Genomic DNA, 288,358 nt, shown 5'->3' with positions numbered 1-288,358 from the left:
GTTTACTTGCTTTGAGTTGAGCATTATTGAAGCAGAGTCATGAATTAAAACCCCATTTGCATCACATAAATTTTCCAAACTTAATTGATACTGATTGCTGTCTTAGATTCAAGCTGGCCATTTTTTTTTTTTCTGACAAATAACTGAGGCTGTTCACAAGGGAGGCAAGACAAGCTCATGCAGATAAACCCAGGACATTACACTGGCAAAACCACTCCAAGTCCATCCCCTGAAGACATTCAATCATTTCTTTTTGACACTTGTAGCTTTAGGTAGAATTTAATCTTAGTTAAAGTTAAGAATATGTCATATGGGAGAGACAAGATAGGGCTGGAGTAGGAGGACGTACCGACATCTACCTCCCAGAACCAAAGTGGATTACTAATTTTATGAACTATCATCTGGAAAAAACAATTTTGGACTAAACTAAAAGGACTCTTCAACCACGGAACACTGAAGAAGCCACACCGAGACTGGTAGGAAAAGCGGAAATGCGGAAATGCAGAGAGGGCTGCCCAGCTCCCCGGAGCGAACGGCAACAGGGAGAGACTCACGTGGCGGGAAGTGAGTTTAGCAGAGGGGAAAGGGTCCTGAGCCCCAGGAACAAAGCCCCAGCCTGTAGCTCCAGAGTCCAGAAGAGGTGTTAGGACAGTATTTAGCTGGAAACAAGTCAGGATACTGTTTGTGAGAAAGAGGCTGATTTCTCAGACCCAGGATCCTTCTTAAAGGGACTGCGCAGAACATCTCTCTCACAACCACTCACCCGGGGCTCCTGGGGATGGGGGGAGAGAGCAGAGGACCAGAGTAACAGGAAGAGAGTGTAATATAGGAGGCACAGGGAGAAACATTGTGGGAGATAGCCACCCTAACCCCTGGGACGAGTCACTCCCCAAAGCTGAAGTAAATATTTCCCCCAGAAACAGCAATACTAGCAAAGGGAAGAAAGACAGCAGCCAAACAAGTTCCCCCATGGCACTCAGAGCAGAGTCGCATAGAAGGAGGGAGCTGTAGGGTCTACAGTAGTGAGTCTTAGGGTCCGAGCTGCAATGCCCCCACCCATGCGGCTGAGGGTGCGCCAGAGGGCGGGCGGCTGCAGGAGACAATAGCGTGGTTCTGCTGGCAGGGGCTTTTGTCTGGGCTCAGGTGTGAGCTCAATCTTGCCCAGCTGGGGAGAAGGGAGCGTGCAAAAGCGGTCAAGCTCAGCTGCCGGCAGCCTGTAGTCCAGCCTGCGGGAGAAGGGTGGGAACCCCAGAAAGGGTGGAGACCAGCCCCTGAGCAAGGGCACAGGAGCACAGCCTTGTCCTGCCCGTGCAACCCAGGCTTGCGGTCTGACTTGGTAGCTGGCTCCTCCCAAGGGGTTGGAGCCAAAAGCCAAGAAGAGGTGGAGTTCTGCTACTGAGCTGAGCTTGGGCACGCAGTCCTGCCCGGTGGTAGAGCCGAGGCTAGCAACCGTTCCTTGAGTGGGCTCCTCCTGCAAGGGCAGCGCGAAAGCCGGAAACAGGCGGAGACCTGTAGCTGAGCAAAGGTGCTCGCCAGTGACCTCAGGACCGAGCATAATGTCACACACGGGGGCGGGGCAAAGTCCAAGGCCACCAATGCTTGTGCACCCGAGTACATGATCACAGCCACTCCCGTGAAGAGAAAATGTGGAGGCAGAGAAATACAACACAAATAAACCAAGAGAAATCCCCAGAGAAGGACCTAAGTGAATCAGATATAACCAAATTACCAGATGCAGAGTTTAAAATAACGATTGTTAGGATGCTCAAAGATATTAGAACAACCACAGATGGCCATTACAAAAACCTAAATAAAGAGATAACAAATATAAAAAAGGAAATTGAAATAATAAAAAAGAATCAGTCAGAAATGACAAATACAACATCTGAAATAAAGAATACAATGGAAGGAATTAAAAGCAGGATGGATGAAGCAGAGAATCAAATCAGTGAGTTAGAGGACACGATAAATAAAGGCACGGAAGCAGAGCAGAAAAAAGAAAAGAGACTCAAAAAGTCTGAGGAAACTCTAAGAGAGCTCTGTGACAACATGAAGAGAAATAACATCCACATCATAGGGGTTCCTGAAGAAGAAGAGAAAGAACAAGGGATAGAGACTTTGTTCAAACATATTATAGCAGAAAACTTCCCCCAATTAAGGCAGGAAAACATTTCACATGTTCAGGAAGCACAGAGAACTCCATTAAGGAGAAACCCAAAGAAACCAACACCAAGACACATCATAATTAAAATACCAAAGCTAAACGATAAAGAGAAAATATTAAAAGCCGCTAGAGAAAAAAAGACTATCACCTACAAAGGAGCCCCCATAAGGATGACTTCTGACTTCTCAACAGAAACACTTGAGGCCAGAAGGGAATGGCAAGAAATACTCAAAGTAATGCAGAACAAGAACCTACAGCCAAGACTACTTTATCCAGCAAGGCTATCATTTAAAATTGAAGGAGAAATAAAAAGCTTTACAGACAAAACAAAACTCAAGGAATTCACTGCAACCAAACCAAGGCTGCAAGAAAAGCTAAGGGACCTCTTGTAAACAGATCAAAGGAAAAAAGAATATAGCAAAACAGGAGTACAGTTTTAAAGAAAAAAAATGGCAATACACAATTACATACCAGTAATAACCTTAAATGTTAATGGATTAAATGATCTGATCAAGAGACATAGGGTAGCTGCATGGATAAGAAAACGGGACCCATACATATGCTGTCTACCAGAGACACACCTTAAATCAAAAGATGCACACAGACTGAAGATAAAAAGATGGAAAAAAATATTTCACGCAAATGGAAATGAAAAAAAAGCTGGGGTAGCAATATTTATATCAGACAAAATTAACTTTAAAACAAAGAACATAGTTAGAGATAAAGAAGGTCACTACATAATGATAAAGGCAGCAATCCAAAAGGAAGATATAACCATTATAAATATCTACGCACCTAATATAGGAGCACCTAAATATATAAAGCAGACTTTGATGGACTTAAAGGGCGAAATCAACAGCAATACTATAATAGTAGGTGATTTCAATACCCCATTAACATCATTAGATAGATCCTCAAGAAAGAAAATTAAGAAAGAAACAGCAGACTTAAAGGACATATTAGATCAACTCGATTTAATAGATATCTTCAGAACCTTTCACCATAAAAGAGCAGAATATACATTCTTTTCAAGCTCTCATGGTACATTCTCTAGAATATACCACATGTTAGGGCACAAAAGCGGTCTCAACAAATTTAAGAAGATTGAAATCATATCAAGCACTTTCTCTGATCACAATGGCATTAAACTAGAAATCAACCACAATAGAAAAATTTAAAAACATTCAAACACTTGGAAACTAAATAGCACGTTATTAAATAACAAATAGGTTAACATTGAGATCAAAGAAGAAATTTAAAAATTCCTAGAAACAAATGATAATGAGCACACATCAACTCAAAATTTATGGGACACAGCAAAAGCAGTTCTGAGAAGGAAGTTTATAGCATTACAAGCATACCTCAAGAAGCTAGAAAAAGCTCAAATAAACAATGTAACCCTGCATCTAAAAGAACTAGAAAAAGAAAAGCAAGTAAAGGCCAGAGCTAGTAGAAGGAAGGAAATAATAAAGATCAGAGCAGAAATAAATGACATAGAGGCTAAAGAAACAATATGAGAATCAATGAAACCAGGAGCTGGTTCTTTGAAAAGGTAAACAAGATCGATGAACCTTTACCGAGACTCACCAAGAAAAAAAGAGAGAGGACTCAAATAAATAAAATTAGAAACAAGAGTGGAGAAATAACAACTGACACAACAGAAATACAAAATATTGTTAGAAAATACTATGAAGAACTGTACGCCAAAAAACTAGACAACCTAGATGAAATGGACAAATTTCTTGAATCATATAATCTTCCAAAAATCAATCTGGAAGAAACAGAAGTCCTAAACAGACCAATTACAACAAATGAGATAGAAACAGCTATCAAAAAACTCCCAACAAAGAAAAGTCCTGGGCCTGATGGCTTCACGGGTGAATTCTACCAAATATTCAAAGAAGAACTAACTCCTATCCTTCTCAAGCTATTTCAAAAAATTCAAGAGTAAGGAAGACTTCCAAACTCCTTTTATGAGGCGAACATAATTCTGATTCCAAAACCAGGCAAAGACAACACAAAAAAAGAAAATTATAGGCCAATATCCATGATGAACTTAGATGCAAAAATCCTCAACAAAATATTATCAAACCGGATCAAGCAATATATGAAAAAAATCATACACCATGATCAAGTGGGATTTATTCTTGGGAGGCAAGGCTGGTACAATATTCGCAAATCAATCAATGTGATTCATCACATAAACAAAAGAAAGGAGAAAAACCACATGATAATTTCAATAGATGCAGAAAAAGCATTTGATAAAATCCAGCACCCATTCATGACCAAAACTCTCAGCAAAGTGAGAATACAGGGAACATACCTCAACATGATAAAGGCCATCTATGACAAACCCACAGCCAACATCATACTCAATGGGCAAAAATTAAAAGCAATCCCCTTAACATCAGGAACAAGGCAGGCATGCCCCCCTTTCACCACTCTTATTCAACATAGTTCTGGAAGTCCTAGCCACAGCAATCAGACAAGAAAAAGAAATAAAAGGCATCCGAATTGGAAAAGAAGAAGTAAAACTATCATTATTTACAGATGATATGCTATTGTATATAGAAAACCCTAAAGTCTCGGTCAAAAAACTACTAGACCTGATAAATGAATTTGGCAAGGTGGCAGGATATAAAATCAATACTCAGAAATCAGAGGCATTTTTATACACTAATAATGAACTGTCAGAAAGAGATATCAAGGAATCAATCCCCTTTACCATTGCAACAAAATAAATAAAGTACCTAGAAATAAATCTAACCAAGGAGATTAAAGACTTGTACTCAGAAAATTATAAAACATTGATAAAAGAAATCAGGGAAGATACGAATAAGTGGAGGCATATACCGTGCTCATGGTTAGGAAGAATAAACATCATTATAATGTCTATATTACCCAAAGCAATTTATAAATTCAATGCGATACTGATTAAAATACCAATGACTAACTTCAAAGATATAGAACACATATTCCAAAAATTTATATGGAACCAAAAGAGAACACAAATAGCCTCAGCAATCTTGAAAAGGAAGAATAAAGCGGGAGGTATCACACTTCCAGATAGCAAGTTATATTATAAGGCCATTGTACTCAAAACAGCATGGTACTGGCATAAGAACAGGCACATAGATCAATGGAACAGAACAGAAAACCCAGAAATAAACCCACAGCTCTATGGACAACTGATATTTGACAAAGGAGGTAAGAAAATAAACTGGAGTAAAGACAGTCTCTTCAACAAATGGTGTTGAGAGAATTCGACAGCTACCTGCAAAAAAAAAAATGAAACTAGACCACCAACTTACACCACTCACAAAAATAAACTCAAAATGGATAAAAGACTTAAATGTAAGCCGTGAAACCATAAGCATCTTAGAAGAAAACATAGGCAGTAAACTCTCTGACATCTCTCGCAGCAATATATTTGCTGATTTGTCTCCACAGGCAAGTGAAATAAAAGACAGGATAAACAAATGGGACTTTATCAAACTAAAAAGCTTCTGCACAGCTAAAGACAATAAGAACAGAATAAAAAGACAAACTACCAATGGGAGAATATATTTGACATTGCGTCTGATAAGGGGTTAATAACCAAAATTTATAAAGAACTTGTAAAGCTTAATACCAGGAAGACAAAAAATCCAATCCAAAAATGGGCAAAAGAAATGAATAGACACTTCTCCAAAGAGGACACACAGATGGCCAATAGGTATATAAAAAAATGTTTAACATCACTAATGATTAGGGAAATGCAAATTAAAACCACAATGAGATATCACCTCACACCAGTCAGAATGGTGCTCATCAACAAAACAACACAGATTTAATGCTGGCGAGAATGTGGAGAAAAGGGAACCCTCCTGCACTGCTGGTGGGAATGCAGCCCGGTGCAGCACTGTGGAAAACAGTATGGAGATTCCTCAAAAAATTAAAAATCGAACTGCCTTTTGACCCAGCTATACCACTGTTAGGAATATACCCCAAGAATACCATAGCACTGTTTGAAAAGAAGAAATACACCCCCATGTTTATAGCAGCATTGTTCACAAAGCAAAGATCTGGAAACAGCCCAAGTGTCCATCAGAGGACGAGTAGATTAAAAAGCTTTGGTATATATATACTATGGAATACTACTCAGCCATAAGAAATGATGACATAGGATCTTTTACAACATGGATGGGCCTTGATAACATTATACTGAGCCAAAGAAGTAAATCAGAAAAAACTAAGAACTATATGATTCCATACATAGGTGGGACATAAAGATGAGACTCAGAGACATGAACAACAGTGTTGGGGTTACAGGGTGGGGGGAGGAGAGGGAGGGGGTTGGGGGAGGGAAGGGGCACAAAGATCATGGTTTTTCAGCATTTGCCATATCCCCCCTTAATCTATAGACAGACAGCAAATATTTACTTATGGTGTTTCCACTATAAAGAGTGCTGTCGTAGGGACAAATGCTGATGAACTATTTCAGCAGTTCCTCCTTCTTCAAAGACTTATATGTAAACATAGAGCTCCATGTTTCATAGGACATACTAAAGCTCACTCCATGCTCCCTGGAGCTTTAGCACAAGGGAATGCCCTTTTTTTTTTTTTTCTTTTTCTCTTTTCTTTTTTTTTTTTTGTTGTTTTATTTTTTTCTTTTCTTTATTTATTTTTTGTATTTTTCTGAAGATGGAAATGGGGAGGCAGTCAGACAGACTCCCGCATGCGCCTGACCAGGATCCGCCTGGCATGCCTACCGGGGGGAATGCTCTGTTGCAACCAGAGCCATTCTAGTGACTGAGGCAGAGGCCATGGGGCCATCCTTAGTGCCCAGGGTGGCTTTGCTCTGGTGGACCTTGGCTGCGGGAGGGGAAGAGAGAGACAAAAAGAAAGGAGAGGGGGAGGGGTGGAGAAGTAGATGGGCGCTTCTTTTGTGTGCTCTGAATGGGAATTGAACCTGGGAATCCTGCACACCAGGCCAATGCTCTACCACTGAGCCAACCGGCCAGGGCCTAGGAATGCCCTTGTTGATCAAGCTACCCAGAAGAAAATTATATGGAGCAACCATGACAGACTGAGCAAGTCAGTCTCATACTATTCATCACCAGAACGCTGCAGCCTGCTGTAAACAGTTTCAACTTTCTCGGGAAGCAGCAGGGCAGATTGGGAAATCCTGTCCAAGGGGTCCTATACTGCCCTTTCATTTGGAGTTAACCCTCAAAGACCCCTACCAGGACAACTTTGGAAGATGGATGTTACTCATATACCTTCATTTGGCAAACAGTCGTATGTCCACATTAGAGTGGTACATATTCCGGATCTATAGTAACCTCTGTCAGAACAGGAGAGGCTGCTAAGCATGTTATAGCTCATTGTCTGTATGCATTGTTCTATTATTGGATTTCCTAAACTGGCTAAACTGAAAATGCTCCTGTATATGGAGCAAAAGCATTTACTGTATTTTGTCATGCTTACAATTTTTAAAGTTAAGCTATTATTAAAGTGTACTCAGCAAACATTTTAAGGTCAATTAAAAAAAATTTAAAATGGGGTAGTCATATCCTGGAACTCCTACGGGTCTACTATATCATGCTTCTAACTTAAAAAAAAAAAAATTACATTTCTTTTGAATGCTGATGAACAGGAGACACCAAATCTTTTTCACCTGAAAACTACTACCTTCTTTATTAGATCCAGCTAATAACACTGTTTTGTCTTTTTCCAAATAGCTCCGGATATATGGAAAAGATTTATATAGACGGATGGGGATCCTCAAACCCCTCATCAAGATCTTCTGAGCATGGCTTTTAAGATACCTAGAGGCAGAAAAAGCCCAATAGAGATCAGGGGAACTACCAGCTTTTAGGATACACCCTTAAAGGCTCCAATGCCCCAAAGGGGTCTCATAGGATGCCATCTGGATCCTGCTTCAATAGTGGAAAGGAAGGTCATTGAGCTAAAGCCTGCCAGGCTTACATGCCTCTGCTGTGACGAAACAGGGACACTGGAAGGTAGGCTTCCCCCTCGCTCCTCTAAGGGAGGGTTCAGTCTCTTCCAACCCTGCTCCAGCCACCTATGACCTAATCTTGCCCAGAATGCTGGGGTTTGCCACTGAAGGCTGAAGATGTCCAGGGTCGTCGGCCCCATCTACGACACTGTGGACGAGCCTAGGGTATTTCTTCCAAGAAGCAGGTAAACTGATCTCATTTGCACAAGGGCCACTTAACTATGTTTTGCCTGAATAGTCAGGTTTTTTATTCTTCCCTCAAAGATCTCTGTTGTGGGTGTTGATAGTCCTATTTTCTGCTGCTTTTCTTAATATATAGTGTTTCCTTTATCCCTCCTACCTCAATGCCCCACTCATATTTCAGACTGGGATCTACTCCTAATTTAGTGCTCTCTTTCCCCCTTTTGTCAACTTCTATTATGAATCTACCTTTGCCACCCAGCTTAGTGTATCCCAAGGTTCTCTTTACCATGCCACAGTCGCAGAGCTCCAGGGAAAAGCAACCTGGTCTCATCTCTCCAGGCAGAGGAGAACAGAAGCTCCATATCCACGCATGCTGCAAATGGCTTTTCCAGTCTACCTGAATCATTACCAGCTAGAAGCAGCGGTCATTGGGACTTGGACATGAGCTGCAAAGTATAGAATGGTGACAACAATTCCAGTGCCATGAGGACTTTTCCTGGATGTGGTCTTTTCCTGGACTCCTGCTCCCTGTGGCAGCTCCTAACAGACTGAACTGTGGTTGGGTTGCATTTTTCAGGGATTTGGCATGGTGATGGGGCCAACTTGGACTTGGTGAACATGTTAAGGACACTACTCTTTTAAGGATTCTTGCTGTATTGGCCAAGAGTTTGCTTAAAGGCTTGGACTTGGTGAACATGTTAAGGACACTACTCTTTTATGGATTCTTGCTGTATTGGCCAAGAGTTTGCTTAAAGGCTTTTAATCACTGTAAAAAAAAATAGAAGACTGGATAAAGAAGATGGGGCACATATACATCATGCTATACTATTTAGCTAGAAGAAATGATGACATCGATCACTTACAGCAGAATGGTGGAATCTTGATAACATTATGCGGAGTGAAATAAGTGAATCAGAAAAAACAAGAACTGCAGGATTCCATACATTGGTGGGACATAAAAACGAGACTAGGCCCTGGCCGGTTGGCTCAGCGGTGGAGCGTCGGCCTGGCGTGTGGGGGACTGGGGTTCGATTCCCGGCCGGGGCACATAGGAGAGGCACCCATTTGCCTCTCCACCCCCCCCTTCCTCTCTGTCTCTCTCTTCCCCTCCCGCAGCCAAGGCTCCATTGGAGCGGGGATAGTCCAGTCACTGGGGATGGCTCCTTGGCCTCTGCCCCAGGCACTGGGGTGGCTCTGGTCACAGCAGAGCATCACCCCCTGGTGGGCAGAGCGTCACCCCTGGTGGGCATGCCGGGTGGATCCCGGTCGGGCGCATGCAGGAGTCTGTCTGACTGTCTCTCTCCGTTTCCAGCTTCAGGAAAAAAAAACAAAACAAAAAAAACGAGACTAAGAGACATGGACAGGAATGGGGTGGTTACGGGGGGGGGGGGGAGGGGAGGAGGGAGAGGAGGAGGGGGAAGGGTACAAAGAAAACTGGATAGAGGGTGACGGAGGATGATCTCTCTTTGGGTGATGGGTATGCAACAGAACTAAATTACAAGATAACCTGGAAATGTTTTCTTTGAATATATGTACCCTGATTTATTGATGTCACCCCATTAAAATAAAAATTTATTTATATAAAAAAAAAAAAGAATATGTCATATATGTGCAGTCGATTGGCAATGGGGTAAGGTCACATGAGGAAACACCCATGCCCATGACCACCAAAAGAAACAGCCCAGGAGCATTTTGAAACTGTCAGCCAATGAAATTTTGCCATGACATATCACTCCACCACCACCCTTCTAATGCTATAAATTACCCTGGGCAGGAGAAGCTGCGCAACTTCCCTGGCCCCTGTCTTGCGGACCAGTGAACCTGGCCCAGGGGCACTCTAACTAAAGCTTTTGCTTGTCCACAGTTGGTAGCTACGTCCTTCTTTCTTTCCCAGTGGAAAATATCTTACAATATATACCTTCAAACTTTTGTGTATGTAAGGTTTATATAACATAATCCCACATAATCTTCCATAACCAGGCCTAGTTGGATTATAGAAAGGCTACTGAAACCTCTGGGGACTGTATCACTGTAAAACTGTCATTATCAAACTGGGGTACCACCCAAAAGAGTCAGTATAAGTCTCTGCAAGATGAGGCAACACCTATAGATGAATTAGACTGAGATGTGTCCCAGAATGTGGAAATCTCAGTGCAGAAAAATACCATAGTTCTGCACAAGCCTAGAATGGTTAGCTGCAGTATTATTATGACACATAGTTGAAGGAATTGGAGAAGTTTAAAGTAAAATAATTCTGGAAAAAACTAATTGAAGCTGTGATATGTGGCTAGGGCTGCCTTAACAGAATACCACAAGTTGGGGGGCCTAAACAACAGAAATGTATTTTCTCATAGCTCTGAGGGCTAGTAGTCACAGAGTAAGGTTTCAAAAGGTTTGGTTCTTTCTGAGGCCTCTCTTCTTGGCTTGCAGACAGCTAGCTGTCTTCTATCTGTATCTTCACAACGTTGTCTCCGTGCATGCACATGTCTATTGCCTCCTCCCTGTACAAATATGTTCAAATTTCCTCTTGTTAGGGCATCAGTCATACTAATTAGGCATCATTCTAACAACATTATTTTTATTTAATCACATCTTTAAAAACCCAAACTCCAAATATAGTCACATTCTGAAGTAAAGGAGGTAGGACTTCAACATATGAATTTTGAGGGAACACAATTCAGCCCATAACAGAAGCAGTCCAGTATTTAAAATGCTCTCACTTTGATACATTTAAAAAAAAAATTTTGTCCTCTAAGGCAAAAATTTGATCATCAGAAAATTATCATAATTGTATTTGTGACTCAAAACTATCCCACTGAATATGCTGCCCATTGTGAACTAAACAAATTTTAATCAACAGCTGTATGATCAATTTTCAGAAATATTGTTCCTGAGAGAAAATTTTCACCTGATCACCAATACTGTCATTTCCTAAGAGTTGGTAAATTATGAATAGATCACTCCTGACATTAAAAATTAGTGTATGTGTTTTTGTATATGAATGCAGTATGTATACATATGTGTTTCAATTATATAAAATCTTCAAATTTAGGGGCCGTTAATATTTGTGCAAAAATAATAATGAAGTGAGTCACTTTAAAATGGAGTCAGAGCTGCCAACCCGGACAAACTGCTTTTAAACATCTTGTGTCTCAAACCTTTGGAATGTTAAAACAGAGCAAACTCACCTTTTCACCGGACCTATAGCAACATTGTATCCCAAATAACTATTTGCAAAGATAACAAAAAATCAGGTGTTATGATTAAAAGACTGATGACTACTAGAATGAAAATCAGAGACATTGTTTAGAATTAGCATCACTATGTTAGTTAATTTGAACCAACAGAAATGCCTTCTTTCTATTGATGCGATTGCTTTTCTTCCTTTTCATATAAATACCCCTTGCCCTTGTCTCCTAATCTGAACACTCTTTGGACTTCTATCTGAATCAGTGCTTCCTAAATAGTTTTATTCTCTCTCTCTCTCTCAAATAAGCGTTTGTTTTCTCTCACTTTAAAATGCCTTTTATTTTTTGAGGAAAAAATAAAAGGCATTATAAAGAGAGAAATCAGAGAATAAGATTATAGCTGATGACAGATAGACAGATACAGAGTTAGAGATAGGGATATATGCAGATATCCATACTTTCAAAGAGGGGAGTATTAAAAGAGAAAAATGGTAATTTTATAGTGGAGAAACTTTACTAAAACTCCATTAGCCAAATAATGAAAGTTAACATTACCAGTAAATTACATGAAATCCATGAAAAAAATCACGCATTCCCTGATACTACGTAATGAAATCATTTCATCTCTGAATTCTTTCCAAAAACCTATGGCCCCAGTCTAATCATGAAGAAAACATTGGAAAAATCAAAATTGGGAGATATTTTATTTAATTCCTGGCCAATATTCCTCAACTGTGACAAGAAAACAAAGAAAGAGAGAAATTCTCACAGATCAGATGAAACTGGACACACATAAAAATAAATAACTCATGGTATCTGAAATGGGCTTTAAAGCAGAGAGAAGACATTCATAGTAAAAGTGAAGTCTGGAGTTTAGATAAAGTAATATTCCAATGTTGATTTTCTACTTTTGACAAATGTACCATGACTATATGATAATAATAGAGGAAATTAGTCAAGACATACATAAACCAGAATTCTCCATATTATCATAGTCAAGTTTCTGTAACTATAAAATTATTTCAAAATGAAAAGCTATTTTTAAAAATGTGATAGCCTAGAAGATGGAATAGACATGAATCAAAGTAAATGCATGGGAAAAATAGCATAGCCATTATTGACTTTTGCCAACCAAACCCCTTCATTATTGTCCTGGAAAGAAGACCTACCCCAAATGTGGATATTAATCATATCTTCTCCATTCTTAAGTATGAAACTAGTATCTATCCATTCCCAACTCTTAGAATGGGCATGTATCTTAGACTTGAGAAGCAATCTAAGACATTATCACAGTGATGGTAATTAACTCAGAAAAGACAAGCAACCCACATATGGTGCATGGTTTTAATAATACTCTTAGGGTCAGGAAAGTAAATCTTGTATTTTCTCTGGATTTACACTTTAATAAATGTAATCTTGGATCTCCTAGGAACCAAATGTCACTATGAAAAATAATAGATCAACAGAGATGAGCTACAAGTCTACCACATGCACTTCTTGATGGGACCCAACATGATCTGAATGGCATGGACTACATTTCTCCTCATTTTCTGCTTAGACTACTTCAATTTTTATTTTGTTCCTGGCAACCAAAATCCCTTAAGGTTAAGTGATATCTATGATAATAAACTCTATCATTTTTATGTACTTTGTAGCTACAGCTTTGATGACCTTTTTTGACTTTCAATTGTTTATTCAAATCACAAGAAAAATGTAGAACAGCCTAAGGTTCAGTGAGAAATCTGAGATGTGTGATTAGAAACCTAACTCTAATTCATACCTAGCTTCTGGGAGTTAATTATGATTGGTCTAAGCCAGTGATTATTAATCACAAAAGTATATCAAAATTATTTGAAGAGCTCATAAGTTTTCTGCAGGCTATAATGCCAGAGTTTCTAGTTCTAAAGGATTGGTTTGGAATCTGAGAATTTGGATTTCTGACAAGTTCCCGAAGATGACACTTTGAGAAATATTGGTCTAATCATATAATATAGTATTTATATTTGGTCCTCATGACCATCTGTGACCCAACAAGGGGCTTCCAGAAATGTTTTCATTGTTTTAAGAAAGATGTAGCAGGGTAACAGAGCCTTCTTGTCTTAGTGTGGAGTCTCAAGTGGGGATAGCAATAAAGAATCAAGAGAAAAAGCCAAGAGAATTACCAAAGTACCTATTCAATGACTTGATCAGCCCAAGGTACCTACTTAATGCCTTGATGAGTCCTGGAACTGACTACTTTCAGAGTTCTTGATATGATTAACAAATCAAAGTCATTATTATCACCCAACCATTAGTCAGGCATTTTGCTACTTTTAGCTAAATGTTCTGCTTGGAAATGTTTACAAATGGTCTACTGTAACTGAGATAGAAAGCACTTTTCTGACTGTCTTCTCCACCCCTCCCCTTCTCCTTCCTCTCTGTCTCTCTCTTCCCCTCCCGCAGCCAAGGCTCCATTGGAGCAAAGTTTGCCTAGGCGCTGAGGATGGCTCTGTGGCCTCTGCCTCAGGTGCTAGAATGGCTCTGGTTGCAACAGAGCAATGCCCCAGATGGGCAGAGCATTGTCCCCTGGTGGGCATGCCGGGTAGATTCCGGTCGGGCGCATGCGGGAGTCTGTCTGACAGCCTCCCTGTTTCCAACTTCAGAAAAATACAAAAAAAAACCCACAAAAAACTGACTCCTGAGGCTAAGGGGCAAGCCACATCCAATACCTTACCTAACCTTTGATTTATAGTACTGAGCCCAACAAGCAGCCAACAATAAGAGATGGCAGAGCCTGACCAGGTGATGGTGCAGTGGATAAAGAGTCGGACTGGGATGCGGAGGACCCAGGTTTGACACCTTGAGGTCGCCAGCTTGAGCACAGGCTCATCTGGTTTGAGCAAAGCTCATCAGCTTGGACCTAAGGTCGCTGGCTTGAGCAAGGGGTTACTTGGTCTACTATAGCCCCACGGTCAAGGCACATATGAGAAAGCAATCAATGAACAACTAAGGTGTCGCAATGAAAAACTGATGATTGATGCTTCTTATCTCTCTCCATTCCTGTCTGTCTATCCCTATCTATCCCTCTCTCTGACTCTCTCTCTGTCTCTGTAAAAAAAAAGAGAGAGAGAGAGAGAGGGAGATCTCAGAAAGCGGATCTCAGGGGAATCTGAACATTTAAATAAACATCCTCCATGTTAAAAGTAGATAAAAGCCAGCATATGAGTGCAGATGATATTAACAATGACACCTGGGCTCAGCAGAGGCAGCCACAGGATCTGGACTGTCTATTGCTCCAAAAAGACAGATAAAGGCAAGGCATAGGCATTCATGCCCACTGGTCTGCTCCAGGCTCTGGCCCAGAATGTCCAGGGATGGAAAATCCAGAGGCCAGATATGGAGAGCATCAGTTCAGGACCTAACAACCCTAGCTAGAGTGATATCTTAAGGAAGGGCTCCTCACACCGGACCCAATTAAGATATAGACAACAACGATACAAATAGCAAAAAGAACAGTGCCCAGAGCACAGACTGATATTTGACAAAGTAGTTAAGATCATATAATAGAGTAAAGATAGTCTCTTTAACAAATGGTGTTGGGAAAATTGGACATCTACCTGCAAAAAAATGAAACTAGACCACCAACTTACACCATTCACAAAAATAAACTCAAAATGGATGACTTAAATGTAAAGCATGAAACCATAAGCATCTTAGAAGAAAACATAGGCAGTAAGCTCACCGACATCTCTCTCAGCAATATATTTGCTGATTTACCTCCATGGGCAAGTGAAATAAAGGACAAGATGAACAAATGGGACTATATCAAACTAAAATGCTTTTGCACAGCTAAAGACATATGAACAAAATAAAAAGACAAACCACACAATGAGAGAACATATTCAACAATATGTCTGATAAGAGGTTAATAACCAAAATTTATAGAGAACTTGTAAAACTTATCATCAGGAAGATAAAGAATCCAATCCAAAAATGGGCAAAAGAAATGAACAGACACTTCTTTAAAGAGGACATACTGATGGCCAATAGACAGATAAAAAAATATTCGACATCACTAATCATTAGAGAAATGCAAATTAAAACCACAATGAGATATCACCTCACACCAGTCAGAATGGCGCTCATTAATAAAACAATACATAATAAGTGCTGGCAAGGATGTGGAGAAAACAGAACCGTCCTGCACTGCTGGTGGGAATGCAGACTGTGCAGCCACTCTGGTAAACAGTATGGAGATTCCTCAAAAAATTAAAAATGGAATTCCATTTTGACTCAGCCATCCCACTTTTATAAATATATCCTAAGAACACCAAATCACTGATTCAAAAGAAGAAATGCACCCCCATGTTTATGGCAGCATTGTTTACAATATCCAAGATCTGAAAACAGCCCAAGTGTCCATCAGAGGATGAGTGGATTAAAAAGCAGTGGTACATATACACAATGGAATACTATGTGGCCGTGAAAAAGAAGGAAATCTTACCTTTTGCGACAACATGGGTAGACCTGGAAACTATTATGTTGAGATGTTGAGTGAAATAAGCCAGGCATAGAAAGAAAAATATTATATGACCTCACTAATTTGAGGAATCCAAAGAACAATGTGAACTGAGGAACAAAATTGAGGCAGAGGCAGGATCAAAGCTACCAGAGGAAAAGTGGACAGAGGGGAAAAAGGACGAGAGAATGGGGTCAGAGAAGGGAAAGAGATTGGTGATATTATATATACATAACACAGTTATAGAGAGCAGAAAAGCAAACTCTGGAAGGAAGGGGGAGGGCATTGGGGGGAGGGGGGAAGGGAGATGTTGAGGGGAACACGAGATTGGGGGAGGACACTTGAATCTATGTTAATACAATAAATTTAAATCAATTAAATAAAAGATATATCTATCTCTCTCAAAGATTAGAAATACATTTTTTCTACCACATATCTAAACATAGTTTAATAATGAGAAAATCTGGGGTTGCAGTTTGAAATCATAAAATAATGCATGCTAAAAATATAGAGTAAATGTGTCTTTTCTTGTCAAAGAATATTTATAAAGCCCAGTTAGGAGAACATCATTTCACAGGATGTTCTAAGTTCCTAAGTCAGCAATTTAATAGAGAATATTAAGAAATATGATTCAGCCCTGGCCAGTTGGCTCAGTGGTAGAGCGTCAGCCTGGCATGCAGGAGTCCCGGGTTTGATTCCCATCCCAGGCACACAGGAGAAGCGCCCATCTGCTTCTCCACCCCTCCCCTTCTCCTTCCTCTCTGTCTCTCTCTTCCCCTCTCACAGCCAAGGCTCCATTGGAGCAAAGTTGGCCTGGGTGCTGAGGATGGCTCCATGACCTCTGCCTCAGGCGCTAGAATGGCTCTGGTTGCAACAAAGCGACACCCCAGATGGGCAGAGCATCACCCCCTGGTGGGCATGTCTGATGGATCTCGGTTGGGTGCGTGCGGGAGTCTGTCTGACTGCTTCCCTGTTTCCAACTTCAGAAAAATACAAAAAAAAAAAAAAAAAAAAAAAAAAGAAATATGATTCAGATTGCTGTAAAGTGACCAGAGAGTTCCAAGGAGATACTAGACTTACAGAAATATTTGAGGAGTTTATTCCAAGCTAGTGGCTTCTGGTGTTAATTAGTCCCAAATCAGCAGCCCTGAGGGGCAAGAGTCAGGTTTATATAAGCAAAAACCACAACAGGTGCAAAAGCTGTTATTCAGAAGCAAAAACTAGCGGATACTTAACAGGTTAGTTAATCTCTACTTTGCAAGCTCTCTCAACAGTTGACACCTTTTGCTAAAAGTACATCTTGTGGTTTCTAGCTCAGTTTGCAACTTTGCACAGAAAAATTTTCCAAGTGGGGGTTACAGAAAGCATACAAAATATAAAAAAATGGCATTTACTTATGCTAACACTTTTTCACTTTCTGAGCACCTTGCCACAACATAAAATAATTTTATGTCATAATTTCTTTCATTATATACAATTTCTTAATACTGTGATTGTTCCTATAATTCAGATATATATATATATACATATATATGTATATATATATGTATATATATGTGTATATATATATGTGTATATATATATGTATATATATATGTATATATATATGTATATATATATGTATATATATATGTATATATATATGTATATATATATGTATATATATATGTATATATATATATATAAAATCCTTCTCTGACTTCCTTGGGACACTGAAAAATAAAATTTTCATTAATTCTTAACTTACTATATTCTGCATTACCATACCCTTGGCAATTAATGTTGCATTTTTATATTTATGTCAATAGAATTAAATCTTACTTTAATAGTTGTAGATAAGGATCATAATTTTAAATGAGAAAATAAAATCTCTACAAAGTCCAACAAGTAATCTTGTTAAAAACCATTTAAAAGTCAAAAGCTCAAACTACTACAACTATAAATCAAAGTAATTGTTCCCTTGTTTGTATTACATGGCTTTGTGTCTAAAATTACAGCCCTTGTTAATAGCGATTGATAAAGTTAGTAGGGTTCAGCCTAATAAACTATTATTGTTTACTAAAAATCAACAGAAGAAAAATGATTTTTTGGATTGAAATTTTTTTTTTTGTATTTTGAAATGATTGGGAGAATAATTATATTTTTATTGTAAGAAAATATTGACTCTTAGTTTTTAATTTTTTTGCTTCAGAACAACAAACATTCCGAAGAGAGATTTTTATTTTAACTACAACTTTACCTCAATTTTAGAAGTTTGTAACATTTGCCTGACTTCTCAGAATTAGCATGACTGAAATCAAACAAAAATTTGACTAATCTTTCTACTGAATATATTACATCAAGCCATAATAATATACAACCTATATTGGAAAACAAAGCAAAACATTTAGGTTCTAGCTCAATTGAAAAGAAGGTTACAATTTTAAGGGTCAGCATGAGAGGGAACTTGCACGGAGACACTCTATGTGAATGGCTCACATAGTCCTAGACCAGGCTGCTCTGTGGTTTCATCTTATAGGAAGTAGGCATCTCAGGAGGCTTCTATAAGAACCTTTCCTAGATAAAGATCAGCTTATTCAAAACATTTATAAGAAAAACACATAACCTGGAAAGGGATTAAAATATATACACACACACATATATATACACAACTCAAATAAATTTATAAGAAATACAATAAAAGGAAAGGTAACGAAAAGAATAAAGGATTTTAGTTAGAAAGGGCGAAGTCAGGCCTGTGGCTGACCCCTTTATGTAATTACAAGGTTGTGTTTAGATTTATATAGCAAGTTTTTCCTGATAATAATCAATACCAATGATTGGCTTTGGTCATGGTTATAGAAATAGCCTTCAGACTTTATCAATAAATGTTAAGGACAAATTTAAGGGTCATAATCACAAAATGCACATTTTATAAAATAACATTCTAATGAAAAACCTGAGCTAAATTTTAAACTAAACCACACTTCTTTTCCTTCTGGTCAGTGACCTAGCACTTTGATAAAGTCACCCTTGCTTAACGAGCTTCTGATTTTTACATTGCAACAGAATCTCAGCTTTAGATAAGAACACTTTATTATTCCATTTAAGTCATTTATTACCTCTCTCCCTTGAGACTTCATTCATTGGGTTAGGACCACAGCTTGACCAGATCCCTTATTTAGCCCTTTAAAGTGATGGTCATAGAATTTTATCTGGATACAAACAATATCCATTTCATAGACATATCACTGTAATCACATGCTTTATTGAATGTGTTTCATGAATCATGTATGTTATTGTGCTTTTATATTAAAATAACTATTTAGAATTCACATTCTCAGAGAGGTCATTAATAGTCTAATGCAGCGATTTTCAACTGGTGTGCCACAAAAAGTTTTTAAAGCATGCAAAACTTCACTATTTAATCAGGGGCTCTGACCTCTTTTGACTTAGATTGTCAAATAAAAAAATGACAACTGCCAACACAATTGCCAGTTGGTGTGAATGAATCAAAATTACACTTTTTTTTTTTTGTGAGACTTGTAAAAAGTATATTTTTTGGTGTGCTGAAGAATTTTAATAATTAGTTTATGTGTGCCAGGAGATGAAAAAGTTTGAAAATTGTTTGTCTAACATAATTAGACAGTAATTTTTCTTATTTCCCCAATCTCACACATTTCTGTTTCTTGACCTTAAATTAACATTTGAGCAATTCCTTTTTCTTTTCCTTTAGAGTTACTGTATTTTATATGTTGTATATCATTCCCATTGCATCTCTGGGCATGTTTCCTCTTTCTAGTTCTTACTTCCTGTCATAAACTACTTTATTATTGGCCTCCTTGCTTATGTTCTTCGCACTTAAACCATTTATTTAGACTTATCCAATACATTATTTACTGTGGTGTTTTATGAAATTATTTTGAGATTTGGTACTTGAAAATCATGGAGTTAATGCAAACTGACCTTATTAAATGTTTACACATGTATCACACCCTTGGCTTTAAATTATTTCCATTACCCTGTGTTCTGTATTATTAGAAATATTACAAAAGTCTTTGACTACCTGAGTTGATTATGACATATTAAAAAAATTTATTTCTAGAACGTAACTCATTTATTTAATTCCAAGCTAGTTTCTATGAAGACACAATGTTATTTTCATTACTTTTACCTCCATCTTCTAACATCTCTTTTCATTGAGCGAAAATATTTGTTTAGCTATGCAAAAATAAAATTACAGGTAATTGCTGATACAAAGGTGTTACTCATGTAACAACTATGTGTTAACATTTAGACAATTTATACTTTCTTTTTTGTTTGTTTGTTTTTGTATTTTTCTGAAGTTGGAAACAGGTAGGCAGTCAGACAGACTCCCGTATGCATCCAACCGGGATCCACCCAGCATGCCCACCAGGGGGCAATGTTCTGCCCATCTGGGGCGTTGCTCTGTTGCATCCAGAGCCATTCTAGTGCCTGAGGCAGAGGCCATGGAGCCATCCTCAGTGCCCGGGCCAACTTTGCTCCAATGGAGCCTTGGCTGCAGGAGGGCAAGAGAGAGACAGAGAGGAAGGAGAGGGGGAGGGGTGGAGAAGCAGGTGGGCGCTTCTCCAGTGTGCCTTGGCTAGGAATCAAACCCTGCATGCCAGGCTGATGCTCTACTACTGAGCCAACTGGCCAGGGCTAGACAATTTATACTTTCTCTCTTGATTTTATATTTCTCTTCTGAGTGATAACCACTTCCAAAGCAATGTCTGACTGAAGCAAGTTAATCTTCAAAATAGATGAATCATGCTATCACTCCCTAGGATTTCTATTTTACTTCCCATTGTATCAGTTTGCATCATCTCACCATTACACAAAAGGACAATGACTGTATTGTCTTGCCCTCTACTCTTACTCCACAAGAGGACCACAGTGATTGTTAACTTGTTGACCACTCACCCATCTCCTATTACTGAATGCATTTAATTCTATTATCCTTTATTTTAAACATGCGGCCAAGATGGAAAACCCTTCTTGCCTTCTGCTTTGTGGGGAGCGAGATAGCAAAGGTCTACTAGAGCAGGCAACTTGCCTTGATTTTTATTACTGACACATGACCATGAAGACTTTTCACACTCCAAGCGATTTTGCCATTTGAGTGACTAAGTTTGGTTGCAAAAATCTCAATAAATATTACCAGCTTTCAAATATATGTATTATTTGTAAGAAATGTTTAAGACACTGTATCTATATCATATGCTTATTCATTGGTATATACTTCTTTCTGCACTATATATTTGCTAGATTAAATAAACATTACTTGTCCTTTAAGAAACATGAAAAAATATCAACACATCATGCTGTTTTTTCCTGCAGAACCTAAAGCCTGAGAAAATTGCAGTTACTACAAGAATTACAGAGATTTACACCATTTACTTTTATTTGCTTGTTCAAAGTGATTAAAATAAAACACAACAGCTAAAATAACCACGAGACTGGTGACTAAGTAGAGGAACAATTTATTTTATACAATAACAATACACATGCTATAGATAGAAAATAAAAGGTATACTCATTCGTAGACCGGATTGAGGAGCCACTGAGCCATTTCACCTGCAGATGTTGTAAAGTACCAAAAGGCTACAGAATTAATATTAATATTTTAGGAGGCTTGGAGAACATTTTATTAATTTGGGTTAAGGTGTGCAGAGAATTGTACTGTGTGATTGGCATAACCAGGATGGCTCTTGCCATTGCATTGTAAATGAAAAGAGAAGGAAAGCATAGATTCCCTGACATTCCACCACACCTGTGGGGAAAGGAGTGAATGGCTAGCCAGGTGCAGGAAGGGAAAAGCCAAAATAAACCTTTTCTTATAACTATGAGCCATTTGTGGGCATTTGTCCCCACGGAAACTATCTCTCTTATGTAAGTGCATGTGGTTAATACGTCTGACTCTGGACAGAGAGATGGCGGATGAACACTAGAAAATATAGGAAGGCCTTTTAATATGTAAAGAGACATCTTTCTACCATTGTGTTGACTTGTAAATTTTGTTTTCTCCAAAATGATGTATGGTTTGCAAATTGAACGTGGTCCTATCATGTTAAAGGACATATGACTATAACCAATAGCGGTAAGGGGCTCCTAATTGCAATTTTTGCTTCTGTACTTCCCACTTACAAAACTATAAAAACTAAGTAGAACAAAGGGCCAGCGCGCTCTCCGTCAGATTTCTGTCGGAGTTCCCGCCGCTTGGCCAAGCTAGACAATAAAGCTTTAATGTGTAAACGACGGACCTTGCTCCTGTCTTCCATATTTCGGGTCCCTCCGAATTTGGATTAACAGGGATTACAAAGCCACTAGTAGAATACTACATTGCTTTTGTATTAAAACAGCCTCATTTCATCTGACCTCTGGTGGCACAGTGGATAAAGCATTGACCTGGAAATGCTGAGGTCGCCGGTTTGAAACCCTGGGCTTGCCTGGTCAAGGCACATATGGGAGTTGATGCTTCCAGCTCCTCCCCCCTTCTCTCTCTCTGTCTTTCTCTCCTCTCTCTCTCTCTCTCCTCTCTAAAATGAATAAATAAAATAAAAATTAAAAAAAAATCCATTTAAAAAACAAAAAAAACAAAACAGCCTCATTTCTTTTAGGAGATAACTTGCAACCTTGATACAGTTCTATTGAACTTCAGACTATTGAAACCTAACACTTATGCCCTTGACAGCAAGAAAAATGAGTTCCATCTCTGCTCATTCACTCTGCAGTTTGTAGCACTGTGGAATGTGGTGTTCTGGCTCCGTTGTTCATATATCTATCATCCATGGGTAAGAAAGATTTAAGAAGTCTTGAAAAAAATATCCTAATTTTTATAGACCTTTCTACTTCCCAATTCATCTTTTTAAAGACACAAAGGTTGATTTCCTAGAAAATCATACTATGAGTACTTAACATTAAAAAGTCCATTAGTGGAAAAGCCTGAACTTACATATTTTGAATTTTTGATACTGCATTTTGGGCATCTCTGGCTTAACTTTTTTGAAATATTGAATATTCAAGATAATATTATTTACCCCTGTATTGCCTGTTCTTTTATATTTCCTTTATCCTTTCTTCTCTTCCTAATGCCAATAAAGTTTATTGCTTTTAGTAATTGCATTTAAAAAAAAAGTAAAATACAGAAGCTGTGCTGCCTCCAAGTGAGATGTATCCAGAATCAATGGGAAAGACTTGTCAGTATAAATGTGCATTATAAGTGAACATAAACACTTTGAGCTACACTTGATTTATACATACTGATCAGCTTCCTAAGTGTCACAGAGAGATACAGGTCAGAGTATTTTATGCCAGGGTATAGCCCATGGAAATAATGAAATATGTAGTTCTTCAAATTTTCTGCATTATAAAAATTTTATAAAGAACAAGAAAGCATATATATATATATATATATATATATATATATATATATGTAAAATACATGAGACCAATTACTACATTTATTTAAATCTAACAATGATTTTATTCCTGTTTGAGTTTCCACAGCATTGAAAAAATTCAGAATAATTTTACTTATTAATAATATGAAAAAATAAATTTACCTTTAAATTTAATTAAAACATATAGATTACATTGCATTTGTAGAGATAGTATACAATACTGAATCTGAGATACTCTCATGACTAACAGAAATAAAATTAATAACAATATTTTACAACATACTTGTGCCTTTCTTCAAAGAACAGTTTATAGGAGAATCCAATTTAACTTTGCCCACTAATAACATTGTCTCCACCAAAATCTATTATAATACATGACTTTTGCACTAAATACTTCTTCCCTGTCTTAAATCAAAGTTTTAAGTATTATAAAAAATATTATAGTCATAGTTTATATGAAGAGCAAAAACACATAGATCCAGGTGGAATTACATGGCGATTTACTACACAGGTGTTGGGCAAACAAGTGTGTAACAAGTATGTTAGGTTTGCTCACTTGTATTTTGCCTGATTGGTGCATGAGCACAGGGCAGCTGCATATATATATAGTCTATGTAAAGCTGCAGGTGCTTGCTCTCAGGGCGGCAGACTGTAGATTGGGGATTGCCTGCCTGCTTGGGATGGGCGATCGTTTGCTATTGTTTGCCAAAGAAAGGGCTTTTTCCCCCTACCTGTTTGTCTGGAAAGTCCAGAGAGAGAGAGAGAGAGAGAGAGAGAGAGAGAGAAAAGCAGTATTCCTTGCCTGCTTGCTTGTCTGCTATTGTAAGACTCTAATAAATGGAATGGACCACCATTTTTTGGCTCCACAGTTCCTTTACCATCTGCATGAATCCAATGTGAATTTGCCTGGCCTTGGCCACCAGCCTTACATTTGGTTTTAAATTTTTCACAATTTTTTTTGAAAATCTAAGTATAAAGTTTAATATTTTATCTCCTAACATAACAAATATAATTTATTAAATGATTCTTTTTTTATGATAAAATGCTCCCAGCAGACCAAAGATAACAAGCTAAGTTTCAGAACTTAAGATATCAACTTCATAATAAAAATTAAATATGAAAATATAAACCATAAACTCTAAATATATGAAGCCTAAATTTAGTTATTCAAGCACTTAAGAAGGGAGTGACTGCTTTCTTTTATTACAAACATTCATTTACATCCAAAGGAATTCTGTAATCATCCTTGCCTTTTTTCTGTGTCCAAACTTTAGTTTGAAACTAAAGGGAAGCTCATATGGTATTTATCTTTCTTTGACTGGCTTATTTTACTTACATAATATTCCCCAGGTCCATCCATGTGGTTGCACTTATATGTGGAATCTAATGAACAAAATAATCTAACAAACAAAATAGAAGAAGAGGCATAGATACATGGAACAGACTAACAGCTGTTGGGGGTGCTGGTTGGGAAGCTGAGTGGAAAGGAAGGTGAAAGAATTAAGTAAAAACTTAAACATTATATGTATAATATATATAAAACACATAGATACAGACAACAAACTGCATGATGATAGCCAGAGGGAAAGGGAGGTGGGTGGACACAGAAACAGACTTTACTTTGGACAATAGGTGCACAATGCAGTGTGCAGATGATGTTTTGTTGAGTTATATACTTGAAACCTATATTTTTTTTAACTAATGTAATCCCAATAAACTCAATAAAAATAAATATTGAACATTAAAATTCTAAACTAAAAATTAATTAATTAATCATTAATTAAAGGGAAGCTGATGGAAGTGTGGCTGTAGGTAGAGCTATGTTTGTTAGCCAGGTGGCCACAAGAGAAGCATGTGACTTTCTGCTTTATTATTTATACAAATTTTATTAGCAACAGAATGATTTCTCTTTCAGGCAGTGGAAGTCATAACTTTAGATCATGCCTGAATATTTGTTTTGCTTTTGCAAATGGAAAGTGATTACCAGAACATATTTATTGAAACCTAACAGGGCACAGCTTGCCCTGTGAAAGGTAGAATTAATTATGGTACCACCTTGAAGTCTCACAGAGGGTAAATTAAAAAGCGTAGGACTAAGTGCATATTCAGAGTAGACTTACTCATTTATTGTTCAATGAAATAAAATGAAGCATTGAATGTGGATAAAGGAAACACATCCTTTTTTGAAGCAGCTCTTATTTTTCAAGCTGTCTCATTTCTCAATTGTAAGTCTTATATAAGACTTGTAAATGTCTATAATGGAGAAGTTCTTAGAAATAATGACTGAAGCAGATAAATAACAAAAACCTTTATGTAGAAGGGCTAGATGTTTTTCTGGTTTATTTTATTCTGTATATGCAGGAAAAATTAAAGGTTCCTGAGAAGTTTGGAAAGGCTAAGCCAGGAAGAGACACTTTAGTCAAAGAATCAATGAATCAACAGAGAAGTATCACCTTTAGTAACCAGCAACTGAGGATAAATTAGATATCAACCTGAATTAGCTAATACATCTCCACAATAAAATTAAATTATTTATTTTTCTAGGTTATTGAGGTATGATTGGAAAATAAAAATTGCATATATTTAGGTTGTGTTACATGATTTTCTGTTTTGTTCAAGGTGTTTGATTTCATAGACATTTACAATCAACTTAACACATTTGTTACCTCACATAGTTAATTTTTTCTGTATATATGAGGTTAGAATAATCGAGATCTACTCTTAGCTAATGTCAAGTATACAATACAGTATTACTTACTATAATCATTATGCTATTCATTATATCTCCAGAACTTACCTATCATATAACTAAAGGATTGTACCTTTTGATTAATATCTAATTTTCTTCACCCCCCCCCCCAGTCCCTGGCAACCACCAATCTAATCTCTGATTCTGAGTTCAACTTTTTTTTACATTCTGTACACATTAATAAACAAAGACACAGGGAAAGTTTCTAGAACAGAAAATCTCTATACATGGAATAAGGAAAGACAAAAGAAAGAGGCTGATCACTTCAGTCTGGCAATTCATAGAGTTTATTAAAGGAAATTGACATACAAAGTACATTGTAGGCAGCTGAAAGACCAACTAGGTCCTCATGCTGTTTAACAGACACCAAAGAATCATATAGGGCAAAAGGAGCTAGTCATGGGTTCTAGTGTGTGAATGCTACCAGCTACTAAAAACTACATGCTTGACCAAGTCAAGACAGTGGCTTGTTCTAGGGACCAGCATGTAACGAGAGGCAAGGGAGGGAGTCTGACTTATGTCAAAATTAACATTGATTATGTTCAGACAGTCTTAAGCAGAGGTTTGTGGGAAGCAATATGACTTGGGTCTAGTTTACCGGTCTGACAGCAGTCACGTTAGTGATACACATAAATGAGATCACACAGTATTTGCCACTTAGTCTGGTTTATTTCATGTACCATAGTGTCCTCCAGGCTCACATATGTTTTTGTAAATGTCAGGATATCCTTCTTTATTCATGTTTAAATATACTCTTTGTATGTTTATATACCACAAAATGGCAAACAGGTACAGAAAGGTGCTCAAAGGCTCTAATCATCAAGGAAATGCAAATCAAAACTACAATGAAATGTCAATTCACTCCTGTTAGAATGGCAAGTGTCAAGAAGCTAAGTGATAATAAGGGCATGAAGAAAGGGGAATGTCAATTGGTATAGCCATATAGCCATATGGAAAACAGTATGGAGATTCCTCAAGAAGTGAAAAATAGAAATACTGTGTGATTCAGCAATCTCACTTCTGCATATATATCCAAAGGAAATGAAATCAGTATCATAAAGACATAGCTGCACTACCATATTCATTACAGCACAATAGTCCAGATATGGAAACAACCTTAGTGTTCCTGGAAGAAGGAATAGATAAAGTAATTGTTTATTTTACCAGTGAATGTAATGCCTGGTAAGGACACAGAAGGGAAAAAGGAGAGCAGAGAGGCTAAATCAGCTACTGAAGTGCAGGGGAGAAAACTTTCCCATTTGCCCTTTCTAGGTTTTTTGGTTTCTTTAATTATTAAATTGATATGACAAATTAATAGAAGAAAAAAATTTAATTTTATATGTATGGGACCCCCAAAGATAGAAGGTTCAAAGAAAAGAACAAAGTAAGCAGCTTTGGGGTCTTTTTGACAAAGAAACAGTACATTTTTGATGAACTGACAAGACAAGGGGATTTGGGCTTGGGGTAGCAAATTAATGAAGTAAGAGGTTTGTTTATACAGTCTTTTCAGATTTGAATTCTTCTTCTCTGGCAAAAAGGATGCCTTTTATCCTCCTAGTATAGATAGAACACTTTCACATGAGAGATTTATTTCCTGCTTTCGGGGGACAAAGAAGGGTCTGCATGAGTGGGTTGGAACAGAGAACATCAATTATCCCTGTCAGCTTTCTAAATCTTTAAAGAATGAAATATGAAAATGCAATTTCAATTCAATGTATAACCACTCTGAAAATAGAAATCGGTAGAATTTATTTAAATTAATCAAGTGTATGTTCTATAATTTTGTTATTGTTATGTAAATGAGTTATCATTATAATTTGCACAATTTGCCTGAGATCTCTCTCTCCTCCTTCCCCAGTTTCTCTTCTTCTCTTTTGTTTTAAGAAAACTAAAATTATAGAAATGATGAATTGTGAAATATTTTCAGTTCTTTTTGAATTATTTAACTATAATCTTTTGTTTGTTCTGTTCCTTTGCCCTCTTAGCTTCATTTACTGGTGGTATCCACAAGGTAATATGGTGAAATAATATCTTTATCATGTTTTCAACTTGCAACACACATCTTAAGTCCCTGGCTTTGATTCCTTGTTGACCACACCTTTTCCTTCATACAAACAGGCAGGACTTGGCACTTATGATTAAACCTATCTTTCTCAGGAAAGAGAACTCTGTTCTGTGTCTCCTCTTTTCATCTCTCCTCTAACCATTTTTCAATTTAAAAAGTTTTTAAAAACTCTGATGTACTAAATATTCTTCATTAAAAATATTAAAGGTGAATCATGCTATGTGATAACTTGCATCTCAATATTAGCTTCATAAAGTTTACTACTCAATAGACTCCCTTTTGTTCTCACATTGTAACTCCATGATGAGAAAGCAAGACTTTGTTTATTTGTTTTGTTTTGCTTTATCTGAGATTTTTCTTGTTGCCTATAATATCAAAGCAATATTTTTTTAACTAAAAGTCATTTCACACATTAACTTGCTCTTTCTTGCATGTCTCATTTTTGTTTTCCTTGATCAAACTTTAAATTCCCACCTTAATAAATTTTTTTAAATAGATTTTGCCTGAAAGTTTCAAAACTTTTTATTTTACTATATTTTAATAATGTGTGAGGTAGTATTCAAAGACTATGATGTTCTTTCCTCATTTATGGCCTTTTACAAAAACAATAGTTAATTGATTGTGTCTAAATAAATTTTCACCTCTAAACAATTATTTTATGATTAAAATATCAATGACATACTTCAAAGATATAGAACAAATATTCCAAAAATCCACATGGAACCAAAAGAGAACACCAATAGCCTCAGCAATCTTGAAAAAGAAGAATAAAATGGGTGGTATCACACTTCCTGATATCGAGTTATACTACAAGGCCATTGTACTCAAAACAGCTTGGTACTGGCATAAGAACAGACATACAGATTAATGAAACAGAATAGAGAACCCAGAAATAAACCCACACCTTTATGGACAATTGATATTTGACAAAAGAGGTAGGAGCATTTAATGGAGTAAAGACAGTCTCTTTAACAAATGGTGTTGGGAAAATTGGACAGCTACCTGCAAAAAAATGAAACTAGACCACCGACTTACATCATTCACAAAAATAAACTCAAAATGGATAAAAGACTTAAATGTAAGTAGTAAAACCATAAGCATCCTAGAAGAAAACATAGGCAGTAAGCTCTCTGACATCACTCACAGCAATATATTTGCTGATTTATCTCTACAGGCAAGGGAAATAAAGGACAGGATAAACAAATAGAACTATATCAAACTAAAAAGATTTTTCACAGCTAAAGACAATATGGAGAAAATAAAAAACAAACCACACAATGGGAGCATATATTTGACAATACGTCTGATAAGGGGTTAATAACCAAAATTTATAGAGAACTTGCAAAACTCAACACCAGGAAGATAATCCAATCAAAAATGGGCAAAAGAAATGAATAGACACTTCTCCAAAGACAGCATAAAAAAGGTCAATAGGCATATGCAAAAGTGTTCAATGTCTCTAAACATTAGAGAAATATATATTAAAACTACAATGAGATATCACCTTACATCAGTAAGAATGGTGCTCATCAACAAAACAACATATAATAAGTGCTGGCGAGGATGTGGAGAAAAGGGAACTCTCCTGCATTACTGGTGGGAATGCAGACTGGTGCAGCCACTGTGAAAAACAGTATGGAGATTCCTCAAAAAATTAAAAATGGAACTGCCCTTTGACCCTGCCATCCCACTTCTAGGAGTATATCCCAAGAACACCACATCAATGATTTAAAAGAAGAAATACAGTCCTATGTTTATGGCAGCATTGTTTACAATAGTGAAGATCTAGAAACAACCCAAGTGTCAGTCAGTGGACGAGTAGATTAAAAAGCAGTGATACATGTACACAGTGGAATACTACGTGGTCATGTAAAAGAAGAAAATCTTGCCTTTTGTGACAACATGGATGGGCCTGGAAACTATTATGTTAAGTGAAATAAGCCAGGCAGAGAAAGAAAAATATCATATGACCTCACTCACTTGAGGAATCCAAAGAATAATGTGAACTGAGAAACAGAATTGAGACAGAGGCAGGATCAAAGGGTCTAGAGGGAAAGGGGATGAGAGGATGGGATCAGAGAAGAGAAAGAGATTGGTGAAATTATACACTCTTAACACAACTATATAGACAGCAGAAAAGCAAATCCTAGAGGGAAAGGGGGAGGGCCTAGCAAGGAAGGGGAAAGAAAGATGTTGTGGAAACACGGGGATCAGGGGGTTGCATTCACAGGGACATTAGGATCTATGTAAACACAATAAATTAAAAAATTTAAAAAAAGATACAATACAGCCCTCTGAGGTGAGAAACCTGCATTAAAGATGTCATGGGAATAAGCCCAGAAATTCCAAACAGAAACTATTAGACTATATTATACTCTTTCATATGCAGCAAAAGTTTGTAGAAGCAAATTATTTTAATTTATCATAATTTGCCACACTGAGTATTGATTGTGTATTGCTATTGTACATAATCATGAATAATATTTTAATGCTATTTTTAATCTTATTTCAGTATTTCTTTATTTCTTTTCTGAAAACCCAATTAATTATACGTACTGCAGCAATCTGCAACCTTGAGTGCTAACAATTTGTCTCTTTACAGGAAGAAAATGTATTTTCTTTGTGTTATCAATGCTGTACAATAATCTTAATTGTGACTTTCCCCATCACTTGAATGTTTACAATAGCCTTAGAATGCAGAAATTAAAGTCATATCTGAATTATTGACAAAAAGAGAAAAAGATATAATGACTCTCACATTAGTTAAAAAACTGACCTTAAAAAATTGAGTATATACTAATTAAAGCAGTGTTCCATAAAAATTATATGAATAACATATTTATACATAAATAAATTTTATAAATTAATAGAAATTTATAGATTTATAAAATTTTATAAGTAATTTTAACAAAGACATAGATATAAAGTCTCCTTTCCAGAAAGAAAGGCTGTACCTATTTTAGAACACATTGAAGTGAATTCCAGACAAGCCCAATATCCAAAGTTAATTGATTACTTTAAAAGGGCACTGAAAGTAAGTCCATTTTAAGGTATGACCAAAATTACATAATAAATAATTAAAAGGAGGGGTGGAATATCTGACTGAAAAATTATTGTGAAAAAACTAAAAACTACTAGACAAATTTTATTTCTCTACCTATTTCATAAAACTTTGCTTTAAACAGAAAATATATATTATTTCTGAGAATGGAAACTGAAACAATGAACTGTTAATTTTTTCGTCCCTAAAGCAAAGGAATTAGGTAGAGATTTTAATTATCAATGAAAAAGATGAGTAAGGTATATTAATATTCTTTTAAATGTTTTAATTTTTCAGTTATAGTTGACATACAATATTATATTAGTTTCAGAGTCAACATAGTGAATAGACATTTGTATAACTTATGAAGTGATCACTAATTTTATTACCCATTCTACATCAGACATAGTTATTATAATGTTATTATTTTACATACTGTGACTGTTTTTATAACTGGCAATAGGTATATCCTAAATTAATATTCCTTATGAACACATAATTCAGTGAATAAAATAACGATTAGCAGTGGATATAGGTTAATTTTATGAATCAATCTTTCTGGGACACAGTGCCTAGATAGGTGATCAAAGATTATTCTGGATGTTTCAGTGAGAATGCTTTTAGATGAGATAAATACTTAAATCAGTAGACTTTGAGTAGAGCAAATTGCCCTCTATAATGAGGTAGGGCCTTATTCAAGAAGTTGAATGAAAGAAAAAACTAACCTCTCTTGAACAAGAGGGATTCTATAGTACACAGCCTTCAAACAAACTGCAACACTGGCTCTCTCTTGGGGTTTCCAACCTGATGGCCTACCCTGAAAATTTTCAACTTGCTAGCTTCCATTTTTGTGTGAGCAAATCCCTTAGAACTACATAGACACACACACATATTCTACTGGTTCTATTCTGGAGAACTTTGATTAATACATGGTGTAAATAAATAGTTGAATAATTTAAGTGAAGTGTGATAAATGCTATTACAGGAGCTTATGTTAAAAACTACTAAATTTACCATTTAAATAATATATATACTATATATACATATTATGTATATACTATATTATATATATTTCAAAAATTGAAAGGGAAAATGTAACATTATGCAACATTTATGATTAAAAATTCTTAATTAACTGAATTTGATAAATGAAATCTATTAAAAACATACTGTTAATATCATATTTAATGGTAAAGAACTCATTCTCATTATGATTGAAAACAAAACGATTACCCTTCATTTTATTAGGGATCCAATCCAATGCAATGAAGCAACAAAAAGAAATACAAGCCATAAACATCAGAAAGTAATAAAATCAGCTGGAGCCTAAAAAATTATTCCTTACATAAAAAATGAGAAATCTATCAAGGAACTACAGAAGTAATATGATTTTTTTAAGAGTCATAGAATAAAATGTCAAAATGTAAAAATCAATCATATTCTTATATTTTATCAATAAATTTAGGAATTTTTAAAAATTCACATGAAATAACATCAAACAAAATTCTTAGAAATCAATTTAACTAATTATGTGTAAGACCTCTACACTAAAAATTATAAAACATCTCTGAGCTAAATATGTGACAACCTAAACAAATGGAGCAATGTATTATGTTCATACATTAGAAAAAGTAATAATTTTAAGATGAGAATTTTCCCCATTGATTGATATATTCAAAACTACCCTCATCAAAATTGCAGCATGGTTTTTAAAAAATGGAAATTGGCAAGCTGGTTTTAAATTTTGTATGGAAATTAATAATACCAAAATTATTAAAAACAGAACAACACATTTGCAGGATTTACACTACTTAACATATGTATTTCCTTTAAATTTGTGGTAGTAATCAAGAGATGAGAGATTAGCATAAGGATAGACATAGGGGTAACTAGAACATATTGGAGGGTCCAGAAAAGGTGCATACTTATAAAATCAATTGAATTTTGAAAATGTGTCAAATTTATTAGAGAAAATTTTATGTCAACAAATCATACTGGAATAAATGGATATCTATATAAAAAAATGACCCTAACTTCATATAAACTATATGCCTCAAACTGAACACACATTAAAACATAATCAAAAGTGCATCATTGACCTAAACATAAATGGTACACTTGAAAGATGTTAGAAGAAAACAAGCAACATGTTTAATATTTGGGATTGACAAAGAAATATGACAGAGAAATTTGACTCTGAAATTTTAAATGTTACAATCTCTATGTTCCTCAATTCAGAAAGCTCATATGATCAAGAGAAATACTGTTTGTGGCACTTTGGGCCCCTGTATTAGTCTGCAATTACTCCTCAAAATGAGTTTTATTTAAGAGAAAAGCCATAGGTCTGGTTGGATTGAGTGTCTTCTATAGGTGTTATAGAAATGACATTCAGAGCTCTCCCTCAATACCCTAATTGGCTAGGAAATGCATAGCTTTTGCTATGAGGTGTTAATTCTGAGCCTTCTTATTGTTAGAGACAGGTTCACCTCCCACTCATTTAGTAGCTGCTGCATATCAGAAAGTTCCCAAATGGCCATATTTTGTCCAACTACTTTATAAAAACAGTTTCCTTTATCTCTCCTACCTCAATGCCCCACTCATATTTCAGGCTGGGACCTACGCCTAATTTAGAGTTCTCTTTCCCCCTTTTGCCAACTTCTATTATGAATCTACCTTTGCCACCCAGCTTAGTGTATCCCAAGGTTCTCTTTACCACGCCACAGTCGCAGAGCTCCAGGAAAAAGCAACCTGGTCTCATCTCTCCAGGCAGAAGAGAACAGAAGCTCCATATCCACGCATGCTGCAAATGGCTTTTCCAGTCTACCTGAATCATTACCAGCTAGAAGCAGCAGTCATTGGGACTTGGACATGAGCTGCAAAGTATAGAATGGTGACAACAATTCCAGTGCCATGAGGACTTTTCCTGGATGTGGACTTTTCCTGGACTCCTACTCCCTGTGACAGCTCCTAACAGACTGAACTGTGGTTGGGTTTCATTTTTCAGGGATTTGGCATGGTGATGGGGCCAACTTGGACTTGGTGAACATGTTAAGGACACTACTCTTTTATGGATTCTTGCTGTATTGGCCAAGAGTTTGCTTAAAGGCTTGGACTTGGTGAACATGTTAAGGACACTACTCTTTTATGGATTCTTGCTGTATTGGCCAAGAGTTTGCTTAAAGGCTTGGACTTGGTGAACATGTTAAGGACACTACTCTTTTATGGATTCTTGCTGTATTGGCCAAGAGTTTGCTTAAAGGCTTTTAATCACTGTAAAAAAAATAGAAGACTGGATAAAGAAGATGGGGCACATATACACCATGGTATACTATTCAGCTAGAAGAAATGATGACATCGATCACTTACAGCAGAATGGTGGAATCTTGATAACATTATGCGGAGTGAAATAAGTGAATGAGAAAAAACAAGAACTGCAGGATTCCATACATTGGTGGGACATAAAAGCGAGACTAAGAGACATGGACAGGAGTGTGGTGGTTATGGGGGTGGGGGGAGGGAATGAGGGAGAGGGAGAGGGGGAAGTGTACAAAGAAAACTGGATAGAGGGTGACGGAGGATGATCTCTCTTGGGGTGATGGGTATGCAACAGAACTAAATGACAAGATAACCTGGAAATGTTTTCTTTGAATATATGTACCCTGATTTATTGATGTCACCCCCCCCAAAAAAAAACAGTCCCAACTCCTCTGAGCTCTATTTTGACTTTGATTAAAAGATACCCAACAACCATTATTTGGTTTGATCTACTAAGAACCCCTTGAGAGTTTCATCTTGAAATCTCAGAATCATGGCAAAGTGTGCGTTGCTGAGTCAAACGACTAACACTTGCCACATTGAACACAGATTTCAAAGCTACACTTTGTCATTCCTCTTCAAAAGGTACCACTCTCATTTTCCAGAGCCAGCCCAAGCATTTTACTTCCTCAGTTCTCTTTCTGTCCCTTCTCATGCATGGTATTCCAATAGCCATTTCCAGATAGTGTCTGAGTGAGCTGAATGACAAGACAGAAGTCCGGAACAGCTTAGTCTCAGTTCTCCTTATCCTGTCGTTTTAACTGAATTACTTTTATCCATATATTTAAAATTAGCCTTGTAAATTATGTATTGCCTAATCACTGAGGTGTACACCTGAAACAAATATAATAACGTATATCAATAATAATTGAAAAAAAAATTTTTAATTAAGCCTTGTTGCTGATTAATGGACAGAGAAGGGAGGGGGTAACAGCACCAACTAAACATCCATCAAATCTCAGGCTTCAATTGCAATGCAGGATTTTCTCCCATTGTGGATAAAATCTTTCTTAATAAAGGCTATGACTGAAAGTGTAAGAAATTGGTAGTCACTTCTCTTAATAAAGCTTAATAATTTGGGGGCCCCTAAACTTAAGTTGGGAATTTAAAGTTTATTTAAGTGCTCAGTACCCAAAATGTTAAACAAATAAATAGCTTATATTAATTATGGCTGATTTACTGATAAGAATCCAATCATTGGGGGTGATGTCATATAAATGGCGCTGTGAGGACACGAACCGAAAAATCTCCCCAAAATTTCAACAAGTTCATCAACCAGAGACAGAAAAATCTATCCTTGGAGCATCCAAGAGTTCCACACCCTGAAGGCGAAGGTAGGATCGAGCGAAAAATTGGCTAAATATGTGATCAACCCTGAGGGAAATAAGTCGGACAAAGAAACTCTCTGCCTTCCTCATCTGAGCAAAGTCTGCTTTCACTTGGAACTGAGAGTCGGGAGGAGCTAGGGGTGTGGAGGTAGCTAGGCTGCAGCTTGGACGTTCGTTCAAGCCGAGGAAAGAGTGAGCCTGTGGTGAATCAGCCCATGCAAGCAAATGCCCATGCGCCACACCCTGAGCATCCCAGCCACCCACCCATGCCCCGCAAGCCAGCCATGAGCAGCCCAGCCCCCCCCACCCCCGCGTGCTGGCCGCTAGCAGCCCCGCCTCCCACTCTGCAAGCAGCCCAACAGCCTGCGCACGCCGAGAGCAACCACCCACATTAGAGTAATCGTCCGCACCACGAGCAGCAGCTGCCAGCGGTGCACGGGGAGTGCGCCAAAGCGAACTTCCCTATGCCTGAGCTTCTCTGGGCAGGTGGGGTGCTTCACCCAGCCATTCAAGCTAACAATCAAGCATTGGGGGAGGGGCTCGCACGCAGCTTGCAGTTCATTCTGGAGAAATTCCGCGGATCCAATCGCTGAAATTAGCTTAACCCACAGGCTGCTCACCTCCCAACTGACTTACAGGGCTCTAATTGACAAGATCTCTCTCAGTCCAGCTATCCAAGACAAGAGGCATGATATTTTTTAGTGCCTCTTGCTAAAGGGGTGGGGGCAACTTCTATTTGGCAGAGCTTTCATACTCAGGGATATATGCTAAAAAGAGGGACTTGGCAGTGTTAAGACCTCCTGTACTGCAGGCAGCGAATAGTGCATTTTCCTCCCAACCAAAACAGGCTAAAAAGTGTGGAAAGCCTGGGGACAGGGGTCCCACAGAGTGCTAGGTGTGCTGAACAGGCCTGGAAGCTCAGAGAAAGTCACCTTGAGAGCAATTAGCTCCCATCCCTGCCTGGTTATGCTGGCTGCTCTGACTGCCAGAACCTTACCCAGACCCCTGCATTAAGTGGGGATTTGCCAGCTCTCTAAGCCTCTTACTCTCCAGGCAGAGGCAGCAGCAGCCTCATAGCTGGATCATCAGGCTGCTAATCCAGGAAGGAGAGACTAGGAGAGAGGCTCCGGGAAAACGGACTCTCTCATTGTTGGAGCCTGCAAACGGTAACAAGACTTGACTACCAATTAGACTGAAGCCAAATATATGACATTGCTGTAGAGTCTCATCAGCTGCAAATCCCTACCTAAGCATGCCACAGAGGCAGAGCCTAGGGTACAGAGTCACCGACCAGGAAGAGGGAGAGGAAAGAAAAGGGAAGAAGAAGTTAACCTCTCAAATTCAAGAAAAATCCACAGACTTTATAATTTGTTCCACTGTTTGTTTGTTTGTTTCATATTCTTGCCTTTACTAGTATTATTTTTATTTCCTCCACCTTGGTCCTTTTATTCTCTGCACATCTTACTCTTTCCTTTTCTTGAACTACACTACCCATAAGTGTTTCATTTTATTTCTTTTCTTCTTCCTTACTCTCCATGAGGGTTACACTCCAAAACCCTTAACACTCTCTCTCTCTTTTTGTTTTTTTTCTTTTTCTCTTTTTTCTTTATTTCCTTTTCCCCTTTTTCTTGTTTCTCCCTTTCTATTAGTTTCTTGTTTTCTCTTTTTAATTTTCCTCTTATTCAATCCTCAATCACAAACAAACTATTTAATATGGGGCTCAAGTTTTTGGGGTTTTTTTTGTGGCATTTTGGGTGCTTTTTCCTTCACTTTTTAACTCAGTAGCATTACTCCCAACCCAGGATCTCCATTCTATTCAGTCTTTGCTCCACTTAATACAGTAGTTTTTTTTCCCCTTTTTCTGTTTTCTCTCTTATCCCTTTCATTATATCTCTTAGTTGACCATCACTTACAAGCAAATCATTTTACTCTTGACCCAAATTTTTTTCTTTTTTGCATTTTGTGGGTCCCTACTTCCTTTTTTGCCCCTTGAACAGTTCCCCCCAACTCAGGCCCTCCGTTTCAGGCAGTTTTTGTTCCATTTAGCATAATATAATTCACAGTTTATCATGATATTTTCCTAAGAAGAGGGAAGAGGAGGGGAAGAGAAGAAAGAAAAGGGGAGGAAAATAATAAATTATTATTGTTTTTTTGTGTGTTTATTTTCCATATTTTTTTATTTTTTAAAATTTTTTTTCTATTTTTTATTCTTTATAAATTCTCATTAGTGCTATCAAAAAGACTACCCTCAGATGCCATTAAGAAAAAGGAAATCAAATATCATGGATACAAAAGAAAGAGAAGTAACACAGAAAGACATGGAAAAATCTATGGAGAAAAAATTTAATATATTGGAAACCTTGGAGCTAAATGACAGAGAATTTAAAAAAAAATCCTAAAAAAACTCAGAGATATACAAGAAAACACAGAAAGGCAATTTAGGGAGCTCAGAAAACAACTCAATGAAAACAAAGAATATATTACCAAGGAAATTGAAAATATTTAAAAAAATCAAACAAAGATAAAAAACTCAATTCATGAACTGAAAGATGAGGTAAAATGCTTAGCTAATAGAACAGGCCACACAGAAGGTAGGATTAGTGACATAGAAGACAAGCAACTTGAGGCATGACAGAGAGAAGAAGAGAGAGACTCAAAAATTTAAAAAAATGAGAAAGCCCTACAGGAATTGTCTGACTCCATCAAAAAGAATAACATAAGAATAATAGGTATAGCCTGACCTGAGGTGGCGCAGTGGATAAAGTGTCGACCTGGAAATGCTGAGGCCACCGGTTCAAAACCCTGGGCTTGCCTGGTCAAGGCACATATGGGAGTTGATGCTTCCAGCTCCTCCCCCCTTCTCTCTCTGTCTCTTCCTCTTCTCTCTAAAGATGAATAATAATAAAAAAAGAATAATAGGTATATCAGAGGGAGAAGAGAGAGAAAATGGAATGGAGAATTTATTCAAACAAATAATACACAAGAACTTCCCAAGCCTCTGGAAAGAACTAAAGCCTCAAATTCAAGAAGCAAACAGAACATGGAGTTTTCTTAACTACAATAAACCTACTCCAAGGCACATCATAATGAAATTGGCACAAACCAACAAAGAAAAAATTCTCAAGGCAGCCAGGGAAAAGAAGAATACAACATATAAAGGAAGGCCTATTAGATTATCATCAGATTTTTCAGCAGAAACTTTACAAGCTAAAAGAGAGTGAACCCCAATATTTAAAGTCCTGAAAGAGAGGAACTTGCAGCCAGGAATACTATACCAATTAAAGTTATCCTTCAAGTACGAAGGAAAAATAAAAACATTTACAAATACAGAAAAGATAAGGAAATTTATCATCAGAAAACCCCCACTCCAGGAAATACTAAAGGGAGTATTCCAACCAGATCCAAAGAACAAAACAAAACAAAACCACAAGTAAAAGTTCCACCAAGAACACAATAAAACCAAATTTAAACTGTGACAACAAAAGCAATAAAAGGGGGAGAGGACAGAGATTAACAGTAGCAAAAGATGATGAAGTGCAGAAACACTCTCAAGATAGGGTACAACAATGAATATGGTAGGTACCCTTTTCATTACTTAATGGTAACCACCCTTGAAAAAACCACCACAAAAGGACATGACTTAAAGAAGTTAGCAACAGAGGAAGGAAGTATGGAATACAAGCAAACAAAAACAAATGATAGAAAAACAAAAGAGAAGAATCAAACAAGATACAAATCTAACAGAAAACAATTTATAAAATGGCAAAAGGGAATCCACAAGTGTCAATAATTACACTAAAGGTAAATGGATTAAACTCACCAATAAAAAGACACAGAGTAGCAGAATGGATTAAAAAACAAAATCCAACTGTATGCTGCCTACAAGAGACACATATAAGCAACAAGGATAAAAACAAATTCAAAGTGAAAAGTTGGAAAACAATACTCCAAGCAAATAACATCCAAAAAAAAAACAGGCAGAGCAATACTCATATCTAATAATGCTGACTACAAGACAGCAAAGGTACTCAGAGACAAAAATGGTCATTTCATAATGATTAAGGGGATGCTAAATCCAGAAGACATAACAATCCTTAATATATATGCACCAAACCAAGAAGCACCTAAATATATAAGACAGCTACTGACTGACCTAAAAACAAAAACTTACAAAAATACAATCATATTTGGAGACCTCAATACACTGCTGACGGCTCTAGATTGGTCATCTAAACAAAAAATCAATAAGATATAGTGGCCTTAAATGAAATACTAGAGCACCTGAATATGATAGACATCTACAGGACACTTCATCCCAAAGCTTCAGAGTATACATTTTTCTTTAGTGTACATAGAACATTCTCAAGAATGGACCATATGTTGGACCATAAAAATAACATCAACAAATTCAGAAAAATTGAAACTGTACCAAGCATATTTTCTGATCATAAAGCCTTGAAACTAGAATTCAACTGCATAAAAGAGGAAAAAAACCCACAAAAATGTGGAAACTAAACAACATACTTTTAAAAAATGAATGGGTCAAGAAGAAATAAGTGCAGAGATCAAAAGATATATACAGACAAATGAAAATGACAATACAACATATCAGAATCTATGGGATGCAGTAAAAGCAGTGCTAAGAGGGAAGTTCATATCACTTCAGGCCTTATATAAACAAACAAGAGAGAGCCCAAGTGAACCACTTAACTTCACACCTTAAGGAGTTGGAAAAAGAAGAAAAAAAACAACCCAAAACCAGCTGAAGAAAGGATATAATAAAAATCAGAGCAGAAATAAATGAAATAGAGAACAGAAAAACTATAGAAAAATTTAATAGAACAAGGAACTGGTTCTTTGAAAAGATCAACAAAATTGACAAACCCCTGGCAAGACTTACCGAGGAAAAAAGAGAAAGAACTCATATAAAAAAAAAATCCAAAATGAAAGAGGAGAAATCACCACGGACATCGAAGATATACAAAGAATTATTGTAGAATACTATGAAAAACTTTATGCCACTAAATTCAACAACCTAGAAGAGATGCATAAATTCCTAGAACAATACAACCTTCTTAGACTGAGTCATGAAGAAGCAGAAAGCCTAAACAGACCTATTAGTAGAGGAGAAATAGAAAAAACCATTAAAAACCTCCCCAATAATAAAAGTCCAGGCCCAGATGGCTATACTAGTGAATTCTATCAAACATTCAAAGACTTGTTTCCTATTCTACTGAAAGTGTTCCAAAAAATTGAAGAAGAAGCAATACTTCCAAACACATTTTATGAGGCCAACATAACCCTCATACCGAAACCTGGCAAGGACAGCACAAAAAAAGAAAAAAGAAAACTACAGACCAATATCTCTAACGAATACAGACGCTAAAATACTAAACAAAATACTGGCAAATCGAATACAACAACATATTAAAAAAATAATACATCATGATCAAGTGGGATTCATCCCAGAATTTCAAGGATGGTTCAACATATGTAAAACGGTTAACATAATACACCATATCAACAAAACAAAGAACAAAAACCACATGATCTTATCAATAGATGCAGAAAAGCCATTCAATAAAATACAACACAACTTTATGTTCAAGACACTCAACAAAATGGGTTTACTAGGAAAATATCGCAACATGATAAAGGCCATATATGATAAACCATCAGCCAACATAATATTAAATGGCACAAAACTGAATACTTTCCACCTTAAATCAGGAACAAGACAGGGTTGTCCACTCTCTCCACTCTTATTTAATGTGGTGCTAGAAGTTCTGGCCAGAGCAATTAGACAAGAGAAAGAAATAAAAGTCATCCATATCGGAAAAGAAGAAGTAAAGGTATCACTTTTTGCAGATGATATGATCCTATACATGGAAAACCCCAAAGACTTTACAAAAAGATTACTAGAAACAATAAACCAATACGGTAAGGTCGCAGGATACAAAATTAACATACAAAAGTCCATAGCCCTTCTATATCCCAATAATGAAATATTAGAAAACGAACTCAGCCCTGGCCGGTTGGCTCAGTGGTAGAACGTCGGCCTGCCATGCAGAAGTCCTGGGTTCGATTCCCGGCCAGGGCACACGGAAGAGGCGCCCATCTGCTTCTCCACCCCTCCTCCTCTCCTTCCTTTCTGTCTCTCTCTTCCCCTCCCACAGCCGAGGCTCCATTGGAGCAAAAGAGGACCCTGGGGATGGCTTCTTGGCCTCTGCCCCAGGTGCTAGAGTGGCTCTGGTCACGACAGAGTGATGCCCCAGATGGGCAGAGCATCGCCCCCTGGTGGGCATGCCGGGTGGATCCCAGTCGGGTGCATGCGGGAGTCTGTCTGACTGCCTCCCCGTTTCCAGCTTCAGAAAAATAAAAAGAAAAATTAAAAAAATGAAAAAAGAAAGCGAACTCAAAAAAATAATCCCCTTCACGATTGCAACAAAAAAAATTAAATACCTAGGAATAAACATAACAAAGAATGTAAAGGATCTATATAATGAAAACTACAAAGCATTGTTAAGGGAAATCAAAAAAGATACAATGAGATGGAAAAATGTTCCTTGTTCGTGGATAGGAAGAATAAATATAATCAAAATGGCCATATTACCCAAAGCAATATATAAATTTAATGCAATTCCCATCAGAATTCCTATGACATTCTTTAAAGAAATGGAACAAAAAATCATCAGATTTATATGGAACCATAAAAATCCCCAATTAGCCAAAGCAATCCTAAGGAAATAGAAAGAAGGTAGGGGCATTACAATACCTGACTTCAAACTATACTATAGGGCCACGACAATTAAAACAGCATGGTATATGCAGAAAAATAGACACTCAGACCAATGGAACAGAATAGAAAGTCCAGAAATAAAACCACATATATATGGTCAAATAATTTTTGATAAAGGGGCCAACAACACACAATGGAGAAAAGAAAGCCTCTTCAACAAATGGTGCTGGGAAAATTGGAAAGCCACATGCAAAAGAATGAAACTGGACTACAGTTTGTCCCCTTGTACGAAAATTAACTCAAAATGGATCAAAGACCTAAATATAAGACCTGAAACAATAAAGTACATAGAAGAAGACATAGGTACTAAAGTTATGGACCTGGGTTTTAAAGAGCATTTTATGAATTTGACTTCAAAGGCAAGGGAAGTGAAGGCAAAGATAAACAAGTGGGACTACATCAGACTAAAAAGTTTTTGCTCAGAAGAGAAACTGATAACAAAATAAACAGATAGCCAACTAAATGGGAAATGATATTTTCCAACAGCTCAGATAAGGGCCTAATATCCAAAATATATAAAGAACTCATAAAACTCAACAACAAACAAACAAACAATCCAATAAAAAAATGGGAAGAGGACTTGAACAGACACTTCTCCCAGGAAGAAATACAAATGGCCAACAGATATATGAAGAGATGTTCATCTTCATTAGTTACTAAAGAAATGCAAGTTAAAACTACAATGTGATACCACCTCACCCCTGTTAGATTAGCTATTATCAACAAGAGAGGTAATAGCAAATGCTGGAGAGGCTGTGGAGAAAAAGGAACCCTCATTCACTGTTGGTGGGAATGTAAAGTAGTACAACCATTATGGAAGAAAATATGGTGGTTCCTCAAAAAACTGAAAATAGAACTACCTTATGAGCCAGCAATCCCTCTACTAGGTATATACCCCCAAAACTCAGAAACATTGATACGTAAAGTCACATGTAGCCCCATGTTCATTGCAGCATTATTCACAGTGGCCAAGACATGGAAACAACCAAAAAGCCCTTAAATAGAAGACTGGATAAAGAAGATGTGGCACATATACACTATGGAATACTACTAAGCCATAAGAAATGATGACATCGGATCATTTACAACAAAATGGTGGGATCTTGATAACATTATACAGAGTGAAATTAGTAAATCAGAAAAAACCAAGAACTACATGATTCCATACATTGGTGGGACATAAAAACGAGACTAAGAGACATGGACAAGAGTGTAAGAGTGTGGTGGTTACCGGGGGTGTGGGGCAGGGGGGACGTGGGAAGGAAGGAGGAGAGGGGGAGGGGCACCAAGAAAACTAAATAAAAGGTGACAGAGGACAATCTGACTTTGGGTGATGGGTATGCAACATAATTGAATGACAAGATAATCTCGACATGTTTTCTTTGAATATATGTACCCTGATTTATTGATGTCACCCCATTAACATTAATAAAAATTTATATAAAAAAGAAAGAATCCAATCATCTTTTAGTGGTTTTAACCGACTGGCATTAGAAATTGTCACCTTCTCCTTAAAGATCTATGTCCCCCAAGAGTAGAGGGTTTAGTCTTATTGCCTGTTTACCATCAAGTCCTTCTCATAAAAAGTGAGCGATTTCTTATCAGCCCATTTTATCTTCATTGCTGAAACAATTTTTATACTTCAGGATTTTAAATTCACTTGCATTATTAACGACTATTGTAAGATTTTACTTTCACAAATATAACAATATTAAACACTGTTTCGTGTCCTTAAATCTCTAGGGCAATAACATTGAACAATTTCCAATATGTAGCTACACCACCTAGAGCTCTTAATGACAACCACATATCAGCACCCTTCCAAAGTGAGTGGAGACATTAGAAGTTGTTTACGTCTACATGCTCTGGGACAGAACTTTATTTCTCCCTAGTGAGTTGGGATAAGGGAAAAACATGTGTCTCTAATATTTTTTCTGGCTTATTTAAACAGAAAAACCTTAAATATTCTAGTGCTGGTGACATCCACATGCCCATTTTCTTCTTCGTGTACAACCCTGTATGAAAAATTATCACAATAACAGACCACACAGGCTGAAGCATTTGGTAGAAACAATCTGCTCAGCAAGTTACATGTAATTTCCTCAATTCTTTCAACAATCCTCTAAAGTGGTTACAATCCTTCTCTATATTTCACAGTGAAAACACTGAGGCTTCCATGGGTCAAGTACTTTACTAAAGGTACTAAAGGTCTTAAAGTAAGGGATACAGAACGCATTCAAGTACAAGTCTGTCTGATTCCAGAGCCCACTTTCTTAACTACTGTACTATATTGATTGCCTAAATGTGATGAGCTGCAATACAGAAAATTTAAATTAAATTTTCAGGCTACTTACACATCTTATAATGTGGAACAGTATTTCTTACATTGAAGAGCATTACCTATCTTTTGAAATAATTCCATCATTTTTAAAGAAAAAAATATAAATCTCTGGAAAAAATTTTTAATTTTTATGCATGTATATCAAGGATAATATGTTTATTCCAAGTGTAAACTGATTGCTCTTATAAGCAACAGTAGTATTACTTATGTATTAAATTAGGCTTTAAATTTATGGACACTATTCAGCTTTATCTAAAAATTTTAATAAGCTATTTTGTTAGAATCTTGCTAAGTATTTGTACTGTTTCTGAAACATTGAGAACTGTAGCTGGCCAAATAACTGGACTTTAACTAAACTTAAATTTAATAAAAGAGAATTCTAAGTAACATTATTTTAATTTTTAATTTAAGAATCTATTTGACTAATACTTTCTAAGATTAAAAAAAACTTGCCTAAGTAGTTGTTCAATGAAACTATGATGTTGGATAGTATTCTATTTTAGGATTTGGAAGTGAATGCTAAAGTTCTACAGATCCTCCTGGAGGAGAAAATTAATCTCCGGATGCCCTGAAAATATTGTACTGACTCGTTGAATTCCCCTCTTGTGAGTTCTTTAAAATTATCTATTAAATAATTCTGTATTATCTATTCAAAAGGTAATTACAGTTAATTTTATTTCTTTGAAGAAAAATAATTATTTGACTTTTCTATGTAAAGGTTTTACTTCCCATATTAATTATATTCATTCAATTTTACTCAAAGAATTCATTTTCCTTTAAGTAACTTGCAAAAAGGATTGGTTTATTCCTTTTAGTAATCTACAAGCAGCCAGAACTTAATTCTTCTTAGGAAACCAAATCAAATTTTATCTAGATTGTTATTAAACATTATACAAGGACAGACATTTTACATGTCTTTCCTTTTATGGATTTGATTTTATCTTCTTAGTTTTTAAATTAGTTATCCCTTCTTTTCTAAAATATCATAGAGAGTTAAATAAGTACTTTTTCCTCAAAACTCTCTGATTTTCATTGTTGATATCTGACATAAACCAGAGTCTTTGTTGAGGAATGAAGGCTGTCTTTCTTCATGAACCCAGAATGGAAGGGTGAGCAGATTTTTTTCTTGCAAAGAGCAAATGTTCAAAAGTGAATGCTGCTAAGTGAAGAATTCCAAGGTCTGGGGCACTTCATAGGGAGTTAAAAACTGAAGTTCTAATATTCTAGCAAGTAGAGGACATGACTTCATCAGCACAGACATTTCCTGACTGTAGATATATTTTTCATGTAACTCAAACATTGATGAGAAAATATCTAGAACCTATCTAATAGCTTTCCATGAGGGAATACAATTACATGATCTCACCAACAATCACAGAGTCTTATCAATATATTAAAATTGTTTTCACATGCCCCAAAGAAGAGCTACATATTTTTATATTAAATGGTTTTGGGGACAGAAGAACATATTTTATCTTAACTGAATATATTAATTATTCAGAATTCTGATGAAAGAAAGACCCCAACAGGGTGCAAGAGTATCACATTAACAAGGAAAAAACTGATGCATTCAATGACTAAGCAATTTTTCTAAAAAATGAATTTCAGAATGCCTAAATTTTAATCAGTGTTTATATTGCAGTGTATCTATCCTCTTTGCAGCTTTGTAAATCAAACTAAATTTCTTATGTGATATTGTCTCCATTGTTATAGAATCAAAGACACCAAATATCCCAATATTAAATTTTCAATATTTATATCTCTACCTTTGATAACTAGGTCTCAAAAAACTAAAATATGAGACTGCTTTTTACTGGCTCATAGTATCACTTCTGTATTAAAATTGTCCAATTAGTTCACATTTATATATATATTCCAAGTCAATAAACAGAACTCAAAACCAAAAAAATTTTACTGAATTTTAATATAGCATTATTTCACTTTCTGTGTGTTTTGTGTACACTTTGAGTTCTAAGTAGTAAATAACTTGGAAAGTTATTTTTACTCCTTATATTTATGTGCGCTAATTTCAACTAACCATGCTTAATAAATTATAGGCCCAAAGAATCTCATTGTATGGACTAAGGCTTAACCATGTTGCTAATTCATTCAACTACTATATACTTGGAGGTACCATCACATTAATATTAACTTATCTACTGCTAACTGATCTCTCTCCTAGAGTTGCAATGTGGGAGGTAGTACTTGATCCTGCACTGGTTTCCAGAAAATTTAGGGGTAGCTTTAGTTTAAGGAAAATAATAACAAATCTTCTCTTAATTGAATTATATCAATTAAGAAGCAAAAATTAAAAAGAAAGAATAAAATTACAACTAGGAGAACAATTATCACGCTAATGTGGATTGACAGTAATGATTGGCTCTAAACTCATCTGAGCCAAAACTTATAGCCTATTACTGTTTTCATCTTGAACTGCCATATGAAAACTTAACATTTTCTACCAGGGAAGTTCAGAAAACAGTGGAAGAGGAGAGAAAAAGTGAATTTAATAACAATTAAAACATGCTAGCTGTTCAAAGAAGCACAATTCTGTTCTATTGTCATTGTAGAAAATTGCTGATAGAAGGACAACCTAGTGTTCAGGTAAGCACTTCCATGACCCTCCTATGATGCTGTTCCAAGTTATCTTGAAGACATCAGTGTTGCACATTGGGAAACCAAGATTCACCCCTCTTAAGAAGATTATTAGCTTTCATTTGGGGAAGCTTTATTTTCTAAAAATGTATAAATTTGTAGTTGTGTAAATCATGACTTATATAAATGAGATGTGTCAGAGAAATCTATGATCAATTTATTAAAATAATAATAGACATTTAATTCAGTAGATATTTTTGTGAGCTGCTTGAAACTAAAATAACTCCATAACACTTGGTAAACTGATAACATTGTTTGATATTTTATTTTATATTATCCTTTTTATGTTCACTATGGGTCTTTTATAAAGAAATGCCTTTTTGCCTAGGCCCGGACTCACAGGAAACTGAAGAACTATATTATAATAAAATTCCTAGCAAAGTCACTCTCTCTGAAGTGAAAAAGATGGATTCATGTTAAAAACACAAAAAGTAGGTCAATCTTTTGCATGAGTTTGATAGAACATTGCATTGTATGTTGTACCAGTGATTAATCAAAGATTATCTTAAAATGAAGAGGATCAAAAGAATCAATCAATTCTTAAGAATTATCACACATAACTAGAATTTCACACTGAGGTCCAAATATGAGACCATCTCCCTGGCTTTGTTGTTGTTTACAGTGTATACGCTAGATCAGTGGTCTCCAACACCTGGGCCGCAGACCGGTACCGGTCCGTGGGCCATTTGGTACCGGTCTGCAGAGAAAGAATAAATAATTTACATTATTTCCATTTATTTATATTTAAGTTTGAATGATGTTTTATTTTTAAAACATGACCAGATTCCCTCTGTTACATCTGTCTAAGACTCACTCTTGATGCTTGTCTCAGTCACGTGATACATTTATCCATCCCACCCTAAAGGCAGGTCTGGGAAAATATTTTCTGACAATAAACTGGTCCGTGGCCCAAAAAAGGTTGGGGACCACTGCACTAGATGAATCCTTAGATCCTAGGCTCGTGTTTACCTCTGCTTCTCCTGCCAGATGTAATAACTCTAGTGTTGTATTTGAAAAGGCTGGAATTTATATATACACATGGCAATTGAACCCCTAAGGCTGACACCAGAGGATGCCAGGAGAATACTGACATTTAAGGCTGCCATGGATTTCTCTCACTGCAGAAGGAGAGAGTTTAAGTGGGTCATGGCCCAAAGGTATTGAACTCCTTCCCTGGCTGACAGCTATTTACCAGGGCACAGTCCAGTAAAGCAAGAAGAGGATTAAGGAGCTCCAGTTGATCAGAAAATAGCATTCAAAGTTGAAACCTGTCTCAACTCCCAGGACTCAGCTTTTGAAAATCTTTTAGTGAAACCAATGTCTGGGGATGGCATAATCACAGAGTCTAATAAGAAGATTTAAAATTCTTAAGCAGAGAAAAAATGCAGAGATGCTAAGTTTTAAGGGTTTGTAGAAAAGAGCCAGGTGCAACTGAATCACAGGGAATTGTCATTGATCCTTTAAAACTGTTCTCAAATGTTTCAGAAGAAAATAGATCTTTTCATTATGCAACCCAAGATGGAATATATATGTGAGAGAAATATGTGAAATAATGGAATGTGCATTCTATTAAATTTGAAATAATTAAATCAAACAGCCTATTTTAAAAATATGCAAATAAGATTGTTATCACTAACCTGAAAATTCATGTGCATTGTATATCAAAGAATGCAAGAATTTGTATTGAATGAGCTCTGTTCTGTGGCTGTTTATTCCTAGAGTTTTTATTTAATCAATTGCTTCCACAAGTTGAAAATAAAAGACTTAAGCAAAATGCAAGTGATGGAAACAAAGACTAAAGAAAAACTGGACTGAATCTTACAAAAATTATTTTTTCTTTTGTATTTTTTAATTAAAGTGCTATTCTTCCATTTGGGATAGACTTGTTTTGATAGGAAAGATTGGTTCATTTCTTGAATCAACTCAGAGTGAAGATATTTCCCATTGAAGCCTATGTAAAGTGAACTGAGAGTCATTTAATAATTACAGTGAAAAAGCTAAGTTTTCATCACTAATTTCGAAAGTTTGGTTTCAAAAGAAAAGTGACAGTACTAAGTAATAAGTTCTAAACAATTTACATAAATTAACTCAATGACAATTATAAATACCTGTTCAATGATTATCCACATCTTATAGAGAAAAAACCATAAAAGTTCAATAATTTCACCAAAGTCACATAGTCCACTTTGTTATATGTCAGAAATTGAACTTAAGAATATCAATTCTTGTTTACACATGGTAAAAGGAGAATGTTGGTAGAGCATAAAGTGGTCCTCAAGTCAGAAGACACATGTGCATGCATTTCTTTTATAAGTGACCTCAACTCTGAGCTAGTTCCCATCTATAAAATAGATTGACAGTCCCCATCTCAGTGTTACTGTATGCATCAAATAAGATTAAATAAGTGAAAGGTTGTTTTGCTGAACTACTAAATTTTGTATTTGATATAAAATTCTGTTTTCCATATAACTGTACAGTTTTAAAGCTCCTGAAAGGTCATAATTTATTTGATAAATACTGTCCTCTTCCTTTTTCTTTCCTAAGTGAAGGAACAAAAAGAGCAACAGTTTTGTTTGTTGTTTTTTTATTTTTTTCAGATATAGATTTTAGGTCACAAAGCATTATATATTTTATTAGTAGAGCATCTATTCTTCTTTTATAAACTAGGTTTATATATATAATTCACCTATGGGAAGAGCATAATTATCAGATATATTTTGAGAGTTTTGTTTCAAAAAAAGGAATAAGATACATGCTGAAATATATCTTAAAATATGATCAACTTTCAAAAAATTGATAGAAATATTTAATTTACATTAATATGTGGGAGTTTTGTTTGTTTGTTTGTTTGTTTTTGGCTTACTAAGCCTAACAGCAAAAAAACAGTACAAAATAAGTAATCAAAACAATGGATATTTTTACTTTTATATATAAAAATTGTGAAAAAATGCAAATATAATGGGTTTGGGGCTTCTGATTATTAGAATGGAACCACAGTAAAATAGGGTCTTTAAATTTTTATAAATGTATCATGTAATAATACTGTTGCCATTATAAGACATATTCTAATAAATTCAGGTTTTATCATCTCCAATGTTCAAAATTTTGATATTTTTTTTCAAAATCCAACCAAATTCTAAAAGAGAATCAGACCTCACTGATTCCTCAAAATGTAGTGTGTATCTTTTAAGAGTATTGCATCTATTGCCTCCTTTAATCATCATACAGCTCTAGGAGGAAAATGTTATTACTATTCCTGCTTTGAAGATGGTGAAAATGTGGCAGAAAATTTACTTAGGTTGCTCATGTTTTTAGATCTTGTGAGCATTAAGTCAACTGAGAGCTGTGCAATGAAGAGATCTGGCTTCAGATTTAGCATTCCTAGTGACTTCCGATGGTAAACTGTATCGATCTCTAAGAGCAATTAAAAACAAAGTCATGATCTATTTTTCTGACACATCGGCTGTTATGCTCAAAGGATGCTCAGACAACAAAGAGCCTGTGAACTATGTAAGAAGACTTTACTAAAAACCACCTTCTTGAACCATCCAGTCAACTAAATCAGAATGCTTGGAATTGGGTCTGGGAATCTACATAGCTGAAAAACCAATCATACTTGACCAAAATGCCCAGCTGATTCTGAAACACGTGAAATTCAAAAAACACTATATGCTAAATTGAACAATGTCTATGGTCTCAGCCTCTAAACATGCATAGTAGGCAAACTCAATAAATATATTAAAAATGAAATAGATTATAAAAGAATAAATCAGTCTATTTATGAAACACTTTCTCCATAAATCAATAACAAATAAAAGCAAAACTGTTTGCTCTTACAGATGCTTCATGCATATATGTTAAATCAAACCAACTTTCTTGGTTTCTTTCCTCTCTCGTTCTGCTTTATCTCTCCTGCCACAAAGACAACCATTTTCATCCACAGTTCTAGAATTTATGAAATATGGATGGGAAAGTGTATAAATTTTGAATATACTTATCTGCTTTGAAAAACAAAATAGAAATTCCCTACAGACCTATATCAAGCACCATACTTATTGTTTTAGAATTCAACATAGAAAGGGAAAATAAAAATTCTCTCATTTTTTGGGGGGGGAGAATTTAACTCTTATTTATTTTTTTCCTTTCAAAAAAATTTTTTTATTTAATTAATTGTGTTTACATAGATTCTAGGGTCACCCCGGATGCATCTCTTAGGAATATATCCCAAGAACACCATATTACCAACTGAAAAAAAGAAATGTACCCTCATGTTTATGGAAGCATTGTTCACAATAGCGAAGATCTAGAAACAACCCAAGTGTCCGTCAGAGGATGAGTGGATTAAAAAGCTGTGGTACATATATACAATGGAATACTCTGGGGCCATGAAAAAGAAGGAAATATTACCTTTTGTGACAACATGGATGGACCTGGAAACTATTATGTTGAGTGAAAAATTCTCTCATTTTTAAAGATAAAAAGACTGTAATTTTCACTACCAACTTTCTCAAACAACTGTATTTTTCACTTTATTTTTAATTTCTCCAATAATCTTAAAAGTTACATTTACATATACAACTAAGGATCCCAATACAAAAATTTTCACATGACCCTAGGTGGCATCTCTTTTCATATGAATTCTGGACTTAGTATGATCTATTGAAATGACCATACTAAGAGAAGTTATCTGCAGCTTTCCTAAAGATAACTGAGTTAATTATATGTTAGATACTACATGACGATGATACAGGTCTTCCAGTAAAAACCCAAATTTGGAAGGCCAACCACAGACAAACTGTTTTTCTAGATAATGAGATTGAGCATCACAGATGATTTTGATTGTGTCCAGATAGTACTGATTATTAATGGTTCTGCCCTACATTAGTATACCAGAACCTGGGCCCAAAGACATCCTTTTATTGACCTATAAGCTTAAATATGTCTTAGACTGTTTGGACTACTATAACAACACACCATAGTCTGGATGGCTTATAAACAACAGAAATTTATTTCTCACAGTTCTGGAAGTTAGAAAATTAGAGATCAAGACACCTGCAGATTTGCTGTCTGGTGAGAGCTCCTTCCTGCTTCATAGATTACTGTCTTCTCCCTGTATCCTCACATGAAAAAGGAATGAAGGAGTCTTCTGTGGCCCCTTTTATAAGAACATTCATCTTATTTCTGACTGCTCAACACTCATGACCTAATTACCTTCCCAAAAATTGTACCTCTAAATGCCATCATACGAGGAAAAAATTTTCCACATACACAAACATTCAACTCATAACAGTAAGTTAAGTTCTTACATCAGATGATTCTCTATTAAAATGTTGTGTTAATCTGCCATGTGTTTGTTTGTTTTAGTTTAGGAGGAATGACAATTTGTAAGGTCAGTGTATAATGGGAAAGGTCAGACCCACGAACTTTGGCTAGGACTGCCCACAACCAAGCGTGCCTAAAGAGGCTTTGCAGGAACCCTTTGGAAAAAAGCGACCGTCTACCAGTCAGTGAAATATCATCACGTCATATTAGCTCGACCACCCTAGGGACACTTTAAATATCTCCCACACGGGTCACCACTTGCGACTTCCCTGGCCTCCATCTTTCCTCGGGGCCAGGGAACCTTGCTGGGAGGGATGCGCTCTGTATTCAATAAAGCCTTTTGTTATTCCACACTTCGTGGCTCTGGCCCCTTCCTTCCTTCTCTGTGGGGAAAAATACCTTACATTTTGGTGCCAAAAACCTGGGAGGAGTTTGAAGTCCACAAGGACTTCCACTCCTCTTCCTGTCCCCTCTGAGAAAGAACCAGGATCTCCAACCTTCCACCCACTTTGGCACACGGTGTGATAATTCCCTTGCCTCCATCCTTTCCCTCAGTTCATTCTGCCAAGACTCCCTGTCCGAAACCGCAGCTACGTCAGGGAAGTCTTTCTGTTTCAAGGGTGTGTGCTTGCAGAGACATCCGGAGAACATCCACTTTACCTTTTCTGTCCGTGGACAGACCTTTAGTTTTGGGATGCTGATACTCAAATCTGACCACTCTGAGGACTGAGGGCAGCTGTGGGGGCACAGGAATTTCCCTCCCTAAAGAAGAAGAAACTGTTCGTCTTCTCTGCTATGGCCAGGCCACAGAACCCACTGAATTAGCCTCCTGAAGGGAGGTGTTAACACCCTCACCAATTTAACTATCACCATAAAAGCTGGAAACTGTTTGGAGATCTCTTACATACACGGCTTCTAATTATTCACGCACCCGTCCTTAATCTCTGTGCCACCTGTTCCACCGCGCGGGCCTTTTTTCTGGCCAGAGAAACCTCACCTAAAACCTCCACTCCTGATCTTTCCTTCTCTGTGGACTCCCAACTCTCTCTCCCTCCTGTCTAATCCCCAGGGGCACCCCTCTCTCAGGACTTTTCTCTGGTCCCTCTGTGGACCTCTTTTGTGCTTGGGTCTCTTCCCTCTGAGATCCCCCTCCCCTCCCTTCACAAAAAATCTGTTTCTTATTCACCACTACTATCTCTCTTTCTCCTCCCCTGCTGGCCAGGGGCCCTCCCCTTCTCCACTGTGTTCTTAAGTTCCTCCTCCATCAGGCCTTTCCACGCCTACTACTGGCTCTTTACCCCAAGGCCCAACCCCAATTTTCTTGCAGGAAGTTCTGGCCCTGTCCTGCCTTTGGCTCCAGCACTTCCTGTGGGATATGGGTTCCAGGCTCTGCATGAGCCCCCCTCCTCTTATTCTCACCCCCTCCAAACCCCTATCCAGGACCTGTAAACACGGTATATAAAGTTTTTAACAGTCCCAACTAGTAGAAACAGGCCAAAGCTGTTCGCCAGGTTCATATGCAGCAGAAGGTAACACTCCAAACCTCGGCTCTTGTGGCAACCCTGAGGCCAATAGAACAACAGAGGCAAGACACAGGAAATCCTTGACCCAAATCCAAGCCACAAAGAGAAACCCCACCAGCAGCTTGCTTTAAGTGTGGCAAGCAGGACCACTGGTCCCAGCAGGGCCACTGCCAGCGGCTGCCCACTGAGCCCTGCCCTGATTGCAAGAAGCTCAGTCACTGGTGGAGCAATTGCCCCTTTGGCGCTTTCCTCAGCGCCTCTATGTGGAGGACAAGCCGTCCGAATGGGAGGCCAATCCAGCCAGGTGGGTGCATCACTCAAACTCCTAGGACATGGCCTGGACTTGGAGAACCCAGGGTATGCTGCAACTAGTGGGTAAGTCCATCTCATTTCTTGTGGACACGGGGGCTACCTTCTCTTTTTGCCATCACACTCTGAACTTCTAATTCCCTCACAGGTCTCAGTTATGGGAATGGATGGGACCCCTTCCTTTCCCCTTTTTACGCCACTCCTGACATGCAGTTTTGCCTCAAGCTTGCCTCCTTACAGGACCACTGGCAGTCAGAACTACTGGACTCCATCCATCTCCAGCTCACCAAAATACTGGACCTTGCAAATCCCTCTACTCCTCCTCTTTTTTTTTTTTTTTTTTAATCCTTACAGGACCGCATCTGCGAAGTTTTTCCAGTCACAGCCAAACAGATGTTCCTCCTGACACCCCTCCAAGCCACCACCTTCTGATCTCCTCCTCCCCACGATGCCCCTAACCAGCAGGAAGTAGCCAGACGAATAAACTGCACCCTTTTCTATTTAACACAAAAGGTCAGAATGTAAGGTCGGTGGATAATGGGAAAGGTCAGACCCGCAAACTTTGGCTAGGACCGCCCACAACCAAGCATGCCAAAAGAGGCTTTGCAGGAACCCTTTGGAAAAAAGAGACCGTCTGCCAGCCAGTGAGATTTCACCACATCATATTAGCTCGACCACCCTAGGGACACTTTAAATATCTCCCACACAGGTCAGCACTTGCGACTTCCCTGGCCTCCATCTTTCCTCGAGGCCAGGGAACCTTGCTGGGTGGGATGCGCTCTGTACTCAATGAAGCCTTTTACTATTCCACTCTTCATGGCTCTGGCCCTTTCCTTTCTTCTCGGCGGGGAAAAATACCTTACACAACTGACCATCTGAAAATAAAAAATGAACAGTAATAATAAATCAGTATAAATGAATAACGATATAAGAATAAATTCTGTGCTTCTCATGCTCAAAACTATAAACCTACTTTTTTTAAAACTATCAACCTTGTACTTTGAAATCTTGGTCTCCTAGCTAAATGATGTATAGAGCTGATGTAAGTTATCCCAAACTCATCTTATTTTAAAAAAATGTAATTATCATGGTAATGTACTTTGGCATTGTGTCATGGAAGTGAGTTTCCTCTCTCAAGGACACATAGGGAAGTTGTATGTCAATTTATTTAAAATACAAATAAGTATTTTATAACTTAATTGCCATTTGGAGTAAAAGTTTGCAAGAGTTAATGGAAAGGTATGTAAGGAGAAAAAAAACACAGAAAACATTTGTTTGGTTCACATAAATATTCCTGTGGTGTCAGAATGTTTCATTACCATGATAAACAATCTGCTAGCAAATACACCATGTACACCCATGCCAAGAGCTGGTGAGGGGCTGTTAAGCCAATAGCCACGGCCACCATCGCAGCCGCCTGGCCCATGCAGGTTCAGGTTTGATTCGGACAGATGGTAATGAAACAATGGAGCCAAGAACTATTGGGCCATTACCTTTTAAATCTAGCTTGCATTCAGCGGGCAAGTAATATGCACAGTGGGAAAACACTTCCCTTTCCATTCAGGGCTCCCAAAGCCACTGACTTATCCGAGTTTCCTAGAATCAAAGGTTTCTAGCTCACCAGCCTTATTCACCTCTGTTCCCCATCTCCTTCTCTCTGCACAAACTGGCTTCTCCTTCAGCACTCCACCATCTTAGCTTCTTCTCCTCTCCTGCACGTGACCTTTCTCTGCTCTCCTCCAGTATGGGCTCCTCTGCCCCATTTTACAGGGTAGAAATCAAAACCTTTAATCCAATATACAAACAAGGAAGTCTCTGATACAAAGCCACTTATCTGAGGCATAAATGGGATTCCTTATAAGAGTGTACCAGCCCCTACCATGCAACAGTCAAGGGTGTGGGGAAAAGCTTAGTCTTAAAACTAAGCCTTAGGCTATAACGACCCTGCCTGCTTACAACCTGTCCCCCACATTCAATGCAAACTATAATTGAGCAAACATATATATCATATTTGCAAACTTATTTGACCCACAGTGGCAAAGTAGGATGAATATCATTTTTGGGAAAGAGCTATAGTTGATGGAGATAGCAAAGAATATGTGGAAGTAATTTCTTTTTATGAAATTGGTCAAATAATACTCAAGAGAAAAAAAAAGAGTTCATTGATATTAAAATTTAAGCTGCAGGCACTAGAGCAGGGTTCCCCAAACTACGGCCCGCGGGCCACATGTGGCCCCCTGAGGCCATTTATCCGGCCCCCGCCGCACTTCCGGAAGGGGCACCTGTTTCATTGGTGGTCAGTGAGAGGAGCATAGTTCCCATTGAAATATTGGTCAGTTTGTTGATTGAAATTTACTTGTTCTTTTATTTTAAATATTGTATTTGTTCCCGTTTTGTTTTTTTACTTTAAAATAAGATATGTGCAGTGTGCATAGGGATTTGTTCATAGTTTGTTTGTTTTTATAGTCCGGCCCTCCAACAGTCTGAGGGACAGTGAACTGGCCCCCTGTGTAAAAAGTTTGGGGACCCCTGCACTAGAGAGATAGGAATTTTAATATTAGAAAAGATGTAAGGCTGGTGCCCACCCCCATCATGGCCAGGCAGGTTCACACTAGATTCAGGCAGACAAAAAGAAACAGTGGAGCCAAATAATGGTGGGCCATTCCTTTATTAAAATCTCACACCGGCCAACAAGCAAACACATAGGGAAAACACTTCCCTTTCATTCAGGGCTCCCAAAGCCCTGACACATTTTCTGGTTCCACAACCAAGAGAATCTTCTGCAGTTCTTCCTAGAATCAAAGGCCCCCACAAGCCTCAGTAGGGCTCCCAAAGGCCCTCAACTCTGGTTCCCCATTTGCACTTCTTCTTCCCTCAGCAAAAACTGGCTTCTTCTTCAGCACTTTGCATTCTCTCTCCTCTCCCTGCAAAACTACCTGGGCCCACAAAGTCCCCTCTTTCAGCAAACATTAGTAAAACAATGGCCCCTCCCAAGCAGGAATGCAATTTGTAATTAGTAATCAACCGCCCTGCTCTGAGGGCAAGTACACACATGGCTGCCCAGTGCCATTTTTTAACAATAAAAGTGAGCAAACTAAAAAAATACAAATTTTATAAACTCATTTGCCCACAAAAAGGTAATTACAGTAAAGTTAAGATAGCAGGAAGAGGAAGATAAAGAGGGAAAAAACATTGTGTTAAATTAAGGACTATACTCACCAGATGAAAGGATTTAATAAAATTAATGTGGTTTAAAGTTGACAACTTTTATAATCCTACTTTTATGCAAAATTTTCTGAATGTTCAATTATTCAAGTAGCTCTTCTTAACTATTGCCTTTAGGGAGTGCATGCATTATTTTGTAAGTGAAATAAGTATGTTTTAAGCAGAAAAATGCTATATTATTAGCAATAATTCTATTATCTTGATTTCCTTTCTAATTATATCCTTAAAGAATTTCAGAAAAAAAAATTTCAATAAAAATGCTAGTTAGCATTTATATGAATAGGTTATGAAAAGAATTTAACAAAGCATTATTTGACGTTCTAAAATGCACAGTAATTCAAAATGCATAAACACTGTCTAATAGTTTATCAAATGAAACCACTTTTCATACTATTTCACATTTTTAAAAGGGGGCTTACTTATGATATTAAGTAATACATTGAAGTATAACTCATATAATTCTATAATTCATCTTGATTCATCAGGGATTCTGATCTATACCAGATCTGTGAAACTGGCAGGGAAATGGAGCTTCCAGCATTGAGAAACTCAAATGCTTTCTTCTTACAGGTCACATAGGCTCTTTGTATGGAGCCCCATGAAAGATGTAGTACTATGATTTTATCTACATATAGTCCCACATCTGGAGGATTTGTCTATAACCTTCCCCAAGCTCTTTGCCCAGGAATTCAGTGGTTCCATTGTGCTCTCTAGTTACAGGACTTTACAAACCACCCCTGCCTTTTCCTAAATATCCCCCATGAAAACATTCTGCATCCTTTATAGCCATTATCTCAAACCTATCATTTTCATTCTCAAGAGATCTGGGTAAACTTCTCTGAACTAGGTTACACTGCAATCCACTCAAAATATTTTACACTTTAATAGGAAACTTAAAGGAAATTCCCAGGGTCTGCTCATTCTATAATTTTACCTCTAAATCTAACTACCTCTAAATCTAACATTCTTCTCATCTATACATAAATCCAGTTAATATATATCTCTCTTTAGCCTGACCAGGCAGTGGCGCAGTATATAGAGCATCGGACCTGGAGGCAGAGGACTCAAGTTTGAAACCCTGAGGTCACTGGCTTGAGTGCGGGCTCACCAGCTTGAGCACAAGGTCACTGGCTTGAACATGGGGTCACAGACATAAGCCATGGTCACTGGCTTGAGCCCAAAGGCTGCTGGCTTGAGCAAGGGGTCACTCGCTTTTTACTATAGCTCCCCAGTCGAGGCACATATGAGAAAGCAATCAATGAACTAAGGTGCTGCAACAAAGAACTGGTGCTTATCTCTCTCTCCCTTCCTGTCTGTGTCTGTCTGTCTCTATCTGTCTCTGTCACACACATCCACTCTCTCTCTCTCTCTCTCTCTCTCTCTCTCTCTCTCTCTATATATATATATATATATATATATATATATATATATATCCTTAACCTGCCTTTCTGTTATTAATTGTTGCCACTTTGATCAAATGCATTTATAAGTTTTAATGCCTAGAAATAACTCTCTTTTAAAAATCTCATTTTTTTCTCTGAAAAGATGATAAATGTTCAAATTAGGAAAAGTAATGCAGTAAGTGTGAATATTCTGGGATATATATTTGATACTTTGATGACTCTAATACTTACACATTTCATATTAAAATAAAAAACTTATTTATTATTTTTATTTGAAATTCTTACAAAACTTCATTATATATACTAAAAAAATAAAAAGACTGCATCATGGAGAGAATAAAGACTGCTGGGTGATTCTGCCTTGTTATCATCGACTGAACTGTTCTCTTGCTGATTATCTCTGGGCACATCTTCAAAACTCACTGAAGTACAGTTTCTCCATCAACAATATGATCACAGAAATTATTGCTTCCTTTTAAATGGAGGTATTAGAGAATCAATAAAACATTTTTATATAATGAACTATTTAAATGCAAAGCATTATAACAAAAAAAAAGCCATTTGCCATGTGTAAATTTGTAAAAGCAAATATGGAAATGAATATGAGTAATCCTCCAATGGCCAGCAGTAATTCCTAAGAATCATATAAAATATTTTATCTGGAATTGGATATAAAAGGAGAATTGACGTTAAGAGCAGATTATTTTCAATGGTGTTTAACCATAGCAAAGAAGATTTATACAAAAAAATACAGAGCACAGATTAATTAAAAGATTTCAAAGAAAACTATATGGATTAAAGGGCTTCATGACTTTAACAAAGAACAAACAAATGTTTTACAACATTCCACTTGAATGCATTTTTTACGATAATTTGAAGCTATTAATTAAATCTAGTTCAGTATTCTCCTCATAGTGAAATTTCAAATTCCATTAAATCATGCTGCAAAATCAGGGTGTGCAACCATATCTGAAACAGAGGTTTTCTGCTTTAGATCAATGCTTACTGTTTGGTAATTTTTGACCCTACACTACCCAAATTCCTACAGTAAATAAAAAAATGCATACATGCTTACACATGTAGTTTGCATATATACTGAGTGTTATTTGTTACTAGGTGTTTGTGTTTTTTTCTGTTAATGTTCTAATTGAGACTCAGAACAAAGTGGAGTGATTAGGGTTGGCAGGTTTTACAAAATGCAGTGAAATGAAGATCCTGGAGAAAGACTAAAGCTCCAGACAAGTATAAAACAATATTTGGTTGTTGCTTAACCACTTTCAAACATTTCTCCTTTTTTTAAAGATTTTATTTATTGATTTTAGACAGAAAAAGAAGGGGTGGGGGAAGAGCGGGAAGTATCAACTTGTAGTAGTTCCTTCTTATATGTGCCTTGACTGGGCAAGCCCAGGGCTTTTATTTTACCGTTTGCTGGCATAAGGAATGATCTGGAGAGGAACTGATACCTATGTTTACCTTTTCTTTAATAATTATAATTTTAAGATTTTATTTAAAGAAAGTAGAGTAAGATGATGGGGATAGATTTTTCAAGTTTTCAAAATGAGATAAAAGTTTATTACAAAATCTCCACAAAACTTCACAACAAATTCTTAATCATAAGGTTCTATGAAAATGTATAAATTTAGTACCAGTGACTAGGAAGTACATTTGTCTATATCTGACCTTTATCAAAATCTAAGGTAACTACCTTTTTTTGGATAAGCCTAAACTTTGTTATTTTAAGATGAATAAAGCAAAACTTCCAAAACATTAATTAGAACTTCTCTTGCTCTCTTATCTTCAACATAAGAGTGTACAGAGTGTACAACACATGTATAGTATCAAATTAGCTTCATTCTGCTATGCCTGGAACCTCTTCTTGTTGCATTGATCAGAGTGGGCCAGACTACTCCTCCCAATCCTTTGGGGTATTGGACTGCATTAAAACCTAGTCGGACAACTATTCTCAGCAGTGGTTAGGTCTGGCAGTGACTCCATTATCCCATTGAAGGGATGTCTGGTGGGCAGGGCACTTGTTGCTATTTCATATTCACATTTAAAGAGTAAACTTGTACCCTTTCTAACTGACATTTTTTATCAGGTTATCTTAAGTTTCACATGTTCAATTTTTTGCCATAATGAGAACATTTTTCTGAGAAATCTTTGTGTGGCTTACTTGATATAAATAGTTAACAGTCATAAGTAATTATTTTCAACTTTTTTCTGAGAGCAAATAATTATTTGACAATCAGTGAGTATAAAGCCATACATGAGAACTTGACTATTTCCCCTAGTACCTAAAGTCTCATGACATGTACTAATTTGCTAGGGCTGCCAAAACAAAATATCACAAATTATGTAGCTTAAAAAACCAGAAATTTATAATCACCCTATTCTGTAGGTGAGCTGTCTGAAATCAAATAAATGTCAGCCAGCTGTGTCTCTCCAAAGCTGTTGGGGAGGATTCTGCTTTGTTTCTCTCAGGTTCTGGTAGTCCCAGTTGTTCCTTGGCTTGTGACAGGATATCTTCAATCTCTTTCTCTGTCTTCATGTCTCATTCTCCCTATATCTCTATGTCTTCATAAAGCCATTTTTTTCATGATACCGATCATACTGAATTAGGGCCCCCCTTTTCCAATATGATCTCTCCTTTACTAAATACATCTACAATAGCCCTGTGTCTAAATAAGGTCACAATGTAAGGCACCGGGGGTTAGGACATCATATATTTTGGAGGGGATGACATAATTCAATCCATAACATGATACAAAACTAAATTTACATCATTTTTCTGAGGTTACTAAATGTTACATAACTAGATCATTAGATTGTTGAAAGCATAGTGTTTCCAACTAATAAAAGAGTTCAAAAAGAAGTCTTTTCAGAGGAGAGAACTCTTAGACTATGTCTTAAAGCATAAATAGCAGGACCCCAGGTACAAAAGAGAAATGGAAGACAAGACAACTTTAGACTAAAAGAATGTTTTATACTAATGCATGACATCATAAAAAGTAAAATATATTGAAAATACACATTATTCAGATTTAAAGTTTTATATAAGTGGCAGGAGCTAAAGCATAAGATAAATTTAAGAACAAAATTTCTTGAATTGTTTTACTTTCTTTATTTTTTTATTTTTATTAATTTTACTAGGGTGACATCAATAAATCAGGGTACATATGTTCAAAGAAAATATCCAGGTTATCTTGTCGATCAATTACGTTGCATACACATCACCCAAAGTCAAATTGTCCTCCGTCAACTTCTATCTAGTTTTCTTTGTGCCCTTCCCCCTCCCCCTTCCCTTCTCCTCCCACCCCCCCACCCCGTAACCACCACACTCTTGTCAATGTCTCTTAGTCTCATTTTTGTGTCCCACCTAGGTATGGAATAATGCAGTTCTTGTTTTTTTCTGATTTACATATTTCACTCCATATAATGTTATCAAGATCTCACCATTTTGTTGTAAATGATCCGATGTCATCATTTCTTATGGCTGAGTAGTATTCCATAGTGTATATGTGCCACATCTTCTTTATCCAGTCTTCTATTGAAGGGCTTTTTGGTTGTTTCCATGTCTTGGCCACTGTGAACAATGCTGCAATGAACATGGGGCTACATGTGTCTTTACGTATCAATGTTTCTGAGTTTTGGGGGTGTATACCCAGTAGAGGGATTGCTGGGTCATAAGGTAGTTCTATTTTCAGTTTTTTGAGGAACCATCATACTTTCTTTCATAATGGTTGTACTACTTTACATTCCCACCAACAGTGTATGAGGGTTCCTTTTTCTCCACAGCCTCTCCAATAATAGCTCATCAAACAGGTGTGAGGTGGTATCTCATTGTAGTTTTGATTTGCATTTCTCTCATAACTAATGAAGATGAGCATCTTTCATATATCTGTTGGCCATTTGTATTTCTTCCTGAGAGAAGTGTCTGTTCATGTCCTCTTCCCATTTTTTTATTGGATTGTTTGTTTGTTGTTGAGTTTTATGAGTTCTTTGTATATTTTGGACATTAGGCCCTTATCTGAGCTGTTTGAAAATATCATTTCCCATTTAGTTGGCTGTCTGTTTATTTTGTTGTCAGTTTCTTTGCTAAGCAAAAACTTCATAGTTTGATGTAGTCCCATTCATTTATTTTTGCCTTCACTTCCCTTGCCTTTGAAGTCAAATTCATAAAATGCTCTTTAAAACCAAGGTCCCTTAGTTTAGAACCTATATCTTCTTCTATGTACTTTATTATTTCAGGTCTTATATTTAGGTCTTTGATCCATTTTGAATTAATTTTAGTACAAGGGGACAAACTGTAGTCAAGTTTCATTCTTTTGCATGTAGCTTTCCAGTTTTCCCAGCACCATTTGTTGAAGAGACTTTCTTTTCTTCATTGTGTGTTGTTGCAACTTTATCAAAAATTATTTGACCATATATATGTGGTTTTATTTCTGGACTTTCTATTCTGTTCCATTGGTCTGAGTGTCTATTTTTCTGCCAATACCATGCTGTTTTGATTGTCATGGCTCTATAATATACTTTGAAGTCAGGTATTGTAATGCTCCCAGCTTCATTCTTTTTCTTTAGGATTGCTTTTGCTATTTGGGGTTTCTTATAGTTCCATATAAATCTGATGATTTTTGTTCCATTTCTTTAAAAAATGTAATTGGAATTTTGATGGGAATTGCATTGAATTTGTACATTGCTTTGGGTAATATGGCCATCTTGATTATATTTATTCCTCCTATCCAAGAACAAGGAATATTCTTACATCTCATTGTATCTTTTTCGAATTCCCTTAACAATGCTTTGTAGTTTTCATTATATAGGTCCTTTACATTCTTTGTTATGTTTATTCCTAGGTATTTTTGTTGTTGTTGCATTTGTGAAGGGGATTATTTTTAGAGTTTGTTCTCAAATGTTTCATTGTTGGCAAATAGAAAAGCTATGGACTTTTGTATGTTAATTTTGTATCCTGTGACCTTACTTTATTGGCTTATTGTATCTAGTAGTCTTTTTGTAGATTCTTTGGAGTTTTCGATGTATAGGATCATGTCATCTGCAAAAAGTGATACCTTTACTTCTTCTTTTCTGATATGGATGACTTATATTTCTTTGTCTTGTCTGATTGCTCTGGCAGAATCTCTAGCACCACATTAAATAAGAGTGGAGAGAGTGTACAACCCTGTCTTGTTCCTGATTTAAGGAGGAAAGCCTGCAGTTTTGTGCCATTTAATATTATGTTGGCTGATGGTTTATCATATATGGCCTTTATCATGTTGAGATATTTTCCTTGTAAACCCATTTTGTTGAGAGTCTTAAACATAACATTGTGTTGTATTTTATTGAATGCCTTTTCTGCATTTATTGATAAGATCATGTGGATTTTGTTCTTTGTTTTGTTGATATAGTGTATTACGTTAACCGTTTTACGTATGTTGAACCATCCTTGAGATTCTGGGATGAATTCCACTTGATCATGATGTATTATTTTTTAATATGTTGTTGTATTCAATTTGCTAGTATTTTGTTTAGTATTTTAGCATCTGTATTCATTAGAGATATTGGTCTGTACTTTCCTTTTTTTGTGCTGTCCTTGCCAGGTTTCAGTATGAGGATTATGTTGGCCTCATAAAATGTGTTTGGAAGTATTGCTTCTTTTTCAATTTTTTGGAATACTTTAAGTAGAATAGGAACCAAGAGTTCTTTGAATGTTTGATAGAATTTACTAGTATAACTGTCTGGGCCTGGACTTTTATTTTTAGGGAGGTTTTTAATAGTTTTTTCTACTTCTTCCCTACTAATTGGTCTGTTTAGGTTTTCTGCTTCTTCTTAACTCAGTCTAGAAAGGTTATTCTAGGAATTTATGCATCTCTTGTAGGTTGTTGAATTTAGTGGCATAAAGTTTTTCATAGTACTCTCCAATAATTCTTTGTATATCTATGATATCCTTGGTAATTTCTCCTCTTTCATTTTAGATTTTTATATAAGTCCTTTCTCTTTTTTCCTTAGTAAGTCTTGCCAAGGGTTTGTCAATATTGTTGATCTTTTCAAAGAACCAGCTCCTTGTTCTATTAATTTTTTCTATAGTTTTTCTGTTCTCTATTTCATTTATTTCTGCTCTGATTTTTATTATCTCCTTTCTTCAGCTGGTTTTGGGTTGTTTGTTTATTATAAGGCCTGAAGTGATATGAACTTCCCTCTTAGCACTGCTTTTACTGCATCCCATAGGTTCTGATATGTTGTATTGTCATTTTCATTTGTTTGTGTATATCTTTTGAGCTCTGTGCTTATTTCTTCTTGACCCATTCATTTTTTAAAAGTATGTTGTTTAGTTTCCACATTTTTGTGGGGTTTTTTTTCTCTTTTTTTGCAGTTGAATTGTAGTTTCAAGGCTTTATGATCAGAAAATATGCTTGGTACAGTTTCAATTTTTCTGAATTTGCTGATGTTATTTTTATGGCCCAACATATGGTCCATTCTTGAGAATGATCCATGTACACTAGAGAAAAATGTATACTCTGTCACTTTGGGATGAAATGTCCTGTAGATGTCTATCATATCCAGGTACTCTACTGTTTTATTTAAGGCCAATATATCTTATTGATTTTCTGTTTGGATGACCGATCTAGAGCCATCAGTGGTGTATAGACTTCTCCAATTATGATTGTATTTTTGTAAGTTTTTGTTTTAAAGTCAGTCAGTAGCTGTCTTATATATTTTGGTGCTCCTTGGTTTGGTACATATATATTAAGAATTGTTATGTCTTCTTGATTCAGTGTCCCCTTAATCATTATAAAATGACCATTTTTGTCTCTGAGTACTTTTTCTGTCTTGTAGTCAGCATTATCAGATATGAGTATTGCTACACCTGCTTTTTTTATGTTATTTGCTTGGAATATTGTTTTCTAGCCTTTCACTTTGAATTTGTTTTTATCCTTGTTGCTTAGATGAGTTTCTTGTAGGTAGCATACAGTTGGATTTTCTTTTTTAATCCATTCTGCTACTCTGTGCCTTTCTATTGGTGAGTTTAATTCATTTACATTTAGTGTAACTATTGACACTAGTTGGTTTCCTATTTCATTTTATACATTGCTTTCTGTCAGTTTTGTTTCTTGTTTGATTCTTCTCTTTTGTTTTCTATCCTTTGTTTTTGTTCAGTTGTATTCCATACATCTTTCCTCTGTTGCTATCTTTTTTAAATCATGCTCTTCTGTGGTGGTTTTTTCAAGTGTGCATACCATTAAGTAAAGAAAAGGGTTCCTACCCTGTTCATTGAAATGCACTATCTTATGAGTACTTCTATACTCCATCATCCTTTGCTACTGTTAATTTCCATCCTCTCCCCTTCTTTTTGTTTGTTTTTGTTGTCACAGTTTAAATTTGTCTTTATTTTTTTTTTGGTGGAGCTTTTACTTGTAGTTTTGTTTTGTTTTGTTCTTTGTATCTGGTGGGAAAATCCCCTTTAGTAATTCCTGGGGTGGGGATTTTCTCCTGATAAATTCCCTCATCTTTTCTGTATCTGTGGATGTTTTTATTTCTCCTTCATATTTGAAGGATAGATTTGATAGGTATAGTATTCTTGGCTGAAAGATTCTCTCTTTCAGGACTTTAAATATTGGGGTCCACTTTCTTCTAGCTTGTAGAGTTTCTGTTGAGAAATCTGATGGTAATCTAATGGGCGTTCCTTTATATGTTGTATTCTTCTTTTCCCTGGCTGCCTTCAGAAATTTTTTTTTTGTCATTGGTTTGTGCCAATTTCATTATGGTGTGCCTTGGAGTAGGTTTGTTGGGGATAAGAAAACTTGGAATTCTGTTTGCTTCTTGAATTTGAGGCTTTAGTTCTTTTCACAAGCTTGGGAAGTTCTCATCTATTATTTGTTTCAATATGTTCTCCATTCCATTTTCTCTCTCATCTCCCTCTGATATACCTATTAGTCTTATGTTATTCTTTTTGATGGAGTCAGACAATTCCTGTAGGGCTTTCTCATTTTTTTTTAATTTTTGAGTTTCTTCTTCTCTCTGTTGTGCCTCAAGTTTCTTGTCTTCTATGTCACTAATCCTACCTTCTATCTGGCCTGTTTTTTTAGCTAAGCTTGTTACCTCGTTTTTCAGCTCATGAATTGAGTTTTTCTTCTCTGTTTCATTTGTTTTTATAGTTTCAATTTCCTTGGTAATATATTCTTTGTGTTCGTTGAGTTTTTTTTTTTTTTTTTTTTTGAGCTCCCTAAATTGCCTTTCTGTATTTTCTTGTATATCTCTGAGTATTTTTAGGATTTCTATTTTAAATTCTCTGCCATTTAGCTCCAAGGTTTTCAATATATTATATTTTTTCTCCATAGATTTTTCCTCATCTATCTGTGCTACCTCTCTGTCTTTTATATCCATGATATTTGATTTTATTTTACTTAATGGCATTAGAGGGTGGTTTTTTTGATAGTACTAATGAGAATTAATAAAGAATAAAGTTTAAAAAATAAAAATATATATTTTCCTTTTTTTCACTCTTATCCTCTTCCATCCTTCTTGAGAGAATCTTGTGGTGAACTGTGAATTATATTGTGCTAAATAGAACAAAAACTACCTATAATGGAGGTCCTGAGTTGGGGAGAAGTGATAAAGGGGCAAAAAAGGGGATATGGACCCACAAAATGCAAAAAAGGAAAAAATTTGGGTGAAGAATAAAATTATTTCCTTTTAGGTGATGATTACCTAAGAGATGTAATGAGAGGAATAAGAGGGAAACAGGAAAGATGGAAAAAATAATTTAAAAATTACTATTGTTTTTAGTGGAGCAAAAACTAGATAAAATGGAAAGCCAGGGTTGGGCGCACTGCTCCTGAGTTAAAAAAGTAAAATAAAAAACCTCCAAAGCGCCACAAAGAAAAATTTGAGTCCCAAATAAAATAATTTGTTCATGATTGAGGATTAAATGAGAGGAAAAGTGAAGGAGAAAAGAAGAAACTAATATAGAGGGAGAAAAAAAAGAAAGAAGAAAGCACAAAAAGAAGAAAAAAGAACAAAAGGAGAGAGAGAGAGAGAGAGTTAAGGGTTTTGGAGTGCAACACTCATAGAGAGAAAGACAGAGGAAAGGAAAGAAAATGAGAGATGTAACACTTATGAGTAGTGTAGTTCACGGAGAGGAGAGAGTAAGACCAGCGAGAATTAAATGACCAATTTGGAAAAGGAAGAAAATAATCATGACAAAAAGATAAGAAAAACAAATGAACAAATATAATAAAATGTGATAGGTTATAAAGTCTGTGGATTATTCTTGATTTTGAGAGGTTATCTTCTTGCTTTTTCTTTTCCCTCCCTCTTCCTGGTCGTTGACTCTGTCCCCCGGGTTTTGCCCCTGTGGCACATTTAGGTAGAGGTTTGCAGTTGATTAGTCTCTATGGTGATGTCATATATTGGGCTTCAGTCTTATTGGCAGTTGAGGCTCATTAGCATTTGCAGGCTCTGACAATGAGAGAGTCTGTTTTCCCCAAGCCTCTCTCCTAGTCTTTCCTTCCTGAATTAGCAGCCTGAGGATCCAGCTATGGGGTTGCTGCTGCCTCTGCCTGGAGAGTAAGAGGCTGAAAGAGCTGGTACATCTCTTCTCTATTCTCACTCAGCGCAGGGCTCTGGGTAAGGTTCAATCAGTCAGAGCTGCTAGCATAATCAGGCGGGGCTGGGAGACAATTATTTTCAAGGTGCCTTTCTATACACCTGTAGGCATGTCCCGAATGCCTCAGCACTCTGTGGGATCCCTTTCCCCAGGCTTTTAGCACTTTGTGACCTGTTTTGGCTGGATAGAAGATGCCCTAGTCACTGTTTGCAAAGCAGGAGGACTTACAAGCTGTAAAATCCCTCTTTTTAACATGTAGCCCTGAGTATGCAAGCTCTGCAAAACAGAGGTTGCCCCCACCCCTATGTGCATAGCATAACAAGAGTTACTAAAAAAATATCTCCCCTCTTGTCTTAGATTGCTGACCTGAGAGAGATATTGTCAGTTAGGGTCACATAGGTCAGTTGGGAGGCGAGTAGACTGTGGGTTAAGCTAATCCTTCATGGGTCTGTTAGCTTGTATGGCTGGGATAGGCGCCCCACCTGCCTGGAGAAGTTCAAGCATAGGGAATCTCGCTTTCACGCGCTGCTCTTCAGAGCACAGGGGTGACACTGAGAGTCCAGTCAGAGCCCACACAAAGGCCTCTGACTCTGCCCTTCCTTCTGGTAACACGGGAGCCCACTCCCAGGGGAATCTCTCGCCCACTCTCCGTGCCCACTGACCAGGATATCACACCGGCTGCCTCTCGCCTTGGGTGAGACGCCCTCCCTCCCAGGAGAAGTTTGAGCATAGGGAAATTTTGCTCCCACTCACTCCCCACGCTCCGCTTTTTTTAGGACACAGGGGCGATCCTGAGACTCCAGTTTTGGCCCACAGAAACGCCTCTGAATCTGCCCCTCCATTCGGTAACACGGGCGCCCACTCCCGGGGCTCTATGAGGAATCTTTTGAACACTATCTGCGTGTGCCAACCAAGAGATCGGGGCAGATGGCTGCCCCACTTTCCTTTCTTTGTCTGGATTTGGCACGAGCGTTAGCTTGTGTTGACTGGGTTGCCACAAGCATAGTTTTTCCTTGGCTTGGATGTCTGTTTGGACGTTTGTGTTGCAGCCTGATACTATTCGAACAGCCTGGTTCAGACGTTTGTGCCGCAGCATGGTAATATTCACACCCTATGCCCACCTCAGTTCCTATACTTTCAGTTCCCAGTGAAAGCAGCCCTTATTTAGGTTAGTGAGGAAGGTGGAGTGTTTCTTCCTCCGTCTTATTTCCTTCGGGGTTGATTATATATTTAGTCAATTTTTCGCTCTATCATACCTTTGCATTTAGTGTGGAACTGCTGAGGCTCCAAGGATAGATTTTTATGTCTCTGGTTGAAGATCTTGTTGAATTTTTGGGGAGATTTATCGGTATTGCTCCTTACGGCGCCATTTCTCTGACGTCACTCTTGAATTGTTTTTCAATAAATGTTATACTAATTGTTCTAAAAGCAAAGTCATAAACATACTTTAAATCGTGGAAATATAGGTACCCTTTGCATTGTAAAAATTCAATCTTGTGGAAATGCCCAGACCACATGTTCAGAAAATGTATCCTAGAAACATTTAATAGGTGTACAATAAGTAGGGTTGACAACATAGATACCCTATGTTTTCTAGAAGGAAGAACTTGCAAAAATATATTAAATATTGCATTAAGAAATACGTTATATGGAGAATTAATTTTTAATTAGGTTACATATTCAAGTTATTCATCAGTGGTTTACTTGCCTTTATAGGGTGAATACAAGTATATTTAGGGGGAAATTTTTATTAAGGAAAAAAAGAGAAAATGTTCATAGTCATTAAGGAACAATTTTATTTTCCTCTCAAGGTGGTGGTGAGTCAACATGTTTAACTACTTCCCTTAAGTATTAGACAAGAAAAATAAAGAAGCTGGAGAAAAATACTGAAACTGTTACTCAAAAAAAGTGCAATCAAGGGAAAGAACCATAAAAGACATTTTTAGCCCTGGCTGTTTGGCTCAGTGGTAGAGCATTGGCCTAGCGTGCAGATGTTCCAGGTTTGATTCCCGGCCAGGGCACACAGGAGAAGTGCCCACCTGCTTATCCACCCCTTCACCTCTCCTTTCTCTCTGTCTCTCTCTTCCTCTCCTGCAGCCAAGTCTCCATTGGAGCAAAGCTGGACCAGGTGCTGAGGATGGCTCCATGGCCTCTACCTCAGGCTCTAGAATGGCTCCAGTTGCAATGGAGAAATGCCCCAGATGGGCAGAGCATCACCCCCTGGTGGGCATGCCGGGTGGGTGTCAGTCTGGTACATGTAGGAATCTGTCCCTGCCTTCCTGCTTCTCACTTCAGAAAAATACAAAAAAAAAAAAGACATTTTTACCTGATAATGTCAGTATGAGACTATACGGAGGAAAATGTCAGCCTGACTGAACTACAGCACATGCAGAGAAAAGTCTACAAAATAAGTTAGCAGGATCACTAGCATAACCTCAAACAGGCCAGGAGAAAGCAGTAAGAGTCAAGTCTTGGCCAGCTGTAGGGCATCTGCAGCCTGATGGAGCATAAATTCTTATTCTATAAACTGGTGCAGTAGAACATAATCCTTTGTCTCTCTTTCCTGGGAGTATCCTCAGCAAAGAAAGAAAGCCAGCTGGACAATTTCCTAGTAAACACATTAAAAATAAATCATCCCATGGTCTTGCTATTGAAGGAGTCCCAATCTATCAACTGCTTTTAGATAGATTGATTTATTGTCAGACTGTACGTGGTAAACAAACCTGGTATCTATAGACATACAGAGTACAGCTGCTACAGAAACGTCACATAGGCTACATAATTAATGGGAATAAAATGGAGATGTTTCAAGACAAAAAGTACTCTTTTTTGTGTAAGCCAGGTAGCTGCATATGTTATTAGAGACTTTATATGACAATATGGACCAGATGCACCCTGATGCAGCAAAAAGGAACTGCACGAGCTATTTTGGGGGTCTAGGACCTCTCACTGCTTTGACTGGGCCTCAGATGACTCATATCTATGAAATTATTAGTAAGACTTGAAACTAGGGAAGATTACAAATGTGTGCAAGGCTGATTCTGACAGTTCAATAATTTGTGTTAGCTCACCAGCAAACAGAGCAGAAGATGGACAATGGTGAGCATCTTCCATTTAATATGTATGACACAAGCAAAGTAAACATACTGCCGGAATGGCTCCTAAGAAAGACATACCATTTGGACAAGCTGAGAAATGCCTCGATGGGATTGTTGATCCAAGAAAGATGAAGAATGAATCTATCCACATAGAATTAGAATTGAATCTTCCTTCTCGGCCTTCATCATCTTATTTGCTACCAAAATTTTAACAAGACCCATGAGCAAGCACTATAAAATGACCCAAAGGAAGAAAAAATTTCCTTCTCTATTTTATCTGAACTAAATATTTTGAAGAGAGAGAGAGACTATTTATTATTTTTTTATTAAATTTAATGCAGTGACATTGATAGATCAGGGTACATATGTTGAGAGAAAATATCTCTAGATTATTTTGACATTTGATTGTGCTGTGTACCCCTCCCCCAAAGTTAAATTGTCTTCTGTCACCTTCTATCTGGTTTTCTTTGTGCCCCTCCCCTCCCTTAACCCCTCTCTCCTTCTTCACACCCTCCCCCCTCCCCCAACCTCCTGCCCCTGTTGCCATCACATTCTTGTTCATGTCTCTGAGTCTCATTTTTAAGTCCCTTCTATGTATGGATTCATCTTAGTTTTTTTTTTTCTGATTTACTTATTTCACTCCGTATAATGTTGTCAAGGTCCATCCATGTTATTATAAATGATCCGATGTCATCATTTCTTATGGCTGAGTAGTATTCCATAGTATATATGTACCAAAGCTTTTTAATCCACTCATCCTCTGACGGACACTTGGGCTGTTTCCAGATCTTCACTATTATGAACAATGCTGCCACAAACATGCGGGTGCATTTCTCCTTTTCGAGCCGTTGTATGGTGTCCTTGGGGTATATTCCTAAAAGTGGGATAGCTGGGTCAAAAGGCAGTTCGATTTTCAGATTTTTGAGAAATCTCCATACTGTTTTCCACAGTGGCTGCACCAGTCTGCATTCCCACCAGCAGTGCAGGAGGGTTCCCTTTTCTCCACATCCTCGCCAGCACTTATTCTGTGTTGTTTTGTTGATAAGCACCATTCTGACTGGTGTGAGGTGATATCTCATTGTGGTTTTAATTTGCATTTCTCTAATGATTAGTGATGTTGAGCATTTTTTCATATGCCTACTGGCCATCTGTATGTCCTCTTTGGAGAAGTGTCTATTCATCTCTTTTGCCCATTTTTGGATTGGGTTGTTTGTCCTCCTGGTGTTGAGTTTTACAAGTTCTTTATAAATTTGGGTTATTAACCCTTTATCAGACATATTGTCAAATATGTTCTCCCATTGTGTAGTTTGTCTTTTTATTCTGTTCTTCTTGTCTTTAGCTGTGTAAAAGCTTTTTAGTTTGATATAGTCCCATTTGTTTATCCTGTCTTTTATTTCACTTCCCCATGGAGATAAATCAGCAAATATATTGCTCCGAGAGATGTCTGAGAGCTTACTGCCTATGTTTTCTTCTAAGATGCTTATGGTTTCACGGCCTACATTTAAGTCTTTTATCCATATTGAGTTTATTTTTGTGAGTGGTGTAAGCTGGTGATCTAGTTTCATTTTTTTGCAGGTAGCTGTCCAATTTACCCAACACCATTTGTTAAAGAGGCTGTCTTTACTCCATTGTATTTCCTTACCTCCCTTGTCAAATATCAGTTGTCCATAGAACTGTGGGTTTATTTCTGGGTTCTCTGTTCTGTTCCATTGATCTATATGCCTGTTCTTATGCCAGTACCAGGCTGTTTTGAGTACAACGGCCTTGTAGTATAACTTGATATCAGGAGGTGTGATACCTCCCACTTTATTCTTCTTTTTTAAGATTGCTGAGGCTATTCGTGTCCTCTTTTGGTTCCATATAAATTTTTGGAATATGTGTTCTATATCTTTGAAGTATGTCATTGGTATTTTAATTGGTATTGCATTGAATTTATAGATTGCTTTGGGTAATATAGACATTTTAATGATGTTTATTCTTCCTAAACATGAGCACGGTATATGCTTCCACTTGTTTGTATCTTCCTTGATTTCTTTTATCAATGCTTTCTAATTTTCCGAGTACAAGTCTTTAGTCTCCTTGGTTAAGTTTACTCCTAAAAGTACTTTATTTTTTTGGTTGTAATTGTGAAGGGGATTGTTTCCTTAATTTCTCTTTCTGACTGTTCATTGTTGGTGTATAAAAATGCTTCTGATTTCTGAGTATTGATTTTATATCCTGCCACTTTGCTGAATTTATTTATCAGGTCCAGTAGTTTTTTGACTGAGACTTTAGGGTTTTCTATATACAATATCATATCATCTGCAAATAATGATAGTTTTACTTCTTTTCCAACTTGAATACCTTTTATTTCTTCTTCTTGTCTGATTGCTGTGGCTAGGACTTCCAGGACTATGTTAAATAAGAATGGTAAAAGGGGGCACCCCTGCCTTGTTCCTGATCTTAAGGGTATTGCTTTTATTTTTTTCCCATTGAGTATGATGTTGGCTGTGGGTTTCTCATAGATGGCTTTTATCATGTTGAGGTATGTTCCCTGTATTCCCACTTTGCTGAGAGTTTTGATCATGAATGGGTGCTGGATTTTATCAAATGCTTTTTCTGCATGTATTGAAATTATAATATGGTTTTTCTCCTTCTTTTTTGTTTATGTGATGAATCACATTGATTGATTTACGAATATTGTACCAGCCTTGCCTCCCAAGAATAAATCCCACTTGATCATGGTGTATGATTTTTTCCATATATTGTTGGATCCGGTTAGCTAATATTTTGTTGAGGATTTTAGCATCTATATTCATCAGAGATATTGGCCTATAATTTTCTTTCTTTGTGTTGTCTTTGCCTGGTTTTGGAATCAGAATTATGCTCGCCTCATAAAAGGAGCTTGGAAGTCTTCCTTCCTCTTGAATTTTTTGAAATAGCTTGAGAAGGATAGGAGTTAGTTCTTCTTTGAATATTTGGTAGAATTCCGTTGTGAAGCCATCGGGCCCCGGACTTTTCTTTGTTGGGAGTTTTTTGATAACTGTTTCGATCTCATTTGTTGTAATCGGTCTGTTTAGGTTTTCTGATTCTTCCAGATTGATTTTTGGAAGATTGTATGTTTCAAGGAATTTGTCCATTTCATCTAGGTTGTCTAGTTTTTTGGCATACAGTTCTTCGTAGTATTTTCTTACAATATTTTGTATTTCTGTTGTGTCGGTTGTTATTTCTCCTCTCTCATTTCTAATTTTATTTATTTGAGTCCTCTCTCTCTTTTTCTTGGTGAGTCTACTTAAAGGTTCATCAATCTTGTTTACCTTTTCAAAGAACCAGCTCCTAGTTTCATTGATCCTCTGTATTGTTTCTTTAGCCTCTATGTCATTTATTTCTGCTCTGATCTTTATTATTTCCTTCCTTCTACTACATTTGGGCTTTACTTGCTGTTCTTTTTCTAATTCTTTTAGATGCAGGGTTAAGTTGTTTATTTGAGCTTTTTCTAGCTTTTGAAAGTGTGCCTGTAGTGCTATGAACTTCCCTCTCAGCACTGCTTTTGCTGCGTCCCATAAATTTTGAGTTGTTGTATGCTCATTGTCATTCGTTTCTAGGAATTTTTTTATTTCTTCTTTGATCTCATTCTTAATCCATTCATTATTTAACAACCTGCTATTTAGTTTCCATGTGTTTGAGAATTTTTGAGCTTTTCTGCTGTGATTCATTTCTAGTTTCAAGCCGTTGTGATCGGAGAAAGTGCTTTATATGATTTCAGTCTTCTTAAATTTGTTGAGAGCACTTTTGTGCCCTAACATGTGGTCTATCCTAGAGAATGTACCATGAGCACTTGAAAAGAATGTATATTCTGCTGCTTTAGGGTGAAAGGATCTGAAGATATCTATTAAATCGAGTTGATCTAGTGTTTCCAATAAGTCTGCTGTTTCTTTGTTAATTTTCTTTCTTGAGGATCTATCTAGTGATGTTAGTGGGGTATTGAAATCCCCTACTATTATAGTATTGCTGTTGATCTCGCCCTTTAAATCCATCAAAGTCTGTTTTATATATTTGGGTGCTCCTATATTAGGTGCATAGATATTTATAATAGTTATATCTTCCTGTTGGATTATTCCCTTTATCATTATGTAGTGGCCTTCTTTATCTCTTACTATATCCTTTGTTTTAAAGTCCAGTTTGTCTGATATAAGTATTGCTACCCCAGCTTTTTTTTCATTTCCGTTTGCATGAAATGTTTTTTTCCATCCTTTTACCTTCAATCTATGTGTGTCTTTTGTTCTAAGGTGTGTCTCTTGTAGACAACATATGTATGGGTCCTGTTTTCTTATCCACACAGCTACCCTATTTCTTTTGATTGGATCATTTAATCCATTTACATTTAAGGTTATTATTGATATGTAGTTGTTTATTGCCATTTTCTTCTTTAGCGGTGTATTCCTTTTTTTGCTATATTCTTTTCCAACTTTGATCTGTTTACAACAGACCCCTTAACATTTCTTGCAGCATTGGTTTGGTTGTAATGAATTCCTTGAGTTGTTTTTTGTCTGGGAAGCTTTTTATTTCTCCTTCAATTTTAAACGATAGCCTTGCTGGATAAAGTAGTCTTGGTTGTAGGTTCTTGTTCTTCATTACTTTGAATATTTCTTGCCATTCCCTTCTGGCCTCAAGTGTTTCTGTTGAGAAGTCGGATGTCATGCTTATGGGGGCTCCTTTGTAGGTGATAATTTTTTTCTCTTGAAACTTTTAATATTTTCTCTTTATCGCTTAGCTTTGGTATTTTAATTATGATGTGTCTTGGTGTAGGTTTCTTTGGGTTTCTCTTTAATGGAGTTGTCTGTGCTTCTTGGACTTGTGAGAGTTTCTCTTGCATTAATTTAGGGAAGTTTTCAGTTATGATATGATTGAACAAAGTCTCTATCCTTTGTTCTTTTTCTTCTTCTTCAGGAACCCTTATGATGCGGATGTTATTTCTCTTCATGTTGTCACATAGCTCTCTAAGTGTTTCCTCTGACTTTTTGAGTCTCTTTTCTCTTTCCTTCTCTGCTTTCATGCCTTCATTCCAGTTGTCCTCCAACTCGCTGATTCGATCCTCAGCTCTATCCATCCTGTTTTTAATTCCTTCCATTGTGGTCTTCATTTCTGATATTGTATTTGTCATCTCTGACTGATTCTTTTTTAATATTTCAATATCTTTTTTTATACTTGCTATTTCTTTATTTAGGTTTTCAAGCTGCCCCTCCATTGTTGTTCTAAGATCCCTAAGCATCCTTACAATCATTATTTTGAACTCCGCATCTGGAAGTTTGATTATTTCCATATCACTCAGCTCATCTCTCAAAGGTGTCTCTTGTGGTTTCATTTGGGTTGCACTCCTTTGTCTTCTCATAATGGTGTTTTATTTGTAGAGTTGGTTGAGTCTAGGCTTGGTGTTGTCTGCCTCCAGTTTTCAGTTGTGTTATTTCTAGGTCTCCTTGGGATGGTATCAGCTATTATTTGTAATCCACTTTCGGATTTGGGGAGCTTTGAAGTCTTGATTTGTTTGTTTTCTTAACAGGTGATAGTCTTGTTAACTGATCTCAGTAGAGGGCTTCCTTGAAACTGTAACCAGGAATTCTGTGGGTGTAACCTGAGACGCTAAAGGTCTCTTCCACCAACTAATCTCACTGGGGGTGGGGTTTTTTCTCCGCTTCAGTAGGGGGAGGTGTATCTCAGATCTCCATGGAGACCTGAGTTACTGCCCCTCCTCCCCACTTCTTGTTTTTAGCTGTGTCTTGTTGCACTGATTGGAGCTGGATAGATGTCCTCAGATCTCTGATCCAGAAGTACTTCAGCTCTGTTTTGTGAAAGGTTCAGTCCCTCCCCCAGCTATGGCCGCCTCCAGCACAAATGAGTCAGCTTTTTTATTTCGTTTCTTGCATACCTTAGCCCCTCACAGTCTTTCCCTCTCCTTGTCCTTTCCACTTGGGAGATAAGCTGGTCTTTTCAACCCACCTTGCTCCCTGGTCACCAGGTAAGTGGCTGTGAGCAATAGTTTCTCCTCTTTTTCCTCTGTGAAATCCTCTCTGGGCTCTCAGCCTCACCTTCCCCCCTCCGTTTCTGTAAGCAGAGGAGATTCAGGCACTCCTTACCAGGATTATTGTGGCTTCCTCTTCGCTTCTTGGTTTTTGAGAGCTGTTCTTGCAGTTCAGTGTTGGTTTTTCATGCTGATTTTTCCTAAATTGATTTGTATTCCAGTTTGGTGTTGAGAGCTGGGCGTCTGTGCATCCGCCTACTCCACTGCCATCTTCAAAAAGCCGAGAGAGACTATTTAGTCTGTTAACATCAAAATAATATGGAACCTCTTTCAAGCAAAAATAGAAAAGTCACTCATGTTGGCATATGATGTTATTAATTAGCATGGATACACAGTTAACAAATGGTTTAGTTTGTTACCCCAATTTTATTGCCCCATTTTTTTGAGTTTACAAAGAAATGCAGGTTTCACAAGGACTGAGAGTGTTGCTGTAAGATTGATGGATACCATGTCACATCCATCAGGGATAATAAACATAACAGATGTTTCATGAGGTGATAATGCAAATGCACATACATATATTTTTAATTATTTAGATTTATGCTTTGGTGGACTAAAAGTATAAATCAAAAATAATTTGAGCAAAAATATGCTTTTAAAGTTCTTAATGAATGTGTGAGATATCAAAGTGTTCATGATAATAAAGTATGTCTGATGATTTTGGTAAGAAAACCAGTTGAAGTTGCAAGTGCAACACAAGTGATTTCAGCCTAGTGAAACTAGACTTGGAAATTTGGCTCATCTAAGTAGGACCTCAATAAGGGCATACCAGTCATTTATAAAGAAAGTAAGATGTTGTTAGAGCTGAGGAATCAATGTAAATGTCCCACTTTAAGATACTAAAGAAAATATTTTAAATATTTAAAAGGATAAGCAGAATGAAATGTCCATTCTTGTTTCTTCAGTAACAGTGGTGTTGGATTCATACTGACAAGATTCAGGAAACACATAAATGTCACCTAGTACCAAGTTGATTTACCTTTAAGAAGGATATGAAACAAGCCACACTTGCATGTAGTGGCTATAATTAGTAGAGGTCAGTGACTCCTAGACACAGAATAAAACTTTTCTAAATCATTTTGCATTTGGAACATGAATAGGTTAATAAGAGAAAAGGCTGGCTTAGTGGGCACTACCTCTGTACAGGGAAATCAGTAGCTCTGAAATTCCATTAGCCCTTATACCTTGCTACTCATATGGCTTCCTTGGGCTGCCTGGTGCCATGTTCCAGTGTGGCTGCACCTCATTGAGTTCCAGTGACTAATTGCTTACAGACTTCCCAATAAGAATTTTGATAACACAGAACACATGCAGAATTGGCTGAGTATATTCTGCAGTTTTTCTCACATTTTATTTTTATTATATAAATGTTCCTTAGTTAGTGTTGCAAAAGGAATTTGACCAGAGAAAATGTCACAAATCGGATAGTAAATCTTTTTTACAGAGAAATATCTCATTATTAGTTTCAATTAGATTAATGAAAGAGAAATGTTGAGACAATTAAAAATTGTTCTCAGCCTGGTCAGGTGGCGGCACCATGGATAGAGCATCAGCCTGGGATGCTGAGGACCCAGGTTCGAAACCTTGAGGTTGCCGACTTGAGCCCAGGCTCATCGGCTTGAGTATGGATTTACCAGCTTGAGCGCAAAGTTGCTGGATCGAGTGTGGGATCATAGACCTGATCCCATGGTCACTGGCTTGAGCCAAAAGTCACTGATTTGAGCCCAAGGTTGCTGCCTTGAGCAAGAGGTTGCTGGCTCAGCTATAATCCCCCAGTCAAGGCACATTTGAGAAAGCAATCAATGAACAACTAAGGTGCCATAACAAAGAGTTGATGATTCTCATTTCTCTCCCTTCCTGTCTGTCTGTCTCTCTATCTCTATCTCTCTATTGCTCAGATGAAAAAAGCATATATATGCTTTTTTAATATATAAACATCTAAGTATTCAATATTATACATATGAAAATAAATTAAAATTTAAAAGGCATAATAATAGCCTGACCAGGTGGTGGTGCAGTGTATAGAGTCTTGGCCTGAGATGTAGAGGATCCAGGTTCGCAACTCAAGGTTGCCAGCTTGAGCAACTCAAGGTTGCCAGCTTGAGCATGTGCTCACCAGCTTGAGCATGGGATCACTGACTTTAATGTGGGATCATAGACATGACCCCATGGTCACTGGCTTGAATCCCAAGGTTGCTAGATTGAGCCCAAGGTCACTGGCGTGAGCAAGGGGTTACTTGCTCTGCTGTAGCTCCCAGACAAGGCATATATGATAAAGTAATCAATGAACAACTAAGGTGCCACAATGAAGAATTGATGCTTCTCATCTCTCTCCCTTTCTGTCCATCTCTTTCTGTGTGTGTCTCTCTCTCAAAAACAAAACTAACAAAAAAAGGCATGATAAAATATCCAAAAGCTACCCCATATATGAATTGGGAATTCTAAAAAAAAAAAAAAAAAAGTACATAAAGGGAAGGATTGAATAAATAATAGAAGAAACACTTCTTTGATTTGAAGAAAAATTTGAGTAAACACATTTATTTAGTAAACTTCACATTAGAATATAAATTCTCAGGCACGTCATAGTGAAACATTTTTGAAATTTAAGAATCTAGGAAGAGAGGATTTAGGCAAAATACCATGGCAGATGTGATCGTGCCATGAGTACTGCTCGGTCTTGAATGTTACCAACATCTGCTCCTATACAAGGCAATCAAGAACAGTTAGAACTGTACACATGTAACAATATCTTTGATCAAAAGAAGCAAATGAATGAAAACATCCTGTCAGCCTGGGCACTGTCTGGGCAAAGGAGCCCTGCTGGGCAGCACTGTTTCCGATACTGAACTACGAATAAATGATTTGGGCTGCAGTTCAAGTCCTTTACCAGATGGGACTAAAACAAATGGCTTATTTACATAAAATAGACCCAAGAAAGGATCTTTCCACATCAGAACACCGCTTTATGATAGGTATAGGTAAGAATTTTCTTCTTTTTCTCTTCAGGAAGTTGACTTCATTCTCTTATAACAGCAAGCAAGATGGGGAACATGGACAATTGGTATGTTATGATTGGCTTAGAAAGTTAGACTAACCACACAATTCATTGTCTAGGGCTATGCATGTTACACCCTGATCAATATTGGGGTTCTGTTAGCAAAGAACAAAGAGGGACAAAATTTAGTTATGCAACGAACACTGCCATAGACAAACAAATGAACAAACAGTGGGCAAGAGTAGAAACCATTGTAAGAGGGTTGCTGCCATGTACAACTTACCTGTTAAGTTGATGCTTAAAACCAATCACTTCCTTGTAAGAACCAACTAACCAATGGAACAAGACTAATTTACAATAAAAGGGTTTTTAGAACATATTTTATTCTAAACACAAACTCCAGAAGGGCTTAAGTAATCACAGCATGGTAAATGTTGGAAATGAGAGAGTAAAAATTTCTCTTCTTTTTTAAAAATATATTTGTTTTATAACATTTAGTTTTTTAGAAAATTATTTTTTTTTACTTCCTGTGCTAAAAAAATTATATTATGACATGTTGATAAGCTAGGAAAACTGAAATATATTATCACGATTCTATTCATTGGTAAACTGTTTGGCAATGCATTTCCTACTGCTTTATTTTTCAAATTTTATCAGTGACAAATACACAATTTTTTCATGACAGAAGTCTTTAGTAAACTAGGAAATTATATAAGCTGAGTTCAATACATCTTAATAATGGAATAAATTTTACTGAGATTACCTAATTATCAGAAAGGTGGTTTTGATAAAACTGAGAAAGAGAAACTTCTCTAATAAGAAATTGGAAGTCATTAAATTCAACTCCTCACAGAACTGCTTGCTCTACATATCACAACATTGCATATGAAAGCAAAATTCTGTAACTGCCTCATCTCCCAAAGTTTGGATTCTGAATCTGCCACTCTGACTTGCTCAGTGACAATGAACAAGTTAATTAACCTCTCTATCCCTTGGCATCTTCCTCCATAATAAAGGAATCATATTAATTCCTGACTCACAGAATGTGTATCTAGATTAAATGAGGCAATATTTGCAAAGTGTAATTCCTTGTGGTGTCTGTCACACAACTATATGTGTGCATATATATATATACATATATATATATATATATTTATATATATATATCATGTATGCATATAGAATTTCTAAATAATAGTTTGGAAAATAGAGTAATTGTGTGTTCTTGAAGTTGGAAAGGAAAACAAAGACAACATTACAGAAAAAGCATATGCAGAATAAAAAAGGTTTTTTGCAAATATTTAGAGAAGAAATAAATATTGAGTAAAAAATGTTCTGTTAATGTTTGTTACATTCCTAGTATAGAGCCTGGCAACAAGTTAAAAATAAATGTCAATGTCTTTCACTGTCTCTTTTCCCACAAAATAATGTGTTTTGGCTATGTTTTATTCAGGTTATTAAAGGCTTTTGACACCAATCCTTCTTGAAACTCACAAATATACATGCAAATGAATCATCGAAATATCCAAGAGAAATGTTTACAAGTATATTTGGAAAGTTTTTGAATGTAGAATAAGGCAAAACCCTTTTCTATTAAGATAACATGATCACAACAGCTGAAACTTTGAGTTCTTATCTGCATATAAATTAAAATTGTTTAAATTATTTATCGATGTCACTACATAGTAGTTGTTAAGTATTAAGAAATAACACAATTCACACATTGTAGAAGACAAAGTCAAAATGAACACAACTCAGAGACATGGAGGAGACTTGGCTTTCCTGACACAGGGATGTTTTAGTTTACTGACAGACACCTTTGCTCAGCGAAAATTTTCATTATAAGATTTATTAATGGCCCTGGCCGGTTGGCTCAGTGGTAGAGAGTCAGCCTGGCTGCAGGAGTCCCGGGTTTGATTCCCGCCCAGGGCACAAAGGAGAAGCACCCATCTGCTTCTCCACCCCTCCCCCTCTCCTTCCTCTCTGTCTCTCTCTTCCCTTCCCGCAGCCAAGGCTCCATTGGAGCAAAGTTGGCCCGGGCGCTGAGGATGGTTCCGTGGCCTCTGCCTCAGGTGCTAGAATGGTTCTGATTGCGGCAGAGCGACGCCCCAAGATGGGCAGAGCATCACCTCCTGGTGGGCATGCCGGGTGGATCCCGGTCGGGTGCATGCGGGAGTCTGACTGCCTACCCGTTTCCAGCTTCGGAAAAATACAAAAAAAAAAAAAAAAAAAAGACTTATTAATGTACCAATCTCTTGATTTTTAAATTATTTTTAAAGAATATAAGAAATATTACAATCTATACAGTCTTCCTGAAAGCATTATTCAAAGGGAAAACAGCAAATAAAATTTGAAAACCTAACTATCTGTAATTTTAAATCAGATTTGACTGTGGAAGTCTTTCTAATCTGGAAGATCTTCTAATTGTAACAAAACATGGTTGGCCCATCAACATAAATGAAAATTTCAATAAAAATAATGTTTTTCTGCTGGGGTACAGCTACGCTAGTGTTGACATTCCAAAGATATTGTCTTTTAATTCTGGCTTCTTTGTAAACTAATACAATTCTGTACTGTGTTAGTCAGCCATTAATAGGGATTTCTTTTCCTTTAAAATCTCTGGCACTGTACTTTTTTACATTCTTGTTAAGGTTCATTTGTTTAATTTCTTCATTCTTTCTACTGCTCCATTTATTTCAAGAAACTTAAATGGCATGTAATTTGCAGGCACTCTTACTTCTCTCTACTTCCTTTGTCTAACTGTTGGACCCTCAGCTCTTTTCTAATCAGTTTTTTACATGAATCTGCAGAGTTGACATTCCTTAGCTCTGACTCTGAATTAAACTTATATGGACTTGCTTACTTTTGCTTCTTATTTTAAGCAGAAGAAGATCATAGGTTTTATGAATCAAAAGACTAATGAGTCTATCTGTCATGTTTTGTAAGAATGCCACAGTGAATCATTTTTTCTGACTTTAACTGGCACTGGGAAATTACTACATGTAAATAGACACACTGAGATGTCAAAACAAGAGGGTTGCATACAGGAATTTCTCTATAGTTTCTCCACAATGTTTGGCTGGACTTAGAGCTTTATTAGACAACTGGGAGAAGTTTGGGCACTAGAGTTAAACAAGATGTTCAGGTTGTGAAGTTGAAAAGGAGTATGAAAAAGTTGGAAAATACAATCTTCTCTCAAGTTAGCAGAGGTTTTGATGTTTGGAAATTATTGCTTAGGTAAAAGGAAGCTTAAAGAGTAACATTATGAACATATTGGTAAAGAATATTTAAAATACTTGTTTTAGAGCTAGAAAATACAATAGCTTTCCATTTGAGAACTTGTAAAGCAATTCCCTTTCCATTAAAATATTAGGCACATTATTGATGCCAAGCTAAAACAATTTCTTATTTAATAAAACCACTCTTAAATCTCTCTTTCTTTGTTTTGTCTTGTATTAATAGTTCAATAAATTTTTTAAGAGAGAGAGAATAACTATCAGAATGATGTTAAACATTTGATTATCATGTCCTTGACATTATGCTAGACAAATTGAGGCACAATCTGTTAACATTAGGGAAGATTTTCTTCTATAGAAAATCAATATCTTAGCTTTATAGAAATATGTATCAGTGAGGGTTCTCTATTAGGGAAACAGAAATACTGAGCAGTATGGAATAAGGGATTTATTTTAAGGATGAGACTCCACACCATTATGAGAGAACCCACAAAAAGAAAGATCAGGAAAAGTGAGATTGAAAGGCCAAAGAGAAGTCATTAACAGGGAATCAGAGATAAGAGTAAGTGAAGTCTATAGAAGTCTGTGACCTCTGCATTTGGAAGTGGACAGGCTATATAGATAAGCTGGGTTGGCAATTGTGAATAGAAACTGTACCTAAAAGGATATAAATGAAAGACATATATGAACCTCTAAAAACAAACTTAAACTCATGAAGATAACCAGAACTCTTAGTTATCATTCTGCTGTTCTTGTTGTTTCTAACCACAGAGGTAGCCCTGGGTGATGTGAAGGAGAAGCTGGAGCCCTTCACCTTGGCACTGCATACGAGTCTGGACCACAAACCAAAGAACCTAAAGGAGCTCTCAGCTGGCTCCAGCCCTCTGCCAGTAAACTGAGCTAATAGATCAGCAACAATAGGAGACCTGCAGTGATGCCTAGAGCCCAGCACCAACCTCTTAGCTTACTAGCTACTGTTTCACATGTGCCTTCTAATTCTCATGAATTTCTCTTGTAGTCATCCAAGCCAAGAGCCATACAGAGAAGGGTATTTGAAAAATAAAATTAGAGTTTAGCTAAACCATTGAGTGTAGTTAGTGTTTAAATCCAGACTACATGCATCAATATCCCAAAACTGGGGCTTATTAGCTCTGATACTTTGGGCTAGTTACTGAAAGGTTCCATAGCTCAGTTTCTAGTAGAAACATTAAAATGGAAATAACTTTACCACCTAACCCAGAGTTATTGTGAAATTTAATAATTAAACACATAAAATCCCTAGAATTACACATACCACAGTATAAGACTATTACATGTAAGAAATTATCTGTTTTTACCGCATTTTACCCTATTTTCAAAATAATCTTATGAATTGATGTCCCAGAACTGCCCACAAATGATATGTTTTCTCTATGAGTTAGAGCATACTGTGATGTTTAAAAATCATATTACAAAATATCAAGACATCAAGGGTTTCATCTTCTCTTAGCTCTCTATTAAAGGACAATACATTGCTTTCAACCCTCTCCCAGAAGGTAGGTACATCAGTAGTCTGATAAGTCTTTGCCCAAAGCTGGCATCATAATTTTCAGTGGGCATAACTAGAGGGATATGTCAACAATAGCTTTTCTTGGGGCAGTAAAGTTTGAACTTAAAGCAGGTGATGAAATATACTCACAATCTCCATTAGACTTAATCCGTTATCTTCCTGGGCAAAATTTTATACCACAAAAATCCTACTCACATCTAAACAAAGAAACAAATCATTCCATAAACAGATTAAGGAGAAATACCTTCAATACACTGAGTCCAGTCTTCAAACAAAGGCATGGAAATTGTATATGTTATCTATTTTTCTTTAATGAGACTGTGTCATTATCTTACAAAAAGCATGCTCACCTCTGGCATGCCTAAATGAAGATCACTGGGTGTAATTTTATCTGCAAACCTTAAAGAAAGGAAAGATTATCACGTGACCAGGAATAAGAATATCTGGTCTCAAAGGAGAATTTCTTTGAGGCTTTCCTTAACATTTAGGTGATTATTGTCCCCACTATATTGATAAGGAAACTGACTTTCAGAGAAGTTAGGTAAAGACTATCCTTTTTTTTTTTGTTAGTGATATAAGGCCAAGATTTAAACTGTCAATAAAAAAATTTTAAAAAGATATTTTAGAGTGTTTTCTTTCCTTCAGCTTTTTAGGAAAAAACAGCCCCCCATTTACATATATTTATTGGTCATGACTGAGAAAACAAATGAGCAACAGACACATTTAGTTACCTTGTAGCTGAAGAAAGCGGCCTGGATACACAGTGGCTGTTATTTTTATATTGTTAGACAAGCTGAACTTTTCCCAACAACAACTCTGCTGAGGGAAGATAGACTTCTTAAACTTTTTTCTAACAAATTCCTTGAAAACAGACACAGCATTATTGGGAATTATATTACGTGTGTGTGTGCATGTGTGTGTTTGTATGAATGTTATGTGATTCTGAGTATGTGGTTGTATGTGTATGTGTGCAAACGAGTGTTTATACGTGTGTAGACTAGAGTTCTGAATCACACATATAGCAGCTTATGATGACAACATTCTAATTCTTTTCTTGATATGGATCAATTCACATTAAGCAAGATTACTTCCTGACAATTTATTAGTATCATTTCACTTAGGAATTAATTTTTTTTCTAGATCAGATACATTGAGAAGATACAGATGTCTGAGGGGTTTAGGTTCTATTTTTATCTCATGGTTATTGAGCTTGGGTTTAATTAAATTGTGAACAATCCAAACTTTGTTCAGCATAAATACTAGTTTATGTAGTAAGAATTTTAAAATGTTTCTAAAGTGGTTATTTTTTGTAGTCTCCTGCTGCTGAAAAGAAATTCATTAGATATTTTAATTGCATGCTTTAATTACACATTTTATTTACATAACTATGTGTTTGGATCTCCCCACAAAAATCTCTCTTTAGTCTTTATCTCCAGTTTCAATCTGGTAGCACCTGCTTATTTGCTCCGGCTGAACTTTCTATATATGGGAGACAATAGTTGGATTACGCAAAATGTTGAAATGGTTTATTGTTTGCTTCTTGCCTTCACAATGTAGAGACTTTTTGATTAAATTTTAATAACACATTTTTGGTGAAAAAAGGTAAAAGACAATTTAAAAGCATAAATGTCAAATCAACAGTGATCAGATTTAAATGTCTAAAATCCTGAAACTAGCTTTTTGAGGTTTATAACCTCGCTAAAGTGTCACAATCAAAATGCCTTTTTTTAAATTTCAGTTTATTCTGCATTTACTCAGTTAAAATAGCTACTGTACACATAAACACTCATTTTATAATTAATCAAAATATAAATTGATCTGATCATTTTAACACTATCCATATAAAGTTGATTAACATAGTTTATTTCAAATCAATACAGTGTGAGTAGATAGGCTTTGTTTTCAGAACTAATGTTTTATAACCTCATTAAAACAAAATGAAATGAAGATTATAGAGATAAGTACATCTAAGGTCTTAACATGACAGGACACGTGTATATTTTTGAATGAATGAATTTATCATGTTCAATATCAAGAGCTAAAAATAGTGAAAGCCATGTAGATATTTGAAAGTCAAAACAGACAACAGCAAGACTGATTTTTAAAATGCTTTAGAGCATGCTGCAAAAATTTTGTGAACTTATCAAAGAGTTTCACATCTTGGCTCAATATTAGAACTTCATAAATTAAACGATATCATCTCCCCTTTATTAATGATACAGATAAATAACAGAGAGCCAATGATCTTTAGAAACAATTCCAAACCAGAGAGATGTCACATTGTGCTCTCCAACCAAATGTTTCATGTTAATAATAGGGCCACACATTTCCACTGTCCAAAAGATATTTAAGATGATCTTAATTTTAATATAGTATATATTGAAAATTAAATATTAAAATAGGGTGTAAATACTTTAAAATTCTAAGAATTAAGAAAATTTTAAAAGACACTAAGAAAAAAACCAACATGGATTTCTTAGTATTCTAGTGGTAGTCTACTAAGTTTAGAGCTAATACATTCTTACATTGGGATAATTACTTATAGAAAAGAAAAAGTGTCATTAACACATTGTAATAAAATAATTGTTACTTGCAAGTAAACCAATATAGTTTCTAAAGATGTTATTTTTAAATTTTATAAAGTGCTTTATTAATTAAATTTAAATTTCCATTATAACTCATAGTTACAGATTTGTTGTACAATACCCCCTAACCTTTATTCATAGAGGATATGTTCCAAGACCCCCAGTGAATGCCTGAAATCGCAGATAGTATGAGACTTTATAGACAGTATGTTTTTTCCCATACATACAAATCTATGATAAGTTTAATTTATTAAACACAGTTAGAGATGAACAAAAACAAACTGATAAAATAGAACAGTCATAACAATGTATTCTAATAAAAGTTATGTGAATGGCTTTGGCACCAATATTAAGTAAGATAAGGGTTACTTGAACACAAACACTGCTATTTGGTGACAATTGATCTGATAACTGAAACAGCTACTAAGTGACTAATAGGTGGGCACACAGCATGGATATTCTGGACAGCAGGAAGAGTCGTGTCCTGGGCAGGATGAAACAGAAAGCCCAAGATATCATCATGCTACTCAGGAGAACACACAATTTAATACTTAAGAATCACTTATTTCTGGAATTTTCATTTCATGTTTTTGGACCATTGGTAACTAAAACCTGGGAAAGAGAAACCATGGATAAAGAGAAACTAAGACAGATGTTTGTTTTACTCTCTTGTAACAGTACAGCTAAGAAAAGCTACTGCCGGTGGCTAGCTCTATCATTCACAACAAACAGCTGCTAAATAGCTATTCGTCATTTATTAGCCCTCAAAAGAAAACATAATTTCCAGCAAACTTCCTTACAGAGACGATCCAGAGGTTGCCCATATCATTTTCTGCACATCTGGTCAGCCCTGATCCTAATCATACAACCACTAAACTGAAAAAAAACCCTGAAAACCAGGGGCTGTTGCTGGTGGCTCACAGCTGACATTAAAGAGTTCCATTCTGATGAGGAAAGGGAGCGTGACCACCATGATTATGTTCGTATGAAATTTTTCTTGTTTTTACACAATATCTCCAAGGAGCTAATGTAAGGAATGTAACTTAGCACGTTATTTTCCTGTTCAATTTCTTATGTGCAACCAATTTTTCACCACGTTCATGCCTCTATCATTGACTCAACAGTCCTTAAACAATGACTTAACAATAAAGCTCCATTTTCAGTTACTGTAAGTTACTTTATTTTTATTCCCAACTTTTAGCAGTCACAACAACAAAGACATAATTCTGATTACAGTAGAACATCATTTAACCAAACGCACACTACATACCTAGCCTCTTTCATGTAGGAACTGATATTCTTAATAATAAAGAAGCAGACAATAGCCATAAAAAGATGCTTTGCATTTACCTAGCACAGAATAGTATCCAGTGATTTATTTAGGTGGTACCTAAAGAGACATAGTGATAGAACTAAGGTATAAATTTTCACTTGGGAATTTGAGGCCCAGACCTAGCCAGGAAACTTCAATTTCCTTAACTATATACTCCTTTAATTGAATCTCATCTTTATTCTTTCACTTCAGAAAGAATAGATGAGGTTTTTGGAATTTTTTTTTAATAAGACAGTGAAAACTAAGCATGTTGATGTGGAAAACTTATTCTGAGAAAATAGTAAAGCTGGCTACAATACTTTGGTGATGATAGCTGGGCAATTAGATGGAGGAGCCCTGGGAAAATTTGACAAGCAGGCAGCCTCTCATTCAATATCAAAAAAAGTCTTTTGACCCCTAGGCACTAAGATGGTTAAAGTTAAAAAGTAACATGGTGAGAAGATAAATCCTGCCTGAGCTACAGATGCAGCTGGCACAACAATATAACATCATGGGGCTGTGAATTGGTTAGAATTCTGTATACATAGGGGGCTTCTTTGAAAATGACCTAAACTAGCAGCTGATAGGGAAGAGCATGCTGATATATTTTCAAAGCTCCCTACTAACCAACTAAGATGCTATAAAAAATGTGGTAACCCCCCACTAGGAAAAACCAATCTCTCTCAGCCTAGCTCATTTTTCTTTCCTGAAATGCAGGTCTATTTTTGAATACTGCAATGAATAGAGTTCTCTCCTCTGAAACAGTTAAGTGCTCTGTAGTTCATCATGTTCTGGTTATAATACCTTTTATTTAAAAGTTTCATAATCCACTTGACAGGCAAAAAGAGATTAAGGAGACAGGTTTGGTGAGAGTGACTTTCTTATGGGCAGGTAAAAAGCCACCTGTGGTGGTGGAACAAAGAATGAAGAGCTGGGAGGCAGCATTTGCATTAGCACAGGGCAAGTAAATATGACTTCACTGCTGTCAGACAAAATGAGGATAAAAAGAAGCTGCAAGGAGAAAGAAGGGTCAGTCGCACACATGAAGGAAAAGATCCTAGGAAAATGTTTTAAAAGATGTAGTCTCGCATAGGTGATTGTTTAGGTGGGTATCTGAAAGAAAGCTGGAGAAGAGAGGCTTTTTAACATGAGGAGACATAAATCATATACTTTCCTCAGGAAGAGATCATGTAAATCATAGTCATGAGATTTTAGAAATAAAAGTGTTCTGAGGATCAATAACTTTGCTCTCCAGATGAGAAAACTGAAACTCAAAATGAGCTTTAGTGAATCGCTCACAGTTGTCTCAGAAGGGTCATTGTCTATATGTAAAAATGAGTCTATGGTCTCCCGCAAAAGCATAAAAGCATACACTTTGGCATGGCAAATACATTTTTTAGCAATTGAAGGAGTCCAGATTTACAATTAATTTTAAACTGAATATTCCACTGTTAGTCAAATAAGTTTGTAATCTATTTTTTATTATTTTTATGTTTGCTCGCTTATAATTTGTATTGGGGCCTTGGCAGCACCAGGTATATGTGATCTGTGAAATTGCAAATTACCTTTCTGCTTGGGAAGGGCTATTGTTTTGCTAATGTTTGCTGGAGGAGAGGTTTTCAGCCAGAAAGTTTTGAAGAGAAAAACGGAGAAGGAGGAGAGGCAGAAAGAAGCCCTATTTTCAGAGTGAGAGTAGAGAGAGATGCAGAGTGCTGAAGGAGAAGCCAGTCTGAGCCAAGAGGCTTTCAGAGCCCTACTGAGGTTTTGGGGGCCTTTGATTCTAGAAGAAACTGTAGAAGATTCTCCTGGGTGTGGAACTGGAGAATGTGTCAGGGCTTTGGGAGCTCTGAATGAGTGAAAGGGAAGTGTTTTCCCTGCCTGTTTGCTCATTGGCTGGTGCGAGACTTTAATAAAGGAATTACCCACCATTTTTTGGCTCCACTGTTTCATTAGCATCTGCCTGAATCCAATGTGAACCTACATGTAAATGGTAGTGATGGCGGAGGCCCCTGGCCTTATATCCACCATGTAGCATTAGGTAGAGCTTTCTTTACTCTGAACCTAACCGTTGTAGAGGAATCCAACTCTTGTTTGATGAAACTGTTAGTGCAAGAGATTATTATTAATTCAAAGATTGTTTACTGTTTCTTTTGTTTTCATGCATCCTTCTGTAAAGTAGTGTTCAGCTGTTAAAATAAAACACAGAGACCAGCCTTGAAAATGCCCTGAACAGACAAAACAGTTTAGTCATACAAACAAAACTTAATTCAGCATATGTTGCAAGACGAACTTGAACAGGGTCATTTCTTGCTTATTTCTCTGGAAATCACAAGCAAACTTGTACTGTTTCCCAAGATCAATATGAGGAAACCACTGAAAATTCAAATATTGTAACTGATCACTATGAAGAGTAAACAGTCACTGCTGTCTCACTCTACAAGCTGCTTTATAATGTGGACCCCTGGGCAGCCTCCATGTTTTGGTTTGAGTGCTCCTAGTTAGCAAACTGTCTTTGCAGTGTGTACAAAATAAACATTACCAATTACTACCTCTGTGATTCACTGGTTACACTTCAGCTATTTCTGAACTTTTGAAACAGCTGAAAATATTTTTACATAAATGAACTAAGTATATTGTTTACTCAGACATTTTCAGAGCCAGGAAGCTTTAATATTACATCTAAATTAATTTTCAGTTAAGGTTTTAGTTGAATAAAATGGATGTAGTCTTTACATCAGAAATTATATTGGACAGATTTTGGAGTAAAGTCCAAATTGAAGCTGACACTTAAAACATTGTTGTCTAGAATCTAATTAAGTGACTTAAAAATTAGTTATAAGCTAGTCAAAAACTCACAGGCAGAAAAAAAATAAGAAGCACAAGCAAAACAGAACAACAATGAAAACAAAGTTCACGGCACAAAATTTGTCCAATAACAAGAATTTAAGCAATGCAACATGACTCTTTTTTTCTATTATTGACCTACAAACCCTCTCCTCCCCATCAGAATGCTGAGAAGAACTCAAAAAAGTTCTAATTTTTATTACTTTTCTATTTGTAGAAAAACAGGTTAAATTGGTGAGCAGGCAGTCTTAACAAATATCTCAGGCCACAAAACCCCTAGTCAGTAATGCATAATAGGAGATCTCAGTGGGAATGAGAGGAAACCATGGGGGCTTGTGATTTTCTCAATGCTATTTGTTAAGTTGTGGGGAACAGTATGCAGCACGGTGGCATCCCACACACAATCGAAACAGAATAAAACCACATTAGTAAAATGGAACCTTACTTAGTACAGGGTGTTTAACAAAATTGAAGAAGAAAGAAAGGTATATGGACCATCATACAAAGGCTGGATGGAACCTCACAAGAGTTTGTCGTCCTCCTCCACCATTTTACTGCAACCCTTCAGTTTACAGAAAAGAAAAAAAAGTATTAGTATACATTCTTCAATCTGTAGCCTCTACAAATACAAGAATTCACCAGCTTTATGGGAAAGCTAAGCAGCTTCACCTAGTGGAACATAAAGCAGGAACAAGAAATAGCATGGAGTCATGTAACTATACCTCAAAAGGAAGGAAGCAGTGAAGAAATGAAGGAAAGAAGAAAGAGAATAGTATATAAAATGCTGCCCAAAATACTGATTCTAGAAACAAATTTAACCAAAGGAAAATTTTCTACATTGCAATTTATTATGAAATATGTTAATAAGAAAATGAGTTCATGAGAGTAAGAACTCAGGAAGATAATAAAATAGAATCAGATCAAAACAAAATGATTTTAATTAAGAATATCAGTTGCAATTTGAATCAGCAACATTATACAAATAATCAATATATTAGAAGCAGCAGAAAACAGAGTTGAACATTGCATATAATTGAAATGTACAAGGTAGTTACAGATACTGTAACAATTAAGAGAAAACTATAAATATAAAGAAATGACAGACTGATCTGTGGTGGTGCAGTGGATAAAGCATTGACCTGAACACTGAGGTCACCAGTTCAAAACCCTGGGCTTGCCTGGTCAAGGCACATATGGAAGTTGATGCTTCCTGCTCCTCCCCTCCTTCTTTCTCTGTCTCTGTCTCTGTGTCTCTCTCCCACCCCTCTAAAGTGAATAAATAAAATTAAAAACAAAAAAAATGACTAAGGGAATCCAACCTAAGGAATATTGGACCCCAACCCCAGTAAGATATCTAGCAAATTGAAAAACAGCAAAAAAATTTCAAAACTTTAGTAAAGGAATGACAATTTTTAGATGAAGTGAAAAATGTGAAAGGTATACCATATTTCAAGAAAACTTAAATTAGAATAATCAATGCTGACTTATGCTCCACTGACCCTCAAGTATGAAAAACAAAATTCTCTAAGCATTCATGCAGACATAAAGTATGTCACATAAGAATAAGATATAGGGTTATTTAGCTTTAGACATTTCCACAATTGTGTTCTGTGTAAAAAATATATTTTTATATATTTTTAGTTTACATATATATATTTTACACACACACATATATATTACAAAAATATCTGCAGAATTCCAAAAAATGTAATTTGCCTCTGCGTATAATCCCTAAAAACGTATCATTCAAGTATAAAAGAAAAGGATTTCTCAGATCTGAATGAACTTCATTAGCCCTTCTAAAAATAACTGCCCCCGAAATGAACTGGTTGATGATACACATACAATCAAAAAAGGAATAGAACAGTCATAAAGCAGACTAATTCAATACTCAGTGCCAGAGAATAGAAGAGTATCTACAGGTCTCTTAGGAAAAGACAGTATGCACCAAATTTTTATATTCAGCCAAATTTTTTCTCCAGTGTCAAAACAACAAAAAAACAATATCCAGTAATAAAGTCTCTGAATTTATAGTTCCTAAGGGTCCTCACTAACAAAGATATTTAATGATATTTAAAAGCTTATCACCCCCCTTTTCTTTACTCAAAAAGTAAAAATAAGTAAATTATCGAAGTCCTCAGACCTTTGTACAGAGGAAGATTACTGTCTTCTTGCAACACCTAAAACATAAAAAGGCTTACTAATTAAATATTAGAATAGTATATAAAATTATTTAAAAGTAAAAAAAAAAGAAATAGACCAGCCTTTGAGACAAACAAATATGTATTTCATAGGGGTCTGTCATTTTTGAACCATGAAGCACAGGAATAAGCTTAGTGTTCATTGACTTAATATATTGAGCATTTGGACACTTTGACACATTTTTAGAGAGAAAATTTATCTATAGAATCTTCAAAAGGATTCTTAATAAGCAACATAGTTTTTTGGGGGTTTTCTTAGTATGTTTGAAGGCAGCAATATTTCATTTTTACTGAAATTTTATAATTACTCCCAAGTTTGAATATCTATTAAGGTTGAGCACTTACAGATATTTGTGAGTTTGTGTTTTGTTTCTATGGCTGGTTTTGTGTTTTTGTTAAATGGCTAGGTTTGTATTTTATGTGTTAATTAGTAGAAGTTCTTAATCTTTTTTTTCTTAGTCTGTCCTTTTATTTTTAGTTTAAAAAGAAACTCCTCTTGTACTCCATCAGCAGAAAGACATATTTCTACATTGTCTTCAAATACGTTCCATACCTGACCCAACCCGGGGAAAAACAAACAAAACAAAACAAAACAAACAAACAAACAAAAAAACCAAATACGTTCCATACTTTTTATGTACTTAAACTCACTTAAAATACATTTTCTTTATGATATGAGATAAGGATCTAATTTTATTTATCATGAGTAGATAACAAACCAACCTGCATCATTATTGAAGAGTCATCCTTTCTGCATCTATTATTAGCAACATTGTCATATTGATATATGAAGTTTCCATATGTAAATCAAGTTGTCTGTGGCTCTTTATCATGCGGAGATATTTGTCCATTCCTGGACCACAATCACATACTCTTTATTAAAACTCTGTAATGGGTTTTGCCATCTGTTAAGGCAAGTTCTACTTAATTTTGGTAACTTTTTAAAATTTTGAGACATATGATTAGTTCCTTTTCACATTAACCAATTTGTTTGATTTTAGCTTGTCTTTCATAAATTATTCCACTTTTTAAAGAAAGCTATTCAACCACTCATTTGAACATATTAAGTACAAGTACTCAAAATAAATAATCAGAGGAAAATTTATAATTTAAATGCTTATTTTACTTTTGAACCTGAGTACATCATTTTTGGTTTTCAATATTTTATTTAATATATTATTACCCTGTGCTTGAAGCAGAATATGTAAACTCATTTTTCTATCTATTACTTCTCTTATAAATATTGAAAAGAAATATAATAAAATCCTTTTGAAAAGTAATTGCAACTGTATCAGCTATAATGAAGAACACAGTAATTGTGTTCTATCTTGTTGGCTGGCTAGATTCAAGAGATATTCTCCAAGTTCTAATTCTAATGGTCTGGCCTTTTATTACAGTCATCTGCTGGAATAGAAGTAAAATGAACCTCTCTCAACTTAATCAATGCTATCACTAATTTCAGATATATTTTTAAAGTGCCTAATAATGCAATCAGCATTAATTCAGTTAAATTGTAAAGCCAATAGCCATGGCCACCATCACAGCAGCCTAGCCAGTGCAGGTTTGCATTAGATGCAGACAGACAGTAATGAAACAACGGAGCCAAGAACTGGTGGGCCATTACCTTTACTCCTAGCTTGCACCCACCAGGCAAGTAAAAACACACATTGGGCTCCAAAACCCACTCATTCAGTGCTCACAAAGCTACTGACTTAACTGAGTTTCCTAGAATCAAAGGTTTCTAGCTCACTAGCTTATTCACCTCCGTTCCCCATCTCCTTCTCCTGCACAAACTCTGTACTAACTGGCTTCTCCTTCAGCATTCTTCCATCTTGGCTGCTTCTCCTGGCCTCCTCCACGTGGCCTTTTTCTGCTCTGCAAAGCATGGGCTTCTCCTAGAATGTAATCACTCTTCCTCTGGAACAGTGTGATCTCTCTTCCCTTTAAAACCTTTTGGTGTGAAAGTCCTCCCCCAACACATATTAACATAATCCTGCCCATCCCAAGTAATCACCTGGACAACGGGATTCCATGCGGGCAGCGCCATCTTTAACAAAGTGAGCATAATATATTTTATTTACCCAACATAAATAAAAGCATAAATATATTTCATTGTTATAAAGTACTGTATCCTAAATTCTGAAAGGCACTGTACCTCATTTCATTGAGTTCACGTAGAGACATCCAGTCCAGATGAATTTGGAAAAGTTTTATTGAAGGAGGAAATTTATTAAATATGCCAGCCACATATATTTTACATGGGGCAGCAATCCCAAATCGTGTGCCCAATTAATATATAACCAGGGGCTGGTTATATACCCTTAATTATACATGGGTGGGGGAAAAGCCTGACATCACGGCATAAGCTTATAACCTTTGTTTTCACCTATACAGGTTTGGGAAAAGGATGAAGGGAGGGGGGATGGGACACAATTCATTAGCAAGTTTATAACATTTGTCTATAGGATTCATAAAAAAACGTTTCTACATATTAAAACTTGCAAGGTAACATAATAGTAAAAATATCACTCTACATATTAAAAGATATTCCTATATTTTCTAGTGTTCACCTGTCATTCTTTTGTTCAGATACACACACACACACACACACACACACACACACATTAACTACACACTTTCAGGAGGAGAGGGGTAGTTTTCATGGGGACAAATGCCTGTAAATGGCCCATCAATATAAGAAAATCTTTTTTTGTTTGTTTGTTTGTTTTTCTGAAGTTGGAAACGGGGAGGCAGTCAGACAGACTCCCACATGTGCCCGACTGGGATCCACCCGGCATGCCCACCAGAGGGCGTCATTCTGTTGCAACCAGAGCCATTCTAGCGCCTGAGGCTGAGGCCATGGAGCCATCCTCAGCGCCCGGGCCAACTTTGCTCCAATAGAGCCTTGGCTGCGGGAGGGGAAGAGAGACACAGAGAGGAAGGAGAGGGGGAGGAGTGGAGAAGCAGATGGATGCTTCTCCTGTGTGCCCGGGGCGGTAATTGAACACAGGACTCCTGAATGCCAGGCCAATGCTCTACCACTAAGCCAACTGGCCAGGGCCTATAAGAAAAGGTTTAATTTAATCTTTTCTCTTCCTGCACCTAGTTAGCTATTCACTGGCTTCCTCACAGGTGTGTGTGGGGGGGAGGTCAGAGAATCCAACTCTCCTTCCCCTCTGCATTTACAATACAATGCCATCGGCCATCCTGGTTTTAATGCTAATCACACAAGTATAAAGATCATTTTCAAAATCTCTCTGCATGCCTAGCCCAAATTAATAAAATGTTCTTTAGCTTCCTAAAATATTGATATTAATTCTGTAACTTTTGATACCTTACAACACCATGACATACTTTTTTTTAATATTTTACTTCTTATGAGCAAGGCTTTTAAAGTGCAAGAAGAAAAGTAGCTATTGCTCATTGTAGCCAATTATAATATGCCACAATTTTAATGTGGTAAGCACTTCTGATCTAGGACTTTATTACCTCTGGCAAGTTTTACTTACCAGGACAAGAGACAAGCGAGTTTAATTCAGAATAGATTTAATTTTATTTACAAGAAGGGACAAAAGAAGTTTTACAGTTTGAGTATGCAAAACAAAAATTGTTCTGAGGAGCCACTGTACCACCTCACCCGCAGGTGTTGTAAAGTACCAAAAGCTACAGAATTAATATTAATATTTTGGAATGCTTGAAGAACATTTTATTAATTTGGGTTAAGGTGTGCAGAGAAATTGGGAGAAATAGTCCCTGTACTGTGTGATTGGCATGACCAGGATGGCCCTTGGCATTGTATTGTAAATGCAAAAGGGAGGAAAACATGGATTCCCAGACATTCCACCATGCCTGTGGGGAAAGGAGTGAATGGCTAGTCAGGTACAGGGAGAGAAAAGCCAAAATAAACCTTTTCTTATAGCAATGAGCCATTTGCGGGCATTTGTCCCCACAGAAACTACCTCTCCTATGTAAATGTGTGTGGTTAACACATGTGACTCTAGACAGAGAGATAGCAGATAAACACTAGATAATATAGGAAAGCCTTTTAATATGTAAAGAGACATCTTTCTACCATTGTGTTGACTTGTAAATTTTGTTTTCTCCAAAATAATGTATGGCTTGCAAATTGAACACGGTCCTATCATGTTAAAGGACATATGACTATAGCCAATAGTGGTAAGGGGCTCCTAATTACAATTTTTGCTTCTGTATTTCCCACTTACAAAACTCCTTCCCCTACAAAACTATAAAAACTAAGTAGAACAAAGGGCTGGCGTGCTTTCCTTCAGAATTCTGTCGGAGTAGCCACCGCTTGGCCAAGCTAGACAATAAAGCTTTGATGTGTAATCGACAGACCTTGTTCATGTCTTCAATGTTTCGGGTCCCTCCGGATTGGGCTTAACAGTTCTTGTATTATATTTATCAATTCTTTCATTATTTTTCATACAAACAACTGTAAATCTACTTTTGCTCCATGCTGTATTTAAATTTTAGATTCATTGTGATTTAAGGTATGACAGTTCCAATGACAAGCTGTAATTAACTCATCAGAAAACATTCTTTTTTTCTCAGAAAGCATAGATCTACAGTTACAAGTGCAGTTATCATAGTCTGTTCTCTTGTTATAATAGGTATATTTTTAGAAACAACGTCCAGGTAAGTGAGCAATACCTTTCTACCTAAAACATTTTCTTAAAATAGAAACAAATACTTGAGTCCTCACACAGCATCTACTCCCGTTCATTGATAACTGCAAGCAGCCATAAAGAGTAGCCATTTGATGTCTGTTGAAGTGGACTTTCCTTTAGGTTAAGTCAATACTACCTTATACTGCATAACTTCACAAAGTCATACAGTGGAAATTATGAATTTTGTGATTGTTTCAATAAGAAATATATATATATATATATATATATATATATATATAGAGAGAGAGAGAGAGAGAGAGAGAGAGAGATGTTAATATTCACATATATGTTAGGCTTTATATATACCTCTACATAAAAGTTATTTTTAGAATGTCTACACCCACACTGAACAGGAGAAATTTCTTAATAATGACCTGAGTCAGAGCATAAAATGTTGATCTGTTAAGAACTCTCTATAAATACCAAAGGCATGTGACTAATGACTAATTTGTTTATCATGAATTTTATATTTTCCATAAATGGTTTTCAAGTATTATTTGTGTTTACAACAGGTTTTTAATTTCATTCATTTTGACCAATGATCTGTTCAGATGATTAACATTTACAACTCTAGGCCTCTCTTAGCTCATTTATATCTTCTTAAAGATTAACTGCCTTTTAAAATCTACTTAACATATATAGACGTAATGTTGCCCTTTGGACACACACCAAGCGTTTACACTAAATAGTCAGACTAGTGTAAATTTAGGTTGTTGTTTTCCAAATCCTTTTTGAAAATTTAGAGATTTTTATTCTCCAGTTGGTGCAAGTTTTTATCTTCTCTCAACTGTATTTAAATTAGCCTATCTTCAAAAGCCAAAAATGGTGTCAAAAAGAAGTGCAACTTCAAAGCATCATTCTCTCACCATCCACGAAACTGTCTTTGTAGCTCTCATTGTCATTTTGGTGGTTCTCTGTGCTGGATTAATCTCAGTGGCCTGGCTGGCAATCAAGGAGTCGGAAAAAGGTAAGTCACATGGAACTGGCTACTAAAGGCACTCTCAGATAATGTACCCACTGTAATCTCTGTTATCCTGTCAGCTTTGTTGCACTTTCATGACCAGATACTTATGTTTCATTCAGATGTTTGGCTGTAGTTCACTTTGTAGAATGTTAGAAAAATTAATTGGTTTATAATTAGAAACTTAATTCAGAATTCAAACATGAAACTAAGTTTTTAAAATAAAAGTGTTATGTATGTTTCTTAGTTTCAACCTATAACAAAGTAGGTTTTATAGCCTGTGGATTGATTCTAATAGAATTTAAATTATAAACATATTTAAAATGTTGACAAGTTGATAAATAAACAAAGGTAAAGAAAAGTATTATTTATTTCTAGAGAATGACATCTTCATTCTCTTACTAGGCTAATGAGTTTACTTGCAACAATATAAGGGAATGTGGATAAAAATAGTGAATTATAAAGGTCTGAAGCTACGTGGGAGGCAAATTGTGATAAACAGAAAAAAACAAACATAGAAGAGGTAACTATTATTTAGAGCTAAATGTATGTACCAACAATTTTTCAAGGATTTTCAAATGTAGTCTCTTGTTACAACAAACATGAGTTACCCTCATTATATAGGTAATGAATCAGAGACAGAGAATCTAAATCATTTGTTTAAATTTGCATCATTACTATGTAGTGGATGATTCCAAACTAAACACTACAACTCAATAACTTATTCTCTAATATACTATTTATTCATTTATCATAAACTTTAAAAAATTACTAGCATAGCAACAACCTGAGTATTCAGATAATTTTTCTGAGAAAGTTTCTACATTTTTATAAATTATGATCATGTTTCTGAAAGCTCACAAGATTAAACACTTTTCATGTAATTTGGGTTTTACTAAGAAAATTCTCAATTTTAGCTATTTTCCTCTAGTAAATGAGTAATTTAAAGTAAAATAGAATAAATATTAATTGTAGTTTAACAAAATAATTCTAGTACAATTCCTGGTTTATATAAACACTACAGACATATACAAGGGATATATTTTAGAGCAAAAGATCTTGTGGATATTTTATATGATTATATAAACAATTAAATAAGTTATAGAGGTTCACTTAGACTTATAGAAAAGGAATCACTTTGGTCTTATTTAAATGCTATAAGTCCTGGTGAAAGCATCATCTGGATACACCAAGGTCCAAGTTCAATCCCCCATCAGGGCACATACAACAATCAACCAATGAATGCACAACAAAGTGAAACAACGAATCAATGTTTCCATTTCTCTCCCCCCCTTTTTTTCTCTCTAAAATAAATAAATAAAAAGTAAATGCTTCAAGGGTATTTGGAAGTCCATTGGACTCAGATCTCAATAAAGACACAGAAGTAAGTTTTCTTATAAGTAAAAAAAATATATATCTATAAATGTGAATATAATTTAATAGTGAACAACTTAATATTAAAAGTAATTTAAGTTAAATATAAAATAAAAGACAAGATGCCTGTTCAGGTGGTGATGCAGTGGATAGAACACCAGCGTGGGACACAGAGGACCCAGGTTCGACACCTCGATGTCACCAGCTGGAGCACCGGTTCTTCTGGCTTGCACACGGGCTGATGCAGAGTTGCTGGCTTGAGCATGGGATTATACACATGACCCCATGGTCGCTAGCTTGAGCCCAAAGGTCACTGACTTGAGCCCCAAGGTTGCTGGTTTGAGCCCAAATGTCACTGGCTTCAGCCCAAGGTCACTGGCTTGAGCAAGGGGTCACTTGCTCTGCTGTAGCCTCCCTGTCATCGCACATATTCGAAAGCAATCAATGAACAACTAAGGTGCCACAACAAAGAATTGATGCTTCTCATCTCTCTCCTTTCCTGTCTGTCTGTCCCTATCTGTCCCCCTCTCTGTCACTTTCTCTCTCTCTCTTGAAAAAATAAAAAAGACAAGAAGACATAGACATACTACTTTTTATTTTTTTTTTTATTTTAAAGAAAGAGAGAAAAGGAGTGAGAGAGAGAGAAATACCAATTTGTTTTTCCACTTATTTATGCATTCATTGGTTGATTTTTGAATATGCCCTGACCAGGGATCAAACCCACAACATTGACATATCAGGTCGATTGACTAAGCTACCCAGCAGGAGCAAGACACACTACTTTTAGTACACATTGTTTTATATTTTATTGGAGATCATTTTAGACATACAAAAAAAGTTGCAAAAATTATTGAGTTTTATACAACCATTGCCCAACTTCCCCTAACATCAATGTATTTTATATTCATAGCACAATTATTATAGCCAAGAAATTAGCATTGGTATAATATTATTAACTAAACTGTACACTTTATTTAAATTCTACTAGCTTTTTCCATTAATGTCCTTTATCTGTTGAGGACCCAATGCAGATTCCTACATAAGATTTAATTATGTTTCCTTGGTCTCCAATTTATGACAGAATTTCTTGTTTTTTCTTGTCTCAGTTTTTCTTTTTTTTTGTTTTGTTACATTTAAGCATATAAATCTAAATGTAATATAAAATGGTATAAATAATATATGTTACATCAATTATCAATGATAACTATTTAAACTAAACATACATTCCTGGTTTCAAATATTATTCCTAATATTTCTTATGAACTAGAAACCTTGTTGTTAATATATAATAGATTCTGGCTTCTAGAGTTTGTCAATTCTATGCCCAAATTCCGTATCTGTCACTTATGACCTCTATTAGTTCAGGAAATTTTCTTAGTGAATCTAAGCTCCAGCTTTCTCACCAAGTCAAAGAAGAAATAATATCTTTTCATACCAGGTCAATGTGAGAATTATGTATTTATTAGTGATTTCATCATTGTGTAAATTTTAGTTGAAACAATTCATTTTAAATATAAATATATCAAAAAATATTCCAATAAAGACATTATGCAGGACTTAACAGAACATTTTAGAGCCCATATTTGTATTCAATTTGTTAGCTTTTTCCTTACATTTTAAAATATTGTGATAATATATTGTCTGCAGCGTTCTCAATAACTCCCTTAATAAATACATTCACCATCCAATGGCAGAAGGTCATATGTGCCAATTTCTTAATTATTAGAATGAAAGAAGTAGCTTCAAAGCTATGTTTCAAAGTAGTACACACACTGAAATCTTCATAGCAGTCCACATGTAGAATATCAGCAGTGCCCCTGGATCCTAGGTGTTCAAGAAGTAACTAAGAACAACGATAAAACTTGTAATGGCCCAGCTTTTACCATGTTTCCCTGAATCAGTCCCCATAATTGATGGAAGCTGATCACCCCTGTATTTTTAAACAAGAAACTCAATAGTAAAAAGTTTAAAAGTGTGGTGTGTGGGTTAGACTTCAAAGAACAAGAAAAAAAATTAATAGGCTAGAGAAGAAATTTAATTTTTAATCATTTAACACAACAGATAAGAATAAAAGCAACTGATTGTAAAATATGAGGACTGCAAAGAAAAAGAAAAAGAAAAGAGCAGCAAAGAAAAAGCAAAAAAAAAACACACACAAAAAAAACCCCAAACCCTGCAGGACAAGCACATGAAGCAAGAATTTTATGTCTGAACTGGAATGTGCATATTATCTTATAGAGTTCACATTTTAAGTGTTTTATTCCTTAATTTATTTAGATGCTGTGTTTTCAGAAAGTCATGAAGCCACAGGGACAATGAAAATAACATCCGGAGCTATGTATAATCCTAACTTGCAAGACAAACTCTCAGTGGATTTCAAAGTTCTTGCTTTTGACCTTCAGCAAATGGTAGGAGACTTGCTTCAGCTGGTTTAAAATTTCATAACATAGTTTCACTAACTACTTGCCAAAAGATACACAGATCCTGTTTTCTTACTTTGAAAAAAAAATAGTAAGTAAATGTAATATGCCAAGGATACTTAAATGTATGAGCCTCACCACCACAGAGAAGAAAATTGCCCCTAATCCAGATCTGAGTACAATTTAAAGACTACTATTTAAATTTTTAACACAAGTTTAAATCTCAAATTTAATATGCCTTTTTAAATCTTTTCTTTTTTTTTTAGATAGATGAGATATTTCAATCAAGTAATCTGAAAAAGGAATATAAAAACTCAAGAATTTTACGATTTGAGTAAGTACAGCTCAAAATTTTTTTCTATTGGTAGAAAGAAAACAGTCACAGGATAGTGATATATTTGCTCACATTTGTAAAATAATGTTCCTACTTTTAGAAGAAAATAGAATATTTTAAATGTTCAACATTGTTCAAAAGATTGATAAACTTTCATATGAGTAGCAGATAGTATTAATAACTCTGACTAATTGATCTTATGTTCTCATGTTTCTCCCTTCTGAGCGTAAAATCTTGCTGAGGCACATGAAAAGTACTGAGGTTAAATGTGTGCAGAACAGAGTCCGATTTGCTATCAACATATGTAAGAAGCTTGCTTATTATACTTCATTTACATTTTAAGTTATAAGAGAGATAAGATTTGTTCATTTGTACTCAGAGGGCATAAGACTGTACCTAGAATAAAGATAGTGCTCAATAAATGAATACATCTTAGATTAATAAGACTATTATATAATTCTACTATGGATACTTATATCAGGAGTTTTCTTCACGGCAAACTACCAAAAAGGCCTGAGGAGTAAGGAAATGAATCAGCAGGAAGTTATGATGCCAGTGAGAATCTATAAAACTAAGTTAATAGGGAAAGAGTCAAAGAAATAAAGTTCCATTAAAAAAAATAGAGGAATCTACTCTCTTCTACAGAAATAGTAAACCTGGGACAGAAGAAAGACCAAACAATGAAAGCCAGGATAAAGCCGGAGGAAGCTGAGTTACCCACTTAAACATCTAACCAAGCTGGGCTGATGGCAATATACCAGACTTGCAAATACCCATCTCACATATTCTCACAGTGGAGGTAAATAAGTGTTCATATTAGGTAGGGCTGCTGGTGCCTTGCAATTGAAGGTAGTTATTACAGTCAAGAAGGATGGACAATAAGAAAACTCCAAGCCTACAACTTCGAATGAAATCACAATATAAGAGTGCCAGATCAGAGAGCAGTGGCCTCATTATATGTTTTCATGACAATGTAAAGTCACTACCTATAAAATATAGTCATTCATCTTACTCTTATCCAGGGGTCTCCAAACTTTTTACACAGGGGGCCAGTTCACTGTCCCTCAGACCATTGGAGGGCTGCCACATACAATGGTCCTCTCACTGACCACCAATGAAAGAGGTGCCCCTTCCAGAAGTGCAGTGGGGGCTGGATAAATGGCCTCAGAGGGCCACATTGTGGCCTGCAGGCCGTAGTTTGGGGACGCCTGCATCCATTAATCACTTAAACATGTACATCATTTACAATGTACTATTTAATGTTACTAAGGTAGGACACAAGTAGGTTTACAGTTGTTAAGTACGTGAAATGGTTTATTCTTATATTATTATTTATTTATTATTGTATTGTTTTCCATACAACAACTGTCAGTCAACTTATGCCCCACCCTGTAAGCCTAGGAATCTGACCAGCAACCTTTTCAAGCAGAACCAAATGGAACTCTAAGTCATTAAAGAAAGCCAATCAGCCTGACTTTACAGAAAGGCTAATGTTCTTTCTCAGATCAGGAGAACCCACTGGATCAGAGAGCCTGCAGACAGATACTTTGTACATGGTCTACCAGAGTCCTAAGAATAGTGAAAGTTCTCACTTTTTAGTTACCACATAGAGGTAGGAAGGTCAAGGCAAAGGCAGAAATTATGTTTAGAAAAACGACACAAAATCAAATGAGGATTACTTAATGTGCTTTTGCCATTTCCTGTTGGAACAAAACTAATTCTATCAGTAGAAGGCACAATGAAAAAAAAATACAGGGGTTCATCTTTTTGTATAAAAATATGAGTTTAAAAAAATCTCCTTCTGTCATTCATTCTTCCTTTCTATTTTTCTCTTTTTTTCTATGTATCATTCTTTACTTCATTGCATATTCATGACATCTTAGTCCAGTAGCCAGCCAGCTCTACCCCATCTTCTGTCTTCATTCCTATCTACAATACAGAGGCTTCAACTCCTGGTTACCAAGCTTATTACCTCTGATAGTACCCTTTTTCCTTAGTCCAATATCAGGATTAGAAGGAGACAAGTGAACTCTCAGGAAAGGTGAATTCATGTTTCTCAAAGTGCTATTTTTAAATATTTACTTATTTATTCTGTGAAATAAAAACATGCATTACACACACACACACACACATACACACACACTGTGTCCGTAAAGTCATGGTGCACTTTTGACCGGTCACAGGAAAGCAACAAAAGAGGATAGAAATGTGAAATCTGCACCAAATAAAAGGAAAATTCTCTCAGTTTCATACCTATTCAGTGCAGTTCGATGTGGGTTCACACACAGATTTTTTAGGGCTCCTTAGGTAGCTATCCTGTATAGCCTCTACAGACTCATCACTGACTGATGGCCTACAAGAACGGGGTTTCTCCACCAAACTGCCAGTTTCCTTCAACTGCTTATCCCACCGAGTAATGTTATTCCTGTGTGGTGGCGCTTCATTATAAATGCGCCAATATTAACGTTGCACTTTGGTCATGGATTTGAATTTAGCGAGCCACAGAACACACTGAACTTTCCTCTGTACCATCCACATCTCGACTGGCATGGCTGTGGGCTGCTCCGTTGTATACATGGTGTTACGTCATCATCTGCGCATGTGCACATGCTGCCACATCATCCTACAGAAACTGGGAGGGTTTTCCTTTTATTTGGTGCAGATTTCACATTTCAATCATCTTTTGTTGCTTTCCTGTGACCGGTCAAAAGTGCACCATGACTTTACGGACACACTCTGCGTGCGTGTGTGTGTGTGTGTGTGTGTGTGTGTGTGTGTGTATTAACTTGAAGTTATTTGTCTGCTTTGAAGTGAATGGAACTAATTTCTCTTTTCCAGTTTTGTAGAGGATTGAGTGTGGAGATCTACATTAAAGCATCAATTCAAATTCATTTCTCCAAAGTGTTAACTCCAAGGGCCTTGGGCAGAGGTATATCAGGGACCTGCCTCTCCTTCACCTGGCTCTGTCCAGTGATATCTGGGCAGAGTTCAGAGGCACAATATCCATTGCAGGACTTATTGGGAATGTTTTCCTAATGCGACTTTTCATGTTCACATATCATATATGCTGGATAACTTTAATTTTACTCAATTGAGAATATTTGCTGAATATAGACTTTTATAAATAGTCCTGGTGGGTTACCAAAACCCCAGCATTTTCTTTAATATTTAATAAGTAATCTTATTTCTCTGGATGCTAAAATCACTATATTTGAAACTTTAAATTATTACAGCTGAGGAATTTTTTTCTCTTTCTTTATAGCTACTTAGGAGACCAATATAATCCCTAAACCTTGTTACATATTTTATAGTGATTCTTAAATAATATACTTCATCAGTGTAGAAATACTCTAGTTGTATTGAACTACTTTTAACTCAGAAGTGAGTTTTTAGAAGATGGAAAATAATTTTATGCAAATGTCTGTATGATAAATTGCAAGAGAGCACCTTGGGAGACTGAGAAGGGTAGGAAAAGATTTTCAGAAGCAGGGAAGAACCTAACAAGCAAACATTTAAGATTACTTCAAATAATCACATATACAATGGCATATTTCACTCAGAGGAACAGTGGCAAATTCCTAAGTAGCTTTATAACTTATATGAATTATAAACTTCAATTAATAAAATCAAAAAACAAATAACTGAGGTCCCAAATAACCAACAATATCCACACTGTCTGTGAAACAATATAAAAAAATCCCTTAAAATGCTTATTTTCTTTTTTGATGCTGACTTCAATTAAAGTCCTACCACATGCATATGTATGTGGTCAAATTATAGCACTAAGAAAACACTTGGTCATTAACCTGTCTTTTATTTCAGGTCAACTACCGCCTTTTTGTTAAAGTGTGTGTGTGTGTGGGGGGGGGCACTCAGCAGGTCAAGCAAGCCCTGGCTCCGCTTTGGTAAAACTTTCTGCTGTTCTGCTTCATGGATAGTGCTTTGACTCAGAGAGTGTTTAGCAGCTGATACTTTTAATAAAGTGTTGTTTACCCTCTGTGGCAATAAGCAATTTACTCTGACCTTTGAACACAGATAAGTCACAAAGTTAGTAAAGGAAAGACTTTGTTTACTCAGCAACCACAGAGGTTATCAGTAGCTTTAAAGGAAAATAAGAGATAAGAAATATTTTGATTTATTGCACACAAGCTCTCTGGACAATGATAGGATTTATTTGCCTTAAAAGAAAAGTTCAGATAGTCTACTGGAACAAACATTTTCCAGTGAAAATGGTCATTGTTTTTGTTTTTGTTTGTTTGTTTTGCTAAAGGAACAGTTCTGCACTTTAATAAATAAAATCAATTTCAGAGCAGTGATATAGATCATTAATAGACTACTAAAATAACAGTTTTAGCATTCTTATTACATGAAACACAAATGTTTATTACAGTTTCCTGATTTCTGTATATATCTCTCTTATCTCAACATTTACACTGAATAAGAAGACAAATTTTGAAGAACACAACTATAAGTGGATATAGGATCTGTAACTCCTGTCCTCGCAAAGCATAAATTATTAAAGGCAAAGTATAATTCACAAGAAAACACATCTTTCATACAAAAATTTTTTATGCCTGAGGATGAACTAATGCAGTTACTTTCAACTCAGTGAAGGAAAATTCCAGATTTGTACTTTCTTTACCAAAAATATCTTACCTCTTCTACTGCCTTAAAAAAAATGGCCCTAGCCAGTTGGCTCAGCAGTAGAGCATCAGCTTGGTGTGTGGAAGTCCCAGGTTCAATTCCCAGCCAAGGCACACAGGAGAAGTGCCCACATGTTTCTCCACCCTTCCCTCTATCTTTTCTCTCTGTCTCTCTCTGCCTCTCCTGCAGCCAAAGCTCCATTGGAGTAAAGTTGGCCCAGGTGCTGAGGATGGCTCCATGCCTATGCCTCAGGTGCTAGAATGGCTCTGGTTTCAGCAGAGCAAAGCCCCAGATGGGCCAAGCATCGCCCCCTGGTGGGCATGCCAGGTGGATCCCAGTCGGGCACATGCAGAAGTCTGTCTGCCTTGCCCCACTTCTCACTTTGGAAAAATACCCCCAAAAATATAAATGTTGAGTCAAATTAAACATGTGGAAATTACATAAAGAGAAAACTCAAATTTAGTCAAAATTAAAACTACTGTGCAACCAAGGGTAAGGAGAAGATGTAGAATGGAAGGCAGAGATTTTAATGGATTTGTTCACTCTTATTTTAACTCTATTTAATCCTGTTCATTTAACTATCTGAGAGATGAGGGTGGTTGAGACAGAAGAAGGAAGAAGAGAGGCAAAGAGGGTAGGGAGACAGAGGAAGACAGAAGAGAGAAGATTCTATCTTGTGAAAATGAGGGTTGTAAAATCTCTATCCTGCCCCTCTCCCAAAAAATAATACAACTAACTATTTTCCTGATCTATTTGGTTATAAAGTTCAAAAAATTCACAATGCTATTGACAGAGGTAGTATTGGGAGTGGGGAATAAGAATAGTATATAAAAACCCATCTGGGCGACATTTGTCTCTGGATTTCATCCTATCTCTGATAGCTGTATAACTCTAGGCAAAGTTATCTACATTACTCTGAGCCTCAATCTCCTTTTTGCTAAAATGACAATTCAGTAAACACCAGGTTCAAAAATAGAGAAATTTCCCTTTTCTGGAGCTTCTGTTGAAATAAATATGTGATGAGGCCTGAGAGTTGTGTTCCCATTAGAATTAAATTTAAATTAACAGAATATATTACTAAAAGTGTTTTAAACAATGTGTTTATCATTTGACATCGCAGGACACCTGAAGGTTTCACTAGAGGTTAATTCAGTGGCACAATAATTCAGTGGCATAATCAATATTTTATGTGATTTCTTTTTTATTTTGCTATATTTAGTTTGTTGACCTTAGCTTGCTTCATGGTACCAAGGTAGATGTGACAGTTCTAGCAATCACGTACAGACATTGTAATGTTCAACAAATAAGAGCAATGGTCCACTATAAACCATTATTTTATTTGACATGAGAAAGTTTTCCGGGAGTGTCTTATGATTGTCCTCTCACATTCAATTGACCAGGGTTTGGTCATATGCCCATGAATAAAATTATCATTGACATAAAAAAGAGTTGGAAAAACCATCACCTATTATTAAAAAAATGGAGAGTTATTCTCAAATAAAATTAGCAAATAATTGGAAAGTTAAACATTGTAAGATTTAAAAATTATTTAATAGAGGTCAAGTACACAATGATGGAATCAGAGTATTCTGTTTATTTCAAAAATGAAAAGTCAAAACTACACTGAGAGGAATTACTTCTGCTAAACTGTAAACTTGAATAGTACACAGACATTATGAAGGAACATACTATCCAATGGAGATGATAATCTACTCTGATCTTTCAAGAACATTTTGATTCTGTATATAGTCATGAAGGAATAAAACAACCACATTTATTCTAAATAAGATAGATATGTGGACAGATACACAAAGAACTCTTTCAAGAAGATCATTAATTTATAAATATTGTAAATATATGAGCATAACTGCCTAAATTTTGGAACTAGCAAATTTACCATTCAAAATGTGGTTTCACCTAGTTTAGCTGTTAAGGATCCAAGAAGACCCTGAGGACCCCAGTTTACTGAGAGCTACAGAATGAAGATCAGAGCTAAAGTTTATCCCCCAAATGATTATACCCTGAGAGCATAGCATGAGGGAAATAGAAAGGTAGGTAGGAGAGGAAAATCTCTCAAGTATCCCTACTGGACCAAAAAATATTCATTTTTGTTTCTTTACACTGTAAGCAAGTAACCAGTGAATAAAAAATTTTACGTGCATGCTGCAGAGCAGGGAATAAAATAAAAAGGAAGATGACTCAGGCTGTACCATTGAACTGTAATGCTACGGTTTAAAATGACAGAGGCAAGATAATCCTGACCCTTAACAATAAGAATGAATATCCTGTAGATCCCCAATAATCCAGGTATTCTTATCTTCTTTTTATCCCTTAAAATAGAGCATATTTAGACATTTTATATTAAAAATAGAGAAAGACGTAGCTATAGAGTAGTTGCTATACACTTGCTATCAGGTCTTCATAAACTATACAGAAAACTTTTCTATAAAATCAAGGACACTACCATAGACTTTTCTCTACTTAGCAATGATCTGTGAGAAATTACAAATCCAAACCTTTCATTTCTTCCAATAATAAAATAAAAGTAAAGGTCATGAAACCATTTGATTTGGTTCAATTTGACACAAGTGACTCTGGGAAATAGCCTGGCCTGGAAATTTATGTGCTGATGTGGATGGAACTCTGAAAACTCAGATTCCAACTCTGGATCTGTCTTTGTGCTCTTGGGGGAAACGAACATTTAGTCTTTTAATTCTTTTTTTTCCATCTGTAAAATATAGATAATATTTGATATTACCTTGCACAGGTGTAATGAGGATTAAAAGGTGATAACCAAAGAGAATTTCAAAGACATCTTATATGAATTGGGTATAAATCACCAGAAGAAGGCTGACTTTTCCCTCTTATGTCATCTTTTGCTTTGCAGAAATGGCAGCATTATAGTCATATTTGACCTTTTCTTTGCCCGGTGGGTGTCAGATGAAAATGTAAAAGAAGAACTGATTCAAGGCATTGAAGCAAATAAATCTAGCCAACTGGTCAATTTCCATATTGATTTGAACACCATTTATATCACAGGTATCTGTGAACATTATTTGATTTCTTTGAATCATTAAGCTATGAAATTAAAGTTGTAGTGATATACCAGGAAGCAATGGGATCACCCTTGACTTCAGGAACATGTCTTATTGCTCGAGGTAACACATTTACCTGAAAAATGTGAAATACTGAGAAACTGTATTTGAAGAAATAGATCAGTGAGGAAAAGTTTATAAAGTATCAAATATCAAAAAGTTTCTAAAAATATTGGCATTCATTAATTTTGTGGGTCTTATCACATTCTTGGCATTAGTTCAGCTTACTCTGACTTTCCAGAAACCTTCAATCAGAAAGTGACACTCATTAGTTTATGAGTCATAGACATTATTAGATTACAAAGTCAAATGGCAAGTCCAGTGTCTAATTGAGAACTTAGAGAAAGGAAATGAAGGGTCAATGACTTTGATTCAACCTGGTTACTTATTTATATAATAAGAGAACTTTATTTTCAAAATGACAAATAATTTTAAGATAATAAGTCAAAGGTGGAGGATTATAAGGAATCAATAATAATAGCAGGCTACATGTCTATTAATGCTTATTCTAAATTTTTCATTCAAGGTATTCCCTCATTCAATTCAAAAATATTACACGGTGTGCTTATTTTATTTGAGAACAATAATAATTGTCCAGGCCCATCTGGCTCCACAATCCCTTATGTCCAAACTTTGAGGCCAATTATGTTTTAGAATTTAGAAATTTGGGATGTTAGAAAGCTAATCAACATACAAAAATCCACATCAAGTGAAATAATGGCAAGTTCCAGATAGCCTAAAGTCAGTTAAAAAAGCTTTGCTACAGAATGAGATCAGTCAATGTAGGTTTGCCTCTAAAGCAAAATTATAAAAACACAAAGAATTGTTGTACTCTGTTTGGATTTTGAAATAGTAGATATGAAATTGTGGGCCTTACTTCTTTTATAACATTGGTTCATCAAACAGTTTCCTCTTTCACTAAATCTCTTGCTATATATATCCTGTGGTACCTGTTTGGTGAGAAGATGACTAATATTCTTAGTGCCTCCTCTACTGATGGTACCCTTGGGCACAGCTCCCGGAGCAGAGACTGTTTTAGTTCTGTCTGATTTGGATGTGTTGAAAACTACTGCCAGCTATTATTAGCTAGAACAGATGCATTACCTATCAACACATTTACTCCTTATTTCGCTCCTATGACATTATGTCTTTACTACCCCCATTTTGCAGAGAAGACCAACACAGATAATTTTGGTAAACTGCTTTAAATAACACAGCTATCTAGAGTGGGATCAAGGTTTCTAACCTAGGTGATTGGATCCTAATGTTTGTGCTCTTAATCATTATATTAGATTTTGTTTGTAATGGTTTTATCTTTAAACAACATTGACTGACTTTTTTCAATGGTCAATTTTCTTCCAGAAACTTGACTTCTTGCTATCTTTATTTAAATGTGCATCAGTTTTTGTAGCTCTGCTATGGCAAATTAATTGACAGGTGTGTTCAAACTTATTTTCATGACTTGCCTCAGGGCTACTTGTAGTTTTTAATAAATACTTATTTATTCAATAAAACTACATCCTTCGAGTTAATTTGGAATAAGTACCATAAATGCAATCACCTATATCAAAACATCAACTCAAGAATATGCTCTTCAGGTTACACTATGTTACAACTTTTTATAAACATGGTACCAAGCTTAATTTTAAGTGTTTAAGTTTAATATTCATTTGTATCATGTGAATTTTTAAGTTTATTACATTTTTAAGTCAGTTAAGAGTTTTACAAATACCTTGGATTTTTACAGGTATACTGTATAACTAAGCGTAAAAATATTAAAATAACTTCTATGTGAAAAACTGGTATAAGCCTTCTTATCTTCTGCATCGATAATCTACTACATGTCATTTATGAAACTGCTCTGGATTTTGTATAATAAGACAATGCAGAAATGAAAAAAAAACTGTGTAGTAAACGAATTAATAGAAAAGAACATACCTCTTAACTCACTTACCATAAATACAATTTTGAATAAAAACAAATTCATTAGAGGGCTTTTTATAAGAAATGCTTTGGTTTCCTTTATATCTTACATTGTTGCTATTGTTTTTTCATGCAAAAAAATACATATACTTTTAAAATTATTAAACATGTTAAAGAATAAAGAAAATAGCTATTTTTTTGTATGTGAAAAGCACTTTATACTTAGACAGTATTCACTTCTCAGAAGATATTATGTACAAGATTATTTTGCAGTCTTCCATATGTTTCAATGCAACACCATTGGGTCTAAGTCTGACAAGATCTGGTGTGTAATATTATATTAGCTACCTTAAATATATCCTATATAACTATGATGAATAAATATACATTTTTATAAAAATAATTAAAATAAAACAAATTGGCATATAGGCAACTTTTATACAGAAAATATACAGATTCTGGAAATTCAACAAATATATCACAATCAAATAATATTAAGAACATTTAGCATGAGATACATACGGTAAAACAAGAATTCTAAAGGACTAGATGCCCTTTGAATGAATATTCCTCCTATACTCAATGTTTTGTAATACATATATATTATAAATCTAAGCTTTAAAACAACTTTACTTTATTATAGCATCTTTGAAGAATTTCTCTACGGTGAACCCTGCAACAACTTCAGGTCAGTACTATGACATTTTAAAAACTAACTTGGTGACCATAAACTCTAAACTAACTTGGTGATCATAAACTCCATGACATTAAAGAAGGATTATTGTTTTCAGTGGCCTTTTCTGAGACAATTACTCTTTATATTAAAATGTAATAAGCATACATTTTGTAAGGAGTAATATTGTTCATAATACTGCAGAGCCCTTAATGCTTAGTTATAACTGCCAAGAATATGCATTTCCAATTTCATATTGTAAACTATATATACACATGTATACATGGGTTGGTGTGAGTCAGTCATGCAGCATGTCTCTTATCTCTGAAAATCTGTTTTTAATGAATAATACATTTTTATGAATATTTCAGAAGTCATTCCAATTATCAAACTTATATACAAATTATTTTTAAAGTGAAAAGAGTGTGTGTGACCCCAAAATAAGACTCTGATCATACAGTCTTAGAGATAAAACCATAACATTTATAAGGTCACTGGCATGAGGGAAAGAAAGTTTCACAATGTATTGCACTCTTTGGAAAAAATAATCTCAGGCTTAATGTTAACTTTGTTCTATTCCAACATTTTCCTCATGCTATCTTTCTAACTACAGTTGGTCACTATTGTTCTTTAAATTTATCAATAATTTTAGAACCAACTGAGTTATCTTAAAACTTAAAATTATTATGTAGAAATATAACTTAAATTGAAATCATATAGGAATATTAATCCTGGTTCTTCCAACTACCTGAATCACTGAGCATGTCTCTTTACCCTTCTGAAAATTTCATAAATTGTGAATAATACAATTTTTCTGAATATTTCAGAAGTCATCCCAAATATAAAATTTATATAAAAATGACTTTTAAATTAAAACATGTAGGCCCTGGTTGGTTAGCTCAAAGGTAGAGCATCAGCCCGGCATGTTGATATCCTGGGTTTGATGTTCTATTATAAAACTTGTTATAAAACATAAAGATATTAGTCTTCATATTATCTAAAATCCTGATCATTTTTATAATATTTGAAAGCTCCAATTTTTAAAAAAAAAAAATCTACTTGAGCCAGGCACTATGTTTTAAAAATACTACTTCATTTAATTCTTAAAATGATCCTGTAGAGAGGTAATAATTTTTCTACTTAAAAAGAGCCACACAGCTATTAAGTGTCAAACTCAGGAATTCAAAGCAATTCCTTTGGTCTCCAAAGCCTATGGTCTAAGCATATCCCAAACTGCTATTTCAGATAACATCAGATTAACCTTGAAGATTTAAATCTACAGCCATTACAAAGTTAATGAATCCTATGTTTAGTTATTAGTGATAATTTAAAAATATCATCTTCTGTATCTAAAAAATAAAGATGACTTAAAAATCTAAAAACCTTCAATCTACAATTCTAAAGATCAATGAAAACAAAAGCTTTACTCTTAGATCCAGATGCAGATAATGTATTCTTAAGTTAATAGATACTAATAATTCACAGTAATTAAAAAAACTGTCAAGTTAAATGTTAAACAGAAAGAATATACAATAAATTCTTAATAATCAGTTTAAAATATAATAGTTGTTTTAATGTCATTTATTTTTACAGGCAAGCTAACAACCAACAGTCCTCTGGCAACCCCAGGTCAGTTGTTTTTTCGGGTTGTTTTTTTTTTTTTTGTGACAGAGACAAAGAGAGACAGAGAGAGGGACAAACAGGAAGGGAGAGTGATGAATAGCATCAGTTATTCATTGCGGCACCTTAGGTGTTCATTGATTGATTGCTTTCTCATATGTGCCTTGACAAGAGGACTAGGGGAGGTGCTACAGCAGACTAAGTAACCCCTTCCTCAAGCCAGTGACCTTGGGCTCAAGCTGGTGAGCTGTGCTGAAACCAGATGAGCCTGCACTCAAGCTGGCAACCTCAAGGTCTCGAATCTGGGTCCTCTGCATACCAGTTCGACACTCTATCCACTGCACCATTGCCTGATCAAGCCCACGTCAGTTTTAATAATATTATTTTTTTTGTTTAAAAAAAGTTTTCATAATGTTTCATTTTAAGCTCCTGAGAATTTTCTGATAATACAGCAGTTAATATTACCATTATTTTATATATAAGGTAACTGGAGCTTAAAATTTTGCAGTTTTAGCTCAAGATTTCACAAAAAAATCACAATATATTTTGGGCTAATACCTATATTAGCTGACTTCACTCCAGTTCTCTATTAGAACTGTGGTTATTATGTATTGCTAAGAATACCAACAGTGGGATCAAAATGTAGGTTTCACCAGATGTGAGGTATTTTTCCTTTAATTATTCTCTCTGCACGCAAGTTAGACATGCTTGTTCTCTCTTCTGTTGACTTTAAAAGTAAAACAGCCAGTTATTTTACACAGAATAGGTTTACCCAGAAATTTCCAGAGGAATTGCAATCTGGGACATGCAACCTATACAAACCAAGAAAATGTTACTGTATAGAGAAAAAGGAGGAGTTAGGAGAGGCTGTTATAAACAAGATGCCATTGAAAGACATGGGAGATTGAAGTATATAGTGGTTTCCCATTGTTTGGTCATGGTGGTTTATCATTGGCTAGGCCTGTTGCTGGGCAGGGAGAAAATCTTTCTGCTACTAAAATCTGCAAGGTACAGTGAGTGGTTGTGTGTGTGAGAGCCCCACCTGCAGGGCTTTCTGACTTCATTTTAAATGAGGTTTTTAAATTTTATTTTCACACCTCTTAAGACCAGTACTGGTTGCCAAACTGGTACCAAAGTCGCCTTGGATTCATTTATTCAACAATTTTTCATGAAGTGTCTACTTTGTGCCATCCTCTGATATGTATTTTTTTTTAATTTTTATTTATTTATTTATTCATTTTTTAGAGAGGGGAGAGAGAGAGAGAGAGAGAGAGAGAAAGAGAGAGAGAGAGAGAGAGGGAAGGAGAAAGGGAGGAGGAGCAGGAAGCATCAACTCCCATATGTGCCTTGACCAGAGAAAGGCAGGGTTTTGAATCAGCAACCTCAGTGTTCCAGGTCAACAATTTATCCACTGCACCACCACAGGTCAGGCTGATATGTATTTTTGATATGAAAATTTATCTGGATTTCTGGTAATTATCTACTGTTCTTTTGTCTTTCTGCTGGTTAACTAAAGTAACTTCCATGGACCTAACTTAACTGCTATGTTGAATGGTCTGCATGTGCCTCTAGTCTCTTCAGGTCAACTCCATACAGGCAATATTTCATGGATCTTCAGCTACTGCCATTTTTGTGTTAAAATTATGTTAAAATTAAAATTTATGTCATTTTTATATATGTACAAGGAAAGGACATATCTGTATAAATTCCTTTCTGGGTAAGATTGAATAATTCTTGTATAAAATAGTTGATGTGATGTATGAAAAGCAAAGTGATGTATGAATCATTAAAATGTTTTATTAAACAAATCATCACAACTTCAAATCCATAGAGATCTTTCATGTTAAGATAAGCCTGCTTATCTTTCATGTTAAGATAAGTGTTGTATTTAGTTGTTATTCATACAGCCGCACAACATAAGGGAAAAGTAAAACTGCTTTTCAGCTCATAGTCCCTTCTCCATTGTGGAAGACTATGGTATCTAAAATCACCATTCAACATACTTTCAAACAATAGTTTTAGGATTAATAGTGGTTAATTTCTTTAGCCTAACTGAAAAAATAACTTGAATATGTTTCAATTCATTTATTTCCAAAATTTGGAAAGTCAGCAACAAATATCCAAATTATTACCCTGTTCTCTATTTGTCCATCTGTATATTGATTTATTGAATAATTCATATAACTCAGAGTTATTGAGGACCCCTTGGGTATATAAAATGTCTTAAAGAAATATATGGAAAAACTTAAGCAGGGAAATCAATGTCAAAGCAAGAACTCCTTGGATTTAAAACAAGTTTTCTTACTTACTATCCTGAAGACAGACCATTAAAAATATGAGAAGTGGCTGAACCATATGCCCACTTTTCTCCAAAGGAAACAATGATTGAAGGACAGAGAATATAGGTAATATTTTTTTCTCCTTGGGAATGGAGCAGAAATCTCCTTTCTTATAAGAAAACTGTAGGAATAGGATGAGCATACATTTAGTCTTACCTTTTACACATTAAGCAGTTGTTATTCAAAATGAAAACCAAAAAGTAGCATACAATATTCAATCATTGAAAAGGCACAGTGAGCCCACCATTAGCTAATTTCACCAGTTACTCTATATGTAATGTTTGGCAAGCTATCTTTTCTTTTCAAACTTTAAAATTATTGTCTGAAAGATAATTAAAACATATACCTTAAAGAATGGTCATGAAAATTAAGAGAGATAATACAGATACCGCATTATGGTCTCAATTCATGACTAGCATAAAGGAGAGACACAACCAATGTTGCATCTCTTTTCTCTTCCCTATTCTGACTTAGAAAAAAATGCAATTGGATATGTTTTCAAAAAGAATTTTCAAAAACGAAACTAAGGTTAAAACAAAATGATTGTACTCAGTAATGCTCCTTTTAATCTGATCATTTATTTGACCAAACAACTCCATTTCTGAAGCTTCTTCTTATTAAAGACTGTTTTGTACCTTAATCAATCCTCAGAGAATTACAATGAGGTAAATAGGTGACAATCCCTCTTTTACTGGATCCATGAGTCCTAAATCATCTTTCCCATGTATGCCTTTAATCCAGCAAGATACACTATAGATTTATAGAGGGGAACAAAGCAATTAAACTTGAAAACTGCAGATTCCAAACCATAATATATTATGAATATGCTTTTCAAGGATGTTAAGTTTATTTTCATTTTTATATGCCTGGAACACAGAGTTTGAGAAAAATCAACAAATGCATGCATCATATATCTGGCATTAATACTATTATAAATTCTGCCAAAGAAAATTGTGTTCTATTGTTTAACTGTCTTTGTTGCCAGTTACTGTAAAGTTGAACTCATTTGGAATACTAGAGGAGAGATGAGAAGGAAAGTTGCATTACACTGATTGATTTCTTGGCTGCCAAAGAGCACCTAGAGGGATTGTTTTGGGCAATAGTTAAAATGCTTGAAGGGTTTGCAGCATACAGCTTGTTCTAGTCTTTTGTTACTTACTGTGCAGGCAATGAATGCAGAAAAACAAAGTTTCACCATCACAGGCTTTCTCAGTTTCATACAAAATGCAATGTTCCTACAATTCCACTAAGAGGAAGGGTTTGGGAATTGAAGAAAAATAATTGGATGACTTAATGAAGAACATAAAATTGGGTCAAGAGAAGCTAAGGTAAAATTATATTCCTCAAAGGCCCAGAACTGTATCACAGGGTTTTTCTGACACCAAATGCATTATGACTTTGTTTTCCTTTGTCTGCATTTAAAATAACAACACATATTTATTGCTAAGCAGTCAAGACATTTCTATGCACATGATATTAGAACTGTTCAAGTATCTTTCCACTGTAATTTCATTTGAATTGACCATCCATAGTCCTGCTAAAAAGATTAAATTTATTCCATCAAAGCAGATGAGAATATCTGTAAGGTGATATCTCTTTTTTCAACACTATATCGTAAAATAAACTTGGTCTCTAAAGGTGGGCATTTTAGGTTTAGATTCTACCTCCACTACTAAGTAAGCTATAAGGCTTTTGGCTTTCATTTGTCTCAGCTTTTGTCCACTAAGCATTATTAGTCCCATTTAAATAACAGAGAAAATAAATATCTAAGATTTCAAAATGTGATTTTCAAATTATTACCTTCCATGTAACACTTATTATTATTATTATTATCATCATCATCATCATCATCATCATCATCATCAAGTGAGAGGCTGGGAGGCAGGGAGACAGAGATACAGACTCCCGCATGTGCCCTGACCAGGATCCACCTAGCAAGCCCACTAGAGGGTGAAGTTCTGCCCATCTGGGGCCGTCACTCCATTGCTTGACAACCGAAATATTTCAGCACCTGAGGAGAGGTCGTGGTGTCATCCTTAACACCCTGGACCAACTTGCTCAAACCATTCAAGCCATGGCTGCAGGAGGGGAAGAGAGGGAGAGAGAAATGGGAGAGGCAGAGAAGCAGTTGGTTACTTCTCCTGTGTGTCCTGACCGGGAATCAAACCTGGGGTCTCCATATGCCGGAAAACACTCTACCACTGAGCCAACTGGCCAGGGCCACATGTAAGACTTTTTATTACTAGTTTGAAATAAAAATAATGGATCTCAGCCTCTTTATCTTCCATATGCCAAGCAATTACAGGTCTTCACAAGGAGGCTCAGGGGGTTCCTCACCCTAAACCACTAGTAATTATTGTGACTTTGGAGCATGATGAAGTAACAACATTGAGTTTATTCAAAACCTTTCATGATACAAATATAAATGGATAATTAAAACCTTTCATCTGCAGAACTCCAATTAATACTAATTTACTGGTAGACTTTCATAATTAATATTAAGTGAAATTAATATTAAGAAGATAAAATACCATCTAGATATAAGATAAGTGCAGGTCTCTTCCTATTCAAGGTAACAGTAGTGAATAGGCAACTTGATCAGCTTCTAATAAATTGAACTAATTAATATTCCCTTAATATACAACAATTTCACTTCTTTCTTAAATATTCTTTGTTGAGAAATTCAGTGCAGACTTAGGAAAAGAAAAAGACAAAAGCAAAAACTAAGGAATGAGATGACAAGGGATTACAAGTCAAATAATTCTACTTTTAAAATAGGTCATTTAAAAAAAACTGGCATTTGGTTAATTTCTGCAACAGATAATGTTTTAATCAATGATTTGTTATAAATTGTCATCATATATGTGTTTCTAAGAAGAGGTAAAAATTTGGTCTGGTCTGACCTGTGTTGGCGCAGTGGATGGAGTGTTGACCTGAAATGCTGAGGTTGCCGGTTTGAGACCCCAGGCTTGCTTGGTCAAGGCACATGTAGGAGGCAAATGCTACAAGTTGATTTTTCCCTTTCTCCCCCCTTTCTAACATTTTACAAAGACAAATAACTCCCTTAAGGTTTGGCACCACACTTTCTGTCTTCCATGACTTTCACAAAGATCCCACCATTCAGAAAAGTTAGAGTTATCTGTTTTCCAGTATATTAATGTTCTCTTGTCAAACCATGTATATACATTCTATAGACCTCTCTTCCTGGTACATTTCTAGGCATCCTTTAAAACCTATTTTATGTAAAGATGCTTACAGTCTCTGCCTCAAAATAAAACAAATGTCTAATTCTTGGTGTTCTCATAGGACTTTTTTGTATATCTTTAAAAAAAACTGACCCAGTCTCTCACTAAACTCCAAGCTCCATGAGACTAGAGTTTCTGTCTTACTTTTTTAAAATTTCCATCCTTTAAAGATTTGTGATACAAATAAATAGACAATAAATACTTCTGGAGTGAGTGAATGATCATTAATGACATGAAAAGATCCCAAGTGGTGTCCCTTGCCTGTGTCGTTCTGAGGTTGGATCTATAGAGTTTAATAGGCAACAGACAGAGATGTGAAGCATCTGGAAGTAAAGTACCCATGGGAAGCATTAAAGGAGACAAAGCATACATCTCCCTGGTAATATCTCAAAACCTATTCTTTCAAATACTGAATAGTTAGAATTCTAGTAACTACTGTTGAAATGAGACATAGAGTTTCTAGAATAAAACTCTTACGTTGTTTATTCATTTAGCAAATATTTATGGAATACTATTGACACTAACTTTTATTAATCAAGGACTTAATATTTAAGGATGCTCTTGACAACAACTATCTCATAGATGTTAACAGTTGTAGTATACAATTGAGTTCAATCAATATCATTTTTATCTTTTTTTAAATCTTAAATGGGAGTATTCTGTCATTTGGTAATGGTTTAAACCTTTATTCTGTTTGATTTTTAGATGTTAGGTGATCAATGAATTTCCCAATAGTTTATATCCATTTTTTTGATTGTTTGTTTTTGTATTTTTCTGAAGTGAGAAGCAGGGAGGCAGAGAGACAGAATTCCACATGCGTCCAACCAGGATCTAACAGGCAAGCCCACTAGGGGGCGATGCTCTGCCCATCTAGGGTGTTGCTCATTGCAACTGGAACCATTCTAGCACCTGAGGCAGAGGCTATGGAGACATTCTCAGTGCCCGAGCCAACCCTGTTCTAATAGAGCCTTGGCTGTGGGAGGGGAAGAAAGAGACAGAGAGAAAGGAGGGGGAGAATGGTGGAGAAGCAGATTGGCACTTCTCCTGTGTGCCCTGGCTGGGAAACAAATATGGGACTTCTACACACTGGACAGACCCTTTACCATTGGTTTATGTGCTTTTTAATTGAAGCTAATTACAAAAGTCTAATGCAGTTGTATATATACTCAGCAACCTTGTCCATGAATGTTCCAAAATAAGTATTACTTCAGTAGATCCATTGACATTAGCACTTTTATTTTCCCAATTAATTTCATGGAGCATTAAGAGAAATTTCAGAAGAAAATGTATTTAAAGTCCAGCAGATGGCAGAATAGTGCTGGTTTTGAGATTAGAACAATAATAATAATGTTATTGAGCTTAAAGATTTTTCAAAAATTTTAAACCATTGTTATTCTAATCATAGACAAAATATTTAAATTTTCACATTGCTCTAAAAAATAAAACACATGTCTTTATCTGAGCATGAAACAATGTCTTTTTTAGAATTTCACCTAAAATTTCCAAGTTAATTTCCAGAAGTGAACTATATTTCTTGGTGCATCTCTCTATGTAAGTACATGGAAGAGGGGCAGGTGAAGGACTAGACAGGTTGACAGGTGCACATTGATCAGATGCTGGCAAGAGTATGGCACAGAACTCTTCAGGGCCATGTCTTTCCTGTTAAGATCCTCTGACCCAAGAAGCAAACACATATTAAAAGAAATAGTCATTGGTCTTTTTCACTGCTCAATATAGCAATGTACTTAGAATTTTAAGTGTTTGATTTTACTATAAAATGACTTTCGTTGACAATTTATTTTTTTTTTGCAGAATGAAAACTTTGACTTCAGCCAAAATATTTTCAAATAATTTGTTTATAAGTGAATGAAGTGATTACTAATGCAAATGATGTGAAAAATATTCCAATAATTTCTCCCATATATAACAATCCTAGGAAGTGTTAACATTAAGGGTCAAATGTCAAAACTGTAGTATTGATTTACAAGGTTAAAATCAACAAGGTAAAATTTTCATTTAACATCCACAAAGAAATTTTTTTCAAGATGTAAAATTCTCAAATTTTACAAAATGATTCATTCATTAAACAAAATAAATATTTCTAGTGGAAACTGGAATATATTCCTATAAGTAAGAAATGACAGCCTGAATAGGTGGTGGCGCAGTGGATAGAGCATCCGACTGGGATGTGGAGGACCCAGGTTCAAGACCCCGAGGTGAACAGCTTGATCGCAGGCTCATCTGGTTTGAGCAAGGCTCACCAGCTTGGACTCAAGGTCACTGGCTTGAGCTGGGGTTACTCAGTCTGCTGTAGCACCATGGTCAAGTCACATATGGGAAAGCAATCAATGAACAACTAAGCTGTCGCAACAAAAAACTAATGATTGATGCTTCTCATCTATCTCCATTCTTGTCTATCTGTCCCTATCTATCCCTCTCTCTGTCTCTGTAAATAAAAAAAAAGAAATTACAAACCTAAATGACAAAAATGCATAATAAATATCCAAACATTGTACCTATGGTGAGAATTAAATCGAAGATGCAGTAAACTTACAAACTCCATCTTTTTTCATAAGGAAATATATCAGTGGAGTGCCTGCCTGGTTCAAGGCCATGTGCTGATGCTGTAAAATGTATCGCAATTGATTCATTTTGTGATGGAGAATTAAACTGTCCAGATGGTTCTGATGAAGACAATAAAACTTGTGGTAAGTAATGTTTGTCTCTATTTCTCCCCTCCTTACTTTACACTGTTGACTTTAGAACACCCAAACCTGCGGAGAATTCTTAAAAGAGTTTATTTGAGCCAAATTGACAACAAATGCCAAGAAACAAGATCTCAAATGATCTGGAGAAGAACAGTTTTGCCATGTCTTTTATGTATTTGAAATAAAAGAGAGAACATAAGTAATATTAAAGACATGGGAGAAAGCAAGCCAAGCATCATATTACAGAATAGTTACAATTATGTGCTCTTGTACTTAAGAAGGAGGGGCTAGTAAGGGTGATCACATATTAGAAAGAAGGGTCTGAAAAGTGGTATTTCAAAGGTATATTAACTTACATGCCCAGAAATGATGGACAGTTTGCTTAAGGCAAAGATAAGCCTTTTACTTAAGAAATTGTATGCTAGGCTTGACTATACACCATGACCTGCCCAGTTATGAATTTATGATCAGATCACCCTGTGAGGTTACTTGTCATAACCATACATAGACCTAGACCTTAGACCATGTGCGCGCACGTGCACACACACACACACACATACACACACACACTACTCATATAACAGAAACTGCTGGAGAATAAGATATCTCAATAGCTATGATTATAATTTAATACAAAATCTAAAAAATAGTTATATTAATATTTTTCTAAACTTTATTATACAATATTAAGTTGAATTAATTAAACAATTCATTTGATGATGTCAGAAAGGATATTGTGTTTAATAGTGCCTGTCATACATGGGGGAAGAGAATGACATTTTTTATCCCTTATTAAACTATTGCAAAGTAATTGTTACGAATTTGAATGCTTTTTTGTTGTTGTTTTTTCCACCATGATAATATCAGTCTTTGTTTTCCATTTCAGTGGTCCCTAACTCTGTAATCGTTCTTCTTTAATTTTGATTGTTGCTTTTATTTGCCTTGGGCCTCCAAAACAACAAACAGACAAAAAGTGTACTGACTGAGTTGTAGTTCTATAAATAATGGAAATCAGTTTTGAATAAGATCTTAAAGTATCATGAATAAAACATCTGTTTTATTTGTAAATTTTGACATCTGTTAATAACAATACTGTTATTATTAATTAGCACTTAAGTAGTACTGACTATATGCCAAGCGTGGATCTAATTGATTTAAACATATTTACTGTTTGACTTATTTCTTCATTTTTTAGCTGAGTAACATATAGATGAAAGTTTACCACATAAGTATAAACACAGATTGATAAACATTGTGAAGACCTTTTTGAATAATTTCAACCTATAATTTGTTCTTGAAAAATTAAACCTAGCATGAATTGAATAATCTTTTGATGTGATTCATAATGTTTTAACATTTCCCGTGAGCACATTAGTTCCTGAGTGTATAAATTCTGTAGTTACTATTTGTTACAATTTGCTCTTCTGTTGTTTCATTTTGTTCTTCCTGCTTGACATTAATGGAAGATGAATGTTCCAATAACAACCAAAGTTTTAAAAATCACCTATCTACTTGTTATATACTTTAAAAGACAGAATTGGTCTGTTTCCCAGCACCAACTGAAAAAAAAATTTTTTTTTAAGCAACTTGACTAAAGAGGCTTCTACTAAGAAATCCTAATTCAAATGTTCTTGGACAAAATTCAACCCTTTAAAGTTTAACTGCCTACTTTGAAGTGCACTCAGAGCATATTGGAAGAAAGTGCAGGCTACATAATATTTTTTAATCTATTTTATATAACTAAGTTACTCAAAGAAGAAGAAAGAAACATTATTTTTTTTTTGCTATCATTTGCAGGCTGTTTCCAAAATCTTTTCAGGGAGAATATGATACAAGTGTGCCATCATGAGGAAATATCTGTTTTTTATTTATATTTCAAAAATAAAAGTATGTCAAAGTGAGATGCACAGCTTTAAGCCTGTATAATGATAATCAATAACTTTAAGTGAGGAGAGTATGTAAAATGAATTTCAGAAAGTGAACTACAGCTATAATTTGGTCTTTACTGTCATGGAATTAATAATGTTTATGATAAATTATACTGCTCACAAAAATTAGGGGGTATTTCAAAATGAATATGAAGAAATATAAAAAGAAACATTTTATTTTTTTATTAAACAAATACATCAGAAAAGCAAACAAGTCAAAAAAAGTTATTCAATTATGCAAATTAGACACAAAACCAGCTTTTATTTCATTGGTGAAAATGCAGTATACAAAAGGTAGAAAGTACTGGAGTATCTGCATGTTCCCTGATTCCCTAATTTTTGTTAGCAGTGTAATATCAGTGCATATGAAAAAATAACAATAGACTTATCTTGCAAGAATGACATGTCTTAAAATAAGTTTTAAAGCTATGAATTACTTTTCCTGAGCCACTATATACTTGTGACTTGAGTCTCAGTATTAGAACTGAATTAATTCTCTAAATTTGTGTCAAGGACAAAGTGCATTATTACTTTTCAGTATATTGGTGATTTTATATTAAATAAGCTTTAGTATCAACTTGCCATTTGTGTCACTAATTTTCTTAATCCCCTGGATTCTTGTTTTCTTTTTTTATTATCATTCTTTTTATTATTTGTATTTTAAAGTTGATGTTGTATCTATTTTGGAAAATAAATATAAAGAATTTGTGGATAAGGAAGTGGACAAATCAATCTATTAACTTATAATAATGCAGCTAGACTTCAGGCATATAAATTGTTTTACTTATCATTTACTCATTAATTGGTGAGCCCAAAAGCTAGTGACTTCCCCTCAGCACTAACATGAGTAACATTTCTACATGAAGGTCATTGTCCATCAATCTACATTCACAGAGAAATTAATTTAAGAGGATTCTTTATGAAATCAAGTTAGCTTCTCTCTCTCCCTTTCTCTGTCTTTTTTTCTCCAGTTGTGAGCTTTAATTCTAGTTCATGTTATTAATAGAGACACATTATTGTTGACTTCCTCTTTTAGTCTTTAGTTATTTAGGTTTGCATAATTTATAGCTGACTATAGCTGAGCCAAGATTTCTTTAAATTGTTTTCCTCTTCTGATTAGAATTGCATCAGCAGGAAAGTTGACTTTTTAGCTGACCTGTGAGAAGGAAACATGCTGACTCACAGCCTTTAGGCCGATGTTCAGGTCTACTTGGAAGCTGGCAAGTGTCTCCACAGATTGCTTGCATGCCGCTATGTGTGTGCACTATAGACCAGGGTGGATGGGCATAGATCCCAGCCACCCAAGTTTCATTTGAACAGCCTGGCGATTTCAGTGCCCTCTGCAAACATACAATTTGTAAACGTTACGCCAGCAGAGGGAGCTCTCGGTGGGCCCTAAGAACGTACCTTTATAAATCCCATCTCATTACACACATTTCAGATAGCAAAGTAGAACGGCTGATATTATTTGACAGGTTCATTTATCTCCCACGCAGAATTTTTTTCTGATACTGCACCGGAAAGCACTTTGTAGTCTAAAAAGTTATAACACTGAATATCCAGTAATCCTACTCAGGGAGCCACAGACGGGTTAGTATCTGGTTTCCCAAGAGGTTATATTGCTTCATTGCCTTATGTAAAATAAAGATCCCCAGAAACATCCTGAAATTAACTGAGAAAATACACTTTAAAAGCCCTTAGCACAAACCTCTATTTTGAAATAATAATATTTTGACATTATGAATTTTGCTATTATAAGTAGGTCAATCCTATTGTAATTTTACTTTAAATACCTTCAGGAATATCCTTCTTAATCTTTACTCGCATGTAGGAATTCACCAAAGTCCCTTTAGAGCAGAACTTGACCCGTAGACAATCCTTTCCCACTAAAATTCAGCAATTTCATAGAGAACACTGGACTGTTGTCTTATTGATCACATTCTTTAGAACAGGCTAAATACTGTGATAGACAATGTAAACAATTTCAGACAATAGTGGTTTATTTATAATTTAGATCATTGTCCAAGAAAGGTGTCAGAGGGCTGCACTCTTATGTAAGCATTCAGGATACCAGCTCCTCCACCTTCCCCTCTGTCCCATGTTCTCGCCTAGATCCTCTGCAACCTGCTGAAGAACAAAAGAATGCTACAGAGATCTATTTAGATCTCACATCTGGAAACAAACAGAATTATTTTCTCAGTAGTTTACTGACCAGACTCAGTCATGTGAACCTGTTGTGGAAGGTGCAGTTAAGTCACATGCCTAGGAAGGGATTGAAGCAAGGTATAGCCAACCTAGAACCATCTCTGCCACTAGGAACATACCGTAAACTTGGCTTTTTTTTGAAAACTTTGAATCCTGTTGTGAAGCAAACAGCTGTTGATTCCTTTCCCAAAATATTTGTAGTGAATGGATACAAAGAATTACTAACATATACCAGCTTTGTAAATTGGTTTTACAAGTTCTTCAATTGGTCATGTTCAGATCCCTTTGATACTCTATCTTTTTTATTTTTTATTTTTGCCTCCTCCTATTTGTTGATGAGTGCTGTTGCAAACGTGAGCTATATTTTAATTTTAAGAACACTGGTAGAAATAGAATACTTTATAAATTCTAGCAGTTATATCATAGAGCTGGTAGGATTGATTGCTCTACCTTGTTGAACATCAACTATTTACAATAGCAGTGGACTGTCTTGCATTGTTTATAATCTTGGAGTACATACATTCTCTGACAAATTATGATTAAAAAGCTCTATATACCACATAAAATACAAGCAGAGAGTATTCATACTTCTTACAGTCATTAATGACAAGTGATCAAGTGTCCCAATTATTTGGCATAAGTTTAGTTATTGTAGGCAGGGTTGAATGTGAAGGGGATTTTCTTTTGTGTCTAGAATATCATTAAGCTCTGTATTAAAAAGTCATATATTTTACTATTTATCTTCAAATTATATAGATTAGCCTTATTCATTTTTGTTTGCTCCAGTATTATATAAAAGGAGATTAAGTTCTCTCATTAAGCCATAATTTTCTCTATTTCCTCTCTTGAGGTTTGTAACAAATTTTCAGAGTTTAATTCGTGCATCTTGATTTCTTATCTTTTCTGTTCTTATTTTTTGTTGTGCTGTCTTCTGCTGGGAATCAGGGTATCAAGTCGTAATCCAATGTAATCAATTCTGAGGTCATCATTCTTGAAAAGACTTTAAACCTAAATATCTATTTACCAAAGTAATTTTTATGCATTATAAAAGTAGCTAAAAGTTAACCAAAAGCAATGTTTTGCTAAGATTTGTATGTGCTGTTCAATTCTTTAAAAATTTTTTGCCTGTAAACAATATTAAATGTCCAGCTACTATAGCTTGTATTTTATAACTTAGCAGAGTTGCTGTATAACATTACAATGGACTTTTCATCCATAATTTAGAATTAGCTTATTCAGCACTCAGATTCCAACAGTAGCAATTTAATTTTGATAAATTTCTTTGACTTTACTACCCTCCATCAGTGCTTCTGGCATGTGAGGAATTAAGAAAATGACACAGTCTAAGAGCCTTTTTATAATATGCTATCAACAGAACTAAGTATATAGATAATAATCTAAAAAAACTAAAGATTGTGAAAATCAAATGGTTTTGTGTGTGTGGCCCATACTATACATAGCAAGTATAGTAAAATAGCAAGTAAATAAAAAGCTACAAAGTGAGGCTCATGGGTCATGTTTTCAAGATGATTTTAATCTAGTTGAAAATGATTAAAATATAAATGACAGATGTCTAATAATGCATAACATTGAATAGAAGTACATGAAATAAATGTGCTACAAGAATTAAAAGAAGAAAATGAGGAATCATGGAAACTAGACATTCATAAGCATTGAATAAAAATACTGAGCGAGGATAGCAAGTTCATGCAAAAGGGATGAGAATAATGAGGTAAAATCAATTAAATGAATGGCATTCTCTACAGGTCACTCACATCATATAAATGATTTGCCTGCCATGTTCTGATTATTTCATGCAGACACAGCACTTACTACATATATTTGAAATGCACTTTAGCTCCAACTTACTGAGGAAAATAAGACAAAAAGTTAGTAGCTATTTTTCTAAATTAAAAGAATAAAATTCAGGTATAGTTGCTTCCTTACAAATATGAAAGAATATACTAAAAACGTAACTAAGGTTTCAAGTGCTTAGAAAGAAGATGCTTTTTTAAGGACTCTATGATGTGGTGCATTAGAGTATTTGAAAATAGCCAATGGATTTTAAGCATGCAGTCTAACTCCCGTTAGATCATATCACTTTTGTCAAATAGCCTCGTACAGGTTCAGTAAGGAGTGCTCTGTGAAATGTTCATTAGTCAATTTAAATCCTGTTTCATTTGAGAAAACTTACCAAGACTATTTTTGTCTAACATTAGTTGCCATTTTTTACAGCCACAACCTGTGATGGAAGATTTTTGTTGACTGGATCTTCAGGGTTCTTTGGAGCTACCTCTTATCTAAAGCCTTCTAAATCAAGTGTTGTTTGCCGGTGGATTATACGGTAATATGCCGTTTTCTACTCTCTGTTCTTCAGTCATAAAGTCATTCTCTGATGCAATGAGTCTTACTACCTTTAGTGATGTGTTAATTTTTTCACAATTATTGTTTTTATTAGCATAAAGCAGAGCCTTCCCACTGATAACCAGTCCAAGAAGTTTCACTTTTATTTTTAATCTTTGAAAACAGTCTTCTGTCTTATGAACTATACTGTCTATTAATTAGGGTCATCTCATTGGGCTCTGTAGCAAGTATTATTTTTCTGTGGTTGGCACAAATCAACTGCTGCCAAATTAAACAGCACATGTGTTTATCTCTGTTTTACAAAAAGTGGTATGTCACGTCATATACATTCTGACACTAGAATAGTTTCTTCCTCATTACAGCAGCATCTGTATGCAAACCTCCTGTGGTATGACTTAGCCATGGCAGACTAAGAGCAGGGGCCCCCTCTACATACATCGTTTTTACTGTATCTTGAGTAACACTTGGATCAGTTGCTATATATTTTACCTCCAAGCTCTTAATTCAAGTGAACAGACCAATCATTATGATGACCAAAATAATCAAATTGCTGATGGCTGATCTACCTTAATATTCACCTAAGCATTTTTCACACAGGAGTGTTGCCTGATGTTCCTCCTAGATATTCTAAGGAAAAAATAATTTTTACTCAATTATAAGGAATACTGAGGCCCTGGCTGGTTGACTAAGTGGTAGAGTGTCGGCCTGGCATGTGGAAGTCCTGGGTTTGATTCCTGGCACACAGGAGAAGCAACTATCTGCTTCTCCATCCCTCCCCTTTATCTTTTCTCCCCTCTCTCTCCCCCACCTGCAGCCATGGCTCAATTGATTTGAGCAAGTTGGCCTCAGGCACTGAGGATGGCTCCTGGCCTCCACCTCAGATGGGCTAAAAATAGTTCAGTTGCCAAGCAACAGAGGAACATCCCAAATGGGCAGAGCATTGACCCATAGAGGGCTTGCCAGGTGGATCCTGTCTGGGGTGCATGTGGGAGTCTGTCTCTCTTGCCTGCTCTCACTTAACTAAAAAAAAATAAATAAATAATAAAAAAAAATACTGAAATGAACACATTGCAATTTTTTAAAAGTGTACAGTATTTCTCATGGCCTTAGCACATAAGAGAAAGCCATCAATGAACAACTAAGGTATCGCAATGTACAATGAAAAACTAATGATTGATGCTTCTCATCTCTCCGTTCCTGCCTGACTGTCCCTGTCTATCCCTCTCTCTGTCTCTTTCTCTGTCTCTGTAAAGACAAAACAAACAAACAAACAAAAAACCCAAAGAATCTAAATCATTAACCTAAAGAAATATTGTTGCTTCGTGATAAAATTATGATTTAAAATAACTATATAAATAAAACTTTTTCTTCTTAAAATTGATTATTGTTTTAGAGATGAATTGTACTAAATAGCCTGACCTGTGGTGGCACAGTGGATCAAGCGTTGACCTGGAACGCTGAGGTTGCCGGTTCGAAAACTTGGGCTTGCTTGGTCAAGGCACATATGGAAGTTGATGCTCCTTGCTCCTCCCCCCTTCTCTCTCTCTCTTTCTCTCTCTCTTTCTCTCTCAGTATCTCTATCTCTCTCTTTCCTCTCTAAAATGAATAAATAAATAAAAATTAAAAAATAAAAAAGAATTGTACTAGATAACTTTTTCCTAATGGTGATCAAAGTTGGAATAAGGTCGGTAGTTTTTCCTACAAGGTCGAACATCCATTATTTTTTAATTATTTTTTAAGAGTTCTAAATTTATTCATTTTTGAGAAGAGAGAGAGTATGAGAGACCAGGCAAGCCCAGTGTTTCAAACTGGCAACCACCACGTTCCAGGTCAACACTTTATCCACTGTGCCACCACAGGTTAGGCCTAAAAGATCCATTAAATGGTGGAAAAAATTTTAAAAGGCAAATAAACTATATTTTGGGCTATATCAGTCCAGCCTTAGAATTATAGTAAGGTCACATTTAGCAGAGTGTCAAATATTAAAAATGTGAGCCCTGGAGACTGGCTTCTTCAGAGTCAAGATGTGTGATCCCAACCAAATGACTAAATAAAGCTCTTTTACCAAAACTTACCACATATATAGAATTGAACATCTCTAACTACGGGAGCCAAAATCATAATAAATGTAATAATAAATGTAGACTGTTTAGCCACATATTAAGTGCTCATAAAAGTCACTTACAAAATGATTAGCTATTGATACAAACATGCAAAATGTATAATTAATTTAGAAATGTACCCATTTCCTTCAAAAAACAACAACAACAAAAAAACAGAAGGTAACCACAATGTCTAATATTATAGAAACATCAGATATTACATTCTCTAATTAATCTTACTTTTATAAATTCCTGTTTGTATTGCAAGCAAGTTGACTTTTCTGAATCAGAAGAAAGTACTCTTCTGATCTTTTCTACCATCAATGATCTATTTTTAAAAAAAACAGAGGAATCCTGAGCACAGCAGTTCCGAGGGAGCTTCTCTTGCATTCCTTAATTTTATACTTTGAAAACAACATCGTATAAAGAAAAACTCACTAAATATATATATTCTTGTCTAGACACATCTAACTTTTAACTAAAAGAACAGAAATCATCCCTGAAGTCTGTTTCATTTCTTCTTCCTCTGCCTTCTTCAGCTTTAACAATGTGTTTCCTAAAGGTCTCATCAGCAGGTTCCCTCCTCCCCCGGGCACTGACCAGAGGCAGAACGTAACAGAAATGGCTGCACCATCATTGGCCTTGCTCTCTTTTGCTTATTCTGGGCTGGAAAGGGCTGCTGTCCATAACACTGGTCTCCTTTTCCCCCTGCCAACCTCCCACCATTCTCCGATATACTGGAGAATAGCCCACGGGTGTGACATCTCTTGCATCTACCTGTCTTCCTCCAGTGGCCCTCAAACCTAAGAGCACATCACAATTCTCCTGGAGTACTTTTAAGTCTATACATTCCAGAATCCATGCCAGAACTGCTGAATCTGACATCTGGGTTGTGGTCTATATGTTGATATTTATTAAAAACAACCCACTGCTGTTCTAACTTACTTTCCTTGCAGCAAATATTGGTCATGTCCTAAAAACCTGGACTTCTGCTTAAGTGTCATTTAATCCTGTCCTGATAGTCATTGTTATTTCGGGATCATGAACTCCACTCTTTGAAAACTAAATTCCAGCCCCTGACCAGGATTCTAATCAGCGTTTGACAAAACTAAGGTCTTGCTTTAAATGAACATTTGCATAAAAGAAAATAACTCTATTTTGGCTGAATGTATTCAATTTCCTAATTTAGCTAAGGGACAAATGATAACTTACTGAGAGACCAAGCTTGCCCTGCCCTCGGTTAGTAGGCCTTGTGTCTCCAATATTCTCCACAATGAGCAGCGTAGGCCAGATCACTTCTCGAAGTCCTGCTTGTCTTTGAGGACCAGCTCTTTCCCTGTCGGTCCCTATTTTCAGCCCTTTTGATCCTTAGCAAATTCAGTCATGACCACCCCTGCCCTGTTTATCTTTCCCTTACCTTCCAAGGAGTCAGGAGGACACGGTACCCCCACAGTACTCAAATTACTCACATTTCTGATCCTGCTACTTCAGGGGTTAAGGGAATTGTAATAGAAGTTGTCCTAAACACCTTTTTCCCAAATTTAATATCTGAAAATACAATCATATTTAAATATTAAATTAAAACTTTTAATGAATCTGTTATACTTTCCATTCTGTTCTCTTGCAGTGGCAGCTTAGTAGATTATTATTTATTTCTATCAGAAAGCATAGTGCTTGCAAAGTATTGGAGAATATGAGAATGAATAAATTAATTTCACATTTAAGTCTTACAATTTCTGGTAGGCAAGACAAATTAGTATATAACAAACAACTACAATGGAAATGGATAACAGAAGGTTCCTACCTAAAGGAGTACCAACTGATCAAAATCCATACACTTTAAAAAATGTCCTTGCCTATTCTTTTTGTTTTAAAAGTAAATACTGAATTCTTTAAAGTAAATACAAAAATGCAGTAAGTTAGTATAATGTAAAATATAAACAATTTGTTTTAAAACTGTGTCAAATAAGGAAATACTTATATATCCTACATTGGGCTATTTCATAAGGCCTTCAAAAAATTTTTAAATTAAATTATCCAAATTTTAAAAATTAACTTGATAGTATAATTATATATTCTTCTTATTTTGTATGCTATACATATATTGCTTTTTACAGTAAATGTAAGAGCAATACTGCTCACAAAAATTAAGGAATATTTCAAAATGAATACGAAGCAATAAAAAAAGCAGCATTTGATTTTTTCATTAAACAAGAACATCAGAAAATCAAATGCTAAGTCAAAGAAAGTTGTTTGATTATTCAAATGAGATGCAAAACCAACTCATTTCTTTGGTGGAAAGGTACTATACAAAAGACTGAAAGTATCTACACTTTCCCTGATCTCTTAATTTTTGTGAACAGTGTAGGTTAGCTCAAATTCATCTAAAAATTATTCTGAAATACCTATTAAAAATACATTGAAGAGTAAGATAGTACCATAGGAAGCCCTAGCTTTTGTTCACCCACAGAAACACTAATTTAACAACAATAATACATTCACGAGTAATCCAGAATCCAATTAAGAAGTTGCAGTACCCAGGAGTCAGCACAAAACCAAGAACAACAACATTGAAATGGGCAAGGTCAGGATCATTGTACTCCCGTCAGCTTCTCCCCAGAGCCAACACAGCTCTATACCAGAACATCTGGTCTTGGCTCACTACTTCCTACTTGGAAGGAAAGAGAAAAGAGAAGCAGGTGTACAATACTTTAGCTTTTCCAAGGGCTGCACAAGGGACTAGTTTGCTTGCTTTGTATAAAGCATTGATGGAACCAGCATAGTTCAGATGCCTGAGGGATGCTGAGAGTGAAGAGGCACAGGGGTGGCTTGCTGTGGCCAGCATGGTTTGACATTATTAGGCAATGGCGCAAAATTCAAGGCTGCTCTCTCAGGATGGACAGAGAGAAGTACAGCATGCTTTCAACATTGTAAATGTTCTAAGGATTGTCCCAGGGACTGTTATTTGTCTCTCGTGATTCAAGGTGATGAGCCTGAATACTTTGAATGGCTGGTGACTGCAAAGAACAAGGGAGAATGAGAATCAGGTGGCTTGCTGCTATAGAATTAGAGAACTTGCAGTGCTACATATAGACACCAGAGGTAGCAAGAAATTAGGAAGTCCTGAAAAAGGAAACCTGCAATCCTGTAATACAGTGGTTCTCAAACTTTTTGAAGTCAAGGCACATTCAAAATCCTACAGGTAATTGTAGGCAAACTATATGCAAATTTCTGAGAAATATGTTATAATAATTAAGTCAAATAATAAAGAAAAAAATATAAAGTCCAAGCATGCTTTTATGGTAATTAAACAAAATAAATATGACAAAATTAAATTTATTCTGACATTAAAAAACTTTTATGTTACATTTTTTTGAGTTATGCTTTTTATAATTCATAAAAAAGAGGGCTTAAAAATGACAAAAATGTTATCTTTTTTATATATATAGATACATTCTTAGTAAGATTTAGAAAATTTTGCAGGTCCCAGGGTGAATGTGTTGTTTTTTTTCATTCTTGTGTTTATGAGAAACATGAGCCTGATGTGTCCTAGCAATTTATTCAATGTTTGGGCATATATTTGAAAGGCAAACTCTCATTTCCTCATCAATACATTGAAAAATTTCTCTTTTTACTCTTAATTGTGTTGAGAGCAGAAAACCCCCACCATACATATCTTAACTTTAGACCAAACAAAGGATAGAAGAAACTTGCCTCCAGTCTTTCCAGGGAACATGGGGGTAGTGTAAACAATCCAGCACCACAGCTTAACAGCCTTCTGCAACCTAATCAGGCAAGTGAGGTGAGGGGTTGGGCAGACTGTCAGCTTACAGCCAATTCCCCACACCTCTGTCCCCCCAAAATCTAAACTCCAAAAACCCTGTTGGTTTTTTGGTCCCCAACAGGCACATATTTCTCTGGAATACCATAGGGTACACCTGGAAATCTTCTAGGGTGCACCAATGCACCCAAGTGCACACTTTCAGAACCACTGCTGTGATGGCTCTTGACAAATCAATGGGTCTTAGAAAAAATCAAAAAGAAAATCAGAAAATATCACTAAACAAATGAAAAGAAAGCACAATATGCTAAGAATTACATACTAAGATGAAGAGAAAGCAGTATTAAATGAAATATTTATGACAATGAACATCTACATTAAAAAAACCCAAGATCTCAAATGATCAAACTAACTTTACACACCAAGGAACTAGAAAAAGGACAACAAACTGAGCAAAAAGTTAGCTGAAGGGAGATATGATTAATATTAGGGAAGAAATAAATTAAAAGGGGCACACAAAAATTATTTTAAATAATGAAGCTGAATTTTTTTTGAATCTTAACAAAATTGACAAACATTGAGCTAGATTAAAAAAAAACAAAATCAGAAATGAAGAAGATATTATAACTGATGATGCTATAGACATTAACTGTAAGAGACTACTGTGAATAATCATACACCAACAAATTAGATAACCTACAAGAAATGGACAGATTCCTACAAACATACAGTCTACCAATACTGAATAATAAAATAATACAAAATCTAAATAGATCAATTACTATTAAGGAGTTTTAATCTTATAGTATATATAACACATCTGAAGTATTTAGACACATAGAGATAGAAAGTAGAATGGTGATGGCTAGGGCCTGGGAGAGGTAAAATGGGAAGTTACTATTCAGTGGGTATAGAGTTTCAGTCATACCAGTTGAAGAAATTCTAGAGACCTGCCATGCAATATTGTGATAGTTATCAATACTATACATACATTAAAAAATGTAAGAGTGTTGATCTCATGTGTTTTTAAAGTACAATTAGAAAAATGCATTCAAATTCTAGGATGCATTAATAGCTGAGACAGTGGATAAGTGTGCTAATCTATTTTTTGCTTTTATTTTAGTGTAAACCAAGGACTTTCCATTAAACTGAGCTTCAGTTCCTTTAACATATATTATACAGACACATTAAACCTTTATGAAGGTGTGGGTTCAAACAAGATTTTACGAGGTAAGTTAAAACAAATATACAATCCATAATCAGAATGAAAAAACGTGAGATACTTTTTGGAGTGACATGTTTTCTCTTTATTTTGAACTAAATATAGACCCAAGCTTCAAGTTGCTAAAAAGAATAAACAAAACTTGTCCTCATAAAAATTAATAACTCAGTGCCCTGTGTAATCAGTCTTCTTGTAATCAAAGTTACTACTTCACATGCTTCTCTTATAACCTATATTATTTTAAATCATGTAAAATTTTCTCAAAAACTATAATTATATCTTTAGTTGCTATACTTTGTTTGACTATAACTTCTTCCCAGTAAACAAAACTCAGACAAACACTAAAAATGACTATACTGTTTGTCTCTGACATTGCATAGTTTATACACTCATAGAATTCTTTTTCCTGTTTTTCATATGCACTTAGATCCTCCTCAGTCTCTTGTGGGACTATAACTATTAAAGTGGATTAGACGATGACTAGCAAGGATGTAGGCTCAGCAAATGATAGGTGTGGGTAGTTTTGTTATTACATAACCATTTGTCATTATGTGCATGGACATTGAGGGAATCTGAGAGGACAGGAAATCACTAAATTATATGTACCCACCCACTTTATTCCATCTGACCCCAAAATGACAGTGAACAAACACAGGAGTGAAATTTCATGAGAAAATAGAATAAGGATGAAGAAGAAAATATGGAAATGGAGTCAAGGGAATAACTAGTTTTCCTCACACTTTGGAGAAATAGTCAAACTGAGCTAAAATGAGGTTGCAAATGTCACCTGCTGTTAAAGTTTATATTAAAACTGCATTTAATTTAATAATTTTCAGTTTTTAAATTGTGCCTATGAGAAATGAAAAGTAGATTTTAGCTAATAAATGTTTTTGATTGAGTTATTGATTTGAGAAGTATTTAAGTATATGATAATAGTATGTACTTTTTATTGAGTATAATTGGTAAGACACTCACAATACTGAGTGCTGTTTGTGGATATTCTTATTTAATATTTTCAATGAATGTGCAAAGTATGCATCACACAAAAGGAAAATGAGGTGTAAGAAGTTGAATGACCACAGTCCTTGGAGCTAGTTAAGGTTGGAGGCAGAAATCAGACCCAAAATCTATGATGTCAAACACAATACATTTCTTTATTGTGCTTTAGAAGCCCCAAGTACAAATATAATAATGAGTGTACATGAAACAGATGAACTGATGGTAAGGTTAATAAATAGGCCAAGACATTTCATAATCTATTTATTTCTGTAGTTGATAAATCTAGTTCCTTAAAATTATGTCAACATAAATATTTACATAGATGGACAAATAAACCAGTTTATAGAAATTTCTCCAAGAGCTAATGTGATAATAATAATAATTTTTTTTTCTTTTTCTTCTTACCTTTCTTTTTTTTTTTTTATAATTTTATTTTTTTTAATGGGGTGACATCAATAAATCAGGATACATATATTCAAAGATAACAAGTCCAGGTTATCTTGTCATTCAATTATGTTGCATACCCACCACCCAAAGTCAGATTGTCCTCTGTCACCTTCTATCTTGTTTTCTTTGTGCCCCTCCCCACCCCCTTTTCCTCTCCCATTCCCCCCTCCCCCCCATAATCACCACATTCTTATCAATGTCTCTTAGTTTCACTATTATGTCCCACCTACGTATGGAATAATACAGTTCCTAGTTTTTTCTGATTTACTTATTTGGCTTCGTATCATGTTATCAAGATCCCACCATTTTGCTGTAAATGTTCCGATGTCATCATTTCTTATGGCTGAGTAGTATTCCATAGTGTATATGTGCCACATCTTCTTTATCCAGTCATCTATTGATGGGCTTTTTGGTTGTTTCCATGTCCTGGCCACTGTGAACAATGCTGCAATAAACATGGGGCTGCATGTGTCTTTACGTATCAATGTTTCTGAGTTTTGGGGGTATATACCCAGTAGAGGGATTGTGGGGTTATAAGGTAGTTCTATTTTCAGTTTTTTGAGGAACCACCATACTTTCTTCCATAATGGTTGTACTACTTTACATTCCCACCAACAGTGTATGAGGGTTCCTTTTTCTCCACAGCCTCTCCAACATTTGCTATTACCTGTCTTGCTAATAACAGCTAATCGAACATGTGTGAGGTGGTATCTCATTGCCATTTTGATTTGCATTTCTCTAATAGCTAAAGAAGATGAGCATCTTTTCATATATCTGTTGGCCATTTGTATTTCTTCCTGGGAGAAGTGTCTATTCATATCCTCTTCCCATTTTTTTATTGGATTGTTTGTTTGTTTGTTGTTGAGTTTTATGAGTTCTTTGTATATTTTGGATATTAGGCCCTTATCTGAGCTGTTGTTTGAAAATATCTTTTCCCATTTAGTTGGCTTTCTGTTTATTTCGTTAACAGTTTCTCTTGATGAGCAAAAACTTCTTAGTCTGATGTAGTCCCATTCATTAATTTTTGCCTTCACTTCTCTTGCCTGTGGAGTCAAATTCATAAAATGCTCTTTAAAACCCAGGTCCATGAGTTGAGTACCTATGTCTTCTTCTATGTACTTAATTGTTTCAGGTCTTATGTTTAGATCTTTGATCCATTTTGAGTTAATTTTTGTACAGGGGGAGAGACTGTAGTCCAGTTTCATTCTTTTGCATGTGGCTTTCCAGTTTTCCCAGCACCATTTATTGAAGAGGCTTTCTTTTCTCCATTGTGTGTTGTTGGCCCCTTTATCAAAAATTATTTGATTATATATATGTGGTTTTATTTCTGGACTTTCTATTCTGTTCCATTGGTCTGATTGTCTATTTTTCTGCCAATACCATGCGGTTTTGATTGTCGTGGCCCTATAATATAGTTTGAAGTCAGGTATTTTATTGCCCCCAGTTTCATTCTTTTTCTTTAGGATTGCTTTGGCTATTCGGGGTTTTTTATAGTTCCATATAAATCTGATGATTTTTTGCTCTATTTCTTTAAAAAACGTCATTGGAAGTTTGATGGGAATTGCATTAAATTTGTATATTGCTTTGGGTAATATAGCCATCTTGATTATATTTATTCTTCCTAGCCAAGAACAAGGTATATTCTTCCATCTCATTATATCTTTTTTGATTTCCCTTAACAATGGTTTATAGTTTTCATTATATAAGTCCTTTACATTCTTTGTTATGTTTATTCCTAAGTATTTTATTTTTTTTTGTTGCAATCGTGAAGGGGATTATTCTTTTGAGTTCCTTCTCAGTTGTTTCATTCTTGGCATATAGAAAGGCTATTGACTTCTGTATGTTAATTTGTATCCTGCGACCTTACTGTATTGGCTTATTGATTCTAGTAGTCTTTTTGTGGATTCTTTGGGGTTTTCGATGTATAGGATCATATCATCTGCAAAAAGTGATACCTTTACTTCTTCTTTTCCGATATGGATGCCTTTTATTTCTTTGTCTTGTCAGATTGCTCTGGCTAGAACCTCTAGTACCACATTAAATAAGAGTGGAGAGAGTGGACAACCCTGTCTTGTTCCTGATTTAAGGGGGAAAGCCTTCAGTTTAGTGCCATTTAATATGATGTTACCTGATGGTTTATCATATATGGCCTTTATCATGTTGAGATATTTTCCTTCTATACCCATTTTGTTGAGAGTCTTAAACATAAAATTGTGTTGTATTTTATCGAAAGCCTTTTCTGCATCTATTGATAAGATCATGTGGTTTTTGTTCTTTGTTTTGTTGATATGGTGTATTACATTAACCGTTTTACGTATGTTGAACCATCCTTGAGATTCTGGGATGAATCCCACTTGATCATGATGTATTATTTTTTTTATATGTTGTTGTATTCGATTTGCTAGTATTTTGTTTAGTATTTTAGCATCTGTATTCATTAGAGATATTGGTCTGTAGTTTTCTTTTTTTGTGCCATCCTTGCCTGGTTTTGGTATGAGGGTTATGTTGGCCTCATAAAATGTGTTAGGAAGTATTATTTCTTCTTCAATTTTCTGGAAGAGTTTCAGTAGAATAGGAACCAATCTTCTTTGAATGTTTGATAAAATTCACTGGTATAGCCGTCAGGGCCTGGACTTTTATTTTTGGGGAGGTTTTTAATGGTTTTTTCTATTTCTTCTCTACTGATAGGTCTGTTTAGGCTTTCTGCTTCTTCTTGACTCAGTCTAGGAAGGTTGTAATGTTCTAGGAATTTATCCATTTCTTCTAGGTTGTGGAATTTAGTGGAATAAAGTTTTTCATAGTATTCTACAATAATTCTTTGTATATCTACGGTGTCCGTGGTGATTTCTCCTCTTTCATTTTGGATTTTGTTTATATGAGTTCTTTCTCTTTTTTCCTTGGTGAGTCTTGCCAAGGGTTTGTCAATTTTGTTGATCTTTTCAAAGAACCAGCTCCTTGTTCTATTAATTTTTTCTATAGTTTTTCTGTTCTCTAATTCATTTATTTCTGCTCTGATTTTTATTATCTCCTTTCTTCGGCTGGTTTTGGATTGTCTTTGTTCTTCTTTTTCTAGTTCCTTAAGGTGGGAAGTTAAGTGGTTCACTTGGGCTCTCTTTTGTTTGTTCATATATGCCTGAAGTGATATGAACTTCCCTCTTATTACTGCTTTTCCTGAATCTCATAGATTCTGATATGTCGTATTGTCATTTTCATTAGTCTATATATATCTTTTGATCTCTGCACTTATTTCTTCTTTGACCCATTCATTTTTTAAAAGTATGTTGTTTAGTTTCCACATTTTTGTCAGATTTTTTTCCTCCTTTTTGCAGTTGAATTCTAGTTTCAAGGATTTATGATCAGAAAATATGCTTGGTACAACTTCAATTTTTCTGAATTTGCTGATGTTGTTTTTGTGGCCCAACATATGGTCAATTCTTGAGAATGATCCATGTACACTGGAGAAAAATATATACTCAGTCACTTTGGGATGAAATGTCCTGTAGATGTCTATCATATCCAGGTGCTCTAGTGTTTTGTTTAAGGCCACTATGTCTTTGTTGATTCTCTGTTTGGATGACCGATCTAGAGCCGTCAGTGGTGTATTGAGGTCTCCAAGTATGATTGTGTTTTTGTCAGTTTTTGTTTTAAGATCAATAAGTAGCTGTCTTATATATTTTGGTGCTCCTTGGTTTGGTGCATATATATGAAGAATTGTTATGTCTTCTTGATTCAGTGTCCCCTTAGCCATTTTTAAATGGCCATTTTTGTCTCTGAGTACTTTTGCTGTCTTGTAGTCAGCATTATGAGATATGAGTATTGCTACACCTGCTTTTTTTTGGATGTTATTTGCTTGGAGTATTGTTTTCCATCCTTTCACTTTGAATTTGTTTTTATCCTTGTTACTTAGATGAGTTTCTTGTAGGCAGCATACAGTTGGATTTTCTTTTTTAATCCATTCTGCTACTCTGTGCCTTTTTATTGGTGAATTTAATACATTTACATTTAGTGTAATTATTGATACTTGTGAGTTCCCTATTGCCATTTTATAGATTGCTTTCTGTTAGGTTTGTGTCTTGTTTGATCCTTCTCTTTCGTTTTTCTATCTTTTGTTTTTATTTGGTTGTATTCCATACATCTTTCCTCTGTTGCTATCTTTTTTATCTCATGTGCTTCTGTGGTGGTTTTTTCAATGGTGGTTACCTTTGAGTAATGAAAAGGGTCCCTATCCTGTTCATTGTAGCGAACTATTTTGTGAGTACTTTTGCACTCCATCGTCCTTTGCTACTGTTAATCTCCATCTTTTCCCCCTCTTTCTTTTTGTTGTTGTCACAGTTTAAATTTGGTTTTATTGTGTTCTTCTTGGAGCTTTTACTTGTGGCTCTGTTTTTTTTTTTTCTTTGTATCTGATTGGAGAACCCCCTTTAGTAATTCCTGGAGTGGGGGTTTTCTGATGATAAATTCCCTCATCTTTTCTGTATCTGTGAATGTTTTTATTTCTCCTTCATATTTGAAGGATAGCTTTGATGGGTATAGTATTCGTGGCTGAAAGTTCCTCTCTTTCAGGAATTTAAATATTGGGGTCCACTCTCTTCTAGCTTGTAGAGTTTCTGCTAAGAAATCTGATGATAATCTAATGGGCGTTCCTTTATATGTTGTATTCTTCTTTTCCCTGGCTGCCTTGAGTATTTTTTCTTTGCTGTTGGTTTGTGTCAATTTCATTATGATATGCCTTGGAGTAGATTTGTTGGGGTTAAGAAAACTCAGAGTTCTGTTTGCTTCTTGAACTTGAGGCTTTAGTTCTTTCCACAGGCTTGGGAAGTTCTCATCTATTATTTGTTTGAGTATGTTCTCCATTCCATTTTCTCTCTCTTCTCCCTCTGATATACCTATTATTCTTATGTTATTCTTTTTGATGGAGTCAGATAATTCTTGTAGGACTACCCCTTTTTTTTTATTTTTGAGTCTCTTTCTTCTTCTCTCTGTTGTGCCTCAAGTTGCTTGTCTTCTATTTCACTAATCCTCTCTTCTATCTGACCTGTTCTATCAGCTAAGCTTGTTACTTCATTTGTCAGCTCGTTAATTGAGTTTTTCATCTCTGTTTGATTTGTTTTTCTAGTTTCAATTTCCTTGGACATATATTCTTTGTGTTCATTGAGTTGTTTTCTGAGCTCCCTAAATTGCCTTTCTGTGTTTTCTTGTATATCTCTGAGGATTTTTACGATTTCTATCTTGAATTCTCTGTCATTTAGCTCCAAGGTTTCCAATATATTTTTTTTCTCCATAGATTTTTCCTCATCTAGCTGTGTTACCTCTCTTTCTTTTGTATCCATGATATTTGATTTTCTCTTCCTTAATAGCATCTGAGGGTGGTTTTGTTGATAGTATTAATGAGATTTAATAATGAATAAAAAGTTAAAAAAAATAATAAAAAAAATAAAAAATTGAAAAGATTTTTTTTAAAAAAAATTAATAATGAAATAAAGAAAAATAAAATAAAATAAAAATTTTTAAAAAAGGAAATTATTCCTTCCCTCCTTTTTTCCTCTCCTCTCCTCTCCCCTCTTTCTTGAGAAAATCTTGTGGTGAACTGTGAATTATCACAAACAATGCCTGTGGTGGAGGGCCTGAATTGGGGAAAAGTAATAGAGGGGCAAAAAAAAAAAAAAAAAAAAAAAAAAAAGAAAAAAAAAAAAAAAGAAAAAAAAAAGAGCGTATGGACCCACAAAAAGCAAATAAGGAAAAAATTTGGGTCAAGAATAAAATGATTTGCTTTTAGGTGTTGGTTGTCTAACAGTTATGATGAGAGGAATAAGAGGAAAACGGAAAAATGGGGGGACAAATTAAAAAAATACTATTGTATTTAGTGGAACAAGAACTAGATAAAATGGAGAGCCAGGGATGGGAGCACTGCTAGTGAGTTAAAAAGGTGAAGTAAAAACCCCCCAAAATGCCACAAACATAAGTTTGAGTCCCAGATAAGATAATTTGTTTGTTATTGAGGTTTGAATGAGAGGAGATGTAAAGGAGAAAGGAAGAAACAAATATAGAGGGAGAAAAAAAAGAGAGAGAGAGAAAAAAAGAGGGAACCACTAAAAGAAGAAAAAACAAAGGAGAGAGAGAGAGAGAGAGAGAGAGAGAGAGAGAGTTAAGGGTTTTGGAGTGCAACCCTCATAGAGAGAAAGGAAGAGGAAAGAAAAGATAATGGGAGATGTAACACTTATGGGTAGTGTAGTTCAAGGAGAGGAGAGAGTAAGACCGGCAGAGAGTTAATCAGCCAAATTGGAGGAGGAAAAAAAGTATCAAGAATGAAGATAAGAGAAACAAACGAACAAATATAATAAAATGGGATAGGTTATAAAGTCTGCAGATTATTCTTGATTTTGAGAGGTTATCTTCTTGCTTTTTCTTTTCTCTCCCTCTTCCTGGTCGGTGACTTTGTACCCCGGGTTCTGCCCCTTTGGCACGCTCAGGTAGAGGTTTGCAGTTGATAAGTCTCTATGGCAATGTCATGTATTGTGCTTTAGTCTCATTGGCAGTCGAGGCTCATTAGCATTTATAGGCTCCGACAGTGAGAGAGTCCGTGTTCCTGGAGCCTTTCTCCTAGTCTTTCCTTCCTCAATTAGTAGCCTGATAATCCAGCTATGGGGTTGCTGCTGCCTCTGCCTGGAAAGTAAGAGGCTCAAAGAGCTGGCAACTCCCCACTCTATTTCCACTCAGCACAGGGCTCTGGGTAAGGCTCAGTCAGTCAGAGCTGCTAGCATAATCAGGCGGGCTTTCCGCCCACTCAAAGACCTCTGGCTCTGTCTGTCACTCTGTTCGGTAACACAGGCGGGCACCCACTTCCGGGGCGCTTGGAGGAAACTCTCACTCACTGGCTGCGCGCGCAGACCAGGATATACGGCCAGCAGTCTCACGCTCTGAGTGAAACCCCCAACCGCAGGGAAAAGTTGCAGCGTTGGAATTGAGTCTCGCTCCGTCCCCGTGCGCGGCTTTTGCAAGGCGCTGGGGCAGCCTGAGATTCCGCTTTGGCCCACCCAAAGGGCCCTGATTCTGCCCCTCTGTGCGATAACACGGGCACGCACTGCCGAGGCACTTGGAGGAATCTCTCATTCACTATCTGTGCGCCCAAACCAGGATATGAGGACGGCCGAGTTTTCCTCTGAGTGAAACCTTCTCCAGCATGGAAAATTTCCACCGTTGGAATTAGTTCTCACTCCCTCTCGTGCGTGGCTTTCCCAGGGCGCTGGGGCTGCCCAGAGACTCTGCCCTCGGCCCACAGAAAGGCCTCTGACCCTGCCTCTCCATGGGGCAACACGGGCACCCACTCTCGGGGCCTAGGAAGAAATCTCTCGCCCACTAACTGCGCACTGACCAGGAGACCGGGTAAAATGGCCGCCCCGCTTGTCTTTCTTTGTTTGGGTTTGGCGCCAGTGTTAGCTTGTATTGCCCGGGTTGCCACAGAATCAGTTTTTCCTCGGCTTGGATCTCCGTGCCACAGCCTGGTTCGGCCGTTTGTGCCACGGCCTGGATCTATTCACCCCCTTTGCCCGCCTCAGTTTCTATATTCACAGTTACCAGAGAAAGCCACCCTGTTTAGGTTAGTGAGGAAGGCGGAGCATTTCTTACTCCCTATTTCCTTCGGGGTTTGGTTATATATTTAGCCAATTTTTCACTCGACCATACCTTTGGATGTATTGCGAAGCATCTGGAGGCTCCAAGTATAGGTTTTTCTGTTTCTGGTTGAAGATCTTGTTGAGTTTTGGGGGAGATTTATCAGAATCGCTTCCTACCCCGCCATTACTCTGACGTCATCTCTAATAAATTTTAACACACATTAATTACTGGCAGTGTGCCAAGTAGTGTTCTCAGCACTTTTAGTTAACTCAATAAATTTTCTCAATAAATGTACATAATAAACTATAAACATATTATGTAGATGCCATTATAATCTCTACTTTACAACTAAAGAAAACTAAATTTGTAGAGATTAACTGTCCAAAAGTGATAGGTATGAAGAACTTGGGTTCTTTGCTGTTCAAATACCTTGATTTGCTTAATGTTATTTTTATTTATTTTATATGGTTAGATTATCAGAAATTCATAAATACATCTTAAGCATAATGATGTGAATAATTCTCAAATAATTATGGTAAAATACAATAAAGAAAGTAAATATTCAATTATAAAAATGTATGAAAAGGTATTTAAATTATAACAAATAGGTAATTTAATTTTTAAGGTCTCCCTAAAATATAAACATATTTTTAAATTTTGAAAGTTAAATAACTTAATTTTAACTTGGAAAATATAAGAAATGACATTGACTACTAAAATTACATTAGAAATTAAATTTAAATTTAAATTATATTTAAAATAAAAAATTATACCTTAGCCTAGCATTTAATACAATACTTGAAATATTATAAAAACTTTGTATTTGTTGATTTAAGTTTAAACTAAAAGGTTTATATATCAAGATATTATAATGTATAATTAATGAATATCAATATCCAACATATTATATCCATCAAGAGTGCCACTGAACAAGTAGCACATTCCGATTCAACCAGAAGCCATTGCCCCAAACGATTTCATTGTTATAGAAAAGAAAACAAGAAAGAGAGAGGTAGATGGCTTTCGCAAAAAGTTTCTAGAATATTCACATCCTTGGTTATTTTGTTTGTTTGTTTGTTTTTTGTTTTTTTATAGAGACTGAGAGTGAGTCAGAGAGAGGGATAGACAGGGACAGACAGACAGAAAGGAAGAGAGATGAGAAGCATCAATCATTAGTTTTTCATTGTGCGTTGCAACAGCCTAGTTGTTCATTGATTGCTTTCTCATACGTGCCTTGACCACGGGCCTTCAGCACACTGAGTAACCCCTTGTTGGAGCCAGCAACCTTGGGTTCAAGCTGGTGGGTTTTTGCTCAAACCAGATGAGCCCGCACTCAAGCTGGCGACCTCGGGATCTCAAACCTGGGTCCTCTGCATCCCAGTCCGATGCTCTATCCACTGTGCTACCGCCTGGTCAGGCATATTTACATCCTTTAAGCCAGTGGTCCCCAACCTTTTTTGGGCCATGGACCTGTTTAAGGTCAGAAAATATTTTCACAGATCGGCCTTTAGGGTGGGACGAATAAATGTATCACATGACCAAGACAAGCATCAAGAGTGAGTCTTAGATGGATGTAACAGAGGGAATCTGGTCATTTTTTAAAAATAAAACATCATTCAGACTTAAATATAAATAAAACGGAAATAATGTAAGTTATTTATTCTTTCTCTGCGGACTGGTACCAAATGGCCCACGGATTGGTACTGGTCCATGGCCCGAGGGATGGGGACCACTGCTTTAAGCAACTAGATACAAATGCACTGCAAAGATTATGAAAATTATTTGGGTTGTACAATTATACATGCTGGACAAGGAGTCTAAAGAATCAATTTGAGAGAAAATACTGGAAGAATGACATGCAATGTTTTTGAGAAAAGAGTAAGATGTGAATCAACACTTGTTCGTGATGTTCTTTCTTTCAGATTCTATTGAAATTATTATGAATGATTCACTTTTTTTTGCCAACTTCTACGTGATAAGCACAGAATTTTAATAATTCATAAAAATACATTTTTTTTAGAATTCAATAAATAACAGTGGTGCTTTGTCTCCAATCTGCAAGTGTACTTTTCAGAAAACTAAATCTGATGCCCAGTTCAGATTATCAAACTAAAATTCTAAACCATTGTTTCTTACCCCTTTTTTCATTATCACTCTTTACTAAATATTTTTAGATCTTTTTAAACAAATTACTATCTCATAAAATTTTAATATTTTAAATATTCTTTATATTTGTGTGCATACTATATGTATATCGGGACTTCCTACATTTAAAAGTTAAGATTTTTTTCCCCTGAGGACCAAATTTTACCCCTTTAGAGGCAATATCATTTCCTTCAAGAGAAAATGAGAATGTATGTGCTAAATTATAAATTTGTATAAAGCAAATATTAAAATAATTTTGTAAATCATCATATAAGTATTCTTTATATCACCAGCACTATTCTAACCCTTGAGAATTAAGACCCCTAGAGTAAAAAAAAATGATAAAAAATAATATGAAATAGAAATAATGTAATGAATACAAGTGAATATAAAAAAATCACTTTAAAGTAGAAAAAAATTCTTAAGTCCTAAGGCGTATTTTGAGGTCCAACAGTTATATGTATAGAGAACCAAATAAATATTACTATTTCTATTATTGTGACTGAGTTTAACCTCTGTTAGCATAGCATGATAAATGCCTGACAGAGCCAAACTAACTTAGTTTTATTATTATCTAGCTTGAATGTTTTTCAATAAAGAATGTGTATATTTATATATATATGGTATATGTCCCTAATAATTAAAAATAAAATATAGTTTTTTCAAGTTATAAATATATATAATAATTTGATTTTCTAATGCTTAGGAGAGAATCATTTCAGTTAAAATAAATTAATCAAAGGATTAATATTTTTAGTTACTAAAAATATTGTACAGATTGTGGTATTAGACAAATTGATAGATCAATGGATTGATCAATAAGTGAATGACTAGATGGCTATGTACATTCATTTTCTTTTGTAGTTTCTATCTCGGATACTGATCCTGGCACAATTAGAATCTTTTCCAACCAAGTTACTGCTGCTTTTCTCATAGAATCAGATGAAACTGACTTTATTGGATTTCATGCAACCTACACTGCCTTTAATAGCAAAGAAGTTAATAGTAAGTATTGTTTAATCTTTAGCCTTTAACTCAAAAGATACTTTAATATTGTAATGGAATTTTAAAAGTAGCAGAACCTAAAAGTTTAGAACTAGTTTGTAATCTGTTCTATTATGCAAGTTCTTTAATGAATATCTCTTATATATTCCATTCTCTGCTTAATAGTTAGAAAGAAATAAGAAATTAAAAAATACTTCATGTTCTTCAAAAAAATCAAATAACCAGTTCTAAGAAAAAGATAAATCAATATAATAATAAAAGGTTATATAAGGAGACAAGATGGCGATGGAGTAGGCAGACATACCAACTTCCACCTCCCAGAACCAATATGGATTACAAACTAATTTTAGAGAACCATCATGTGGAAAAACCAAATTTGGACTAAACTAAGAGGACTCTTCAACCAAGGAACACTAAAGAAGCCACACTGAGACTGGTAGGAAAAGCGGAAATGCGGAGAGGGCTGCCCAGCTCCCCGGAGCGAACAGTAGCCAGGAGAGGCTTGTGTGGCAGGAAGTGTGTTTAGCAGAGAGAGGAGAGTCCTGAGTCCCAGGAACAAAGCCACAGCCTTCAGCCCCAGGGCCTAGAAAAGGCGTATGGACAATATTTAGCTGGAAACAAGTCAGGATACTGTTTGTAAGAAAGAGACTGATTTCTCAGACCCAGGATTCTTCTTAAAGGTACTGTGCAGAACACTTCTCTCACAACAACTCACCCAAGGCTCCAAGGGACAGGGAGAGAGGAGAGAACCAGAGTAATAGGAAGAGAGTCTAATCTAGGAGGCACAGGGAGAAACATTTTGAGAGACAGCCACCCTAACCTCTGGGGGAAGTCACTCCCCAAATCTGAAGTGAATATTTCCCCTGGAAACAGCAATACCAGCAAAGGGAAGCAGGACACCAGCCAAACAAGCTCTCCCGCGGCACTCAGAACAGAGTTGTTTAGAAGGAGGGAGCTTTCTGGACTACAGTAGTGAGTCTTAGGGTCTGAGCTGCAGTGCCCCCATCCACACGGCAGAGTGCTTGCCAGAGGCGAGCAGTGGCAGGACACAGAAGCATGGTTCCGTCGGCAAGGGCAGAAGCTGGCTGGCCACCACTGATGCCCAGGTGTGAGCTCAGTCTTGCCCAGCTGGAGAGGAGGGGGCATGCAAAAGTGCTCAAGCCCAGCTGTGGGCGATCTGTATTCCAGCCTGCGGGGAAAGGGCAGGAGCCCAGGAAGGAGTGAAGAGCCATCTTTGAGCAAGGGTGCAGGAGCACAGCCTTGCCCCACCCATGGAACTGAGGCTTGTGGCCTGACTTGTGAGCCGGCTCCTCCTGTGGAGGTGGAGCCAAAAACCTAGAACAGGTGGAGTCCTGCTACTAAGCATGGGTACTCAGTCCCACCTGGCCTGTGGAGCTAAGGCTTGGAGCTGTCCCACGAGCAGGCTACTTCTGCAAGGGCGAGGCAAAAGCCCGGAATCAGGTGGATACCTTCAGCTGAGCAAAGGTGCTCACCCCTAGCCTCAGGGCCAAGCATAATGCCACCCACAGGGGCGGGGTGAAAGCCAAGGCCACCGGAGCTTGTACACCCAAACACGACCTCACAGCCACTCCCATGAAGGAGAGGCAGAGAACTCAGCAACAGCCTCAGTGGGAAGGCACCGGCAATGCCCATACATGAATGCCCTAGGCAGCGGCAGCAGAGGGAGTGGCGGGCCTGCAGACCCACCACACCTAGGGAACACAGAGGCCACACCCAGTGGACTCCAGTGGCCAAAACCTTCTTTTACACAGACAGAAGGAGAAGGCAGAGAAATGCAATGCAAATGAATCAAAAGAAATACCCAGAAAAGAATCTGAATGAGTCAGATATAACCAAATTACCAGATGCAGAGTTTAAAATAATGATTGTTAGGATGCTCAAAGATATAAGAAAAACAATAGATGGTCATTACGAACACCTAAATAAAGAGATAGCAAATATAAAAAAGGACATTGAAATAATAAAAAAGAATCAGTCAGAGATGACAAATACAATATCAGAAATCAAGAACACAATGGAAGGAATTAAAAGCAGGATGGATGAAGCTAAGAATTGAATCAGCAAGTTAGAGGACAAGATAAATGAAGGCACAGAAGCAGAGCAGAAAAAAGAAAAGACTCAAAAAGTCTGAGGAAATTCTAAGAGAGCTCTGTGACAACAAGAAGAGAAATAATATCTGCATCATATGGGTTCCTGAAGAAGAAGAGAAAGAACAAGGGATAGAGACTTTATTCAATAATGTCAAACCTGAAAACTTCCCTCAATTAAGGCAGAAAAACATCTCACAAGTTCAAGAAGCACAGAGAACTCCATTAAAGAGAAACCCAAAGAAATCTTCACCAAGACACATCATAATTAAAATACCAAAGCTAAGTGATAAAGAGAAAATATTAAAAGCTGCTGGAGAAAAAAAGACTATCACCTGCAAATGAGCCCCGATAAGGATGACTTCTGACTTCTTAACAGAAACACTTGAGGCTAGAAGGGAATGGAAAGAAATATTCAAAGTAATGTAGAACAAGAGCCTACAACCAAGACTACATTATCCAGCAAAGCTATCATTTAAAATTGAAAAAGAAATAAAAAGTTTTCCAGACAAAAAAAAAAAAAAAACAACTCAAGGAATTCACTGCAACCAAACCAAGGCTGCAAGGAATGCTAAGGGGCCTGTTGTAAACAGATCAAAGGAGAAAAAGAATATAGCAAAAGAGGAATACAGTTTTAAAGAATAAAATGGCAATAAACAATTACATATCAATAATAACTTTAAATATAAATGGATTAAATTATCCAATCAAAAGACATAGAGTAGCTGCATGGATAAGAAAACAGGACCCATACATATGCTGTCTACAAGAGACACACCTTAAAACAAAAGATGCACATAGACTGAAAATAAAAGGATGGAAACATATATTTCACACAAATAAAGCTGGGGTAGCAATACTTAGAGCAGACAAAATGGACTTTAAAACAAACACTATAGTAAGTGATAAAGAAGGTCACTACATGGCCCTGGCCAGTTGGCTCAGTGGTATAGTGTCGGCCTGGCTGGCAGGAGTCCCGGGAAGAATCAGAAAACCTAAACAGACCAATTACAACAAATAAGATTGAAACAGTTATCAAAAAACTCCCAAAAAAGAAAAGTCCTGGGCCTGATGGCTTCACAAGTGAATTCTACCAAATATTGAAAGAAGAAATAACTCCTATCCTTCTCAAGCTATTTCAAAATTTTCAAGAGGAAGAAAGACTTCCAAGCTTTTTTTATGAAGTGAGTATAATTCTGATTCCAAACCAGGCAAAGAAAACACAAAGAAAGAAAATTATAACCAATATTCCTGATGAATTTAGATGCTAAAATCCTCAACAAAATATTAGCAAATCAGATGCTGCAATATATGAAAAAAATCATACACCATGATCAAGTAGGATTTATTCTTGGGAGGCGAGGCTGGGACAATATTCGCAAATCAATCAATGTGATTCATCACATAAACAAAAGGAAGGAGAAAACCACATGATAATTTCAATAAATGCAGAAAAAGCATTTGATAAAATCCAGCACCCATTCATGATCAAAACTCTCAGCAAAGTGGGAATACAGTGAACATACCTCAACATGAGAAAGACCATCTATGACAATCCCACAGCCAACATCATACTCAATGGGCAAAAATTAAAAGCAATCCCCTTAAGATCAGGAACAAGGCAGGGGTGCCCCCTTTCACCACTCTTATTCAACATAGTCCTGGAAGTCCTAGCCACAGCAATCAGACAAAAAAAAGAAACAAAAGACATCCAAATTGGAAAAGAAGAAGTAAAGCTATCATTATTTGCAGATGATATGATATTGTATATAGAAAACCCTAAAGTCTCAGTCAAAAAACTACTAGACCTGATAAATGAATTCAGCAACGTGGCAAGATATAAAATTAATACTGAAAAATCAAGGGCATTTTTATACACTAATAATGAACTTTCAGAAAGAGAAATTAATGAAGAAATCCCCTTAACCATTGCAACCAAAAAAATAAATAATTACCTAGGAATAAATTTAACCAGGGAGATTAAAGACTTGTACTTGGAAAATTATAAAACATTGATAAAAGAAATCAGGGAAGATACAAATAAGTGGAAGCATATACCGTGCTCATGGTTAGGAAGAATAAACATCATTAAAATGTCTATATTACCCAAAGCAATTTTTAAATTCAATGCAATACTGATTAAAATTCCAATGACTTACTTCAAAGATATAGAAAACATATTCCAAAAATTTATATGGAACCAAAAGAGAACACGAATAGCCTCAGCAATCTTGAAAAGTAAGAGTAAAATGAGAGGTATCACATTTTTGGATATCAATTTATACTACAAGGCCATTGTACTCAAAACAGCGTGGTACTGGCATAAGGACAGGCATATAGATCAATGGCACAGAACTGAGAACCTAGAAATAAATGCATACTTTTATGGACAACTGATATTTGACAAAGGAGGTAAGAGCATACATTGGAGTAAAGACAGCCTCTTCAACAAATGGTGTTGGCAAAATTGGAAAGCTACCTGCAAAAAAATGAAACTAGACCACCAACTTACACCGTTCACAAAAATAAACTCAAAATGGATAAAAAAAACTTAAATGTAAGCCGTAAAACCATAAGCATCTTAGAAGAAAACATCGGCAGTAAGCTCTCTGACATTTCTCGCAGCAATATATTTGCCGATTTATCTCCACGGGCAAGTGAAATAAAAGACAGAATAAACAAATAAGACTATATCAAACTAAAGAGCTTCTGCACAGCTAAAGACAATAAGAACAGAATAAAAAGACAAACTACACAATGGGAGAATATATTTGACAATACGTCTGATAAGGGGTTAATAACCAAAATATATAAAGAACTTATAAAACTCAATACCAGGAAGACAAACAATGCAATCAAAAAATGGGCGAAAGAAATGAATAGACACTTCTCCAAAGAGGACATACAGATGGCCAATAGGCATATGAAAAAATGCTCAACATCACTAATCATTAGAGAAATGCAAATTAAAACCACGAGATTTCACCTCACAGCAGTCAGAATGGCGCTCATCAACAAAACAACACAGAATAAGTGGTGGCGAGGATGTGGAGAAAAGGGAACCCTCCTCACTGCTGGTGGGAATGCAGACTGGTGCAGCCACTGTGGAAAACAGTATGGAGATTTCTCAAAAACCTGAAAATCGAACTGCCTTTTGACCCAGCTATCCCACTTTTAGGAATATACCCCAAGGACACCATAGAACGGCTCCAAAAGGAGAAATGTACCCCCATGTTTATGGCAGCATTGTTCACAATAGCGAAGATCTGGAAACAGCCCAAGTGTCCATCAGTAGACGAGTGGATTAAAAAACTTTGTTACATATATACTATGGAATACTACTCAGCCATAAGAAATGGTGACATCAGATCCTTTACAACAACATGGATGGACCTTGATAACATTATACTGAGCGAAAGAAGTAAATCAGAAAAAACTAAAAACTATATGATTCCATACATAGGTGGGACATAAAAATGAGACTCAGAGACATGGACAAGAGTGTGGGGGTTATGGAGAGAATGGAGGAGAGGGAGGGGTTTGGGGGAGGGGCAAAAGAAAACCAGTTGGAAGGTGACGGAAGACAATTGGACTTTGGGTGATGGGAATGCAGCATAATCAAATGTCAAAGTAACCTAGAGATGTTTTCTCTGAACATATGTACCCTGATTTATCAATGTCACCCCATTAAAATTAATTTAAAAAAATTAAAAATGACACTACCTTATATCCCAGAAATTCTACTTATGGAAATATATCCAAAGAAACTCAAAACACTAATTTGATAGAATATATGCACCCTTACATACACTGCAGCATTATTTGCAATAGTCAAGATTTGGAAGCAGTGTAAGTGCCCATTTGCAGGTGAGTGGACAAAAAGCTGTGGTATATTTACACAATAGAAGACTACTTGGCTATAAAAAGGAAGGAAATCTTACATTTTGTGACAGCATGGATGGATCTGTAGAGTATTATGCTAAATAAAATAAGCCACTCAGAGAAAGACAAAAAAAAAAAAAAGGATATACACTGTAAGAATTCAAAGTAAAATTTTAAAATTAATATAGGTCTAATTCTGTGAACATTGTACATTAACTTAATTTTGATGAAGTATTAAAGTTGTAATAGAAATAAAACAAAATATGAGACAAAATTTATATAGGTAAGCCAGTGGAAGTAAGATATAAAAATGAAAGACCAAGAAACTTGTCTTTATTGAAGTTTTAATGAAGTATAAAGAGGATATTATTCTAACACAGTTGGCAACAGAAAGCTGTGGTTTTTAAAAAAAATAATTAAATTTAATAAACTGTTAAAAAGATTAAAAAGAAAGATTTTCTGCATGACACTTAATTATAAACTCTATTAGGTTAGATTATTTTCAATGAACTCTATTATAACTAGTCACCTGTCAACTAAATTTGAAGTATTTTCTTTTAATTCACAGATTATGAGAAGATTAACTGTAATTTTGAAGATGGGTTTTGTTTCTGGATCCAGGATCGAAATGATGATAATGAATGGGAAAGGGTTAAGGGAAGCACCTTTCCTCCTCTAACTGGACCAGATTTTGACCATACTTTTGGCAATGTTTCAGGTATAACTCATATTTAATTCATAAACCAAAAGGAAATGATGTGTGCTAATCATCAGTTTAAAATACAAGACAGTTTTTCAGATTATCTTGGACTAATAAATGCATTTAAATGAAAATAGTTATTAAATATTCAGGCAAGTAAAAGTGAGTGTTTCAAAATCCATATTCTTTACCCTATATATGCACAAGATGTTGAAAAGTGCACAGAGGCCATGAGAGACAAGAAGACTTGAGTTGTCATCTTAGATTTGCCACCTATCATTAATTAAGTGAATTTATGTGAAGTAATTAACTTTTCTGAACTTTGTTCTACTTTGTCTTAATTTCATTTTATGATTGTTCATTGTTAATGTATACAAATACAATTCATTTTTTATATTCATCTTGTATCCTGCAAAGTTGTTATTAGGTCTAGTAGTTTTTAAGAATTCCTTAGAATTTTCAATATACAAGGACATGCCCTCTTGATATAGAGAAAGGTATACTTCTGAGAAGCTATTTTAGTCTTTAAATATTGTTATAATAGGACACCGTAGATTGATTGACTTAAACAACAACATTTATTTTTTATAGTTTTGAAGTCCGGAAGTCCAATGTCAGGGTGCCAGCATGGTATGGTTCTGGTGAGAACCCGTTTCCTAGTTCACAGGCAGTTAGTTCTCTTATTAAGAGAAAGAGAGAGAAAATGAGAGAAGGAGAGACAGAGAGAAATTCGGGAAGGATTAGAGGAAAGAAGGAAAGAAAAGGGATGAAAAAGAAAAAAAGTACTCACCCTGTTTCTCTCTATAAGGTCACTAATCCCAGTCTGAGGCTCCAACCTCAAGACATAATTACCTCCCAAAGGCTCCATCTCCAAATAACCATCATATTGGGAATTACGGTTTCAACATATAAGTTAGGAGTGGGGTGGCCACAACCATTAAGTCCATAGCAGAAGGATTAAGGAATGGCTCATTCTAAAGCATGGTATTAAAAAAAGTGTTGTGATCTATAAGTACATTAGATATTAGAATTGGATTTTCAGTGGAAACATTAATGTTGGTGACAATAATATTTGACTGATAAAACAAGAAATCACAGGGAATTATCATGAGACAAGGAACTCATAATGAAAAAACTTGGAAGCATGCATTTATAATACTAAATCTATTCACTGAATAGAAAGTACAAATCTAGAGGTAATGTAGATATTCCAAAAAATATATATTTACAGAGGATAGAATAGAAATTTGTGCATTTAGATAATTTTCTTAAACAAAATGCCTCCTACAGTGTGATTTGTTTATGGGTTACTGATCAGAGTATGAGGAGTATGATTCAATTCAAAAAACACATATGGACAGGGACTTGAGTGAATGGGGAGAGGGAGGAGGTGGGGGAAGGGTGTAAAGAAGGTCAAAGATAAGGTGACAGAAAATGATTTGACTTTGGGTAATGGGGTTACACCCAAACAGTTCAAATGCTATACAAATGTTCACCTGAAACCTATGTACTCTTCTTGATCAATGTCTTCCTGTTGAAATTAATTTTCTAAATACATTTTTTTTAAAAAGCTCATAACAAAACCTTCCTCTAAGTACACATGATTCTAAGCATTGAGAACACAGATCATATATCACCACTTCTAAGAAGTTTGTCCAGACGTTCCAAGTTAAAATACTCCTTTAAGTTAAGGTCACCTCTTCTTTTGTTTTTCTTATTACGTGGCTTTATATTAGCTTTCTTATTTGTCTTTTCACCATTGTGTTCTTTTTAGGATCAAGAACGTTGTCCTTTTTTATCTTTAAATTCTTAGTACATTTTCGGGCCCTGGCCGGTTGGCTCAGCGGTAGACCGTTGGCCTGGCGTGCAGGAGTCCCAGGTTTGATTCCCAGCCAGGGCACACAGGAGAGGCGCCCATCTGCTTCTCCACCCCTCACCCTCTCCTTCCTTTCTGTCTCTCTCTTCCCCTCCCACAGCTGAGGCTCTATTGGAGCAAAGATGGCCTGGGCAATGAGGATGGCTCTGTGGCCTCTGCCTTGGGTGCTAGAATGGCTCTGGATGCAACACAGTGACGCCCCAGAGGGGCAGAGCATCGCCCCCTGGTGGGCATGCTGGGTGGATCCTGGTTGGGTGCATGTGGGAGTCTGTCTAACTGCCTCCCCATTTCCAGCTTCAGAAAAATGAAAAAAATAAATAAATAAAATAAAATAAATTCTTAGTACATTTTCAATGTCTGATCTAATTAATACATATATAAAATAATTTGTGAATATATGAATGTAAAACTTTGACTCAAGTAATTTCTGAATGAGTTGACAGAATGAAATTGCTAATAACGTAAAAAGAATCTGAGCATATGTGCATTATAATTTATTACACTGGGGAGCAAATTTTTTTCATTTCCTATTGCATGAGGTTTTAGAACTGTTTCTATATATCTCTGCATCACTGATTCAAATCTGAAATCTGTTTTCTGGTGCATGCTCTAGTTTTTATGCAATTGTAATTTCTTTTTGTTACAGTTAATGTCATGCATTGGTTTTTCAATTGGAGTTAAAGGGCAACGACTCTTGTATTGAACATAACCACAAGGCAATTAATGTTTTACAAACATCACTTTTACATAATTGTAGTTTCTAAATGTAAAAAATTATTATCTGATAAAAACACACTCTTATTTTGTGTTAAGATTGAATCATAGCTTCTTCAAGTTGGTAAATGTAAGAAAAGTGCTGACACCTCCTGTTATATATGTGGCTGTTACACACTTCAACGTCAAAGGCGCAATATTTCATCATTTGTGACACATACATATATTGCCTATTTTCAAGTTCCCCTTGGCAATCAAGACAAGAATTGGGCTCCTCATATTGTGTGTCATATTGTGAGGAAATGCTTCATGACTGGACAAAAGGAAAACACAAAGGAATGCCTTTTGGTATTCCCATGGATTGGCGTGAACCTAAGGACTACAGCAATGATTGTTATTTCTGTCTGATCTATACAAAGGGCATTGGCAAGAAAAATCAGCATATGATCACATATCCTAATATTCCTTCAGCAATACGACCTATCCCACAATCTGAAACACTGTCAGTTCCAGTTTTCAATGGTTTTATTTCTTCCAAGGACAAAGAAAGGGAACATGATGATCAAGTGTATTTTGATAAGATGCATGAGGAAATGGTTGTAGAATCTGAAGGGTCTTCTTTTGATGCCAAGCAGTCATTAACCCCTCAGCAGTTTAGCCAACCTGAATTGAATGACTTAGTAAGAGATTTGGGCATATCAAAGAAAGCAGCTGAATTAGTAGCCTTCAGACTTCAAGAAAAGAATGTGCCCTGGCCGGTTGGCTCAGCGGTAGAGCGTCGGCCTGGCGTGCGGGGGACCCGGGTTCGATTCTTGGCCAGGGCACATAGGAGAAGTGCCCATTTGCTTCTCCACCCCAACCCCTCCTTCCTCTCTGTCTCTCTCTTCCCCTCCCACAGCCAAGGCTCCATTGGAGCAAAGATGGCCCGGGCGCTGGGGATGGCTCCTTGGCCTCTGCCCCAGGCGCTAGAGTGGCTCTGGTCATGGCAGAGCGATGCCCCGGAGGGGCAGAGCATCGCCCCCTGGTGGGCAGAGCGTTGCCCCTGGTGGGCGTGCCGGGTGGATCCTGGTCGGGCGCATGTGGGAGTCTGTCTGACTGTCTCTCCCCTTTTCCAGCTTCAGAAAAAAAAAAAAAAAGAAAAGAATGTACTTCACTGGTCAGCTAAAGTATCCCGTTTCAGGAAGCATGAACAAATTTTTAAGGACTTTCTTTCCAAAGATAAACACTTTGTTTACTGTCATGATATCAGTAGTCTTCTCAGCCAACTAGATGTTACCACTTACAGTCCAACAAAATGGCGGCTATTTCTTGACATCTCTAAACGGAGTCTGAAATGTGTTCTCCTACACAACAGTAATGTTTATTTAGCGGTTCCAATTGGCTATTTAACTCATCTGCGAGAAGATTATAATGACATAAAAATTGTCCTGAAGTAAGAGGAGCATAACTGTATCATTTATGTGGATCTTAAAATGGTAAATTTCCTGCTAGGACAACAGAGAGGTTTCAAGAAATATCCTTGCTTTCTGTGTTTGTGGGACAGCCAAGCTCGTAAGAAATACTGGACACAGAAGGAGTGGCCGAAACATGAAGCTATGGAAGTAGGAATGTAAAATATTGTGAATGAACCTGTAGTTAATTGAGACAGGATCACTTTCCCCCACTTCACATCAAACTTGGCCTAATGAAGCAGTTTGTTCAGGCTTTGAATAGAGAAAGAGAATGTTTTCGACATATTATTTCTGCTTTTCCAGGCTTGTCTTTCGAGAAGATAAAAGCAGGTACTTTCGATGGACTTCAAATTCGAACCCTCGGAAGTGATGAAGAATTTGCCAAGAAGATGAATAAGGAGGAGAAAGCAGCATGGCAGTCTTTTGTGGCAGTTACGAAGAACTTCCTTGGCAACACAAAAGCAGAAAACTATAAACTTCTGGTTCAAAGGATGCTGTTGGCTTTCTATGACATTGGATGTAACATGAGCATTAAGATTCACTTCCTGAACAGTCACCTTGATAAGTTTCCTGAAAATCTTGGAGCTGTTAGTGATGAGCAGACCACTGCTGGAGCATCAAATGAGGTTGTCCTCAACAAGTACACAAACACAGGAGCTACAAATGCAAAGTTTTGCCTGAATTGAACTTAAATATGTTTTGCACAAATTTTATGATTAAAATAAGTGTTTTAATATGTTCTATTTTGAAATTGTAGACCAATTCTGATGCTATCATATCTTTTAGTGTATTAGTGTACTTACTGCATTATATAAATTATTATATTTTCACAAAGATGATGCCCAAGAAGACATTCTACTTCATTATGTTAAACTAACTGTTGAAAATTTTACAATAAGATGAAAACCTAAAATCTTAAATTGCAAAAGAACTGTAGCTTACAGAGAAAAAACTAATGTCAGATTTGAGATCAGCACACTCGAATTAGATAAGAACAAGTGTTTTTGTGGATGCAAGAAAAATTTTGTTTCCCAGTGTTATTATCGGCCACTTTTACAAAGATCAAGATTCTCATTTATGGTCTGACCAGGAGGTGGCTCATGGATAGAGCATCAGACAGGGAAGGAGAGGACCCAGGTTCTAAACCCCAAACTCACTGGCTTGAGCGCAGGCTCATTTGGCTTCAGCACGGGCTCACCAGCTTGAGCATGGGGTCACAGGCTTGAGTGAGGGATCATAGACTCATAGACATGATCCCATGGTCACTGTCTTGAGCCTAATGGTTGCTTGAAGCCTAAAGTAGCTAGCTTAAGCCCAAGGTTACTAGCTTGAGCAAAGGGTCACTCACTCAGCTGTAGCCCCTAGTCAAGGCAAATATGAGAACGCAATCACTGAACTAAGGTGCTGCAAAAAAGAATTGATGCTTCTCATCTCTCTCCCTTCCTGTCTATCTGCCCCTGTCTGTCCCTCTCTCTGTCTCTCTCTCTCTGTTTCTTTCACACACACACACACACACACACACACATACACACACACACACAAGATTCTCATTTTTGTAACTCGTAAAGTAAATGAGTGATTTAATGTCAAATGTGAGTTACATCTAGTAAGAGACATTAAAGAGTTAATTTTTTTTTCAGGGCAGAAATGTATCTGACTAATCCATATTTTTTTAAACAATGGCATCCCAAAAATAACACAATGTTATACATTGTACTTTTTCAACTTGAGGAAAATATTTCTTAAAAGAAAATAATTACTTTTAATTTATTTTTATACTCTTCATTAAGAGCCCCATTCAAGATATTCTATTCCTTTATTCAAGAAAATATTTCTGGGTCCCAGGCCCTATTCAAGCACTCAAAATATATCTGTGAACAAAATAAACCAGCTTTTCTGCCATGATAGAACACATTCTAGCAAAGAAAAACAGAAAGAAGCCATATGCATGACAAGTAATTACATTTTGGGGGTATATTAAAGGTGAATGAGTATTCCAGGAAAAATGTAGAGTTTGAGCAATAAGAAAGGCATGTATTGAAGTACTCTATCAAATGAAAATAGGGTGATCAGGTTAGGGCTCATTGGAAAATAATGACATTTGAATCAGAACTTTAAGGAATTTAAGGAATTGGAAATATAGATTTATCTCAGACAAAGGGAACAAAACAAGCATTGGCTCTACAGGGAGCATGCCTGACTTGTCTGGAAAAAAGCCAGGAAGCCAACCAGCATGGATAGAGTCATGTAAATAAGCCATTAGGGTCCAGGTAATAATGGGTCTTCTATGGTTTGGGCTTTTTTACTCAGTGATATGAGAAGCTATGGAAGATTCTTGAGCAAAAACATGATAAGAGTCACACTAACTGGTAGGATAGTTTCTGGAAGGGCATCGGTGTTGTCATCAAGATGAATGGAAGGTTATTCCCTGAGCCAGAGAAGAGAACATAGGATTATCAGATTATAGGGAGCAGATGTAGTGAGAAAAAGGTCAGATTCTGTATAAAATCTGAAAGTTAATGAATCCTTCTAAATGAGTTACCAGTGTGGACCTATGAATAAAAATATATACATACTTTGCATAAATAGCCAATCCTGTTAAATCAAACATGTTTAGTATAAAAAAATATGACATTCACAGTCTTAATTAATCTTCTTTGAATAAATTATTTCCCAGAGCTTTATCTTCCATGAATAAATTTGTAATCTACACACCTAAAGACTAACTCCAAAGTGATAATCACTATGGTCCTCTAAGAAGACTGACCTGAAACAGTAAAAAAATTTGACCATCTTTTTCCTTTACTGTAATAAAAAAATATCTTTTTTTTTAAAGAATGTACCACACTGAACTAGAGTAGGAAGTATAGGAAGCATTTATAGCTGCAGCTATTCATGATGACAGGTATCTTTATATGTGTTTGAAATATTTGATGTTCAAATTATCATTTTTGGTTTTTATGTCATCAGAATAAGAGATGAAATAATTTCACTGATATTTGAGGAATGTAAGTACATTACAGGAGGCAAATGATTTCAGCTTGCCAACAGATTAAATAACTAAATAAATAAAATAAAACTGACCAAAGTGTAGCAGGTTAAATGTCTGGTGGAGGTTTTAAACAGCTGGGTCAGAAATAGAGTCTCAGGACAAACCATGTAGAGGGAGTTATTTAACGTGAGACCAATCAGAGCTATTCAGGGCCCACCAGAGGCGCGTAATGAGAATGGGTGACAGGTCTTAATAGGTTTCTCTAACTCTGGTACCAGTGATTTTATAATCTATCAGTCATTTCCCCCCAGGGGCGTTTTTCTTCCAACCTGCTTTTTTTTTTTTTTTTATGTTGGAACATACTACCTCTGAAATGGAAGAGAATTAAATCTCTCCTGTTTTGTGTTCCCCTTATCCATCCAGGGGTTTTGTTCTTTGCCTTTACTCTAAAGCAGGGGTCTCAAACTTGCGGCCCGCCGAACAATTTTGTGCGGCCCGCAGACTAATCCATGAATTTCAAAATATTTTGGATAAAATTAAGTAAGCCTAGGGGCCTACTTGTATTTTTTCATTTCTCTAGCATCCTAGCTAGATATTAGCTTAGTTAACAGCAGTTGTGATGCGAACTACAGTTTCTGGTCGTTTTGTGACACTGAGTAAACTGCATGTACGATTGTGCTTGTTGTACTGATTTTTTTTTTTGTTTTCAACTGCAGTGAGAAAAGTGTTGCATAACAGTTGCCTTTTGTAGACCTAGTGCGGCCCGCCGAACGGCTGTGATCTTGCTCTGCGGCCCACATGCTGAGTTGAGTTTGAGACCCCTGCTCTAAAGGAAAGGATAGTAAATGAAACAGATAAACTTTGAATTAGCATTCCTTTAGGGATGAACATCTAAGTCTCTTAACTTGTTAAATTCTGAAGTGCTTGCTTCCTCCTGGTGGAACAGCAGCTTCTAACTTTCTGCACTGTACCTCTTAGATGCAAAGAGAATTGAAGGAGATCGTGCAATGTCTTGGAGTGCTCAGAAATAACCCATTTATTCAGAACATTCAGGGTAAATGAGATTAGTAACATGTGAACACTTACTTCAAAAGTGTAGAGGTCACTGAAGGGCTGGACAAACCAAAGGAAAATTTTTTAATTGGTCTTTCTCAATGAAATCATTATTGCTTCTAATGCTTGGAGGTTAGCATAGTGTGGTAGTAAAGATCATTAAAATAGAGACCTGGAAATCTTAGCTAGGTTTAAATCTCAGCTCTGCCATTTCAACAAGTTATCTGTCTTCTCTCTTGTGCCTCAGTTCTCTCATCTGGACAGTGGCATTGATAATAGAATGACTTTAGAGGCCTGTTATGAACATTAAATTGATTATTATGTTATAAAAATAGAACAATGCCTGGAACATAAAATGTGCTATATAAATTTTGTAATTATAACAATTTCTTTTCATGCCACAAGTATTCAACAGACACAAATTGGTTTTGATACTGTTCTAAGAAGTGTGCTGGGGAGGAAAATACTAGTTATCGTTTTTAATTTTCAAAAATATATTAAGTCATTTATGTATCTGCATTTCATTTAGTATATAAAGTTTTGATAAAATTTGTATAACTCCAGTGTTTTTAAAGTAATTATCTTTATTTCCTTATGTTTCCTTTGATGTTGAATTTTAGAAAATAATATCACTTTCTAATATTGATAGAATCTATATTTGTATTACTCTCCAATCTAAACTTTCAATATTTATCTATTAGTTCAGTTGGATTAACATATGCACTCACAACTTAGAGTCATTTATATCAGCCTATTTTTTCTTGAGAGGGAACTTTAAGTTTCCAGAAAATTCCACTCTCTTCAGTTGCTGCTGTCTCTACATCAAGATCAGCACTTTTTCTCTTTAATCAGAAACTTGAATGAGAGAGGTTAGAGTCAGTTCATGGAGAAATAAGCAGAAAAGAGAGGTAGAAGTATGTTGTAAGAAAAGCTTATGCTTCAAGAAGGAGGTTCACTGTGTGCTTAAATTAACAAAATGTATTCGATTTTCTGGGGTAAACTGACTCAGAGGTTAATTCCAAGAGCTCTCAAAGACATTCAAGAAAGTCAAAGAATTTTAAAAGAAATTACTATTAGGCATAAAAACTTTTGGGAGAAAGAGTGGAAGGACAGAAAAACAGAAAAAAAGGTTATAAATTTTCTGGGTCTTAAAAATTTTAAATAATCTTATTTTTTAGATGTGCTTCATGTAAACAGATTCATTGTAAAAGCTATGACTGGAAATAATATTGAAGCCATAACACAGAAGACCCAAACATCAGAGTGAATTTGTACTTGGTTTAGTAGGAAATAACGAGAAGGTAAAAGATGTTGAGTAAGGAACCAATTAGATTATGCAGAAGCAGGCATTATTCAGCAATGATGTAGGTGAAAAAATTTTTAGAGCCTGACCTGTGGTGGCACAGTGGATAAAGCGTCAACCTGGAATGCTGAGGTCGCCGGTTCAAAACCCTGGGCTTGCCTGGTCAAGGCACATATGGGAGTTGATGCTTCCTGCTCCTCTCCCCTTCTCTCTCTCTCTCTCTCTCTCTCTCTCTCTCTCGCCTCTCTAAAAATTAATAAAAGTAAAAAATAAAAAAATAAAAAAAATTTTTAGAGAGAGAGAACTAGGACAAAGACAGACATGGAAATAAATAGTAATCATGATGGTTTGACTTAAGTCAGAGACCTAATAATTAAAATGTTCCTACTTCTCCACCTGGTGAGATACTCCAATAGAAATACCGTGTGGACTTACAGTTTCCATTCTCTGAATTGGTGTTTTTCAACTGCCGTCCATGAACTGGTGCCAGTCCCCAAGAAATTTTATGCCTGTCCACAAAGAATTAACCACCTTGATGGTGTTTGCAGATTGCAGGCCTAATGATCTTAAGTGAATTCACTTATATTCAAGGTAATTTCTGCCTTAGCAGTCCCTGAAATGATTTTCTTATTTTTGCTGGTTCCCAGTGTAAAAAGGTTGTAAACAACTGCTCTAAATGGAACCAACTCAATTTACAACTGAGAGTTTACCAAATGGCGAAATAAGCCATTATTGTGTCATATTAAAATTATTGTCAGCAAAAGGGATGGGGATGGGTAATCAAGAAGACAAGAAAGGCATAATAGTGGCCTTTAAGTATTTGCAGAGCTGACAAATTTATCTTATCTTTAATGGGTCCAGGAGGGAAAATAAGAAACAACAGGTTTACAATAATTTACTATTTAAAAATAAGAGGTTTACTAATTATGTTGAACTGGAGTGGGCTGTCTTGTAATGTAATAATTCTTGCAGCATTTGACCTGTGCTAAGCAGAGGTCACATGACCCCTACAGGCAAAATGTTGTAGAGAAAATATAAGGACAATTGGGTAGTTGGACTATGTAAATTTTTATGTAAACTACAATTCTCTACTTTTAAAATTTATAATTTTATAAAGAATTTCCTTTTTTCTTAATTTGTTAACTAATGAATTTAAATATTATCACAGAATTATTACCTTGATATAGATTATATTCCAAAATATATAATTCTATATGGCATTTACTATGCTTATTTTAACATTTTTATTTATGCAAAATTTATAAGGTACTATGGGCTACGTAATTATGTTTTATCTGGGCAATTATATAACATTTATAACATCATGATATCTTAATCACACTAAAATGTCCTAATATATTGCTGCTTAATAAGTAAACAATAGATTAAAAATATTTAAAATCATAACAAATTGACTATGAACAAAGCCAGACATAAATAAAAGCACAATGTGTATTTATATTATATAATTTCAGCTAAATAGAAATATTTCTGAACTGGCTAAATATGTCAGTACTTAATTTTGGTATTCGGTAGTTTTTAATTATTTCTTCCTTAACTATATTCTAAGCAACTAAATGTAAGGTCAACTCAAAAGGATTTGGGAGTTAGGCATTTAGAGAGTGAATTCTTAAATATCTCTTCTATTTCTATGCTACTTTTGTTAATAAGTTTAATAATGAAACATTAAGTATATAGATAAAATAAGTATGCATGAACTATTATAGCATTATATGAAATATAAGCAATGTGTTAAAAACATAAAATGTTAAACACACATTCTTTTCTATTTTATATTTTGTAATCTAATTGCAAAGAATGCAAGCATATTGTATTTATTAAGATATTTGACCAGAATTTCACCTTGATAAAATAATTTTTTATTCTGAACAGTTTTTGTCTCCCTGGTCTAAATATGCTATGATAGATCTATAGGCAGTTCTACTAGCATTTTTCTTTATGTATTGTCCTTACTCTGTGTGTTATAAATAAATGTTTCAATATTGTATACAACATTGCCTATAAACAAGTATGTTGGAAAGCATAAGAGAGAAGATGCTGGATTTCAAATAAACATCAAATTTTAGTATTTTATAAAGAATAACATTTCAATAAAATTTGGTTTTTCTAATATTTTATCATTTTATATTTTGTTACATGATTCTTATTTTCTGTCATAATGTATAAGCTGCAAACTAAGAATAAAAAAATTTAATACCCCTAAGAAAATGTTCAAAGTGTTCCGCCCCAATAACTTCTCCCACACTAAATTATTCAAACTATTGGTTGGAATAATAAATTTCATATCAGAGAGCACATTATTATTTAGAAAGCTTTTACGTGGATTAGCATGTTACCTGCTTTGATTTGATTAGTCATCATTCAAAGTGATATGGAAGATGAAACCATTATAAAATTAAGTAACTTATTTAGAGAAATGCAGTATAGTCAATGGAATAAAAAATGACCATCTTTGAAACTCTTAACTTTGTCTTCAAATCTGTATTTAAATATTTTCACGTATCAGGAGTTATTCCACCAGTATATCTAATCCCCTTCAATGGATGATTGTCTCTAAAAAGTGAAATGATTAAAACCTTTTATAAATGGAAATCAAAGTGGCATTTGAACATGATAATATGATCAAACAATCATATGGAACCAATAAGTCAAAGTTTGTTGTACTCTCAGTAGTGCTCCAGTTTTGTTTTTTTTTTTTTTTGTTTGTTTTAATGAGACAAAGAGAGAGACAGACAGGGACAAATAGGCAGGAAGGGAGAGAGATGAGAAGCATCGATTTTTTTTTGCGGCATTTTAGTTATTCATTGATTGATTGTTCATTGATGGCTTTCTTATACGTGCTTTGATGGGGTGGGGGGGCTTTAGCAACATGTGACCCCTTGCTCAAGCCAGTGAACTTGGGCTTAAACTGGTTACCCTTGCTCAAACCAAATGAGCCCGCACTCAAGCTGGTGACCTTGGGGTTTCAAACCTAGATCCTCTGCGTCCCAGGCCAGCCAATGTTCTATCCACTGTGCCACTGCCTAGTCAGGCAGCAGTGCTCCAGTTTAAGGGGTTTTTTTCATCAACTGGGAGCTAGAGTTGAGATGTGATTTTCCTAAATAACATACCTTATGCCAGAGACATCACCTTCTGGGTTTCAGTCTAGTATCCTTTCCTCTCTACCTAAATTTATTTTCTTATATTTCACCTAAAAGTTGTTTTTTTTCTGCTTATGAATATCTCACATATTGAAAATGCTAATGATTAATTGAAGTAAAACTTTTTTTGTTGTTTTCACAGGATTTTACATTTCCACCCCAACTGGACCAGGAGGGAGATGGGAAAGAGTAGAACTTTCAAGCCTCCCTTTGAGCCCCACTGTGGAACCCATCTGCCTTAGTTTCTGGTATGTTGTAGGCACATGTTAAATACCATATTATTCAATGAGTAACGTATCTTTTCTCATGGTGCCAAACTCTGATTTCACTATGATGATATCTCAAGTTTTAATGAACTTGCCATTACTTTTCAAATTGATAAAGAAGTAAAATGTTGGGGGACTTCCTGCCCCGTCTCCAGCAACTCCCTTAACCCAAGGAAACAGCAAGTATTTCAAAGACACCATAAGCTATAGAAGAACCAATAAATGTCTTTGTTCTAATGTTTAGAAATTCAATAATTTTTGCTTGTTTCCAAACTAGGTATTACATGTATGGTGAAAATGTCTATAAATTAAGCATTAATATCAGCAGTTACCAAAACATGGAGAAGATAATTTTCCAAAAGGAAGGAAATTATGGGAAAAATTGGAATTATGGACAAGTAACAATAAATGAAACCATAGAATTTCAGGTTGGCAAAATATTTTGTGTTTTATTATTATGTATATGTATTCTAAAAATAGTGATACAATTATAGTTTATGGTAATCTAATGAAAAAAAATAGTTTATTTCCTAAATACAGCCAAGTCATTTTCTCTACTTTCATAATCTATCTTCTTTTAAAAAAACTTTAAGTGTTTCTATTTTTATTTATTCATTAACTCATTAAAAACCATTTATTGAAGGACAGTTATGAGTACTACGAATGTTCATGTACGTCCTCACTCAAAGAGTTAACAAAAGACTCACTACTCAAAAAGTTAAAAGTGTCATAAAACCTTGGAAACCTGTAGGATATTTTAGGTTTGTTTGTTGGGGGGGGGGTGTTGCAATTTTTTTAGCACAATCTGTGTCCTCCTATGCCCTTGCCTGCCTAACTAAGACTTTCAATTTTTTACAAACACCACCTAGATCAGCCCAGCATTTTCTAGGCAATATCTTTTCTTATTAGAACATCCATACCTACTGGTATTCATCTATGCCATCCTACTCTGACTTTATCTCCATTCATTTCCTTTAGAAACAAATTCCATGAGCTGTATCACTGGGAAATCTCCAATCATTTATTTCACATTAGGGTGAATTAATTTTGCAGATAACAGTTTAATGTGTTCAGTTCTTAAGGGTGTTTGCAATTAAAATATAGGGTAGTAAAGGCTAATAATTTGACCAAATTGACAGTGTTTTAATTGGGTAACTTCAGACAAGAAAGTGTAACTTCCAGGCAGTCTGTTTGGGGATAGATATTGTCATCAGAAGCTTCAGTTTTTTCCTATGACTTTGTATAAAGCAAGCGATAATCATCTGTATTTCTCTGATCTTCAGATTCTATGCTTTAATTCTGTGAAGTTTGGTTTTTGTTGTGGTTGTCTTTTTATCCCATGTTTGAGTGTTTCCTGATAATTCAAGGAAGGGTAAAAGAAATGGGGCCTCAAGGGAAGGCAGAGATAGCAGAAGCAGGAAAGGAAGTAAGTACTGCAGTGGTCAAATCTGACTCAACTCACTGAGCATGTTTTGTTTTGTTTTGTTTTGTTTCTTTTAAGTAATAAAACAGGAACAATTTTTTCAAAGTTAGCTCATTAAGCAGAGTGAGAGCGTTAAATTCTAAAAATGTTTTGATCGTTTTTTTTTTTCTGAAGCTGGAAACGGGGAGGCAGTCAGACTCCCGCATGCGCCTGACTGGGATCCACCCTGCACGACCACTAGGGGGCGATGCTCTGCCCATCCAGGGCGTCGCTCTGTCAGGACCAGAGCCACTCCAGCACCCAGGGCAGAGGCCAAGGAGCCATCCCCAGCGCCCGGGGCCATCTTTTGCTCCAATGGAGCCTCGGCTGCGGGAGGGGAAGAGAGAGACAGAGAGGAAGGAGAGGGGGAGGGGTGGAGAAGCAGATGGGCGCCTCTCCTGTGTGCCCTGGCCGGGAATCGATCCCAGGACTTCCACACACCAGGCCGACGCTCCACCACTGAGCCAACCAGCCAGGGCCTAAATGTTTTGATCTTGGTTTTGCCACTTTATTATGAAATCTTGCACTAATCATGTTAATTTTTAAAAAATTTATCTTGTATTACATGAAAGAGAAAAAAAAATAATCCTTTTTTGGAATAATGCCTGGCATAAAGTAGGTGGAATGAATGAACACATGAATGTATATATAAAATTCATGACTGTGTAATAATGTTGGAAATATTAAATAAGATAATGTATATATGACATGTGCCTAGCATAGCAATGAGTAGAAAACATACTCAGTTTCTTTCTTTTCTGTCCTACACAGTAGAGGATTCAGAAAAGTCCAGCTAAAAATATTCACTATCCCTAGAAACTTAGTATGTTTCATATGGCCCTAGACTTTTCTCACAAGTCTGGGTCTGTGTTGTTTTGTTATCACCCTCACAAAGTATCTCACACCAGCTCTCCAAGGGAACTATAACCTGTACCAGTTGGCCCTAAATTATCATAATTTCCCCTGCCCCCCTCTCCTCCAATTTAAATGATCTAATCACTATATATTCTCTTCGGGGCTTACATGCTCTGAGAAGGCAGACAGCTACCAGGATTTCTAACATTGCTGCGGGAGAATGTAGAAGAAATTTCCTTGCCCCTGTCAGACATTATATGTGCACGACAGATAATGGAGTATGACAGCATCTTCAGAGAGAGGCAGAGACAAACTGTGGCAATATTGGCTAACTCAGAAGGAAGACATTATTGAAAATTTAGGTTAGTGTGAACACTAAACACAGGAGGTGGGCTCAGCAGAAGGATCTTGAGAAACATCAGTCTTTCCCTGTGCAGTTAGTAACTTGTTCTCAGATGTTTGAAGATGGCGGTATTGATTCTCCAGAGAGTACTGGGCCACAAGAAGAATCAAATTAGGGAATATTAGAGTAGAATAACTTAATATGCTTCTATGCATTGCAGGTTTCTTTTAATGCTTTTAAAAACAAGCTCCTGAGTGATATAGCATTGGATGACATTAGCTTAACAAGTGGAATTTGCAATGCAAGTCTTTATCCAGAACCAACTTTGGTCCCAACTCCTCCACCAGAACTTCCTAGTAAGTAACCTTAACACATATTTTCATTAATTAAGTCATTAATATTTTCAGGTAGATAATTTTTTTGGCTTATTTCCTTATCTCAGTCTAATATTTTTTCACTGGAAATCAAAGATTTAAAATATAAGTATATTAGAAGCCAGTAAAATATTATATGTTATATACCTAAACCCAGAATGAGAATCACTCAGTACATTCTTTTTTTTTTTTTGTATTTTTCTGAAGTTGGAAACGGGGAGGCAGTCAGACAGACTCCTGCATGCTCCCGACCGGGATCCACCAGCACGCCCACCAGGGGGCGATGCTCTGCCCATCTGGGGTGTTGCTCTGTTGCAACCAGAGCCATTCTAGCACCTGAAGCAGAGGCCATGGAGCCATCCTCAGCACCCGGGCCAACTTTGTTCCAGTGGAGCCTTGACTGTGGAAGGGGTAGAGAGAGACAGAGAGGAAAGAGAGGGAGAGGGGTGAAGAAGCAGATGGGTGCTTCTCCTGTGTGCCCTGGCCAGGAATCGAACCCAGTACTCCTACACGCCAGGCCGACACTCTACCACTGAGCCAACTGGCCAGGGCCTCAGTACATTCTTACACATCATATTTATTACAATTTTAGTGATTTTTCATTTTTAAAATGAAGGTGCTAATATTTATTTTGTTTTCATTAGAATATAAACTAATTCTGTATTGGCCATGTAACATGGCCTATAGTCTTTGTGAAAGAAGCATTGATTCTCAAAGCTTTCTTAAGGAGTAATATTAAGATTCCAAGAAGAATTTGGTTGAGCCAGAAACCCACCCAACCCATTTCCAGAATAATTTAGTAATAATGATTGGGCCTGGACTTTAAATATACAGACCTAGATGACCCAAAAGAGTTTTGTCCTGAAGTGGTGACTCCTTAAAGCCTTGCAATATGCTCCCTTCACGGAGACACTAACATGTCGCTGTTAAGCAGTGACCAGAGTTTCCAGTGTCCCATGGGTTCTTTCACTCAAAAGAATAATATAGAGCCTGAGTCTCCCTGTGTTCTGAAGTTAAATTAGAAACACAACATTTCAGAAGCAAAAGGACATCATTGTTCATCCTATCTATGTGAGAGGAGACAATGACTTCATATCACATTCAGATGATAGGATTTGACAGAAAAACCACAATGATACTGATATTAAACACTCACTGTCCTTTCATTGGAATGTTTTCACTGCATTGTAGCTTCTCCTGCGAAGACTTCCCTCTTGTCTTTGAAGCATGGTGGCTGGAAGCTGACCTGGCTCTGCAGCTTCTCTGTGCCAAACTCTATGGATGCTTTTGCTCTGTCAGCGAGCTGAGCTTATGACAAGCACTTTCTCCAGGTCCCATTTCCTTCCAAGCACACTTGAAACTTCCCATATTCACATCAGCAAGTCAGTTGGGAAAATTATCCAACTTTGGTCCTACTTCCAAAACTATATATTCTCCTGCTTTCCAATCCTTAAGTAAAAAAAAAAAAAAAAAAGAAAACAGATTTTTTTAGATGAGTTGTGTTAACTCAAAAGCTCTAAAGATAAATGACCAGTGTTTGAAAACACATAACAAATGAGCTGCTGTTAAGATGAGGGTAGCATGAACATTATCATACTGCTCTCATGGGACCATTTCCCACCAAAATGCTAATTTATAATTACTGTCTTATGCATCAACATATTGAGATGCTAGTAGTGGTTGTACATAAAGTCCTCAATATTTCAAATATTCATTCAAATTTTATAAATATCTGCTATGTACAAGATACCACATGAGAAATGGAAGATATATAACATTAACAATGGGTACATGAAAAGATGAATAAATATAATTTATATGAATAAATACTAAAAGCAATATATAATTACATGTCCCTAAAAGTAATAAATGAAAGAAGTAAATGATAGAGGACTTTAGAGAAGACCAACTGACTGGAGAAGACTTTAAAGAAGCATTAAGTTTAAGAGGCCAAATACAGGAAAGTACCACACATTCAAATTTAATTATATTGGCCACAAACATGTATCAAGAAGTGAATTTTTTGGCTCTGGCCAGATAGCTCAATGGTAGTGCATCAGTCACAGGGGTCTCAAACTCAACTCAGCATGTGGGCCGCAGAGCAAGATCACAGCCGTTCGGTGGGCCGCACTTGGTCTAAAAAAGGCAACTATTACGCAACACTTTTCTCACTGCAGTTGAAAACAAAAAAAAAATCAGTACAACAAGCACAATCATACATGCAGTTTACTGTGGGCTGCGAGTTTGAGACCCCTGGTTAGAATGTGGAAGTTCTGGGTTCAATTCCTGGTCAGGGCACACAGGAGAAGCGACCACCTGCTTCTCCTGACCTGCTCCCCCATCTCTTTTTTTTTTCTCTTCTGCTCCCCCATCTCTTTTTTTTTTCTCTTCTGCAGCTATGATTCGACTGGTTCAAGCGCATCAAGTGCTGAGAATGGCTCTATGGCCTGGCTTCAGGCCCTATAATAGCTTGGTTACCAAGAAATGGAGCAGCGGCCCAGACAGGCAAAGCATCACCTAATGGGGGCTTACCAGGTGGATCCCAGTCAGGGCACATGTGGGAGTCTGTCTCTGCCTCCTTGTCTCTTACTTAATAATAATAATAATAATAATAATAAATAAGTGAATTTCTTGACACCAAACTCTGGGTCTATTTCACCTTTGTTTCATGAATGTCTGACTGGTCATTGATATTACATAATAAATGGATTATGAAGAAAAATTATTTTATTTTATTAGATATGAACTTAACCTCCCTCTCTCTTGCTCCTTCTCATCTGTATATTTTTCTTGAGATTATGAACTTGTGTGTGTGTGTGTTTTTCTGAAGTGAGAAGCAGGTAGGCAGAGAGACAGACTCCTGCATTGCCCTACCAGTATCCACCCAGCATGCCCACCAGGGGGCATGCTGAGGCATTGCTCCGTTGCCACCAGAACCATTCTAGCGCCTGAGGCGGAGGCCATGGAGCCGTCCTCAGTGCCCAGGACAACTTTGATCCAATGAAGCATTGGCTGCGGGAGGGGTAGAGAGAGATAGGGAGAAAAGGAGGGGTGAAGAAGCAGATGGGCGCCTCTCCTGTGTGCCCTGGCCGGGAATCAAACAGGGACTTGCACACATTGAGCCAATGCTCTACAACTGAGCAAACTGGCCAGGACCTTGCAATATGAATATTTTTGCCAAACAAAATTTGATACAGAACTAAAGCTTGGAAATAATGATGGAGATGAAAGTGGGAAAAATATCATCATGAATACAATTATTTGGGTCTTGTAATATTGTTTAAAAATTATTGCCTCACTTTATTTTGTGTAGATATCTTGCACCCTACCTGCTTATTGTCTGAAATATTTTGTGCAGAAACAAAAAGCATTATAATTATTAAAATCACTGCAGGTTTGATAAATAATTCTTATGGAAACCATGTATTAGGAATATCTTGCTATTTTGACATTAGAATTATTTAAAACAATAGTTTCTTTGTAATCCTTTCTGCCAGCATGTTCTTCTATTTACCAGTATGTGGTCAAAAAGAAGAATTTTCTAAGTGTAAGAAATATAGTCATAGGTTTGATATTTTAAAAGTAGCAAAATCTCATTCCCTAAAATAAATATTTGAGATAATCTTTGTATATAATATCTTACATATAAATATAACTTTAAATATTATTTCTCATTTTAAAACTGTATCTATATAATCTATACAGTCCTCATATCTATTTCATTCAGAAAGAAAGATAACACCTCAATGTCAAGGAAGTATGATATCCCTGCGTATTTTAACAATAAAGAAATTATAAAGGTAGAATAACCCATCTGATTTTAAAATATAAACTTCAGAATTTTCCCAGAGTGTACTTGTTCCAGTTTGCAAATGTTTCACTTCAAGGCAATATTTAGCACAGCAGAAAATGTTAATTACCATCAAATGCATTCTGAACAATTTCAATCCAATGCCATTTGCAGTTGGTTCAATGAAATTCTTGTTTGAGCTGAGCTTTCCTCATTCCAGATGACTGATTTGTTTAAGCAGAAATACAAGAAATTCTTGGACAACTGACTAATAACCTTCTTTTAGCTCTTATTGAGCATTTAAATAAGAAAAGAATGCCAGACAAGTAACTGACTAGAACAGACCATTTTCCTCCCTTGTTTCTAGGGATCCATGTTGAGCTTAGTCAAGCTAAATGTAAGTTCAGTTTTCATAACCGCAGGAATTCTTCCATTTTGATTTCAGTCGCACTACATTGTTGCCTTAAGACAATGGCACAAATCATTTAAGTATGGAGATTGTATTGAGAACAATTTAAAAAGAAAATATTTTATTACACAAACATCTTGCCAATTTGGAGCACAATTGGGGTGATCCATAAGACACCTACAATAGAATAGGAATGTACAAAAAGAAACCCACTTTTTAGTCCCTTGGCTTATTCCTTTGGCTGTTATAAGTAAATAAGATAAAAAAGGACAAACATAGTTTTAGCTATTTTAATAATCATGCATTATTTCTACGGTTGTCTTCTATTTGGTCATTCTTAGGCCATTTTCCATTTCCAAAGAAAAAATTAAAGTTAATTTGCAAAGTTTTGTATGTATGATATTATACTGAGAGCTAAAAGAGTCTAACTTCGGTTTTTCATGTAAGAATGAATCAGTAGTCATCGACCTCTCTTGCAGTTGTTGGCTATATTGCAGCAGAACTGCTTGCTTTTCATATTATTATTAGTGTGACTTGATATTCAAACCCCTAGAGAATGATATATTAAGTTTACTCATGTATTTCTGTATCAATATGTTTGTAGTTGCTTTATTTTTGTATCTTTTTACCTTTAAAACTAATAGCCTATTTATGACAGCTATCATTGGCTACATTGCTATTAATTACAAATACAACTTAAGCCACAAGAAATAAACATTTGAAATTTATTGTCATAAATTCAGTAAAAATATTGCCATCCTGATTGGACATTATAACCTGTTAATAGAAATATAAATTTTCATATGCTGGTCACAGATTTTGATGAAAGAGTTTATGTTATAAACTAAATTTCAAAAATGTTTTTCATATTACTATACAACTATGTATTATTATGATAATAATTTTTGTTTTACCAAATATCTTTCATTGGAACCCTTTTATCACAAATGAAAACTGGGTTCTCCTGCTTTTCACCACATAATAAATACCTCCACATTGACACACATCTCATAGATGCCAGAGACCCCAAAAGGCACAGTAAGAAATTAATCAGAATGCAAATCTTTGAGAGAACAGCTCCAAGAAAAGAAAATGAAATGAAATGAAAGAATTTAATAACTGTAAATGAATAGAGTTCCTTGTCCTGGACAGGTTATTTAACTCTCTTCTTCTGAGTGGAAATGGTTTACCTAATAATATAGCATGACTGTGATATCCAGAATTACATTTCATGAGGCTTTGGCTCCTCTATTAAGAAGCACATGCTACATTTCCATTATAGTAACAGCACCATTCAAATAAATCCTGTCATCAAATGTAGACTGGCTAAAGGGCTTATGTCAATTCCCTACACTCAGTTCTATTCAGAGTAATTGATATTTCTTATCAAGATCAGAGCTACATCTTACTGGTTAGTTATTTTATATGAAATTATATTTTAAATGCATTTCAAAAGTACTTCTACAGCGGTAGAGCGTCGGCCTGGCGTGCGGGGGACCCGGGTTCGATTCCCGGCCAGGGCACATAGGAGAAGCGCCCATTTGCTTCTCCACCCCCCCCCCCCTTCCTCTCTGTCTCTCTCTTCCCCTCCCACAGCCAAGGCTCCATTGGAGCAAAGATGGCCCGGGTGCTGGGGATGGCTCCTTGGCCTCTGCCCCAGGCACTAGAGTGGCTCTGGTCATGGCAGAGCGACGCCCCAGAGGGGCAGAGCATCGCCCCCTGGTGGGCAGAGCGGTGCCCCTGGTGGGCGTGCCAGGTGGATCCCGGTCGGGCGCATGCGGGAGTCTGTCTGACTGTCTCTCCCAATTTCCAGCTTCAGAAAAAAAAAAATACAAAAAAAAAAAAAGTACTTCTAAATATTTTTAAAAGAATTGATTTTCCAAGACTCCTGTTTAGTGGAGAAATACTACATAAACTATCCGCCTTGCTAAGCATAACAGTTACACTTGACAACATTTGGGTTCTGGCTGTGTTTAATCAAGTCCCACATACTCATTTACATATAATATGCTTGTGAATGCTCAGTTTTGTAAAAATTCAATTCATTCTCTACAACATCAGCTAGAAAGAGAATGTGATTTTGAAGAAATTTTGCTATCCCTTAAACAGAGAATGATTATAAATTCAACAACAACAGCAAATAAAACAAAAACAAAAAAACTCTACTGGCCACACTGGCCACAGCTAAACTTGTGAACTTGAAAGATCTGGTTTTCCCCAGTCTTTAATCTGTAGTGTTGTTCCATCCCTGCAGTTATACTTTCTCTTCCTTGTGAGTTTTGCTGAAGATTGAAGGAAGCATTCAGGGTACTTAGAATTATTAAAATTAAATGAATATGAGTGAAGAGGTTGTAGTAGAGTCTTCTACAGAAACCTTTGTGAGACAGTCACACAATCAAAAACAGGAATAGCTGCTGTAGGAGCATATGATGCCCTTAGCCTCTCTCACCCTTTCCAGGTGACAACCTGCCCTTATTCCCACTATCACTTTGTATGGCTCAAATATCTTTTTCTACATCCTGTGTACTATGCTTTCCTCCTTCCCAATCTATCAACAATTGACCTTGTTTGTTAGTGCTTTCATTTATGTTCCCTTCTCCCTCCTTCGCTCTGTCTTTACCCATCTAAGGATATGTCATATACCCATCTAGTGCCACATGTTGAAATTTAGTCTAAACTCTGCCTGTGGCTTAGACCAGATGGTCAAAATGATTCAGAGTTTAATCAACCAAACAAGAGATAGTAATATGCTGTGGAATGAGCTTGTGATGAACTGAGTTGAAGTTTTGACTTTGACACAAAGTGAATGTGTACAGTGCCAACAAGTAACTGAATGCCTTCAATGCTCAAACTGTCCACTTAAAATAGAAACAATACTAGTAATTACCTAATCCATGCATATACATTGAAAACCAATACTGAATATGCCAGGTAATATGTACGCACTTTTCATATATTATGTCTGGTTTTCACAATCCTGAAAATCTCTAATATATATCATTTAATGTATGTAAAAACAGTCTCAAACAAAAAAATAACTGAAGTGATCATTTTAATCCACCAGCTCTAAAACATCTTCCTTTTATACACCATGTTCTTTCTGCAAATTAAAGTGTATTTATGGAAATACTTGCAAAAGAAAAGTTCTTATAAAAGGTTGTATTATTCTTGCTAAGCTCACCTGGGTCTAAATTAGCCTGGCCCAGGAGGACATACAAAGCAGATCAGTGCTCCCACCCAGCATAACAGGATAGGTTGGCAATGATACCACTCTCAAACCACAGCAACTGTTCTCTGCCTCATCAAACACATTCTGAACCCAAATCTAAGAGTCTTATTACATACAAATTTGAAAGGTGCACATGGCTTTCAAAGGCTCTACATAAATAAGATAGATGATATGTAAAAGAGGAATCAAAGAAGAGGGTATGACTGAGGAACTGCCATAGGTAGAGAGACATTTAATTATCCCTCCTGAATCTGATTCTTTCTTATTGGGAGTAAATAATTCCAGTGGAGATCCTGCTTTAATAATAGGAAAAATATATACTTTTCTCGGTTTTCTGTATTCTTCAAATTGGATTACTTTTATGACTTAAAAGTAAGATGATAATAAAAATGAGAATTGGGATACTAAGTGTAGTTTATGGATTTTTGCACTACCTTAAAATTTCCTGCTAATAAGCAAGAAGATAAATATAAAAACTATGCTGAGAATTTCATCAGTGTAATCTCCCTATTTAAAGCATCACCTTTTTATGTGAAGGATCTGTATTCTATTTTGCTGACAAATTTTCATTAAGCTCAGTCTTAACTTGACTTCTGGACAATGTTGGGTAACAGGTCACTCTACGACAATTAAAAAGCAAATTGGCCTGACCTGTGGTGGCGCAGTGGATAAAGCGTCGACCTGGAAATGCTGAGGTTGCCAGTTCGAAACCCTGGGCTTGCCTGGTCAAGGCACATATGGGAGTTGATGCTTCCTGCTCCTCCCTCCTTCTCTCTCTCTCTCTCTCCCTCTCTCTCTCCTTTCTAAAAAAAAAAAATTAAAAACAAAAAAAACAAAAAACAAACAAACAAACAAACAAACAAAAAAAACAAAAAGCAAATTGGAGCTTCAGCTTAGCTCTCTTTCCAGACAGTCAAATATCTCAATAAACAGGATGATAAAGATTCCCCTCTAAAAAAAAGTAGAAAAAAGACAAGGAATAAAAACAGTGACAAGAGTAGTGATTTACTAGGTCCTTCTCATAAGAGAGTGGAAGATACAAGATTTGTTCTATTGCAAAGAATCATTTTCTCCTTTATTACATATGGTTAATACTTTACTCATGCAGCCTATTTATAAAAGATGTTTCCATTCCCAAATAATTTTGGAAAATGCTGTGTACTGTTATGCCCTCTTGGAGATTCACAAAGAACAGAGGAATATTTAAGGTTTTCAGACATTCTTCACTAACAAGAACTATTTACCTGTATTTTTTCTTAACTTAACTTGCAAGTTATTTCCATACACAAACTCTAAAATTAATCTGTCAAAACTAAGAACTGCAATTTTCTAACAAATAGTATTATCTCTCCAAAATAAACATTATGTTACTAATGATTTTCCATTGTTTTCCTTTTCAGCGGATTGTGGGGGACCTTTCGAGCTGTGGGAGCCAAATACAACATTTACCTCTATGAACTTTCCAAACAACTACCCTAATCAGGCTTTCTGTGAGTCATTTCTTTTCCAGGCCATGAGAAACAATTATATCTATAGTTTCCCCTTGACATAGCAAAGTAGATTACAAATTTGTTATATCTGGATACATCTGCTAGGTTTATGAGATTGTTCATTATAATGACAACAGCAAGAATAACAACATTATTATTTTTAAGCAAGTATTTCAGGCCAGGCATTGCATTAGTGCTTACTATCCAGTATTTTAGTCAATCTTCACAATAATTCTTTGAAACAGGTACTATTATAATTCTCAAATTTAAAATTTGAATAAAACCAGTAAGTGGAAGAGCCAACCTTACTCCAAATCACTCTCTTTGGTTATACATATAATGTTTATGGTGTATATAACAAGTTTACAATTTCAGAGAGTAAAATCAGTGAAAAGTATAAACAGCAAAGAGCTAGTTGTGATGTCTATGCCTTTCGTACATAGATACTAGATTTAATACAGTAGCTGGAGTGATGTGCCTAGATTCCCAGTATAAAAGATGAAATAATAAAAAGTCATAAAAGGAAATCTAAGTCTAGTAAGGTGAGTTAGCTAAAACTTCACAAAGCCTATCATTCTTCCTAAATAGAAAAGTTCATTAAAGCTGGGTAGAGATTGTGTTAAAGATGCAGATTTCCAGCCCATCCTACAAAGATTCCACCTTGGTCTGGGAAACAGATATGGTTTTTCCCATGGTCATACCTCATTAGCACCACTAAGATCTAAATGTCTTCTACCAGTAAAAGAAATGCCCCACTGAAAGTGGAAAATGTGTTGCTAGAAAATGTCTGCTTTTCTTGCTTCAAATGATCCAGAGATAAGTATCATTTTCTTAGAATGATAGACTCACTATTAGCCTGACCAGGTAGTGGCGCAGTGGACAGAGTGTCAGACTGGGATGCAGAGGACCCAGGTTCGAAACTCTGAGGTTGCCGGCTTGAGCAAGGGCTCACCAGCTTGAGCACAGGGTTGCTGGCTTGAGCATAGTATGACCCCCATGGTTGCTGGCTTGAGCCCAAAGGTCATTTGTTTGAAGCCCAAGGTCAACGGCTTGAGCAAGGGGTCACTCGCTCTGCTGTGGCCCCTCCATCAAGGCAAATATGAAAATGCAATCATTGAACAACTAAGATGCTTCTCATCTCTCTCCCTTCCTGCCTGTCTGTCTCTATCTATCCCTCTGTCCTGTCACAAAAAAAAAAAAAAAAAATAGAGTCACTATTATCGGGAGCTATCTGATTCAAAAAAATATTAATAAGTAGCCATTAATCTAATTTGAACTCGTTTGGAGAACCAGAGAGCATCATCTTTAGTTCTCATTAAGTCATTTTAAAAACATATCTCTTGTACAAAGTAACGATCTAAAAAACCTTGAAAACCAGTGAAACACTGAAAGAACAATTTGGAGAAATTTGTTAAATGTAATGATTTATTCAACCAGCACTTTATTTGTTAGGCACTGAATAAATAAAGGCAAAACAAACATAATTCAGTCTAGATGAAGGTTCAGGTAAATTTTCAGGCATTACAAAATGTCCATGGCACTGTTATAATGAGGACAAAAGCAGAATGCAGTGGAAGGAGGTGAGAGGTAGACAACACACAGGCAGTATAAAAGTAAGGAGATGTAATTGTTTTTTGTTTTTTTTTTGAATATCCAAGCAAAATGAAGGAGTGGTAATAAATGAAGTTGAGGTGGAAAGGAATTTCACACCATGTTAAGCAGCTTGGATTTTATTCTGATAGCTCTGGGGAGACTTCAAATGGTTTACATAAAAATAGTAATAAAATCAAGCTTGCATTTTAGAATAATCCATCTGGCTTGTATGATCAGACATAGATGGCAAGGGGAGAGCCATCAGCATCACCAACTAGGAAATGAAAAATAACAGCGACTTTGATTAATATAGTGGCAGTGAGACTCAGAAGTAAATGAGATCAAGGGATGTAGACAGTAATTTTGGCTGGCCTGGGTGATGGATTAGCTGTGGTAGGAGGGAGGAGGTCAAAGAAGATGTGGAGGTTTCTGGTGTAGACAACTGTGAGTGGATGATTAGTAGTACCATTTACTGAGACAAGAAGAGAAATGAGTTTAGGAAGGAAATAATTCTGTATTCTGTCTATTGCATGTTGAGTTTGAGATACATACATCCATACACAATATATAATTGGATAAACTTATCTACTTCTCAAAAAAGTGCAGAAAATACAGACGTGGAAGTCATTATTGCGTTCACGAAATGATCTTCCTTAAGAGTGAATGAGAACACATTCAGAATGAGGAAAGGGCCCAGAACAGAGTCTAGAGAATGAACTGTCTAAGAATCAATGAAGAAAATGGAGTGTTTACTGATACTAAGCCTGGTAATTTTGTTCTGTTGTGTTTTGTTTTCAAAACGAACTACCAGTAAGCAACATGTATAAATAATGGCGAAATTACTTAAAGAAATAGTAAAGTTTTCTAGCCCAAAAAACTGCATATTAATTACCTCATTTTCTTCTAAATTGAACCATGGAAACTGAAACTAGAATATTAATATCTTTGATATTTATAAAATTTACATTGTAGGAGCAAAATACTACTTGTAAACTTTGATTAAAGTATTTTATTTTATATAAAATAAAACAAATTTAATTACAGTAAATCATTTCAAATAATACTGAAATTTTACTATAAATATTCCTGATTAGACCAGTATATTTCCTCACACACAAATAGTAAAAACCAATAGTTTGGAGTATTAGTTTCCAAAAAAGGAAAAAAAATCTTTGAAAGTGTTTCAAAATTTTCAAGAGAATGTAGTTTTTAAAAGAAATAAAAAGAAATGTTCTGAACTACACGTTGTTATTTATTACTTTTAAGGTGTTTGGAATTTAAATGCACAAAAGGGAAAGAATATACAACTTCATTTCCAACAATTTGACTTAGAAAATATAGCAGATGTAGTTGAAATCAGAGATGGCGGAGAAAATGATTCCTTGCTCACAGGTAAGTCTGCAGTTTAAATACTGTGAAGGTCGTATGGCTCAAGATATTGGACTGATAGCACTCTCAATGAATGTAGTCATTCTTTTACAACTACCAAACAGTAGAGTAACAAGTCATATTTTCTGCTAAGCACTTAATTTGGAAGGTATTTGCAATGATGATAGAATAATGTTCTTTTTGAACATTCTTGGAAAACCAAGATTAATATTTTTGTGTCAGCAGCCCGTACTCTCTGGTGTTAATTCTCTACAATATGCATTACACCTTAGAGACTAAGAACTAAGGATATCTACCGTATAGTTTTCTATGCAATATGTGCATATCAGGTGTTCAAAGATAACTATTAAGTTAAATTTCATTTCATTTCTAACTTAACAAAACAAATTATGTTTGTATTAAAAATTTCTTGAAATAATTTTTATTTTATATTTTATTATTTTGATTGCCTATGTTTCTAGTAAAAGCTGCTTCTAATAAGTCTCTGAGAAGATTCAAAAATTGGCCAAATTTGATTTTATCCCACAGTCTACTGATCATTAATTTTTTAAATAAACATGGGGAAAATGTACTCTTCTAGAGAAAATTATTATTATTATTATTTTTTTCTGAAGCTGGAAACGGGGATAGACAGTCAGACAGACTCCCGCATATGCCCAACCGGGATCCACCTGGCACGCCCAGCAGGGGGAGACGCTCTGCCCACCAGGGGGCGATGCTCTGCCCCTCCTGGGCGTCGCTCTGTCGTGACCAGAGCCACTCTAGCGCCTGGGGCAGAGGCCAAGGAGCCATCCCCAGCGCCCGGGCCGTCTTTGCTCCAATGGAGCCTCGCTGCAGGAGGGGAAGAGAGAGACAGAGAGGAAGGAGAGGGGGAGGGGTGGAGAAGCAGATGGGCGCTTCTCCTGTGTGCCCTGGCCGGGAATCGAACCCAGGACTTCTGCACGCCAGGCCGACGCTCTACCACTGAGCCAACCGGCCAGGGCCTAGAGAAAATTATTGTACTTAGATTATAAAAATACATGTTGACATGATAAAAATCTATCCATCAAATATACTAGTTAATATCTTATTTAACTGATATCCATGTTTAAGAAAGACATACCCATGTATAAAACACACCTTAATTTTGAGGCCAAAAATTTGGAAAAATAAATGTATTACATGAAGTTATTGAACTCAAGTTCTATGTATCATAAAATTTATACAACTCCTCATCACTGTCAAAACTCCCATCCATTATCTTGTTCTCATCTGTGTCTGATGACAAATCACTGTCTTCAACAATGAATGCAAAAACAAGCAAAAAAAGAAAAAAAGCGGGAAATCCAAGTACAAAAATCTACAACCATTGTATAAGATACACCCAGTTTTTAGACCCCAAATTTTTCACAAAAAGGTACGTCTTATACATGGGGAAACATATCTCTAGATAACTCATAAATTAAGGTATGAAAATGTATAAATGGTCAACTGGAATGCATGAAAAACACACTTTATAATAAAGGCATTTTATCTAACTAGTATGAGTGCTTTGGACTCATATTAACCATTTCCTATAAAATCTAGCCTGATGCACTCAGGTTGCAATTACATGAACACTGCGACCAATGAATGAAGACTGCAGAATGCATTTTCCTGTGGGAGACTGCAAGCTGGCAAAGCCCTTGAAATTTTAGGCTTAGCCAAAGGCTAAATTATTCCCCGACACCTCCATATTGGCTATGAAGCTGAGTGTTTGTATTCATCCCATCCCCCCACTTCACTTGCTTGCTTAAGTTTCTAGAAGCACTTTACATGCCCTTCTTCTCACCCTTTGTTTGTTCTGATTTTGGTTGATTTCAGTTATGCAGGATGGAGGGTTTCTGTACTTGGGAGAATTCTTGGGTTGCCTTGAAAATGTGACTTTATATCATGGATACCTTTCATTTGCTAATGACGTTGTTCTGCCCTATAAATAAAGCAGTTTGAAGGTGGAGATTCGCTTTTTGCAAGCTTTCTTGGCATTGCAAAGAGACGTCCTGATCCTATCCTTTTTTCTCTCTGAGTTTATTTCTTCATTCCGCACCGTTCTCACTCAGGACCTGGACAATTACTAGCCGCACTGTCCACAGCACTTTCCATAGTAATGATGGGGCAGAGGGGTGGAAAGGGTTCCCCATCCATAATAATAATCCATCACCCGTTATGTGTGTTCCTTCAGCAAAATTCTACGAAGTTCTAAAATACGAGCTTCTTGTGAGAGGATTTTGAAAACTACACATGAAACAAATAAGTAATGAAAGAATCAGTGGGCCCAGAAGATTAGTGTAAAAAAAATTGAGGAATTTCAAATTTGATTTTATTATGTACAGATATAAATATACTTTGGATAATTTCCCCAGTTTTTAGTTATATTATCCAACTAACAGAACCTTCAGTGTTCTCATGATCTAAGAAAACTGTTTTTTTATTTATGATTTTAATTTGTGTTTACATAGATTCAAGTGTCTCACTGAATATATCACCCCCACCCCCTTATTCCCCTTGGCCCCTCCATGACCCTCCCCCCCAATGCCTTCCCCCCTTCTTTCCAGGATTTGCTGTCCTGTTCTCTATAATGCTGTTATGTATATATAATCTCATTAACCTCTTTCGCTTCTCAGATCCCATCTTCTCATCCCCTTTCCCTCTGTTCACTTTCCCTCTGGTCCCTTTGATGCTGCCTCTGCCTCCGTTCCATTGCTCACTTCACATTGTTCATTGGATTCCTCAAATGAGTGAGGTCATATGATATTTTTTTTCTTCTCTGCCTGGCTTATTTCACTTAGAATGATAGTTCCAGATCCATCCATGTTGTTGCAAAAGGTAAGATTTTCTTCTTCCTCACGGCCACGTAGTATTCCATTGTGTATATGTACCACTGCTTTTTAATCCACTCGTCCACTGACAGACACTTGGGCTGTTTCCAAATCTTGGCTATTGTAAACATTGCTGGAATAAACATGGGGGTGCATTTCTTCTTTTGAATCAGTGATTTGGTATTCATAGAATATATTCCTAAAAGTAGGATAGCTGGGTCAAAGTGCAGTTCATTTTAATTTTTTGAGGAATCTCCATACTGCTTTCCACAGTGGCTGCACCAGTCTGCATTCCCACCAGCAGTTCAGGATGGTTCCCTTTTCTCTGCACCCTCTCCAGCACTTATGTGTTATTTTGTTAATAAGCACCATTCTGACAGGTGTGAGGTGATATCTCATTGTGGTTTTAATTTGCATTTCTCTAATGATTAGTGATGTTGAACATTTTTTCATATGCCTATTGGCCATCTGTAGGTCCTCTTTGGAGAAATGTCTATTCATTTCTTTTGCCTATTTTTTGATTGGATTATTTATCTTCCTGGTGTTGAGTTTTACAAGTTTTTATAAATTTTGGTTATTAACCCCTTATCAGATGTATTGGTGAACATATTTTCCCATTGTGTGGGTTGTCTTTTTATTTTGTTAATGGTGTGTTTTGCTGTGCAAAGCTTTTTAGTTTCATATAGTCACATTTGTTCATACTGTCCTTTGTTTCACTTGCCAGTGAAGATAAAGCAGCAAAAATATTGCTACGGGAGATATCGGAGAGGTTATGGCCTATGTTTTCTTCCAAGATGTTTATGGTTTCACGACTTACATTTAAGGTCTTTTTTTTTTTGTTTTTGGGTTTTTTTTGTATTTTTCTGAAGCTGGAAACGGGGAGGCAGTCAGACAGACTCCCACATGTGCCCAACCGGGATCCACCCGGCATGCCCACCAGGGGGAGATGCTCTGCCCATCTGGGGTGTTGCTCTGTTGCTACCAGAGCCATCCTCAAGCGCCCAGGCAAACTTTGCTCCAATGGAGCCCTGGCTGTGGGAGGGGAAGAGAGAGACAAAGAGGAAGGAGAGAGGGAGGAGTCAGAAGCAGATGGGCACTTCTCCTGTGTGCCCTGGCCGGGAATCGAACCCGGGACTCCTGCATGCCAGGCCGACACTCTACCACTGAGCTAACTGGCCAGTGCCACATTTAAGTCTTTTATTCATTTTGAGTTTACTTTTGTGAATGGTATAAGTTGGTGATCCAGTTTCATTTTTTTGAAAGTACCTGTCCAATTTTGCCAACACCATTTGTTAAAGAGACTGTCTTTACTCCATTTTATGCTCTTACCTCCTTTGTCAAATATCAATTGTCCATATAGGTGTGGGTTTATTTCTAGGTTCTCTGTTTTGTTAAACTGATCTGTATGCCTGTTCTTATGCCAGTACCAAGCTGTTCTGAGTAAAATGGCCTTTAGTATAACTTGATATCAGGAAGTGTGATACCACCCACTTTATTCTTCTTTTTCAGGATTGCTGAAGCTATTCGTGTTCTTTTTTGGTTTCATATAAATTTTTGAAATATTCGTTCTATATCTTTTAAGTATGTCATTGGTATTTTAATAGTAACTGCATTGAAGTTATAGATTGCTTTGGGTAATATAGACATTTTAATGATGTTTATTCTTTCTATCCATGAACACGGCATAGGCTTCCACCTGTTTGTATCTTCCTTGATTTCCTTTATCAATGTTCTTTAATTTTCCAAGTACAAGTCTTTAACCTTTTTGGTTAAATTTACTCCTAGAAACGTTATTTTTTTGTTGTTGTAATAGTGAAGGGAATTTTTTTCTTAATTTCTCTTTCAGACAGTTCATTGTTGGTGTATAAAAATGGCACTGATCTCTGAATATTAATTTTATATCCTGCCACGTTGCTGAATTCATTTATCAGTCCAAATTTTTTTGACGGAGACTTTAGGGTTTTCTAAATACAGTATCATATCATCAGCAAATAATGCTATTTTTACTTTTTCTTTTCCAATTTGGATGTCTTTTATCTCTTCTTCTTTTCTGATTGCTGTGGCTAGGATTTCTAGAACTATGTTGAATAAAAGTGGTGAAAGAGGGCACTCCTGTCTTGTTTCTAATCCTAAGGGGATTGCTTTTAATTTTTGCCCTTTGATTATGATGTTCACTTTTGGTTTGTAATAGAAGGCCTATATCATGTTGAGGTATGATCCCTGTATCCCCACTTTGCTGAGAATTTTGATCATAAATGGGTGCTGGATTTTATCAAATGATTTTTCTGCATCTATACATATTATCATTAGATTTTTGCCCTTTCTTTTGTTCATATATTGAATCACATTGATTGATTTGTGGATATTGTACCAGCCTTGTCTCCCTTGAATAAATCCCACCTCATCATGATGTATGATCTTTTTTTTATGTATTGCTGAACCTATTTTGCTAATATTTTGTTGAGCATTTTAGCATCTAAATTCATCAGGGATATTGGTCTATAGTTTTCTTTCTTCATATTGTCTTTGCCTGGTTATGGAATCAGTATCATGCTTACCTCATAAAAGGAGTTTGGAAGTCTTCCCTCCTCTTGAATTTTTTGAAATAGCTTGAGAAGGATAGGAGATAGTTCTTTGAATATTTGGTAAATTTGCCTATGTAGCCATCTGGTTCAGGACTTTTATTTTTTGGAAGTTTTTTGATAACTGTTTCAATCTCATTTGATGAAATCGATCTGCTTAAGTTTTCTGATTCTTCTATATTAATTTTTGAAAGATTATATGTTTCTAGAAATTTGTCCATTTCGCTTAGATTGTCGAATTTTATGGCATACAGTTCTTCATAGTATTTTCTTACAATCCTTTTTATTTCTGCTGTGTCAGTTTTTACTTCTCCTCTCTCATTTCTTTCCTTTTTTTTTTTTTTTTTTCAGAGACAGAGAGAGAATCAGAGAGAGGGATAGATAGGGACAGACAGACAGGAACAGAGAGAGATGGGAAGTGCAATTTTGCTCGACACCTTAGTTGTTCATTGATTGCTTTCTCATATGTGCCTTGACTGTGGGCCTTCAGCAGACAGAGTAATCCCTTGCTCAAGTCAGCAACCTTGGGTCCAAGCTGGTGAGCTTTTTGCTCAATCCAGATGAGGCTGTGCTCAAGCTGGCAACCTCAGGGTCTCGAACCTGGGTCCTCCGCATCCCAGTCCAACGCTCTATCCACTGTGCCACCTCCTGGTTAGGCTCCTCTCTCATTTCTAATGTATTTATTTGAGTCTTCTCTCTTTCTTTCTTGGTGAGTCTGGTTCATCTATCTTGTTTACGTTTTCAAAGAATCAACTCTTGATTTCATTGATTGTACTTTTAGACTCTATGTCATTTATTTCCACTCGATCTTTATTATTTCCTTCTTTCTACTTCCTCTGGGTTTTACTTGCTGTTCTTTTTCTAGTTCCTTTAGATTCAGGATTAAATTGTTTATTTGAGCTTTTTCTTGCTTCTTAAGATATGCCTGTAGTGCTGAGAACTTCCCTCTCAGGACTGCTTTTGCTATGTCCCATAAATTTTGAGTTGTATGTTCATTTTCATTTGTTTCAAGGAAATTTTTGATTTCTCCCTTCATCTAATTGTTAACCTATTTGTTATTTAATAACATGCTATTTATTTTCCAAGGGTTTGAGTGTTTTTCAGGTTTTCTATTGTAGTTAATTTCTAGTTTCATGCCATTTTGATCTAAGAAGAAGCTTGATATGATTTCAACCATCTTAAATATGTTGAGATTCATTTTATGTCCTAGAATGTGGTCTATTTTAGAGAATGTACCATGAGCACTTGAAAAGAAGGTATATTCTGCTGAATTAGGGTGAAAGGTTCTGAAGATATCTATTAAATCCAGTTGATCTAGTGTGTCCTTTAAGTCTGCTGTTTCTTTGTTAATTTTTTTTCTTGAGAATCTATCCAGTGATGTTAGTGGGGTATTAAAATTCCCTACTATTATAGTATGACTGTTGATCTTGCCCTTTATGCCCATCAAAATCTGCTTCATATATTTTGGTGCTCCTATATTAGGTGCATAGATATTTAAAATGGTTATATCTTCCTGTTGGATTGCTCCCTTTATCATTATGCAGTGACCTTCTTTATACCTTACTATACCTTTATTTTAAAGTCTATTTTGTGTAATATAAGTATTGCTACTCCAGCTTTTTTTTTATTTCCAATTGCATAAAATATTTTTCCATCTCTTTACTTTCCGTCTATGTGTATCTTTTGTTTTGAAGTTTGTCGTTTGAACACAGCATATGTATGGGTCCTGCTTTCTTATCCATGAAGCTACTCTATGTGATTTGATTGGATCACTTAATCCATTTACATTTAAGGTTATTATTGATATGTAGTTGTTTATTGCATTTTATTTTTTAAATCTACATTCTTCTTTTACTAGATTTTTCCTCCCTTTGTTCTATTTACAGAAGGCCCCTTAACCTTTCTTGTAGCATTAGTTGGGTTGTGATGAATTTTCTTGAATTATTTTTTTATCTGGGAAACTTTTTATTTCTCCTTCAATTTTAAATGATAGCCTTGCTGGGTAGAGAAGTCTTGGTTGTAGGCTCTTGTTTTGCATTACTTTTAATATTTCTTGCCATTCCCTTCTGGACTGTAATGTTTCTGTTGAGAAGTCAGATGTCATCCTTATTGGGTTTCCTCTGTAGGTAATATTCTGCTTTTCTCTTACAGCTTTTAGTATTCTTTCTTTATCTCTTAATTTTTGTATTGTAATTATGATGTGTTGATGTTGACCTTGTTGGGTTCATCCTTAATGGAACTCTCTGTGCTTCTTGAACTTGTGTGACTTTTTCCTTCATCAATTTAGGGAAGTTTTCAGCTATGATTTCTTCAATCAGATTCTCTATTCCTTGTTCTTTCTCTTCTCCTTCAGGAACCCCTATGATGCGGATGTTATTTCTCTTCATGTTGTCACAGAGCTCTCTTAAGAGTTTCCTCAGACATTTTGAGCCTCTTTTCTTTTTGGTGCTCTGCTTCCATCCTTTTGTTTATCTTGTCCTCTAACTCGTTGATTTGACCCTCAGCTTCATCCATCTTGTATTTAATTCCTTCTAGTGTGGCCTTCATTTCTGATATTGAATTAGTCATTTTTGACTGACTTTTATTTATTATTTCAATGTCCTTTTTTATACTTGCTATCTCTTTATTTATGTGCTCATTATGTCCATCCATTGTTGTTCTAAGATCTTTGAGCATCCTAACAATCATTATTTTAAACTCTGCATTTGGTAATTTGGTTATTTCCAGCTCTTTCAAATCTTTTTCTGGGGATTTCTCTTGTTGATTCATTTAGGTTGCATTTTTCTGATTCCCATTTTGTCTGTGTATAAGATGGGTGTGGTCACAGGAGTTTGATGGGTGTGACCTCTGTGTTCCCTAGGTGTGGTCTATCTGCAGCCCGCCACCCCCTCTTACGCACCTTGGGTGTTCAGGCATGGGCGTTGCTGGCGCCGGCCTGCTGAGGCAGTCACTGCAACTTTTGCCTTGCCTTTGCGAGCTGGACTGTGTTTGCCTCCCTGGACTGAAAACCTTGACCAACCTGGCCTCTGCACTATCTTGAGGGCAGGACTATGCTCGTGTGCCTAGGCTGTAAGCCCTGGCCAACCCTCAACCTTCGCCCCGCCCCTGCATGTGGGACTGCATTCACACATTTGGGCTGCAAGCCCTGGCCTGCCCCCTGCCTCTGTCCTGTTTCCACAGGCAGGACTGCACTCCTGTGTCTTGCCACTGCCTGCCCTCTGGCAAGCACTCAAATTGTAGGGGTGGTGATGTAGCTCAGACCTCACTACTCAATACTGTATCCCTGATGGCTCCCTGCTTCTAAGCAATTCTTTGCTCTGACTGCAGCAGGAAAGCTTCTCTTTGGCTAGTGACCTGCTTCCCTTTGCTGGTATTTCTGGTTTCAGGAAAACTATTCACTTTAGATTTGGGGAGTGACTCAGGCCAGGGGTTAGGGTGGCTGTCCCTCAAAGTATTTCTCCCTGTGCCTCCAAGATTACACTCTCTTCCTGCTACTATGGTCCTCTCAGCTTTCCCTGTCCCTGGGTTCCCAGGTGAGTGATTGTAAAAGAGGTTTTCTGAACGGACCCTTTACAATGAATCCTGGGTCTGAGAAATCTGTCTCTTTCTCACAAACAGTATCCTGGCTTGTTTTGCAGCTAAATACTGTTCATTTGCCTCTTCTAGGCTCTAGGGTTGTAGGCTGGGGCTTCGTTCCTGGAGTCCAGGACCCTCCCCTCTCCACTGAACTCACTTTCCACCATGTGAGTCTTTCTGGGCTGCCACTCGCTCCTGGGAGCTGGGCAGCCCTCTCCTCGTTTCTGCTCTTCCTACCAGTCTCAGTGTGGCTTCTTCAGTGGTCCCTGGTTAAAGAGTCCTCTTAGTTTAGCCAACAGTTGGTTTTTCCAGATGATGGTTCTTAAAATTAAGTTGTAATCCACTTTGGTTCTGGGAGGTGGAAGTTGGTATATCCGCCTACTCCACTGCCATCCTACCGCCACCAAAAACTGATATTTTGAAATCATTTAATCTCTTTTAATTATAAAAATTATTGAAAAATAAATAAGAATTCCATAAGGATCTCAGAATCATAGTTTTCAAATTTGTCAGTAAGAAATTCTTTTGAAACAAAATTGCTCTTTTGGCCAGTTAGCTCAGTGGTAAAGTATCAGGCTGGTGAGTGCATGTCTAGGTTCAATTCCAGTTCAGGGCACACAGGAGTAGCAACCATCTGCTTCTCCACCCCCTTCCCTCCCCCTTCCTTATCTCTCTCTCTCTCTGTCTCCTCTACTCTTGCAGCCAAGTCTCAATTGGTTCCAGTGCATCGTCCCTAGGTGTTGAGGATGACTCTACTGAGGTGCCATCTCAGGTGCTAAAAATGCCTCAGTTGTGAGCATGGCCCCAGATAGGGTTTTCCAGGTAGATCCTGGTCAGGGTGCATGTGGGAGTCTGTCTCTCTATTTTTCCTCCTCTCACTTGGAAAGGAAGATAAATAAATATATACATACATACATAAAACAAAATTGCTTCCAGGGATTCCAAAATATAAATTATTTCATAATATGAGCGCAATTTTAATTAACTAAGCCTCTATTGTTTAGTAAGGAGTATTTTATTATGTAAGCATTAAACCTAAGGGTTAGTGCAAAAAATTTTGAAAACCACCATTAAGGTTTATATAATCTGTTTCTAATTAATCCATCCTTCAGATCAGGTTAAGGATTCGGCTCACCTAAAATGTCAAATAATCTTGACCAAAATGACTAAGGGAGACTATAATTTTCATTGTTTTATAATGGTCTTTAGAAACAACCAAATAATTATTTTTCTGTGATAACATGAGTTTAAATAGTAATGGTGCTAATCAGCCAAATAATATATGAATAATCCATCATTAAATTATGGAGCCACAGAAACCTCAAATAATATTGAAAAAGATCAGTATAAAAGTTGGTTTCCAACAGGAAGTGTCCAAAATGTAAAAGAATGTACACTTTGCATACAACTGAGAAAAATGGTATTTTTCTTCTCTCTCCAAAGGATCATCTGACTGATTCTTTTGTTTTCCTTTGGAGCAGCTGTGTACACGGGGCCGGGTCCAGTAAAGGATGTATTCTCAACTACCAACAGAATGACTGTGCTTTTTATCACTAACAATGTATTGACAAAAGAGGGATTTAAAGCCAACTTTACTACTGGTTACCGCTTGGGTCTTCCAGGTAAGTGCACTTGGATTACCTGTTGCATTGTAACTTCTGGAGCAAAAGAGTAAAAGCATATAGGACTTCAAGGCCTGAGTATAATTCAATGTTTGCATTCTAAAACATTCATTTTCCTTGTCATAACAAAGATTTTCTTTCTCCTTGTCCATCTATTTAATCACTATCTGAATTTGTTTAAAGCAGACATCCACACCATTTTTCAGCAGATCTGTTTGCACTCTTCTGATGTGTAAAGAGTTATGAATTTTATTCACCAAAAAGGGACATTTTAAACATTAAAAATGGGATTGTTGGTAGTGTGAGGAAGGAGGACTGTCTGTCACGTTCCCTTTGCCAAGAACATTTTTAGAGAACAGCAGGGAGACAGGCAAGTGAGCTATTTGAATGCCAACAACATCCAATTAAAATATTAACATCATTAACTTCTTAGAGACAAGCAGGAAAAAGCCAGACTATGAAAGATGAAAAAAATTTGAAGCTTATTTTTGCTGGTATGCACAGCCCTCTTACCTTATGTTTTTATTATATCCATAACTTAATTAGGAGGGGATAAAAACCAAAATTGGTTCCTTCCTGAATATTAAGTCTATGATATGATTCTCTGAAAGAGAATCTACAGAGAACTTTTTCTTGCTTGCTGCTCCTCTTGGACTGTGATTTTTCTTGTGTTACTGCCCACACTGTGGTTCTCTCTAGGTGCAAATATGTCAGAAATACAGAATACAGGTTACCTCCTCCATCTATCTTTCCCTTCCATAGGAGATTGTGGTCAGTTTGTCTTTACTTAGAGTGTCAAGAAAAGAGGTAGGCTTAAAGCTATTATCCTCACCTTGCTTATTATATAATCCTAGGTCTATCTGTGCAAAATAACTGTTTCTCCACTCACGACTGGCCTAGATCATTGACTGCATTCCAGAGAGTTATATGCTTTGAGTTTTATAGCAAATAGGGAAATTGGCCTGTATCTTGTCTAACTTTGCCATGAATAAAAGTCACAACAATTTTGATAGTCTGTAAAGGGTGTGCAGGAAACAGACAAAGCCATAATTTGAAAAAAAAAAAGATGGACATTTCCAAAATAAAAGAACCAAACAAAACTAACAGTGAAAGGTATTATGGGGGAGGGGAGGATTACATAATTCCTGGATATGATTATAGTGACTTAAAAATTACAGTCTTCTTGTTGTCTGTAAAATATGAATAAGGAGGAATTAGTGTTATAACTTTCCTGTTTAAATTTTTAAATTGCAAGAGGAAAACATTGGGTCAAATTCCTAAGAAGAATAAATGTAATCATTTTCAAAGATGATAAATCAGACAAGCTTTATATTTTGCTCATTTCATGATGAATTTTTAAAAACAGTATAGTGACATTTCTAAGTTTTTGAGGAAAAACTGCTGTATAATAAAAATCTATAGGCATCGCTATCATTAATGTTTGAATGCAATATTTCTGTGCTCAGTTTTGCAAAGTATCTGAAAATAGAGTCATCAAATACCTAATACCTATTCTACTAGAAGGGAGGGCCTTCTGCTTTTTTCCAAGAATATTGTCATGGAAAGAGACTTTTGAAAAAATTATTATAGTTTTAAGGAAATGGAAATGAACATTAAGACTATTTGAACTATAAAACGCTAATAGCTCTAACCAATTTTGAAGTAAATGTATTCATAAATCCAAACAATTGAAATAATTGTTGGACATCCCCCTACCTGCAAAAGAAAAAAACATCTAAAATTGTAGAGAAATGATAAGTCTTTAAATACATATTTTAAATTGTAAATGAGGAGGGAGGAAAGAAATAGAAAAAGAATAGCTTCTGCAAAGGCAGACAGCAACAAATGTCTTCCATTAAATATCTTGTACAGTTACTGGTTTTCATCATATCCTTATAATGAGATAAATAAAACACCAAGGATTTTGAGAAATATTATAAGCAATTTTTACTCAAGATAAAAGCCAAAGAGCATAATATATTGCTTCCAATAAAAAATAAATACCAAATTTATGGGGTAGAGGTTATTTATATTTGTTTGCCCTTTAGTTAGATTTTAGCTGTTACGATGATGCTGTTTAAAGTGAATCATTTAGAGAAAATCCCCTCGGTTTAAGTTAGAGTGGAGTCTTCCATTACCATCACTAGGTAGTGAATATGCTGAGAATGTGCTTTCACATTCTTCCTTGACACGTGACAAATGTTGCCTGAGATCAGAAAATTGAGTGATTGAGTCGTCATCAGCACAATCTCCCAGAGAGATTTTTAACACAAAAAACCTGAGAAGCAATTATAGAAACGGGGAATTGGCAGTGAAAGAAAATCAAGCTGGTAATGGAAAGAGAGGTTGGGCATACAGATCTGTTTACACTGGTGCTCTGCTTTGCTGATCATTGTGAAAAAAAGTATAAACAGGATATCATTACTGTTCAGCTTTTATGTGCTTCATTTATCTTCCGAAATATTTTGTGGACAATATCCAAAACCTTTAATTGAAATGTAAAACAATTATATAACATAGTTTTTTATCCCTTTTCTTAATCTTATTTATTTATTTATTTTTTACATTCAACTACAATGTATGAAATGCAAATTTATCAGAGTTGGTCTCCTATCAATGTCTCCACATTTCTCTTTCCCTAATACGAGGGTTTTCATTTGGAATTCAGTAGTGCTTTTCAGGCAACTGTGAAAGTGGCAGCTGATTACATTTAAGGTTTCAGAACCCTCCCTAGATTGTGTGGCACGTGCCTCAGAGTTCAATTTAAAACTAAGCATATGGAACTAACTGAGGCAGGGCTGCTGGAGACTTCATAAACGGATGGAGAAATCCAATTCTTAGCAATATCTCTTTTTCTCTCCCTCACTGTTGAGCACAAAGCAATCAGAAATGATATTTCAGAGGCCACAGAGAGTTAAACTTTCCAATTAAAGACTTCTTAATGAAGCTGAACTACTATATGTTGCTGCTAAGAATCTGAATACTATTCATGCATGTAAAGAAAATTGTGAAAGGTTTATTTATACATCTCCTCAGAAGTTATCATTTCTAGTCAGTTCAGCAATGATAGATTGTTTTGCCCCATTCAGCACTTTTTTTTTCATTCAATGCATTTCTCTTACAGAAACAAGTTAATTTTTTTGAATTCTTAGAGGATAACCTAAACAGCTTTCATTAGAGCACAAAAATGAATTACAATTTTCAAATCTTTATATATGCTTTCATTCATATTTTAGTTCAGATATTTAAATTTCCATTCAACCAATATGTGCTTTTCCAATTAAATATAGCTTGACTACACTAGTTAAAGATCACAATTATCAATAGATATATCTACAGTGAAATTACTAACATTGAGAACTCATTTTGACATAATGATTTTAACAAGCTATGAAAACAAACTAATAAGATAATTTAAAAATAATGAGTGGTGACTAACATTCTCTAAGTATATTAAGACATTTGATTATAGGCATGTAATTAGGCTGCCAACTTTTAAAATACATATAACATATTAAATCAGAAATCTTAAATAAAATATAGAAATAGAAACACATGTATACCTAGTTATAAGCCTTCTATTTTCTAAAGGAAAATAAAGACTGGAAAGAAGAAATATAAAGTTAGTTAAAATATTAAAGTTTGCCTGTAGAATATTTAGTTGTCTTCACCCATTTATCATCTTACTAATCTGGTTAAAAAACATGTTTGTGAAACAAACTGATAATTATATTTACAAGAACCTCCTTAATTGTATTATATTTGATATATTACAACCTACTTCTCTCATGAGGCAAAAATTTGTAGAAATAACCAGCCAGTTCATGTCATCTTTAAACTATTTTTTTATTAAAGTAACTTAGATTTGGGTTGAAAAAATATAAAATTTTTCAAAGTTGAAAATAAAGTATACAATAGCTTTAATTATTGTTGTAAGATACCTGGAGGAATGGGCTAGGTATGATTTCTTGTTGTTTGTATGATTATGTGGAGGGGAAAGGAACACAGCTGCCACTTGGAGGTAAAAATGTTAATTTAAAATTATCAGTGATTTATTGATGTCGCCCCATTAAAAAAATAAAATTATTTAAAAAAAATAAAATAAATAAAATAAAATAAAATTATCAGTGAAAAAGATGATTTTTAAAAATGTTACCATTTTTTGTTAACAATATTATTTATTGAGCATTCAGTGTATTCAAACTGATAGACTAAATATGTTTTTTAAAACTTTATGAATACATCTAAGACATAATAATAGTTATTCCATATGAAAGTCAAGAAAACTGATTCTCAGATTAATTTCTAGTTTGTGCTTGGCATTTTGTCAAGCCCTGTGCGTATAAAGATAAAGAAACAAGGTATTATGGGTGCTGCAGCTAGTATATTGCATAGTCAATTTATGGACTCACTGAGAGTATAAACCAAAAAAAGCTCTATTTTTCTACATCTACTTTATTTCAAATCTTCCTTTTTGCCCCTCAATATTTCAGGCAGATATCTTCACTTTGCCAGTTATTACAGGTATTAATTTTTTTAACTGGATAGTCAAGACTCATTTTTAGATAATAAAATGTACTGTCAAATAAGCATCAAATATTTAATATCATCTAATTCAAAGGTTTTTTATTTCCCAAATCAGGTACAATCTTTAGTCTAATAACTTAAGGTAGAGAAGGATAGAAATATTACCTTTGACTCATTTTCCACTTTTTTTTTCCTTCCATCTTCCCATACCTAAGCTCCAGTACTGAGAAAGAGACAGACAGGGGAAAAAAATCTATCACCTCTGTAATTTTGTTTTAGCTCCCAGTGGCTCCCAGTCAAATGCTGGCTCCTTTGTGGAACAGAGTAGTGGGTTTTTTGAAGCATTCCTCTCTCCCCCATTCCCCAGGACTACCTCACTGTAGACAAGGGTAATATTCTTCCTAGTTGATTCCTTACAACTGGACTCAGCTCCTAATTCCACCTCAGGCCCCATTGCCCCACTTCTTTGTCTGGAGCCTGCTTGTCCTATCAGACAGCTGTCCCTCAATTATAATTTTCAGTGTCCATTGGCCAAATGGAAACTGATGCATGGCATTGAAATGCAAGTTATTTCACTGTTACCCTTTCTCTTAGTCCTAACTTCTATCAGGGGAAGTTCCAACCAAAATTCTAAATTCTGAATTCATTACTTGAAAAGTGAACACCAATTTTTATTTATATAGATGTCTGCCTACAAACTTTGGGAAATTTAAGTTGCCATCTTTCATGAAATTCTTCACTATAGTTTAGCTTAGTCTGCTATTTTTTAAGAAGTTAGTCATGAATTCAATTTTTTTGGTTTTGACTAACATTTCTTATCATGGAATAAAATGTGAGGTGGCTGGGCAGGAATAAGAAAGAATGGGGTAGGAAAGAGCAGAACATAAGAGGACAAGAGAGTGAGACAGACAGCAAGGGAGAGAGAGATGAGAAGCATCAATTCTTTGTTGCAGCACCTTAGTTGTTTATTGAATGTTTTCTCATATGTGCTTTGATGGGGGGGGGGGGCTACAGCAGTGCGAGTGACCCCTTGCTCAAGCCAGCAACCTTTGGGCTCAAGCCAGTGACCATGGGGTCATGTCTCTGATACCACACTCAAGTCATCAACCCTGTGCTCAAGCTAGTGAGCCCGCGCTCAAGCCTGATGAGCCTGAGCTTAAGCCCGAGACCTCAGGGTTTTGAACCTGGGTCCTCAACATCCCCAGCTAACACTCTGTGTGCTGTATCACCACCTGGTGAGGCTAATAACTATTTTTTACTATAGTCACACTTGGAAAAACATTCTGAAAACCCCAGCACTAGTCTCATGGAAATACTGGTGCTTGTTATTTTAGTGTGATAATGATACATTTTCAGCTGAGAGTTCCTTCGGGGCAGCCCTCACTTGTTGTGCTAGATAGCACCATTTTCCCCACTTGAAACCACTCCTCTTCAAGTATTCTATGTAGTCTATTTTTAGGGGAAAAAAATTCTAATTCTATTTTTCAATAAATAAAAATAGATGATGGGCATTGATAGTTGCTAGACCAGTCTTTTTGTTTTTGTTTGTTTGTTTTTAGTAAATACTATATGGCTAGAGTAACTTTCTCTTTAAAGTATAATAGTATTATCAATGCTCTAAGATTTGATTGACGCTATCACTTAGATTCTAAACAAACAGAAATTATTCCTTTTAAGTGCTATTATTTTTGGTCATCACAAATTGAGAAAGTCTGTGGGATTTAGTTTGAAGCCATTTTAATTTGAATTGTGTCTTCCTGAAAACAGTATAATTGTTTATAAACAGTTTTTGCTAATAACTTTCAAAATACAGTGTTTCTTGCTCCTTATTTTTATCAAGTGCTTTTGCTTTCTCATTATGATTGTCCATGTGCCATGTAGGAAAAGAGCTATTAGGATGCTCCATTACCCAAACACCATCTTCCTTCTCAGGGGATCCAAATTCCATGTGATCCTAATCAGAAACCCTAGTGTCAGCATGTAGCTATCTTTCCCAAGTCATAAGTAGAAAAATATCTTGAGGGGAGCAAACCCCTTCTCTTTCTGTCAGATGAGGGCTGTCTCCTTAAGACCAAATAAACAATTCCAGGAAACAGCAGCACCCACTCCCTTCAAACAGTGGATGTTTCCAATAGGCCTGTTTCGGTACAACTCAAACTTTGGAAACCATCAATTGCCTCCAGATCTACTTAGTTCCTTCCTTGTCCACTCTCTTCATTTTCATTCTCCTTCTTCTTGTGCCAAGCACATTCCATGAACCTCACCTAGCTTTATTTGTTTGGAGTTCAATCCCCACATTCTTTTCAAATTACTGTTATTGTTGAGTTTCCATTTCCTCGTGACTACTTTTCCCCACCTGTCTATGCTTTAATTGGGTGCACTGTTTCCTGGTCCAGCTTTGGTTCCATCAGAAGACAACCTCCACATTTCTATAAAAAAAAAGGTTGTAGGTATAATCTTCATGGTTAAGCCAGGAGATCTTTTTAAGCTTGTGTAACAGTACAATGATTTCTGCTTATATGTTCATTTCGGGGTGGAGGAGTTTATTGAAGAGGGACTAACAGAGATTGTGAGGGAGGGGTGTGTGCTGACCATGCTCTGCTGCAAAGGAGATGCTTAAGGTTTTATCCACACTCTTCTCAAGTCATATCTCTGGCGTTGACACCACTATTTTTTGAGGCATTCTGAGCAACTAAGTGAATAGTCTTATTTCAAAGCAAGGCAGTTCAATGTGTGCCGCTTAAAATGGGTTGTCTAAAGAGACAGAAATGGGATTGATATCTACAATGTTTTACCCTGTATAATAAATATTCTTCCCCCATAGAACCCTGCATGGAAGAAAGTTTTCAGTGTAAGAATGGAGAGTGTGTTCCACTGGTGAATCTCTGTGACAGTTTTCCACACTGTAAAGATGGCTCAGATGAAGCATATTGTGGTATGTTTCACTCTTAGGAAAATACTTTTATTACTTTAGCCTCTAAATTTGGATTCTACAAATGTGAAATAAAGATTATGAATGTATTTCTTAGGACATGTTTTGATGCTGTGGGGTATAAACATCTGCCAGGGATTTCAGCCCCAGTCTAGTGTTGGCTCCAATGATTTTTTTGTTTTGTGTTGTTTAAACTTACTATACTTAATAACTTTAAGTCTAGGACAACCCATATTTAGGTAGAAAGCGTATAATACCACAGAGAAGCAATAGGCCACACCAGGCATGTGAGCACCACTCTTGTTGATTATCATGTATACAGAGGCACCAGAATCTTTATTTATAACTGATCTTAGACTTGGCTCTTTGCATTACTGTTTCTTCATTATCAACTATTTCTCCTGCCTTCACTCTTCAAGTGAGACCAGAATAATGGTCTTCCAGAACTCTATAATATCCTGAGTAATGGCTACTTTTTTATATCCTACTTTTCTAAGCAAATACTTAAGGCTACTTATTCTGTGCTATGAACTGTAACTAAATGCAATAAAACAGTCTTAACATAATAAGAATTAGCTCTATTTCAGCCATGAGAAAACTGAGTTTAACTTAAGTTAAATTAAGCCACTTGGGTAACTTTAATGGCTTCCAAAGATCTCACACCTAGAAAAAGTTGTGTTTTCAACCTAAATCAGTCTAATCCTAAAGTCAATGCTCTTACTCTTCTCATAATAGGGGGAAAAATGTGAACAGCATTCACTTACAGAATTCCAATATGGTGTTTATGGGTAAAACTACCTTTGGTGATTTTTTTTTTGTTTCATAAACTAGCTTAGCTAGGCCCAATCCCTACTTAGCCATTAATGGCTATAACATGCTGCCTGAAATGGTTGTAAGCTGATGAGGAAGATGATGGAAACCAAACAGTAAAAAAATGGTTTCTGGAGAAAGAAATAGGAAAAAAATGCCTAAAGTTGTCCCTGTACATGAGTTTCCTTTCTCTTAGGGACTAAGTGTATAAAATATTCCCTTCCCAGATAATTTATTCTGCTCATTTGCTGTTTTGATATGCAGTTAATTTGCATATATCTACCTTTTCCATTTTTATGGTTATATAAAGAGAGAAATTAAGTCCACCCAATTTGTGTTTCCAATTTAGGCCTTCCAACGGGCTCTTAAGAAAATTACAATAAATTTGTAAATTCGAAAAGCTTAAGAACATTGCACATGTAGTTCAAAGTCCATCATTTACTTTTATCAATTTATGTCAGAATGACCCTGTGTTTAATCTCTTTAGTGCGTCTTTTCAATGGCACGCTGAACAACAATGGTTTGGTGCAGTTCAGAATCCAGAGTGCATGGTATGTAGTGTGTGCTGAGAACTGGACCACCCAGATTTCAAATGATGTCTGTCAGCTTCTGGGACTTGGGTAAGTAATTCTACCCAGCTATCTTTTAAGAAATTCGCAGACTTTTTTATTGGTATCCAACTCGGTTCATAAAGATAGTTAAAAATGGCCCTGGCCAGCGTGCTTAGTGGTAGAGCATTGGCTTGGCATGTGGATGTCCTGGGTTTGATTCCCAGTCAGGGCACATGGGAGAAGTGATCATCTGCTTCTCCATCCTTTTTCCTCTCCTTTCTCTCATTCTATCTTTCTCTCTACCCCTCCCACAACCATGACTCGGTTGGAGCAAGTTGGCTCCAGGTACTGAGGATGGCTCCATGGCTTTGTCCCAGGTATTAAAATAGGTTGGTTGCCAAGTAATGGAGCAACGGCCCCAGATGGGCAGAGCATCACCCCATAGGGGGCTTGCTGGGTGGATATCTGTCAGGGCATATGTGGGAGTCTGTCTCTCTGCCTCCCCACTTCTCACTTAAGAAAAAAATTTTTAAAAAGATACTTAAAATTTATGGAAGTTAAAAAAAATGTATTTACAAAAGGTGAAAATTAAAGACATTTTCATAGGAAAAAAATAAAAATAAAAAATGTATTTACAAAAGGTGAAAATCAAAGACATTTTTATAGGAAAAAAATAAAAAAATGTATTTACAAAAGGTAATAATTAAAGACATTTTCTTAGAAAAAAAAATTATAGAAGTTATGAATTTAGAAAATATACATGAGCAAAAGGAAGAAAAAATCCTTGATTACCCTATTCCAAAATATAACCACTATTAATAGCTTTTTAATAAATATGATTTAAATATGAGTATGTAGAAAGATAATGAAATTACACAAAATAGTACTTAAGCTGTTTTACAGCCTACTTATACATGAGCATTTCTCACATCATTAAATATAGTCTATAGATTATTTTAATAAATTAAACATTTCATTTTATATTGTATCATAATATTTATAACTGATCACAAGCATGCAGAAACATGTTTTTTTTTTATATCTTTGTAACATGTTTACAGTATGGCTTTTTTTTTTCTTTTGTAAAATTTGTAGTAGAGTAAGTGCTGTGAGGAAGCATATGTGAAATTATAAGACTTTTCCAAGAAGGACAATGCAAGTGATAATTCCATATTAATGACTCAGCTAAAAAGGATTATACTTCTTAGTGTAGTGTCATGATATGTTATACGAGGTATAAAAGTTTACCATAATCATTTTTTACTTTCCCATCATTTTCAAATGGATTGAGGTAGAAAGTGAAAGGTAATAAGTACTAATACTTGCTTCTTTTAATTGTACGATAGGTCACCTTTAATTCGATATTCATGGTTTGTGAAATTTAACCATATTGGGTCACATATGGTTATTTTATCATTTATAGCACTATGGTATTACAATTTGCCTTGTTATATTAAACTATGAGGCTATAAATGTAAGAGCCATGTCTATTCTATCCATTATTGTTTTACTAATATCTGGACTTATCCTTATCTCAAAATATAGGTGCTAAATAAAGATTTGCTGAAGCAATAAATAATTCATTCTACATAAATATATGTATATGTACATATAAATGTATATCTATTTATATAAAAGTATGTCAAAAATTGTCCAGTTATGCCATTATTGTTATTTCTGTCTTGAGCTGGAGAATGATTTTTTAATTTGTTCTAAAAAACAATATAAAGTTGCAAAGGAAAATAATTTAAGTCCACATCCACATATACCCACAACATTTGGCAATTATCTTAACAATTCCTAAGTCATCAAAATCAAGTATACTTGATTGCTTTCCTTATAAGGGCCCTTTTTTCAAAGTAATTAATAATTCATATTTATGCTATACACAGATTTTCAAAATTTATTTTTAAATGTTTATTTTTTTAACCCAAAACATATTTTGATTAGAAATAACATCTGTATAATGGTTAGGTCTTCGTGTAACCCAGAATAACTGTTTAACTTCTTGCAGACTGGGTGACCTATCTTGTACATTATTGTCAAGTGCCTGATAGCCACAAACAGATGTTTTACAACGAGGAAATGTGTTGAGGTCCCAGGTAGTGTCAGAAATGCTCCATAAGTTCTTGCAAGTGGATTGAAAGCTTTTGACTCCCTTTACCTCCTAAAATACTGCTCATTTAGAATGGAAACTCCTCAACTTCATTTAAATACTGTCAGGCTCAGTAGAAAATCAGTTTCTATCATGGGCAAGAAAAGAAGTGAAATGTTATCATCCATTATGAAATAATTAGCAGTTTGGTTTGTACCCATGGGTACTCAACTTCCTGCACTTTGTATATATTATCCTTTTTGTTATGCATTATGCTTGTATTCTAACAAAAACCTTTTCACCATGGGGGGCTTTGAGACACACAGAGTCATTGAGTGAATTGCAGGGGAATAGTATTTTTTTTATGAAGTATCAACCAAACACTGAAACAGTTATTTATTTTTTTTTATTTTCACTTCAAGTAAAGCAAAGATAAATGGCATTGATTCCAGGTTCTTACTTTAATGTTGATTTTAGTTCAATGGTGAGTTTATACTGGTGAAGCCCTAGAAAGTTATTTGCTTCCACTGCTAGAATCACCAATAACACTAAGAAGCTGATTTATAGAATCAGGAACTTAGTAAGGAGCAGGCTAAGGAAGTTGGTAACTTGACCTTGTTTCCACAGTTGATGAATCTGAATGCTGTGTATATGAACATATACTGGGCTCTCACTGCACAAGGACTTGTGATCCAATTTCCTACCTTTCTAAGCATCACTATATAATTATAAACAAGAGTTTTTTCTACTGTGCTTGTGAATCTCAACTAAAGTGTTTCTTGGAAGTTATATGGAATTAAGATGAATCATTTATAAAGATCAGAAAGACCAACACCTTCTTTGACAGATGATTGATGTAGTGAATTTGAATGAAATATGTTGGATGATCACATCATACTGATTTCTACAATCATGTGAGAGAAGGTATTGGAAAGGAAATATTTCTCATTACTTTTTTTTTAAGTGAGAGGAAGGGAGATAGTGAGACAGACTACATGTGCCCAACTGGGATCCACTCAGTAACTCCTGTCTGGGGCCAATGCTCAAATCAACCAACCATTCTCAGCCCCAGGGCCTACACTTGAACCAATCAAGCCACTGATTGTGGTAGGAGAAGAGAGAGAGTTGGGAAAGAGGGAAAGGAAGAGAAGCAGATAGTTGTTTCTCATGTGTGCCCTGACCAGGAATCGAATCCAAGACATCAACATGCTGGGTCAACACTCTATCTATTGAGGCAACTGGCCCCAGGCCATTTTATTACTTTTAACAGTTGTTAATATAAATAATACTATTTTGATTACTCCCAGATCAGAAATTAAAGCATTAGCAATGATATTATGTCTGTTCCATGGATGATTAAGACATTATTTCTGCTTCAAATATGGTGAGGATAGACACATAAATATATAATGATGGTATAATGTGATAAATTCAATGTGCTCTAGGAGAACCTACTCAATTTGTGTGTGTCAGGAAAGGCTTTCTAGAAAATGGCCTGAGCTGAGTGGATGACAGCCAATTCCAAATAATGGTGTCCTATCTATTTACATGTTTTTCTCCAGTCAGATTTTACTCTCTAGTTCACTGACCTCATTTGCAATCCTTCCATCGGGAGTCAGGGAAAAAGAACAAGACTTTTCAGCATGTGAAGAACAAGCAGCATATCCCACTGCCTCCAGGGCAATATCTTTGATGAAGGTCAGGCACTTGCTTTCTTCAGAAATGAGTTGGGTAATCTTTGCAAAGACTGTAATCTTTGGGCCTGCACTTATTAAATAGTCTCCATAGCACCCTATAATTGAAAGAAAGTTATAGCCTTAGTGAGAATTTGTCTGGACTGGCACATGGTAATGCAAAGGAAACTCAGTGAATTTAAAATGATGTGTTTGGTACACTGGAAAGTAATTTAAGAGTCAATTTATTAAAAAGGCAGTAGTCTCTCAAGATTATTTATGCAGATAGGCTACAAAATGCAAGTCCCCAAAGATTCTAGTAAATTGTAGGAGGCAGATCTCATCAGTTTTCTCCTTTTTAAATGAAACATTCTCATTCCCTGCCATTTATAGCATGCATAAGTAAAAAATACTTTGAACAACATTTTCTTGTCTCCAATCAAAGCAGGAAATAAAACATTTTATACTGATGCAAGAATAAGTGTTAAAGAAACTTTGAGTAGTGATTTTTAAAGTGATAGGTCTTAGTGAAGCATACTGGCCCGTGGCTTACCCAGTGAATGAACCACACAGTTGATTTTTCTTGCTAAATCATTAACAACTAGAGGTCATCAGGGTGGTATGGCTTTACAGAATTTAGGAAATACTAATGTATTAAAAATAGGTTAGTTATATGTATCTTTATTAGGCAGCATATGGAGAGTTGGTGTTCATTTTTAAATCTCATAATAATCTTGTGTTAGATACATACCTGTAAGGCCAGGGGCCACCGCCATCATGGCCATTCACATGCAGGTTCAACTTCACATTAGATTCGGGCAGAGAGTAAAGAAACAGTGGAGCCAAAAAATGGTGGGCCATTCCTTTATTCTAGCCTCACAGTCGGTTGGCAAGAAACACACAGAGGGAAAACACTTCCCTTTCCATTCAGGGCTCTGAAAGCCACTGACACATCTGGGTTTTCCTAGAATCAAAAGCCTCCGTGAGTCTTAATCACCTCTGGTTCCCCATCTGCACATCTTCTCCCTCCTCTTTGCTCTCATCCTGCAAAAATGGTTTCCTAGTCTCTGACCAAACTGGCTGCTTTCTCTTTTCCTGCCATCTTGGGTTCTTCTTCCTCAGCACACTTCCTTCTCTCTGCTCTCACTCTCCAAAAATGGCTTCCTTCCTCTTCCCCTCCTTCTACTTTTAAAACTTTTTGGCATGAAAACAGCGCCTCCAGCCAACATTAGCATAACAATGGCCCTTTCCAAGCAGGAAGGTAATTAGCAGTTTCACCTGGGCAGCACTATTCACGTGGGCAATGCCATTTTTAACAATAAAAGTTAGCAAACTCAAAAAATCCAAATTTTACAAACTCATTTGACCAACAATACCTTTAATTCAAATATCAGAAACATCAAAGGAGTTTCTCATTCTCAAACCCAATGTAAGAAATGGAATTATTTCATGTTCTTCCATTTTAGAAGTGTTTTGAAAATGTTAGGGTGTGGGGTAAAAAAAATTTTTTTAAAGTCTTCCAAATAATTGGAATATAATGATTTAATTTTCTATGTAAAAACAGCAAATTTGTAACTACAATGTAGCACTGGGTCCTTGAAGCTGAAAATAGACTCTGGTTTCCTATTAGTGTAAGAAGTTGGTGGAGGAGTAAGTGTTTTTGTTCTTACCATTGACTCCAATTTTTCAGCTATGTGGAAAAAATCAACACAAAACAACAAAGATGGGAAATAGTAGGGAAAATATATAAATACTACCTCAAATATAAATGATTTTTATTTTGTTAACTTTACACAGAAATCATTATATTTTCTGTTATTTTTCATTTGCAAGTTCAGCACTAAATTTTAAAAAATTTTTACTATGTTACTATATTCCTAGTATGGGATGGAAGGTGGGGGGGGGGGGACTGACGGCAAGATGGTGGGAAATATTATTTTACTTGGTTTAATTAACCAAACTAAAAGTTCATTATTTGCCTCAAGTACAGATTATAAGTTTGACATTTTTTCTATTTAAAAATAGCAATACCTTAATTCAAAATAAGTAAGAAGAAAACATTTAATAGCAAAGCACAGTAATTTTATAACTTTCTAAGATTAATATTTTATAGATTTATTTTCTAACAGGATTGGAAAAAGGACAGTGGTTAGTTAATTATGTCTGCTATAGGCAAGAGTGTGAAAGCAAATATGCCACTAATTTGTAATGCAAAAGCTATGTCAGTAGCTCCCGAGCCTGGTTATACATTAGGATCTCTTAGTTTTGGTCCCGACAGCAGACTCAGGTGGCTCTTAAAGTGATTTTAGGTCCAAACAAACAACATGTGCAACACTTGAGATGCATATAAAAAATGCAAATTCTAAAACTCTACCTTAGACTTACTCATCAGGAAGTTAGAGTAGGGCCAGAAATCTCTGTTTGAATTAACCTTTCAAGTGATTCTGATGCAAACTAAATTTTGAGAACCGTGATCTAGGGTGAGCATCCTTGTCTTTAACCTTCCTTTGTGTGTGTCATGGACACTCTTAGTAGTCTGGTGAGACATATCTACCTCTTCTTATGTTCATATATTTAAATGTATAAGATAAAATATACATAATTACAAAGGAAACTAATCACATTGAAAAATAATTATCAAAATAGTGTAAATATGATATGGTTATATATATATAATTTTTCCCCCTGAATTGAAAAGCGGGGAGGCAGAGACATAGACTCCCACATGTGCCCTACTGGGATTCACCTGGCATGCCCATCAGGGGGCGATGTTCTGCCCATCTGGGGCATTGCTCTGTTGCAACCAGAGCCATTCTAGTACCTGAGGCAAAGATCATGGAGCCATCCTCAGCGCCTGGGCCAACTTTTGCTCCAGTGGAGCCTTGGCTGTGGGAGGGGAAGAAAGAGATACAGAGAAAGGAGAGAGGGAAGGGTAGAGAAACAGATGGGTGCTTCTCCTGTGTGCCCTGGCCAGGAATAGAACCTGGGACTTCCACATGCAGGGCCACCACTTAGCCCAGCAGCCAAGGCTATGGTAATATATATTTAAGGGATTAAATAAGATATACTGCTTATTATGATTACTGTAAGATTGAAGGTATGCATAAATGATATTTTTAGATAGGTACAACAACTGCAATGTAATATGAAGATATCTATAATTTGTTTCAGTGATAAAATTATAGGTGCTGCCAATAATATTGTTGTTAGTCACCTACATTTGTATCAGAAGGAAAAACTAATTAGAGGTTATTAAAAATAAAGATGTAATGATTTCTCATCCAGCTACAAGCTCTTACATTTTATTCAAACAACTAAGGGCTCCATTGACCTCAGCCTCAGATCTTGGCTGGTGTGAGGCCCAGAGGTTTGGGTCTTTACAGAACCCCAGGTGATTCTTATAGAGCAAAGGAATCCACGAAACTTTGCATGCTTGTTTTGGTAGAACACATAGGACTTGTCCACAACATCTAAATTAGTACAATTCTCATTGTCTTGAACTCTTATTTTGACTTATACTCTAATGGGTATTTTGGAACCTCAGAAGGATTTGTGTGGCAAGGAATTACTGAGAATATATATAATTGTACATACATAATGGGTAAGAAAAATCTTTTTTCTATTTTGGTATAATTGTGAATAGCATACCAATAAATCATCTGCAATATAAAGCAATTTAGTCTATAAAAGTCTATTACAGCCTGCCCAGGCAGTGGCGCTGTGGATAGAGTGTCAGACCAGGGTCGAGACCCCGAGGTTGCCAGCTTAAGCATGGGTTTATGTGGTTTGAGCAAAGCTCACCAGCTTAGAACAAATGTTGCTGGCTTGAGCAAGGGGTCACTTGGTCTGCTGTAGTCCCATGGTCAAGGCACATATGAGAAAGCAATCAATGAACAACTGAAGTGCCGTAATGAAAAATTGATGCTTCTTATCTCTCTCCCTATCTGTCCCTCTCTCTGACTCTCCCTATGTCTCTGTCAAAAAATAAAAAGTCTATTACAGACTTTTTTTTACTCAAAAACATTTTATTTACTCAAAGTCTATTTCATAAAAACAAAAAATTGTTTTCCTCAAGCTAGTATTCATGACTATTCCCTTAGATCTTGCCAGGTGAGGAGAGGGTAGCTTTCATATTCTAAAATTGAAACAGGTAAGGACAGGAGAAAACTCTCACTCCATGAAATGAATAAAAAGTTTTCTTGTTCATTCTATATCCATTTCTAAAATTAATTCCAACTGCTCAACCTGCAAATATGTTATATATTCTATTAGACAAGGGGCAATTTAGAGTAAAATTGATAAAAATCTAATCAAATAATATAGCCTCTTCCTCTTTTCCTTTATTATTTTCTACTTTCTCCTTTCTTTATTTTTGCCCACTTCCTCATTTTCTTATTTTCCTTCATTTCTTTTTCTTCTCTTTCTTCTTCTTCTTCTTCTTCTTCTTCTTCTTCTTCTTCTTCTTCTTCTTCTTCTTCTTCTTCTCCTTCTTCTTCTTCTCCTACTTTGTAACCTTGCCTATTCAAAAGTATATGTAGTAATATTAACAGAGTACTAGACAAAAATATGGTACAAATTTAAAAAGGAAGTTAATCAATAAAACATTCAGAGTTGGAATAATTACTAATATTTGTATCTGAGATTTCTGAAAACCCACTCAAAAAGAAAGACATTAAAAATCACATAACTTTTATTTATTTAAGTCCTCTCTCTTTTTTTCTTGGTGAGTCTGGTTAAAGGTTCATCGATCTTGTTTACCTTTTCAAAGAACCAGTTCCTTGTTTCATTGATCCTCTGTATTGTTTCTTTAGACTCTATGTCATTTATTTCTGCTCTGATCTTTATTATTTCCTTCCTTCTACTACCTCTGGGCTTTACTTGCTGTTCTTTTACTAGTTCTTTTAGATGCAGGCTCAAGTTGTTTATTTGAGTTTTTTCTAGCTTCCTAAGGTAGGCCTGTAATGCTATGAACTTCCCTCTCAGGACTGCTTTTGCTGTGTCCCATAAATTTTGAGTTGATGTATACTTGTTATCGTTTGTTTCTAGGAATTTTTTTTAATTTCTTCTTTGATCTCATTGTTAACCATTCATTATTTAATAACATGCTATTTAGTTTCCAAGTGTTTGAGTATTTTTCCGTTTTTCTGTTGTGGTTTGTTTTTAGTTTCATGTCATTGTGATCAGAGAAAGTGCTCAATATGATTTCAATCTTCTTAAATTTGTTGAGACTGACTGCTTTTGTGCCCTAACATGTGGTTTATCCTAGAGAATATACCAAAGCACTTGAAAAGAATGTATATTCTGCTGCTTTAGGGTGAAAGGTTCTAAAGATATCTATTAAATCAAATTGATATAGTGTGTCCTTTAAGTCTGCAGTTTCTTTGATAATTTTCTTTCTTGAGGATTTATCTAGTGATGTTAGTGGGGTATTGAAATCCCCTACTATTATAGTATTGCTGTTGATCTAAGTGAGGGTGGAGAAATAACAACTGACACAACAGAAATACAAAATATTATAAGAAAATACTATGAAGAACTAGACAACCTAGATGAAATGGACAAATTTATTAAAACATATAATCTTCCAAAAATTAATCTGGAAAAATCAGAAAACCTAGTCAGATCAATTACAACAAATATGATCGAAACAGTTATCAATAAACTCTGAAAAAGAAAAGTCCTGGATCTGATGGCTTCACAAGTGAAGTCTACTAAATATTCAAAGAAGAACTAACTTCTATACTTCTCAAGCTATTTCAAAAAATTCATGAGAAAGGAAGACTTCTAAGCTCCTTTCATGAGGCAAGCATAATTCTGATCAAAAACGAGGCAAAGACAATACAAAGACAGAAAATTATAGGCCAATATCCCTGAAAAATTTAGATGCTAAAATTCTCAACAAAATATATATTAGCAAACCAGATCCAGCAATATATGAAAAAAATCATACACCATGATCAAATGGGATTTATTCTTGGGAGGCAAGGCTGGTGCAATATTTGCAAATCAATCAATGTGATTCATCACATAAACAAAAGGAAGGAGACAAACAACATGATAATTTCAATAGATGCAAAAAATACATTTGATAAAATCCAGCACCCATTCATGATCAAAATTCTCAGCAAAGTAGGAATACAGGGAACAAATCTCAACATGATAAAAGCCATCTATGACAAACCCACAGCCAACATTATACTCAATGGGCAAAAATTAAAAGCAATCTGCTTAAGATCAGGAACAAGGCAGGGGTGCCGCCTTCACCACTTTCTTCAACATAGTTCTGGAAGTCCTAGCCATAGAAATCAGACAAGAAAAAGAAATAAAAGGCATCCAAATTAGAAAAGAAGAAGTAAAATTACCATTATTTGCATATGATATGATATTGTACATAGAACACCCTAAAGATTCAGTCAAAAAACTACTGGACCTGATAAATGAATTCAGCAAGGTGGCAGGATATAAAATTAATACTCAGAAATCAGAGGCATTTTTATACACTAACAATAAATTTTCAGAAAGAGAAATTAAGGAAGCAATCCCCTTCACCATTGAAACCAAAAAAATTCAGTACCTAGGAATAAATTTAACCAGGGAGATTAAAGATTTATACTTGGAAAATTATAAAACATTGATAAAAGAGATCAGGGAAGATACAAACAAGTAGAAGCATATACCATGCTCATGGTTAGGAAGAATAAACATTAAAATGCCTATATTACCCAAAGCAATTTATAAATTCAATGAAATACTAATTAAAATACCAATGACTTACTTCAAAGATATAGAACACATATTCCAAAAATTTATATGGAACCAAAAGAGAACACAAATAGCCTCAGCAATCTTGAAAAGGAAGAATAAAGTGGGAGGTATCACACTTCCGGATATCAAGTTATATTACAAGGCCATTGTACTCAAAATAGCCTGGTACTGGCATAAGAACAGGCATATAGATCAATGGAACAGAACGGAGAACCCAGAAATAAATCCACACTTTTATGGAAAACTGATATTTGACAATGGAGGTAAGAGCATACAATGGAGTAAAGACAGCCTCTTTAACAAATGTTGTTGGGAAAATTGGATAGCTACATGCAAAAAATAAAACTAGACCACCAACTTATACCATTCACAAAAATAAACTCAAAATGGATAAAAGACTTAAATATAAGCCATAAAACCAGAAGTATCTTTGAAGAAAACATCAGCAGTAAGCTCTCTGACATCTCTCACAGCAATATATTTGCCGATTTATCTCCACGGGCAAGTGAAATAAAAGACAGGATAAACAAATGGGACTATATCAAGCTAAAAAGGTTTTGCACAGCTAAAGACAGTAAGAACAGTATAAAAAGACAAACTACCAATGGGAGAACATATTTGACAATACCTCTGATAAGGGGTTAATAACCAAAATTTATAAAGAACTTGTAAAACTCAATACCAGGAAGACAATCCAATCAAAAAATGGGCAAAAGAAATGAATAGACACTTCCTCAAATAGGACACAATGATGGCCAATAGGCATATGAAAAAAATGCTCAACATCACTAATCATTAGAGAAATGCAAATTAAAACCACAATGAGATATCACATCACACCAGTCACAATGGTGCTCTTTAACAAAACAACACATAATAAGTGCTGGCGAGGATGTGGACAAAAGGGAACCCTCCTGCACTGCTGGTGGGAATGCAGACTGGTGCAGCCACCACTGTGGAAAACAGTATGGAGATTCCTCAAAAAATTAAAAATCGAACTGCCTTTTGACCCAGCTATCCCACTTTTAGGAATATACCCCAAGAACACCATAGCACTGTTTCAAAAGAAGAAATGCACCCCCATGTTTATGGCAGCATTGTTCACAATAGTGAAGATCTGGAAACAGCCCAAGTGTCCGTCAGAGGACGAGTGGATTAAAAAGCTTTCGTACAGGTAGGTATACTATGGAATACTACTCAGCTATAAGAAATGATGACATCGGATCTTCTACAACAACATGGATGGACCTTGATAATATTATACTGAGCGAAATAAGTAAATCAGAAAAAACTAAGAACTGTATGATTCAATACATAGGTGGGACATAAAAATGAGACTCAGAGACATGGACAAGAGTGTGGGGGTTATGGGGTGGGGGCAGGAGACAGAGGTGGTTGGGGAGGCGAGGAGCACAAAGAAAACCAGTTAAAAGGTGACAGAAGATAATTGGACTTTGAGTGATGGGAATTTAGCATAATGAAATGTCAAAGTAACCTTGAGATGTTTTCTCTGAACATATGTACCCTGATTTATCAATGTCACCCCATTAAAATTAATTTTAAAAAATGTTAACCATATTTTTAAATAATATAAAAAAATTAGGGGATATTTTATAGCTTCATATTCATTTTGAAATATCCCCTAATTTTTGTGAGCACTATATAAACCGCCAAATGCCTCCACACATTCTAAGAAAAGCTTACAGCATTTAAGAAAAGATCCAAATAAATTAACAGGAGGAAACAGATAATAAAGGAAGCAAAAGATCTTAAAGTACACAAAGAAAAAAAGAAAAAAAAATCACATAACTTTAATTTTGAGAGAAGATACATGCTACCAGTTTCATAAGGAAAACAGATTTCTCCTGACATTAAATTTTAAGGGAAATATTTGACAAATGTCTTTATAAAGAAATAATGCATTGAAAATATCTGTTTTGAGAAATCTTCACAGTAAATGTGGAAGTGTATGTTATATGCCTCTTATTCAACAATAAATACTAATGACAGCTGAGAAAAATAATGTTATAATTTGTTGGAGAGCAGGAGAGAATTCCCCCACTCTACCTTTCCTTAGTTCTTCTGATTGGGCTTGTTATAAAATACTAAAATGATACAGAGTGGATTAACAGGAGAAAAAACAACTTCATATGTGCACACAGGAGAATCACAGTATGAAGCTCAGATTATAAAATGAGGCTCAAAGTATTAGGTTAAAGCTGCAGGTGGCCAGACCACTGGGGCAGGGGTAGCCTCCTTTCAGCTTTTCTTGGCAGCTGGCAGGTCGGTACAATCCCCAGACTGGGTCTGATGGAGGGAACTCCAGGACTGCTTTGTCCCATATGGGAAAGTTGACAGGCTAAACCCCTTCCCAGGTCTATGGGTGGGCACCGGGGAGAGCTGGACTGAAAACACAAGGCTGGTGTGTTCCAAAAGGATTGTTTATTTAAAACACTTGGGTGCAAGCGTGCCAAGATTGATGCAACTGCCATGCTGGCCCCGAGGAGGGTTGGACAAAGGTATCTATAGTTTAGGCAGGGATCTTGGAAAAGCGGCTGACGTCACTGCCTCTATAGGTACAAAATCATGTTTTCATATGTGGATTGGAGAGGCCTCACAGCTTCTCCAAATTGTTTCTCTCCCGGGTCAGCTGTCTAAAGGACGCCTGTGCTAGTTCAAAGGTCCCGGACCAGCTGGGGCAGGATGAGGCTTCAAGCAAGCCAGTTCCCACTCTTCCCACTGGTTTGCACTGCCCCTGGAGGTGAGGGTGGGGGTTAGTCCCTTAGAAGACTGCTTATCAGAAGACAGTGCCTAATGTGGGACCTGTAGGTAGGCTTTTATAAACACTTATTGTGATTTAAACTCCTCTAATTGTTAGGTCTCTTTCCCTGACTTTTGCAAAAATAAACTATTTGTTATATTTCAAAGTGAATGCCAGAAAATCATTAAACGAGAGACTAGCAAGCCAATTAACTACAACCTCACAGTAAGGGTAGGAAGATGTGCTACATTGAGCCTGACTGAGAAATTGAGTGAGGGGAAATTTTAGTTTTAAAGGGGACTCAGGTTTTAAAAGCTGCCCTGAACCCAAACCAAACATAAAGAAAGAACTGGCAAAACTAGGCACCTTTCTAGACTTTTTAGACAAAGGAACAATAAATTTGTGAGAAAATGACAAGACATTATGGTAGTGCTCATTAGAGAAGAGTCTAAGTAGGTTGAGGTATTCATTAGTGAAGATCTAAATAAAGTTTAGATTTGGGTAATAAATCAGTAAAGGTATTACTAGGTTTGTTTATACAGGCCTTTGGACTCTGGATTTTATAACCCTTGTAATGAGGTTGTCGCTCAGTCCTTAAGCAGGAAGTCTCCTATTATGGAGATTTATTTCCTGTCTTTAAGGGGACAGAGAAGAGGCAGAGAGCTCTTCTTGTTCTTGCTGCTTTTCATGTGATTTTAGTTCTAAATAACGAATATGCCTTGCTCTGGCCGGTTGGCTCAGTGGTAGAGCATTGGCCTGGTGTGTGGATGTACCGGGATAGATTCCCAGCCAGAACACACAGGAGAAGCACCCATCTGCTTCTCCACCCCTCGCCCTCTCGCTTCTCTTTTTTTCTCTCTTCTCCTCTCCTCCTGCAGCCATGGCTCAATTGGAGTGAGTTGCCCTGGGCACTAAGGATGGTTCCATGGCCTCCACCTCAGGCACTAAAAAATGGCTCACGTTGCAACAGCAAGGGCCCCAGATGGGCAGAACACCCTAGGGGGCTTGCCTGGAGGATCTCAATCAGGGCTTATGCAGGAGTCTGTCTCTGCCTCCCCTCACTAAAAAAAAAGCAAGCAAACAAAAAAAACATGCCTTTTGTGGATTATCTTGGGGGAGCCTGCCCCACCCAACAAAATGAATCAAGACTATATGACAAGGTACTACGACGAGGTTGTCCAAATATTGCCCAAGGATCCTGTCTCAGACGACCTTCCCTAAGAATAATTTCTTTCAGCCATATTTTTGTAGAAGATGCCGAGAGTTTGTTTCCTTCCTAATACCATTATATCTGTAAGGTAGCAGAGAGCAGCTATAGACTAACCCATCAATTTCTCTCTTGTTCTTAATAGGTAGCTTGCACAAAGGAGGAAATTGATTCAGAGAAGGTCATTTTTTCTGTTGGCAATTCTTTCCTTTTCTGTGAAAATTTAAAATTAATTAAACTTACCTGTTTGCAAAAAGCTATCCTAGTATTGGGTGAGTGCTGGGTGTGTTGCTATAAATGTGGCAAATGAATAAGCAATTATAGTTGAAATGTGTCTAGCTTGGTCGAGTGTTTAAGAAACAACACACATGTCCTGACTCTTCTAAGGAAAGGCTTTGCCATCCTTTTCCTTAAATCCTTTCAATTCGCTTATCCCCAGCCCATTCAAATATTCTTCCTTACCTTCTTCCCTGCCAAGTCATTCCTCTACTTTCCCTCCAATCTGAAAGGGAACATCCATTCTTCTTCAAAAATAATTATTTTCAGACTAATCTCACCTGGCTCAATTCATTACTTAAACTTTTTGGGGGTGTGAAATGAGCTACCGAGTCTGGCTGCAGCATCTTCAGCATTGGTTATTCTTTTTCCCCCTAATGTGTCTATAAGCTTCACACATCCCTACCTAAGCTCTTGCTTTAGGGTGAAATTCTTATCACAGCTCACAGTTTGAGGAGCGAGACAAAAAAGAGAAGCCTATGCAGGGCCTGAGAAGAAAAGCAGAAGATTTAATGTGGTGCAAGACGCCTTAGGAGAGTCTTCCTTCTCTTCCTAGAATTCAGCTAGGAGTATACTGTATTTTTATAATCAGTATACAATCTCAAAAATAATAATAGTGAGTTGCACCTATGTGCTTTCTTTCCCCCACATAAATAAGGTTTCCCTGAAGCCAAGGGAGCCCTTGGAGGATGCACAGCCTATAAAAATGGTAGTAAAGCTTTAGAAATAGATAGGCAAGAGGCATTAGCATATCAAAAAGGCAATGCTATCTGGGTTTTTCTATGTAATACCAAACTGTCTACTGATTGCAAGCACCTATGCAAATGGGTGGTAGAGTTATCTAACTCTGCAGAGCTGGAACCTGTTTCTGGACTTAAAATATGCCCATTCTAGTGGTAATCTTGACCAAGTGCTGCTCTAAAAATTAGCAACTAATTTCTCACAAGGAAACAAAACTGAGACAGGAATTCAGTTGAATATTTTATCTTTGCAGACCTTAATCCAGTGGTTCTCAAACTTTTTGAAGTCAGGGCACATTTAAAATTCTACAAATAATTGTAGGTGCATCATATACAAATTTCTGAGAAATATGTTATAATAATTAAGTCAAATATTAAAGAAAAAATATAAAGTCCAAGCGCCCTTTTATGGTAATTAAACAAAATAAATATGACAAAATTAAAATTATTCTGACATTAAAAAACACATTTATGTTGCATTTTTTGAGTTATGTTTTTTAGAATTCAAAAAAAAGAGGGGTAAAAAAATTTTAAAAATGACAAAAAAGTTATCTTTTTATATATACAGATACATTTTTAGTAAGATTTAGTAAATTCGGCAGGTCCCAGCATGAATGTGTTAAGTTTTTTCATTCTTGTGTTTATACAAAATATGAGCCTGATGTGTCCTAGCACTTTATTCAATGTTTGAGCATGTATTTGAAAGGTAAACTCTCATTTCCTCATCAATACATTGAAGAATTCCTCTTTTTTTATTCTTAATTGTGTTGAGTGCAGAAAATCCCTACCATACATATCATCTTAACTTTAGACCAAACAAAGGATAGAAGAAACTTGCCTCCAGTCTTTCCGGGGAACATGGGGTAGTGTAAACAATCCAGCACCACAGCTTAACAGCCTTTTGCAACCTAATCAGGCAAATGAGGTGGGGGGTTGGGCAGACTTTCAGTTTACAGCCAATTCCTCACACCTCTGTCCCCCCAAATCTAAACTCCAAAAACCCTGTTGGTTTTTTGGTCCCCAACATATTTCTCTGGAATACCATAGAGCTCACCTGGAAATCTTCTAGGGTGTACCAGAGCACCCTGGCACACATTTTGAGAACCACTGCCTTTCTATAATGTATTCCCTCTTAAAATTTAATTTTCCAGTTGTTATAAAATATTGTTTTTTAAAAATAGTGACAATATAAAATGGCCAAGAATATTTTAAATATACTTTTATTATCTCTATCATTTCTTAAAATATAAAATAATATATTTTTAAACAGTTTTGACCATGTGTATTCTGTTTACTCTGACTAAAAACTACAATAAACTGTGTTCAGTCCAAAAAAAAAAAAGAAAAGCCTTCAACTTCGCAGGATTTCAAATGCAGGAGGGAGTCTGTCTCAAGTTAAATTCCCAATTCTAATATCAGCACTGATAATAAGAAATGTAATAGGACCTGGTAGCCTATATACACCACTTCTAGATTGCTCATATCAGTATTTCTAACAAAAATGTAATTATTTATGTGGTTATACATTTTTTCAAAAGAAGTTCTTATCTAATTATTCTAAATAATCCAAAAGAACATATCTGTACTATGAACTATTTTCTCATGTAAAGTTTGAGACAAAATATAGAGAAGATAATCTCAGGATATAAGGTATTAAGTGTGTGTGTGTGTGTGTTTCATATGCATACATAATTTTTATTTTTCTCTTCCCGACAGTGAAATCATCACTATGGAATAGTATTTGAGCATACTAGGGTAGAATAATTAGCATTTACTAGATTCTTTATTTTTTAAAAGACATTTCTTATTTACTATTGTCTTTATTCTTAAGGCTTTGTATCTAGTCTTCTTTAATGTAGAATAAGCTTATGTTAAAAATATACCTGCCAATCTCATCATAGGGCAATGCCAGTGGTGAATATGTAATAAAAAGATAAATAACTGCCTGACCTGTGGTGGTGCAGTGGGTAAAAGTGTTGACCTGGAACGCTGAGGTCGCTGGTTCAAAACCCCAGGCTCACCTACCTGGTCAAGGCACATATGGGAGTTGATGCTTTCTGCTCCTCCCCCCTTCTTTCTCTCTCTCTCTCTGTCTCTTTTTCTCTCTGTTTCCTCTCTCTAAAAAAATAAATTAAAAAATCTAAAAAAAAGGAAAAAAAAAGATAACTGATTTATGAATAATTTTTCCAATTTAATTTTGTTCAGATTTTGTTTTAATTTTCAGAATTTAGTGCATATTCCACAGAGTCTGTCTTAAAAGATATAGCCAAGGAATGGAATAAAGACAGCTTGAGATAATGGAAGTGTCTTAAATCCATATCTCTGAGGCATATTTTTTAATGAGTTACCATTCAGGATGTGCCAGTAACTCCTCACTTAACATTGTCGATAGATTCTGCCGCTTTAAGTGAAATGAAGTTTAATGAAACCAATATAAGTATAGGCTAATTCATCGATTTTCAACTAGTGTGTCCCACAGTGCACTGGTGTATGGCAATTTTTAAAACACACAGTACCTATTTAGTCAGGGGCACTGACCTCTTTTCCCTTAACTTGTCAAATAAAAAAAAATGACAACAGCAGACACAACAATAACTGTCCAGTATGAATGAAACAAAAATATACATTTTATGTCAGATCTGCAAAAGCTGTATTTTTTGGTGTGCCACAGAATTTTAGTAATTAGTTCATGTATGCCACGAGATGGAAAAGGTTGAAAGTAGCGGGGCTAATTGATATCAACAAGATTTAAGTTCTTGACATCTCATCAATGTTATAATGAAATGACAATAAACAAAATGACTGAATAATGGACATGCTATATTTATGAGTGCTGTCAAACGACAAAACTGAAATAATTTAGTAATGAGTTTAACGACCTGTCTTTTACTCAAGGTAAAACAATTCATATGTTGGGGGAGTATGGCCATGAAATAAATGGCACACCATTCCCAAGAGATTTTGGGCAAGAACAAGTTTTATAGAGCATTAAAGGAATCAATTTGGAATCAGAGCATGATTGGCTAGGAAGTTAAAGATTTCCTTACAAAGCTAGCAGTTCCTGTTTTCTAGGGTAAGTTATGCTCACTAAAGCTAAGTTGGGGATCATAATTGGTCTATGTTAAGTTTCCTTGACAGTGAGACTTTCTGTAAGGGCGAGCTGACTTAGGTTTAGATTTCTGACTTGGACCAAGCTACTAGGACAGCCTCCATTTTGTGGGTCCTGTTATAAGGATTAACTTTATCAGAACCTTAAAACAGATTATTAGATAACTAGAAGTCAGTTTGAAAGTCAAAAATCAGACCTTTAATAAGTGAATTAGTGAATATATTTAGCTATGACAGTGGTTTCATGGTCAGCAAGCAACAGAACCATCCCACCCTAGATTTCCAACTTGGTGGGTTTGGGGTGGTGCTGAGCAATTAGCACTTCCAATGCATTCTCTAGTGAGGCTCAGGTTGCTTGTCTGGAGAACACACTCTGGAAATCCTCGGTCATGGAGAGTCAAAAACAGAAAGCTACCTAAAAGAATGTCCAACACATGTAAACATTCAGCAAAAGGCTACTGGGAACATGAGCAGAAGCTATAAAAGAAGAGAGATGTCTGAGAGGCAGATTGGAGAGTAAATATGGGCTCATCAACTTTACCTTTGTAGCAAAGATATGCACCAATAAAACCAATTCAAATTGGATAGTCATTTTTGACGTTTTCAAAAGCCAAGGTTGGTGTATGAATTCTATCAGAAGCTGCACCTATGGTAGAAGTCCAAGCTCTCTAAGATGTGTTTTGACTCACATTCAGCTTTCCTTAAAAATGTGAGTTCTTTAATATAAGGTGTCTGTAGTGGCAAAATCCTTGATGACCTATGACATTCCTGACCTTCTACATACTCAGCTACCCTTTTTATCTCTCTGTTTATTTTGTTTTCTGAATTGTAACCAATACATTTTATATAAATAATCAAATAAAATGATCCTTCTGCCCATGTGGGAGAAATATCTTAATATCCAACAATAACACAAACAACACTAATTCTCTCTTTGGTAAATCCATTTACAGGCTATTGATTTGCATGTATAAATTACTTTTATCTGCTTCTAAAATAAAACTGCAAGTTAAAAAGGAAAGTATTTAAAATCCCCAAGCAACCACAAAAAGAAATTACAGTTAGGACAATACACACACACATACAAAGATAAAAGAGTGAGAAATTTTATATAACTAAAATGAAACTAAACAGATAAGCTAGAATCAAATAACAATATAACAATATCCAAAATATTTACTGAGTATTCACTATTCTAAGGGCTTCATAGGTCTCATGTTATTTACCACTCACAACAACCTTATAACATTAAAATGAACATTGTATCCCAATATTTCCATTTTAAAGGTGTGGTAACAAAAAAATCTACTGGTTGAGAATTTGTCCAATTCTATTACTGGTAGAACAAGGATTTTAATCTCATAATATGGCTGAAAGCTTAAACCTCTTACCCACAAGTCACATTACTAATCAATAAATCAATCTTTGACCCTTAATTGTAGTACTAATCATTTTTTGAAAACATTGATAAAATCTGCAATAAAATAAAATCTAATATTTCAAATGACAATAAATAAAGTGTGAGATACTAAATTCTCAGCATTAATACAGACTCCATCGTCTTTGCTCTCTTTTCAGTGAATAAAAGCTATAGGACACACACTCTTTTAGTTTCTTTAAGGCATTGTCTCACCTGAAAGAGAGAGCAAACATCTTCTACTGAGGTTTCTTATGGTTATTGATCATAACATCTATGAGTGTTCTTTGGAAATGCGCTACACTGATAGAAAACGGTGAGTGTTGGCTTAAACTGGGAAATACACTGAAACTTCTTTTGAAGAGGCAATGGGTGTCTGTGCTACCCCAAAAGGTAGGAACTGCTTCATTTCCCTGCTAACCATTAGAAAATAGCAGGAATTAGGAAGTTTCCAACCTATAGGCACAGTCTTACATGAAAATTAAAATATGTAATAAATAAAAGGCAGAACACAAGAGTAGGAAATGAAAAGCTGAGAGTCTCCAGCTGAGCCTCAGGAAGAGTCAGGATAATTGAGAGAAATCTTCAATTAAAACTCACAGTTGAGGCCCTGTATAGTGGATCAGTGGATAAAGCATAGGCCCAGTTTATGGACATCCCTGGTTTTATTCCCAGTCAGAATACACAGGAGAAGCGACCATCTGCTTCCCCCCCCCCTTCTTCCTCACTTTCCCTCCCACAGCTATGGCTTGGTTGATTTAATTTGCCATTGGCACTGAGGATAGCTCCACAGGAGCACAGCAGCCTCAGGTGCTAATAGTAGCTCAGTACTCAAGCATCAGCCCAAGATGGTTTTGCCAGGTGGATCCTGGTTGAGGAGCATGTAGGAGAATGCTTCACTATCTTGTCTCCTCTCACCTAAAAGAAGAAGAAGAAAAAGAAGAAGAAGAAGAAGAAGAAGAAGAAGAAGAAGAAGAAGAAGAAGAAGAAGAAAAAGAAAAAGAAGAAAAAGAATTTTCATAGTTGAGAGAACATGGATAGAACAGATTTTCAGGAATTTAATGGCTTTTGTCACATGGAAGTACCTCTTTATCTATCCCACTCTGGCTCACCAGTTGACACTTGAAGGTCCAGGCTACATACTTTCTTTTTCAAAGCAACATGTAACTTTTGGCTTTAAATTAGGGATTGTTAGGCTTTGAACTGAATGAAATATGAAGACCAAAGCAACATTTGGAATTTTAGATACAGAAGTTGGTTTTTTTTTTATAGATGTTTCTTTGGCAACATGCTTTTTTTAAAAAGATGAATTACACTTGATCAGAACAAAGTTTTGTAAATATGATGCAGCAATTCTGTGAGTTTGTCACTAAAACTGACTATTAGAATATAAATAAGTCAAATAAAAAAATCAAACACTGAAGTTATATATACATTGAATTTAACTTTGTTAAAATAGGTAAGCATGCAAACAAGAACTTGAGGTAGTAAGCAAAAATTAAAATTATATCTACATTATTATGGATAATTGTACTAATTTGTACCAGCTTTTAGATAGCAAAACACTAGAAGTTTTATATTAAAACATTCATTTCTTTGTATGGAATTTTATAATTTCTTTCAATAGCCACAGCATTGAATAACTAAAGTTTGGTTTGTGATTTTTTCAAATTGTGTTTTTGTATTATCTATGTGTGTTTTCCCCTAGGAGTGGAAACTCATCAATGCCAGTCTTCTTTGCAGGAGATGGACCATTTGTGAAATTAAACATAGCACCCAATGGCAGCTTAATACTGACACCAAGGTGAATCCCCAAACCTGTTCTTGGACAAGTTACTCATGTACTGGAAAGAAGACAGATTTTGAAGCCAGTCAAATTTTAATTGCATCACCTACTTTTACTTAACTTTTTATTCCTCAGATAATCTCAAACAGTCTCTAATTGATCCTATCTGATACCATTGCCTAACCTCCATATAAATGGTAAGTCAAATACGATATTACCTATGTAATTATTTAGCTCACTGATAGCAATCCAATAAGTTCTAATTTTGTATCCTTTTCATTCATATCCTTAGATTCATAAAAAAAATAAATTCCATTTAAAAAATCATGAGAATTGGGATAAATTGCTCAGATCAATGAGAGCAACAAAATTTAGCTATCATCAAAAGAGAAGAAAAATCCAAGATGACAATGGAGTAGGCGGATATACTAACTTCCACCTCCCAGAACCAAAGTGGATTACAACTTAATTTTAAGAACCATCATCTGGAAAAACCAACTTTGAACTAAACTAAGTGGACTCTTCAACCAAGGAACACTGAAAAAGTCATGTTGAGACTGGTAGGAAAAGCGGAAACACAGAGAGGGCTGCCCCGCACCCCAGAACCAATGGCAGCTGGAGAGACTTCTGTGGCAGGAAGTGAGTTTATCACGAAGGGGAAGGACCTGAGCTCCAGGAACAAAGCCCCAGCCTGCATCTCCAGAGCCCAGAAGAGGCGTATGGACAATATTTAGCTGCAAAACAAGCCAGGATACTGTTTGTGAGGAAAAGACAGTTTCCTCAGACCCAGGATTCTTCTAAAAGGGACCACGCAGAAAACCTTTTTCACAACTACCCACTCGGGGCTCTGGGGGACAGGGAGAGAGAAGAGGACCGGAGTTGAAGGAAGAGAGTGTAATCTAGGAGGCATAGGGAGAAACACTTTGAGGGACAGCCACCCTAACCCCTGGGCTGAGTCACTCCCCAAATCTGAAGCAAATATTTCCCCTGGAACCAGCAATACCGGCAAAGGGAAGCAGGACACCAGCCAAACAAGCTCTCTGGTGGCACTCAGAGCAGAGTTGCTTAGAAGGAGTGAGATTTTAGTACTACAGTAAGGAGTGTTAGGGTCTGAACTGCAGTGCCCCCACCCACACTGCTGAGGGCAAGAGGCTTGCTGGAGGGCAAGAGGCGGTGGAACATGAAAGTACGGTTTTGCTGTCGGGGATGGAAGCTACATTGGCCATACCTGAGGCCCAGTGTGAGCTCAGACTAACCAGGCAGAAGCAGAGGGGATGTGTGAAAGCAGTCTGGCCTGGCTGCGAGCCTGCCTGCAACCCCACCTGCAGAGGAAGTGGGGAAGCCCAGAACCAGCGGAGATCTGCTGCTGAGCAAGGGCACGCGGGTGCGCAGCCTCACCTGTCCTGTGGAGCCGATGCTTGCAGCCCTAAACACCAGCTGGCTCTACCTATGAGGGCGGGATGAAAGCCCGGAAAAAGGCTGAGATCCGCAGCTGAGCATGCACCCGCAGCCCCGCCCAGCTGGCAGAGCTGAGGCTTGTGGCTGGATGCAAGAGGGGGCTCTGACTGTGGGGTGGGGTGGAAGCCCAGGAACAGGCAGAAACCTGCAGCTGAGCAAAGGTGCTCACCCTTGCCCTTGGTGCCGAGGCTTGTGGCCCGTGCGTGGAAGGCAACCCCACCGATGGGGCAGGACAAAGGCCAAGACTGGCTGAGACTTGTAGAGCCAGGCACATGAACACAGCCCCTCTTGTGGAGGAGAGGCAGAAACCGCAGTGACAGCTGCAGCAGGCCCGCACTGGCAACAACCATACTGGAAAGCCCAAGGCAGCAACAGAGGGGGTGGTGGGCCTGCAGACAGACCACACCGAGGGAACACAGAGGCAACACCCACTGGACTCCAGTGGCCAAATCCTTCTTATGCACAGACAAGATGAGAAGGCAGAGAAATGCAACCCAAATGAATCAAGATAATCCCCAGAGAAGGACCTGAATGAGTCAGATATAACCAAACTACTGGATGCAGAGTTTAAAATAATGATTGTTAGGATGTTCAAAGAGCTTAGAACAACAATAGATGGTCATTACAAACACCTAAATAAAGAGATAGCAAATATAAAAAGGGAATTGAAATAATAAAAAAGAATCAGTCAGAAATGACAAATACAATATCAGAATTGAAGACAACAATGGAAGAAATTAAAAGCAGGATGGATGAAGATGAGGATTGACAGTGAGTTAGATGACAAGATAAACAAGGGCACAGAAGCAGAGCAGGAAAAAAAAGAGACTCAAAAAGTCTGAGGATTGGCTCAGCGGTAGAGCATCGGCCTAGTGTGAAGAGGACCCGGGTTCGATTCCCGGCCAGGGCACACAGGAGAAGCACCCATTTGCTTCTCCACCCCTCTGCTGCGCTTTCCTCTCTGTCTCTCTCTTCCCCTCCCGCAGCCAATGCTCCATTGGAGCAAAGATGGCCCGGGCACTGGGGATGGCTCTGTGGCCTCTGCCCCAGGCGCTAGAGTGGCTCTGGTCGCAACATGGCGACACCCAGGATGGGCAGAGCATCGCCCCCTGGTGGGCAGAGCGTCGCCCCTGGTGGGCGTGCCGGGTGGATCCCGGTCGGGCATATGCGGGAGTCTGTCTGACTTTCTCTCCCCGTTTCCAGCTTCAGAAAAATGGAAAATAAAGTAAAATAAAAAGTCTGAGGAAAGTCTAAGGGAGTTCTATGACAACATGAAGAGAAATAACATCCTCATCATAGGGGTTCCTGAAGAAGAAGAAAAAGAACAAGGGATAGAAACTTTGTTCAATCAAATCATAGATGAAAATTTTCCTAAATTGAGGCAGGAAAAGGTCTCACACGTTCAAGAAGCACAGAGAACTCTATTAAAGAGAAACTCAAAGAAATCTACACCAGGACACATCATAATTAAACACCAAAGTTAAGTGATAAAGAGAAAATATTAAAAGCTGCTAGGAAGAAAAGGCTATCACCTAAAAGAAGCCCCCATAAGGATGACATCAGATTTCTCAACAGAAATACTTGAAACCAGAAGGGAATGGCAAGAAATATTCAAAGTAATGCAAAACAAGAACCTACAATCAAGACTACTTTATCCAGCAAGGCTATAATTTAAAATTAAAGGAGAAATAAAAAGCTTCCCAGACAAAAAAAACAAAACAAAACAAAACAAAAAAAAACCTCAAGGAGTGAAATAAGTAAATCAGAAAAAAATTAAGATGAATCCATACATAGAAGGAACATAAAAATGAGACTCAGAGACATGAACAAGAATGTGATGGCAACAGGGGCGGGAGGTTGGGGGAGGGGGGATGGGGTGAAGAAGGAGAGAGGGGTTAGGGGAGGGGAGGGGCACAAAGAAAACCAGATAGAAAGTGACAGAAGACAATTTAACTTTGGGAGAGGGGTATACAGCACAATCAAATGTCAAAATAATCTAGAGATATTTTCTCTCAACATATGTACCCTGATTTATCAATGTCACTGCATTAAATTTAAAAAAACAAACAAACAAACAAAAAAACCTCAAGGAATTCATTACAACCAAACCAATGCTGCATGCAGGAAATGTTAAGGGGCCTGTTGTAAACAGATCAAAGTGAAAAAAGAATATAGCAGAAGAGGAATACAGCTTTAAAGAATAAAATGGCAATAAACAACTACATATCAATAATAACCTTAAATGTAAATGGATTAAATGATCCAATCAAAAGACATAGGGTAGCTGTATGGATAGGAAAACAGGACCCATACATATGCTGTCTACAAGAGACATATCTTAAAACAAAAGATGTACATAGACTGAAGTTAAAGGATGGAAAAAAACATTTCATGCAAATGGAAATGAAAAAAAAGCTGGTATAGCTGATATAAAAGCTGTTTATATCAGACAAAATGGACTTTAAAACAAAGTATATAGTAAGAGATAAAGAAGGACACTACATAATGATAAAAGGGAACAATCCAACAGGAAGATATAACCATTAAAAATATCTACACACCTAATATAGGAGCACCTAAATATATAAAGTAAACTTTAATGGATATAAAAGGCGAGATCCACAGCAATACATTAATAGTAGGAAATTTCAATACTCCACTAACATCACTAGATAGATCTTCAAGAAAAAAATTAACAAAGAAACAGCAGACTTAAAAGACACACTAGATCAACTCAATTTAATAAATATCTTCAGAACCTTTCACCCTAAAGTAGCAGAATATACATTCTTTTCAAGTGCTCATGGTACATTCTCTAAGATAGACAACATGTTAGAGCACAAAATAGGTCTCAACAAATTTAAGAAAATTGAAGTCGTATGAACTATTTTCTCTGATGAAAATGGCATGAAACTAGAAATCAACCATAACAGAAAAACTGAAAAATACTTAAACACTTGGAAACTAAATAGTATGTTATTAAATAACAAATGGGTAAACAATGAGATCAAAGAAGAAATAAAAAAATTCCTAGAAATTAACAATAATGAGCATACATCAACTCAAAATTTATGGAACACAGAAAAAGCAGTCCTGAGAGGGAAGTTCATAGCATTACAGGCATACCTTAAGAAGCTAGAAAAAGCTCAGATAAACAGTTTGACCCTGTATCTAAAAAGAATCAGAAAAAGAACAACAAGTAAAGACTAGGGATAGTAGAGGAAGGAAATAATAAAGATCAGAGCTAAAATAAATGACATAGAGCCTAAAGATACAATACAGAGCATCAGTGAAACCAGGAGCTGGTTCTTTGAAAAGGAAAACAAGATTGATGAACCTTTAACTAGACTCACACACACACACAAAAAAAAACAAAAAACAGAGAAAGGACTGAAATAAATATGTAAAATTAAAAATGAGAAAGGAGAAATAACAACCAACACAACAGAAATACAAAATGTTGTAAGAAAATACTATGGGCCCTGGCCGGTTGGCTCAGCGGTAGAGCGTCGGCCTAGCGTGCGAAGGACCCGGGTTCGATTCCCGGCCAGGGCACACAGGAGAAGCACCCATTTGCTTCTCCACCCCTCCGCTGCGCTTTCCTCTCTGTCTCTCTCTTCCCCTCCCGCAGCCAAGGCTCCATTGGAGCAAAGATGGCCCGGGCGCTGGGGATGGCTCTGTGACCTCTGCCTCAGGCGCTAGAGTGGCTCTGGTCACAACATGGCGATGCCCAGGATGGGCAGAGCATCGCCCCCTGGTGGGCAGAGCATCGCCCCTGGTGGGCGTGCCGGGTGGATCCCGGTCGGGCGCATGCGGGAGTCTGTCTGACTGTCTCTTCCTGTTTCCAGCTTCAGGAAAAATGAAAAGAAAAAAAAAAAAAAAAAGAAAATACTATGAAGAACTGTATTTCAAAAACTAGACAACCTATCTAAAATGGACAAATTCCTTAAAACATACAATCTTCCAAAAAATCAATCTAGAAGAATCAGAAAACCTAAAGAGACTGATTTCAACAAATGAGATTGAAACAGTTATCAAAAAACTTCCAACAAAGAAAAGTCCTGGGCCTGATGGCTTCACAAGTAAATTCTACCAAATATTCAAAGAAGAAATAACTCCTATCCTTCCCAAGCTATTTCAAAAAATTCAAGAGGATGGAAGACTTTCAAGCTCCTTTTATGAGGCAAGCATAATCCTTACTCCAAAACCAGGCAAAGACAACACAAAGAAAGAAAATTATAGGCCAATATCCCTGATGAATATAGATGCTAAAATTCTCAACAAAATATTAGCAAACCGGATGCTGCAATATATGAAAAAATCATACACCATGATCAAGTGGGATTTATTCTTGGGAGGCAAGGCTGTTACAATATTTGTAAATCAATCAATGTGATTCATTACATAAACAAAAGGAAGGAGAAAAACCACATGATAATTTGAATAGATGCAGAAAAAGCATTTGATAAAATCCAGCACTCATTCATGATCCAAACTCTCAGCAACGTGGGAATACAGGGAACATATCTCAACATGATAAAGGCCATCTATGACAGACCCACAGCCAACATCATACTCAATGGGCAAATATTAAAAGCAAGCCCCATAAGATCAGGAACAGGGTAAGGGTGCCCCGTTTCACCACTCTTATTCAACATAGTCCTGGAAGTCCTAGCTACAGCAATCAGACAAGAAGAAGAAATAAAAGGCATCCAAGTTGGAAAAGAAGAAGTAAAACTATCATTATTTGCAGATGATATGATATTGTAAATACAAAACCCTAAAGTCTCAGCCAAAAAACTATTGGACCTGATAAATGAATTCAGCTAGGTGGCAGGATATAAAATTAATACTCAGAAATCAGAGGCATTTTTATACATTAACAATGAACTGTCAGAAAGAGAAATTAAGGAAACAATCCCCTTCACTATTGCAACCAAAAAAATAAAGTACCTAGGTGTAAATATAACCAGGGAGATTAAAGACTTGTACTCGGAAAATTATAAAACATTGATAAAAGAAATCAAGGAATATACAAACAAGTGGAATCATATACTGTGCTCATGGTTAGGAAGAATAAACATCGTTAAAATGTCTACATTACCCAAAGAATTTTATAAATTCAATGCAATACCAATTAAAATACCAATGACATACTTGAAAGATATAGAACACATATTCCAAAAATTTATATGGAACCAAAAGAGAACACGAATAGCCTCAGGAATCTTGAAAAGGAAGAATAAAGCAGGAGGTATCACACTTCCTGATATTAAGGCTACAAGGCCATTGTACTCAAAACAGCTTGGTACTGGCATAAGAACAGACATATAGATCAATGGAGCAGAACAGAGAACCCAGAAATAAACCCACACCTTTATGGACAACTGATATTTGACAAAGGAGGTAAGAGCATACAATGGAGTACAGACAGCCTCTTCAACAAATGATGTTGGGAAAATTGGACAGCTACTTGCAAAAGAATGAAACTAGACCACCAACCTATACCATTCACAAAAATAAACTCTAAATGGATAAAAGACTTAAATGTAAGTCGTGAAACAATAAGCATCTTAGAAGAAAACATAGGCAGTAAGCTCTCTGACAACTCTCACAGCAATATATTTGTCGATTTCTCTCCACGGGCAAGTGAAATAAAAGACAGAATAAACAAATGAGACTATGTCAAACTAAAAAGCTTTTGCACAGCTAAAGACAATAAAAGCAGAATAAAAAGACAAACTACACAATGGGAGAACATATTCGACAATACTTCTGATAAGGAGTTAATAACCAAAATTTATAAAAACTTGTAAAACTCAACATCAGGAAGATAATCTAATAAAAAAATGGGCAAAAGAAATAAATAGAAGCTTCTCCAAAGAGGACATACAGATGGCCAATAGGCATATGAAAAAATGCTCAACATCACTAATCATTAGAGAAATGCAAATTAAAACCACAATGAGATATCACCTCACACCAGTCAGAATGGCGCTCATCAACAAAACAACACAGAATAAGTGCTGGCGAGGATGTGGAGAAAAGGAACCCTCCTGCACTGCTGGTGGGAATGCAGACTGGTGCAGCCACTGTGAAAAACAGTATGGAGATTCCTCAAAAAATTAAAAATTGAACTGCCTTTTGACCCAGCTATCCCACTTTTAAGAATAGACCCTAAGAACACCATAGCACTGTTCCAAAAGAAGAAATGCACATCCATGTTTATGGCAGCATTGTTCACAATAGCAAAGATCTGGAAACATCCGAAGTGTCCATCAGTGGATGAGTGGATTAAAAAGCTTTGGTACATATATATTATGGAATACTACTCAGCCATAAGAAATGATGACATCGGATCATTTACAACATGAATGGACCTTGATAACATTATACTGAGTGAAATAATATATCAGAGAAAACTAAGAACTATATGATTCCATACGTAGATGGGACATAAAAATGACACTCAAAGACATGGATAAGAGTATGGTGGTTACGAGGGCAGGGTCAGGGATGGGATGCAGTGAGAGGTGGGTCACAAAGAAAACCCGATTTTAGGTGATGGAAGACAATTTGACTTTGGGTGATGGGTATGCAACATAATCAAATTTCAAAATAACCTGGAGGTGTTTTCTCTGAATATATGTACCCTGATTTATCAATGTCACCCCATGAAAATTAATAAAAAGTAAAGAGAAGAAAGAGGGGAAATTTATGGATATCTTTTCTCTGCCTTAGTAAATAGACATGGACAGAATGTGAAACAGTTCACACTTATAGTTGTGCCTACATATTCTCTTTTGCTCTTTAGCATTAGGTTCACATTTATAGCTTTTGTTAGTGTTTTACAAAACAACATTTTTTTCATATTTAAAGATCTGTTTTAGCTTAGATTATGTCATTTCTCCTATCTGAGCATTAACAGTGATTTTTGTTGAAACTGACTTCTAAATCTTACAGTTCCATCAAAGGCCAGCTGCAGGTAGGGAAAAGTAACTACAGGAAGATGCTGGAAATACAGAAAAGTGTTCAAGATGTCATTGCTGGTGCATTAGCTTCTAGTGTTTTGTTTTACCAACTTAATGGTGAAAAATAAAATTATTCAGTGATTAATGAAAAGTTACCATTTCTGTGAGATCACCCAGTAACAGACTGATAAAGAAGCATTTTTTGTACCAGAGGGTTTTACAGTGGAGTGTTTTATACAAACGTTTGCTACGTCTTGAGATTTTTAGTCACATGGGGTAAAGAAAGCATTCACAAACAGACTTCTAGATTTCCTTTCAAAAGACATGTCTAAATTTATATTACTGTTATAATGTGTAGACTGCTTAAATCTGCACATTGAGATTTTCTTTTAGTTATATCTTAAAGACATTCAAAAATGATAAAAAAAAACAAAGGAAAAATATTTAAAAATGTATCTTAATTAGATACATGTTTCAGAGAAAAACTAGGTCATTCTATGCATATCAACAGAATGCCGGTTACATCTTACCATGATATCCCTATTGTATGTGTGCTTGTTATTTGAAAGAGACACCATTTAAAAACATAGATACTTAAAACTTTCATAACATCCACGAGCCAGAGAAGTCCTTAAACTTTGCTTTGATTATCCATGCTATACTAGACTAGTGAAAATCAGACATATATACATTTATTTAGTTAAGAAGTTAATTTATGTACATATAAATTTATTTATTGCATTTGTTGACCTGTGAAAATTGTGCTTTTGAAAACTCCCTTGCACTAATACTTGTGATAAAGAAATAGGAAAGGAAGAGAATATTAAAGATAATTCTTGTAGTTATGATAATCTACTGACCTATAGCCTTATTTTTTTTTCTCTGATTGTGAGGCATATGCAAGATTCAGACTACTATTCCCCACTGGTGGGAAAAGGCCATTCGGAAAGATACCAGCAATCTGACCTGATGTAACTAGAAATGCACGATTCATGTAGCTGCTATACTTTTTTCCAATTCTTCAGACAATTATAGTAGCAGTCTTAGAAGTAAAAAAAAAAAAACGGATTTAATATATATTGATCAACACTGTGTTCTAAACATGGAGCTAGAGCCAAAATAACAATGTTTTGTTAAACACTGTATTAAATGCCTATCAAGTGACAGACACTATGGTAGGAATATTGCAGAGGTTATTATCAGTTCATGCCAATGTTCTATGGCATAGGTAACATTGCTTCACTAGAAAGATGAGAAAACAGAAGTCTGGTGTTAATAACTGACCTGGACAAGTAAAGCCTGCGGGCAACAGAGAGATTCTAACTCAAGTCATTTTGACTCCAAAGCCTTTTACTTTTTCACTCTATTGTGCTATCTTCTAAATTCCACAAAGCATCAGCTCACTTTAAATAGCAGTCCTGGAAACGAGAAAGAAAAAAAATGTTAAGGCTTTTCAATAACAAAAGGCGGCCATATTGTTGAACATAAACTGGGAAAGAATTGAGTTCACAGTATTGCTCTCTCACTGGGCTGAGGAAGGACACAAGATCTTCTCTTTCTTCTAGTCCAGAGGGTCCACCTAGCTCTGACTCCAGGGGCAAAGGCGAGAAGAGTAATTCTGTTTCTCTCCAATCTCTTTAACTATACCCGTAAAAGAGTGGATTCACTGCTCATTCTGACCAAGTTAAACAACTTCCTCCTCTGTATTGAGACACTTATTATGTGTATATTTGCATATAAAAATTTTAACAAGCCAAAATGTTGGAAAATGAAGTAGAAGGTTCAGCTTAATTTTCTGGCTATTAAGTTACTTAAATTATTACTAAAATATCATCAGTTTCTACAGCCTTATCTAATATCTATAAATGAATCTTTTTGAATATGGATTTTCACTGGTGAGTATTATAGATGTAGAAAGATTTAGGATAAAACTCAACTCATCCCAAAAATTAATTCTCTCTCAACCATGACAAGATAACATAAGGGGATTTAAGCAAGGCTTCTTTTTAGCAGAATTCTGAATATGTATCGATATATCTGTATTTAGATAGACATACACACATGCACATTGTTTATTAATAAAATATATTTCTTTATATTTTCATTAAAATTATCTCCTATTTTAAAGAATAAGTCAATAAGATCATATGAATGCATGTGGTTTCAAATTAACCTTACCATGTATGATATTTTCCAGAAATATTGAATTATTTGGTTAAACTTCTGATCTCATATGAATCTTGAATATTATTTTGTGTTTTTTTCCTAAAACTTCAAGCACTGAAACAACATGAACAATAGATGTACTTAAAATATATAAATAGAAATCATTAAAATGATTCATGTGTGAGTGTGTGTGTTTTAAATTTGACTAATATCTGCTGCAATGGTGGCATCAGGAAATATCAAGGCAAGTACTTTAATTCCTTGTATTAGACTGCAACCTAGTGGTTAATAAGTGTAACATATATTAAAACATTTTGTTTAAATTTTTGTTTAAAATAGAAGTCTTGGCTTTAAATAAAGTTGATATCTAAGTACTTAACTGATAGTAAGTTATTAAAGTATTTTTGACTAGAATTTATTTTTTATATGTGTGTGTATATATATTATATTTATATATAATATATATACACACACATATATATATATGTGTGTGTATATATATATATATATATATATATATATATATTTATCTCCCTTGAAAGTGAGAGCTGTGATTTATTCCTCATTAAATTCCCTGAATGAAGTGCACAGTCTTGTGCACAGTTTTGCACACAGAGTGAGAAAATGGCTAGTTGTCTGATTAGAAATATTGAAGCAGCCCTGGCCGGTTGGCTCAGCGGTAGAGCGTCGGCCTAGTGTGCGGAGGACCCGGGTTCGATTCCCGGCCAGGGCACACAGGAGAAGCGCCCATTTGCTTCTCCACCCCTCCGCCGCGCTTTCCTCTCTGTCTCTCTCTTCCTCTCCCGCAGCCAAGGCTCCATTGGAGCAAAGATGGCCCGGGCGCTGGGGATGGCTCTGTGGCCTCTGCCTCAGGTGCTAGAGTGGCTCTGGTCGCAACATGGCGACGCCCAGGATGGGCAGAGCATCGCCCCCTGGTGGGCAGAGCTTCGCCCCTGGTGGGCGTGCCGGGTGGATCCTAGTCGGGCGCATGCGGGAGTCTGTCTGACTGTCTCTCCCTGTTTCCAGCTTCAGAAAAATGAAAAAATAAAAAATAAATAAAAAAAAAGAAATATTGAAGCATATTCTGTATTATAGAATAATGAAATCTAAAGTTGGTTCAAGCTAATAAACAATAGCTATATCTATTGAGTGTTTATTGTGTAGAAGGCACGATAATAATTCCTTTGAAAATAATTTTTACTTCTCAGAAAATTTTAGTAAAGTATCATAAGTACCATTGTCCCTATCTTATGGTACATTTTAAAGGGTACATTTTATGGTAAAGCCTCAGAGATATTGAGTATAAATCATTAAGTATAAATGGTAAAGGACCCAAGTTCAGTTCTATTTGACTTTACACAGAGGATTTGCTGCTTTGTAGTTTAGCCTCCCCATATTTCATATATAATACTTACATTTAAAAGTTAATTTAACTAAAAATGTTAGGATAACTTGCATTATGTTATGCTTTAAAATGTGAGGTGCATAATTTCTGAAATATCATTGTTCTTCTATTGCAGTAAACAGTGTTTACAGGATTCAGTGATTCTGTTACAATGTAACCATAAATGTGAGTAAATATTTTTTCATGTTTTCTCCCAAGCGTCTAGTTTAAAATTCTAAATAGAGCTGATATGTTACCTGAAGTTATTTTGTAGTGATCCACTCAATTTCCATGATCAGAAAAAAATTAACAAAATAAAACAGATGCTCTTTTTTTCAATTATTTTAATAGCATGTGGGGAGAAAATGGTGACTAAAGAAGTCGGCCCAAAGATTGTTGGAGGAAATAATGCCAAAGAAGGAGCCTGGCCCTGGCTTGCTGCTCTATATTATAATGGCAACCTGCTCTGTGGCGCTTCTCTTGTCAGCAATGACTGGCTGGTGTCTGCAGCCCACTGTGTGTATGGGTGAGTGTGATGTCACAGTGTCCCTTCCCAAATGAGATGACCACAACACACATTGCATCTCATTTCGTGTAGTCTCATCAAATCCATCTCATCAGCAAAATTTTCCCACTGTGTATAACATTATAAATTTTCCAATCATTGTCTCATTAAAATTATGTATAAAACAAAGTTTGATTCACAATTATTCTTTCTGAGATATTTGCATCAAGAATTGTTTCCTACATAGAAAAGAATTGACAAGTTAGCGGTTTTTGTTTTTTTTTTTTATATATTTTTATTAAGTTAGAAGTGGGGAGACAGTCAGACAGACTCTGCATGCTCCCGACCAGAATCCACCCAGCATGCGCCCAACCAAAATCCACTGGGCATGCCCACCAGGGGGTAAAGCTCTGCCCATCTGGGGCATTGCTCGGCTGCAATTGGAGCCATTCTAGTGCCTGAGGCGGAGGCCATGGAACCATCCTCAGCGCCCAGGCCAACTTTGCTCCAATGGAGCTTTGGCTGTGGGAGGCGAAGAGACAGATAGAGAGGAAGGGGGGGGGGAAGGGTGGAGAAGCAGATGGGCACTTGTCCTGTGTGCCCTGGCCAGGAATCAAACCCCAGACTTCCACACGCTGGGATGATGCTCTACCGCTGAGACAACCAGCCAAGGCAGACAAGTAAGCATTTTTAAAGCTGTAAAATTAGCATTTAATGTATAAATTGTACTGGCTAATATTCAATTCAGCCAATATTTAATGTAAATAGATTGTTAGCATCACAGAAGCTCTCTAGTTACAAATAAATTGTGCTCTAAATATTCCTGCATAACGACTTAATTTTGAATTAGGATGACATGTTTACTTTGTTCTCAAGGCAGATGTCTTGATGCTGTGAATAACTAAAACTTAAAACTAATATCAACCATATCTAATTCTTTTTTCTTGGTAACATAACAAAATACATGGGGAATTTTAGGATTTATTCTTCCTCTCAAAGCAGCTATTCCTAAAGCAATGCTATAGGAGGATCCAAGTAGGTAGAGGGGCAGGGAGCAAAGGAGGAGAAAATAAATACTCCTGGGTCCAACGAGTTGCTAATTCTCCGCTTCTGCATGAAAGAAGGAACCCCTTTAGGTATTTCCATTCCAGTAGTTCTGAATTAGGTCAGATAAAAAGCTGGCCTCCTCATAGAAAATCCATAAACCCTCCGCTAGGATGATTTCTCAATCCTTATTAAGTAAAAGACTCCAGAAAACGGCCTTCCCAATGAGGATTACAATGCACATCTCCTAAGGGCATCCAGAATCTCTGAGAAAATAACCATGTGAGCTCAGAATGGAATATGAAACTGTAGTTAATCAGGATTAAAGACTGAACTCCTCATCAACACATTGAAACTTCTTGGATAGATGGAAAAAATTGTCCCACAGAAGTTTTTGAAATTTGTTTGAGAGATAGGGAGGACCAGGGAAGATGAATATTTAAGGATTGACTCTACACCTAAGTACCCATTGTAGAGAGTGAGGGTAAATTCAAATTCATAACCTAAGGAACTTGGCAAGGAGGACCTTCCTCCAGATCACGGGTTGGTCAATTACCCGAGCCTCGATATAACTGTCCGTGGTGCTGACAATCTAGGTCTAAAGATACCTGATTCTATGCCCTGATCCTTGTAACTCAGTGATTAAATTACAGCCTTTCTCATATCTAAGACACATATTCTTGATTTGCTGCTTCCTGATAAATTACTTTTTAAGCTATTTTCAACTAGAACATAACAAACATCCATAACAGTCAATTTCCCATTCCTTGTTAAACATGTCTTTAACTTTTACCTACAAATACTCTATGCCTTGGGCATATCACAGATGGGTAACCTATACCCGATGTTGCAAGTAAAAGGTTTTCTGAGCTAAAGATTCAGTGTTTTCTGTTGCAAAAAGCTAGGTTTTAGAAAGTTAGTAATCTTATGTATTAACTTGGGACTTGGTAAATCTGTCTGTTTGATGTTCTTGCAGAACATATACTTTCTAAATGTCAACCAAACTTGCAGTAATTTTAGCGACATCTTTCAATTATATACCATACAGATGTACTTATTGCAAGTCAAGGATACCAGTATTATATCTTTTTAAAACTATGAATATATGAAAAGCAGTTTCATCTTATATAAACACATGTTCACTCATATAGGACATAAAACATCTTTTCACAGACTTTCAATTTGAACATAGGCAAACCAAGGTAACCTGTAATAGAATCATGATGAATTTCAACTTAGTTTCACCATGCTTGCAATTTTACCTCTCCTCAGCCTTCAGTGGCATTAGTTCTTCTTTCTCCAGCTGCTAAGGTTTCAGTTTCTTGGTTTTTACTCCATGCCTCTAAGCCAGCAAGAAAATTTCTGATATTATTTTAGATAATTGATCAAAAATTATTTTTATCAGTATGCCAATACTGTCTATTTGTCTTTTAAAATTCCTAACTGTGCTGTGAGATGCTTAATTTTCTAATACATAAAAGGATAATTCAAAATCAAGCTACTTACTGAAATCATACTACACAAATGACTTGTCTCAGTGTAAATCTCTTCCAGGTCTTTAAATCTGCAGGTGTATAATGGTTTAATTGGACAGCTATGCTCTGATTACATTATCATTGTCCACACTCCCATTCCATCCAGCCTCAGTGTTCCCGGATGATACTGTGCTTATTGTTTCTCTATCGCTGACTTGTCTTCTTTTCCAACATTAAAAAAGAGATTTGGGAACTATGGACCAAGTTTTCTGTGGTTTAAAGGTAATGTTGACATCAAATCAGATGACAGGACTTTGATTCTACCTATGCTACTGATCTCATACTACTTAGTATCTCTGCATTTCTGTATCCTCATCTGTACGGTGTTCATAAGATATCTGCCTCCTAAAGCAATTGTCAGAAAAAATTAAGAAGCTACAATTCGTTTACGTACTGTGAATATAAATGTGCAATGAAAATTTTATTGTGCTGCTGTTCGTACACCGAAAAGGCCCATGAAAAAAAAAATTAAGTCTTGCCTAAATGACATTAAGCGTATTTATTTTATCAATATTATATATTGATATAATTTCAAAACACAAAATTGAAAATAATAATACAACAAACTCTTATAATTTCACACTCATTCACTAACTGTTTGAATTTAATGCTGTAAAAACTTTCTTATTCTTTCTCTCCGATTGGAGAATTTTTTCTTCAACCATTTGATAGTAGGTTAGACATTATGTAACATTAATGTGACACATTCTTAGTGATTTCCAAATTATTATTGTGCTACATAGAAAATGGCCTGTTTTTCATGCTTTTATTTCTCTTGAATGTATAAGTTGCACTGTGGGAAGAAAATATCTCTTCAATATATATCATTTGCATTTCTCTGTCAAGTCATTCCAGAAATGTTTCCGTGTCTATGTAATTAACTTACTCAATAAGTCCAACACCATGTTAAACTAGGTATTTGCAACTATTAAGAATTAAATCACTAGCTCAGTCATAATTGAGATTATTGAATTTTGACTTCATTATGAATATAGCTTAATTGGCTTAATATCAGCTGTTTACTGGTAATTTTTTGGAGTGAAAATGCTTCTGGCCAAATAGTACACTTAAAAGTTTTTGCCTAGGCCCTGGCCGGTTGGCTCAGCGGTAGAGCGTCGGCCTGGCGTGTGGGGGACTCTGGTTCCATTCCCGGCCAGGGCACATAGGAGAAGCGCCCATTTGCTTCTCCACCCCCCCCCCCCGCCGTCCTCTCTGTCTCTCTCTTCCCCTCCCGCAGCAAAGATGGCCCGGGCGCTGGGGATGGCTCCTTGGCCTCTGCCCCAGGCACTAGAGTGGCTCTGGTCGCGGCAGAGCGACGCCCCGGAGGGGCAGACCATCGCCCCCTGGTGGGCAGAGCCATCGCCCCTGGTGGGCGTGCCGGGTGGATCCCGGTCAGGTGCATGCAGGAGTCTGTCTGACTGTCTCTCCCCGTTTCCAGCTTCAGAAAAATACAAAAAAAAAAAAAAAAAGTTTTTCCCTACTATCAAATTATAATATATCATTCAATTCTTTTTTTATTAATTTTAATGGAGTGACATTAATAAATCAGGGTACATATGTTCAGAGAAAACATCTCCAGGTTTTGACATTTAATTATGTTGTATACCCATCATCCAAAGTCAAATTGTCTTCCATCACCTTCTATCTGGTTTTCTTTGTGACCCACCTCTCCCTCTACTCCTTCCCTTTCCTCCCTCCCCCCACCCCCAGTAACCACCACACGCTTATCCATGTCCCTTAGTCTCATTTTTATGTCCCACTTATGTATGGAAATATACGGTTCTTAGTTTTTTCTGATTTACTTATTTCACTCAGTATAATGTTATCAAGGTCTATCCATGTTGTTGTAAATGATCCGATGTCATCATTTCTTATGGCTGAGTAGTATTCCATAGTATATATGTACCACATCTTCTTTATCCAGTCATTTATTGAAGGGCTTTTAGGTTGTTTCCATGTCTTGGCCACTGTGAACAATGCTGCAATGAATATGGGGCTGCATGTGTTTTTATGTACCAATGTTTTTGAGTTTTGAGGGTATACACCCAGTAGAGGGATTGCTGGGTAATATGGTAGTTTTATTTTTAGTTTTTTGAGGAACCACCAAAATTTCTTCCATAGTGGTTGTACTACTTTACATTCCCACCAACAGTGGATGAGGGTTCTTTTTTTTCCGCAGCCTCTGCAACACTTTTTATTATCTGTCTTGTTGATAATAGCTAATCTAACAGGCGTGAGGTGGTATCTCATTGTAGTTTTGATTTGCATTTCTCTAATAGTTAATGAATATGAGCATCTTTTCATATATCTGTTGGCCATTTGTATTTCTTCCTGGGAGAATTGTCTGTTCAGGTCCTCTTCCCAATTCTTTATTGAATTGTTTGTTTGTTGTTGAGTTTTATGAGTTCTTTGTATATTTTGGATATTAGACCCTTATCTGAGCTGTTGTTTGAAAATATCATCTCCCATTTAGTTAGCTGTCTATTTGTTTTGTTGTCAGTTTCTCTTGCTGTGCAAAAACTTCTTAGTCTGATGTAGTCCCATTCATTTACCTTTGCCTTCACTTCCCTTGCCTTTAGAGTTGAATTCATAAAGTGTTCTGTATAACCAAGGTCCATGAGTTTAGTATATATGTTTTCTTCTATGTACTTTATTGTTTCAGGTTTTAAATTTAGGTCTTTAATCCATTTTGACTTAATTTTTGTATAAAGGAACAAACTGTAGTCGAGTTTCATTCTTTTGCATGTGGCTTTTCAGTTTTCCCAGCATCATTTGTTGTAGAGGATTTCTTTTCTTCATTGTGTGTTGTTGGCCCCTTTATTGAAAATTATTTGACCATATATATGTTGTTTTATTTCTGGGCTTTCTATTCTATTTTATTGGTATGAGTGTCTACTTTTCTGCCAATACCATGCTGTTTTGATTGTCATGGCTCAATAATATAATTTGAAGTCAGTTATTGTAATGCCCCCAGCTTCATTCTTTTTCCTTAGGATTGCTTTGGCTATTTGGGTTTTTTTTATAGTTCTATATAAATCTGATGATTTTTTTGTTCCATTTCTTTAAAAAATGCCATTAGAATTTTGATAGGAATTGCATTGAATTTGTATATTGCTTTGGGTAATATGGTCATTTTGACTATATTTATTCTTCCTATCCAAGAACAAGGAATATTTTTCCATTTCATTGTATCTTTTTTAATTTCCCTTAACAATGCTTTGTAGTTTTCATTATATAGGTCCTTTACTTCTTTGTTATGTTTATTCCTAGGTATTTTATTTTATTTTTTTGTTGCAACCATGAAGGGGATTATTTTTTTGAGTTCGTTTTCTGATGTTTCATTGTGGGCATATAGGAAGACAATGGACTTTTGTATATTAATTTTTTATCCTGCAACCTTACTGTATTAGTTTATTGTTTCTAGTAATCTTTTTGTGGAGTCTTCTGGGTTATCAATGTGTAGGATCATATCATCTGCAAAAAGTGAAACCTTTACTTCTTCTTTTTCCATATGAATGCCATTTATGTTTTTTCTTTTCCGATTGCTCTGGCTAGAACTTCCAGCACCACATTAAATAAGAGTAGAGAGAGTGGACAACCTTGTCTTGTTCCTGATTTAAGGGGAAAAGTCCTCAGTTCTATGCCATTTAATATGATGTTAGCTGATGGTTTATCATAAATGGCCTTTATTATGTTGAGATATTTTCCTTCTGTACCCATTTTGTTAAGTGTTTTAAACATAAAATTTTGTTGTATTTTATTGAATGCCTTTTCTGCATCTATTGATAAGATCATGTAGTTTTTGTTCTTTGTTTTGTTGATATGATGTATTACGTTAACCATTTTCCATATGATGAACCATCCGTGTGATTCTGGGATGAATCCTACTTGATCATGATGTATTATTTTTTTAATATGTTGTTGTATTTGATTTGCTAGTATTTTGTTTAGTATTTTAGCTTCTGTATTCATTAGAGATATTGGTCTGTAGTTTTCTTTTTTTGTGCCGTCCTTGCCAGGTTTTAGTATGAGGGTTATGTTTGGCCTCATAAAATGTGTTTGGAAGTATTGCTTCTTCTTCAATTTTCTGGAAGACGTTGAGAAGAATAGGAACCAAATCTTCTTTGAATGTTTGATAGAATTTACTAGTATAGACTGTCTGGCCTTGGCCTTTTATTTTTGGGGAGTTTTTTAATAGTTATTTCTATTTCCTCCCTTCTTACAGGTCTGTTTAGGCTTTCTGCTACTTCATGACTCAGTCTAGGAAGATTGTATTGTTCTAGAAATTTATCCATTTCTTCTGTATTGTTGAGTTTGGTGGCATATAGTTTTTCATAGTATTCTACAATAATTCTTTGTATATTGATATCTGTGGTGATTTCTCCTCTTTCATTTTGGATTTTGTTTATATAAGTCCTTTCTCTTTTTTCTTTGGTGAGTCTTGCCAAAAGTCTGTTAATTTTGTTGATATTTTCAAAGAACCAACTCCTTGTTTTATTAATTTTTTCAATAGTTTTTCTTTACTCTATTTTATTTATTTCTGCTCTGATTTTCATTATTTCCTATCTTCTGCTGGTTTGGGGTTGTCTTTGTTCTTCTTTTTCTACTTGCTTAAGATGTGAAGTTAAGTTGTTTACTTGGGCTCTCTCTTGTTTGTTCATATAGGCCTGTAGTGAGATGAAATTCCCTCATTTTACTGCTTTTGCTGCATCGAAGAGATTCTAATATGTCATATTTTTATTTTTATTTTTTATGTATCTTTTGATCTCTGTACTTATTTCTTTTTTGACCCACTCATTTTTTAAAAGTATGTTTAGTTTCCACATTTTTGTGGGTTTGTTTACCTCTCTTTTACGGTTGAAATCTAGTTTCAAAGCTTTATGATCAGAAAGTATGCTTGGTATAATTTCAATTTTTCTGAATTTGCTGATGTTATTTTGTGGCCCAACATATAATTAATTCTTGAGAATGTTCCATGTACACTAGAGAAAAATGTATACTCTGGCACTTTTGGATGAAATGTCTTGTAGATGTCTATCATAGCCAATTGTTCTACTGTTTTCTTTAAGGCCAATATTTTTTTATTGATTTTCTGTTTGGATAAATGATCTAGAGCCATCAGCGGTGTATTGAGTTCTCCAAGTATGATTGTATTTTTGTCGGTTTTTGTTTTTAGGTCAGTCAGTAGCTGTTTCATATATTTTGGTGCTCCTTGGTTTGGTGCATAATATTAAGGAGGATTATGTCTTCTTGATTCAGTGTCCCCTTAATCATTATGAAATGACCATTTTTGTCTGATTACCTTTGTTGTCTTGTAATCAGCATTGTTATATATGAATATTGCTAATTGCTTTTTTTTTTGGATGTTACTTCCTTGGAATATTGTTTTCCAGCCTTTTTCTTTGAATTTGTTTTTATCCTTGATGCTTAGATGTGTTTCTTGTAAGCAGCATACAGTTGGATTTTCTTTTTTAATTAATTCTGCTACTCTGTCTTTTTATTGGTGAGTTCAAAACATTTACATTTAGTGTAATTATTGATACTTGTATGTTTCTTATTGCCATTTTATATACTGCTTTCTGTTAGTTTTGTATCTTGTTTGATTCTTCTCTTTTGTTTTTCTATCATTTGTTTTTATTTGGTTGCAATCTATACTTCTTTCCTCTGCTACTTTTTCTTTTTAAGTCATGTGCTTCTGTGGTGGTTTTTTCAGGGGTGGTTACCATTAAGTAATGGAAACAGTACCTACCATGTTCATTGTAGTACAGTATCTCATGAGTGCTTCTGCACTCCATCCTCCTTTGCTACTGTTAATCTTTGTTCTCTCCCCTTTTTGTTTTTTTGTCACAGTTTAAATTTGATTTTATTGTGTTCTCAGTGGAGCTTTTACTTTTGATTTTGCTTGATTTTGTTCTTTGTATCTGGTTAGAAAACCTCCTTTAGTATTTCCTGAAGTGGGGGGTTTTTGATGATAAATTTCCTTCTCTTTTGTATCTGTGAATATTTTCATTTCTACTTTGTATTTGAAGGATAGCTTTGATGGGTATAGTATTCCTAGCTGGAAGTTCTTCTCTTTTAGAACTTTAAATATTGGGTTCCACTCTCTTCTAGCTTGTAGAGTTTCTGCTGAGAATTCTGATGATAATCTAATAGGCCTTCCTTTATATGTTGTATTCTTCTTTTTCCTGGCTGCTTTGAGAATTTTTTCTTTGTTATTGGTTTGTGCTAATTTTATTATGATATGCCTTGGAGTAGGTTTGTTAGGGTTAAGATAACTTTGTGTTCTGTTTGCTTCTTGAATTCAAGGCTTTAGTTCTTTCAAAGGGCTTGGGAATTTCTTGTCTATTATTTGTTTGAGTGTATTCTCCATTCCATTTTCTCTCTCTTCTCCTTCTGATATATTTATTATTTTTATGTTGCTGTTTTTGATGGAGTCAGACAATTCCTGTAAGGCTTTCTCATTTTTTTTTTGTATTTTTCTGAAGCTAGAAATGGGGAGAGACAGTCAGACAGACTCCCATATGCGCCCAACCGGGATCCACCCGGCACGCCCACCAGGGGGTGATGCTCTGCCCACCAGGGGGTGATGCTCTGCCCCTCCGGGGCGTCACTCTGTTGCGACCAGAGCCACTCTAGCACCTGGGGCAGAGGCCAAGGAGCCATCCCCAGAGCCCGGGCTATCTTTGCTCCAATGGAGCCTGGCTGCAGGAGGGGAAGAGAGAGACAGAGAGGAAGGAAAGATGGAGGAGTGGAGAAGCAGATGGGCACTTCTCCTGTGTGCCCTGGCCGGAAATCGAACCCAGGACTTCTGCACGCCAGGCCAACGCTCTACCACTGAGCCAACCGGCCAGGGCCGCTTTCTCATTTTTTTTAATTTGTGAGTCTCTCTCTTCTTTTCTGTTGTGCCTCAAGTTGCCTGTTTTTTATGTCACTAATTCTCACTTCTATCTGGCCTGTTCTATTAGCTAAGCTTGTTACCTTGTTTTTCAGTTAATGAATTGAGTTTTTCATCTCTTTGATTCGTGTTTATAGTTTCAATTTCCTTGGTGCTATATTCTTTGTGTTCGTTGAGTTATTTTTTGAGCTCTCTATATTGCCTTTCTGTGTTTTCTTGTATATCTTTGAGTGTTTTTGGAATTTCTATTTTAAATTCTCTGTCATTTAATTCCAAGGTTTCCAATCTATTAAAATTGTTTTCTATAGATTTTTTCCTCAAATATCTGTGCTACATCTCTGTCTTTTGTATCCACGATATTTTTTTTCTTTTCTTTAATGGTATCTGAGGGTGGTTTTGTTAATAACATTAATAAGAACTGATAAAAAATAAAAAATTTAAAAAATAAAAAAAATTATTTTTTTTTGAGAATATACTGTGAAAAACTGAGAATTATATTGTGCTAAATGGAACAAAAACTACCTAGAACAAAGGGCTTAAGTTGGGGAGAAGTGACAAAGTGGCAAAAACAAGGAAAGAACCCACAAAATGCCACAAGAAAAATATTTGGATCAATGATAAAATAATTTGTTTGTAAATGATGGTCAAGTTAAAGAGACAAGAAGAAAGCAAGAAAAAGAAAAAAATACTATTGTATTAATGTAACAAAAACTACATAGAATGGCAAGCCAGGGTTGGGGGGAATGCTAATGAGTTAATAAGCAAAGTTAAAGGTACACAAAATGCCACAAAGAAAAAATTGGAATCCAAAATAAAACAATTTATTTGTAAGTGAGGATCAAATGATAGAAAAAGTGAAAGAGAAAAGAAGAAACAAAGAGAGAGGGAGAAAAAAGAAAAAGAATAAAAAAGAATAGAGTTAAGGTTTTTGGAATGTAACCTTCATAGAGAGAAAGAAAAAAGAAAAAAAAGAGAATTGGAAATGTAACACCTATGGATAATGAAGTTCAAGCTGAAGAGAAAAGAATAAGATGAAAAGAGGATAAAAGGACCAAGGTGGAAAAAAAAAAAAAGATTAAAAAGTGGAAAAAGTTATAAAGACTCTGTATTATTCTTGATTTTGAGAGGTTATCTTCTTCCTTTTTCCTTCTTCTCTCTTTTTTTGGTTAGTGGCACTGTACCCCAGGCTCTGCCCTTATGGCATGCTTAGGTAGAGATTTGCAGTTGATGTGTTGCTATGGTGATGACATATACTAGGCCTCAGTCTCATTGGTAGTTGGAGCTTGTTAGTGTTTGCAGGCTCCAATAATTGGAGAGTCTGTTTTCCCAGAGTCTGCCTCCAAGTCTCTCCTTCCTGAACCAGCAGCCTGGTTACCCAGCTGTGAAGTTGCCCCTGCCACTGCCTGGAGAGTAAGAGGCCCTAAGAGCTGGCAAATCCCCACTCTATCTCCACTCAATGCAGGGCTCTGGGTAAGGCTTTGCCAGCCAGAGCCGCCAGCGTAATCAGGCAGGGCTGGGAGCCAATTGCTCTCAATTTGTCTTTCTATGAGCCTCCAGGCATGTCTAGTATGCCTCAGCACTCTGCAGGACCACTCTCCCCAGGCTTTTTGCACTTTGTAACCTGTATTGGCTGGCAGGAAGATGCTCTAGTTTCTGCCTGCAGAACAAGAGGTCTTAAAAGCTGTCAAGTCCCTCCTCCAGGTCCTTTTAGTGCACAGCCTTGAGTATGAAAGCTCTGCTGACCAGAGCCACCAGCTTGGGCAAGTAGGGGGCTAGTTGACTTTTGTTCAGGCTCCTTTCTAAGGTTCCCGAATATATTTAGTTAAATTTGCCTTAGCGTTCTGTGGGACTGCTCTCTGAAGGCTTCTCCCTTGTTAAAAAGCCTACAGCCTCGCATGCCCAACTTCTGCAGTGTTCTCTGAGGTCTGTTCCCTAGAAATGTGTTTTTCACCCTGTATCAGCTGGCAGGTAGTTGCCCCAGCTACTGTGTGCAGAGCAAGTGCCCTAAAAATATCACGTCTCTCCATTGGGTACTCTTAGATCGCTGACCTAAGAAAGAAGACCTTGTCAGCCAGAGCTGCTGCTGGTGTAAGCCAGCTGGGCAGTGAGCAGACTGTGGGTTAAGCTAATTTCAGCAATTGGATCTGCAGATCTGCTCTAGAGACTGTTTGCAAGCTTCCTGCATGCCCCTCCTCCTAACATTTCTGTATTTTTTCTTCCCTGGGAATGTGCTTTGTTAGCCTGTATGGCTGGCATAAGTGCCCCACCTGGAGAGGTTTGAGTGTAAGGAAGTCGGCTTTTGCACACTCCCCATGCGCTGTTGTTCAGGGAGCAGGGATTACACAGAGACTCTGGTTGCAGCCCACTCAGAAGGCTACTGCTGACAGTCTCCAACCCTGCCCCTCTGTCTGGGAATGCAGGCGCCCATGTCCAGGGTCCTAGGAGGAACCACTCGCACACTGTCTGCACTCGCCGACCAGGATATCGGGAGTAAGCAAGGCAACTGCTCGCCCACCTCTGCCAGGGTCCACCACTGGCGTTAGTTCCACGTGGACTGAGCTGTTGTGGGCACACTCTCTCCTTGGCTTGAATATCTCTGCCCCAGCCCAGCTCTTCCCATGCCCCTTGCCCTCACTTTCTCTCAGTTCCAAGTGAAAGCAGCACTTGCTCAGGTCAGTGAGGAAGGTGGAATGCTCCATTCTCCATCTTATTTCCTTCAGGGTTGATTATATATTTAGCTACCTTTTTGCCTAATCATATCTTTGTTTAGTGTATGTGTATTTCAGATGCTCCTGGAATCGTTTCTCTGTCTCTAGTTGTCAAACTTGTTGAAAAATCCAGGAGAGGTATTGGGAGCCCTCCTCATGGTGCCATTTCTCTCAATCCCCCATACCATTCAATTTAATCTGGCTTATAACACAGATGTTATTCATTACTAATGTTTTATTGATGGCCAACATTGCATGTGGGAAATTATTCAAGTTCATTGTAGATTGAAATTATTCCAGTTTATGTTAGATTTTATGAAATTATTCCAGTTTATGTTAGATTTTAAACATTGTAATAGGTTTTATTGCTTATCTTAAATCTGTATCAATTCAGTGACACTCTAAATGGAAGAATGTTCCTGAACCTCCTTCCATTATTGCAATAGCTGTTGTGGTTGTCTGAAGAAACTTGGACTAAGACGCCATCTCCACCATGGAATATACACTAAAACAGTGCTTCTCAAACTGGTCAGACATTAACATAAACTGGATGTCTCATTTAAAATTAGTTTTAAATTAAAATCCCAGGCTCTCTAAGCCAAAGATAGAGAACTGGGGGTAGAATGAGTATCAGTGTTATTATAGGTGATTCAAATGTGAAATCAAATTTGAGAATTATAATCTGAATGAGAGATCAAGAAAAAGTTTATGAGATGTGATAGAGATTAGCACTAATTAAGGCTTCTTCTGTGAGCTGATAAGAAAGATAAAAATTAAAGGAATATTTTAAAGGAAGAATATTTCATAAAAAAACAAGAATATTTTAGGCCCTGGCTGGTTGGCTCAGTTGTAGAGTATCAGCCTGGTGTGCAGGAGTCCCGGGTTCGATTCCCGGCCAAGGCACACAGGAGAAGCGCCCATCTGCTTCTCCACCCCTCCCCCTCTCCTTCCCTCCTTCCTCTCTGTCTCTCTTTTCCCCTCCTGCAACCAAGGCTCCATTGGAGCAAAGTGGCCCAGGTGCTGAGGATGGCTCTGTGTCCTCTGCCTCAGGCGCTAGAATGGCTCTGGTTGCAACAGAGTGATGCCCCGGATGGGCAAAGCATCAACCCCTGGTGGGTGTGCATCCCTGTTGGGCACATGCAGGAGTCTTTCTGAGTTCCTCCCCGTTTCCTACTTCAGAAAAATACAAAAAAAAAATTTAGCACAAGAGCACATAGTTCTGAAATATCTTTAACAAAGATCTCTAGAAAGTAACTATGGTGGATGGAGAGTTTCTTATATCTCTTTCTTATAATCTTTAGGAGAAATTTAGAGCCATCTAAGTGGAAAGCATTCTTAGGCCTGCATATGACATCGAATCTGACTTCTCCTCAAGTAGTAACCCGACTGATAGATCAAATTGTCATAAACCCACATTACAATAAACGGAGAAAGAACAGTGACATTGCCATGATGCACCTTGAATCTAAAGTGAATTACACAGGTAAAACAAATCACTTTTTGTCATCTTAACTGCCTAAATTAATTCAAAATTAGATTTGAAATATTATCAGCATGAATGCATTAATAGTCCATAAAAGTTTAATAATTTGTTATAAAATGTATTATAACTTAAATGGAATTAGAGAATGAAAGAGAAATACATTAATTTACCTTTGAAATTCAACTTTCTAGAAAGTTGACCAGTAGAAGAATGCTCTCAGAGACCTCTATAACCTCAAAGGAGCATTCCAGAAAAAAATAAGTCAAGGTATAATGCATGCCATCTCTATTTCTCATGTGAAAGAAAGGCAGGTTCACCACGACAAAGGCCAGAGTAGGATATACAGAGTAGGGCAAAAGTAGATTTACAGTTGTTCATATGAAAAATAATACCATAGTAAACAATAATACAATAATAAACTGTGTTTCAGGTACTCACAACTGTAAGCCCACATTAGGCCCACCCTGTATGTGCTAAGAGTGAAGTAAGAATTCTTATCCATAGAATAAAATTTTAAAGAAGATTCAATAATATTAATAAAGTGGCAGATGGAGGACTTCCTCTGAATACATAAATAATGTACAAGAAGTCACCTGAAGAGTGAACTTCATACTGAAAGGCTCTGCTCAACTCCAATCTTCATTCTGAGGACTGTTCCAAACAAAATTAGGGGAAAGTGCTGGTACCTCCCTGCTCATACGGAATTTGACCTCCATGTGTAATATAGCAGATATCTAAGGGAGACAATTACTATTGTTAGTTCCATAGCCCTGTCCTCGAGAGTAAGCACCGTGACTTACTCATTTCCCTGTCTGTCCTAGGACTTACATATAGTAGATGCTTTAATAAATGACAGGTGGCTTATAAATTGTTGAGGAAGGTGAACAATTTACAAAAAAGGCTTAAAAGTCAGTGACCAATGCTAATGCTTCTATAAATGCTTAATAAAATAATCACCTAAAAGCTTTTTTAATGTGAGGTATAGAGAGAGAATTAAAAAAAAAATACCTTAGAAAATTTGCCCGACTTTCTGTTAATTGACCCTGAAACACAGCCTTCACAAGATTTTTACAGAACTAGCACTGCTTTCTGTTAAGTCAGTAATTATTTAAAAATCAAATATAAATGATTAAGTGCAGATCTATGACATCATTTATGTTATGAAAGAGTAATTAGGAGACAATGTAGAGGATCCTAAAAGAATCATTGGTGGGCCCTGGCCGGTTGGCTCAGCGGTAGAGCGTCGGCCTGGCATGCGGGGGACCCGGGTTCGATTCCCGGCCAGGGCACATAGGAGAAGTGCCCATCTGCTTCTCCACCCCCCCTTCCTCTCTGTCCCTCTCTTCCCCTCCCGCAGCGAGGCTCCATTGGAGCAAAGATGGCCCGGGCGCTGGGGATAGCTCCTTGGCCTCTGCCCCAGGCGCTAGAGTGGCTTTGGTCGCGGCAGAGCGACGCCCCGGAGGGGCAGAGCATCGCCCCCTGGTGGGCAGAGCGTCGCCCCTGGTGGGCATGCCAGGTGGATCCTGGTCGGGCGCATGCGGGAGTCTGTCTGACTGTCTCTCCCCGTTTCCAGCTTCAGAAAAATACAAAAAAAAAAAAAAAAAAAAAAGAATCACTGGTGGTACCTAATTCCTTGTCAAAAAAGTGCTGCTTTGAACTGCTTCTTTCCCACAAGATTGATATCTAAAAAAATGTCCAGGGTGTATAAAACAAAAATACAAATTGTTTCAGATGAAATGCTAAAAATGACTGATTTTTAAAACTTGTTAGAGATGCATGAGAATCTATTCAAGTTTTTGTTTTGTTTTTCAGATTATATACAACCTATTTGCTTACCAGAAGAAAATCAAGTATTTCCTCCAGGAGAAATTTGTTTTATTGCTGGCTGGGGAAGGCTTGTTCACCAAGGTAAATTATCAGGCCCATAAAAAAAGAAAATGTTTACTTGAAAAAGCATATGTTATTGCACTATCTTGTGACTGTTTTCAACATTTTTTGCAACTCTCATGCTATAACAATTTTATGCAATATCTCTTAAAAGCATTGTCAGGTTTATCTTCATATATTGTATATTTGTACAGTTAAGAAATATTTTCCAAATTGTATAGGGCACATTATAAAACTATAATCCTTACTAGAGGGAAATTCAAGTATCCCCCAAACTCAATACTAATTTTTGTATTATAAAAACTGATAAAGAGAAAAGATACTTTAATTAAAATGAACATAACCAAAGGTTTCAAAAATTTTTGTAAAGCTCATGCATAAAATGGTATCAAAAGTCACATTTTTAGCTTTCACATTTCCTAAATCAATACAACTATCTTTATCTATCTTCCAAAAATGTCTCACATTTTCTTAAATGAGAAAGAAATCCCTTGTAGCTTCAAATGCTGATTCTGCCTACTGACAAAAGGACTCAGTTAGATACGGTGCAAATCTTACATTGAATGGTATGAAATGATATACCATTGATTCACTAGCATTATTTAATAACCTGTTTTTCAAACACACACACAAAAATGCCTATCAATAATAAGTATACATGATTTTTAAAAAGCATTTCAGTACTTCATGTTAAATGTAACTGTCTCACTGATGTCTAAATTTCTCATAATAGTTGCTCATCTAGGACAGAGTTTTGACTATTTGATAATAGTTAAGCAAAAGGAAAAGTCACTATAGTCTGATGAAGAACCTGGCTCCTGAAGCCACAACAGATCACAGATCATAGCCACAATATTTACAAATCATAATTGTATTTAAGATGTGTTTTGCCTGACGAGGCAGTGGCACAATGGATAGAGCATTGGACCAGGAAGCAGAGGATTCAGGTTCGAAACCTTGAAGTTGCTCACTTGAGCGCAGATTCGCTCTTGAGCTTGAGAGTGGGATCATAGACATGACCCCAGAGTCGCTGTCTTGAGCCCAAAGATCACTGGCTTGGGCCTGGGGTCGCTGGTTTGAGCAAGGGGCCACTTCCTCTGCTATAGCCCCCCACCCCTATCAAGGCATATGTGGGAAAGCAGTTAATGAACAACTAAGGTGTGACAATGAAGAATTGATGCTTCTCATCTCTCTCCCTTCCTGTCTGTCTGTCCCAATCTGTCTCTCTCTGTCACTGTCACCAAAAAAAGAAAGAAAGAAAGAAAAAGATGTGTTTAAATCTTGTGGAGATTGCAGGTCCCAGAAGCAAAGCATCCACAGCCAAAATATCCTTACTTCTTGTAAAAGAAAGCATAAAGTCTAAGTCAATCCCTTGTCTGAGAATTCCGATAAAGGCTCCCCACTGCAATCTCATTATGTTGCTGAAAATGCCTCATATCTATTGTCCATAAAATGTATTAAAGTCAAAGACCATACATTCTTTTATTTCCTCCACTTGAAAAATGTCATGATTTATTAAATTTGAAATCTAAAGAGTAAAAATGATTCTTAGATGTGTTCTCTAACAGATTTCAAACTAGAAGACATTTATAACCACAATGTAGACTTTTCAAAAGAAATTATCCAATAATGAGTAAATTTATGGCTCTTTATTCCATAGAAAATTGGTATTCTTTTCCAGAGTTGATCCTTAATGTTACTAAAGATATGCAGGTAATTGACTTAAGAAAGGTCTCTAGGAGTTGTATGGAGCCAAGAGAAAAATCTGTATCTGAGGTCAATTTCATTTAGGAATAAAGAGCTGGATCATGTTTAAATACTTCCTAGGTGACTGCAATTTGGAAGAATTTGAAAACTTTGTGTTATGGTTTCCAGCTACTTCATTTCGTAAAATCTCAACATCTTCCCAATTTGCGTATTTCACACTGAGTAATTTTGCTAGAAAAACCATGAACATATTGTTTAGCAAGAACAAATGAAATGATATTAGTTGGTTAAATTAAGGCAATTAGTAAACTTGAAATACATTTACTGACTTTCATTTGTATGTAAGTATGTATATGTTAATCATTCTTATGGTAATTCATATTGACAAATAAATATTAAATGCAAGAACAACTGCTCAAACTTTCCTTTACCAAAGAGTTTTATCATACAACCAACCAACTTTTATTCCTTGACAAGCAGCAAAATGCATTTTGATTTTTATTATGAAACAAAAGTCTCTCATCTCATCCTTGATCTTCATAAAACAGATGAAAGTGAGATGCTGAATTTTCTAATACCTCTTCAATTTATATCCTTAAAGTTCATTGTTAAACTTGAAAAGTTATCCAGTGATGCGCTGCTGAAAATAGCCACTTGTAACATCTTCTCCCAACTCCATGATCATTGTCATGCTGGTACCTTGAAATCAGTTGTGGTTGGAATATTTAGACCAGGCAAATTGGTAAACAATATATATTGATGCTTTTTTTTCTTGAAAATGAGTCATTAAACATTTACCAACACACCACTGAGTTATGCTTATCTTGCTTTGCACCTTACACACACACACACACACACACACACACATACACAAACACGTTTGTTTCCTGTCTTTTTAGCTGGAGAAGTGGTCATATATATATATATATATATTTACAACCCAGACTGGCAGATGTACTAACATATCCTCAACTTTCTGCCTCTCTTGAGAAGCCAAATAAAATTGCTAATTATTAGAAATTGCTTATCATGTACCTTTTCTGGGCCACTAGACACCTGCTTCTTTCACTCCCTCCTGGGATTAGTATTTCAGTAAAGAACGGTTCATGATGCCAGTAGATGAGTGATTTGTAAAAAGCATGGAAGTACACTCTGCTTTCAATTGCCTCCTTTCTCTTCACCTGCACATGGATGACAAGCTGAATGCGCTTAAATCAGAGCACAGCTCATCCGAGCTTTATCTTCTCTTCAGTGTGCACCTGCTCCATTACACAGTATCACAAGGAGCTGAATGCCATTTTAAGGGAGCATCTCTTCAGGTGCCAAATAAAAAGCACTTGTGGACTTCTGAGCCATTGTTAATTTCCATGAATAAAACTCTGTGTTGGTAGGCTTTTCCCTCCACCTCTCATCATGAGCAATATTGTGACTGTTTAAAATTACTGAACATATCAAAAGACTGGCTACTATTCCTGCTAGCCCTTGGGAACCAAAGAAGGGCTATATACCCATTGGGAAAAACCCACAGATGGCTTTATTATGTGCTTTAGGGTAGAAGGTTTAGCATTTAGTTTCATTATATATACACCCAGTACCAGATAATGAGAGTGAACTGTTGAAATAAATAAGACTGATGGTGGCTTGTTCACTGATGCATGTTGATCACTTCTGCCTGGCTGCCTGCATTATCCATTTTGAACAGGTCCTACTGCAGACATATTGCAAGAAGCTGATGTTCCTCTCCTATCAAATGAGAAATGCCAACAACAGATGCCAGAATACAGCATTACAGAAAATATGTTGTGTGCAGGCTACGAAGAAGGAAGAATAGATTCTTGTCAGGTAAATATATCAAACTGCTCATGCTACATTTTCAGAAAGCATCACGATCTAATGATTTTATTGTTAACAATAATCTTCAGGGTCTCAACTTCATTTTTTTTTTTTGTACACAAAACTGTGACTCTTGGTTTTTATGTGTGGACTTTTTACTTAGTTCTCTTGGGTAGAACTGAACATTAGAAACTCATTTTTACTAACAGAGTTATAAATCAACTGTCTTTAGGGACTAGGCATAAAATGTGAAGGTGGCAGCCAGCCAGGTAAAATACAAAGTTGTAGGCATGGGGTGAGCTGGAGAGAGTACACATTAGCCAAAAGCATTTTTTTTTAATTTTAATATTTTAAAACCTTATGCTGGCTTAAAACAACCAAAAACTAGGTCTCAGGGCCAATTTGGCTTATCAGCTTCTAATATTCAACTCTGATTTAGAGTATGGTCCAGAGGTCTAGTGACCTGAAATAATTTCTTGGATGAAAACAAAACTAGATATCCTGGTTAGAGCCAGTTAACAGTTAACTCCTTGCAAGAAGGTAAATAAAGTATTTACTCAATAGCCTGGCATAAACCTGGCTCTGGAGTGCCTATCTTGGAATTTTCATATTATCGTTTATATTTCCTTTTAGAGATATAATAACATGAACTCAGTGCATCTCAATACTACAATATACTTCAAATACCAATAGCTTTGGATTTGTGTGACTTTCAGAGAAAAGTCTTACCCACAAACTACCTTCAAAAAAGACAGAAATGTCTTGTTGGTTTTTTTGTTTGTTTAATTGAGAGGGAGAAGAGATAAAGAGACAGATTCCCACATACGTTTCGATCAGTATTTACCCGGCAACTCCCATCTGGGACCAATATACAAACCAACCAAGCCATCCTCAGTACCTCGGGTTGACGCTCAAACCAATTGAGTCACTAGCTGTGAGAGGGAAAGAGAGAAAGATGGAGAGAGAGTCACTTCTCATTTGTGCCCTGACTGGGGATCGAACCCAGGACATATGCATGCCAGGCCAATGCTTGATCCACTGGGCCAAATGACCAGGGCACCAGAAATGCATTACTACCTAGAAATGGCATAGCCATCTATTTAGCTGCCTAAATTCCACATACACCCAACAAATAAAAAGTAGATTCTTTTAGATTTTATAATTATAATTAATTCTTAGGTGTAGCATAGAGTAAACATAAAGAGCATGGATTCTGTGCTCAAACCACTCTTACTTGACCCTTATTGGTAAGAGTTTGGGAGAGTCATTTAGATCTTATTGAGAGGTTTAAATGAGATAAAACATGTAAGGCACTAAGTAAGCACTCAAAAATATTAACAGTTCTATTATGATACTTTGTAAGTAAATTTTCTGGCATGTTTTTTGTATCTGAAAATTAATAAAATATGAATGCATTAACATCTACTGGGTTTGAATGCACCTGATAGCAGTACTGAGCAAACAAATAACTAACAAATGCAGACACAGCAATATATACTGTGGGAAAGCGGTTTCACCTGTTAAAGTTTGAACAATTTATTACATATATTAACATATAAATGTTGCACTAATTTGACTTGATACAAGACTTTTTAACAGACACTTAAGTAGCTGAATCTGTATAGCTGTTTTCCAGTTAAATTAATGTCTCAAGTCATGTAAACTAAACTTTGACATAATTTTGATTAAATAGGAATACATTATTTTAAATTATGAATGTGTTATCATTGACACATCACTTAACTAAATTCTTTGAAGCATTATTTCAGCTCCTGTAATGTTGCCCTATTAGTCATTCACACGTTCTTGAATATCTTCTGGTTTACCAAAGGCTTGCGTTTGTGAGACACTTGTCTGGATTTTAAGGCACCATGAATGGCTGTAGAAGGTCCTCTCTAATGAAAACTGACTTAATGGCACAAAGAGCAAGCCTGCTTTGCTAACTATTCAGAGCCTGGCTGTATAGCAGTGGTTCTCAAAGTGTGGTCCTCAGTCCAATAGAGCAGCATTACCGAAAGTGTCATAGTTGCAAATTCTCAGACCCCACCACAGAACTGCTGAATCAGAAACTCAAAGGGTGGGGCCTAGCAGTGCGTGTTTTTCTCATGTCATCCAGTGATTCTGATGTCTGCTAAAGTTCAAGAACAACTACTCTCAATGAAAAGTCATCAACTTTTACACTCAGGTAGTCAAAAAAGGTAGTGATTTTGTTTTTCTTTACAAATATAGCATCGAGGTGGAAACATAAAATTTTGGCTAATTTTTTATGTTCTGGACATTCACTCATATTTTCAAAGTACATACACTTCTCTGAGATTGTGGGAGAAGGAACTAGCTTCACTGAACACACCAGAAAATTAAGACCAAGAGAATTTATATAACTGAACTGAAATGGTGTGATTAGAACATGGGAAGCGATAGAAGGAGATACAGGTCTCTCACCAGACAGACAACCCAGCTGTTGGGCACCAAGCCGACTGGTGAATACTTCAAATAACTGCGGCTAACCCAATATGAACTTGGTAATTTAAAAATCTTTGTTCATGTAATCAGTGTCTGGTTTCTGCTGTCTGTTTAAAAATTTAAGTTATTTTAGAAAAAAATGAAAAAAAAATAACCCAAATGACTCTTTTTTAAAAACATCAAAATAGTTGACATTTGTTTTTAATAATTTCTAATTCACATATAACTTCAAGTCTATAATTATTCTTACCTTGGATTGACTGTGCTCCATAAATATTTCTGAACCCATATTATGATCTAAGGACTTGGAATGTTGAAATAAAAACCATAGTCCCTGCCTTCAAACAGCTTGCACACGTTTGTTCCACACAGAGTGGAGGTAACCTATATTTTCCAGTGCAATTTATGCTCCTCTGTACCCAAGAGTGAAAAGGTGCTTTTATAGGCCATATTCTTCCCCTTAAACATAGGTCCCAAACATAGTAATGAATCAGGCAAAAAGCCTCTCAGGATATTTCTAACATCAAGCCTGGGCTGAAATCTACTATTCAACGATTTCAAACAAAATACACAGGCTTTAAATTTCTTTGTAAGTACATAAAAAGGCAGATTAATTTAAAACTTTTTACACAATTAACATAAAAAATACTTGTCAATTTTGTCATTAATTATGGTACAATATGTTTGCATTATACTCATTTGAATTACATGGAATAATCATGAAATTAACTCTACTAGGACCTGCTGTAATTAATATTTATGAAAATTAAAAACATTTCACTATTTGAAACCTCAGATGAAGCATGTGTTCTTATCACGAGAAATTATCAGTTTTGCCTCTTTCAGTTGAAACATTTCATTTCAAATCTGATTGCTTTTGCCTAATGCTGAAAAATTAATGCTACCCAAGAGAACAAAAATCAACTTTATGTGTGAGTTTTCAGTTTTTCTAAAGTACATAATACAGAATAATTTTCTTTTCCACAGATCCCTTCATAATATTAAGAGCACATCTTCTATAATCAATAAAATCAGCTTTTAATAAATATTTTGGTTGAAATGATTCTCTAAGTTGTGCATTAGAGAATTTTGTAGTGCACATTAAAATGCCATAATAAGCCCTGGTCAATTAGCTCAGCAGTAGACCATCAACTTGGTGTGTGGAAGTTCCGGTTTTGATTCCCTGTCAGGCACACAGGAGAAACAACCATCTGTTTCTCCAACCCGCCCCACCTCCCTTACCTTCCTGCAACCATGGTTCGAATGAACAAGTTGGCCCCCAGCACTGAGGATGGCTCTATGGCTTCACAGGCAATAAAATAGCTAGCTCAATGGCAAGCCTGGCTCAAGTTGTGAAAGTCCAAGGTTTGATTCCCGGCCAGGGCACACAGGAGAAGCACCCATCTGCTTCTCCATCCCTCCCCTTCTCCTTCCTCTCTGTCTCTCTCTTCCCCTCCCACAGCCACTCTCCATTGGAGCAAAGTTGGCCCAGGTGCTGAGGATGGCTCCATGGCCTCCGCCTCAGGTGCTAGAATGGCTCTGGTTGCAACAGAGTAACATTCCAGATGGGCAGAACATCACCCCTTAGTGGGCATGCCGGGTGGATCCTGGTCAGGTGCATGTAGGAGTCTGTCTCTCTGCCTCCTCACTTTTCACTTCAGAATAAATGAAAAATAAATAAATTAAAAAAATAAAATAAAATAGCCCAGTGGCTGAGCAATGAAGCAGCAGCCCCAGATGAGCAGAACATCAGCACCAGACAGGAATTATTGGGTGAATCCTAGTCAGAATGCATGTGGGAGTCTGTCTCTCCATCTCCCTACATCTTAAATAAAATAAATACCAGAATAAAGTCAAGAAACTCTTGTTATAAATGTGCATTAAAAATTATACATAAATGATTTTTAAGTTGTCTTAGTTTCTCTGCGTTCTAATTGAGCAGCAAAAGGTTTTCATTCTTGACCTATGGTGATGGTAAGAATGTATGCATACAGATGACTTGCAATTAAATCATATTTTTCATCTCTATTTCTGAATTGATTTGCTAAAAACAATATTGTGTATTTATATCAATTGACTACACACTTATAATTTTCTTTTGTAATTTACTATTTAGGGGGATTCTGGAGGACCATTAATGTGCCAAGAAAACAACAGATGGCTTCTGGCTGGTGTGACATCATTCGGATACCAGTGTGCCCGGCCTAATCGCCCAGGGGTATATGTCCGGGTCACAAAGTTCACAGAATGGACAAAAAGTTTTCTCCATTAGTGTGTTTCCTAAACCAAACATGGAAATTAGGCCATTTTCTCATTCCACTCTCAAAAGTGTGGAAATTAATAGTTTTGTAAAAAAGAGTTTTTAAAAACCCTTATTCATACCAAACTACTAAAATCATGAGAGGAGAGAAAAAAAAAACTAAATTAGTCTTTACAATACTAATTAATATAAAATAATACATTTTTTGCCTGACCAGGCAGTGGCTCAGTGGATAGAGCATCAGACTGGGATGCAGAGGACCCAGGTTCGAGACCCCGAGGTCGCCAGCTTGAGCATGGGCTCATCTGGTTTGAGCAAAGCTCACCAGCTTGGACCCAAGGTTTCTGGCTTGAGCAAGGGGTTACTCGATCTGCTGAAGGCCCGTGGTCAAGGCACATATGAGAAAGCAATCAATGAACAACTAAGGTGTCGCAACGAAAAACTGATGATTGATGCTTCTCATCTCTCTCCATTTCTGTCTGTCCCTATCTATCCCTCTCTCTGACTCTCTCTGTGTCTCTATAAAAAAAATAATAATAAATAAATAAATAAAATAATACATTTTATTGTGAACAGCTATTTTAAAGATATAATTTTCTTTGTTATTAATCACTTTTATCACATTCTCTTATTTAAAGGAATGTTATTTTAAATCATTTATTATTCACTTAAGACAGTGTAAGCAATATTAGAAAAAGTAAAATAGACTCTTTAGCACAAAGTATGTTATTGTTTGAAATAAACTGCCAGAAATGATCTAGTTCCAGCTTAAATTGCTATCATCAGAAACTCTATAGTTTTCCTGCTTTTCTCTTCAAATGCAATTCAGTTCATTTTGAACATATCCTTAACAATTCCCCTACTCATAAAAATTATATATTGTAAGCTCATGTCACAAACCTCCACTAAATTGATTGAACATTCCTCCCAAATAAGCTAATTAAAAAGCAAACAAGCACAAGTCTGTATATTGCCCTTGTATAAAAATAGAAGGTAAATATAATGATATTGTATTTCTTTTATTGGATCTTTTATTACCTGGGTTATTTATACTGTCCACTTATTTCAAGCTAGTATTTTCAGTTTTTAAAAAAATTATGCATATTTAAGAAATCCAACTATTAAAATATTTTTTCCAATTTACGTGTGTTACAGTGGATGTTTCTAACATGTGCAGAACACAGCTGCCAGAAGGCCAAAAATGTGAAATAAATTAATTTGTTTCACTGTTTTAATCTCTTGGATCATTTCCAGAGTAAGTGTAAACTTCAATTTAGCATACCACACAAAATATATTGACTTATTTGGAAAGGCCACATTCATACCTACTTAATACAAACATGCACGCGCACACACACACAATTTTTACATGAGTCTATATGATGCAAAGTTATAGAAGAAAGAATAAGGTTTAAAGGAGTTGAAAGACTAGATCCACCAGCATAGACTGGCCTTTTGGAAGAAAAAAACATGGGCTATGCCCAAAGGAATGATCATTATTGATGTACTGAAGCGCCATTGGGGAACACTGTGTAAATGGGAGGGACCCTGAAAGTTCAGCGAGGGGAGAGTAGATAATCATGTGTTGTCATGAAAGATTCTCAGTACCAGTCAGAGAATAAAGAAAAAATCATATAAAGAAGGTGTGGCCATATGATTGAGGACTACAAACTCCTGGTAAGCAATTGTGGAATTTAGTTTTAGGACATAAATCAGGAGTCTCTGAGCACACTATTGTTTTTTAAGATCTTTCCAATGACCTGTTCATGATAGCTAGGAAGGATGGAACAGCAAGGGGTAAGCAGCGTTATTTTGATTTTACTCCCGGAATATTATTCCTGAATTCACCTGCATTTCAAAACACCTATTAAGAACTATACTCTGAAAATGCAAACACCCACAACAGATATACACACCATGTAGTCCTTTTTATTTTTCAAATGTCAGTTAAGATTTTAAGAAACCCTTAAGACAGTCTCACAGCCATCTTCTAAAAAGAGGGAAGTTCACTGTCCCACTCCTACTAACTTAGGAGTTTAGTAATGACTAGTACCAGAAGGGTTATTCAGGCCCGGATCAAGATAAAAGGCAAAACCAAGGCCCTTCGCCATAGCTTTGCCTCTCCTGCATGCAGCTGTTGTGATCAGAGGAGGCAGAGACAGTGGGGGAAAGCCTGATCTCCTTCTAATGAGTCCTGACTATAGGGTGACAGGCACAGTGGGAGCTTGGTGGGAAGAGGTAGATCCCAGCAGCTGGCCTCCCATTCTGCCCAGAAAGATGGGGAGCCAAGAAAAGAGAGAGGGTTGCTAAATGTGGGTGGATCTAGGCTTAGCATGCAGCTGCCTATTCCCTCAGTCTCTACGCAGCTGAAAAGATGCCAATGCCACTAACTTCTGTTTTGCCCTTTAGTTTTGTCAACCAGCTCTAGATGTGTATTGCTGAAATGAAAGCTATTATCTAACTGGAAAGGACTGCAGGGAAAAAAAAGAGATGAGGTTTAAAAAGCTTTATAACCACCCTTTTTATTCTTACCACTTTTAAACAGTAATGTGTTATCATTTTCATGGATTGACGCACACCTCTCTTGCATTTGGTTCACTTGAAAGATTTAGATGAGACGGATGATCATTCTTCAGAAACAAGAACTTTTTATTTGTTTAAAAGGAGTACAGGGACATGTGAAGACGAGATAGTTACAACTCTCTCTGGAGAAGGAGCCACAAGCATTGGAGACACAAGGAGATAAGAAAGAGAGGCCCCAGTTTATTCTCCCAGCCAAACCTTCAACAGTGAACACATGATTATTGATGCCCTTTGGCCATTTTCCACACTAACTCATAGTTTCTTTCCTTGTTAAAATGTTAGTATGCTTTGCTACCACACCAATGTGACCACTCACCTGGTCCCAACTGTAAAACCCTTGTATTGAGCTGATAGATGCTAAATCGAGCTAGAAAAAAACCTTAGACAAATGATACAGCTCTCTGCCTCCAGTTTCATTCCCAAACCCCAAACAAACCCTCTGCTTTGTGGTCAAGGGAGGGGCCAAACTGATTCTAGAACCTTCAGAGAGCTACTTGTGGTTATTTAGGCAACATGTGAAGACATATGATTTATATTGTATATACCACTTTTTTTTGTCCTAGATTGAGTACACTATTTATACAGTTATTAACAAAGTTATTAAAAATCTGTTGAATTTTAAACTAAAAATAATTGTAAGGCACATGTCTTCCACAAATGAAATTAGACAATTCTTGCCTTTAAGTAAAATATTTTAGTGTATTTACACCACAGTTAATGAAATAGCTTCTTATTTCTGAAGAGATTTCCTACACATTCTATGGTAATATATTTATGTGTGTGTGAATTCAGTTGACACAGTGATAAGTTTCTTTAATCAAAACAGCATGTGTTGAAAAACAAAACACCATAAAAATAAATATTAGAACAGTCCATTTTTATCAAACACTAATGTAAGGGTAAAATATTTTTGCACACTGTAAATTTCAATGCAATTTACATTACATTAACTAGATTACAACCTATGAAAGGTAAAAATAACGAAAATAACTGCTTCCAACACACATACTTCTGAGGTGTTGACAGCAAGTTTATCTGCATAGTCCATTCCATTTACTTGAAGTTTGGGTGCATCATTTAGCAAAATAAGCATGTCTCACTCCATTATCAGCACAGCATATTTTGTAAATGAAATAAACATAGAAAACTCATTTTAATATTTGCCTCGAGAGGGCGCTTACAGTTCACCTTGCAGATCCTCTGAGATTTCAAGCCATTCCAAGCTAAGGTTGTGATGCCATTCCTTATACAGATCCAGATTACAAAACTCTGGTTTCTTTTCTGGAGACAAGACAATACATTTTTATACTTCCATGCCACTTTCTTTTCTCGTGCTTTTTGAAATCCACAGTGTGGACTGGTTTGGGCTAGTTTTTGTTCTTCCTTTACTGAAAAACATAAGAAGAAGTAAATTCAATGTATGAGACTTCTTATCAAGCTAGGCATGTCTTTGTCCAAGCGGAGGGGATCCCAGAGTCATGTTATAAAAGGGTCCTTCTTTTCTTACCAGCTTATTTTTTCATTCCTACAAAAAATTCTAGATTATTCCAGTATGTAAAGAAGGTAAATAGTGCATATGAAATAATAAAAGAATAAATAAAATAGATGATTCTCTGCTGGATTCTTCATAGTTTAGAGTTCAGATACACATAGACACATACACACACATACACACACACACAAATGTGTCTGACACAATGCCAACATTCTCATTGTAATCACCAGTCACTGTCTTTGTTCTATGATTTTTGAAATGTTGCTTTTTGACTAGTCCTCCATTAACATACACTATATTTAAGGCTACATCATCAAAATAGTGCTTTTCTCCTAAATATAAAGATCTTTTTATTCACCTCCACCCATCACACATAACTCTGAGTCTCAATGCAAATTGTATAATTCATCAGAAAATAATGTAGAATCAGATGTTGATAACTAACGGGTATCTGAGTTTCCTTAGACCTGACATTGAACTTCACTCTCCTCAGGTGTAGAGTTTGGGCCATATTTCCAGCCTGTACCTCGGGCTATGTTGTCTTCCAACTCTCCAGCAATGGCCACTTCTCAGGCTCCTGAAAAAGAGCCTGTTCCTGAGTATACCTGTCATCTCCTACTAATCAAGCTCTAGATTCCTTTTGGTCTAGTTCCCTGAGAATGAACCCTCGCCTGCATCACTAACCACTTCCTGTTTCTCTCTATTGTGTTCTGTACTTCTTCCATCCCACAGAAAACCATTCTGACACCCCCTTTTCCAATTCCCACAAATATAACTTCTACCCATGCCATTCGCTCTCCATCTACGTGACCTTGCAGAACTCCTTCAAAGAAGGTAAAAACAAAGCTCTTCCTGAACAAACATGAGCAATACATCTAACAAATAAAAATAAATCAAGCAAAGTTTATGAAAAAACCATGACTATTTGCCTGTGTGGGCGGTGGAGCAGTGGATAGAACATTGGACTGGGATGCGAAGAACCTGGGATGCGAAGAACCCAGGTTCGAGACTCCGAGGTTGCCAGTTTGAGTGCAGGCTCATCTGGTTTGAGCAAAGCTCACCAGCTTGGACCCAAGGTCACTGGCTTGAGTAAGGGGTTACTCGGTATGCTATAGCCCCTCCGTCACGGCACATATGAGAAAGCAATCAATGAACAACTAAGGTGTCACAATGAAAAACTAATGATTGATGCTTCTCATCTCTCTCCATTCCTGTCTATCTGTCCCTATCTAGCCCTCTCTCTGTCTTTGTAAACAAACAAACAAACAAAAAAAAAAACCATGACTTTTTTATAGTGGTGAAAACATGGTTACGTTATTAATGTAGTTTCTGTGTAACATTAGTATTGCATTTAAAAAGTTACTACCAGTTAAGGAAACAAGAGCTATTATTTTGAACATGTCACAGAATGACAGAAACCATCATGTGTACCAGATTGGAATTTAAACTTTCTGCAAGGCACTCAGATGATAACGGAGTTGAGTCTTTGATGAAGTTTCTCCTTGCTTTCCTGGAAGAAAGGAAAAGGGGAGGATCTAAGAACGAATGAATTAAACACTATAGTTAATTCCGGCATCTAGAGGTACCCTATTTTGGTTTTATTTTCTCACTCTGAGAATTTTAAACAGTGAAAACTTCATGATTTCCAAGATGGAAAAACCTGGAAGACTTCTGAATGAAAAGCCTCTACAATAACAAAAAATGTGGAAGAAGGAAAACAAACATTAGAAAAAACTGAGTTATTGGCATTTTAGTCATTTTTTAATCTTAGAAGTAAGAATGTCTACATAATATTTTTCAAGTATTTTTTCAAGTTGACTTGTTATTCACAGCTCTTCTTTAATAATTGGCTGGTTTATGGGGGATGCTTATCAAATCCTCCTTTACATTACTTTCTATAATGATAAATCATCTCTCCATAGTCTAAGGAGTTAAAGGAAGAAACTAGATATTTACTATTGTCTTTATTCTATACAAAATATTGAAAATCAATTTTAACTGTGTTTCACATATAAATTGGAAAGCCATGGAGACACAAAATATAGTATTAATTTGCCAGGTTTTAAGCATTATTATTCAAAATATCTTATTGAAACAACAAGTAAATCACTGGCTAGATCCTTTTTAAGATTTATGTGAATTTTAAAATTTATATTTATTTAACTTTTTTCTGGGACTTTTTCTACTTAGTAGATTCTTTGAGGTTTATTGCAGGGAAAGAAGAAAATGAATTAACATCAAAAGAGACAAATGACTTATTTGCAGGTCCTTCACTGATGAGGGGCAATCTCTTAATCAATTTTTATTGAAAACACTGACAAAAATGTCTAGTCCAGCTATTTTCCATCTTTTTCATCTCGTGGCACATATAAACTAATTAGTAAAATTCTGTGGCACACCAAAAATATATATTTGCTGATCTGACAAAAAAAAAAGTATGATCTTGATTCACTGTTGTGAATTGACTATTGTCATGTTGGCTGGTGTCGTTTTTCATTTGATAGTCTAAGTGGAAAAAGGGCAATGCCCTTAACAAAATAGTCAAGCCTTGCATTTTTAAAAAAATTTATGCAGCACACCAGTTAAAAATCACTGCTCTAATCTACTTTGGCAAACATGATCTTATTTAAGTCAAACATCTTTTCCTTTTTCCTTTCCTACCTATTTATATTTCCTAGATTAATTATTTTAATTGAATTGAAATATTGATACCTCTAAGTAAAGACTAAGGGTAAACAGATATAAAAGAATATTCCCAAGAATCTGGCTAAATTGTATCATTTTATTTCAAGCTACCTCCTAAAAAGTGACCTATTTTAAACATTATGCTTTACTTCCTATACATAAAAGATCCCTTTTAAATAAAAGAAGGCTATTATTTGAAATTTTGAAAAGATACTACAAAGTATACCTATAAAAATCAAGTCTTGCATTCAACTTGATGTAAAGAGTGAAAGGTTTAACATCAATGCTTATACTTAATAAACAAGGCACACAGTATAGTCATGTATGTTGTAAGCTTACAAGCATTCAGATTTCAGATGCAGCATACACACTACTCTGAGTCCCAACACAAATTGCGTAACCAATCTAAGCCACCATCTTCTCAACAGCAGAACCAAAGCTGAAGGGTACCAACTTCCTATGGCTTGTTGTTTAAATGAGATAATGCATGAATCCTGTGAAAAAGTCTATCTTATAAAATTGTACATACTGGGTTGGTACTGCCAGATACAAAAATCAGAACTTTCTAAGGACACATCAAAAATATAATTTATGCTAATTTTAAAATTTTTCAAGGTGTCTCTACATATGTGAATGACATACCTTTTATGCAGCATCTGGAAACAGCAGGTTCCAAAAGCAACCAGTATCAATAAGAGCAGCGGGATTGTTGGTATAACAACATAAATTAGATTGGGAATTATGCCTACAAAAGTCAAACAGTCTTCATGTAAAAAGACAGCTGAGACAGAATTCTAATACCAAAGGTACATAAAAGTTTCCAAATATTTAAGGTAAAATAAAATCATTTATCAATAAATACATTCTAAGCAAAGTTCTTCCCTAAATACCAAATAGTCTAATGACATAACATATTCATGTTTGTTAAATATCAGAAACAAAATCATACTGCACTGGTTGCCATGTTCTTATTCAATGTCTGTATTTCCAAAAGTATTATTAAATCTGCTATTCAGACAAGAGCTAGTTTTCATAACATATTAATAAGCTTAGCTATCTCAGTTCACTAATCTTTCTTAGTTCTTACTTAGAGGACTAAGCACTGATTATTAAAGAATAGTAATCATTGTTAAAATAACTGTTGATTTATTGGACATGTAATTATCCTAATCAATAAGTTCAGTGCCATGATGCTATGCAAGGCTCCCTGGGATTAAATCAAAATATGTAAATATTAACTGATGATATAGTCATAACATACACAAGATACAAGACTTCAGCGGCATACAGACTTGATCTTAATTAAATTCTAAAATGAATCATTTTTAATCCTGATAATGTTGGGTATTGGTAAAATATAAAACTGAAGTCCCAGACAGCATAAAATTATTTTATTAATTAACTTATCAAATAAGTTAAATCAATGTTTCTGTCCAATTTGGATAGGGCTGTGCTAGAGCAATTTCTAAATAACATGCACTTTGCATTGGGATTTCATTGCTTCTTTTGCAGACAGTGTTGTGTTAGAGGCAGCTGGGTAGAGACCTCATTGTACACATTCTTCCCACTCTGCTGTTCAGTGATGTCACTTTGGTAGCTTGAAATCAGCCAGGGAGTACTTACATCACAGGAAATTCCAAAGTCTACCAATCAGGCTTTTTATTTTACACTCACCTCACCCCAGTCCATATTTAAATGTTTACCTGCTCTCCACTGCTTGTAGGCCACTGCATGTGCCAACTTGTATCGCAACTCCTACATGTTATTGGGAAAGTTTCTTATAGATCCAGATTATAATAGGGATTACTTAGTTGAGTACTAGGTACATCCAGTCAGAAGAAAATAAAAGAGGTTCTTGTATACAAAAACTAGCTTATCATCATTTGTTCTAACCTAGTTCAAAAATAAATTCCCATAGGACTGTATTTAATGTACCACTTCACCAAGCAACAAGAAAAGTTGGGGTTCACCAGAAGCAGAGTTTAAATGTACAGTTTCTGTTCTTAATAGAGGAGTGAAAGACAGGGGAACGAATTACCTGCTTCAGTAACAACTACATTTTGATGGGTGTCTCCTGGTTGGTTTGTAAAATAAGTCTTTTCTCCAGGAGCTGTTGGAATAATCTCTGTAGATAATAAGTACAGACACCATATGTAATGATAAACAAGAGAAATACAAATATAGATGTAAATAAAAGTTTATTATAAAACCATATAAACAGCAGAGTTTAGACTTCTGAACAATTTATGAGTAAGAATTATATTTGGAATTTAAAATGGCCTGAAATTATCTAACTAGAAAGTCGACATTTAATTATCTCAATCTCAAGCATCCACCTGGTGAATCCTTGCAACCCATAACAATGTGTCTGTGTAACACAGCCTGCTATCGACAATGATGATAAAGCAGGCACGAAGCTAGGCAAAGAGAAGCAAGAACCTATGGCCGTAGGAAAGTGAGCCACTAACCGCAATTAGCAAAGATAATTTTGGTACTAATATCAGTGCAATATTTAGGGTTCTGTTCACAATAATAATCAGCAGAAGATTGTATATGGATTGCATTTGGACTTGATGATTCAAATAATAATGTTCTAAGCACATTTCTGTCCTATACAAATAATACCATCTTTACATTTGCTTTCTAATAACCTACCTCTTTAAGATAGAATAATAAACTAAAGACTGTGAGTTGTTTCTTTTCCAGGTTTTATGAAATGAGATCTCTTCAATTGCCATGCCCTTAAAAATGCTGAAATATCTTACCATGATTAAGTATGGCTCTATTACCCAATTTTGTTTTCTAGGTCTTATTTGTTAAATTAAGTTCAGTAAATATAAATTAAATTAGTAAGAAAATACTTTGTACATTTGTTTTCATTTGTCCCCCCCAAAAATAATTTCCTATTTATTTTTGTCATGTGATGGGAAAGAAAGCACAAATGCAGCATCTTATATTCGTTTCAGAATAGTAAATCTTTTTAATGTAATGTTTACTACTCTCATTTGACCACACAGTCTCTACTCATAGAAAGTTTAATCATCTACTATCCTACAATAGTGTTTATTCTTCTTGTAGACATATTTCACCCCAACACTTTAATAGCCTTCTCTAGGTTTCAGGTACAATCTTATCCCACCCTCCTTCTTCTGCAGAAGTTAGACACTCTATGCTTATGATCAACTGGTATTTGTGGAACAAATAACACAGATATTGTGTAATTTATCAACACTAAACTGGTTATTTTAAAAGTAATTTTAATAAACTTTAAGTTATTGCAGTTGCTGATAAAGTAACATTTTAGAAACATAATCCCATACATGCCATTTTTAATGTTAAGAACAGGAATAATAATGCAATTTTAATTTTTAAAAATTTATTGATTTTAGAGAGAGAGGAAGGAAGAGAGAGTAAAACAGCAATTTGTTATTCCACTTGTTTATGCATTCATTGGTTGATTCTTCTATAGTGCCTTGACTAGGGATCAAATGCACAACCTTGGTATATCAGAACAATGTTTTAACCAACTGGGCTACCCAGCCAGGGCTTATTATATAATTTTAATAAATGCAAAAATTAAATTCAGATGTATCACTATAAAAATATTTGGGTAACATTGGTAGAGCCAAAGAATACATACAACTCACAGGACAGTAAAAAAATAGTGGTGAAGAAAGTGAGTAACCTCAGAAGTAGATTATTCAGTTTCTGTTTAGCTAGGTTAATTTTTTACCACTTTGGATATGATTAGACATGCTTAGGGTCAAATTGTTCATATAAAAGTTCAGAGAAGAAGACAATATTGTATTAAGATTATATAATATACTGTTTCATTCAATAGTTTTGAGTACATATGTTACAAATTAAACTCTCAGAGAATTTCAAATTTATATTTTTCTAGAGAAAGAATAAAGACAAAGAACACAAGAGCATAACAGAGTTTGCTCTGTAAAGGTGTCTGGGAGAGTAATGATGGATTTAGCAACCTTGGGGTTGCTAGAGAATAAACTCACCAGGGACAGAATCTTGGCTAATATACTCAAGAGCAAGATAAACAGGACAGAAGAATAAATGTAATCCAAATAATCTCTTGTGGTTTACAGTCTTATGAGAAAAAAAGAAGCATGTTAATTTTAAAAGAATGGAAATAGCAGTACTTGATTATAATTGCCTTCCATGACCACATGAGGTCAAGCAGACAGAAGAGTTAAAATAACACTTTCAAACACTGAAGAGACAAACAGAAAAAGAAAAATCTCAAAGCCTAAGTATCTATCTTAACATTCTTAAATGATTTCAAAAAATGAGTTTATACAGTTTTGCTTAGTTTCTCTCTGGGTCAAAAATCAATTCAATTGAGCTGTCTGATTCAAAATAATTCAAACTTACTCTTTCCACAGGAAACCACACTGGTGTAGCTCAAGTCAATGCAATCCTTTTATTTACTGCATATGGCAAAAATTGGAGACTTTAAGTGATAACTGATTAAGAAAGCATATTTCAAAGAATGAGAGTCATAGCAAGAACATGGTATATGCCCCCACGTTTTTCACTGTGGATGGTCCAACAAGTTATGACCAGTTCAACATTCACTAAGGAGCATGTTCCAAGTATCATGCCATGAAATAATGAGCTAACGTTCCAGAAGGTTCTTTTGATCTCTTAAATTTCCCAGATAATCACCTAAAGAACAGTTGCTCAAATGTATAACTCTATAAGTGCTTTGGTGACATACCTCCTTCCCACACACACTGTATTACATATTTTTAAATAGATGTTTATTTTTCATTAAATCTACTTACAAAAGCACAATTTGACCTTAATAATAGAAATGAATATTTTCTCTTAAAAATACCTCTCCAGATGTTTCTAGTTACTCCCAAGTTCTATTTCTAGGGACTGTAGTTTCTATTTCTAGTTACTCTGGTTTCTATAGTTTCTAGTTACTCTAGTCCCATTTAACCCATTGGACACTTGTTCTGTAGCACACAGTCAGTACACTGAATGATATGACAAGTTGCAAAGTAATTCCATGTTTTATAGCAGATCATAAAAAAGAACCAAAGAAAGCAAAGCTTAAAGATAAAAATATAAGCAGAGATGAACAAACTCTGCTGTAACAATGCATCGGACATCCTACCTGGCTCATACTTGCAGATGTAATTGTGCTTCATGTTGCACCTGTCGTCATTCCACTGGTAAAGGTAGGGACCCCCTAGGCCAGGATTGGCCGTCGGTTGATGATACATCACCACACACTTTTCACTTCCACAGGAAGGTTCGTCAGTGTACCAGTTTCTGCAAATACAGGGTGGGGCAAAAGTGGATTGACAGGTGATCGTATGGAAAATAATACAATGATTAATCAATAATAATACAAGAATAAACTCTGTGTTTTGCAAATTCACAACTGTAAACCCACTCTGTATAGAGCAGCAGAACACTTGTGAGCGACTTCGCCCACTCAATTCTGGCATGCTGTTCAGATACCAGAAATGCCCCTCAGGACCCGACTCACCGGTAATGGGAACTGCTCCCATCAGACCACTGGTAGAGATCTGGGCAGGCACCAGAGGCTTGCCCCTCTCCATTTCTCCAAAGGCCGATCCAGAAATCACCATCAGAAATTCCTGTGCCTGGCTTGGTTAGGTTTTGCAACATGCTTTCTATTAACTTTTGCTCCACTTCGTTCTCCAGGCTGAGAAGAGCTCCCCCCTCACTCTCACAAGCCAGGCGAGCCTCCTGAAAGCTCACACGGCTGGACAGTTCATGGAAATAGGCCATTTTGTAGCAGGGGTGCTTGTAGTCAGCGAAACACACTTTTTGGCCTAAAACAGACACATAAAACATATGAAAACTTAAATACACAAGCAACAAAACAAAAAAGTCTGATTTTAAAAACTCTCAAAATTGAATTTCACATACACCTAGATATTAAGCAGAATAAATTTTCCTGATGACTTAGTGATGTAACACAAATCAGCATGATTCTATCAGGTCATAATAAAGCCACAGTGAATAGGATTTAGCTAACTCTCCAGCAATGGAATTTCCACTGTTTACACCCTCCTCCTTGGACCACCAAACATGGAGGCCAAGTTTGTGGAAACTCTCCCCAGTGGTCATGCTCTTTTATTTATTTTTTCTCATTATTTTCTTTGGTCCTCCTCTGATCTCTGGTTGTCAACTTTAAAAGTTGCTACAAATCCTTCTCTATCACTGTTCCTTTTTATTCCAACCTACTGTCTATGACCTTCACTGCTCTTCTAGTCTTTATCTGATTTCAGCTTAGGTTCCTCGTTAGAAAATAATCTTACTGTTTTACGTTAAATTACTTTATGCTAAGAAATTAAGGCACAGCTATACTGCTTTCTTACGATTCATCTGCATCAACATTATTCTTATTGAGACTGTGGGCTTTTTCCACTATGTATTTAATTTTGTAGCCAATCAAGAAAAGTTGTCAGTAGTGGAGGACAGGGGTCTTTACTATACCTAAACACTGACTGAAAAATAAAGTGTTTAAGCTTTGCACTTTTAATTACAGTACAGTATATCACACTGAGCTAGTGATGGTATCATATCCATTCTCCCCTAGAATCAGCGATTAATGGCCTATGATGACACTCAGAGACAGGAGGGAGCAGAAATCAGCAGACTGCCATTAACTTCACAATAGTCTTTGAGTGATAAGCATTCAATAACTTGACACAAGCTGAGAACAACCAACTAATAAAATGGCAGTTCCAGCAATGCAAGTTAAGACAGCCAGTTGTCCCTTGTCTCATTAACTGTGATCTGGACCCAGGAGCAACTCATAGAATAATGTGAACAAATTAACAGACTGCTCCCAACTAATTGTTAATGAAAAATAACAGGCTAGCTGGAATGCCCACAGGAAACTGGAATTAAAGAGGTTTCAAATGGACAAATTAATCTGAAACATTCTTTGAGAGATGATGATGGAAGTCCCAATGGTTGATTCTAATATAATTATTATTTTTTTAAATGTCTTTTAGTTTATTATTAGGTTTTGTGATGACTTCACTATTTTAAAGTGTTGTTTCTAGTTATATTCTAACAATGCCATCAAGCCTAGTGATTTTCATGCCTCTATTTTTATTTTATTTTATTATTATTTTTACAGAGACAGAGAGAGTCAGAGAGAGAGATAGGAACAGACAGACAGAAATAGAGAGAGATGAGAAGCACCAATCATCAGTTTTTCATTGTGGCACTTTAGTTGTTCATTGATTGCTTTCTCATATGTGCCTTGACTTTGGGGCTACAGCAGACCAAGTAACCCCTTGCTCAAGCCAGTAACCTTGGGTCCAACCTGGTGAGCTTTGCTCAAACCAGATGAGCCTGCGCTCAAGCTGGCGACCTCGGGGGTCTCGAATCTGGGTCCTCCGCATCCCAGTCCAACACTCTATCCACTGCTCCACCGCCTGGTCAGGCCATGCCTCTATTTTTAAATCAAGCTGTTTCCATTTTCATCTTCGACATCCTTTACATATTTCTAAGTTTCAAAATATCTAAATGCATTCCCCTGAGGTTTCAATCTGTTTAGGTTTTCATTCTAAGGCATCTCAGACTTGGATTGATTCCAGCACTTTCAAAATATTACACTTGTCCAAGAAGATTGTTTTTGCAAGACGTCAAAAAGCCAAATTAAAAAAAAATTAACCAAAAGTTTTAATAAATAAAAATGATTTATGTAACTAGGCCAGCACACATTCAGAGGATACATAGGTATGATTTGCTAAAAGTCTCTGCTCATTACCTTTCATACATTATAAAATAAATGCTACACTGATTTATTACTTATGTGAGGACACAAAAATGATCAACTTGTTTATAAAATTATAATAGCACTTTTAATTAAATGCATGAGAGAGCTGTAAGTGTCATGAGGAAATTCCTAACACCACCATTAGTTATTAGCAGAGTAGTAAATGTTAGTTTGTAGAGAATTAACAATAATAAGAGAAAATCCATAGACAGGGGTTGTATTATACTTAAAATAATTAACAACTAATATTGCACGGGTCCTGGATGATAGCCAGCCTTGCCAGTTGCCATGGCTGTGGGGGAGGGAGTGTCCCAGGGTCGTGGGTGAGAGAATGGAGACCGCAGGGGCTGCCTCATGGAAGGATTCTCAGAGGATCAGGACATTGGCCAATTGCCAACTACAGATAGACATTAACTCCAAAGTGTATTGATTAAATATCAGATGCATCCACAGATTTTGAACTGAAGAGTCACTAGCACTTCAGATCTAACAAGGTAGTTTTCAAGAAATTATGGAAACATTGCAGTTTTATATATATATATATATATATATATATATATATATATATATAATACACACAGATATAATATAGATATATAGATATATAGATTAGATATATAGATATCACAGTCAGCTAAAGCTGACACTGTGAATTTACTTACATCCAACTGTACTTCACTACTGATTTCCACCTTATTGGGCAAATTTAGTCCCAGTTGTAGCAAAACCAGCAAAAAATCAAGCTATTGAATTGCTCACTGTCATTTCAGCTGATCACACTTGGCTGGACTCGCAGTAGAACTGCAACATCTGGGAAACAAATGTTGCCTTGATTTCCAGAAAAGTCCCATTAATACGGGTCTTCTGGAAGCAACTTTCCCACTTCTGTAAAGGCTAATATCCTCAAAGAGCCCTTATGGTCACCTCCCTTCTTGTCTCATTCTGTGAGATCACAGAAAGGGTGGCCTCTCCTCTTCCTTTTAAATGTTATATTCAGATAAATTCCTCCATCCACTGTTTTGAAAGACAGAAATTCTAGTTTTCCATCTATCACATCTACTACTTCCATCTACCACATCTAATCTTCCATCCACTATTCCACTGCCCATAACATATTCAGATAACTGTATAACAGTTTTTACTGCATGAAGGCTACCTCAAAACTGTCTAATAGTAATTCACTAAATGGTACCTAGCATCTGTAGTGAGAAATATTTTTTGATTGGTGACTTATTTATGAGAGAGATAAAAGACCTTCCACCCAGGAGTCTACACCATTGGTTTCTCTCTCTCTCTCTCTCTCTCTCTCTCTCTCTCTCACACACACACACACACACACACACACACACACACACAACTACGTATGAACCCATGAACTTTTATTTAGAAACAATTCTTAATGTCGACTATTAAAATAAACATTGCCAACCAATATCAGAGATTATGCTACTATTTTTCATGAAAATTTGATTTTGTCTTCTTTCTTAGTCATTAAAATTCTTTTAGAGCTAAATATTGGCAGAATTTTAAATGCGTTTGGTAATAACATAAAAGAGGGGCCAAACTCTTAAGTGCACTGCAGTTTACTTTGTTTGTTTTTTTTTTCCTGAATAGAAAGGATCTAGGATTTGGTTCTATTTTGCTTACATGTATTAACTTTCTGACAAGTAAGACTTCAGTTTGTTAGGAAAGTAGTAATATTTTCTTTATACCTCATAATATAATCATGTATTATCACTATTAAATACATATTGAATTTATATCGCATTATTCAATAAATGCAGGAGGCCTTCTATGAATTCCTATTTTTCACTTATGACCTACCTTTGGTTGCAAAGAAAATGTTGTACAAAGGAGGATCCACATGACAAACCCAAACCAGATTGACTGGCCTTTAAACATTTTATCAGCATCCCACAAAATAATCTGTTTCTCACAATTCTTTCTTACCTCCTCAAAATCACACTAAGTATACAGATACCGCAATACACAGGTAATATGACCTCTGATGGCAATGTCAATACTCTTGAACTAGAAAGAAAGGGAAAACCACTGAACTTGTGTTCTGCTTTCAATGTTTGATTGATATTATACCAACTTCTTAAGAATTTCCCTTTATTAAAAAAAGTTTTGTTATAATAAAATTTATTTTTGCCACAGAGATTTTATAATAGAGTGAACTGCACAGAGCACTATTAAGGTTGTGCTGAAATCCATTTTCCTACATAGGTAAACAAAACCAAAATTATAGTCTTGGGTCATTTTATGAATGGTGGTGGCAGCTGCAAGCCCTACCTCTCCAGCTAGGAAACACAACATGCCTCTTGACAAGGAAATGAGATTCATTTTTTAAAAATCTTAATATTTAAAATCAATATCTAAATAACAAATGGTAAACCAAGGAAGATTTCAAGCGTTCAATCAGTCAGAACTGGACTGGAATCCCAGAGCAATACTTGAACTGTGAAAACATTGGGACATTACTTAAACTTGCCTGGCCTCAGTTTTCTTACCTAAATAGTGAAAATAGTTATGAGTTCGAAAGAAATAACGATAATAGTAGAAAGACTGACACTGATCAATAGTTTAGCATGCACGGCCTCATTGCTAGCACAATCCATACCTTTGGGTAAATTAGGAAAAAAATCTCTCCTGGTGATAGAGGCTGTTCAGGAAGAAAAAAGTGTTTCCCTCTAGGGGCACTAGCTTCAGGCACAGGGCTTGCCCCTCTGAGTCTCCTCTGGCAATGTCCCAGAATGCACGCCTGCACATTACACAACCTGCACAACTGTGTCCAACCCCTTTCTCCTTCCACCAACTCTATGCTGTAGGTGCTCTCATCCCATTTTTAAAACAAAGGAGAACAAAGGAAGTTAAGTAATTTCCCCAAATCCATTAAGTGAATAAGTGGTAAAATCAAGGTTTAGAACAACACAGTCAGGCTGGACAGTTCATACGTTTACCTAGAGTTCCATGCAGCCCCCAGATATGTCTCAAATATAACACTTTTTTTCTAAGTGAAAGATCTCATAAATAAAAGGATGATGAATATGCACATTATTCATGTTTTTTCTGTTATAACTATGAGCGTTGATCCGTTATTGAGTCCTGGGTGGCTAATACATACAAGGAGTTGTGCCTTCAGCGTGTTTCTTAAGAACATGGTGGATTTTCTATTACTGAACATTTAGCCACAGGATTAATATTGGAACATTGACCTTATATTTTCAGAACGTATATGTCCTTAATGACTGTTTTATCGAGCCCTTTTATTTTCCAAATAAAACAAACAAGACCCAAACTGATCCTCCCCCATCCATTACAAAGAGGATAACATTAATCAAGTTGTAAGGCCATTTTCTATCACCAGTAATATTCTGGAACAGTGAAAGTAACAGTGTCTCCTGGTAGTGTGCACTTCCATCCACCTGACTGTGAAGTGCCTAGCACAGAAGACAGTTGCAAAGAGTAAAAATTGCTAGTGAGAACAACAGATGAATATCCGCATGGACCCCTTTATTAAATAACACTGTCTCTTTTCTAATGTTAATGGAATAGATATGCCATCTCCAGGAAAAAGAGTTATAAAAACAAAACCATAAAATGCTGAAAAACAGCTGTTAGGAATTAATGGCTATGAAAAATGTGTAGTTTATTAAATGACTAGTAATAAGATTAATTTGTTCCTTTTTTGCCCAAGAGATAAAGTAATTGCCTCTTTGAAAACTGCACCGTCATCACTTTATGCTTTTGATGATGTCATGGGATAACAGTTTTTTGTATCTCCTTTGCTATGATATTAATCTATAGCCTACTGAATGCCACCTTGATTTTGCAATATTCTGAGGCATCTGTATGATTAAAAGATAGGTCTCTAAATCAACCAGTCTGCTAAGCAAAATATTTGCCAATTTTAATAAGTTCAAGTTAATATGCATTGAAATGTTCTGCAGAAATGTGGAGGTGCCGTGGAACACACTTAATGCCACTTTGCAGCACTAACAGGCTGAGGAGTCACTGCTGTGGGCACTAAAGAGAGGAAGAGTAAAAAAAAAAAACAAAACAAAACATTACTTCAACACATTTTAAATGTTTAAAAATATCCATGTGCTCTTCTAACACATTTCCCATCTTAGAAGCCTGAATTTTGAACTCTTCTTTTTCACATGTATCTATATCCTCATAAGTAAAAACTGTTTGCCTTTGTCCTAAAGATTTCATTACCTACCTGTCACTTGCCCTAATCAAATGACCACAGCCCCCACAAGTACTCACTCACATCTGTGTTCAGCAACAAATCAGGACAGGTCTAAGGCCCTAAAAGTAATTTCCAAATTAGAATTATAAATGCACTAAACACTCACATTGTTATCCTCATGGTTATATATTTGTATTGTTTATTCATGCATCAAAATAAGCTTGACCACTAACCTGTAAAAATACTTTTCTACTGCTGCTAGATGCTATCAACTCTTACAGGGAGGATTATGATGATGTTGTCCGAAATGCTATCTCTTTTTAAAATATGTTCACTTCTTTTATAAATAATGCTCTCAGGTTTTAAGAAGATGCTGTACTTTAAAGAATTGGAAAGTATTCTATTTGTATATTTTAAAGTACTAAGATAAGAATTTCTATAAAGGATTATTTAAGAGTTCCTGTCATTTTTTTAGAGTGATTATTTTGGTATACTACCTAGAAATTATTAACAGTTGTATTGATATTTAATAAATAAAAAGTATATTCCACACAAGTATGTTGCTAATAATGGTCCTAAAGAACTTGTTGCAGTCAACAGACACTTGAGAATTTTGGTAAGTGATCCCCAGTGGCATGACAAAGTTGATGCACCAATCAAACTTAACATTCACCAGGAAGATATTAGGCCTACTACTTCCAAAATGTCCAGATTTAAACTGCTTTGTACTCATGCCATTATGGTTAAAATACATATTTTAAAAAGCTAGTCTGCAAAGAATGAAATTTCAAGTCCATTTATAATGCTTAAATGTCAATGAAAACTTTTATGGCCAAAGACAATTACATTATTCGTAAGAAAAACTTAATTGTTTCAATATCAAGTAAACGTTGTAATTTATGCTAAATCAAATAGATCATATTCAGTTAATTAGAAATTATCCAGATGTCACCTATAAGATGTCTATAAATAGGAGGAAAACACAGCAAAAGGTTTGCAACAATTTATGTAATATAAAAAAGAAGAATTTAACTTTCACTAACAATTTTTGAATTCTATTTTCATATATCTTTTTTCCTCCCTTGCAAAGTTTAAAGCATACAAACAAGAACATACCAAAAGAATACTTTTTAATTCAAAGAAATGTTTTTATGTGTTTAAAAACACCTTATGCTCAAAGCCTGGTCTTTGCTGTTCATTCATTTGCCAGAATAATTTTGATAAAGACAGTCAGATATGTAATTCACACATTCAAATGAGCCCAAATAGTAAACTCTTTCCTCAAAGTTAAATTATGGGGGAAAGGAGTTAATGGTATGGCTTCTATAACATCCTTTAAGTTGATACTATGAAGTTTTCATTTTATAAATATTAATAGCCTGATTGTCTTCCAAAAAAAGTAAGCAGCATGCATTTCCAAATGACATTTCACAATATAATTAATTCCAGTGCTTGCAGAGTGCCAAAAAGTGAGTATAGAGTGAATGATAACTAGATATTTAAGAATTCTATTCTGAAGGTGTAGAGCATCACTTATGGCTGAGGGGAAGATCAGTAACAATTAAACTAATATGCCTGTTTCTAAAGGTCTGGCTTCATTACTGATTAAGTTGCTGCCATGTCATCTATACCTCTAGTGACACCTGTTATAAGATGCACAGAATGTGAAAGGGAATTTGTGCTTTTTACATTAAAACCTTCCCGCACTTAAAACACACGACCATTTACATTAAAAAAAATATTCATAGCAACATTTTAATTAGCATCACAAGAGATTTCAATAAAAGAAGCTCTTTTTGCTTAATTTTCAGTAAAACCCTATTCATGCATCCTAAGCTTTTGAGAATCTTCACGTTTTGTAAGAGATCTCTCCTCCTCAAAGTAAGAAAGGGTGAATCAAATGTAAGTTGCTCAACAATAGGAGAGTGAAAGTCGAAGAAAAATTAAAATCGAAGCGAACGCTGGGAAGCTTGCCAATTCTGGTCCTTTCCCCTTGCAACTCATTCCACCGACCTCATCCTGAGCCTACTGTGTGCACGAACCTACAGCCGTCACCACGTACATATCAGCCAAACTCTAGTCGACTTCATTTTCTGAGAAGTCCCCAACTTGGAACGAGGTGTGCAAAGGAAAGGCGTCCACGCACCACGACCCCGTATTCTTTGTCTGCCCTCCCGAGAACAAAGGCTGCGCGCCCAGGATCGGTGAGCGACACTCAGCGAACATATCTGGTCTTAGAAATCCTCCCAGTGAACATGGCGTGGGGACTTAAGTGGAGCCTGGCCAACAGGGGGTGGCATTCCTGCAGCAGCTCTTAAGTCCCTGGGCTCCCTCTGTTTCTGCCGTACCCCACCCTTCCTCAGGTGCCCAGCCCTGCCCTACAGCTTTCTTACAAAGAAAGAGGAAATAAATTACTCCGGGAAAACGCTGCGCTGCTCCCGATGAAGCACAGCTAGTCTCGCAGCTACTGAAACCAGGCACTTAGGAAAATTTTAAACTCTTTGTACGTGTTTCGGGAGGCGTAGGAGAACGCAGAGCACCATCTGTTACCACGTTTCCTCCCAGTCCCCTACCCTACACAGGTTTCCAACCCCGGGGACAGCCTACAGCCCAGGGCGGCCAGCGGTCCCTCTCCCTGCTCGTCCGCTAGGCAGAGGGCGGTCCCCAGACTCACCGCTGACCACCCGGCGACATAAGACTCCGTGGCCGCAGAGTAGAGCGGCGCCCAGCAGCAGCGAGACCACGCGGCTCATCGCGGAGCAGCAGCAGCAGCAGCAGCAGCAGGTGTTGCGCGTAGCGAAGGCGCCCTCTGTCCGCCGAGTAGCCGGGACTCTGACCCCGAGCCTCCCTGCCTCCCCGCGGGCCCTACTCCCGCCGCCCGAACCCAGCCGCCCGGTCCCCCGCACGCATTGCCAAGCGCGCTGGTGCCGCGCGCGGGTGTACTGGGCTAGAGCGCACGATCCTGCGGGCACGCGTTTAGAGAGAGGAAACAGAAGTTAGGGGGCCCCGTGTCCGTCCCAGGTATGCAGCAGAATCCCCGGCATAGACCCCACCCGCCCACTTTGATCGTCTCCCGGGCCTCTGGCGATTGAGGAGCTGAATCCTTGCGCCCTGGTCGCGGATCTCCGCGCAGCAGCCGCAGCAATGAGCTGGAAGCGCAGTCTTATATACCTACACCCTGAGGTTCCGGCCTCTTGCTAGTAACAATTTTTAACTGCTTCGTCTCTCCTGCCTCGCGGAGCATCCCAGCCCCTCCCCTAAAACTGAAGCCACTTTGAAAACAGTCTACTCAGCAGCACCACCTCCTCCACTCCACTCCTCCTGGTCTCCTCTTTCCATTTGTGAACGGACCCGAAGCTCATTTGTGTAAAATGTGACAGCTTTGCTATTAAACTCTGGCAAATGTTGGACCCATTTGGTTTTCTCAAAGATTAATTTCCACGGGGATGCCAAGTTGCAGGGCCTTCCTTTTTTGTGCTAAATTGCTTGATCACATGTACTGCTAGACGCAGGGCACCAGCCACTATTTTAGATTGGTGGAATGGGAGCCAAAACCTGTTCAGTGAATTATATAATATGGCAGGTTTTCCCCCACCTAAGTTCTGCAAATAGATGATGACTTCCAAGCAGGTTGTTTGACTAAATTGCCACAGGAGTAAATTGAGAAGAATATTTGAAGCACGGTTTTTCCAACTGGTTTCAATCTTAGTATTTGAAGCTCCAAAGAAAAACATCAAGGCAAAATAGATATTCTGAATACTTGGGGACTTCCTGCATATAAATGTATGTGTTTCTTTGCACTCATCTATCAGTAAGCTATAGTTTGCATTAGAAACAAGACACATTCTAAAACCTACAAAGGCATTTTTCTATAACTGGGTCAGTCTTTATGATAAGTCTACCCAAGGATGCTAGTGTTTCCTGGAGCATTGGAAAAAAAGTTCATAAGAGTTTCATCTATAGTCCAAGATAGGAACCTTGGGGATGCTCTCATAATGCACTTCAGTAGAATTGGCATTTGTCCATTACATTGCTTTAAGTGCCCCCAGAGTTTGTTAATTAAAATATTTTTTAATGCACAAACTTTTCTATAACACTTCCCTGTCTTTATTTTTTTTATAAGCAAAGCACACTACAAACATTTGTTAGACTGCTTTCTTGAAAAAGGTTAATCCTGCTACAGTAAGGACAAGTCTTGCAGAATAAGAAATTTTAGCACTTCAAAAGGACAAACATTATTAAACCTACCCTACTCAAAAAGTAGAATTCCAGAATAATTATAACTATGTCTGCCACTTTATTTTTTCCTTGCATAATCATGAAAACACTGATTTAATATCAGGCTGTGGGCAATTAATAAATCTTGTAGAGGGTATGGATTTTTGAATTTCACCACTAGCTATATGGCCAAAATCTTGAAACAAGCACTAATGGGATTTTGAATGCAAAATGATAACTAGTAAATTCTCAAGGCAATGAAGGATTGCTCCGCCCCATGAGCCCTTTCAAAAAGTGCCATTGGAGTGGTTGTGGTCAGAATTGCTCCAGGGGCTCACAGTCCAGTGTGGAGAAAAAACATAATAATGACTGCATGTACAAATACTACAATGAAAGGGTGAATGGGTGTTGTGGTTAGCACAGAGGAATAAGGTATTTTTGCAGGAATTTTCTAGCAGCAGTCCAGATTGAGGGTGCTTATCCTCAATGGCTGGTGGCCTGAGATACTTCTCCAAATGCCTGCACAGCTTGGGCTCTGAACGGGAGCCTCTTTCTCCTGTTACTCCATCCTACTCCTAGATATTAGTGTAGTCCAAAGCTATCAGGAAAAGTTCCCTGTTTGAGAAGGAGTATCTGTAGATTATAACATAAGCAACAGATATAATTTCCTACAGATTAGCAGATCCTTAAATGTCCCCAATATCTCTGACATCTGAAAAACCAGTAAGTCCTTGAAGCCATTATTGGCTAGGGGAACCTCGTGGTTTTTGTACTTCAGAAAATCCAAATTATAACAACTGTATATTCAATAGGGTTGTACAGATGTCCTAAAATATATTTTCTTTATGTTAGGATTTTATCGGTTCAGGGTGGCCATATTGTTTTACTAGGGCTGGTCAGCAGTTATTCAGATAGATGTTTGACTTACCAGGAAAATAAATTATTAAAAATTCTTTTTAGATATATGTTTTTAAGGGGACTGGTTGATAAGACCAGCTTTTTTTCTTTGTTTCTCCATCACTAGAAAACATCTGGATGGACCATCACTAAATTCAGAGAGCACATTTTGGGTCATCTTAAATATAGAATATAAATGGTACTAGATATTTATTTGGAGTGTATGGTGTGGGGTACCTCTCATATAATTGTTTTCATATAGTGTAATAGAAAATACACAACAAAAATTTTCAACAAAATTGCATTTAAAATAAAGCTCTTGGGCATTAGAAAGAAAACAATATTCATTAATTATATATTTTAACATATGACTTTCATTGTTTTTCCCTAAGGTATCACCAGAAACAAGTGACTTTCTCATTCATAGCAAACATAGTTCAGTTCCACATTAGTGGAACAAAATGAGGATTTTAAGAACTGATTTCAGATTAATCAGGAGATAAGGAATCCCTTAAGAGCATGGCTGGGGCTTTGTGAGGAATGTTCGCCCGAGCATAGAGCCAGGCCTCCAGCAGCTCTGAAACTAAGTGTGACCATACCACATGATTGGAAACTGGCAATCAGGAAAGAGGTCTATCATAAGATTCTGTGCTCAATTAAAAAAATGTTTTTTCAAATAAAAAATTCACACTGATTAGGATAAGGAGGTCAACATTGATTCAACAACTTAAAACACATCGCTTCAAGTCCCGAAATACAAAAGTGACCTCAGTATCGTGGATCCCAAGGAAATCTTCAGCACACATCAAGGGCTGAGTCTCCAGAGGCTCTGAGACATCAGTGGAGCAACATTCAGAATCCAAAGTTTTGAAAAGTGACATCAGGGTCCTTAATAGTACACTATGGAATTGGTATTTCCCAAATATATAAATTAGTCCTCTCCCCACACCCTTTGAGATGTCTGCAATTCCCAGCAAGCATCTGTTTCACATGTGCATTAATAAGTCCCCAGGACAGATAGTCTGAATTCCAGGACAGACACTGAATATAGTGCCTTCAGTGGCTTCTCACTTCAGTTTTCTGTCACAGCATGATTCATTCATGTGTCGCAGAGCAAGAACTAGCAAATATGGTTGCCTTATTCAGGTTGGCTGCTATGAAAAAGTAGTATAAACTGGGTGCCTTATAAACAACAGAAAGTTATTTCTCACAGTTCTGGAGACTGGAAATGTGAGAGTAAGGTGCCAGCATGTTTCAGTTCTAATGAGGTGACACTTCTGGGTTCTTCTGGATTACAGACTGCTGACTTCTGGAAATATTCTCACTTAATGTAATGGAAAGAGGGTCAGTGGGCTCTTTGCAATCTGTTTTATGAGGGCAAAAGTTCCATTCACAAGGTCTCCAATCTATTGACCTAATTACCTCCCCAGGAACCCACCTTCTAATACCATTACATTGGGAATAGAATTCCAACATATGAATTTGGGGGGATACAAATGTTCAGTCCATGGCAATGACCTACAAAGAGGATTTGTTACAGTGTTTAAAATTATTACAACTGCCCTGGCCAGATAGCTCAGTTGGTTGGAGCATTGTCCCAAAGCATAGAGGTTGCTGGTTCGATCCTTGGTCAGGGCATATACAAGAACAGATCAATGCC

At 36.2% G+C, this 288,358-nt stretch overlaps 2 protein-coding genes and 2 non-coding genes across 9 annotated transcripts; 3 read left to right on the top strand and 1 right to left on the bottom strand.

The window, feature by feature from the left end:
* The first annotated feature begins 41,958 nt into the window (after positions 1-41,958).
* Positions 41,959-42,034, top strand: TRNAG-GCC (transfer RNA glycine (anticodon GCC)). The gene has a single exon. It is a non-coding gene; the product is annotated as a tRNA-Gly (tRNA).
* A 58,322-nt stretch (positions 42,035-100,356) lies between these two features.
* TMPRSS15 (transmembrane serine protease 15) lies at positions 100,357-264,021 on the top strand. Of its 4 annotated transcripts, XM_066365891.1 has the most exons (26): positions 100,357-100,645; positions 104,291-104,421; positions 104,700-104,767; positions 112,299-112,450; positions 115,073-115,117; positions 116,696-116,731; positions 124,883-125,014; positions 131,383-131,491; positions 138,518-138,624; positions 150,686-150,826; positions 157,385-157,534; positions 170,209-170,314; positions 170,610-170,760; positions 173,213-173,348; positions 182,195-182,284; positions 185,144-185,269; positions 195,743-195,883; positions 203,235-203,345; positions 204,640-204,772; positions 226,454-226,549; positions 238,647-238,696; positions 238,862-239,036; positions 252,499-252,680; positions 254,493-254,588; positions 257,977-258,116; positions 262,687-264,021. In XM_066365891.1, exons 1-26 carry the CDS (start codon positions 100,501-100,503, stop codon positions 262,840-262,842), a joined length of 3,105 nt encoding a protein of 1,034 aa, XP_066221988.1. In that variant the 5' UTR covers positions 100,357-100,500; the 3' UTR covers positions 262,843-264,021. The 4 variants fall into 4 exon arrangements, with proteins under 4 accessions (XP_066221988.1, XP_066221989.1, XP_066221990.1 ...); XM_066365892.1 differs by lacking the exon at positions 226,454-226,549; XM_066365893.1 differs by lacking the exons at positions 238,647-238,696; positions 238,862-239,036.
* TRNAT-AGU (transfer RNA threonine (anticodon AGU)) lies at positions 237,784-237,859 on the top strand. Its single transcript has one exon. It is a non-coding gene; the product is annotated as a tRNA-Thr (tRNA).
* Positions 264,022-266,294: 2,273 nt separating the features above from the next.
* CHODL (chondrolectin) lies at positions 266,295-284,764 on the bottom strand. Of its 3 annotated transcripts, XM_066365890.1 has the most exons (7): positions 284,258-284,764; positions 275,112-275,421; positions 274,734-274,891; positions 271,632-271,718; positions 270,236-270,338; positions 268,340-268,418; positions 266,723-266,801 (listed from the first exon to the last, which is right to left on the bottom strand). In XM_066365890.1, exons 1-7 carry the CDS (start codon positions 284,334-284,336, stop codon positions 266,799-266,801), a joined length of 819 nt encoding a protein of 272 aa, XP_066221987.1. In that variant the 5' UTR covers positions 284,337-284,764; the 3' UTR covers positions 266,723-266,798. The 3 variants fall into 3 exon arrangements, with proteins under 3 accessions (XP_066221985.1, XP_066221986.1, XP_066221987.1); XM_066365889.1 differs by lacking the exon at positions 268,340-268,418 and having other exon boundaries at positions 266,585-266,801; XM_066365888.1 differs by lacking the exons at positions 268,340-268,418; positions 270,236-270,338; positions 271,632-271,718 and having other exon boundaries at positions 266,295-266,801.
* Between the last annotated feature and the right edge of the window lie 3,594 nt (positions 284,765-288,358).

Source organism: Saccopteryx leptura, chromosome 2, assembly GCF_036850995.1.
Source record: "Saccopteryx leptura isolate mSacLep1 chromosome 2, mSacLep1_pri_phased_curated, whole genome shotgun sequence".
Taxonomy (NCBI): Eukaryota; Metazoa; Chordata; class Mammalia; order Chiroptera; family Emballonuridae; genus Saccopteryx; species Saccopteryx leptura.
The sequence above is the reverse complement of the archived record's forward strand: the minus strand, read 5'-3'. Positions and strand labels throughout refer to the sequence as shown.

What these genes read in the sequence shown, in the direction of transcription:
- TMPRSS15 (XM_066365891.1), top strand. Translation starts at nt 100,501, where the DNA reads ATGGTGTCAAAAAGAAGTGCAACTTCAAAGCATCATTCTCTCACCATC. An exon ending in TCAAGAATTTTACGATTTGA is followed by an intron (nt 104,768 to 112,298) that starts GTAAGTACAGCT and finishes TTTGCTTTGCAG; the next exon opens with AAATGGCAGCATTATAGTCA. An exon ending in TAATAGCAAAGAAGTTAATA is followed by an intron (nt 150,827 to 157,384) that starts GTAAGTATTGTT and finishes TTTAATTCACAG; the next exon opens with ATTATGAGAAGATTAACTGT.
- CHODL (XM_066365888.1), bottom strand. Translation starts at nt 284,336, where the DNA reads ATGAGCCGCGTGGTCTCGCTGCTGCTGGGCGCCGCTCTACTCTGCGGC. An exon ending in ATGTCGCCGGGTGGTCAGCG is followed by an intron (nt 275,422 to 284,257) that starts GTGAGTCTGGGG and finishes TGTCTGTTTTAG; the next exon opens with GCCAAAAAGTGTGTTTCGCT. An exon ending in CATCTGCAAGTATGAGCCAG is followed by an intron (nt 266,802 to 274,733) that starts GTAGGATGTCCG and finishes TATGTTTTTCAG; the next exon opens with TAAAGGAAGAACAAAAACTA.